The sequence below is a fragment of the Delphinus delphis genome, chromosome 14, assembly GCF_949987515.2.
Source record: "Delphinus delphis chromosome 14, mDelDel1.2, whole genome shotgun sequence".
In the NCBI taxonomy this organism is placed as follows: Eukaryota; Metazoa; Chordata; class Mammalia; order Artiodactyla; family Delphinidae; genus Delphinus; species Delphinus delphis.
Genome location: NC_082696.1, coordinates 31,018,710 through 31,280,000, shown reverse-complemented (window position 1 = coordinate 31,280,000; position 261,291 = coordinate 31,018,710). Strand labels below are relative to the sequence as shown.

Genomic DNA, 261,291 nt, shown 5'->3' with positions numbered 1-261,291 from the left:
GGGATCTCACGGTCAATTGGTCCCTAGAACTGAAAGCAGATATAGAACAGGCCCAGTAAAAATCCCCCCCAAAAGTTACATTTGGAAAGGGTGAAACAAAGATGTATTATTTCAGTTTAACAATCTGAGTGTCATCATGTACCAGGACTCATGCCATGCTCTGAACATTCAGAAATGAATAATACATCATCCCTGCTATGGTGGAGTTCACAGTCTGGTAGACAACAAATCTGGTAAAGGGGGTCAGGAATTCTGGTTCTTATCTCTGCCCTCAAATTGTCCTCACCACCTGACACAGACTACACTTAGTCTCTGCCTCTTTAGTTAGAGGTTATATGAACTTGGAGAATAAAACAATGTTTTGTTGTTGTTGTTTTTATAATTTTATTTATTTATTTGTTTGTTTGTTTTCGGCTGCCTCGGGTCTTCGTTGCTGCGCGCGGGCTCTCTCTAGTTGCGGCGAGCGGGGGCTACTCTTCGTTGCCATGTGAGGGCTCCTCATTGCGGTGGCTTCTCTTGTTGCGGAGCACGGGCTCTAGGCACGCGGGCGTCAGTAGTTGCAGCTCGTGGGCTCAGTAGTTGTGATGCATGGGCTTAGTTGCTCCCCGGCATGTGGGATCTTCCCAGACCAGGGCTCGAACCCGTGTCCCCTGCATTGGCAGGCAGATTCTTAACCACTGCGCCACCAGCAAAGCCCAAAACAGTGTTTTTTGCTGTCAATATACAAACATCATTGAGTCTCATTTTATACCAGTTACATTCGGACAGTAACACAGAACAAGTTTATGAAAGTTTATATTTTACTTTGATTCTCAGTGATAAATAAAGAAAGGTTATAGAGCCTTCGTGTGTGCCTGATCTTCAGGACAGAAGGGCTTAGAGAGGTCCAAAGAGAAGGCTCCAGGCCCATTCACAGACATAAACCTAGAGTCTAAGGGAAAGAGGAGGCCATGGAAAGAGGCTTAGAGGCCTGGATCCTCATTTTGCCGGGAGCAGGCCGATGTCCTAGGATGGGAAATGACTGAGACAGAACACCAAGCTTTGATGAAAATGGATTGCCATGTGACCTCCCCTCACAGGACTGGGGGCAGCAGACCCGAAGTCACTAAGCTCTTTCGCAAACGGTGAGTGGAGGGAGGGCTTGGTTAGGTGAAAGGAAACACTGCACTTCCAGTGCACACTTAATTAGATGTGGGGATTAGGGAGGCAAAATGACCTTGAAGCAGCATCACTGGACTTCACTGGACAGGCAAAACTGCCCCCCCAATACTGCAGCACGCTTCTGAAGTTCATGGCAGCGAGAGCTAAGTTCTTTGGGCACGCAGTGAGGGGCACCACGTGTGGAGCATAATTTCTAAGTGGCCTCAGCAAGTACTGGTGAAACCCATCAACAGCTACAACAGCAGCAGCAGAAGAGACTGTTGAATAAAAGCACCAGAAGAAAAATTAGAAGAGCAGTCCCCTGGATTAGAAGGGTTTTGCTGGTGATAGTTACATAGCCCAGACCTGATTGGCTAGTTTATAAAATAGCCACTGAAAATAGTAAAGACAGTGGGATTGGAGCTGGAATGTTGCAGTTTCCAACCAAATTCCTCCGTTTGGAAAACTGACCATCCTGGGAGTGGTCCTTAGTTTATGCAAAACAGATGTGAGGTAGGAGGTTGGTATTAGCAAACCTTCAGTTTGGTTTTGTGTGGTTTCCCCCGAGCTACACATCTGTGTTCTACTTATTGGAAAACACTTAGAAGGATCAGGATTTTAAGGTTATGTATATGCTAGTGTGTCCTATGACCCCACTTCCAGAGGAATATCCTCCTGGAGAGTAGAGTTTCAAACCGGTAAATTCCCAGTAAAGGGAATATTGGTTCCTATCTCTGCCCTCAAAGTGTCCTCACTACTTGACACAGACTACACTTAGTCTCTACCACTTTAGAGTATACATGAACTACAAGGGTAAAACAATTTTTTGATATCAATATACAAACACCATTGAGTTCCATTTTATACCATTTAAATTCAATCTGAAACTGCCTACCGTTTCAAAAATCCAACTATAATCTGAACACCTAAAATCTAAGGACAGAGAAAGATTATAGTAGGATTGAAAGAGGTAAACCAGGCAAATACTAACTAAAAGAAAGCTAATGTTGCTCTGTTAATAATAGATAAAATAGATTTTAAGGTGAAAAGCACTACTACAGATAAGATGGATCAATATTATGGAAAAAAAATTTAATTCACCAGGAAGGTATAAAAATGTTAAACTTGTAACATAGCTTCTAACATAGTTTGTAACATGCATCTTATAACATAGCTTCAAAATATATAAAGCAAATATAAATGGAATTCCCAGTAAAAGTTAATGAACTACTATCATAAAGGGAGAGTATGACAGCTTTATCAATATTTGACAGACCAAGCAGACAGAACTCAGTAAGATTATATGGTTTTGAAAATACAATGAACAATCTTGACATAATGAACATACGTAGAAATTTGCAGAAATTTCAACAACTGCAGACTATGCATTCTTCTCAAGCATACAAAGACCACTTATGAAAATTACGTATCAGGCCATAAAATGAATCTCAGATTTCAAACTCAAACTCAAGTCTCAAGTTTCATACAACTGATATCATGTACCATATGTCATAATTCACAGCAATTAGGTAAGAAAAGAATAGTAATTAACTTTTAAAACTCCATATATTTGGGGGAAGGTACTTCTTAATAACTCATGGGGAAAGGAGTAAACATAATAAAAATTATGAATGCTTAAAATAATTACAAAATCATGAGAACAAGCATGGAATTCAGCTAAAATGGTGCTCAGAAAGAATTCATGGCCTTAAATATATGTACTGAAAAAGAGGAAGGCTGAAAATTAATAAACATCCAACTTACAGAATTAATTTTTTAAAAAAGAAAATATTCCATATGAAAGTAATACATATAAAATTGGAAATTAATGATCTAAGAAATATTCAGAAGAAAGAATCATTGCAGTCAAAATTTGGTTCTATGAAAATATTTATAAAATAAGTCACCTCTGGCAAGACCAATCTAGAAAAAAAGTGAGATGACACAAGTGAACAATTATAACAATTGTTATACAATTGAATTATAACAATTGTTATACAATTGAACAATTATAAGGAAAGCAGATAAAGGAATTTAAAAGATAACAGAAAAATACTATTAACTTTAAGACAAATTTAAAAAGTTCAGGGGAAATGGAAAAATTCTTAGAAAAATTGTGAGTTGCTAAACCCAACTCAAAAAGAAAAAGAAAAGGAAATTTCCATGGGCACCACTGAAATTGAATCAGAAGTTTTAAAACTCCAAAAAAGAAAAAAATTTATAATAAAATAATAATAAATAAAACTCACAAAAAGGAAGCACTAGAGTGAAGTGGTTTATAGATAAGAGCTACCAAATATTCAAGGAACAAGAGATTACAAATTGTCTTTGCTCTGCTGCTACAGTACTGGGTGTAAGGGTTACAGATACCATGGCTTTTGTTGTTGTTGTTTGTTTTGTTTTGTTTGTTTGTTTGCTTTGCGCTACGCGGGCCTCTCACCGCTGTGGCCTCTCCCGTTGCAGAGCACAGGCTCCGGACGCGCAGGCTCAGCGGCCATGGCTCAGGGGCCCAGCCGCTCCGCGGCATGTGAGATCTTCCCGGACCGGAGCACGAACCTGTGTCCCCTGCATCGGCAGGCGGACTCTCAACCACTGCGCCACCAGGGAAGCCCAATACCATGGGTTTTTAGTTAATAGTTTGCTAGATTACAAGGAGCCACATTTGATACTGATGGAGAAGACTGCACATTTCCCAGAGATCCTGTACATTGTGCTGGGTTCCATGACAGGACGAGACTTTGCGTTGTTTCCCTTGTAGAGGGAAGGTGTATGTTCTTTGTGTGGAAAGAAGGATAAAACAGGTATTTGCTGACAGAAGAATAGATGATGGCAGAGATAAGGCTATGTGACAAGGCATATTTTCTTTTCCTCTGGGGCACAAAACTGTCCACATCTCTGAGCCTCCTTTGCAGTTAAGTGTGGCCATGTGAGTGGGTTCTGGCCAATGGAAGGTGGGTAGAGTTGATGTAAACTGTCTTCAGGCATAGTTCCTATTAAAAAATCTCCCGCATAACCCTTCACACTGTTTATCTCTCTTCCTTTATTTGCTAGACGCAGAGGACCCAGAGGAGAAGTTCAAGGCCTTAGGAGATGATAGATCCTCTAGAATGTAAAGAGCCTAGGTCCCTGAATGTATGGAGCAGAGTCCCTCCTTATCCCCATGCAAAACCCATACTGGATTATGAGCAAGAAATAAGTGAGGAATAAACTTTTATTATGTTGCACCACTGAGATTTTGAGGTGAGTTTTTTTCTTAATAATAGCAATTAGCCTATTTTGAAATTATAGCAATGCTAGACTAATTCTTCCAGAAAACAAGAAGTAACATGCTCCAAGTCATTGTATAATACCAAAACTCAAGGAGACTAGTACAATAGGGAAGATCTTGAAGTAAATCTCAAAAACAGGCAGAACAGTTCAAGTCCTAATTGAAGATACTAGTAATGTAAAGAAAAGAATGATAAATTCTGATTAAGGGTATCACGGAAATTAGAGTGGATGGGTAGCTTTTAAGAGAAAACACATGAGCAAAGGCATTAAGGCTTTAAAGAGGAGCTTGGATTAGGATTCACTGAAAGTTTTCATAAGAGTGTTAGATTTTTAAGATTTAGATAAGTGTTAGATTTTTATCCATTTATTATTTTAAATATAACTTTCCCGGAAAGTCTTAGCTAAGCAAAAACCTCAAAGCATGATAATTCAATTCACTTAAATTTAAACTCAGTAAATTGAGCAAATATTTTCATTGTGATGTACCATGTGCTAAGTAGACAGGCAAGCCACCTTCCAAAAAAGAGTAGCACTTGGCTTATAACTGTTTAATCCATTGATCAATGACACCTAAATAAGTAGTGGCTTAATGAAATTATTACATATAAAAAACAATGCACTTTTCATATGAGAGCCTCATGTGCCCTTTGTAAGAGAATAATATTCACCCTAATGGGTTACACATGCCAAGTATTTAATATTCTAAAATGTCTGCTCCCGTAAGAAAAATTGAGATGAACTAAAAAAGTATGACTAAGTAAAATCCTCCAAAGGTGGATGGACATGAGACTTTGAGATAAGTAAGATCTTACTATTCATCTGAGCTCAGTGATATCAATCAAAGCTGTCTTGCCAAGTTAAACTGGGCATTCCACTGACTGGAGTAGGAACACATGGGGAGAATTCCAGACACATGGAGGTTTTTCAGAGAACTAAAATTTACGATGTGAGAATAGCCTGAGTGGACACCTATCAGCTAAATTAACCACAAGCCTTGATAAATCTTATCAACCTGGTCAAGCAGCTTCCCTTGCTTCCGCACTGATACCTGTTCAGATCTCCAGAAACTCTGACCTCAGAAAACAGCTTGCCCAGTTGATTTCAGTTATAGCTTTAATATTAAAAAAAAGTGTTTTGGTATGTCTTGGAAAAGGCTAACAGACAAGGATAGACTTTCAAAGATAAGAGTAGTCTCTAAACCTGATGCCGCAAAGAAAACTAACAAGGTTGTCCAGAAGTTAACCCTGGGGGGTAAGGGCAGGAGACAAAACCTACAGTGAAAAAAATAAAACTTCCCCAAGGGAAAGCGTCATCTATAATATGCACGCAAATAAGACAGAGTAAAAGAAACCTATTAATCTGTGTCATTGTGACAGCTAGATTTTTAGGTTATGATGTATGTAACTTGTCCCTTACCAATGGACATGTATGTACTTAAAATTTTTTGCTTCTATAAGCAATACCTACAGTAAAACTAATATTCGTGTACATATGTCTATGAGTACATGTATGAGCTTTTTTGGTTAATATCCTTTATCTAATTAAAAATACTTTCTAATCTTAAACTGCCAAGACTTTACATTTTCTTTTTCTTTTTTAAAATCATGAACAGGTATTGAATCTAATCAAATGATTTTGTTTCTGAATCTGTTAATATGATCATAAATAATTTCTTTCCTTTATCTGATTATGATGTGAATTACATTAATTGATTTTCAAATGTTAAACCAAATGCAAAATTGGCTTAACAGGGACTTCCCTGGTGGCGCAGTGGTTAAGAATCCTCCTGCCAATGCAGGGGACACGGGTTCGAGCCCTGGTCCAGGAAGATCCCACATGCTGTGGAGCAACTAAGCCCATGTGCCACAACTATTGAGCCTGTGCTCTACAGCCCACGAGCCACAACTACTGAGCCCATGTGCCACAACTACTGAAGCTTGTGTGCCTAGAGCCCATGCGCCACAACAAAGAGAAGCCACTGCAATGAGAAGCCCAGGCACCGCGTTGAAGAGTAGCCCCCGCTCGCCACAACTAGAGAAAGCCCGCACGCAGCAACAAAGACCCAACGCAGCCAAAAATAAATCAATAAATTTATTAAATAAATTAATTAATTTAATTAAATTAATGATATCGAGTCCTTCAAATAACCACATAGGAAAAGAAATGAATCTTGACGCAAACTACCCTCCATACATAAAAACCAGTTGTAGCAGGATTGCAGACATGTGTAAATGGTAAAAACAATAAAGCTTCTATCTACAAGATAATATAAAATAATGTCTTCATCATATTGGAATAGGAAACAATGTCTCACAATTAGCACACACACCCACACGCACAAGCACACACACAACACTAACCATAAAGAAGCAGATTGATCAACTACACTTCACTAATATTAAGAATTTGGGGGGACTTCCCTGGTGGTCCAGTGGTTAAGACTCCATGCTCCCCCTGCAGTGGGCACAGGTTTGATCCCTGGTTGAGGAACTGAGATCCCACCTGCGTGCTGCGCGGCCAAAAAAAAAAGAAATTAAGAACGTTTGCTCATCAGAAGACAACATGATGAGAGTGAAAGGCAAGCTGCAAAGTGCGAGTGTTGGAATTCATATATCTCACAAAGTATCCTCATCTAGAATATAAAAAGAACACCTACAAATCAATAAAATAATCCAGAAAACTCAGTGAACATGGACAAAAGGCATGGGAACTTCATAAAAGCAGGGTACTCAAACAGTCAACAAATATATGAAAAGGTGCTCAATATTATTAGTCACATGGGGAACGCAAATTTAAATCACAGCGTTGGGCTTCCCTGTTGGTGCAGTGGTTAAGAATCCGCCTGCCAATGCAGGGGACACGGGTTTGAGCCCTGGCCCGGGGAAGGTCCCATATGCCGCGGAGCAACTAAGCCCCTGCACCACAACTACTGAGCCTGAGCTCTAGAGCCCGCAAGCCACAGCTACTGAGCCCACGTGCCACAACTACTGAAGCCTGCTCACCCAGAGCCTGTGCTCTGCAACAAGAGAAGCCACTGCAATGAGAAGCCCGTGCACCACAACGAAGAGTAGCCCCCGCTCGCCGCAACTAGAGAAAGGCCGTGCACAGCAACGAAGACCCAACACAGCCAAAAATAAAATAAATAAATAAAATAAAAATTTTTTGAAAATAAAAATAAATAAATCACAGTGTTATGCCACTATACACCCATCAGAGTGGCTAAAATTAAAAAAGTGATAATACCGAAAGTTAAGGATGGTGAGAGTACAAATTGGTAAAACCATTTTGGAAAACTATTTGGCAGTATATAGTAAAACTGGACATATGCATATAATATGCCTTCAAAATTTTATTCCAAGAAATATATTCTAAAGAAATATGGACATAAATATACCAAGATATGTATGCAGCTGTGCATAGCAGCGTTGTCTTGTAACAGCCCAAATAACAGAATATCCACAAACAATACAATTATGGTATATTCATATAATCAGTTATTATACAATTAAAACAAATGAATTATAGCAAATACAAGCAAACATGGATGTACCTCAAAAGTATAATGCTGAATGAAAAAAGTCACACACAAAAGAATATATACAGTGCAATTCTGTTTATGTAATGTTCAAAAACAAGCAATAAGTCTATGGAGATAGAAATTAAGGATGATTTAATTTTGCTGGTGGAGTAACGACAGAGATGGGGTTCTGGGGTACACTGGCAAAGACTTATTTCCTGATCCAGATAGGGGTTACACAGGTGTGTTAACCTTGCAAAAATTCATTGAACAATAAACTTATGAGTGGTGCACTTTTCTGTATGAATGTTACACTTCAATTTTTTTTTTTTGGCTGCACCGTGTGGCATTCAGGATCTTAGTTCCCTGACCAGGGATTCAACCCGTGCCCACTGCACCGGAAGAGTGGAGTCTTAACCACTGGACAGCCAGAGAAGTCCCGAAAAGTTTAATTTTTAAAAATTCTGAGAAAAATATGTGTATCTATATGGTCTCTAATGGTGGTGTCTCTCTGCTTTTATCGTAGACCTCCACAGCAGAAAGAATTAAACAACTCCTCACTCTGTGAATGTATTTCAAATTGTCTTAAAAATATTAAAACCAGGGGATGGGGGGGAGGGATAAATTGGGAGATTGGACTGACATATACACACTACCATATATATAACATAGATAAGTAATAAGAACCTGCTATATAGCATAGGGAACTCTACTCAATATTCTGTAATGGCCTATATGGGAAAAGAATCTAAAAAAAAAAGTGGATATATGTGTATGTATAACTGATTCACTTTGTTGTACACCCAAAACTAACACAACATTATAAATCGACTATACTACTCCAAAAAAATTTTTTTAATATATTAAAACCAGTTTTAAAATAGCACAGATACTACCCTTAACATTTGGTTTAATAGGATTGATTTGTCTCCTTAACACCAACCTGTTACTGCTAAGTAATTACCAGCTTTTATTTTTATTTCTGAAAAATTTTTTTAAAGAAACATGGGGACTTCCCTGGTGGTGCAGTGGTTAAGAATCCGCCTGCCAATGCAGGGGACACAGGTTTGATCCCTGGTCCAGTAAGATCCCACATGCCGTGGAGCAACTAAGCCCATGCGCCACAACTACTGAAGCCCACATGCCTAGAGCCCATGCTCCACAACAAGAGAAGCTACCGCAATGAGGAGTAGCCCCTGCTCACTGCAACTAGAGAAAGCCTGCGCGCAGCAACAAAGACCCAATGCAGCCAAAAATAATAATAATAAATAAATAAATAAAAATAAAGTAGCATGATTGTCAAAATTAAATATGCTTTTGTCCCTCAAAATTATAATTTTAGGCCTCTTATTTAAATAAATATACTTAACATTTAATTCTTAACCACAGTTTTGCTTTGTATTCAGGAATATCAATTACTGACTTTAAGATAAATACATGATAGAAATGTATTTCTATCTATATGACCTTGATTCCCAAGGTATGTATTCATTTTTTCGAACAACATAACAATGTGAATTAGATATGATCGATCTTGTTAGGAAACTAGGACAATACCATAGTTATGTTTGTGTACATGTGCTCATCCGAAGAAATACATCCCTCATCACATATAGGTTCCAAAGCAAGAAGTAGTTTTTTTTAAATCACAGAATATAGGACACATAGCTTGTGGGAGAACTTATCTAGGCAAGGGAAGCCTTGTTATCTCCTTGTTATCCATCCAAAAATAAAAAAACCACTAAAAACAAAAAAGGATTAGAAGACAGATCGAGACAAAAAATAATAGGCTAAGGAAAGTAAATGGTTTATTTTTTTCCAGTTTGGCAGCATGGTCCCTTTGTTGGATCACAGAACAATTTTAGTAAAGAGAATTCCCAGGGGAAAGGATGTGAAAGAAGACCCAGAAAACAATGTAATAAAAGCAACTGAAAGCCACTTCTAAATAAGTATTTCACCAATTGTTTGGGACTGAATGGGGTTAATTCTAAGCAGGTGGACCTTTCCACTACAATAATATTTATAGTATGTGCCTCCTTTAAAGTTCTTTAAGCTACACTCTAAAAGCCAGTTTACTATAAGGAGTTTAGAGCTATCTTGTAAATCCTTCTGTAAAAAAACTGTGGTTTTTGTACTCACATCAATACAGATGGAAAGGATGGTGATGATCAGTAGAGAGAAAGCAAGCTGTGTGACAGAGCTCCATCCAGAAGCGTGATAATAGTGAAAGTTCACCTCACACACGAAATGACAATGGCTACATGTGACATCTCTGCTGTGTCATCACATTTAAATTTCAAGTCTTCCTTTTTGTTGTTATTTTCTGTAGCCTTAAAATATGATCTGTCTTATACAGATTGCCAACAAACATATGAAAGGATGCTCAACATCACTAATCATTAGAGAAATGCAAGTCAAAACTACAATGAGGTATCATCTCACACCAGTCAGAATGGCCATCATCAAAAAATCTACAAACAATAAATGCTGGAGAGGGTGTGGAGAAAAGGCAACCCTCTTGCACTGTTGGTGGGAATGTAAACTGATACAGCCACTATGGAGAACAGTATGGAGATGCCTTAAAACACTAAAAATAGAACTACCATATGACCCAGCAATCCCACTACTGGGCATATACCCTGAGAAAACCATAATTCAAAAAGAGTCATGTACCACAATGCAGCTCTATTTACAATACCCAGGACATGGAAGCAACCTAAGTGTCCACTGACGGATGAATGGATAAAGAAGATGTGGCACATATATACAATGGTATATTACTCAGCCATAAAAAAGAAACGAAATTGAGTTATTTGTAGTGAGGTGGATGGACCTAGAGACTGTCATACAGAGTGAATAAGTCAGAAAGAGAAAAACAAATACCTTATGCTAACACATATATATGGATTCTAAAAAAAAATAAAGGTTCTGAAGAACCTAGGGGCAGGACAGGAATAAAGATGCAGATGTAGAGAATGGACTTAAGGACACGGGGAAGGAGAAGAGTAAGCTGGGATGAAGTGAGAGAGTGGCATGGACATATATACACTACCAAATGTAAAATAGATAGCTAGTGGGAAGCAGCCGCATAGCACAGGGAGATCAGCTCGGTGCTTTGTGTCCACCTAGAGGGATGGGATAGGGAGGGTGGGAGGGAGACGCAAGAGGGAGGAGATATGGGGATATGTGTATACGTATAGCTGATTCACTTTGTTATAAAGCAGAAACTAACACACCATTGTAAAGCAATTATACTCCACAAAGATGTTAAAAAAAAACACACTGTAACAGAAAAAAATATATTAGCTATCTTTATTTATTTATTTTTCGCTGTGTTGGGTCTTCCTTGCTGTGCAGAGGCTTTCTCTAGTCGCATCGAGTGGGGACTACTCTTCGTTGCGGTGCGCGGGCTTCTCATTGCAGTGGCTTCTCTTGTTGCGGAGCACGGGATCTAGGTGTGCAGGCTTCAGTAGTTGTGACACACGGGCTTAGATGCTCTGCAGCATGTGGGATCTTCCCAGACCAGGGCTCGAACCCGTGTCCCCTGCACTGGCAGGCAGATTCTTGACCACTGGGCCACCAGGGAAGTCCCAAAATATTGTCTATCTTTAAAACAAATAAATCAAATTTTAAAAAATTTCTCTCTCACTGTCAGTCACAAGCCTTTTTTGTTTTTGTTTTTAAAATCAGATCCCTTTCTGTAACTTTCAGACTCCTTGAGATTTGGGGTGTAACCATAGTAGTTGAGCATCTCATTAATGTTTCTCCACCCTTTTTCCCAAATGACTCTTCCCCTTTTACTAACTCTTTAGTATTCACGTCTCCAACCTACAAATCTAGACTTTTTAATCCCCACTGTACAAATTGTCATTTGCTTTGACATTATCTCAAGTAAACTGTTTAACTCTGTTACAGAGTAGTCTGTGGGTTGACAGGCACTGTACTTGACCCTTTGTACCACAGAAAGTATCCTTTGATGTCAATAAGGCTTTTCAACATATCAAGTTTGCTGGCCAATTGGTAAACATTTAAAGAAAGAGATATGAACATGGGAAGTCATTTTGTCATTATTTCTATTTCATTTCCTTTATAATCTTACAGAAATGTCTATAATCCTGTATTTATTATGAGACTATAACCACGTAAACAACTTTGAAGTTATGATTTCAAAAAGCTTTTCAACATCATGAGGTCTAACAGGGCAGAGAAGGCTTGCTTTATTATAAGTCTTATTTAATCAGCGAAGAACTTTGATAATTTACAAAGTTTCTAAACAAAGTTATCTAAACATCTGGAAGCTATTAAAGAACTGAGGAAGTTATGCCACAGCTACATTTAGGAAGGTATTTTTACTGCAAATTCCTTATAAAGTAAGTCTATCAAAAACAAAACTAAATTACCATTACCATTTGACCCAAATTTCTCATATTAATTAGGCCTAGACATTTAAAAATATTGTGATTGAAATATAAAATTACCCTTTGGGAGAGCAATGACAGTGCTTATCTTATCATAGGTGTATAAATGCTGATTTTAATAATAATGTTAACATACTATTTATATACATTTTGATATGTATCAAACATATTGAAATATTATGGACTTAGAATTCAGACAGAGTTAGCTTTAAGTTCCAGCTCCACCACATGTTAGTTGCATGAATTTAGGCAAGATTCGTCAACTCAGGAGCCCTGGTGTTTTTCTCTATATAGAACAGACATCTTTTTTTAATTGAAGTGTAATTGATTTACAATGTTGTGTTAGTTTAAGGTGTACAGCAAAGTGTTCAGTTATACATATATATCTGTATATATATATTCTTTTTCAGATTCTTTTCCCTTACAGGTTACTACAAAATACTGAGTAGACTTCCCTGGGCTATACAATAGGTCCTTGTTATTTATCTATTTTACATACAGTACTGTGTATATGTGAATCCCAAACTCCTAATTTATCCCTCTCCCTCCTTTACACTTTGGTAACCATAAGTTTGTTTTCTATGTCTGTGAATCTGTTTCTGTTTTGCATATACGTTCATTTGTATCTTTTTTTTTTTTTTTAGATTCTACATATAAGTGATATCTTAACGACACTTGTCTTTCTCTGGCTTACTTCACTTAGTATGATAATCTCTAGGTCCATCCATATTGCTGCAAAGGGCATTATTTCATTCTTTTTAAAATGCAAGATGATTAAGTAACGTAACGCCTGGAAGAGCCTAGCACAGCCCCTCACACTGAGTTCATGCTCAGTAAATGTTTCCTGCCTTTTTTTCCTGTCTCTTCCATCTTGCTTCCTCCTCTTTCACCACTGTTGCTAGGATGTTACACTGGCTTTCCACTTTAGGGCCTAAGGGGATGTTGCATAAAAGTTTTTTAAAACTTCCACATACTTCATGCTTTTCCACTGTTATCAACAGTTTAAAACACTAGAACTCCTCGGGAGGATTACGTGTTTATTTCAGGGACAGGAGTGTAGGGGGAAAGCTGTGAGTATGTATTTTGTTTGGCAGTGAGTCACAAATAAAAGAAGAAAACTCGAATCCATTGAGCCCTATTCTGAGACATACAATACATTACATTTTATAATATTTGCTCATTTTTATCCTCATACTAATCAGGTCTGCCTGCCTCTAAAGCTCATGCTTTTTTTGCTCAAAAATGCTGCCACCCGATTTTATAGATGTGCCTGAGGGACAAATAATCTCGTACAGTGTTAATAGAAAATGCATGTTGAGTTTTAAACCACTGACTTGCAAACAGATGTAGAGGGTCAGGACAGATCTGGGTGGGGGGCTGCTTAAAATCAAAAACAAAGGGAATTCCCTGGCAGTCCAGTGGTTAGGACTCTGAGCTCTCACTGCCGAGGGCCTGGGTTCAATTGCTGGTCGGGGAACTAAGATCCCACAATCCACGCAGCATGCCCCCCCCCCAAAAAAAAGAACCAAACAGGGGACTACACAAGGCATATAAATAAATCAAGAGCAGTGTTACCTGAGAAACTGTTTGCTGATTCCCTGAACTCTAGAAAAGAGACGAAAACAATAGCTGAGAATCAGAGTAAGGCCTGAGGCCGGGACGTACCAAAACACAGGGCAAACTGGATCAGCTTAGGCTGAGCTGTACGTGGAGACTGTCTTGAAAAGAGGTCAAAAATATATCAAAGAACAGGGTGTGGGGTGGTTCAAGCCTGGTGACTCATGATTTAAACCCTCAGAATACAGTGGAAGCTCCCCAGATTGGGGACAGCTCCTTAAAGACCATCGATCAGGGACTTGGCTTGTGGCATAGTGGATAAGACTCCGCGCTCCCAGCGCAGGGGGCTCGGGTTCGATCCCTGGTCAGGGAACTAGATCCCACAAGCATGCTGCAACTGAAGAGTTCACATGCCGCAACTAAGGAGTCGGCAAGCCACAACTAAGGAGGCTGCCTGCTGCAACTAAGACCCACTACAACCAAATAAATAAATAAATATTTTTTAAAAAAAGACCATTGATCAGGCTGGACAAATTAAGCTAAAAGGAAGACACTTTCCGACTTAACAGTCAGCTCCCAGCCAGGTCCATTTTCTGCAAGGAGTGTTCCTACTCTTGGAAGCTATGCCTATCAGCTGGTGAAACTTTATTATATATTTGTTTGACGAATGGTGATACGAAACATAGAAGGAACAGATTTTATAACTCAGTGTGTATAGGTTTCTTTCTCTTGCATATACCTTTACAATGACACCTCCTACTTAACAAAAATTTTTAGGGTAGATAGCTGTTAAATTAAAATATTGTTCTTATGTTTATCTAAAAAGTGTGTTACTAAATAGTGATGATTAGAATTATAGATTCTGATCAGATGGATCTGAGTTTAAGCCTTGGTTCTTTCCCTTACAAACTGTGTGACTTTAAGCAAATTACCTAACCTCTCTAAACTTCATTTCTTCATCTGTAAATATGGGCATTATTGAGAGTATCTATTTCAATTGGAGAGGAGCAAACTGAGATGTCAGTATCTTCTAGAACAACGGTCCTCAACCTTTTTGGCACCAGGGACTGGTTTTGTGGAAGACAGTTTTTCCATGGATGTGGCGGAGGGAGGTTCAGGCAGTAATGCGAGCGGTGGGGAGCGGCAGATGAAGCTTCCCTCGCTCCCCCGCTGCTCACCTCCTAACAGGCCACAGACTGGTACTGGTCCTTGGCCCAGGGGTTGCAGACCCCTGTCACAGAACACTTCAATCAGACTGAATCATCACAACTCGTCCCTTTTTTGCTCACCCCTTATTGGATCCATAAGCATTGGCTTATCGACATTATCTTCACAATATTTCCACTAGATTTCCTTTCATCACCACTGCTCTTGTCTTGGTCTAAACTCCATCATCTTTCACTTGGATTATTGCACTAACCTCCTAACTGGTTTCGATATTTCTGCTCTTGCCCCCTTCAGACTTTTCTCAACATTGTACCCAGGATCAGCCTTTTCAAATAAAAGTCAGCTCATGTCAACTATCTGCCCAAACCCCCTCCCTCCCGATAGTTTTCCATGTTACTCAGAGAAGAACCAAAGCCCTCACCATGTTCTCCAAGGACTCACAGGACTTGGCCAACTTCTCTGTCCCCATCCCCTGATGCCCTCCCATTTTCTTCTTCCACTCCAGCCTCACTGGTCCTTCCACTCATCCTGGAACACATCTTCACAACTACCTCACACAGATACTTTGCGTTTGTTGAACTCTCTGCCTGGAATGTTCTTCCCTCAGATATAGGCATGACTTGCTTTTTCTCTTCATTCAGATCTTTACTCAGATGCTACCTCCTCAGAGACATCTTCTCTCGCTACTTTATGTAACACTGTGCAATCTCTCTCTCTCTCTCTCTGCTCTGCTTTGTTATTATTTTCTCTTGGCTTTTATCACCATCTAACACCCTATATGTTTTACTTGTTTATTTTTTACCTGATTCTACCAGAATATGAGTTCCACAAGAGCAACGGTTCTTATCTAGTTTATACCTAGCCTGTAAGACAGTGCCTGGCATATAGCAGCCACTCGGTAAATAAACATATAAATACACGTTGAACCAACAAATGAATGATTGGGTCATTTGGCTACAACGTGGCTCAACCATGTATCTATACTTATACCAATAGGATACAGCTCCTTGGATGACATTGCAACCAAGTGAAAACTCATTCTGATGTTCAACTCTGACCAAGAGGAAAATACACCCCCACCCCCTGCCAAATGTAGCCCCAGCTACTGGGGTGAAGATTCTCCAAGGTCCAAAGGAAGCAGGGAAGGAAAGGGAAGCTTCTAAAAGTCCTTAGTCAAGTTAGAAGAGAGGAGGAAACACAGGGTGCAAACCCTCCCCTTTATACGCATGAACAGTGGAGCCACTAGCTAAGGAAGGGTAGTAGATTGAGGAAGGGGAGACCCCTGATTTAGACCAACCAAGCATTTTGGAGTCAGGAAATTCCTTTGGGAATAATGACAGAATGTCACTCACAAAAGCCTCTTAGCTCTGAGACAAGCTACCTTGATGTGGGAGAGAGATGCGGAAGGGAATTTCATCACAGGAAGGCAGGACTCCAAGACATTCTATAAAAGTCTTATAAACCTGAATGTTTTAGACTATTTCTGTTTCTTCTCCTAATTCACTCATTCAACTCTAAACTCTCAACTGCAGGAGTTTGGTAAACAGCTTGAAGAAGTTCTTTCCAGTGCCCTGTTTACCTGCGTTTCATAGCCGCATACTGCTGATCTGTAACCGAAGAGTTGTTTGCAAAAGACAATGTTGAAATCATGAGTTATTTTTTTTCTCATTACATTCACTATAATTTCTGGGAATATGTTACCATGAGAAAAGATTTCATGTGGGAGAGAGGCAGAGAAGTAAGAGAGAGAGAGAGAGATGGAGGTGTGAGAAAGAGATTAATCAAGTTAATAACAAGCAAAGAAAAAGAGGCGTTATCCGAATTTGAAAGGAGTAAAATTTGCATAAATTGTCATGGAAGAAAAAGGGAGTTGGTGACAGTTAATGTACAGAAAGGACATTTGCTCTAGAATTATCTTACTACAAGCACTTTTTTTTTTTTTTTGTGGTACGCGGGCCTCTCACTGTTGTGGCCTCTCCCGTTGCGGAGCACGGGCTCCGGACGCGCAGACTCAGCGGCCATGGTTCACGGGCCCAGCCGCTCAGCGGCATGTGGGATCTTCCCAGACCGGGGCACGAACCCGTGTCCCCTGCATCGGCAGGCGGACTCTCAACCACTGCGCCACCAGGGAAGCCCCAAGCACTTCTTAATGTCACTAAAAGAACTATATATGCGATTTTCCTTGGTCTGAACAAATCCTTTTATATACTGCTCTTTATGGCAGGCTATATAGCATGAGTCAGAAATTCCAAAAGCGTGATAATCTTCATCCTTCATAGCACCTGGTCCAACATTATGCTAATCATTGGTTGATAGCCTTTAAGGCTGATACTTAAAGACACTTCCTACTGTTGTATCTAAAAATGTATAGTTACGATACCAGATTAAGTTGATGAGAGTGTCATTACTTTTATTTTCAAACATTAATTTTGATTTCAAATTTTTCAGAAAAATAAATTCTAAACAGAGAAAACATTAGTTTTTTAAACGGCTTGAACATACATACTGATATTTTAAAAATGTCATGCAAAGATATCACTTTCTAGTGACTTCAGGCTGTTGATAACATTCTAAGAACCCTTGTTAAATGTGATTTCTCTTTCACTGTTGCCAATTCATCTTCTTACTATTAGTTATGGTAGCCCTCATAACTAAGGAGCAGCTTCAATTTTCATTCAGAAGCACCACACGTACAAAGAGGAGGTTTCATTTTGTCTTCTTGTATTGTGATAAATATACAAAATATAAAATTTACCATTTAAATCATTTTTAAGTGACCAATTCAGTGGCATTAAGTATATTTACTATGTTGTGCAACCATCACCACAATCCATTTCCAGAACTTTTCCATCATCCCTAACAGAAACTGTACTCATTGAATACCAGCTAGCCATTCCCCATGACCACCAATTCCTAGCAACTTCTAATCTATTTTGTCTCTATGAATTTGCCTATTCTAGGAATTGCATATAAGTGGAATTATACAAAATTTGTCCTTTTGTATCTGGCTTATTTCACTTAGCATAATGTTTTCAAGGTTCATTCATGTTGTAGCATGTAACAGAATTTCTTCTTTTTTAAGGCTCAATAATATTCCATTGTGTGTATAAACCACAGTTCGTTTATCCATTCATCTGTTGATGGACCTTTGGGTTGTTTCCACCCTTTGACTGTTGTGAAAAATGCTGCTGTGCACATTGGTATACATTGTTTTGTTTTAAAATATGATAGTGTTTATTTTCTCTAGAGATTCAAAGAGATTTTTAAAAATATTTATTTATTTATTTTGGCTGTGCCAGGTCTTAGCTGCAGCAGTCAGAATCTTCGCTGTGGCATGTTTAGCTGCGGCATACGGATTCAGTTATGGCGTGTATGTGGGATCTAGTTCTCCGACCAGGGATTGAACCCAGGCCCCCTCCATTGGGAGCTCGGAGTCTTACCCACTGGACCACCAGGGAAGTCCCTCAAAGAGTTTTTTAAATTAACTGTTGCTTGGCCTCTTGTTAAATATAGCCCCACATTAAACCTTAAAATTCACAGCAGGTAGTGGACAATTTTGTATAGGCCAGTGTAGGATGGTTGGACTGTAGCCTGCACCTCTGAGGCTGCACATTACAATTTAAAAATACTGAAGCTTCGATCCTTGAACCAGAGCAACCAAATTAGAAGCTGGAGATGAGCTAAGGCATTGGTATTTTTCACCCTTCTCCCCCATGATTCTATTGTGCAGACAGGGCTGAGAACACCTAATCTAGGGTAATCTGATACCAGTCATCAGAGCGGCGAGTCTAAGCTAGGCTCCCACTGGAGCCCTCAGAGAACTAAGAGGAAACCTTATTTTATAGCCCATGTTCTCTATAATTAACCACAATAATATCACTCAGCTCCTACAAGAAATTAATTCATTTCACTAATTATGGCTACCAACTAAGGCTTGGATCAGAGCATTAAAGAACGAGTGGTGGGGCTTCCCTGGTGGTGCAGTGGTTGAGAGTCCGCCTGCCGATGCAGGGGACACGGGTTCGTGCCCCGGTCCGGGAAGATCCCACATGCCACGGAGCGGCTGGGCCCGTGAGCCATGGCCGCTGAGCCTGCGCGTCCGGAGCCTGTGCTCCGCAACGGGAGAGGCCACAACAGTGAGAGGCCCGCGTACTGCAAAAAAAAAAAAAAAAAGAACGAGTGGTGGATTTCCTTGGTGGAGCAGTGGTTAAGAATCTGCCTGCCAGTGCCTGGAACACAGGTTCAACCCCTGGTCCGGGAAGATCTCACATGCTGCGGAGCAACTAAGCCTGTGCACCACAACTACTGAGCCTGTGCTCTAGAGCCCGTGAGCCACAACTACTGAGCCCGCGTGCCACAACTACTGAAGCCCACGCTCCTAGAGCCTGTGTTCCGCAACAAGAGAAGCCACCGCAGTGAGCAGCCCGCGCACCACAATGAAGCGTAGCCCTGGCTCCACGCAACTAGAGAAAGCCTGTGCGCAGAAGTGAAGACCCAACACAGTCAAAAATTAATTAATTAACTAACTAATTTTTTAAAAAAGGAATGAGTGGTGGCCTCTGAAGCCAGGATAACTGTGCCAGTAAAAATAAGACAGTGATTCCCCAAGGGAAAGGTGAATGTCTTATCCTGTGTTATGGACTGAATGTTTGTGTCCTTCCCAAATTCGTATATTAAATCTCCAACCCCTAATGTAATGGTTTTAGGAGATGGGGTCTTTGGGAGGTAACTAGGTTTAAATGAGGTCAACAGAGTCAGGCCTGGGCCAATGGGATTAGTGCCTGTACAAAAGAGGCACCAGAGAGCTTACGCTCCCTCTCTGCACACACACCGAGGAAAGGCCACGTGAGGACATAGCAAGAAGACGACTATCTACAAGCCAGGAAGAGAGTTCTCAGTATGAACCAACCCTCCCAGACTTTGATCTGGGACTTCCAGCTTCTAGAACTATGACAAAATTAATTTCTATTGTTTAAACCACCTAGTCGATGGTATTTTGTTATGATAACCCAAGCAGACCCTGTGGGTATCCTACTCACCCTTCAAAGCAGAGCCTGAGTAAAAAAGAAGAGAAAGCCAATAAAAGATGCTATCTTGCCAGGACCTTTCAAAGAGCCTCAGAATTGTCCATTAAGGGAAGGAAGAGGAGCCTAGGACCTACTGGCTCCTGTCCCACACCAGCCAAGGGCTGTCCCCCGAAGCATAAAACTCTCACACTTCCAGTCTGCATTTCCTTGAATGCCAGATAGGTCTTTGTAGACATTTCACCCTATGCTATCAGGGAAGCCCCAAGGGAAAAATGGGAGTTAAAGTAACTGAGGGGACTTCCCTGGTGGTCCAGTGGTAAAGAAACAGCCTTCCAATGCAGGGGACACGGGTTCGATCCCTGGTCGGGGGGAGGGGGGGAATTAAGATCCCACGTGCCACGGGGCGGGGCAACTAAGCCCACACGCCACAACTACTGAGCTCGTGTGCCTCAACTAGAGAGCCCACATGTCGCAAATTACAGAGCCCACTTGCCCTGGACCCTGAGTGCCACAACTAGAGAAGAGAAAACCTGCATGCCACAACTAGAGAGAAGCCCGCGAAGAGCCTGCACACCACAACTAAGATCCCACATGCCGCAACGAAGATCCCGCATGCCGCAACGAAGACCCAACGCAGCCAAATAAATAAATAAACGTTTTAAAAAAAAGAGCAACTGAGGCAAGGTGCTAACTGCAGGTGCTAACTGCATGAAGCTGTTTGCTACAGCAGTGGAGTAAAAAATGTGCAAAATCACTTGAGGCAGGGAACAAGGGATGTTCAGTGCAGGGAATTTCTGGAGACTCTATTCAGGCCTGTGGATTCCAGTGCCCACTCCAAACTCCAGTCACAGCCTTCACTTGAAGGTCCTCCCTCCATTCCAAAGCTTGGATGACTAGTGTCTGATTTTAGTAAGAGAGCTGATAGATTTTCTCACCATACACCATTTATCTACCTTCTATCATACTATCTACAAGTGTATTTCCATAATTTTGGAAATACAGGTGTAATGGTTAAGTTTGTGTCAACTTGCCTGGGCCATGGAGTGCCAAGATCTATAGTTAAGCATTATTTCTGGGTGTGTCTGTGAGTATGTTCCTGGAGCAGATTCCCCTCCGGAAAGGGTACCAATTCCGACGTGGTAGTGGAATGATAGCTACCTACCTAAGTAGGTAGCTATCATCCAGGAGCTCCTACGCCACCTTGATGTCCTAAATTCAACTCGATTCTGACACTGTCTACTCAGAGAGAGCATCTGATCCCAGTGGTTAAGGGTTCAGTCTTGCAAGCTGCCCCTCCCCCTCTGGATGCCAATCACAAACCCAGATTATCACCTATGCTGCTGACCAATTGACCATAGATTGGAGGTTCCCACAACCTCTTCCTCAGGTTTGATTGATTTGTTAGAGCAGCTCACAGAACTCAGAGAGACATTTTACTTACTAGATTACCAACTTGTTACAAAGGATATTAGAGGATGTGAACCAACAGCCAGATGAAGAGATACAGAAGGCAAGGTAAATGAGGGAAATGGGGCTGAGCTTCTCTGTCCTCTCCAGGCACACCACTCTCCCTGCATCTCCAGCCTGGTGTTCACCAACCAGGAAGCTCTCTGAACCCTCTTCTTTGGGGGTTTTTATGGAGGCTTCATTACATAGACATGATTAATTAAATCATTGGCCATTGGTGACTAAAGTCAAATCTCCAGCCTCTCTCCTCTCCCAGGAGACCAGGGGGTGGGACTGAAAGTTCCAAACCTCTAATCACATGGTTGACTCCCCTGGCTACCAGCCTTACCTTCCCCACCATCTTTAGTGGATTTCCAAAAGTCACATCATTAACATAAATTCAGTTGTGGTTATGAATAACAGGACACCCATTTCACCTTCATGGCTCTGAAGCAACTTCAGGAACTGAGGACAACAGATCAAATATTAAACAAAAGATCCTTCCTTTTCTCTTATCACTCAGGAAATTCCAAGGGTTTTGGGAGCTCTGCGCCAGAAATGGGGACAAAGCTGCCCCCCTCTTACACACACACACACACACACACACACACACACACACACACACAATTTTTAAATCCAAAATGTGTTCATTGGAATGGTTTCCCACTCACCTTAGTTCAGGGTGCTTTCAGGGCTGCTTCTGTCTACAGGAGCATTCTTCCGTAAACCTTGCTTTTTTCCCCTGTAGGCTGGCAGAGGACAGTGGAACAGGCAACACACACAACCACCATTTGCGCATGGCTGAAGATGGTGGTGATTTTATAGCGTCCTGGTCATTCCACACCCATGAAGTAGGAACTGGGGCTCTGTACCAGGTGCTGCTTCTTGTGCTTCCTCTTCTCCTCTTCTGGAGAGGAATGAAGGAGGTCGTTTGCAAGAGGCATGTTCTTGTGGGGGAGGTCATCACCACAGGAAGCTATATTTCTTATTATAAATCACAATATCACACCTCCCCTAAGTAGGTAGCTGACATTCAGTCCTATTAAGGGCCTGAATAGAATGAAAAGGTGAAGGAAGAAAGAATATGCTTTCCCTGCCTTACTGCTTGAGCTGGAACATTGGTCTTTTTCTGCTCTAGGACTGGGACTTCCACCACTGGCACTTCTGGATCTTAGGTTTTCAGACTCGGACTGGAACTATACCACTGGCTCTCCTGGGTCTCCAGTTTGCTGACTTCAGGGCATGGGACGTCTCAGCCTCCATAATTGCATGTACCAATTTCTTATTAAAAACTCATATATATACACATATTATATACATGTGTGTGTGTGTGTGTATATATATATATATATATATATATATATATATATATATATTTCCATTGGTTCTGTTTCTCCAGAAAGCCCTGATTAATACACAGGTCAGTTATTTAAAAAACAACAACAACCACAACAAAAAATAGAATCCAAGTATAGAGAGTTGTATGGGAAGAAATTCAACTTTCAGACAACATAAGGCTAAGAACTATGATGAATCTGAAGGGATCATGTCTTTATTTTTCATTTTTTTGTATGCAGTCATTCAGATCCTTCCCCTACGGATTGCTGAAATTACTCATCGAAGGAGAGGTAGGTCTACTCCATCGGGATATGGAACCCACATAATACTGTCTCATCTTTCTAACTCTTGGTATGAAAATATTTTAAATTGAGTTTTATACTTATTTTAATATTATATTACCCGCATCCTTCATGTTCATCTACAACTGTATTTTCTTTCATAGATAGTCATTTCATTGATCAGGGATTGACAATTTATGGTCCATAGCCTGTTTTGCATGGTGTGCAAGCTAAGAAGGGTTTTTACATTTCAAATGGTTTTTAACAAATAAAAAGAATAGTATTTTGTGGCACATGAAAATTATCTGAAATTCAAGTTTCAATGTCCATAAATAAAAGTTTATTGGAACACAGCCACATTCATTCATTTAGGTACTACCCATGGCCGCTTTGGCACTGTCATGGAGAGTTAAGTAGTTGCAACAAAAACCATAAAGGCCCTGCAGAGCCTAAAATATTTAGTCCAGCGGTTTCCAGAAGTCTGCTGACCCCTGTCCTAGATGGCAAAAGGATGCCTGTTTAGTTTCTTTTGTATATTATCTAACCTTTCTAATGAAGGTTATGTGCCACTAGCATTGGTTTTGACCAGGCCACTCAAAATCTATTATGTAGGAAAGGATTTAATAAGTTGTTTAATAGTCTTCACAAATCTAGCACATAGGGTGTGTATAATAAAGGTTTATCAGACAAATTAGTAAATTAGTAACTCCGATGAATTTGGAAGCTTGCAGCCTCAGCAAGAAGCTAAAGAAAGGCATACTTATTCCTGCTGCATATTTGCACACAGCCTGATGATGGATAATTCAAGAAGCACATCCATATCCAAGATTACAACTCTTTCCCAACAGATTTGTAGGATGTTAAAGTCGCGGAAACAAACACCCTGTTACTAGAGACAGTATCATAGAATAATAGAACTGGTACCCGAAAACAGTCTCTTTGTTGGTGTCGAGCCAGAAGATACAACCAAGCCAAAGAGTGGGAGAAGGAAGGATTTATTACTTGCAGCAATCAAGGAAAACACCTGGGATCTTTCTTAGAGCAGCGTCTCCCCAAACAGGAAAACTGAGGAAGCCTTAAGCTAAGGGTGTATGCATATTCATGAAGGGGCCTGAGCAGAGCAGAATGCAGCATAGAATTGGGGCAAAGGTCAACAGAGTCCAAGCCTTAGCAGACTGAAGTCTGGAAGGTCAATATCTTCATTCCATCCCCCACCTGGGTGGGGACTTTAGTTCCTGCAGAAGTCTAAGACTGTATCAAATTGTTATGCATATGCCTTGAGGAGGAACTAGGACTCTTTTATTGCTGAACTGTTTCTTAACTGCTTTTCTTTTGCGTTTGAATGCCCTTACTTCCCTTAAGATCACTGATTACTGAGACCTATTCAAGGGAAAGCACTGTAGCCAGGCTAAGATCACAAAATGACTTAGGGCAAAGATGGCTTCTCTTATGTCAAGAAAGCCATTCCTGGTTTTCTTTCTCTGGGGACCTCCTAAGCTATTTGCTTACAGAATGGAGGAGGGAAGCATTTCATACAGCTTCTGAATTTAAGCAGGACTGTATTTGAATCATTTCCAAAAGATGTTTGATCTGTAATAATCATAATAATAATCCATAGACACTTTACAACTTCCTGTGGTTATTTCAGAACGTCACAAATAAACTGTTATAAAGTACTTCCTTTTCTTCAGTTTTATTCTTCATGTAGCAATATAAACATATTATTTTGCCATAAAGTTTTATAGTTGTGTCTCCCATCTTCCTAGTCATCTTATTCTCAGTTTGGGTGCAGTGCTTGGTATATTTTTTTGTGTTTAAAAGTTATCACCGGGCTTCCCTGGTGGCGCAGTGGTTGAGAATCCGCCTGCCGATGTAGGGGATACAGGTTCGTGTATACAGGTTCTTCCGATCTGGGAAGATCCCACATGCCGCGGAGCAGCTGGGCCTGTGAGCCATGGCTGCTGAGCCTGCACGTCCAGAGCGTGTGCTCCGCAACGGGAGAGGCCACAACAGTGAGAAGCCCGCATACCACAAAAAAAAAAAAAAAAAAAAAAAGTTATCACCACCGCTATGTAACCATCCCCAATGCTCATAATGATTGGAATTAATAAATTGTCTGGTAAGAATAATGGGCTTGGAGTCTAAAAATCAAGATGTGTTCCGGCTTAAGATGGTTCCTATTATATAGTGGGTGTTTGGTGAATATTTGTTCTCTTCGGTCTTTTTCTCTGTGAAGCTGGGTGATTTACTGACTCTGAGCCTCAGTTTCCTTAACTATGAAATGTGAGAAGAAAACACTTTCTGGGATGATACGGATATTGAAGACTCTAACCCTATGAAACATTATATAATTATAAATTATTATAGGGAAATGAGAATTCAAAAATATAAGAAAAACGTCTACAAATGGCACTACTAATTAAAAGATCAGAGAGTCAACATTTGCCATTGTCTTTTCTCCACCCACATCTAGATTTTGAAGTGAGTGTGTTTACTCGACAAACAGAGAACTCTGGGTCTATACTGTAGACCAGCCTCTCTTCATTCAGGTCAATATGGCATTTCAGCAGTGACGCCCAGCGAATTGCAAATGAGGGTGACTTGTGCTGAAATTTGCATTGGAGTTGTTTCAGAACAGGCAAACAAACAAACAAATAAAATTTTTAAATGTGCATCATTAGAAGTAATAACAAATTGTCAATCAAATATGGGAAATAACTTTGTCCAATCATGTAAAGAATACACAGATTTTTGTAAACAGTTTTTAAATTTAATTTTATTATTATTTTTTTATCAGAGATTGAAAGCAGCACAGCTCTGGCTATTTTATACTATAATGTGAAGACTGAGGGGGAAAAGTCCACTTAAATAGTTATTATTTCAAGTCTCAGGAAAAAGTATTTGGCTTTAACGCTTATAAATACGTTTTAGTATTTACTTTTAGAAGCAAACTTAAAACTTTGTTTTATTGCTATTTATCTTTATTTGAGGGTGATATTTTGGCTGATCAGTAAGGTCTCTGTCCCAATTTTTCAGTTTGGTGTCGTAAGGTGAAAGCAGTCATAGATGATGCATAAATGAATGGGAACCGGCTAGGATCCCATTCAACTTTGTTTACAAAACAAAAAATGACTCTTATTCTTTGCTAATAAGTAAAGACCGAAAACAGCTTACTTTTACCCAGCAGTACACAAGAGTCCTGTCCCAAGGCTATATCAGATCTCCAGCTCTCTGTCATAATCTAGTCCACAGGGAATTTGATAGTCTTGTCACACCACAGGACTTCACACTGGTCCACTGTATATTAGTGATGTAATGATGAATGGAACAAGTGAGAAGAATTCACAGGTACCTTTACGTTTCTTAAGACCTCTGCCAGAGGGTGGGAGATAAACTCCTAAGAAATCAGGGCGTGCTAACTTGGTAAAGTGCCTAGCAGTCCAGTGGTTCCAGGCGTGTCCAGTTACCCAAGGGAAAGATTAGATTTCTGCAACTTGCATCTGCAGCCACAAAGAAACAATCTCTAATGCATACTTCATTTAGTCTCAGAACATTATCTGACTACCCTTAGGGTAATGAGTCATATCTTATTTGTTGGTACTTAGCACCATTTCCAATCCCTTTGATTCTCTCCCTTTCATTCATTGCAGGGACTGGATGAATGAGAACTACATTTTCCAAGTAGTTCCTTGCCAGATGCCTTACAAATACAGTTTAGATTCAAGAGAGATAGAAGCCATTCTCTTTCGTGGCAGTGGCCGTGGACGTGTGAATTTAAGATGGGACTTTTTGCAGCAACTTCCATATTTCCTGTCCAGCCTGTCACCCCAGGGCGGCAGGGCAACGAGGATTATTGATTTCGGTCCCTTTCATCTTCCTGACTTCCCTATGAAAGCAAGAAGTTTCAGATTCAGTTTTAGTGAATCTGAAAGCTGGTGGTATCTCCTCTGACTTTCACCCCTTAAATCCTTTCAAAAGTTTATAAGTACCTATTTCTTGGTATTAAATGCCTTTAGCTTTAAATATTTAAATTGCTTTCTATTTTCTTGACTGAGCCTTGACTGTGTACAGAAACAGGATCTAATTCATTTTTGCATTTTCTATAATTCTCAACAAATATTTGTTGATGGAGTGCAGCAGGATGACTGACGAGATCTTTTGTATATATAACCACATTCCAATCATTTTATTTGTCATGAAGCCCTTTCTGGCATTGTTATATTTCTCATAATGGTACAGATCATTATTGTTTGCGTCCAAAGCTCAAGCTAACGAGTCTTCCCAAGGGATTAGTACAGAGTATTATCACTCACTGCCATCTGGCTGTCTGATATAAAGAAATAAACAAGATCTTAGTTGAGATAAACAGTCCTTGCTGGTTTAACATCATGTACAATTTGATCCTATGTTCTAGGGGCACTTGGGTACCATCGCTTAGTAAATAACCTCAAGAGCATAGGTAATGTAAAATAATTAGAAAATGGTGTGTTTTAAATATTTATTATCTTTTTTCAAATAAAATCTTATTGAGATATAACTCATATACCATACAATTCATCCATTTAAAGGATAAAATTCAATGATTTTTAATATATTTATAGAGTTGTGCAGCCATCACCACAATCTAATTTTAGAATATTTTCAACATTCCAAAAAGAAACCCTATTACCATTAGCAGTCATCAACCCTTCCCCTGCCTCCCAGCTATAGGCAGCCACAAATCTACTTTCTGTTTCTATGGATATGCCTGTTCTGAACATTCCTAATTTCTCCACATGCTCACCAGTATCTGTTATTGTTTGTATTTTGATTATAGACACCCTAGTGGGTAAGTACCTCATTGGGGTTTTGATTTGCATTTCCTCAATGGTTAATGATGTTGAAGATCTTTTCATGTGCTTATTGGCCATTTGTATATCTACTTTGGTGAAATGTCTATTCAAATCATTTATCTTTTAATTGGTTTTTTGTTTTTATTATTATCGAGTTACAAGAGTTTTAAAAAACATATTCTGGATACAAGTCCCTAACCAGATTTATGATTTGCAAATATTTTGTCCCATTGTATGGGTTGCATTTTCACTTTCTTAGAAGTGTCCTTTGAAGCATTAAACTTTTAAATTTTGATGCAGTCTGATTTATCTACTTTCTTTCTTTTGTCATTTTTACTTTTCGTGTCATATTTAAGAAATCATTGCCTAAGGCACAAAGATTGATCCTTATATTTTTTTTCTAAGAGTTTTATACTTACCATCTTTTAAAATTTATCTAACTATAATTTTTATAATTTAATTTTTTTCTTTTACTTATTTATTTTAACATCTTTATTGGAGTATAATTGCTTTACAATGGTGTGTTAGTTTCTGCTTTATAACACAGTGAATCAGTTATACATATACATATGTCCCCATATGTCTTCCCTCTTGCACCTCCCTCCCTCCCACCCTCCCTATCCCACCCCTCTATGTGGTCACAAAGCACCGAACTGATCTCCCTGTGCTATGCGGCTGCTTCCCACTAGCTATCTATTTTACGTTTGGTAGCGTATATATGTCCATGCCACTCTCTCACTTTGTCCCAGCTTACCCTTCCCCCTCCCCATATCCTCAAGTCCATTCTCTAGTAGGTCTGCATCTTTATTCCAGTCTTGCCCCTAGGTTCTTCATGACCACTTTCTTTTTTTTTTTTTTCTTTAGATTCCATATATATGTGTTAGCATTTGGTATTTGTTCTTCTCTTTCTGACTTCACTCTGAATGACAGTCTCTAGGTCCATCCACCTCACTACAAATAACTCAGTTTTGTTCCTTTTCATGGCTGAGTAATATTCCATTGCATATATGTGCCACATCTTCTTTATCCATTCATCTGTTGATGGACACTTAGGTTGCTTCCATGTCCTGGCTATTGTAAATAGAGCTGCAATTAACTTTTTTTTTTTTTTTTTTTTGTGGTACGCGGGCCTCTCACTGTTGTGGCCTCTCCCGTTGTGGAGCACAGGCTCCGGACGCGCAGGCTCAGTGGCCATGGTTCACGGGCCCAGCCACTCCGCGGCATGTGGGATCCTCCTGGACCGGGGCACGAACCTGTGTCCCCTGCGTCAGCAGGTGGACTCTCAACCACTGCGCCACCAGGGAAGCCCTGCAATGAACATTTTGGTACATGACTCTTTTTGAATTATGGTTTTCTCAGGGTATATGCCCAGTAGTGGGATTGCTGGGTCATATGGTAGTTCTACTTTTAGTTTTTTAAGGAACATCCATACTGTTCTCCATAGTGGCTGTATCAATTTACATTCCCACCAACAGTGCAAGAGGGTTCCCTTTTCTCCACACCCTCTCCAGAATTTATTGTTAGTAGATTTTTTGATGATGGCCATTCTGACTGGTGTGAGGTGATACCTCATTGTAGTTTTGATTTGCATTTCTCTAATGATTAATGATGTTGAGCATTCTTTCATGTGTTTGTTGGCAATCTGTATATCCTCTTTGGAGAAATGTCTATTTAGGTCTTCTGCCCATTTTTGGACTGGGTTGTTTGTTTTTTTGATATTGAGCTGCATGAGCTGCTTGTAAATTTTGGAGATTAATCCTTTGTCAGTTGCTTCATTTGCAAATATTTTCTCCCATTCTGAGAGTTGTCTTTTCGTCTTGTTTATGGTTTCCTTTGCTGTGCAAAAGCTTTTAAGTTTCATTAGGTCCCATTTGTTTATTTTTGTTTTTATTTCCATTTCTCTAGGAGGTGGGTCAAAAAGGATCTTGCTGTGATTTATGTCAAAGATATAATTTAATTTTTAATAGTAGCTGGGCTTAATCACCAGCTTTCAAAATTCCTGAAGTGCAACAATTGGCTATTGCAATTGTAATTTGGTATGAGTCAGCTCCAGCACACCATTGGTACTAGGAATATACCTTGCTGAGTGGTCCTAGAAAAAAGACAAATTAAAACTCTGATGTCCAGACTAATAGGAGAAAGATGCTGCTGGTCATTCACCCATGAAGGCAGGGGTGCCCAGGGGAATCTAACCCTGCTCTGAAAACAGATCTTCCTAACGGCAACTAGAAAAATAATCTAAGGCTAATCCCATGAGAAGTCTTAGGTGTGGTTCCAGAAACACCAAAAAGAATAGGATTCCTTTGGACTAACTGGGAAAACAAGTTGGGGTGGTGGTTGTGGCAGCATTAGATCGACCTATATTTTATAAAATTCCTCAAGAGATTAGGGCACAGGGAAGTAGGTTCTAACCTCAGAGAAAAAGCACTGACTGGTAGCAAATAGATGTGGCAGTGAGCCCAAGTCATTAGATGGAGCTCAGAGCCAGTTTGTCACTGGACAGATCACCAGCCTTTGCAGAGTATGAAAGCAAAGTCAAATGATACTAGCTATTCTGGATTACACCTACTGACTGGCAAGGAATATGAAAAACTGGAGGAGATACCAAGGATACCAGATATCAGAGCCAGCAAGTAAAAAGGACTGAAGGACATATGGTTCTGATAGAATATCATTTGAGATACTCTGGATGACTCCCCCTCACAACATCATCTCCTTAATCCCTTGCTGCCAAAAACAACTAGAAATACTGGATAAACTACCTAGAAATATTTTTTAATGTTTCATGGAGCTGGCAAGACAGTAATGAATCTACAGAAACAAAAAAAAAAAAAAAAAAAAGAAGAAAAAGGAAAAGAAAATACTCCTAAAAGGTAAGTGATCTGTAAAGCTGATTTTCACACTAAGGGTCAACCTAAGGGACCCTGTATTTACATTTTGATAATTACATGGAGTGCAGAGGATAGCAGATAAAGCCAAGGATCTGTGGGAGATCACTGCATAGATCTGAGATTCTAATGAACAATGCTATCATTATAAGAATGAGCAAGAAATAAATCCACCTTAAAGAAGAAGACACTGAAAATTAACCTGTCTCAACCTTTGCTCTGGGAGAATGGAAAAAAAAATTCCCTGAGAATTCATAAACTTAAGCAAGCCCTTACATGAGTTTGAAGCCAATTTCAAGCTACTTATGTGTATGGTTGCCAGATTTAGCAAATAAAAATAGAGGATGCCCAGTAAATTTCAGATAAAGAACAATTCTTTAGTATATGTTCCAAATATTGCACTAAAAAGTGTCTGTTGTTTATCTGAAATCTAAATTTAACTAGGTGTCCTGTATTTTATTTGGCAACCCTACCTATGTGGTATGAAACATCAAAGAGCAAATTTAAACTGTTCCTGGTTAATAGTGCCCCCTGGTGACATAGAAACAAACCTGTATCTTTGTGGAGGAATGTAACTTCAAACCAGGTTTCTAAGAATTTCCTCAGATTAAAATCCAACATAAACTCACAATAAAAACTCACAAAATATATAAGAAGAAAAAGGAAGTATAAGTATGAATCAGGAAGAAAATCCAGGAAGTATAGTCAAATCCACAAAGACTTCAGAAATTCGAATTATCACATTTAGAATACAAAATAATGTGATTAACATGTTTAAAAACTTAAAAGGAGAGACCTGGAAACATGAGCAACAGACTTAAAAAAAAATACAAGGAGACCTGAAAAAGAAACAAGTAGAGGCCTATGAATGAGTGAAAAATATAATGCCTGAAATTCAAAACTCAGTGGTTGGGTAAATAACCTATTAGACAAAGTTGTAGGAAGGATTAGTGAACTGGAGAAAACATTTGAAGAACTTATCCAAAATGAAGCTCAGAAAGACTAAGAGATGGAGAATAATATAGAGAGGTTAAAACGAATTGAAGACAAAGAGGATTTCTAACACAATTTAATTAGAATTCTAGAAGAAGGAAAGAGATTATGAGGATGAGGCAATGATACAAGAAACAATGGTTGTATATTTTCCTGAATTGTTGAGAGATACCAATTCTCAGATTCAGGAAGCCCCATGTTTCCCAGCAGGTAAGGAAAATAAATTCATGTCTAGATCCAGAAAAGTAAAACTACAGTGCTCCAAAGACAAAGAGATGGTTTTTAAAAATTGTTGGAGAGAAGAGAGATTATTAGGCAATAATAATAGCACATAATTGAGGAGTCTGAAGCTCTAAGTCCTTCCATATTGGTAAACAAAACTGCTGGTAAATTTCTTGCTTCTGTCAAGATTAGCTCAAGGTCTTGGGGTCAATTACTTTGAGATTCAACCATGGGAATTATGGAAGTCAAATCTCTATAGTGGAAACGAGGCAAAAATTGAAAAAAAGTGTAGCCACTCAAAGGTTTTGGTGAGGAAATTGCTGCATCATCAACTCAAAAATATTGTTTAGGGACTTCCCTGGTGGCCCAGTGGTTGAGAATCCATCTTATAATGTAGGAGACGCCAGTTCCAACCCTGGTCGGGGAACTAAGATCCCACATGCCGTGGGGCAGCTAAGCCTGCACACCGCAACTACTGAGCCCGCACACCATAGCTAGAGAGTCCATGCACCGCAACTAATGAGCCCATGCGCTCTGGAGCCCACATGCCATAACTAGAGAGAAGCTGGCATGCCACAAAAAAGTGTGGCCTGCACACTGCAACTAAGACTTGATGCAGCCAATAAATAAAGTAATTAATTAATAAAAACTTAAAAATATATATTGTTTAAAATCACCTGGAAATTGCCTAGATTTCCCACTTCACTTTTCTAGCATGGATGAGATAAGGTTTTGGTGTGTAAGTGTAGATCAATCAATTTTGATTTGTTTCAGAAAAAAAAGAAAATCAAGTCTGTCTTAAGTATTAAGCAAAGTGCTAGGCTCCCTTAAGGTGCTAACTATCCAATAAGAGGATTACCTATCATGGAAGGTAGAATGTAAAAGAAATTTTCTACTGCCAAAGAAAATAAAGCTCAGGGGATTTTTAGAGTAGAGAATATTCCCATTTGGTTGGAAAGATCAGATGAAGGAGACATATGAGATAGAGATTTAAGGAAGAACTGAAATTTTTTCTACAGGTAATGAAGATATTTTAGATGAAGTTTACATCATACACTAGAATATAGTTGTTCAAGGATGCTTAGGAAATAGCTAATTTGTTAGTTTGCTTGATGTATTTGAAAGGTGTTAAACAATAATAACACCCTCCCTCCCCCAATAAAGAAGTGTGTAGAGATGAGCCATGGCAGGCCTTGAATGCAGAGCTGAAGAACTCACACTTTATTGGGTAGGCAATCCTGATTGTATGGGAGGCTTGCTTCCAAAGCTCATCACAGATAGCAATCTGGCTTTCAGAGTCTATGCTCTTAACCACTCCTATGCTGCCTATGGACAATGATGCCTGTTTATAAGGTCCAGTGAATTTTTGGCAAATATTAGGTACTTGATAAATATTTGACCTTTGGAAAATTTTAGCATTGCTGATGATTTAAGAAGTGCAACTGTAAAGAATTAGGAAGTACCAAATAAACAATAAGCCCAATGCAGTGAGGGCTTTTGGGGAGCAGATGTCTTTTACACTACCTTTTTGTTTTTTTTAACCTGTAGAGCAATCTGATATACTACTAAACAAAAGTCAAAAAAGCAAATAAGTTTCTCTTAACTTGGTAAATTTACTTTTGATATATGCGTCAAGAAAATAATACAAAAGAAAGGAAAAAAAATCCAAGGATATTTGTAAGTGCCTTCTACTGGAAAGCCAACATTGTCAAAATGACCAAGCTTTAGTGACTGGTTAAACAGATGATGGTGTAATACAGTAAAACATTACGATATAGTGCAAATTATGCTACATATAAAAATACGCATTTGAAATAGCTATGAGAAAAATATTAAATAAAAGTGGTGTAAACTATTATACATTATTTGTCTACATGTACAAATTATGTCTATAAACTGTACTATGTTACTACAAAGTGATAAAGGTTGAAAGAGTCAGATCTTGGGCAGCTGATACATTATAGAGAGGGGATTTTTCCAGTTTTGTTGATTATAATTATTTTGGCTTTCTTTCATTATATAGATATGTGTCAATAGACAATGAAAGATATTCTTTGAATTGAAACCACATACTACCTAGGCAAAAAGCTGTTAGGTAGTGAATGTATTCAAATAGGTGACTATCAGTAAGAAAATCCTTTACTGTACAAGGGAGAATAGACTCAAGTTTCCTCGAACTCTGATTCTATTTCCTTCTGGGACTTTTAAACTCTATTTTTTTTTCTATTTCTTATATCATCTACTTCTTACATTATTCAAAGAAAACCTCATAATATAATTGTCAATTATACTCTGATTGGCATGCAAATAAGATTAGTCTTGCCAGTGAAGTCTTGTGTAATGATTTAAATATCAATTACACAGGTAAAAAACGAGGAACACTCATGCCAAGTAAGCCATGAGATGACTAAATTTAGAAAGATGTGAAATCTACTAAGCCAGATATTAATATCCTATTAATATAATCCATGTTAATATCTCCCTGAAAATAACTGAAGTGAAAAATAACAAATTTAAACATAAACTGCATTAATACTTTCTAGCATGTGAAGAGGAAGATGAAACCAACAAATAATAATATACAGCCTTGATGACCCCAGAAAGTGGAATTTAACATACCTCTTAACACTTTCCTTTTAGTATTCAGGAGATCTGACTAGAGAGTAACAACAGCAAATCATTAATGCAGAATGCTCTACTGCAAAGTATAATGAAGGTTTACATGATGTGTATGATATAAAAAATAGCCAAGAAAACATAGAGTTTCAAGGTAAGAGATCCTATAAACTATCAAATGAGAAACTAATCCCCAGCACTAATCAAATTCAGGAAGCAGAATCAGAGCTGTTAAGTCTAATCTCCCAATTTGGCACGTGTCCAAAATGTGGTCAGGTGCACTAACTACTTTAGGGTAGAAAAACCGACATGATCTGTCTTTATAAAAACTAAACCAAATGATGATTTAAGAACATCATTATCTCTGAGTAATGATACAAACTAGCATATTCATTACAATATGTAAATGTTCCCTTTTCACTTGACTGAAGAAGAATCATGTTCTTGATGAATATGTTCTTACAGCGATTCTGTCTTATTCTTAGCCAGAAAGAAAGACATGTGGTAAGCATGTAATAATCCAGGCAGCTGATGAAATGTTTTTTGTTTTTTTTAATTTCGATTGTTATCACAAAGATGGTGAAAGTGTTCCATCCACAGTCCCTTAACTCCATACACTCTCCCTGGGTGACCTCATCCAAACCCACAGTTTCAAGGACGATTTGTACATCTATAAAACCTCCAAATCGCAAGATTCTCCCTGCAGTACCGCCTTCTCCTTCCAGCAAACGTCTTCACCTATTTTCATTAGGGAAACTGACACCTTTAGAAAGCTGCTCCCTTAATCACAGCCCCATCCGATCGGAATACTTACCAAGATCCATCTAGCCCAGCTTACTTCCCACCCATCTCTCCTACCTAAGATCAATGCTTCATCTTGCTCTGACTTTATACTCCCAATATTCCTCAATCAATTTTCCTGCTTTATTGTATCTCTGTCTTTCTGTGGGCATTTAAATGGAACCCAGCTGAATGTCACTCCTGCCCCTCAAGATCCAGTGAAACTGCCTCAAACTGATGGCATGTGAAAGTTCAAGTTCAAATTCTTAGGTGCTTACAACCATAGGACCCTTCCAGCCTCCAAGCCCAGGAATTCTTGTGTGCCCTCTGTTCCTCAGCTTTCTCTTTGGTTTCTACAAGAAACTCACTCACACTTAAGATCAGTGGATTGAATTATTGACTTTACTGAAGACCTCTGAGAGATGGAGGACAGGGTCCATCATCCAGCACACATTTTCTGCCATCTTGCTCATGCACCCACCCCTCTCTCCATCCTCTCACTCTTCATCCTTTTCATTCCTGGTTGCTCTGGGAGCACCGGTTTCACCCCACTTCTACCTCATTGTGCCAGCCAACCAATTTTCTCTTTCTCCACATGGTTGATTGCAAAGTTTCACCAACTATTGTCTTGCAATCTCTTAAATCTGTCACTTTTGATTTTATTTCTAGCACACCACCTTAGCTTGGGTTTTTGACGCTCCCATGTCGATTACTGGAGTCCCACAGTGAACTGACTAGATGTGCGGTTTTGACTCAGCCCTCTCCAATAAATCCTGCACAGACCTCAACGATGTGTCTTTCTAGAGCCATCCTTCACCAAGTCAGTCCCGAGGGAAGTTCTTTAACAAATCCTAATTCTTATGTAATAGAGTCCCAATTGCTTAGTCTGGCATTTGAGACCTCCTATAATCTGGTCCTAAACTAACTTTCTGGCCTTATCTCCCAGTCCTCTGCCGCCTGAACCAGTCAAACTGGGAGAACGGCTCTCCTTTGCATCTACTTGTACTGTCTCGCCTCCCAAGTCTTCAGTGTGTGACCCACCCCACCCGTTCTCACTCTAGCTGTCTTAATCCACTCATTTTCAGAGCTGGTCTCAAATATTACCTCTTCTTTCAAGCCTTTCCTGGTTCTCTAAGCCCAGAGAAATCTTTGGACACATGATCTAATTTCTCTCCATCTGTATGAGGATCAGAATTGTATCTGTTTCACCAGAGACTGAGAGGTTTCCCGGGACATGGGACCTGCAGTGCTAAAAATGAACAGCCCTGGGCAAACTGGGACAATTGGTCACTCTACCTGTAATATGTGTGGCAGCTGTAATATATGTGGCAAGGGTCCTGGGGCAGGAAAGGAAGGCCATGTTTTTTGTGCATGCCTACTGTGGAAATTTAGATGTCAGGGCTGGCCACAGAAAACTCCAGGGAGAGAAAAGGAAGGGGGTGAGGACACTTTTTGGAGCTAAGGATAGGCCAACTGGGGCTGAGACCTTCAGATAAATACATAGCTAAAGGGATCCCACTTTTACATTTTCCCTCATTTTAGCTCTCTTTTTTTGCTTAAGAAATTAAGAAAAAGAAGGGGGGATAAAAAGATACATTCCAAGTAAAGGAATTTTAATAAGGATATAGAAGGCTCTATAAATAGTCCTGTGAAAGGAAAATATTTTTAACTGTTACAGCAAAGAAATATAATCATTAAGGAAACTTAATACATAAGACTATATACAAATTTTCAAATTCTGCATGCCAAAAACTACTGCACACAACTTAAAATGCAAATAACAAATTAGGGAAAATGTTTTCAATATATAAGACAAAGGTTTTAAAATCATTAATATTGATAAATAGGGAATTCCCTGGTGGTCCAGTAGTTAGGACTCAGCACTTTCACTGCTAGGGCCTGGGCTCGATCCCTGGTTGGGGAATTAAGATGATGCAAGCCGTGCGGTGCGGCAAAAATAAAAGAATCGTTAATAAATAGACAGATTTTATGAAGCAGTAGAAACAGATAAACAACCTAGAAGAAAAATAAGCAAAAGTTTTTTATAGAGACATGCAAATGGCTCTTAAACACATTCAGCAATATTCAGATTCATTAACAGTTAAAGAAATTCAAGGTAAAATAACAAGCATTTTTATCTTTCAAATGAAAAATGAGGAAAGAACTTAGAATTTCATAAACTGCTTACAAGCATGTAAATTGGTAGATAATTTGGCCATATATTTCAAAAGCCTTACAATGATTCATAATCTTTTACCTATCAAGCTTCTTTCTGGGAATTTGTTTTAAGGAAATGATAAAAAATATATACAAAGATTTATAGAATACAGTTTTATCATAGAGATATTTTTAATAATGAAAAAACTGAGATGTATTTAAATGAGACTGAACAACGATAATCAATAGGCAATTGATCAAATACACTGTGATACATTTATGTAAAGATTTAATATGCAGTCATTGAAAAAATAATTTTTAATGACATGAGAAATTTGTCACAATATGTTGCAAGGAAAAAAGCAGGCTAAAAACCATATGCAAGATGATTCTATTTTTATAAAAATATACTATAATGGTGTGTGTATGCATATGTATATCTAGAGAGATAGACTTCTGGTTGATGTATTATAGATCATTTTAATGTTATTCCATGAGTTTTTCTGAATTTAAAAATTGTATAAAACAGTACAATTTATGTACATAAATTTGAAATTTGAAGTCAGAAATATTTAAAATAATTTAAAATGTTCACCCTGATATTTCATATTATCAGGCTCTTTAACTGTGTCTAGCTACTGAAATAAATCTATTATGAAATAGGTGTAGTGATTTCTTTTTTTTTTAATGTAATAAACATGGCCTCCCTTTGCCCCTTTATTATTATTTTTTAATGTAATAAAAATGATTTCTTAAACAAATACTATACTCAAACATTAATTGAAAAGCATGCACATTTTACTGTTAAACACATGTCCCTCTTCCAACAAAATGAAATGTCATCCTGAGTCACCTTGGGTCACCAAAGGTCTCAGTTGACTTTCTACTGGTATTTGACCATGTCCTGTAGAACTGCATGACTTCATCCTCCTGTTACTGAATGCAAATTCCTGTGCCTGATGTACAGTGGGGCCAAACAAACCAAAATGTCAGAGTTTGGAGCAGAGAAAGGTTTATTGCAGGGTCAATGTCAGCGTTCGGAGCAGAGAAAGGTTTATTGCAGGGTCAATGTCAGAGTTTGGAGCAGAGAAAGGTTTATTGCAGGGTCAGTGTCAGAGTTCGAAGAAGAGAAAGGTTTATTGCAGGGTCAATGTCAGCGTTCGGAGCCTAGAAAGGTTTATTGCAGGGTCAATGTCAGCGTTCGGAGCAGGGTCAAGCAAGGAGAATGATGGCTCGTGCTCAAAAAACCGTGAAGCCCCTGATGGTTTGTTTTGCAGAAGTTTTTATAGGCAAAATTTGGGGTGAGGGCTACAGGGTGTGTGACTTTCTTCTGATTGGTCGGTGGTGAGGTAACAGGGCAGTGCTCCAGGAATCTTTCCCTCAGTCTGAAGTTACCACCCTCCACCAGGGGAATCTTCTGCAGAAGAACTCAAAGATACTGTTATGTAGATTCCTTGAGAGGAACCAGGACCCTGCCCCAAGGCTGCACGATGGTTTCTTGACTGTTCCTCCCTTTTTTCTGAATTCCCTCTCTTCCCTGATTAGCAACTGTTTGAATCTGCCTTTGGAACTCAGGGAGGGTCAAGGAGGCTGAATGAAGCCTATTTCCTACAAACAGGAAACGGGGGACACGGAAAGGATTTGTACCAGGAGGGCCCCACAGGGTCCTGCTCCATTTCACTACTTGATGAACATTTACAGCTGTAGTTGATGGGGAGGACTGAAGAAACTCCTAGGACCAGAATGAAAACAACAACTATTTTGGTTATGGGGACAGGACCACACCACAAAAGAGAATTAGGGAACTAAAGAGAGATCTTACCACACAGAAGGAGCCTGGCAGAACAAATATGCCAATTCAGCAGCAGGCCCTGGAGGTCGGAGGTCAGAGGTGGGTGGAGGAATAGGAAAAGTGTGCTAGCTTGAACTGGAACCCTTCCAATCCAGTTATCTTGGCAGTGTACACTGTCATCTGGGGAGAAAAAGGGCTGTATGTGTGAATTGTTTAAAGATAAACAGAGGCATATTACAAATTTCAAGAATTTTTTGAGCAAAAACTCAATTCAAAACTGGCAACATCCAATCTAGCAGATAGAAAGGAGTTCCAAGGAGAGGTACCAAATGAAAGATTTTTATAGGCAGAAGGGAGTGGGAACAAGGAAATTATACTAGGCAAAAGATTGGGTCCGTTACTGCAAGGTTACTTCCCTTTGGGGGATGGCAGGGGTCTATCAGGCAGATTACCTAACTAGTGCTGATCAGACGATTCCTAATTGACTGGTTTTAGATTCCATTTCTGGGAGAATAGAAACTGTAAGTCTCTGGTGACATGGGGCTTAGCATAAGCGACTCCATTTTGGGCCTGTTGTTTCATTTTTAACAAAAGGAACATGCTATCTCCATGAATTCTATATCTCTCAGAGGTCCAAATAATTTTCCTGGCATCAGTCACTGTGCCCTGTCCACTAAGCAGTGTAACATGTGGTGGAGAAATTGGTCTATTCATTTGCAAGAGATTGTCACCCTGAGGACTGAGAAGATCCATCATGACCAAGTGAACCACCAATCAGCTGATGTCTGGTGTGGACAGAGGACTTTCTGGAAAGGAAACTGGACCAGTGAGACAAGGACTGGGCATGGTGGCAGCCTGGAAGATTCATTAGTGATGTCAGGCACAGTATAGAACCCTAGATGTATTTTGGAGGGATTACACTAGGGGCTGGAGTTCTGGCTGGAGCAAATAGGTCAATTTAGCTATCCAGATTTAGGTATTAGTGTTAATATCAACCGATTTTTAGCCTCAAGCTGGTGAAGCTTTAGGACATTAAGATTACCCATGACATTGTTTCTTTTTTTGAAATTTATTTGGGTGTGTTGCTTTCTTTTTTTAACAAATACCAGTACAGGTCTGATGGTTATAAAACTTTTATTCATTCATTCAACAACTGTTCATTGAACAAGCTCTATGCACTTGGGAAAACAAACACTTTTAAAAGAGTCTGTGCCTTCACGGGAACTCCCTAGCGGTCCAGTGGTTAGGAACCTGTACCTACACTGCCTTTACAAGTGGAAATTTACGTCACCTTCACAAAGTAAAACTGATGCCCCGCTATTAGGCAGAAAGGGGAGGGCAGAGAGTTCTTCAGTATCCGCCGTTTCTCAGTTGCCTCCAAAAATTATCTTAATGCTAAAGTGGCATATTTTGATCCCCTTCAATGTTGACTGTGGATTCCTTTTTTTTCTTTTAGTGTATTACCTATTGCAATTTACTCATGTTTCTTTCTCTGCTATTAGGTGACCGGCTCCTTAAGGAAAAGACTTGTCTGATTCACCTGCACACCCTCAGGACAGAGTAGATTTTAGAGGAATCTGTTGTCCCTCTCCAATCAGCCCATAATTGCTATGGGTGTGCAAACCAGATACCCAACGTGCTAGAATTATTTTAGGGTAACAAGCTTTATGACTTCTTGTGTATGGTTTTGATGTCAACTATTGTGGCTGAGTGAGTTCCTTGCTTCCATTTCCATTCTAGGATGTAGTCAAGATAAGTGTTATCTGGGACTTCCTGGTGGCGCAGTGGTTAAGAATCCGCCTGCCAACGCAGGGGACAAGAGTTCAATCCCTGCACCGGGAAGATCCCACATGCCGCGGAGCAACTAAGCCTGTGGTTGCCGCGCCACAACTACTGAGCCTGTGCTCTAGAGCCCGCAAGCCACAACTACTGAAGCCCACGTGCCACAACTACTGAAGCCCGCGCGCCTAGAGCCCGTGCTCCACAAGAGAAGCCACCGCAGTGAGAAGCCCGCGCACTGCAATGAAGTGTAGCCCCCGCTCACCGCAACTAGAGAAAGCCCGCGCAGCAACGAAGACCCAACACAGCCAAAAATAAAAAAATAAATAAAAAAAAGATAAGTGTTATCATTTGCAAAATAGGGTACATTGATTTGTTGAGCGATGTACCTCATTTTCTTACTGCATGGTTTCTTTGCACTTAAAAGAAAACTACAGTACAATTCTGACCCAAACTCAAAAGTTTATTTTTATTAATTAATTTTATTAATTAACTAAATTGTTTTTACTCATATTAGTGCTTTACCCTACAAACACCAGTAGCTGCTTTCCATTTAATTTCTAGGCGTGAAACCATTGTTAAAACTTTGAGATATCGCCACAATTTGGGTTTTTTTTTCCTTTAAAGCAAAGTAAATTATCTAATTATACAGATGGACAAGGTCTCGTTCCTATACATCTCGCTCTTCCCAAATATTTTTTAATCACAACTCTGTGTTTTGAAAGCCCTTTTTAAAACTAAACACATGGATCCTCAAGAGACCCAGGATCGGGGAACGCTTTCAGCCCAGGCCCAATCTCACCCCTCCAAACTTGGATAGTAAAGGCCGCGCCACTGGAGATTGCTGAGCGCCGCCAAAGGCTGCACGGGGCCCCGGCCGGGAGCGGGGGCGGAGCGTCGCAGCGCAGAGAAGAGCCCCCGGCCCTCCCCGCGCCGGGCCCGCGTCGCTCGCCGGAATCCGGTACCGCAGCCGCTGCGGGTCGGCCCCTTCCGCTCGTTCCGGGCTCCCGGCATGGGCATGCAGCTTCTGCGGGGACTGCGGCTCTGGGGGCTCGGCGCCTCCGCAGGCCTGGTCGCCGCGGCCCGAGCCCCCACCGCCCCCCGCTCCCCGCCCCGCCTCCGCGCCTCGCCCGCTGACCCCCGGCCCCGCCCCGGCTTCCGCCTCCGCACCCACCTCCCGGCTGGCCGCAGGTTGCAGCGCCAGGCCGCAGCCGCCTGCAGAGACCTGCCGCCAGCCAACGCCAGCGCTATGGAGCGCGCCGGAGCCGGTGAGCCCGGGTAGCCGAGCGGGCCGGGTGGGGTGACCGGAGCCCGGGGGCGTGGGCCCCGCTCGGCGCTCGGCCTCAGGGAGGGCCCGGCCTCGCCGCCCCCCTGCGCCCCCAGCGCTTGGAGCGCGACCCCACGCCTGCCCAGCTCGGGGCCTCCTCTCCCCGCTCAGCGCGGGACTCTAGCCGCTGGGAGCCCAGTGCAACCGGGGTGTGATCAGTGCTGCTTGTAAGCAAGCGTTTTCGTTAGTGCACGCACTGCTGGTGCGACCGGAGGCCGGGGGTGTGAACCCACGCTAAGTTTCACTTTGCTTTCCCGAAGGTCTTATGACCTTTTAGAAAGTTCATGCCTTCACACACCCTCCGACGGTGTTATTGTGTGGTCGGCAAACTTAGAAAAAGCTCAGTTTTTATACTTTATCACAAACAATCAAAGACCTGAACCACTACACTTGGGGTTTCCTTCTAGGATTTTATTCTAGGTGTAGAAATGACCTCTTTAAACTGGCGCTAGATCTAAAGTAGGGCTCAGAATTGATTTCCAGTTCAGGTCGGCATTTGCTGTGGACTGAACTTTGTGGGTAGAACGAGTTACGGGTTGGACTTTTAGTGAAAGGGACCAACAAGCCAATTAGAGAAAAGGTGCTCTTCTGTGAGATTTTTGTAATATAAACGCATAAAAAGATATGAAAAGCATGAAAATCTTAAAATGTTATGCAGTAGCCGTTAACTAGTGTGAATATGTTTACAGTTATTGAGGGAATGAAATGATGAAGACCTTGTAGGTGTATGCTGAGGGCGGGAGTTTTTTTTTTTTTTTTTTTTGCGGTACGCGGGCCTCTCACCGCTGGAGCCTTTCTAGCTGCGGAGCACAGGCCCCGGACGCGCAGGCCCAGCGGGCATGGCTCACGGGCCCAGCCGCTCCGAGGCACGCGGGACCCTCCCGGACCCGGGCACGAACCCGCGTCTCCTGCATTGGCAGGGGGACTCTCAACCACTGCGCCACCAGGGAATCCCCAAGGGCGGGAGTTTTTGAGATGCATTTATAAAGGGGGACCTGTAGGGGATTGTCAGTGTCAAAGAGAAAGGATTCACACCCCAGCTCCTTTAGCGTCTGGCCTTGCAACTGAGGATGCTGACGGCGTACTTTAAGATGTTTGTGGAGTTTACTGTCTTCTTACATTCCTTTTCAGATATTATTAACTTTAATCCATTACTCTCTAGTAATTTGGGTTATACTTTAGTTTCTGTTTTAACGATGTGGAAACCAAAGCATGGAGGTCAGGTGACTTGTTGACAGCTCTCAACATTTCTCCAGCTGTAAGATGTTTCTATTTTTAGTAGCCAGGCCAGGACTGACATGGATGATGGGATTGACTCTTTTTACTAGTTCTTGGGGAATATACCTACTATATACCTAGTAGAGTGAATAAAAGAGAATCTTTCTCAGTAAAGTTGTACTTGGTTATCCAAATAGGAAACTACATTTTGTGTGACAAAGGGCAGACTATCCTTTTTCTCTTCTATTGGTCTTTGATGAAGGCATTTGCTGAAGTGCACATATATTTGAATATTAGTGTATACTTCATGTATGGTTTTATAATATATTTTAAATGTGTGCATTGTTTCCTTATAAAAGTAATATTAATTCTGTTTAAAACACTTGAATAGCAGAAATATATTGAGTGCAGCTCTGTCAGCCTTTTCATATATAATTGTAAACATAGCGCAAGTGCGTAAGTAGTCTTATATCTGCTTTTCAAAAGGTCAGTACAGGTATCCCCTGCTTTTCAAAAGTTCACGTTATGTCACTTTGCTTTTACATTTATGAAAGACCTGCATTAGCACCTGTTTTCACTAATCAAAAGAAATCCTAACAGGATTTTTCAACCAAAGATAATTGCTTCTTCACTTGACGTCATTTTGGCTTAGCAAATTTTTCGTAGGAAGGCTCTGCTTTCAGATAGCAGGGAATCCTGTATTTGTTACGAACTTTTCTCAGCTGTTGTAGTCTTCCTAGCCATTATTCTTAGTTGTCATTATAGCGAGTATCCTTTGTTTAACCATTTCCCTATTATTAGGCATTTAAGTTGTTAAACTTTTTCTTTTTTGTTTAAACAGAGCTGAGGTGAATCTATTTTAACAAGTATGATAGACTCCCAGATATCTATCTGGTATCTGTTGGGGTAAGAAGAAAATTCTCATGGCTCCTGATTGCTTTCTGAAAGGATTGCCTCAGTTTACAGTGCTATAAACTACGTATGTGAACTTTCCAGCAGGGCATGTTGCTGGAAAGGGTGGGTTTTGGCCATTGAGTAACTGGATTCAAATTCTAGCCCCAAGACCTACTAGCTGTAACCTGAGGCAGGTTACTTAATCGGCTAGGGTGTAAAATGAGTATAATAAGAGTACTGCCTGATAGCATGGTTAAATGAGTTACTGTCTGTAAAGTGCTTCCAGCTGTGCCTGGCATAGGAACGAGCTCAAATGTTAGCTGTTGTTGTTACTACTAGTAGTAGTTAACCAGTTTCACCTGTCTTTATAGTATTAATGCACTTAGCAGTGTTACTTTTATTTGGATTTGTACAAAAGATAGAATTTTATTTTAACTATAGTTAGACCAGATTTTAAGTACTTAAAATGGTGAATTCATAGTTTAAATGCTTTATTTAAAGGTTGGTTATTTTAAGGCAGTTTTCCCAAAGCAACATATTTGCACTTCTGCAAAAGAAAGTGTAGTTATGATGGCTGTGTTGAATTCAGGTCTGCCAGCCTTTGCCCAAACACTAGCGCTTAGAGAACTGGAGGAAGGCTTCCAGATATGAGTCCTGCTGAGAAACATTGTTCTATAGAATGGCCGGCAGTTCTTTCAAGAGTTACTTGAAAGTGGTATTCTCTTTTTTCTGAGTTAATAATTCATATCTACAAAAAGGTTTTCAACTATTCTGTAATTTAATAGAACAAAATTTGTATTTCAAGTTCTAGATGCTTGTTGATTTTGACATACCATTGCACTCAAGAGTTTATTTATTTTAAAAATTAAAAATCTTTTAAAAAAGATTTTATTGGCATATAGTTGATTTACAATGTTGTGTTAGTTTCAGGTGTGCAGCAAAATGATTCAGTTATACATATACATATCTTCATTCTTTTTCAGATTCTTCACCCTTATAGGTTATTACAGAATATTGAGTAGAGTTCCTTGTGCTCTACAGTAGGTCCTTGTTGGTTATCTATTTTATATATAGTAGTCTGTGTATGTTAATCCCAAGCTTCAAGAGTTTACATGTACTTTATTTAACAAGATGGGGAATGATGTTGAGCAAGTCATGTTATACTTCAATTTTTATTTTTATGTCAAATAGAATATCATTTATTCTGTGAAAATGAATCTGTGATGGGCTAAGGATGCCATTAAACACCAGGAATTATTTTTAGGAGCACTGAGATAGCTGTGTGGCCATGGAGCTTGAGTAATTTATTAACCACTCCCAAATGGGTACTTACCTTTGTTGTTCAGTACAAGTGTATTGAGCACCTCCTGTGAGTTGGACACTGTGCTAGGCATTGAGGAATCAAAGGAGGATAAGACGTAGCACTTAAGGAACTTAGAGTACGGCGACCATACAGACAGATAGGGGTGTAATTGGAAAAGTTCCCCGTTTCACTTTTCAAAGGAGCCCTGGTTTGGGCTGTAAATTATCTGGTCACTTTAGCTTAGAGTCTAATGGAGAAGACATGTAAGTGGACATCTATAACATGATGTATTCATGCTGTGATTGTATGTGGAAGGAGATTGGATTACCTCACTCAGCCCTGAGCTGGTCATCGGGAAAGATTTCCCTGCCAGTAGACGATTAATCAGAGTTTTTACTTTTAAGTTGATTGTTCTCAACTGTTAACATAATTTCTTAGTCTGGCACAGAATCAAGGTATGGAATAAGTGAAAGGGGAGCAGTGGTTTTCAAACTTCATTGCACGTTAGAGTCACCCTGCGAGGCTTTATAAAAGTACAAGAGGCTGGCCTCATTTCCAGAGATTCTGATTTAGGTGGCCTGGGGTGAGACCCAGATGTTGATCATTTAAAAAAGCTCTTCAGGTGATTCTAATGTACAACCAAGCTTTAGAATTTTTCAACTAGGACAACCTTGTCATCTAATAGATGAGATAACTACTAGGGCCTAGAGAATTCACGCGACTTGCCCAGGATCACAAGTGAGTGGCAGGTCCAATACTAGAATATCTGTCTCCTGATTTTTAAAAAAAATATTTACTTATTTATTTGGCTGTGCTGGGTCTTACTTGCGGCACGGGAGATCTTCGTTGCCGCGTGCGGGATCTTTAGTTGAGGTATGCGGGATCTAGTTGTGGCATATGGGACCTAGCTCCCTGACCAGGAATTGAACCTGGGCCCCCTGCATTGGGAGCACAGAGTCTTAACCAGTAGACCACCAGGGAAGTCCCTGTCTCCTGATTTCTAGTCCCAAACCCTTTCTTTTATAGTAGCCAGCTTGCCTTGCATGTTACCCAAACACCACTATTATCACCATTGTCACTGCTCGATTGTCCTTTTGGTATAGCCAGAGTGATCCACATAGCACTTGTTCTCTAATTGTTGTTGATTAATTGGTTAAGATAAGGTAAACATTTAATTGTTTCAACAACATTTTTCATTTAAAAAATGACTAAATTTAATTCATCATGTTATTTAATTCTTCATCTTGCCTTCAAAACGTGAGCATAGAATTCAGCCTTCCTTCCCCATTCCACATATTGCCAAGAATCCAGTATATTTCCAAGTGGCACTTTGGAGCTAGTATTGAGATGTCACTGTTAAATGGGCCAATTTAATATCACTAATTTCTCCCCTCCTCAGCTTTATTGAGGTACAATTGGCAAATAAGACTGTATATATTTAAAGTGTACAGCGTGATGATTTGATAGAAGTACACATTGTGAGATGATTGCCACAATCAAGTTAATTAACGCATCCACACTTCACTTTTTTTTTTTTTTGGTAAAAATGCTTAAGCTTTCTCTTAGCAAATTTCAAGTATACAGTACAGTATTTATTAACTCTAGTCACCATGCTGTACATTAGATCCTTAGAATTTATTACTAAGTTCTTAGATTAAGAGTAAAATAGAAAAACGAAAGTTGGCTTTATTTCATTTTGTCCAGATTTTCATTCAGCTTTGTGCACTTGTAACTGCACAAATACTCTTTGTTGCTAGCTTTTAAGTGTAAGCAACATGGTCAGTGATGATATTTTCTGCATAGCTGCATGTGCCCCAAAATATAAAGATATGTGTTGATCTATTAAAACTGTTGTTTAAATATAAGCTGCATTTGTATTTTTCAATGCAAGTGTAAACATAGAAAGGAAACATTTACTTGTTCTCACGTTTCAAATAGTTGTGAGTTTGATTAGATTTAGAGTAAACTAACATTTGTTGAACACCTGCGTGCCAGGCACTCATACTCAATAAGGTTTGAACTGTAATATAAATAAATAGCATTATTAAGAATGTACTATTAATTTTTTTGATTTTGGTATTGAACATGATTAGCTGATATACAAAAAGCAACAACAAAAAGGTTTTATTGTCATTTTTTGCTTTTATCTAGAAAATAGGGGTGTGTGTGTGTAAGTAATATTAGAGATTACCCAAATTGCAATAAAAATTTAGTTTTTTTTGGTTTATGTTAGCTATGACCTATCAGGATATTTATTATCTTGTATATTGAAGCCATATTCTTAATGGAGTGTGTTTTTTTAAGGCCTGATATATGAAAATAGAGGATTACAGCAGAATGAAATAAATGACTTCTTTAATATTGTTAGTGGTAAATTAATCTTTACTCAATATATAGAGTAGAAATTATATAAGTATCCCAGGATTTTGTTCAGTTCTAGTTCAAACAACATTTGTGTCTGTCAATAAAAGCATGGAGAATAATAGTACTGGGGAGACCACCTACTGATAAACTTAGCAATTGACTATCAATTTGAACAGACACCCTCTTTCCCTTAACCTCCTCCCAACGAATATGATTGTTCCACCCGTAAAAACAAAACAAAACAAAACAAGGACCAAATGTGAAATGTGGCTCTAATATTAATATCCATGGGAGAGCTGTCGGGAAACTGTAAGATCTTTTTGCTTTTTAACCACTGAATTTCTAGAAAAGCGTATTTAAAGCTATGTGTTTTTAACGTTTGAATTTCCAATGTTAATATAATAATGGAGACAAAAAAATTTTAAAGTCTTTATGAAGAAAAAAGTAAAAGTCATAGCTTGTACAGATGAGAACAGGTAAGTGATATTGTTAAAAAATAAACATGAAAAAGACTGCCAAAACCTTGTTGGCTTGTTTTCAAAAGGTATGTGAAAAACTGTAGTTTTAGAATTAAGAAAATGCAGCTATAAAGGATCTTGAGGCTTGTTGATTAACTCAACTTCATTTAACCCTGAGTTGAGTACTGTGCTTCAGAAAATTATTAAAGCTGTTTAACATAAAAATGCATTTATAAAAATGGAGAATATGGTATAAATATTTATATAAATAGCTGTACAATATATTTGAATACCAGTTTTAGCATTTCTTAACAGATGTTAATTTATATTGAGTTCAGTTAGTTGAGTTATTGTAGCTTAGGATATGAGTTAAAATAAATAAAATAATATACTTTTCTTTTTGTGATGTTAAAGGAGGAATAAATTCCAATGAGTGTGAAACTGTGTCAAGAAAAAGGGAAATGTCAGAAGAATCTGAAGCCAACACAGTGGATTCTCTGGTAGATTTGCCATTTGCTACTATCGATGTTATAGATGACTGTGGAAGTAAGTACTTTATTAAATAAATATGTTTAGAAGCAATGAATAGTAAATTTAGTGATACATATATTTTTTTCTTAATAATTACTTCACCTTAAGTACTTGTCATGTTTTTGAGTTTGGGTTGTTAATTAATAATTGTCTGTTGGTAGTCTATTGATAAAACTATCACAGATAATATTAAGGCATTCTCACAGAATTTGGGGCCAGATCATTCTGGAGTTTATAAACTACTTCAGAAAACAATGGGCTACAACATTCCATGGTTTATAACCACCTCAGTTATTCTGGACCTACTGCTAATTCAGCAGTACCCATTCATCTAACAGATGTTTACTGGCCAAAATGATATGTATTGGAATATAAATAAATACATAAAAATATAAGTAAAGGTAAGTAAAATAAATAAATATATATATGAAATAAAATATACAAATGTATGTAAAAAGAAAATCTTTCAGAAATGTTGAGGAAGCAGTACAACCTGAACCACACCTTTGGCCCTGTAGGTTGAATGTTTTCTGGGAGAGAATCCAGCATTAGTGAGTTGCTGACCTGGACCTGGATGGGTCTGTTCTGTTTACAGGCGGAAGGGTCGTTGGTCAATTGGTTGGAAACCCAGTAAACCATCCAGAGGTTTGAGGTTGCTGTGAATCCTGCCTCTGAAGGTTGAGTGGGAGCGTGCAGTGGAGAGTCTTTCATTCTACTGCTGATAGGAATAACTTAGAATGCTTCCCACAGAGTGTAAAAATTTGTGGAGAGCTTTAGTTTAAATGACTCTACTCTCTTAAGATAATCACAGCCCTTAACTATGAAGCCACACTTAAATCAAGGTTCAAAACAGAGTAGTTCAGTGATTTTTTTTTTTTTGTCGCATGTCTTTCCTAATGTGGCATTCAGTTCTCCTCACCGAAATTACTGTAATCCTTATTTTAGCTCACAGAATTCTAGGTCTAACCTTATAATTATTGAAGATTTTAGAGATATGGGAAATTATCATTTTATTCCTTATTCATTAGCTAATACTATTAAGTAGTATATTAAAAATACTTTGAATCTTAAGTATTTTAAAGTATCAATTGAAACCTCCCTTTACCTGGAAAAAAATTTTGTAACAGAAAAATGTGTATCAAATGAAGATTGAATCTCCGTACTTGGTATAGTAAGTGATTGTCCTGAGTCAATTTTTAGAAAAGGGTAAATTATATCCTGTACCTTTCTGTAATTTATTGGGGAAGCCTGTAATGCATATTTCAAATTTTATTGTGAAAGGACTTAAGGCAAATATTTGTCCCAAATAATAAAAAATAATTGGTATCTGGCAAAGGGTGTAAAAGATAAAACTCAGTAAACAAATGTATGGAAAATTATTCAACTTCATAAGTATCAAAGGATGCACGTCAAAATACAACTGTAACTTATCAGATTGGCAATATCTCTTAAAAATAATACTCAGTGCTTTTAATGTTATATCTACATGGCTTCTGACAATGTACTGTTATAGTCCTTTTAGAATGGAGTTTGTTGGGATCTTGAGCAGTGTTCATACATGGGGTAGAGTCACTCATGGAATTCCTACTATAAGGACATAGTCTTGTGGGAAGAAGTTTTATTTACAAATATGTGTGTCACAGTGTTTTTAAATAGTAAAAATATTGGGGAAAACCCAAATGTCCATTAGAGTGTGGCTGAATAAGCTATACTAGTGCCTTTAGACTACATAGTATGGAATTATATATTATAAAAATATTTCTGAAGACTATGTAATAGTGAACATTTCCTATATAAAATGCAAAGTGAAAGAGTAGGGGGAAAATATATGTGCTGTTTGTTTACAATTGTGTAAATACTTTAGGTGATTTGTCACCAAAATTCACAGTGGTTGTGTTAAGATGGGAGGTTTCTGAGCAATTTCTTTTTTCCTTTTTCTAATCTTCAAATTTTATAAGTGCTCTTGATGCTTTTTGTTTTTTGTAAATTTATTTTTATTTATTCATTTTTGGCTGCATTTTTGTTGCTGCACGCAGGCTTTCTCTAGTTGTGGCGAACGGGGGCTACTCGTGGTTGTGGTGCACGGGCTTCTCATTGTGGTGGCTTCTCTTGTTGTGGAGCACGGGCTCTAGGCGCACGGGCTTCAGTAGTTGTGGCACTCAGGCTCAGTAGTTGTGGCTTGCGGGCTCTAGAGCGCAGGCTCAGTAGTTGTGGCGCACAGGCTTAGCTGCTCTGCAGCATGTGAGATCTTCCTGGACCAGGACTCGAACCCGTGTCCCCTGCATTGGCAGGCGGTTCTTAACCACTGTGTCACCAGGGAAGTCCCTGAATGCTCTTGATACTTTTCATGAAAAAATATGATTAAAGCTTTTAGTTGTGGTTAGAAACTTGCTTTTAAAGATGTAAGCTTCATCAATTCAGTAAACAGAGAACTAGAGAAACTCAGTTTTTTTTTTGATACTATCCACTAAGATATCACTAATAGTGTTAAAGTTAGGTGGTTAAAAGTGAGGGCTGTGGAGTCAGACTGTCAAGGGACAAAATTTGCTTCTACACTTTCCTATTGTGTACTTTGAACAAGTGTCTGGGCTTACTTTCATTATCTCTAAAATTGGTTTAATAATGGTAGTTATCTCATAGGGTTGTTGGGAAGATTCAATTTGTTAATGCTGTCCTTACAGCAGTGTGTGGCACAAACTTGCCTCCGTAAATTTTTATTAATTTAATCTTACCAAAATTTTTTGCCCAAATATATTTGTTGAATTAAGTATTAAAATACTTGCCCTTTGAGAGCAGTATTTTATAATAATATCATTGAGTGCTTCTAGCACATCAGTAAATGATTTATTGTTTCTTAATCCTCACAGTGAATGAGAGGGGTAAATTATTTTTTTAGAAAGTTTTAGTAACTTGCCAAAGATTATTCAGAGTAATTCTATGAAATATAGAAGGTAATATTCTAAGCTGTACACTTAAGTTTTAAGAATGGTTACTTCAAAGATTTTGACTTGCTTAAGTAACAAGAAAAAAGGAAAAGAATATAAAAGCAAAATCGAATTCATTCTCAGCCTTTTGGCTAACAGCAAGTATGAAAACAATCCACCAACAATAACAGATGGACTACCTCATTACATTAATTTCTCCCATAATTCATTCCCTTGTAGTTTTTCGAGGGAATTAAACAAACTTTAGGAAAATTAGTTAATTTACATAAAATGACATATGTGGTGCTTTAGGTAAAAAAAAAGCCAACTCATGGATGAGAGAGTTACAGCCTTTGTCAACAAGACCAGATTCATTAGAGCACATTAAAATGGCTACTGAAATCATTATGAAAATTAACAAATGTAATAAATTTATGGGATGCATTTACAGGCTGTACTACAACTGATACTTTTTTTTTTGGCTAAACAATAAAGTTATTCAATAATCCAGTGAAAGATCCAGGGCATATTGCCAAAAGCTTTCTACATTTTGCTTCTATGGTCATTGATCTTTAATGTTTTTATTGTAAACTTGATAGTACTTGAATACTTTGCTCATTGTATTTTCATATGCACTAAATAAAAAGTATAACAGTAAATTGTATTTTAGAACTTAGATTATGATTTAAAAGCTAGAAATAAAATGAAGTTCAGTAAGGAAAAGAGGGATTTTATACTCTGGCCATACAAATAAACTTGCAAATAAACCATACAAATAAACCTGCAAATGAAAGGCAAAGAAGCTATGCAAACAAGTGTCTAGCAAGTTGACCATAAATCATCAGGACTCACAGAAATAGAAAGACAAACTACTTATAATGGTATATTAAACTGTACTATAACAGTAAATACTCACAGAATTCTTTCCCCCTTTTTTGCCCAACTCACATCAGATAATTTTAAACTTTACCCTGTCTGTGATGCCTAACAAAAGAAAAATATAGATAATCCAGTTCAGAGGGAAGTTTAATAGTTATTGATAAGAGAAAGCTAAGGGAATTTAGAAAAACCCTGTACTTCTTTATTTTTACCAGGAGGTTGCATTCTGAGTTGGGGGCTTTACTCTGTGTCATTCTCACAATACCAGAATTATTAGACCTATTTCACATTATAACTATTACCTTCAGAGATTATGATTTTCCTTCTCTGGATATCTGCAAAATGGACTTATGAAACATTTGAAATGGCAAAAATGAGTAGCTACAGACAGGAGGACACTTTAGTTTTAAACAGGTAATGTGTAAAACAAAATACTGAACACTCCAGTGGTCTTTTAAATACTGTTTTATTAAGTCTATTCCTCTTCTTAGTACTGTTATATTGAGTAAAATACAGCAAAAGTGTGTCTTATGTTCAAAGTAAGAAATAGATTTTACATTGCCACCCAATATACATATATATGTAAAAAACTGAAATTTCATTAAGTAATACATGTATCGTAAGCAGTGTACTGTTTACCATTCTGTCCTTTTGCTTTGCTTTCCTTTCATTCCAATCCATTCCATTCTAGTTATTAAAAAGTGCTTTTTTTTTTTTTGTCTTCTAAGGTGATTTCATAACCCACTAGTGGATTGATACTTGCAGTTTGAAAAAAGAAAAACTAGACTATAGACTTAGGATTCTATTTCTACTATGTTAATTTTGAGATAAACTAAAGGTTATAAAATCAGCTGGATTATTAGTTTGGACACCATTCTTTGTTTAATTTCACCATAAAATGTCCTAATTAGTACAGGTAGTAACAGTTGGTACCTTTATTCCAAATCACAGAAAACTAGAACCAGAAGAGACCCCTAGTTACTAGATTATGCAGCTTTTGTTCCTCCCATGCCCCTGGGTTTTTTTTTTTTTAAATTTGATTATAGAAACTTTTAAGCATATTCAAAAGTAGAATAGTATAAATGAGCCTCATGTATTCATTACCTCTTCTTCACTGGATTATTTTGAGGTAAATCGCAGAGAGCTCATTTTTTCTGTAAATAATGCATATCCTTAAAAGATGAGGAATCTTATTAAGCATATAATAGTAAGCGTACTTGAAATATCCTTACTACATGAGAAAAATAATGGTACTTCCTAATGTCATCAAATACCTTGTCATATTCACATTTCTCTGATTGTATTGTAATTATTTATTTATTTATCTTTGGCTGCGTTGGGTCTTCGTTGCTGCGCGCGGTCCAGTTGCAGCGAGTGGGGGCTACTCTTCGTTTTGGTGTTCGGGCTCCTCACTGCGGTGGCTTCTCTTGTTGCGGAGCACAGGCTCTAGGTGTGCAGGCTCAGTAGTTGTGGCATGCAGGCTTAGTAGTTGTGGCGCACAGGCATAGTTGCTCCACGGCATGTGGGATCTTCCCAGACCAGGGCTTGAACCCATGTCCCCTGCATTGGCAGGCGGATTCTTAACCACTGCACCACCAGGGAAGTCCCTGTATTGTAATTTTTAAAAAGTTGGTTTGATTTAGGAACCAAAGCCTATGCATTATATTTGATACATCTCTTCAGTCTCTTTTCTAGGAGATCTCTAGATCTCCTCCTCCTTTTGTTTTCATTTGTGTGTGTGTGTGTGTGTGTGTGTGTGTGTGTGCATGCACGCGTGCACGTTTATCATTGAAGAAATCAAGTTGTGTAGAAGTTTACTGTTATGGTCATTTGATGTTCAAATTGTCCCATCTTTGGCCTGTGGGGGAACTTTCAAACTGGCTCTGGAGACCTTCTGACATGATCCCAGGAGTCTTTGAATTTCTAGCCTTCTCTTGTACATTTTATCCCCCAAACCTAGAATTAGCTATTTCTCCATGGATTGGCCAGATTTTTAAGTTCTCAGATAAAGAAATGAAGTAAATTGATGGAAAGATGCTTGTTGGAAGACTAGTCTTTGGGTCAGTGCCCTTTCACTATCTAGTGCTGCCTCTGCTGCATTGCTGGTTGTCTTCCCAGCAGCCATTTCCACTTCCCCTTTTCCTTTTGTAGATTACTTTTATGCAAAGGCATAGGCTGATAACTGTCAGATACCCCTGCAGTGGAAGCACAGAGTCTTAACCACTGGACCACCAGGGAAAGTCCCTAAGTCAATGTTTAAATGTTCCTATGAGGTAGCTATTATTATTATCCTCACGTTAGAGAGGAGGAAACTTAGGTCAGGAGAACTTATGTGACTTATCTAAGGTCACACAGCTAGTGTGTGGAGCCAGGATTCCAGCCCAGATTATGTTAAAAATGGTTTCCTTTTCCAGAGTGCCAGTTTACTAACAGCAGATGGAGGTGGGCTAGGAATGTATTTTAGAAGTGGATTTAAAATATGTGGTACTTCATTAGCATATTTTGTGGCTTTTGTTTAAAATTAGTACATTTAATTCATGTTACTACAATCAATGGTAGGACTATTTCTTATATATCTGAAATTACAAGCAGCTCAGTGTATTGATTTGATTTTCCATATGAAAAAAGCTGCATGGGAAATAAAACCCAGTGGCATCTTATGAAGCAATTCAGATAATGCTCGTAATACAGAGAATGCTACGAACTTTTTAAAAGTTCTGACAAGCTCACAGGTACAAAAGAAGCTAATAATTTATATTTCAAATATGTGTCCTCTGTGAAGATATATCATTTTAACCATGTTAATCATTATGCATATTGTTGAGAAATGTAGTAGAGAAATGGTTGCACAAACAGACTGGGTAATTTTGCCTTAACTCATTATGATACAGTCAGACTTATCACCCAGATCACCTTGCTCTTAATTTACCCCTGTCTTAAGTCTTTTTCTAGGGCTCACAGATATGTTAATCCTAGAAAGAAAGCATGTCTATTCCCACAGACTCTTAATTTTTAAATTTTAAACGTTTTCTACTATTTTTCTTAGAAGTTAGCATTAAAGTATTATTTGCAGCATTCATTTAAAAATTGTTTACTATTAATATTTCAAAGAACAACAGAATAAGGACATTTCCTTCCGCTCTTTGGTTTTGTGTGCAGTAGTAACTACTCATCTAGAACTGCGAGAGGGAAGCAGTTTGCTCCAGTAGAAAGTACACTAGAAGGAGACCTTTAAAAGGTCTAGACACCAGGCTTGACTCTGTGACATTGAGCTGCTTTAAAAAGGTTTTCTTCTCTTCTCTTCTCTTTCATCGTATGTAAAATAAGGAGTTTAGTTAGATGCACATGGGCCTTGTGCTCTTGGTCACTATGGTCTGTTAGAGTTGATCCCAAAGATGAAACCAACTTCATAGGACTGAATGTAAGGCAAGGTGCTTCCTCCCTCATCTCCCTCTTTCCAAAATCATACCTCAGAATATACAATTATATTTGAATTTTTCAAAGTCTCTCTGATGTACTGTATTTTGAACAGTAAGCTACTGTTCAAGAAGGCACACCTGAAAAATAAATTAATGGTAGTTTTGCACGAGTAGGGAAGCCCCTCATAGAATTTGTAAAAGAGACAATGGCATTTCACGCTGATTTGGAAATTACTTCTGGGGGTATAGCTTCATAATAAGAGTTGTTGGGTGTTGGAAATGTCTTTTGAAGATGACCTTAAAAAGCATGCTAAGTGTTTCTCAAGTTATCTATGGTCAAGGACCATTTTTTTTTCTTTAATTTCTTACTTGTTGCTGACTGATACTTTTGTAAAATATAATAAAACATGAATTATTAGCAAAAAGGTGTTAAAGAAAAAGATCTATAAAATAGAAGCCAAACTTTGACAGACAAAATTACTTTGCCTAATTGCTCTGAAAGTTTATAAAGCATTCTCTCAGTTTCTGGAACAAATGGTTTGTAGTGTGACACTGGCCATGAACCAAACTTTGAATGGCACTGCTGCAAGTGCTTTTGTTGTAAAAGTTACAAATATACATATACAGGATGGATGAAAAAGTGATTTTTCCTAGCATCATGAAAATTGTGGCAAGGGGAAGAGAATGGTGGTTAGTTATGCTTTAGATCAGAGGTTAGTGAACCCATGGCCCATGGGCCACATCTATCTGCTTTGTAAATAAATTTTCATTAGAAAACAGTTGTACCCATTCATCTGTGTTTTGTCTATAGCAGACTTGGGTAGTTTTGACTAAGACCGTACGATCTGCAAAGCCTAAAATATTTATTATGAGGTCTTTGGCAGAAGAGTTTGCCAATTCCTATTTTAGATTTGAAAATGACAGTTAAGAATGATTGCTACTTGTATAGTGCTTGTTTTTTTTCTGATTATATTATCTTTGTTTAAATGCATTAGACATGTTGTTTGACTTTTTTTCTCTAGTCACTGATGTACCTCAGATAAATTTGGAGAGAAGTAAAGAAAAGGAATGGAACAATAAAGATAAAATAAAGAAGAGGAAAAAAAAGCAAAAAGATGGTCAACCCAACTATTTCCTATCCATTCCGATCACCAACAAAGAGGTGCTATTTTTTTAAAAAATTATTTTTATTAAGTTTATTCTAAATTATATTTAAGGTACACTAAATGCTCATAAGCCCATTTGCTCTCAGCTTTTAAGAGTCTTTGGTGGCATTTTTAGCTGGGCCACACAGGGAATATAGAATATGTATAAACAGTAATTTTAAAAAACACTATTTAGGGCTTCCCTGGAGGCGCAGTGGTTGAGAGTCCACCTGCCGATGCAGGGGACACGGGTTCGTGCCCCGGTCCGGGAAGATGCCACGGAGCAGCTGGGCCCGTGAGCCATGGCCGCTGAGCCTGCGCGTCCGGAGCCTGTGCTCCGCAATGGGAGAGGCCACAACAGTGAGAGGCCCGCGTACCGCAAACAAAAACAAACAAATACTATTTAAGCAATCATATTTAAACAATAATTTTGCAAAAGCCACTTGAAAAAGTGTTGCCAGGTAGCATGTCAAGCTCCTTTCTAAGTGTTTGTTCATCATAGTGGAGGAATCTTTCAGAAGCAGAGAGCTGGTAAAAAAAGATTCTGAAATCTCTGTGGGAAAAGTAAACTGGGATTTCCTGCTGCTTAGTCCAGTTCATGGTAATGATTATTGCAACGTAGTTTCTTTAAAAATTACTCATTGTTGTACCAACTTAATAGTGCATGACAAACTCGGTAGAAATCTATTAAAAGTCTGAAAAATTAATGTGGCATCGGTAATAGGAAATGGGACCAGCCAACTGGCCCACACTAAGAAACCCTTATATGTGACTGAGAGAGAAAACTGCAGTATCTAAGACCTCTAGAGCAGTGAGTTAGGAATTAAAAATGCCTTAGGAAAGAACACCTTATTCGGATGACTGACTGTTTTTATATCTTGGCCCAATTTCATATATCTTAAGAGCTAGATCTGAATTTCTGTTTGATTGTGGGCTCTGATCTCTTAACTGGGCATGTTTTCAGGTTGCTTTTCCCTTTATTTAACTAAAATGTTTCTACACAATGCTAGTGAATTTTTAAAGATCAAAGCAAATGAAATTGAAATCAAAGAAATAAATATCAAAGAAAAAAATAAATTCTTTTAGGACACTCTAGGAAGTATCTAGTCTGTGAGATACAGTTTAGTTGGGGAGAGAAACACATAAAAAGAGAAATGGTATTACCTAGCAATACAGGATTTTAGAATTTGATACAGTAAAGAATCAGACTTTGGTTTTACTGGTACGTAGTGGCGGGTTAACAGTAAAATAGCCCTTAAAAGTGTTTAGCTGATGCAAAGTTTAATGCAATCAGAAATTATGTATTAAAATACTTGTGAGTTATTTGGACAGGTTTTCTCTGAGATTTAGGATCACGTGTACCTATGGGAATGAGAAGAGAGCAGGAAGCCACAGGTGGTGCTATTTAAGCAAGCAGTCAGACGGAGGCCAGGTCCTGAGGAAACTGCCTGTGAAACAGGCCATGTGATGTCCCCAAGGGCACATGATTTCTGATTGGAAGAGACGCCAGGTTCCTTCTTTTGATTTCTTGCTTAGAGATTGTTTCACTCCAGCGTCTGTGAGTGTAGAAGTTGGGTGAGCCCTTCTCTAAGTTGCTTTGCTGAGGTCCTTCCTTTCCTCTTGCTCCCTGCCTGCCTCTGTTCTTGGCCCTGCTGGTCAGAGCAGCAGCTCTGCAACCCCTCTGAGCCTGCCCCAGCCGCTTCCAGCCCTGTGCCGGCTTCCCGCCTCCTCCATTGAAGACTGGTGGGGTGATGTGCTGGGATAGGGCTGGCAGGGAAGGGGACCAAGGGGAAAGAGGGTGGAGAGATTCTTTTCTTCTGCTACTTATTTCAGGATTCAGGCTGCAAAGATGAGAGGAGGGGATGAGAGAACTGTTTGCAACCCTTAGTTCTCACCCCGCAAGCTGCTTTGTTTCACCCTGTAACCTTTGTTTCTGCTTCTCAACTTCTTGGAGGTTCTGTAGAAAGTGAGGAGAGTACAGGCTTTGGAACCTGACAGACCTTGTTCGGATACCAGCTGGATTACAAACTGCACTGTGGATGTAGGTCAGGTTACTTAATTGCTGTAGTTTCGGTGTCTTCAGTTGTTAAATGGAGGTGATAATGATTATTTTCTAAATCCAAATCTGGACACATCCCCTACATGCTTATCACTTCAGTATTTTCCCATTGTTGTTAGGAGGAAGACAGAGGCTTTACCATATTCTAGAAGGTTCTACATGGCTTGGCCTTTTCCACCTCAGCCCTCGTTCCTTCTGCTTGAGCCCCTCTGGCCTTGCTTGAACTTGCCAGTTTCCCTCTGCCCTCTGGAAAGCCTTCTCTGGCTGGGAGTTTACTTTCCTCTCCTTTTGATTTTGTTAATGCCAAAATCTCAGCTCAAACCTCTCCCACCCGTGACCACCCTGACGAGGGCAACCCCTTCCCCCCCAAAAAAAAACCAAAAAAACCCCAACAAAACACAACACTTTCATGGCTTTCCTTTTGTCATTTGTCATCCTTGAAATTTGACACTTGTTAATCTTCCTCACAAAGTTTTTCAGGTCGTTCCCAGTACCTAGAACGGAGTTTGGCAAGAGTAGGTGCACACACACAAAATATTGTCATTTCGGGGTGGAAGGTGTGTTTCTGGCATACCAAATTCCAACCAGAACGTTTATAAATAATAAGTACAGTGTTACAAATGCTGGTTTTATGATATAGGTTCAATGGCACTTTGTTTTCCAGGGGGTAGGGTGACTTGTAATAGTGGGGCACACAAGCTTCAAGTAACCTGGAAACCAAAGAATTTAATATTTCCCTCTCAAGAGACTTATTTGTGGGTAACAGAAAGCTTAATGCAAATATGGGGAGGAGGGCTAGGAATAGGACAAGATTAGGAGATACTTTTTTTTTTTTTGCGGTATGCGGGCCTCTCACTGCTGTGGCCTCTCCTGTAGCGGAGCACAGGCTTCGGACGCGCAGGCTCAGCGGCCATGGCTCACGGGCCCAGCCGCTCCGCTGCATGTGGGATCTTCGCCGACCAGGGCACAAACCCGTGTCTCCTGCATCGGCAGGTGGACTCTCAACCACTGCGCCACCAGGGAAGCCCAGGAGATACTTTTCATATCTTTCGTATGAGCACCTTTTTTGTTTGTTTGAAAGTATCGAATGTTAATTTTCTGTTGAAACTACTTATGGGCTTTTGTGGGAAGGCCTGGGAAAAGGAGCAGCATTTATAACATTATTTCAATGGGAGACTGTATTCCAAGTTCCAATTAAGTGACCTGCAAACAAGCTTTTGGAAGCCAGCACATTGACAATGAGCTGCTCTACTTTTGGCCTCTACTTGTTGGCACCTAGTTTTAAAGAAAAAAGTATTCAGACTTATAAGGGTCTTTGATTTTTAAACACGTTATTAGACATTTGGAATGCATTAGTTTTGGAAAATCATGATTTTCATATTTTTAAGAAATAGAATTGGAAAATGAATTAGAATGACTGCATAAAAATATCCTAATTGCATGCATGTGAAAGTATGTTTCTCCACTACCTGCAATTACACATTAGTTTAAAAATAAAAAGATGAGAAATTTAATGGCATTATAATAAATCCTAAATATTTCTTAACTGGCTAGAATTGCTTAATTATTAGTTCTGGGTGGATTTGCCCATATGTTGGTTTTGTATGCTTTCTTATGAGAGGTAATAATTTAAGGTAAGTCAACACCGAAAAATGCAAGGGAACAATCAGAAGCTGATTGAAATCAGGAGTGTATTAATTTTTTTGGTAAGATAATTGTTTTATACTAATGGAAAAATATGATGCTCTTTAGGGGTTTTAAAAGGCATTTGCTACATTTAATTCTGTATTTCATCATTTTGTAATGTGAAAATTATTGGTCTTACGAAAAGATGAAAAATGATTTGTGCATTCTGTTCCTTTCTGGGAAATGTAGTTGTGAAAATACTTGATATCATCATGTATGTTAAAATACAGAAAATTCTCCTATTTTAGGATGTTTTTAAAATTTTTACTTATTGCTGTATCATTAAATTTTCAAGTTTTTTCCTTTGTGTAAACAATCAAGAAAAATGACTATATTCAGTTTTGAAGAAAAGTTAGGTAGCAAATCGTTGGGATAATTCTGTTAAATCTTAATGAGGCAGCAAATTTAGGAGTAATTTATGTTAACAGCTTAGAAAAAATCCAAAAATAATGTCAAAAGATGAGGTCAAGGACATTCTCCTTCTGTGTGCTAGACTATAACTGCTCTCCCTCACGAACTAACGTGAAGGCTTTTTCTTTGAGCTCATGTATGGTTTGAATCAACTAGAAAGCTTAAAAGATAGAAAAATGAAATTTCTTCTTGTGTCATTTTTAGGCATGTGAAACATGGCTTAGTGGTGAGGTTTAGCAGATTCGTGTCTGTTTTTATTCTCTAAATACAAAGAAACTACTCAATGAATGAAATATTTAAGATTTTAATAAGCTTTTATTTTTTAAAGTTTCTTTTAATATTCTAGTTAAATATGGCTCTACAATATTAGGTATAAAAAATGTGCATTGTGCAATAATACTGCCAGTTGCTGGGGATTATGATGACAGATACGCTTTAAAGGCTTTGTAGAATTTTAAACAGGGACTGTAAAAATTAGTTTCCTTTGGCCTTTAATGACATTGGTACTTAAAAAAAAATTTATATTTATTTTTGACTGCGTTGGGTCTTTGTTGCCGTGCAGGGGCTTTTCTCTAGTTGCGGTGAGCGAGGGCTACTCTTTATTGTGGTGTGCGGGCTTCTCATTGGGTGGCTTCTCTTGTTGCAGAGCATGGGCTCTAGGTGCGCGGGCTTCAGTAGTTGTGGCAGTTGGGCTCAGTAGTTGTGGCAGACGGGCTTAGTTGTTCCACGGCATGTGGGATCGTCCCGGACCAGGGCTTGAACCCATGTCCTCTGCAGTGGCAGGCAGATGCTTAACCACTGTGCCACCAGGGAAGCCCGACACTGGTACCTTTTAAAATGGCATACAGAGAAGACTCTGAAGTAGTTTCATTTTTTCTTTTTATCTTTTAAGAATATAATTAGTAATAAAATGCATTAAAATTTTTTTAAAGATGATATCAAGGAATATGTAAGTTGATCTGGAGCATCAAAGCATAGTTAGAAATACATTACTTGATTAGATTATCTTTAGAATTTTCATAGATTAAGGTTATTTTTGCATTATAAGTACTGTATGACTTCAGAGCAATAGTCTTCAAAGTGTTTTACAAATTTTAATTTGCAGTTTTACAAGCTACTGGATAATTCAAAGATATGAATGGTCTAAAACTTTTTCACTAAATAGTAGGACATTGCACTAAAATGCGGAATATACAAATGGATGGAAATTTTTGAGCATTGTCCTGAATTTACATATAATTAGTATTTGAGCTTAGAATGAAGACTCAGTTTTTATGAAAATGCAGATACTCTACCACTAAGTGCAAGTGGCAAACCCCAGGTGTGACAATGAAAATGTCTTCAGGCATTGACAAATGTCCCCTGGGGTAGAGAACCACTGATTTTAATAATAGTGGCAGTGTTGCAGACCTTATATTAGGCAAATGGTGCAGAGCTTGCAAAGTGCTTTCCTGTAGCTTGTCTGCGTGACCTTTAACACATCCCTGTAAGTTTGGCAGTGCTTTACAATTGAAGAAACCAAGACTCACTGAGACTAGGTGACCTCTATGGGGTTCCACCCGCGGCAGACCTGGGGTAAAAATCCAGGATTTCTGATACAAGTCCAGTACCTTTAATTTGCATCACTCTGTATTAAAAAGTTATCATCCTAAACCACTTTTTCACGATCAGTTAAGCCAGAATTACCATTTGTACCAGCTAAGATTTGAAGATGTAGTTATACTGTTTTGAGGTCTGATATTCTTGATCTTGCGTGATTTACTCGGCACTGGCTAGGCCCTTCCGACGTGAACCTGGACCGTCTTGAGCTGCTTCATCATTCCTGAAAGCTGATCTCAGCACTTCATTGCACCTGGAAAAATCTCTCAAAAATCCATGTGTAAAATCCTCGCAGAGTGGTGTAGACTTATACTAAAGGCTTTTATGAGAGGGCCTGTGTGCTCTGTTACACAGGATCCAGTAAACTTCCTCAGAATCTCCTTTAAATGCCCTTTTTTCCCTTGATGTTTCATGTCTTGAGTCACCACCCACATGTCTGCCTCTCTCCTTGTCTCCTCTTGAAAACACATTACTTGTACCTCTTCCTGCACGGCTCTCTGGCCGCTTCTCCTCACTCCTGGATCTTTTCCTCCAGGTACTTCCCTCATCTTTTCTCATGTATTGTAATTTATCCTTTTCTCAAATTCCTTTGCTATTTTGGGTATATGATCTTGAAAAGATTTTTTTAATCTTCTGTGTTTCAATTTATTTTAATGGAGACAGTACCAACATCTTACCTCACAGGATCGGCGGGAGGCTTCCGTGAACTAATATATGTAAAATGCTCACTCTAGTGCCTAGAGCCTAGTGACCACACAAGAAAGGGTAGTTACTGTTGTGGTCTCAGTGTTGTGTTTATTTTTATTACCAGGCACTGTGGCGAGATGGAGGGGTGGAAGAAATAGATGTTGCCCTCGGGGAGTTTACAATTTAGTTTTAGCAATATAGAGGTAGAGGAAACGCTGACTCTGTAAGATCTTTGTGTACTATTGCTTTAGGAGCATTTTAATTATCAGGCTGTGAGTATTCTTTTGTTGGGTGTCGTGGAAGTGACATCTTCCCTTGGGAAATCTTGTGTTAGGTGTTACTGCATAACTTCCTACCAGGAAAACACTGTTTCTCATTTTACTGTCCTCCAGGTTGCAAGGAATAGAGAAATGCTGAGGTTATTTTGGGTGATGTGGATTTATTGTAAAGATACGTGCGAAGTCAGATCCCAGGATAGTATCTCATGATTTGCCCAATTGCATTCTGCAGATAATGGGAACATTGTTCAGGATGAAACAGCTTCTTTAGTATCAGAACAGCCTGCTGTGCTCATGACTCAGTTGTTTCTTATCTCTGCTGTCTCTTTAGGGCTCTGCTTCTGTTGCCAGCCCCCTCTCTCTTCCTTTTCTCTCTAATTCTGCTGCCTCTGGGCTTCTACGTGTGCTCTTTTCTCTGGGGATTGCTTGGTTTGCTAGTCCATATTCAAACTATTTTCCAGTGCGCTCACATTTAGAAGTTGACTAGAGTTGTCTCCAACTGGAAATGGAGGAGGGAAAAGCCACCATTCCTCCTCTTTGTTCTCATTAGGTTGAGAGGGGAAGGCTGATGAGGGACCAGGGGTTTTGCTTAGGTGCGGACTGTACAGTTTTTCTAACATACGCATTTAGACTTGTTTGCAGCTCTCTCTCCATGGTGATGCCCCTCCTCACATGTCTGGGGAAATGACAGTTGTCATTCCTGTTGAAATTATTGCTGTCCTAAAAAATCTTAAAGGCCGTGAAGAATGGGTTCTCAGACACATTCACTTGGGGACAAATAAATATTACTGCCAACAGAAATGGAATGTTGTCTGCCAGTTTGACCTTTCTGTGGCAAGAATAAAACTTTTATTTTTAGGAAAGATCATAATTATAGTGAGTCATACTGTATATTCCAAGGATACATTTCTGAAAAGATACATGGCCATTAAGAATTTTTCCACGCAACCAGTGGCGCAGTCTGTAAAAGAAGGGTGTTGGGCTTGATGCTTTTAAAATGGACAAGCATTGTGTGATTTTTTTTTTTTAACTTAAACGTCCTATTAAACTTTCCAAGTCATTTCTCCAGGATATTTGAGACTAGTTAGACAATTAAGCATTGTTTGGCTGAAGGATCTTGACATCATTCTCATTTCATATGTTGCTTATTTTTCTCCTTGATTTCAGTGTTACCATAAGGAAATTTTGCTTACCTAATCTCTGTTTTGTCTGTGTGTGATTAGATTACAAAAGAAATTAAGATCCTGCAAAATGCAATAATACAACAAGATCAGCGACTGGCCAAAGCAATGAACAGAGATGGTTCCTTTCATATTACCCTGCTAGTGATGCAGTTATTAAATGAAGATGAAATAAACATGTGAGTAATACATCTTTCTGGAATATTGTTTTCCAAGTTATTACTGTAATGTGAGTAATCATAGCAGAACCAAAAGAGGCATTGAAATTCTAAAGAAGTATTCTTTTTTTTTTTAAGAAGTATTCTTTTATAATTTGTTCCAGTTAATAAGCCAATGTACAGAATTAGCCATATAAATATTCTTCCTGATCTACACTTTTTTGGGGGGCTGTGCTGCTGCGTGGTGTGCAAGATCCTAGTTCCCTGACCAGGGATCGAACCTGTGCCCCCTGCATGGAAGAGCAGAGCCCTAACCACTGGACCACCAGGGAATTCCCCTTAATCTATACTTTTAAACTGTTATTGTTATCAGATGCATTGGTTATACAGTTATTTTATCTGTGTTAATTATGTAAGCACTCTGGAGTCTGACCATTTAGGTTAGGATTCCAGGTAAAGATTCTGGAACCGTGGCCCAACCATGTCTTAACAGCTGCCCAATTTTGGGCAAATCATTTACTTTTTAAATAAATGGAGAAAATAATAGTACTAATACATGTAAGAACTCTTAGTATAGGGCCTGGCACATAGCAGGCACTTGATATTATTAGCTATTAGAGCTGTCATTTACTAGAGTAACGGACAATTTCAGTTTTACTGCCTTCATTCCTAGAGTACCTGTACAGCCTGAACCTCCAAACCCAGAGCTGTACCATAAAAGTTGAGTATTAGTCATTGATTGCTGCTTTCCAGCCTGGAGTGGAGAAACCTTGCTCTTCCTCAAATTCTCTGGGATACTCTGTCTGTCGGTATGAGCACCCCTTGCCCTGTTTAGCCCTCTGGATTAAGCTTAAGCATAAGCTCTTTGGAAAGCCAAAACCAGAATTACAGGTTACAGGTTACTTCTGTTTTCTCCCCTGACATAGTCTCCTGAGGGAATGAAGAGCAAGGCTTGGATTGGGAAGGGGGCGACGAAAAGGAAAAATAGAAGGGAGAAAACAATAAATTAGTAACTCAAAATATACAGTCAAATTATGATTCGGGTAGTGATGTCTTTTTAAATAGTTAGAACTGCATGTCTTTAAGGATCAGTCTTCTGATCTCTCTCAACATGATCTACCCAAGAGCAGGTCTTGAGCACGCTGCAGTGACAGAGAGGACCAGAAGATTTTACTTAACTCATTTTCACTGTTCACTTTGCCAATCAGAAGAAAAAAGAAATACTCTGATGCTCTTAAAAGAAAAGAAGCCAGAGAAGATGTGACACAAGATGAAAGCCTGAGAGAAAATGAATGGTCCCCTGTGTGTTAGAATGGTGGACTAGTCAGGCTTCCCCAGAGAAACAGAACCAATAGGATGGATATCCATTTGGATATCTAGATATATGGATATATCTGTATCTACAGCTGTAGCTATATAGAGAGAGATTTCTTTTAAGGAATTAGCTCACATGACCGTGGGGGCTAAAGTCCACACTCTGCAAGGCAGCCTGGCAAGCGGCAGACCCAGGCGAGGGTTGACAGTATAGGCTCGAGTCCAAAGGCGGCGTGGAGGAAGAATTCCTTCTTCCTTGGGGGACCTCAGTCTTTTCTCGTAAGGCCTGCAACTGACTGGATGAAGCCCATCCACATTCTGCTTTACTCAGGGTCTACTGATTTAAATGTTCATCACATCTAAAAGAATTCCTTCACAACAACATCTAGACTGGCGTTTGACCAAACACTAGGTATCATGGCCTCAGTTGACAAACAGAATTAACCCACACAAATGGCAGGAGCAGGAGCAAATACTGAGCTGGTCTCACGGATGGCAAGTAAGAGATGCTGAACCAGTGATTAATTCAGAAGAACTGCATGTGGTCAGTGAAACCACAGCCAGCTGGGAGGAGGGTTGTCGTCCAGGATGGGAGGGGAATCTAGAGGCCTTCTGGTGCCGGGCGGAGTGAGCAAATCAGAGGAAGAGGCACGAAGCCAGACACATCCTGGCTCCCCTTTTGGGGTTGACTGTTCCAGCCAGTGTTGGAGCAGAGAACTGGGAGTGATAGAGACACTCACCTTGGTTTGGGGTTCTCAGGGTGTAGCTGGGAAAAGCTCAACTCTTTAGAGAAGTTCCTGTTGAGTAATGCTGAAAGAATGTGCTACCGAGTCGAGGGAGATTTCTAACACCTGCACCTGAGGTGGTTCCTTCAATTCCCCATTGCCTATCAAGGTATATAGATGGATCCAGAAATTTCTTTGTGCCCTGGTGGGTAGACTTGGAAGGTCAGAGAGAATTGGTGGATCAGAAGGCACAGGATGGGGGACAGCGACACTGCTGAACATCCGTGTTTCTTTTTTTTGGGCAGTACGCGGGACTCTCACTGCTGTGGCCTCTCCCGTTGCGGAGCACAGGCTCCGGACGCGCAGGCTCAGCGGCCATGGCTCACGGGCCCAGCCGCTCCGCGGCATGTGGGATCTTCCCAGACCAGGGCACGAGCCCGTGTCCCCTGCATCGGCAGGTGGACTCTCAACCACTGCGCCACCAGGGAAGCCCTATCCGTGTTTCTTGATCAGAGACCCCAGCAGGGATCTTGTGCTTCAGCAGCACATGCCAGTGCAATGCCCAGAAAGAACAGGTGGGCTTTCACGGACACGAGTGTAGGGCACCCAGGGATATGACCAGACCAGTCGCCCTGAGATAGGAATCTCTTAGGACCCAAACAGCAAGCAGATCAAAGAGCTTTTTCAGTCCTCTTATTAGAGTATGCTGGATTCCCTGGGAAGGGGAAGGGGAGAGGGAAGGGAAAAACAATCCTGAAAGGACGTTTGAATTAACTGAATAATTGTACCCCAAAGAGACCTTTTTAAACCAGAGAAGACTGTTACCATTGATTGATAAGTTTAGGGTTTATCTCTCTTACCGGAAATGGGTCGTGGCTATGGCATGTATATATATTTCAGTCTCTGCTCCTCTGCCACGATCCCCCAAACAAATGTTATTTTATTTTATTTCCTTAACAAGTGTTCTGGGTCGGGCAGCACAGAAATGTCACCTTTTTTATACATTGGAGGAAACTGGCAGTCCTAGGAATTAAGCGAATGCGGGTCAGTAGAAGAGCCTGAACTAATCAGTTTTCTATTATTATTCCATAGAGTGTGATTGTGAAAGATGCAGAGGTAGAGGGAGAGGAGTGGGATGGGGACAGGAGGGAGAAGATGAGCACAAGTGCATGAAGGGCGGGAGAGATTAGTCTGCTAGAAGTACAAACGGCCTCCTGTGTCTCAGTAGCCTCTACTGATGGACACGTAACTGACTAGAAATACTGTTACGTGGTGTGCAGTTGGGTTGGGGTGAGGGGGTGGGTATGTTCTCAATGTATTATAATGTTTACATTTCTCAGTGGAGGTGGGACTCCCTTCTCTAGGAGACTTTTTTTTTTTAACGTCTTTTTTGGAGTATAATTGCTTTACAATGTTGTGTGTGTTTCTGCTGTATAACAAAGTGAATCAGCTATATGTATACATATATCCCCATATCCCCTCCCTCATGCACCTCCCTCCCACCCTCCCTATCCCACCCCTCTAGGTGGTCACAAAGCACTGAGCTGATCTCCCTGTGCGATGCAGCTGCTTCCGACTGGCTATCTATTTTACATTTGGTAGTGTATATATGTCCATGCTACTCTCTCACTTTGTCCCAGCTTACCCTTCCCCTTCCCCGTGTCCTCAAGTTCATTCTGTATGTCTGCGTCTTTATTCCTGTCCTGCCCCTAGGTTTATCAGAACCATTTTTTTTTTTAGGTTCCACATATGTATGTTAGCATACGGTATTTGTTTTGCTCTTTCTGACTTCACTCTTTATGACAGTCTCTAGGTCCATCCACCTCACTACAAATAACTCAATTTCATTTCTTTTTATGGCTGAGCAATATTCCATTGCATATGTGTGCCACATGTTCTTTATCCATTCATCTGTTGATGGGCACGTAGATTGCTTCCATGTCCTGGCTATTGTAAATAGAGCTGCAGTGAACATTGTGGTACATGCTTCTTTTTGAATTATGGTTTTCACAGGGTATATGCCCAGTAGTGGGATTGCTGGGTCGTATGGTAGTTCTATTTTTAGTTTTTTAAGGAACCTCCATACTGTTCTCCATAGTGGCTGTATCAGTTTACATTCCCACCAACAGTGCAAGAGGGTTCCCTTTTCTCCACACCCTCTCCAGCATTTATTGTTAGTAGATTTTTTGATGATGGCCATTCTGACCGGTGTGAGGTGATACCTCATTGTGGTTTTGATTTGCATTTCTCTAATGATTAATGATGTTGAACATCCTTTCATGTGTTTGTTGGCAATCTGTATATCTTCTTTGGAGAAATGTCTGTTTAGGTCTTCTGCCCATTTTTGGATTGGGTTGTTTGATTTTTTGATATTGAGCTGCATGAACTGCTTGCATATTTTGGAGATTAATCCTTTGTCAGTTGCTTTGTTTGCAAATATTTTCTCCCATTCTGAGGGCTGTCTTTTCATCTTGTTTATGGTTTCCTTTGCTGCACAAAAGCTTTTAAGTTTCATTAGGTCCCATTTGTTTATTTTTGTTTTTATTTCCATTTCTCTAGGAGGTGGGTCAGAAGGGATCTTGCTGTGATGTATGTCATAGAGTGTTCTGCCTATGTTTTCCTTTAAGAGTTTGGTAGTGTCTGGCCTTACATTTATGTCTTTAATCCATTTTGAGTTTATTTTTGTGTATTGTGTTAGGAAGTGTTCTAATTTCATTCTTTGACCTGTAGCTGTCCAGTTTTCCCAGCACCACTTATTGAAGAGGCTGTCTTTTCTCCATTGTATATTCTTGCCTCCTTTATCAAAGATAAGGTGACCATATGTGTGTGGGTTTATCTCTGGGCTTTCAATCCTGTTCCATTGATCTATAATTCTATTTCTGTGCCAGTACCATACTGTCTTGATTAGTGTAGCTTTGTAGTATGGTCTGAAGTCACAGAGCCTAATTCCTCCAGCTCCATTTTATTGGCATATAGTTGCTTGTAGTAATCTCTCATGATCCTTTGTAGTTTTGCAGTGTCAGTTGTTACTTCTCCTTTTTCATTTCCTATTCTGTGATTTGAGTCTTCTCTCTTTTTCCTTGATGAGTCTGGTTGATGGTTTATCAATTTTGTTTATCCTCTCAAAGAACCAGCATTTAGTTTTATTTATCTTTGCTATTGTTTCCTTCATTTCTTTTTCATTTATATCTGATCTGATCTTTGTGATTTCTTTCCTTCTGCTAACTTTGGGTTTCTTTTTTTGTTGTTGTTCTTCTTTCTGTAATTATTTTAGGTGTAAGGTTAGGTTGTTTATTTGAGATTTTTCTTGTTCTTGCGGTAGGATTGTATTGCTATAAACTTCCCTCTTAGAACTGCTTTTGCTGCATCCCATAGGTTTTGGATCATTGTGTTTTCACTGTCATTTGTTTATAGGAATTTTTTGATTTCTTCTGTGATCTCTTGGTTATTTAGTAGTGTATTGTTTAGCCTCCATGTGTTTGTATTTTTTACAGACTTTTTCCTGTAATCAATATCTAGTCTCATAGCCTCGTGGTCGGAAAAGATAGTTGATACGATTTCAGTTTTCTTAAATTTACCAAGGCTTGATTTGTGACCCAAGATACGATCTATGCTGGAGAAGGTTCCATGAGCACTTAAGAATAAAGTGTATTCTGTTGTTTTGGGATGGAATGTCCTATAAATATCATTTAAGTCCATCTTGTTTAATGTGCCATTTAAAGCTTTTGTTTCCTAATTTATTTTTCATTTTGGATGATCTGTCTGTTGGTGAAGGTGGGGTGTTAAAGTCCCCTACTTTTATTGTGTTACTGTCAATTTCCCCTTTTATGGCTATTAGCATTTGCCTTATGTATTTAGGTGCTCCTATGTTGGGTGCATAAATATTTACAGTTGTTGTATCTTCTTCTTGGATTGATTCCTTGATCATTATGTAGTGTCCTTCTCTGTCTCTTGTAATAGTGTTTATTTTAAAGTCTGTTTTGTCTGATATGCGAATTGCTACTCCAGCTTTCTTTTGATTTCCATTGGCATGGAATATCTTTTTCCATCCCCTCATTTTCACTCTGTATGTGTCCCTAGGTCTGAAGTGGGTCTCTTGGGGACAGCATATATACAGGTCTTGTTTTTGTATTCATTCAGCCAATCTGTGTCTTTTGGTTGGAACATTTAATCCATTTACATTTAAGGTAGTTATCAATATGTATGTTCCTATTACCATTTTCTAATTGTTTTGGGTTTGTTTTTGTAGGTCTTTCCTTCTCTTGTGTTTCGTGCCTAGAGAAGTTCCTTTACCATTTGTTGTAAAGCTGGTTTGATGGTGCTGAATTCTCTTAGCTTTTGCTTGTCTGTAAAGCTTTTGATTTCTCCATTGAATCTCAATGAGATCCTTGCTGAGTAGAGTAATCTTGGTTGTAGGTTTTTCCCTTTCATCACTTTAAATATGTCCTGCCACTCCCTTCTGGCTTGCAGTGTTTCTGCTGAAAGATCAGCTGTTAAACTTATGGGGATTCCCTTGTATGTTATTTGTTGCTTTTCCCTTGCTGCTTTTAATTTTTTTTTTTTTTTTTTTTTTTTTTGCGGTACGTGGGCCTCTCACTGTTGTGGCCTCTCTTGTTGTGGAGCACAGGCTCCAGACGCGCAGGCTCAGCGGCCATGGCTCATGGGCCCAGCCACTCCGTGGCATGTGGGATCTTCCCAGACCGGGGCACGAACCCGTGTCCCCTGCATCAGCAGGCAGACTCTCAACCACTGTGCCACCAGGGAAGCCCTTAATATTTTTTCTTTGTATTTAATTTTTGATAGTTTGATTATTATGTGTCTTGGCATGTTTCTTCTTGGATTTATCCTGTATGGGACTCTCTGTGCTTCCTGGACTTGATTGACTATTTCCTTTCCCATGTTAGGGAAGTTTGCAACTGTAATCTCTTCATATATTTTCTCAGACCCTTTCTTTTTCTCTTTTTCTGAGACCCCTATAATTCAAATGTTGGTGCATTTAATATTGTCCTCGAGGTGTCTGAGATTGTCCTCAATTCTTTTCATTCAGTTTTCTTTATTCTGCTCTGCAGTAGCTATTTCCACTATTTTATCTTCCAGGTCACTTATCCGTTCTTCTGCCTCAGTTATTCTGCTATTGATTCCTTTTAGAGAACTTTTAATTTCATTTATTGTGTTGTTCATCATTGTTTGTTTGCTCTTTAGTTTTCTAGATCCTTGTTAAACGTTTCCTGTATTTTCTCCATTCTATTTCCAAGATTTTGGATCATCTTTGCTATCATTACTCTGAATTCTTTTTCAGGTAGACTGCCTATTTCCTCTTCATTTGTTTGGTCTGGTGGGTTTTTACCTTGCTCCTTCATCTGCTGCATATTTCTCTGTCTTCCCATTTTGTTTAACTTACTGTGTTTGGGGTCTCCTTTTCACAGGCTGCAGGTTCGTAGTTCCTGTTGTTTTTGGTGTCTGCCCCCAGTGGGTGAGGCTTGTTTAGTGGCTTGTGTAGGCTTCCTGTTGGAGGGGACTGGTGCCTGTGTTATAGTGGGTGGGGCTGGATATTGTCTTTCTGGTGGGCATGGCCACATCTGGTGGTGTGTTTGGGGGTATCTGTAAAGTTAGTATGATTGTAGGCAGCCTCTCTGCTAATGGGTGGGGTTAGGTTCCTGTCTTGCTGGTTGTTTGGCCTGGGGTGTCCGGCACTGGAGTTTGCTGGCTGTTGGGTGGAGCTGGGTCTTAGTGTTGAGATGGAGATCTCTGGGACAGCTCTCGCTGAGTGATATTACGTGGAGCTGGGAGGTCTCTGGTGGACCGATGTCCTGAACTCGGCTCTTCCACCTCGGAGGCTCGGGCCTGACACCAGCCCGGAGTACCAAGACCCTGTCAGCCACATGGCTCAGAAGAAAAGTGAGAAAGAAAGAGAGAGAGAGAGAGGGAGGGAGGGAGGGAGGGAGGGAGGGAGGAAGGAAGGAAGGGAGGAAAGAAAGAAAGATTATTAAAAAAAATAATAATAATAGTAAAAAGAAAAAGAGCAACCAATCCAGTAAAGAAATCCACCAATGATAACAAGCGCTAAACACTAAACTAAGATAAACATAAAAATTAGAAATAAAACTGTCGCAGACAGCACACGCCATGTCTACAGTTGCTCCCAACATCCAACTCCTCAGTTTTGGGATGATTCATTGTCTATTCAGGTATTCCACAGGTACAGAATACATCAAATTGTTTGTGGAGCTTTAATCTGCTGCTCCTGAGGCTGCTGGGAGAGCTTTCCCTTTCTCTTCTTTGTTCGCACAGCTTCTGGGGTTCAGCTTTGGATTTGGACCCGCTTCTGCATGTAGGTAGCCCTCAGGTATCTGTTCCCACGCATACAGCATGGGGTTAAAGCAGTGGCTGATTGGGGCTCTAGCTCATTCAGGCCAGGGGGAGGGAGGGGTACAGTATTTATAATTGGAATGCGGGGCGAGCCTGTGGCAGTAGAGGCCATCGTGACGTTGCAACAGCCTGAGGCGCGCCATTTGTTCTCCCGGGAAAGTTGTCCCTGGTCTACGGGACCCTGGCAGTGGCGGGCTGCACAGGCTCCCAGTGGGGAGTGTGGAGAGTGGCCTGTGCTCGCACACAGGCTTCTTGGTGGCGGCAGCAGCAGCATTAACGTTTCATGCCCGTCTCTGGTGTCCGGCTTGTGCTTGTCTCTGGACCTCGTTTAGGTGGTGCTCTGCCTTCTGTGGGCAGATGGGGAAGGAATCCCCTCTCCTCACGCAGCCCAAAACAATGTTCTCTTGCCTCTTTGGCAGCTCCAGACTTTCCCAGACTCCCTCCCGGCTAGCTGTGGCGCACTAGCCCCCTTCAGGCTGTGTTCACGCAGCCAACCCCAGTCCTCTCCCTGGGATCCGACCTCCGAAGCCCGAGACTCAGCTCGCAGCCCCGCCCGCCCCGGCGGGTGATCAGACAAGCCTCTCGGGCTGGTGAGTGCTGGTCGGCACCGATCCTCTGTGCGGGAATCTCTCCGCTTTGCCCTCCGCACCCCTGTGGCTGCGCTCTCCTCTGTGGCTCTGAAGCTTCCCCCTCCGCCACCCGCAGTCTCCGCCCCCCGCAGTCTCCGCCCGCGAGGGGGCTTCCTAGTGCGTGGAAACTTTTCCTCCTTCACGGCTCCCTCCCAGAGGTGCAGGTCCTGTCCTTATTCTTTTGTCTCTGTTTTTTCTTTTTTCTTTTGCCCTACCCAGGTACATGGGGAGTTTCTTGCCTTCTGGGAAGTCTGAGGTCTTCTGCCAGAGTTCAGTAGGTGTTCTGTAGGAGTTGTTCCACATGTAGATGTATTTTTGATGTATTTGTGGGGAGGAAGGTGATCTCCACGTCTTACTCCTCTGCCATCTTGAAGGTTCCTCTAGGAGACTTTTAGAAATATTTTGGGGGGTATTTTTGGTTGTCACAATTACTGAGGAGTGCCGTGGGCATTTATGGGCAGGTCTCAGTGTTACTAAATCACCTGCAGTACATGGGACAGTCCTGAACTAGGAAGCATTGTGTTGCCCTTAATTGTGGCATCACTTGTTAAAGAGTTACAGTACAGAGCACAGTGACAGTCTGAGTCATTCAGCCCCATGTTTTACAATGTCTGTTTGCAAATTTCAGTTTTGTGTAAAAAATTAAATATTTAGCAAGTCTACTTTGTGTTTGAAGGATTAAAGTGACATTCTTATGCTACTTTATGATACTGGGAGTCACAGCTCTACTGGAAAATGATGACCAGATATTTGCAATTTAGCAATTATTCTTGACTAAGTTGTAATGAAAGATCTAAGTAATAGTTGAAGTTTGCTGTATAGACAAGATAGTATTTTACAGTTCGACCAACATTAATTTCCAACCATGTGTTAGGTACTGAGCTAAGTGCTTTGGCGAAAATAAAGATGAACCATGAATGGATCTTGTACTCATGGATTATACCAGGTAGTTGACTAGGTCATACGGACCCAAGTAGCTATAACAGATAAATGTAAAAAGTGGTATGTTTCAGTTGGTGTAAAGTATTAATGGAATTGCAAAGGAGAGAAGATTTGCTTCTGGTTTGGGGAACCAGGGAAGTGTTTGTGGCAGAAGTATTGACTTCTAGGTGATGATGAGATTCAAGGTGTGGCTTCATTTTGGGTAGCTGTATAGTGAGAGTGAAACTGATTGGATTTCCTGGTAAGACATTGTTTATATGAAGGATTTTCTAAGTCCCTAATTTTTAAATTTTACCTTTCATCCTATACAGTATAATATGGTAGAGACACATATTGTTGGTTTCTTGTTCTGTATTCTTACTTTTTGAAGTCTAGTATCATATTTTAGGTGTTTAATAAAGTATTGATCAATAGATTGGATATGAAGTGTGCAGAAACTTTTTTTAATAATGAATTTCTTCAGGTAGTTATCACCCTTTGTGTCCTCACAGTGCAGAAGAAAGAATAGAAATATGTTAGCCCAGATGCTGATTTGCAAAGACGCTGCCCTATTTTAGTTTTAAGTACAACCTTTGGGTCTGAACTCTGGTTTCAGAATTGTTTCCTACGTGCCTGTACTCTATTCATTTTACCATAAAGAAGTCTTTCCATAAACCGTTCTTGAAAAGATACTCTATTTAAAAGAATTTGAAAGTTAGTGATATTTATCAGTAGGCACTATGACTCCTTTCACTCTGTGACCAGTGACATCTCATTAGGACAAATTTATTGATTTATGATACTGAAGAACTGGACTGAATTTAGATCGTCTATATTTCTTCAAAGAAAAATGGGGTATAGAATTCACTGTCTCTGAAAAATCCTGACCTTCAGGGTGGCCTACTTTCATACAGAATTACATTTAAAATGAGTATATTGAATTCCCCTCATTTACGGTAGATGAGCCGGAAGTGGCTGATCTGTTTTCACATGCTTTAAGTCAGTGTGTGGTGAAGGACAGTATTATAGCAGAAGTGTGTCTTTTTGGATGAACATAAATACAGGTAGGCAAGATTGGATTTTGGATGTGGATTTGGAGGTACAACGAGAAATGCTGACGTTTCTAAAGCTATTTTGAAGTATTATGTACTGTTTTGACAGAGAAACAAGACTCAGCATGGGAGCTGTGGATGAAAATCAGTTAAAACTTTTATACGAATACTAATTTAGAAATATGAAAGATCTAGAAAAATTCCTAAATTTCTTTTCACACATTTGACATAATTACTACTGGCGAACAAATTGCTGATCAAGATAATTTAAATTAATGGTGGTTCACCAGAAGGGTGTTTTAAACCCCTCTCCATAATGTAATGATGTCCTTAGTTCTTTTTTGAGTAATTGCTGCCCTCTAGTGAGATTTTATTTTTTTCTCATAATAAAGTACCTATACCAAACTCCTCTTACTATGGAAATAATTGATCTTAATTTTCAAAATATTCCAAACTTTATAATGTCTAATTCACTAATATAGTAAACATTTATTTTTAGAAAGAAAAATAATGCATTTGAAACACAGAATAGCCCTTAGAGGCTATTTAGCCCATAGAGGCTAAACAGATACAGCAAACTTATGTAGCTGTAGTTGGTAAATATAAATTGCACTTTGGTTGAACCCAAGTATAATAAATTATCTTATTGTGGAGACTATTATATTTTAAAGAGATAACGTATTTTAAATTTTAGTAGAGTGCCTCACAAATAGTAAATACTATATAAGTATTAGTACTTTTAACAAGAATCTAGAACTTTCACATAATCTAATATAATGTTTTGGAGGTATTAGGTTTTTCTGCAATATACTGTCAGTAATATTCTTTTTTAGTTGTCCATGCAGTATTTCCTTGGTTAAAAACCTTTTGGTGAACTATATCTTCTTTTGTGTCTTTAATATAAAATAAATTATAATTAGGTAAAGATTAATTCACTTCTACAGATTTTGTTAAAAATTAATATTAGTTTTATTTTGATCATATTGATTAGATTTTGAAGGTATTTTGAGCATTAAAGTAATTAGTACAAGTATAAAAATTTATCTTTCTAAAACTGTTTCTCATTTGGTTTTGTATATTTTATTACTTAATATGTTACTGAAAAATATATTATTTCTTACCAGTGGTATTGATGCTCTTTTGGAATTAAAACCATTTGTGGAAGAAATCCTCCAAGGAAAAACTTTGACTTTGCCCTTTGAAGGGGTTGACACTTTTGGAAATCAGGTTGGATTTGTGAAGCTGGCAGAAGGAGATCACATAAACCCACTTTTGGAGATAGCAGGTAAAACAAACAGTGATATACTTACATGAAATCTCATCTGTTGAAGAAGCAATTTTTTTCTCCCAATTCTTATAATAGAGATTTGACATCTTTTAATTTTGGGGAGCCAGTGTAACCTCACTTTATAAGTGAGCTGCTTCAGCATTTGTTTGTATAGGGAAGTAGCCAAATAAAGGGTGGGAAAAGTTATCTTGATTCTTTGACCTGAGGAATATGTTGATTCTGGAAGATGATGGACTGGATCAGGTATTTGTTAGGACTGTCCTAATCATGAGTGTGAAGGATCCAACGCTTATCATGACATTTGACGTGTAGTTGGCATTTCGTAAGTATTGAGTGGATTAATAAGAATCACCAGTTGCCTATTTGGAGGCTTGTGGGCATTGTCAGCTCCATTCCGGAGAATCAGTAGATGAATCAGCAGCATTTTTCTCTGTGCTACCTTTTTACCTTCCTGTTTAGGTACTGCTCTAGGAGCAGAAAGTCCATTGGTGGTGGTAGAAGGTCTCACATCCATTGGAGAACACATTGCTTTGTGCAGCACAATTGAAAATGTCAGGGAAATAGAAGCAGGAAATTATAAGACCTGGTTGAGTGCTTTCTAAAGATGATCCAGAGATCATAATTTGGGTGTTAGTAAAACAATTGTTAATGAAACAATTTTTATTTTCATTTCCTCTCATATTGTGCCAGGTCATTTCATGTCATCTCATTTCAGATTCAATAATCCTTGATTCATAACACACTCTCATCATTGCTCCATGCTGGGTTTATTTTTATCTATCTGTTTATTTGTCTTAAAATAATATCATAATCATCTGGGAATCCACCACCCAAAACAAAAGCTAGGACCTTGGTAGTAAACTAACCATGTTGTCGTTTTCATTAATCTATCCTTTGGCCTTCCTTCATTTAAGCTAACCATCATCCTGAAGTCAGGGTTTATTTCCTTGTATTCTTCCCAAGTATATGTATTTTTGATTGGTTTTAATCTTATAAAAAGGATATCATATTGTATGAGATCTTTTGAGACATACTTTTTAAAAAACTTAATATATTGTCTTTATGCAGTTTTTAGTTGCCCATTCAAAAGTGCACCTCTTTAGGGGTGAGGATCAGATTTCATTTCATTGTTAAGTTTTTCTTTTGTGGAGCAAAGTATGTATAAACAACAAACAAGCAAGCAATTAAACAATAGTCATGAATCAAGTAGGATTTAAAATCATTAGTTGGCCAAGGAGAAGGCAACTCTAACAGTTTTGATGGCAAAGCATTTGGGAACCCATGCCTTCAGTTAACAGACTTAATCTGTTCATCCTAACTGCTCTGGAGAGAATGCTAGATTCAGGTCTTTCCTTTTGTAATATAAATATGTCTGAGCTCAAGAAACATTTCTAATTAGTCATTCATTCATTGTTCTTTTAAATAATTCAATGGGTGCTTGCAACATTGAGAATTCCATCCATTCTTAGCAATATTCTCACAAAGGCAGTTTCCAGTATTGATGAAAGAGCCATTGTGTGGTGAGGAATGTGAAATCTCACCAGCTTTAGCGTGACTCTGAGCTCAAGGATGTTGGTTTGTCATTTTAGAAAAGGCCACTGCCCCTGTAATTCCTTTCTAGATGCCAGAGACTGTTTCTTAAAAATATATATACTTTTCTAAATGTTTAAACAAAACATTACAAGAAACGGAAAATAGAATGGCACTCTGTCTACTCATATTATCACTTACTTTTAATTTTGTGTGTATATTGTTGTTTTGGATTATGTTTTTTATTTTTTAATTTTTTTTAGCTGCGTCCTGAAGCATGCGGGATCTTAGTTCCCCGCCAGGGATCGAACCCGTGCCCCCTGCAGTGGAAGCACGGAGTCCTAACCACTGGACCGCCAGGGAATTCCCTGGATTATAGTTTTTATGCAATTTTATAAGAAATCTAAATATTTGAATATGTATATGGAAAATTTCAGTGAAGTTTAGTTGAGCCTCAATTTGTGTAGAGTTCAGATAGTCCAGATGTTCAATACATGGAATTTTTGTTAATATTTTACTTCATTAGATTTATTTTTAAAAGAATGCCTCAGGATTAGTATTGCTTTAGTCCAACAGGATCAGTAAATAATGTCATTTGTTTTTGTGTCATATTTTATAAACTTTTTCAAATATATTACAACTTTCAGAAGAATATATTCCATTGACCAGGGTAATACATTTCTTAGATTATTGTTATAAACTATGTATATGTGTATGCTTATACAAGAATATTAAACTCTTATTTGTTCAACATAAAGGAGGCAGAGCTAGTTGACTTAATCGAAAGAAGGAAATATTTTTTTTTTAAGAAAAGGAATTTATTGTTTACATCACGGAAATAGTCCCCCGTAAGAACAATACGTACCGTATTTATTTGAAAGAATCAGATTCCTTTCAGATAGAAAACTGTATAAAGCAATACTGTCAACACAAAACAGTGGTCATATTACATATCTACAGGCATAAGCATTGCAAATAAATTTTTCTTTTTAATCTTATGGCTAGATATTTTCACTGCAACACAGTGTTTGCACTTAGAGAAGACAGAGCTGGAACAGGACAAAAACTTTTTGTTCATGCTTTTTAGGGCTGAACCAGCGATACGTCCCATTTCAAAATGTACTGCCTTTAACTGCTTTTAGGACAGTGGTTTTAGGCAGGAGTGCTTCTACTTGGCTAGCACAAAGAAACACACTCTTGTTCCTTAGTTTCATTCCTCATTCTCATGTTTTTTGTTTGTCACACTATGACATATCTATCAGAGCAGACATTTTACAGTTTTGCTTAAAGAACACTGACACACATACACACCAAACTGAGACAGCTCAGAATTTAGAGATGTTAAGTAGTGAAGTAATAAGAGAAATTGTGTTTATGACAAAGGAATAAGAAAAACTCTCAGTGGTTTTAAGCATACCAAACTAGGTTTCTTACTAAAAACTTTTCTTATTTTGGTTTTAAAAATAGTATTTTCAGATTGGGTTTGGGCTTAGATAAAAACACAGTGAGACAAAAACACAAGACATACTTGTTTCCAAAGTCACAAAATGACATTGTTAAGTATACGTTTTTGTCCACTTTTTGTGTATGTGTGTGTGGAAAAAAACTCAGTACTCTATGCTGGAGAAAATGTTTTTCAGGAGTTACAGTATATTCCTACAGGGGGAAAAAGGTTTTCTTTTTTTTTTTTTGCATATCGCTGTGATCTTCAAAAAACATAAAATTAAATTTACAAAAAACTGGAAGACCAAGTGTAAGCAGTCTGGTATTTACTGCAATGTACAGCACTGTCATAATGATCTTTAGCATAAAAGCGAAAAGAAATTCATGGATCTCAAGCATCTTCAGTAACTGCCAGTATAGCTTGTAACTACTGTCCTTGCTTCTTTGAGAGATACCTTTCCCAATATTTGTGATTTAGGTCCAAAAAGTCATCTAACTTTGCTATTTCCTTGAGGTACTGGGTTAATTTTAAAAGTTCTTTGTCTTTATCTCGATTTAAGTGTGCTTTCATAAAAGGTCTTAGCTTTAGTCCATTCTGTGGGTTCATTAGAAAATTTCTTCCTATGTCATCAAACATGATGGGTTTTTTTGCTGTAAAACTCTGAAAACTTTCCCCATATAACACCAAGAGGCTTTACATCTATTAATCCTCTCCTTGGAGTATGCACTGTTATCATAGCAGCACTGTCCAACATGAAGATAATCTTGTAATTTGCATTTGTACTCACTCCCAGCTCTTTCATTTTAGCTTCAATCCACTTCAGATCAGATAACAATGTCATAATCCTCATATGCAGATGTTAGGAATTCATGAAGATATGGCCACATTAATTCGATCCCAGTATCTGCACAAGAGAATATGGTCAAATAATATATAATCAACACCTAGTACCAAAGGTTTTTTCCCTTCCCTGGGAGGATTCAAAATTTCCACTTTGTACTCTTTTACTCTGTGGGAAATTTTCAGTAGGTTTTCCTCCCTATTTTCTGCTTCAACTACTTCATCTTCAATATCAGAGTCGTTAACAACATCATCATTGTCAGGAGGTGGACCTAAGGCATCTTCCAAGCTCTCCTCATGAGTTCCCATCATCATGATTTTAGTATTTGGTTCCAGTTTGAGAGCTCCAAGCTTAACATAATTTTCTGCAGGTTTGCCTTTAACTTTGAGTCCAAGTAACTTCTGACATTTTGGTAACACTCCCGTAAGGGTCTTGAGAAATTGAGATCTAGCGCAGTATCATCTTCTGAAAGTGTGGTCACTGAATATTCCTGTCTACCCCATTTTACAATGATAGGAAGAGCCATCCTTGAAACATACGATGAGGCAGCTTGCATTCAGGAAAAGATACCTGGAGCACGGCGGAACCGGCAGCAGCCCAGGAAAAATTTTTAAAGAACATAACTTTAATTATTAAAGTGTTGATAAAGAAGTTAAGTTTAAGTATATGTTATGAAGTGAAACTAACTTGAAAAATAGTTGAAAATTATAGTTCATGAATAGTCTGATTTACCTAATTTTCATAGAGTTTTTCAATTTTCAAGTTAAAAGAAACAAATTCTTAAAATATTTCACAGTTGTTACGAAAAAAGGACTGAATTTTAGATACTAATATTTGAACTCGTTGTTGAAAATTTACAGGGTAAAGAGTAATTTAGAATTAATGTGTAATATTGAAGAAAATTATTATGCATTTTGAACTAATAAAGTCTGAATTGATGAGTTAGTAACTGTTATTTTTGGTAGATGCCTGTGGGCTGAAGAGACCACGCCCATCTTTTTTTTTCTTTAATAATTTTTATTGGGATATAGTTGATTTACAATGTTGTGTTAGTTTTAGGTGTACAGCAAAGTGAATCTGATATACATATACATAGATCCACTCTTTTTTAGGTTTGTTTCCCATATAGGCCATTACAGAGTACTGAGTAGAGTTCCCTGTGGTATACAGTAGGTATTAGTTATCTGTTTTATATATAGTAGTGTGTATGTGTCAATCCTAGTCTTCCAGTTTATCCCTCCCCCACCCCGTAACTGTAAGTTTATTTTCTACATCTGTAACTCTATTTCTGTTTTGTAGATAAGTTCATTTGCAGCCTTTGTAAAGATTAGTTATCTATTTTATATATAGTAGTGTGTATATATCCATCCCAATCTCCCAATTTATCCCTCCCCACCTCTTTCCCACTTGGTAACAATAAGTTTGTTTTCTAAATCTGTGACTCCATTTCTGTTTTGTAAGTTCATTTGTACCATTTTTTTAGATTCCACATATAAGTGATATCATATGGTATTTGTCTTTCTCTGTCTGACTTCACTCAGTATGACAATCTCTAGGTCCATGCATGTTGCTGTAAATGGAATTATTTCATCCTTTTTTATGACTGAATAATATTCCATTGTATAAATGTACCACATCTTCTTTTTTTTTTCTTGCGGTACGTGGGCCTCTCACTGTTGTGGCCTCTCCCGTTGCGGAGCACAGGCTCCGGACGCGCAGGCTCAGCGGCCGTGGCTCATGGGCCCAGCCGCTTCGTGGCATGTGGTATCTTCCTGGACTGGAGCACGAACCCGTGTCCCCTGCATCGGCAGGTGGACTCTCAACCACTGTGCCACCAGGGAAGCCCCCACATCTTCTTTATTCATTCCTCTGTCAGTGGACATTTAGGTTGCTTCCGTTTCCTGGCTATTGTACGGAAACACAAAAGACCACGAATAGCCAAAGCAATCTTGAGAAGGAAAAAAGGAGCTGGAGGAATCGGGCTCCCTGACTTCAGACTATGCTACAGAGCTACAGTAATCAAGACAATATGGTACTGGCACAAAAACAGAAATATAGATCAATGGAACAGGATAGAAAGCCCAGAGATAAACCCACACACATATGGTCACCTTATCTTTGATAAAGGAGGCAAGAATATACAATGGAGAAAAGACAGTCTCTTCAATAAGTGGTGCTGGGAAAACTGGACAGCTACATATAAAAGAATGAAATTAGAACACTCCCTAACACCATACACAAAAATAAACTCAAAATGGATTAGAGACCTAAATGTAAGACTGGACACTATGAAACTCTTAGAGGAAAACATAGGAAGAACACTCTCTGACATAAATCACAGCAAGATCTTTTTCAATCCACCTCCTAGTGTAATGAAAATAGAAACAAAAAGACCACGCCCATTTTTGCGCACTGTGTACATGTAGGTTTATGGTGGTAGCCGCTTGAGGGAGCTGGTATACAGCAGCCAAGACTGTGTCTCAGCTTACTACCTTGACCTTGAGTGATCCTGTTTTTCCAGAATAAAAAGCACCTTCTGCTTTCCAAGCAGTACACAACAGCTCATAGAGCTAAGAAGGTATTGAAAATTAGGCATTTACATGTCATTTCTCCACATTTTACAGTGATGAAATTGCACTGGAAGCTTTTTGCATAGAAATGAATGTGATTTCATTCATTTTTTTGTGTGAAATGTAATTTTGTTAAGAAGTGTATTAGATTGAGAGATTGCTAAAAATTTAGCCTGCTGGGATTATAATAGTCCTTGCAAATCTTTTTTTTTTAAATGAGAAAAATGTGCTTGTTTAGCATGATAAAAGATTCCAAGTGCATTTATCTCATAAAAGGAAAAATGAAAGGTTTTCAGGGTGTTCATTTGAACATTACTCTTTCTCTTATTATGACCGTCATGTTCCCCAAAAGATGGAGAGTATATGCCCTGTGTTTCTGCTCCTTGTGGGGATTCTGTTCAGTTGCTGGTATCTTCGGGCCTTTTTCTAAGCTGTTCTGCTCTTGCACTTCTAACCACCACCGGCAGATGGGCATCCCAGCAGCCTGCTGACCCTTCCCCTTAATGGCTGGACTAAGCTGTCTTCAGAGACATCAGCACACCTTAGCCACACATCATTTAGAACTAAGCAAAGACAAGCTTTTCTCCCCAGCCAGAATGTCTGAATCACAGCCCCGCTCCCTAGAGGGCCCTCAGAGCCTCTTGTTGTACGCCCTGCCTCTGTGCAGGCCCTCAGGCACAAATCCTCATACTTCTTCTCCCCACTCACCTCTCTTTTTACCCTTTCCATTGTCCCGTATAGGGACAAATTGTTTTTCCTTCTGCCCTCCTAGATTCTCCCCCAGGGACCCTGTAGACTTAGACTGACAACAGATTAAAAAGGGAAAAGCAAAGAGTTTAGTAATGTGTCCAGTACACATCACATGGGTGAAACCTCAATGAAGAGTAACTCACGGGGGTGGCTAGAATGTGGGCTCATATAGCATCTTAACAGAAGAATAATAAATTTGTAGAGAAGTGACAAGACAAAGGAAAAGGATTTTAAGCTTTCAGGGCGGGCAGACTGCGGGGCGGGGGGCCTCTAATGGAGTAGGGTTTGGTGTATAGGTCCACCCTGGCCATACAAATTCCCCAGGAGAGGGGACTTTTGGCAGTCCTCATTTTTCACAAGTGTCTGCTTTTGGTCAGACAAGGGAAGCTCTGGGAAAGTTTCTTTTTGCATCTATTGATTCTCTTTGTCTCTAGCTCAAAATATGTCTTATGCCCAAGTGGCACATTTTGGGGTGGCATATTCCCTATATCTCTTATTTTACTTGATTTTCAATCAAACACTTAAATGGATTTACTTTATGCTGGATATTATTCTAATCATCTTACAAATGTTAACCCTTTCAATCTTAACAACTGTGTGAGACAGGGATGATTGTCATCACCCCCGTTTTACAGTTGGGAATCTGAGGCAAAAGAGGCTAAATAATTTGTTAGTAAGTGGTAGAGTCAGGACGCAAATCCAGGCAGTCTGGCTCCATATTCTGTTTTCCTTTTTTTTTTTTTAACATCTTTGTTGGAGTATAATTGCTTTAAAATGGTGTGCTAGTTTCTGCTGTATAAAAAAGTGAATCAGCTATACATATACATATATCCCCATATCTCCACCCTCTTGCGTCTCCCTCCCACCCTCCCTATCCCACCCCTCTAGGTGGTCACAAAGCACCGAGATGATCTCCCTGTGCTATGAGGCTGCTTCCCACTAGCTATCTATTTTACATTTGGTAGTGTATATATGTCCATGCCACTCTGTCACTTTGTCCCAGCTTACCCTTCTCCCCTTCCCGTGTCCTCAGGTCCATTCTCTATGTCTGTGTCTTTTTTCCTGTCCTGCCCCTAAGTTCTTCAGAACCTTTTTTTTTTTTTTTGATTCCATATATATGTGTTAGCATATGGTATTTGTTTTTCTCTCTCTGACTTAATTCACTCTGTATGAGAGACTTGAGGTCCATCCACCTCACTACAAATAACTCAGTTTCGTTCCTCCTTATGGCTGAGCAATATTCCATTGTATATATGTGCCACATCTTCTTTATCCATTCATCTGTCAGTGGAAACTTAGGTTGCTTCCATGTCCTGGCTATTGTAAATAGAGCTGCTATGAACATTGTGGTAAAAGACTCTTTGAATTATGGTTTTCTCAGGGTATATGCCCCGTAGTGGGATTGCTGGGTCATATGATGATTCTATTTTTAGTTTTTTAAGGAACCTCCATACGGTTCTCCATAGTGGCTGTATCAATTTACATTCCCACTAACAGTGCAACAGGGTTCCCTTTTCTCCATACCCTCTCCAGCATTTATTGTTTGTAAATTTTTTGATGATGGCCATTCTGACCGGTGTGAGGTGATACCTCATTGTAGTTTATTTTTTAATTAATTAATTAATTAATTTTTGGCTGCATTGGGTCTTTATTGCTGCACACGGGCTTTTTCTAGTTGCAGTGAGCGGGGGCTACTCTTCGCTGCGGTGTGCAGGCTTCTCATTGTGGCGGCTTCTCTTATTGCGGAACACGGGCTCCAGGCGTGGCGCGCGGGCTTTGGTAGTTGTGGCATGAGGGCTCAGTAGCTGTGGCTCACGGGCTCTAGAGCGCAGGCTCAGTAACTGTGGCTTACGGGCCTAGCCGCTCCGCGGCATGTGGGATCTTCCCGGACCAGGGCACGAACCCGTGTCCCCTGCATCGGTAGGCGGAGTGTCAACCACTGCGCCACCAGGGAAGCCCTAGAGTGTGAATTCTTGCCCCTCCATCATCCCCTGAATGAAGCAACAGAAACACCCTAAGTCTGAGAGCACAAGTGACCTGTGCTCTGTTTCTGAGACGTGTCCGTAGAGGTAGCAAAGCCAGAGTGCCAGTGGAAGTGAAGAGAGGATGGTCTTGTGTGATGGATGGCTGTACAGTATTCTCACCAGTTCCACCTTTGCCCTAGGGAGCTCTGCTTTTTCTGTGTGCTCAAGAGTAGTGGAAGGGGGCTTCCCTGGTGGCGCAGTGGTTAAGAACCTGCCTGCTAATGCAGAGGACATGGGTCCAAGCCCTGGTCTGGGAAGATCCCACATGCTGCAGAGCAACTAAACCTGTGTGCCACAACTACTGAGCCTGCGCGCTAGAGCCCGTGAGCCACAACTACTGAGCCCGTGTGCCGCAACTACTGAAGCCTGCATGCCTAGAGCCTGTGCTCTGCAACAAGAGAAGCCACCGCAATGAGAAGCCCACACACCACAATGAAGAGTAGCCCCCGCTCGCCGCAACTAGAGAGAGCCCACACGCAGCAAGGAAGACCAAACACAGCCAATAAATAATAAATTAAAAAAAAAAAAAAAGGAATAGTGGAAGGGTGGTAAGGGGCCTCAGCTCCATTGAGTTTATGAGTTTGTGAGCAATAGAATGAAATCTTGTGTACCTGCGAGGGCACAGAAATTACAGAGAGTCATTGTATAGGGGAACAAGGGAGGATACAACTTCAAAAGCCAAGTCTGGTACATGTCTCAGGAGATGCCAGATGGTGACCCAAGACCCCAGTGCCCCCCTTCCCCATCTTAAACACTGTGACACTCCATTTAGCTGTCTTTCCTTCAAGTAATACATTTCCAGGGAAAGAGAAAAACACTTTCAATCTCCTGAGACTCAATTGCTTTCACCAGGAAGACATGTATATTTCAGTTGAAATATAGATGAGTAAAGAAAGTTACTATCATACATAAATTTCCCTTGCCTAAAACCCTCAGAATTTCCCACCAACCTTAGAATACAATCCAAAGCTTTTGCAGTGCCTCGTAAGGGCCCCTGCCCACTTCTCTAAACCCCTTTCCTACCTCTTCCCCGATCCCCCGCTCATCCTGTTCCGGTTATCCTACCCTTTTTACTGCTTTTGGACCTACTAACCACTTTTCACCATGGAAGCTGTTCCTTCTGCCATGAGCACCCTCGCTCCAGATCCACACGTGATTCTCTTCTAGACCTCATCCAGGTGGCTTCTCAAATGTCTCATCTTTGGAACACGATTCCCAGACCACCTTCTCTGAAATAACAACCCCTTTTCTTCCACATCACTTTGTGTGCCCCTACTGCTTTATTTTTCTTTGTGTCACTTGTTGATACCCCGCATTGTGTATTTATTTGTTTGTGGCACCCAGTATAGTTGGATGCTCCCTGAGGGCTGGGGATTTATTTTGTCCATTGTGTCCCCGGCACCCAGAACAGTACCTGGTGTATCTTTTATTTTTAAGGACACATTTCCTTGAAACATTAAGTAATCTTTCACTAGGCTCATGGTTTTAATTGTTAGAAAAATTAGGACATACTTAACATTGATGAGAATTAGCTGAACTTAAAAGGGACAGTTTCTCACTGAATATTTATTTATTTATTTTTATATCTTTATTGGAGTATAATTGCTTCACAGTGTTGTGTTAGTTTCTGTTGTACAACAAAGTGAATCAGCTATAAGTATACATTTATATATATATCCCCACATCGCCTCCCTCCCACCCTCCCTATCCCACCCCTCTAGGTGGTCACAAACCACCGAGCTGATCTCCCTGTGCTATGCAGCAGCTTCCCACTAGCTATCTGTTTTACATTAGGTAATGTACATATGTCCATGTCACTCTCTCACTTTGTCCCAGCTTACCGTTCCCCGTTTGTGTTCTCAAGTCCCTTCTCCACGTCTGCGTCTTTATTCCTGCCCTGCCACTAGGTTCATCAGTGCCGTTTTTTTAGATTACATATATGTGCGTTAACATACGGTATTTGTTTTTCTCTTTCTGACTTACTTCACTCTGTATGACAGACTCTAGGTCCATCCACCTCATTACAAATAACTCAGTTTCATTCCTTTTTATGGCTGAATAATATTCCATTGTATATATGTGCCACCTCCTCTTTATCTGTTCATCTTTTGATGGACATTTAGGTTGCTTCCATGTCCTGGCAATTGTAAATAGTGCTGCAATGGACATTGTGGTACATGTCTCTTTTTGAATTATGGTTTTCTCAGGGTATATCCCCAGTAGTGGGATTGCTGGGTCATATGGTAATTCTATTTTTAGTTTATTAAGGAACCTCCATACCGTTCTCCATAGCGGCTGTATCAATTTACATTCCCACCAACAGTGCAGGAGGGTTCCCTTTTCTCCACACCCTCTCCAGCGTTTATTGTTTGTAGATTTTTTGATTATGGCCATTCTGACCGGTGTGAGGTGATACCTCATGGTGGTTTTGGTTTGTATTTCTCTAATGATTCGTCACTGAACATTTAGATTGAATGTGGGGACTTCCCTGGTGGACCAGCTGTTAGAACTCTGCGCTCCCAATGCAGGGGGCCTGGGTTCGATCCCACATGCTGCAACTAAAGATCCTGAATGCCACAACTAAGACCCAGCACAGCCAAATAAATAAATTTAAAAAATAGATTGAATATAGTCTTATTTGAGATTCAAAGATATATTCTGTGTCCTATATTTTACCAGTTTCTATTTTGGGGGTTTTTTTGGACATTATTGGTGGGATTATTGCTACTGAAGTGACCCTATATAAGTTTTTTGATCATTGCTTTTCAAACTTTCTTTTTGGTAAGGATTGGAATCCTTTAAAAAAATGAAATGGTACTCAGAAGCTCAGTGTGTAAAACAGGGGAACTTCTCGGACTGAAACCAATGTGTGTGGGCATGGTGGAAGGCGGCAGAATCCCCTGCCTTCCTCTTCCTCATTGAGTTGTTGAGGCAGCTTCTGTGCCCTTCCTTACTCCCAGGGTTCAAGCTGGGGTTTCAGCCAGCTTGAAGATGACAAGGGTAGAAGTTAGGGCACGTGGATCACAGTTCCTTCTTAACTGCTAACAAGGATTGTGACCTTGAACATCTTATGTTTCAGTTTTCTTATCTTTAAAATTGACTTATGTATTAGCCGTGATTTTAAGGGAAAAAGACCAAATGAAAAGTTGTTTACCAATGGTCTTTGAAAGGGATGGATTTTTCACATGTGTGGCAAAGGACTCTCTCCTATTTGTGCATTCTGCTATGATGCTTGTGCACTCGTAGCAGTGTTATATTGCTAACGTATTGTCAGTTTGTTATTGTGCTTCTTATTTTTAAACCTTTTATTCAAAAGTAATACATGCTCATTGTAATCATTCAAACAATATAAATATGTATAAAGAAAACATTACTGTTCTCTTCTGCCTCTATTCAATCTCAACCTCCATTCTAAGGTATTCTATACTATTTTTCTATGCTAATAAACATAAATATTTAGCATTTATTTTCTTTCTTTCTCTCTCTTTTAAACCATGAAATTATGTTATGGATATAGTAACCATGCAACTTGCCTGTTTTTGCTTAATAGATATCATGGATGTCTTTTCAGGTCAATATATGTAGCTCTAATTCATTCTTTTCATTATGATAGTTCTTAGTGTGGCCCTATGGTAATTTAACAACCATTTCTTTATTGATGAAGGTTATTTCCAGTTTGTGATAATTCAAACAATGCTAAGTATCTTCTATATAGAATCTTATGTATTGATACTTTTATTTATTTTTGTGTATTTTCTTAATATTGGAATTACTGGTTCAAAGTGCTTGTGTAGCTTAAATTTCAATAGTTAACTGCCCACATTATTGTGGTTGTGGTATAGCTCTCATTCCCTAACAGCCATTAGTTCTTCAAGTATCTTCTCTTATCTCTTTCTCTCTTGCCTCTTTTTCAGGGACTCCACTTATACATATATTTGGCAACCTAAGTTGCCTCACAGCTTACTGATGTTCTGTTCCTTTTTTTTTTTCTCTTATTTTTCTTCTCTGTTTTATTTTGGGTGGTTTTTATTGTTACGTCTTCAAGTTCACTAATTTTTTGTTCTGCAGTGTCTAATCTGTTCTTAATTCCATCCAGTTTATTTTTCTCAGACCTTGCAGTTTTAATCTCTATAAATTTAATTTGGGTCTTTTTTTTTATAGTTTGCATGTCTGAACTTAACTTTCTGAACAGAGAGAATACAGTTATAATAACTACTTTGAAGCCCTTATCTGCTAATTCTAACATCTGTGTTAGTTCTGGGTCACTTTTGATGAATTAAGTTATCTTCTCATTGTGGCTCATATTTTCCTGTTTATATGCCTGGTCATTTTTTTTTTTTTTGCAGTACGTGGGCCTCTCACTGTTGTCCCCTCTCCCATTGCGGAGCACAGGCTCCGGACGCGCAGGCTCAGCGGCCATGGCTCACAGGCCCAGCCGCTCCGAGGCATGTGGGATCCTCCCGGACCGGGGCATGAACCCACGTCCCCTGCATCGACAGGCGGACTCTCAACCACTGAGCCACCAGGGAAGCCCCCTGGTCATTTCTGATTAGATATCAGGCATTATAAATTTTACCTTGTTGGGTGTTGGATAATTTGTTTTACTTTAATTTTTCTTGGACTTGGTTCTGGGACATAATTAAATTACTTGGAAATAGGTTTTGCCTTTGGCGTCTTGCTTCTAAGATTTGTTAGGTGGGACTAGAGCAGTACCAGGCCAGAGCTAATTTTTCCTCTCCACTGAGGCAAGAGCCTTAGATTACTCTGCCCAGTGTCCCATGAATCTTGAGGTTTTCCAGTCTGGCTGATGGGAAAAGAATTCTTAACCCTGGATGACAGCTGGGCGTGTTCTGTCTAATCCTTTGGAGTGTGTTTTCCAGCCTCTGGTAGTTTGCTCACACACATGCTGGTCAGTGGCTTAGCTGAATCCACTAGGGGGACGCTTTGCAGATCTCTGCAGTTTTCTCTCTGCAGGACTCATTTCTCTGGCACTCTGTCCCATGAGCTCCAGATGCCTTGGTCTTTTCTACTCTCTGCTCTTTTTTCTGAACCTAGTGTGATGACTGGGCTCCATCTGGGTTTCTCTTCCTTGAGCAGAGACCTAGACAACCAGGGACATAAGCTGGACAATTGTAGGGCTTACCTTGTCTGTTTCTCATCTCTGAGGGATCACTGACCTTCATTGCCTGGTGTACAGTGTCTTGCAAACCATTGTTTCGTATACTTTGTCCTTTTTTTGGGTTGTTTTAGATGGGAGGGTAAATCCGATTCCTGTTATTCTATCTTGGTTAGAAGCAGAAGTTTTAGATGATGAGGGTTTACAGATAAGCTAGTCCTTTTTTACACATATGGACACCACTGGGGTATTGTGTGAAATCTGCATCATACCAGCCAAGAGCTATTTTATTTATTAAATGTTTCCTTGTCAAATTGTGGCTTTTGTGTGCTTTACCGAAAGTTTGACATCCCTGCAGATTTAACTGTCATGATGTGTTTGTTACCATACATGTTGTGTTTTTTCCTCTCTTAAAAAAAGTCTCAAACCGGTTTATAATCTTCCTTATAAGATAATATGTTATCTTTTGAAATGCCATTTTTATGATTAAAGACTGCCATGTGTTATAGTAGCATTTTTTTTGAATTTTAATTTTATTGGAGAATAGTTGATTTACAATGTTGTGTTAGTTTCAGGTGTACAGCAAAGTGATTCACTTATACATGTACATATATCCACTTTTTTAGATTCTTGTCTCATATGGTTATCATATGGTAACATTTTTGTGCTTCTTTTTATTTTCTTCAGATGCTGCAAAAAGGACATTTCAAGAAAAAGGTATCTTGGCAGGAGAAAGCAGAACTTATAAGCCTCATTTGACCTTCATGAAATTGTCCAAAGCACCATGGCTCCGGAAGAAGGTCAGTGGACATTTTCCCTATAAGCCCTGTTTTGTTAGCCACACCAGTCCTGAGCACGAGGGGCATTTGTAGTGCTTTTCGGTACCCCTGCCACTATTGCTCCTGGAATTCCAAGTCAGTCTGGTTCCAATTCCCAAGGATGCTGAGTTGTCTCAAGAGCCTCCATGGAGGACATGGCAGCTGTCCCCTCCTTTGCCACCATGCCTATTAGCCTCACACTCTGACTATCACTTACCGTTGCTTCGTCTGTTGCCACATCTGCTTCATCCCTTGAAAAGCCTTGGGGGCGGTGCCAGAGTTGTATTTCGCTGCGTTCTTTGCTTCTGGTTGTTTGCAGCCTGCTGCGCTCAGAGCTTTCTCCACTGGCCTGCATACACTGGGGCTGCTTCCTGAGGCTGGGTTCTTCAAGGTGGGACAAGCTCCGCCCCGCCCCCCTTTTACATAGCTCTTTCAAGGTTTCCAAAAAGCCACCTTGCTCTTTCAGCAGTTGTCTCCACTGAGGGTGTGGAACAAGTGTTCCAGGAACTGGGTAAGAGGGTAACAGAAGGGCTCCCCACTCCCCAGCTCAGTACTTAAAAGTACTTCTCCCTGAGAATGGTCAGCAGTGCCACAGCCAGGGGACATGTCTTTTGACTTCCCCTATCTCAGGGTGACTTTCTGCCTTCCTAGGCCACTGCCTCCTCTCTCAGAGGTTGGAGTGACTTTGGACTTTTCTCTGGAGTCACAAGCAGTTCGCTTGGAATCCTAAGGGCACCCTTCCTTTTTTTTTTTCCCATTTCAGCCTAGGGAGGTTCTCATGCAAATTAAGACATCTGCTGACCTGCTCTGATGTACCAGAGTTTTGGAGATGGGCATGCAGATTAGTATTCGTTCCTGCTCTCCATGACTCTTTGCTGCAGTTAAGACTGATTTGCAGCTCTATAAATGAAGGTCATGTTTATTAGTAAGTAGATCTTTTTTCTGAATTCAACAGTTTGTATTTAATGTCTCTGTGCTCAGAAAGTCTTTTTGGTCTGTAAAAACATGTGTTTGGGTGGTTGACCATCCTGTGGTTATGAGTTTTCTACAGACTACTGTAAAAAATCCCCCACCCCAATATCTTGCATGTTTTTTTTAATAGCTATGCCCAAATTAAATAATAACTATATTCCAGAATATTTAGGTAAAATCATTTGTATAAATCATAGATTTGGGAATTAGGAATGATAACAACTGACAAAACCTGTAGACTGACAGTTTCCTTTTTTTTTTTCCAGTTTACTTTTTTTACTCATTATCTTTCTTGTTTTGCTTTCAAATGGATTGTCCTCTTCCCAGTGGTATCAAACTTAATCACAGAATGACAAATCAGTGGTGAAGGTAATACCCACATTTCAAAATGTTTCTGTCTTTATAATATTAACTTTGAAATGAGAGCACCCAAGGACGTTTATCAAAGGGATGTTTCAATTAACTCTAGAATTTGTATTTCAACGTTTCAGACTGCGTGCATTTTAAATGATTTCTTGGTAGTTGATTTCACAGAATCTGCTCCTTTACATTGTAGAAAAGGGATCTGAGACTTAGAAGTTAAGTGACTGAAATGAGATCACATCGTCCTCAGTTGCAGAGCCCCGTCCAGAATCCCTCTTACCTCATTCTCAGTCTCATCTTCTTCCCTCCCACTTGCCAAGTCCTGTCCATCCAGTTTCATTTCTCTATGTGGGGAGCTCCTTGGTCCGAATCCTACTAATTCAACAACTATTTATCAAGTGCCTACTGCGTGTCAGACACTGGGTGCTGGGCATAGAGTGATGATCAAAATAGAAACAGTCCCTGCTTGAAGACTGTATAAAATCAAAATCAGGTTGTGTTTTGTTTTGATTAGAATGTTAATCTTTGGAAAATAAACTAAGATCTTACTGTCTTTCAGAAAGCCAAATAAGAATATTTGCCTTTAATTTGTGGAATCTGTCTGTTCCTATTTACTATTATGATGGTTAGTGTTTCTGAATGCTTAAGAAAATATGTCTTAAACTTTGGGATTCATGAGTCGCCTGGTGTACTTGTTGAAGCTGCAGATTTCCACTCTCTAAGTTCAGATCTGGAATTGGACCTAACACCTTGGCTTTCATTCAGTAAGTGTGACAGGGCTTTTGATCCAGATGGTCTGAAGAGTAGTATACTTTGAGATGTACGGGCTTAAAATAGCCAGTATTTTCTCTTTTTTTGTTTTTCATCTTTTTTGGAGTATAATTGCTTTACAATGTTGTGTTAGTTTCTGCTGTACAACAAAGTGAATCAGCTATATGTATACATATATCTCCATATCCCCTCCGTCTTTAGCCTCCCTCCCACCCTCCCTATCCCACCCCTCTAGGTCGTCACAAAGCATCGAGCTGATCTCCCTATGCTATGCAGAGCTCGTATTTTCTTTATGCAGCAAATCAGTGGGTCCACTGCAGAAGTTAAAACCAATATGAAAAGGTGGCATACACATCGGTAGATTTTTATTATGCTTTGTGGTTTGGAATGTAGATTATTTTAAAATATGTGACTCTTCGTTTCTTAACTTGGTTTTTACATTTCCAGCTGTCTGTTTTCCTCTCTCAGCACTAATTCTCTTCTAGGTTTTCATTCTGGGTCCACTCATTTACAAGGGTGAGACAGACCATTGGTAAAGTCAGTAGTGGAATGTATTACCAGCATTCAGTTTACTTAAGATTGATAATGAAATAAAAGAGGGAGGAGAGAGAGAGAGAAGGGTGTGGAATACTTTTTTTCACTCATATTAGGAAGTTTGTCTCATTTCAGGTACTTGTTATTTTAAAAGTTATTTTAATTACAGAAGTGCTAGATGAATATATGCTCACTGTAAAAAATCCAAATATTGATACATACAAACCTACAGATTGAAAGATACTTTTTTTTCCCTCATCACCAATCTCCCACTCCCTTCCTCCCAATATAATTTCTCTCTCTTAGGTACCGCTACTAGTATATCCTCCTGACCTTTTCCTGTACACTACCAACATACATAGAAACTCTCCTTCAAATTTCTCGGTATGGAACTTCCTCTGCTACAGCATGGTATTCTGGTTCCCAAGCTAGAGAACTAAGTTCTCTAACTGAGATTCTGGGAAACGTAAGACTTTTTTGGATAATTATATATTTTTCTAACACCAGGAGGCATTTAGTCAATGTGTTAATTTTACATCTTCTTAGTTTCATAGAATTCTAGTGGAATATATCACCTAAGAGAGTATTAAAAGTAGTTTATTTATTTTTTTGGCTGTGCCATGTGGCTTACGGGATCTTAGTTCCTTGACCAGGGATTCAACCCACGCCCTCAGCTGTGAAAGCATGGAGTCCTAACCACTGGACCACCAGGGAATTCCCTTGAAAGTAGTGTTGTGTATCGTAAAGCTGTTTTGATTATCACTGTGTTTTCAGAGTTGTAGTTTTTTAAATCAAATGAATGAAGCCTCAGAAAATCTTATTAAATTGCTTTGTCTCTGAAAGAGTAGCTAAAATTTATTTATTTGTGTAATTTCTTTAGAGCATATTTGTTTCACATGGTTAGACTACTACTTGTTTAGGTCAGTGCTTTTTTTACAGTGCATTCTTTTGGATTTATTTTTCACATTGAGTGACGTATTTCTGTGATTTGAACATTGCAGAAACTGGTTGGTTAGAAGTGTGTGCTAACACTTGGTGGCAGAAGACGACCAGTCTCAAATCAAACATGCATCTTAATGCAGATCCAGATTCCTCAAGAAATAAATGCAGTCTTTTCATGGATAGATCAGTTGTTTTTAAGCATGAATTCTTTTCTGGGTTTCTTAGATATCTTTCCTGAGTTATGACTCTTTCAAATGACTAATGTAGCACTTAAAATCAAAGCTGTAGGTTATTAATCGGCACTTCCTTATAGAAGCTTTCACAGAGTCAGTGAGAGAACTTTAGAATGAAAGAAATGATCTTTGAAATTGTTCGCTCCCCTTGTCACTTAGACTAGTTTGTTTTGAGTGCAGAATTCGATATGCACATAGCAAGGGCAGGGGGGTGGTTATTGGACCAAATGATGATGAGGTTAGGAGAATTAGGGGTGAAGATATATGGCAGGCATCAGTGGGAGTGGAAATGGGTAGTGGAAAAGAAGAGTGTGTGCTTGAAAATTCTGTTCTGACGGTACAACTAAAAGGAAAACCCAGTCCCTGAGTTATTTGGTGATTGGATATACAGGACCAAGACTGTATTTAAAAATTGGCCAAATTCCAACTTTCTTCTACGTCCTTCCCCAGCTAGGACTCTCTGCTGTCATCTTTCCTTACATACAACCAATTATTATTTATTCGTTTATCTATCAGGTCGCACGTTTTCTCGGGATTTTGATAACTGGCCTGGTGTAATTTGGCTGCCATGCCTGTTCCTGGGTCTGCATGATAATGGGCCTTTATAAACCATCTGAAAACTCAGGAGTACTGACTATTCCTTCTCAAAGGAGTCTCTGTAATACATTGGAAGGAGCTTGAGTTTTCTTGTTTTATCTCTGTTGGTTAGCCCTGGACAAAATCTCATTACCTTTCTTGACTTCTGTACTCATAGTGAAAGGAGGAGCTTGGTCTTAATGACTTGACTCCTGGGCTCTTCTGACATGTCTTGTGAGGTAAGCATTATGACCAAATAGGCTAATTTGGCTTGACGTGGAGAATTTTTTTTTTTTTTTCCGGTACGTGGGCCTCTCACTGCTGTGGCCTCTCCCGCCACGGAGCACAGGCTCCGGACGGCAGGCCCAGCGGTGGCTCACGGGCCTAGCCACTCCACGGCATGCGGGATCCTCCCGGACCGGGGCACGAACCCGTGTCCCCGAGAATTTTTTTTAGATTGTAGATTAGCGTTCTTGTATGCATGGAAGGAAAATGACAAACAGGGGAAAGGTCTTTAAGTAGTGGTAGGAGTATGGTGGCAATCTTGCTACCTCTCCTCCTGGAAAACCTACAGTACAGTAAAGACAATTGGGAACATATCAGACTACATTTTTAGTGAAACTGGGAGATAGAGAAATCTATAAATGCCACATCACGTGCAGGTGTGGCCAGCAAGCAGCTGGGACCAGCAGGACTTGCGCGAGAAGCTGCTTCCGGGTGGGGAAGGCTGTGCAGGGAGGAGCAGGCCTGTTGGTGAGAGAGCTCAGAAATCACCCACAGATTTTCACTCCCAGTGGGTGAGGGCTCCACTGTAAGGAGGCACGGAAAACGTCAAAAGGGGACCAGAGGGGTTGAGTCTTGGCAGGTACCACCTTCAGAAAGGGAGGGGAGTGTCTTCAGGGCCGGTATTAGAGAGGTTGAGCAGGTCACTTTCACAGGGACCCTTATTGTGAAGAATAGCCCATCGCTGCAGCAGAAGAGGCCCTGCCAGACTGCACTGCCACTGTCTTCTCTCCTTCCCTGAAAGAAGGCACTCTAGGTGCCCTTCGTATCAGCGAACCTTTATTATTCCAGACAAAAGCTGGCCTTAGAAATACGCTTGGTACAAGATAAAGCAGATTGTTTCAGTAACCTATTCCCGAATCTCCCAATGCCAAATGACTTAATCACAATTTTTAGCTGTTTTTGAGTCTCTTTTCATACTATCAGGTGCACTTAGATTTAAGGCCATAGTATGGAATTCTTTTTGGATTTTTCTTAGTTAAAAATCACACATTTTGTTTTAATGTGTTTTTTTTTTTAAACTAAAAATTCAATGAAATCTGCTGTGAGATGGAATTGTAATTTCTTCCGAGATTCTAGGTGCTATTAGTCAACTGTGTCATCTGTTGTGTGTCCGAGCACTATCTATAGCAACTGACTTGTTTTTTTTTTGTTTTTGTTTTTGTTTTTTTTTTTGCGGTACGCGGGCCTCTCACTGTTGTGGGCTCTCCCGTTGCGGAGCACAGGCTCCGGATGCAAAGGCTCAGCGGCCATGGCTCACGGGCCCAGCCGCTCCGCGGCACGCGGGATCTTCCCAGACCGGGGCACGAACCCGCATCTCCTGCATCGGCAGGCAGACTCTCAACCACTGCGGCACCAGGGAAGCCCTTCAGTTTTGTTTTGAATGCATTTTTCAACTTCATTCTGTTCTGTTGTCTGTTTCCATATATTGAAAAAAACTAAATAAGTATGCTTATAATTGTTTAAAAATTGGAATGATATCTGCAAAGGTAGACTAAATGTTCATTTGTAACCTTTCAGTAATTTATACGTCTTTGAATAGTGAAAAATATGGAAAATAATAAGCAGAAAGTGAAATTAGTTTAAAGGAAGAATTCTGGGAATTGATTAATGTCAGAATACCAAAATGGCTCCCGATTGACCCTTATTCTGTTAGAGATTTTGAAAAATTTGAAAACCCTAGAAGAAATGACACAGTCAACCTAATAGTAAGTCTGTGCAAAGTGGAATGGAGATTTGAAGTAAGTATCTTCATTGACATTTCCTGAAAATGTTCTCTCAGAACATTTCTCAGGATTTTATGTGAGGTAACGATTCTGTGATCAAATTCGTGCTAGCAGTGATGGGTTAAATAAAGTTAATCTGGGTCTTTATTTCAGGACTTCTTAGGATCTCTGAAATGTGAATGTTTAGTGTGAATCTTAAGAGCTTACAGCAACAAAGGTTTAGTTTTTGCCTCTGGACACGGGTCATCTGTGGCTCTGGTCTTTGTTGTCTTTATTCAGGATTTCGGCCAAGCAGCTTCCGTTTAGGACTTTGCTGGTCTTTGGCAGAAGGAAAAGAGTTGGTGATTCACAAACTGAAAGCTTCTGCTAAGTGACACACGTCATTCCTGTTCACATCTTTTTGGCTAAAGCAGGTCATGTGGTCCCTTCTGAGTTCAGCAGAGCAGGAGGTGTAACCCGTGTGCAGAAAAGGACCCACCAGAAGGGCAGTGAATATTTTGAACAGTTATACATTCTATTTCAGCATCGTTTTCCAGATGTAGTTGATCAGCGTGGCCTTTTCTCATCCATCGTGTTGTAGCACTGGTGTTCGGCAGCACGTGGTTTAGGAAATGCTGATCGTGATAACTCAGGCTTAAATGTTACTTTTGCTTCAAGCATACAGATTCTATGGACATTTTTCCTTATTTCTAGCACTTGTATCCACAGGCAAAATTCTGATTTAAATGTAATTTAAGAAACAGTTTTAGAGCTTGCATTAAAAGATGCAATGATGAAGTATTCAGGGTAATTAGAATTGCATGGGTTTGCCTTAACTGTATTCAAATATAAATGTTCTCTCTGTCTCAACCATTACCATTAGTGATGGCAACATTTTTTTCTCAAGTCATTTTTAGACATTTTGAGATCTCTCTAGATTTCATTTTTCTAGTCAAGGACAGAATGGAGCATAATGATCTTGTACGAAACTGGCAAGCCCCGTAGTGGGTTGATTATGGATAAAGGCAAAAGGGAACATATGATCAAGAAAATGTAAACTTTATTCCAAAATGGTGTTGCTGTAAAATCAGCTTGTTTAATAGGTAACAGCTAATTTCCAACCCACGTGAATAGTCACATAGAAGCAAACCAGCTAAAATTAGTTGAATGGCAATGAGATTTTCTCTACCACTGCAAAGAGTGCCCAAGCTCACTGGCCAGTCACCTCTTGTTAACTATAATTAACTGCAAAATAAAAGAAGGTAAAGCTGTATTTTTCTTGCGAGCCCCATTTAGATTTGAGGGGAAGGTAAGGTTGCAATCCAAAACTATAACTAGTTTACATTGGAATTATATTTCCATTCCTAAGTATGAGCTGATTTATTTTGACCATTCATTCGAATCTTATTCTCCCGAGGAGAGGTACCTTAAAAATAGAATATACTAAATTGCTCAATTCTTCTAATTGATTATTCCTGTAAATTAAAGAAAAAAAATGTTACTGGTCTCTTTGCCAGGGCAAAACTTCACAGTAACTGCAGTTAAGACCTAACAAATCTAGCTCATATTGCCTGAGGGATTAGCCACCCTTGACTAGAGGAACTCCAGCTTGGTTCCTGCAGTAAGTGTTCTTTCTCCATAACCTACCTGATAGCAACATTTTTAATTGTTAGTAAACATTGTGACACCATTTTGGAGACCCATCTTTAAGGCCTTCTAAGTACAACTGTGTCTTTACACTGCCCTCAAGCTGATGGCCAGAGTGTGAAAGTACTTTTCTTCCTTCCTTGGCTACGGCCTTCCCCACAGCTGACTTTGACTACAACAATTTGTTACATAACATTATTTAGACCAGAACATTTCTTTCAGAGTGATTTCACATTTGTCTTCAGCACTACTGTGGGATCTTTTTTTTTCTTTTCTATCCAATTAATTGATTTATTTATTTTTGACTGAGTTGGGTCTTCGTTGCTGTGTGCGGGCCCTCTCTAGTTGCGGCGAGCAGGGGGCTACTCTTCATTGTGGTGTGCGGGCTTCTCATTGCAGTGGCCTCTCCCATTGCGGAGCACAGGCTCCAGGCGTGCAGGCCTCAGTAGATGTGGCACCTGGGCTCAGTAGTTGTGGCACATGGGCTCAGCAGTTGTGGCTCACGGGCTCAGCAGTTGTGGCACGCAGGCTCCAGAGCGCAGGCTCAGTAGTTGTGGCGCACGGGCCTAGTCGCTCCGTGGCGTGCGGGATCTTCCCGGACCAGGGCTCGAACCCATGTCCCCTGCATTGGCAGGCGGATTCCCAACCACTGTGCCACCAGGGAAGCCCACTACTGTGGGATCTTAATCAGCCATTACCTGGGAGAATGTTCTGTGACTTCCTCTAGTGGCCCTGCACCTTTAGCAGCGTCCTCTTCCTATTCGTACCCATTCTGTTTTTCATGACTTGGTCCCTTTGGGTTCCATCTTGCTCCTCACCCTCCCTGGCCTATCCTGATAATCAGAGAACGGTAAACAGAGGACTTAGTGCTCTTGAACTTCCAGTGCAAATATTTCTAGAACGTAATTCAAAGGAATCAAGTGGGGGCAGTAATCACCTGGGAATTAGCTGAATGGATAGGGAAATCATGTCAAACATACCTCCCAACAGATTGTAACTTTCTATCACATGTATCCCTACTGGCATGTGCCTAAATTGTACAAAGTAGGGATGAGGTAGACGTGCAGGGGATGGTGTCAGGTTTGGCTGGTCTAGCTTTCCTGGGTGAGGAATGTACTGGGTAGAGCAGAAGAGCAAATGGAGTATGCCAGTGTATATGATCTTTGGCATACTATCATCCTAAGTTTCCTTCTTGTTAACTCTTCTATTTTTATTTTTATTTATTTTTTGCCTACTAAACCCGCTGCTTATTTTATTAGTCTGGAAGTGCTTCTGAAATTTTGAAGAGATTCTTAATTTTTAAAATCTCTAAAAATTACTGGCTGGTGTGTTTTTTTTTTTTTACTATACTTTTTGGGAAACAGTATGTAATTGAATACTCATATATTATGCTATGAGTCCAGTAGAGAAACTATGAAATCCTTTTAATTTTGTATTTCAAGAGTACACCGAAGGGTGATTTCACAATTGAATGTTAGATTGTTTGAAATGTGGTCAAAAGAAAGATTCCTATTGAATATTATATATAAAATTATTTTACATAGCAATCTGTGTCACATTGAAAAAGAAAATCTATGAATACATTTCTTGCTCTACCTGGAGAGAAATATTCATTTTGAAATTGGTTTAAGGGCTACACGTGATTCCCAGGATACATGTTTAATGACTGTTCTATATCCAATTATTGTGGGGTTTTTTCCCCTAAATCTCCTTTTATCTAATATGATATCCAGGGAATGTTTCCAACCAAGTAAGTGAAAAGGCTTGTATTGGTGAGCACCTTGCTTGCTTGCCCCGTTTCCTACCCTGTAAGCACACTCAGCGTGAACCTTGGTGTCATTATTTCTTTCCCATTCCTTAGCTTAGTTCTTGTTGGGTTGCCTTTCTGTTAGGAAGGAGCTTTGTCCTAAGTGGTGTGCAGGGAATATGCCCAGGCAATTGAAAGAGGATGAGTTAGGGGAAGTAAGATGTCCTCTGAGAATGAAGGGAGGGAGGAAGGAAGAATGTTGATGGGAGGGGAGTCAAGGAAATTGATTAATTCATAAGAAAGTGGGAAAAGAAGAAAGTACTAGATGCATAGGAGCCGAATGAGCTACAAAAACGCTCTAGGTGTTTCTTGCTTAACATTAAGTGCTGTGCTTAGTGATGTCTATGGATGCATTTAAAATATTTTGTCAATGTACAGTCCCTGCTACACTGTCTAGGTACTCAGTTCTCATTTAGGTTGAATCTGAGGCTATAGTTTGGTCTGAAATTCTGTCTGTGGATAATCCAACCAGTTTACAGGAATGGTTCCATGCTTCTGACCTCTAGGCTATAAAAGCAGAACGGATTCAACCACAATATAAGTGTGTTGCGGTATATAGGCCAATGTCATAGGCCGAGTTAAAATTGTTCGTTAGGATTTTTCTGTGAACTGATTTCTGAATGTGCTTTTGCAGAACGCTTCACTGTCCTCTTCCGTTGTTGAGATCCTGAGAGTTTTTTGCACCAGTGGCTTGCTGGCATTACTTAATGTGGAGAGAACTGTTGATTAGAAGGGAAAGCTGTTGCAAGGAAGGAGGGAAACAGATTAAGTTATGTGTGTAGCTCGTGTTTAGGGAGAGATTTGGGGAGGTGGGGGATATTTCATGTTTTATCGTTAGTTGATAGAAGTAAATGGTTAAGTGGGTGAATTCGGGAGAACATGTCCTTGTTTGCTCCAAAAAGCAAAATATTAAGAAAACAGAGGTGGTGGGAGGAGCAGGCTGTAGTTTGTTTACACCTGAGTGACCACAGGCTGCGCCGAGCCAGGAACTCAGCTGGAGTTTGATCAAGGGGAGCTGAGGGTCCAGCTGAGATTGGGCTATCAAGGAAGCATCCTTGGGTGCCTGAGTTATGAGGCTCTTTGTTTCACTGGAATGAGAAAAGCCACACACAAATATCATAAACAGTTATATGTCCAAACAGCATCTGATTTCTTACGCTATACTTGGAGAAAGCTTGAGGAGGAATTGCGGTTTGCTAAGTAGACAAAGAATGAACTTATATGGGAACAGTCTGTGTTGTAAATAAAGGTATTGAGACATCCCTGTGCTTGTTGCACTGAGTCTGCAGCCTTGAGAACTTCCTGGTTGCCATCAACCTGTTCTTTCCCAGTTAACATGTCGTTAGTCAGTATAAATGAGCTACATGTTTGTGGACCAAATTCATGTTTCTTCCTCTGTTCTATTTGAGGCCAGCACCTCATGGAAGGGAACTCCAGGCCCAGGAAACAATACAGCATATTCTCTTGGTGCTTTTTGTGAAGTGGCTTCTGCTACCAGGAGTTGTCTTGACCTGCCCTCTGTGACAGCTTTCCTTGTCACTTGATAACCCCAAGAAGCATCCGGCTCTTCTCAGTGTTAGGACAGGGAGAAGGGGGTGTCAACAATAGATGAAAAATCTAGCTCTAGCAGCTTTGTTTCTACTTATTATTTGCTGAAAGGTGCAATATTGTAAATGTTCGATATGGCGCTAGGGTAAAAAGTTTCTACTTTTTCTTTCTCTGAAGCCTCCAGATTAAACAAAACAGTAGTGCTAAAAGCAAGTATATAAATAGAGGGATTAAGAGGATGACCTCTTTCAAAAGCCTTATGAGGCTTTTGAAAAGCCTCATAAAATGAGATGCATACATGCTCCAGCGTAAGGTAAAATGAAGAATTGAGAAATACTGGATACTCAAACAAAGAGTTGGTTTAAAAAACGCAGGTAATCTCTGCCAGTATTTTAGTTGATTATTTGCATATTTGCAGTATAAGAAGAGTTCTTTTTATAGGCTGGATTATTTGGGTAATTTTTACTATGTGGAAGTAGCATCTATGAATTCTTTCTCATCTCCCTTTATGAAATTCATTTACTATGGACATATAATTATCACTTTATTAATACTAATGCACATATTAAATGCAGGTATTTTAGATGCTCGAGATTCTCAAAGTAATTTTCACATTGGTTTTAGAAATATGATAGTATATATGATTATATCTTAAGAATGATTAATATTCTTAGAATTTTAGTATTTTAAATAATGAAAGAGCTTGAATATTATCATTCTGTTCTTTTCAATTTATCTGTGTTCTCCACTTATCCTGAATCTGAATCCAAGCTCTACTTCTTACTAGCTGTGTGTCCTTCGGTAAGTGACATGATTTCTCTGTGACTGTTTCCTTGTCTGGGGATAATAATGGTACTAATCTTACAGGGTTATTGCAATTATTAAACAAGTTAATAAGTTCTTAGAGCAGTGCTTGAACATAGTAAATACTATGCAAGTATTTTCTATTATTGTTAAACTGATGGTAGGAAGCATCATTTTTTTCAGATTGGTACAAAACAATGAGCAAAGTACAACTGTTTTTTCTGTTTTCCATCACTTGTTACTTTTTCATCTCTGAAGTTACTGACAGGCACGAGGGAGAGTGTCGGGGCCCCAGGCAGGTAGGAAATGGGCATTGCTGGACAGAGGGTCGAGGCAGAGCCCAGGCCCACAGGCTGGCCGAGAGCTGCAGGAGGAGATGGGAAGGCTTCAAGGCAGTTCTCACTCGGGGGTGCTGGGCATTGGCTCTCAAACCACCATGCTGTTCTAGAGAACATTAGCTGTGTGGTGAAGACTCCTAGTCTCTTTCCATCCCTGCCAAGAACAGGCTTGGGTGGAATTGAGCCTGAATGGGAAGTGTCTCCATTTTCCCCACTGAGAGGGGCTGAGGGAGGACTGCGGCCAACAAGGAGGTCATCGGGTGTCTGTATCAGGAGAAAGATGGCAATAAAAGAGTACAAGTAAGAGTGAAAAATGTAGTTTTGCTGAGAGATGGAGTCATTAAGAATCGTAAAGTAAGATTTGCTTCAGGGAAGCCCCTTGTCAATATATAATCTTTTTATAACTTTGAATCACCAGTATGTAACTTTTCACTAGGATGACTATTCATCATTAAAAATAATTTTAGTCTTTTAACCAATATCGTATCACTAAAGATAAGTACCTGTTTTCCACTTATGAAAATGAGTGTAAAAGATTACCATATTCCTCTTTAATCAGCTGATGCCCCAAATGACAGGCCAATTTGCTTTGGCTCTTAGTTTGCATCCTGAATTTTGGTTTCATGTCATTATCACAGGAAACATACTTTTCTTTCATAGCTGTTGGGTGACAGGAATAAACTATTGGAAAACAACAGAGCTCCAGGAATATCAAGCTTAACCTCAGAAGGACACAATTTTTTCGATTGATATGCAGGCTGTTTATTTTTTCATCATGGAAGTTGCGATTATTATAATATAACAAGTGGGCTTCCCTGGTGGCTCAGTGGTTGAGAGTCCGCCTGCCGATGCAGGGGACACGGGTTCGTGCCCCGGTCCGGGAAGATCCCACGTGCCGCGGAGCGGCTGGGCCCTGAGCCATGGCTGCTGAGCATGCGCGTCCGGAGCCTGTGCTCCGCAACGGGAGAGGCCACAACAGTGAGAGGCCCGCGTACCGCAAAAAAAAAAAAAAAAAAGATAAGTAACAATATGAAATTATCTTGTATTACAAAAAAAGTTAACCTTCTTAACAAAACTCTCATTCCATTGTTTTTCTGATCTCAATAACTTTGTTGTAGAAACTAAAGATGAATAATAAGTATTTCATCTTTCAGAACCTTAACTGAATGATTTTCACACATTAATGTGATTTTTCATATTTTGTGGCTCTGTTTCCTTCCTATATTGAAAATAGAGTTGGATGCATAGTAATATAAGATTGAGCCCTCTTTGGTGCCTATTAAATTATACACATCATTTAACTAAATATAAATGATATGGTGAGTGCTTCCCGAGTAAATAATTTCCATTACCAGATGCAGCCATGAGACGATTCTAAAACTACACATCACACTCTCGATGGCATTTTTCCTGTATTGGCTCTTTGCATGCCAAGTTACAATCAAGAATGAAGTTCCTCAGGGTTTCATGGTCCATTGTATCAGAAGTTACCAAGTGGCTTTGAACAACACTGATAATTCTCCCTAAACAATACTTGAAACTAGGCCAAAGGGAAGTAAAACTTCAGTCATTTCTGAGGATTAATTAGGATAGTCTTGAAAAGTTTTTGTGTTTGATGTTTCTTGCCACTAATTTATTGTTTCAAAGTGTGCTGTTCTGTCTTTAACTTCCTATTTTCTCCTTCAATGTTATGATGCATAATTGATATGTCAGTTATATTGGGTACAATTATCAATATGAAGCCTTAAAAAATATACCCTGTTTCTGTTAGGTCCAAGGCAAACGTAATTTTCAAACATAGTACTAGACAATCACAAGGCATATTCAGTATTCCAGAAATGCAACACCCTTAGCGTGGTTTTGTTGAAGATAACCCTACATATTGTTGGAAATAATCCCAACTCTCTCAGCCTTTACAGGTCAAATTTTCCTGGCTTTAACCATTTTTCTGTGGTTTTTCTTTGAGCTTTCCTAACATATTATACCTCCATCTTTCTTTAAATGACAAGGTACCTTGGAAAGGGTGTGGGCTGTGAAAAAGGGAAGCAAAGAGAAATTTGTGGTCCAAAACTTGAAAACCAGCCTTGTAAGCTTTAAAATATAACCTTGCCAGGGTGATGTCTCTGGGACTAGTTTGGCAACCCAGTGGATCCATTCAGAAAATAGGAGGCTGCCTAGTCTTACTCTAAAGACATGCAATTTTGATGTACTTGTTTATTTTCTTTGAATGATAGTCATTTCTTTATTATGAAGGAAGAACACCACCTGCTGCAGCTGGATGGTGAGACTAATTCACATAGATTTTACTAGAACAGAGATGTATTGCCATGGGACACAAGAGCCTGAAAAAATCCTGCAAAATATACTGTCAAACAAAAAATTCCCCAGAGAACAAAAATCATGCTAATATTATATATCAGACAAAGCAGATTCTTATAGAATCTTAAAGATCTTCTAGATCTTTATTATTGAAGATGTTTTCTGATCAGGGCATATAACTTCAGTGCCTTCTAAGGCCTCATGCCTCTTTGAACCACAGCTCTCTCTATAAATTATGAGTTAAAGAATTAATTCCATTTCACTCTTTGGTAAAAAATAACTCCTTAAGATTCATGTCGGAAGTCATCTATGGAGAATTCTTGCAAAATAGTTGGTGCTTACTTTTTGCTAAAATTAAATTAATTAGCCTAACAGATTAGAGTAGCTCTTATGTTTCCCTTATTTCTTATTTTTTAAACAATGACATCTTACAGAACTGAAATGGAGATTATAGTGGCTAGACAGTGCTGGCAATGGTATCTTGAAAACTGAAGGTCCTGATTTTTCTGCTGACTTATCACTGATCTTCTGTCTGGTCAAAGGGAATGACACCCTTACTCCACCCCACCCCCACTCAATAAACACACACGAATGAAAAAGCATTTGAAAGAGAAATAAGAATGGTCAGTTTCCATTTACTCGGAACCTTTTCCCCCTGAAATCTTACCTATTATTTTCACTAATGGTAATTATATATATCAATATATTACAGCATTTACCATATTTCACTGTTTTAAGCACTTCTATAAATTTACTTGTTTAGTGCATGTAACACTTACAGGTAGGTAGTATTGTTAATCTCATTTTACAGATGAGGAAACTGAGGTCACATGGCTGAAAAGCGGCTGAGCCAGGACTTGAACTCATGCACTAACTGGCCCTCAGTATTAGGCTCTGCTGTCTCTCAAGGCATTCAACTCACCAAATCAAAAGAAATCCATTCAGTTTCATTCTTGTTGAACTCTGAAAGAACAGCATTTGATATTGTCAACTATCCTCTTCTTGAAACTTTATCCTCCTTGGCATTTGTGACAATTATTTATCAAGCACTGCTCCATGTCAAGCACTGTTCTAGGCACTGAGGATATTTCAGAGAATAACAGTCAGATGAAAATCCTTGTGTGGAGCTCACATTCTAATGGAGAGAGACAGCTAATGACAGACAATGAAAATAAACATAAATTACAGAGTATGTTAGAAGATGGTAAGTGCTATTAAAAATATACATAAGTGTGTATAAAGGGAGAAGGATAGAGAGGAATTGGGGGTACCTCCTGGGTGGGGGAGTACAAATTAAATGGCATGGTTAAGTGAGGCCCTATTAAGAAAGTAATATTTGAGCAAGGAATTAAAGGAGATGGGGATGGGCAATGAGGAGGATATCTGGGGGAAGAGCATTCCAGGAAGAGGGAACAGGCAGCACAGGGGCTGTGAGGTGGATATGCCTGGCATGTTCACGGAAGAGCAAGGAGGTCGGGGAGGCTGGAGCGGGTCAAAGGGGAGAGTGGTGGGCATGAGGCCCAGGAAGTAGGGGGAGAGCAGAACAGGAGCCTGCAGGCCGGTCTGGTAATTTGACTCCTCCTTTGAGAGAAATGGAGACCTTTTGGAGAATTTTGACTAGAGGATGACCTGATCTGGATGTATGTTTTTATAAAATCACTCTGGCTTTAGAAGAGGCAACGGTGGGAAAACAGGAGGCTGTTGGGATAATCCAGGTGAAAGACAAAAGCAGAGGTGGCTCAGACAAAGGTAGCAGGAGAGTGGTGAGAGTTGGGTGTGTTTTGAAGGTAGAGCCAACAGGATTTGATTGGAGGTGGCATTGAGGGAAAGAGGAGGATCAAGGATGACCCCAAGTCTTCCAGTCTGATCAACTCGAACTGAGGTGGGAAAGAAAGTCTGTGAGTAAAGGGGTTAGGAAAGATGGGGAGCTCAGTTCGGACATAGAACAAAAACATGTATCAACAAAACATGTTAAATATAATATTAAAAGTTAAGACCAACCTAAATGTTCAACAATAAAGAATTGAATGAATAAATTATATCTCCGTACAATGGAGTACTATGGAGATGTAAAAATATTTTGCACATCAATATATTATTTATTGATAGGACATATTAAGTGGAAAAAAAGCACTGGTGTCAGTTAGTACTCATGGTATAACTCATGTTGTGCATAGGAAAAATAAAATACATAGTAAAATTTTAGTAGTAGTAATTTGGGGTGATTTGATATTTTTGTTTTTACATCTCTGTTTAAAATTTTTTTGTAACTTTTGTGAGTAAAAAGGGAGAGTATATTCTAATTGCACTTGAGTAAGATTTATATAAATATAATTTGGTAATAATACATATGCATAAAAAGGACACTTGAAGGATATGCACCACAGGGTTAATGTATTTTATATAAATAACAGGGTCATGAGTGATTTTTCTTTTCTTTTTTTCTAGATTCTTTATATTTTCTAAGTTTTAACAAATAACAGGTATTTCCAGGGCAATGTAAAAATATATATAAATTTAAAGAAAAAGTTTGCGCACGGTCAGCCGGTAAACTTGCCCTGTAAAGTACTGTATCTTCATCTTATGGACTGTGTTTTTGGACTATGAGATGGGTATAAGACCATGTATAGTAAGGGGAGGGGAAGACATTCTTTCCCATATTTGGGGGAACTACCAAGTTACCAAGGGCATCCATCCCACTGTAATTTTTCAACAACCAGCCCTATTCCTGCTGTGAAAGTACACTGAGAATCAGGAGGGGCAGGTAAAGAAGAACTTGGAAGATCCATTGACCGCTCTACTCTAATTCAAATAACCTTTGTCTTTCAGATGATTTTTTACATAAGTTTAAAAATTGCATCCATTTATTAAAACATTTTACACACTGTAAAGTGTTAAGATCCATATCACTTTAAAAAGTTCACCCATTGCTCCATTGTTGTTGGAGATGATTACTCTTCCCATGGTATATCAAATTTCAACTTGATATACTTTATTATTTCTGAAGCTTAAAGTATATGAAGATTTGAATGCTTCCACGTTCAAACTCAACGCTCTTTAATGATTTTTAAAAAAAAAATACAACTCATTCTAGGCAGAGGGACTTTAAAAACAACTTTACAACAATTTTGTGGTATCCATTTTAAGATGCCAGTAGGCAGTCAACATGTAATATCAGGTTCTAAGAAAGTGGTATAGATGTGAGCTGGTTGCTTAGGTGAAATGATTGATTGATGTGATTTTGTTTTGTTATTTCAAGGGAGTGAAAAAAATAGACCCCAAATTCTATGAAAAATTTATCAGTCACAGATTTGGAGAAGAAATGGTACATCGCATAGATCTTTGCTCCATGCTGAAGAAAAAGCAAAGTAATGGTTATTATCATTGTGAGTCTTCAATTGTGATTGGTGAGTGCCATTTAAAAATCACTCATTATCTTTGATTTTGATTTCTTTAGCATAATTTTGTTTTGGCAAATGTTTATGTTGTATGTTTTTCTCAACGACGTATTTTCCTAAATATTACGTTTTGACAGTAATACATTAAACATTTTGTGGAACATATTTAGTATTCATGTTTATTAATCAAGATTTTAGTACCTGTGGTTTTTATACTTTTGTGCTTTAAACACAGTCATCATGAAGTCTTCAAATGTTGATTCATAATTCATTTCAGTTTAATTTTATTTCGTGAATATGAAGAAAGCATTTTCTCCAGTGAAGACCTACGTGACCACAGCATTCTATACCAGGCATTTTTGTGTTCACTGCTTCTAATTAGGAAGAGAATGTGCCAGGTCAGAAAGTTTCACTCTGGGAAGGGAAAGCATAGGTGGCCTGCAAAGATTGAAAACTTGTCCTTTAATTTCTTCCCTAAGAAAAACATGTTTTAAGGGGAAACAAAGATTCATACATAAATGCTCTGTCATCATATCAGGGAGATGGCATGTGATGAGACAGGTTCATACACAGTTATGTTTCCGAGTGCAAAGTGTGTACACCAAATGAAGAATCTGAAAAACCAGAACAGGGGTATTACTCATTGTTTGCAATGGAATGTCTTTTAAAGGAGCCTGATCTGTTGTGATTAAAATATACAATTTCAAACTGGGCAGTCTTCTTACAAAATTGTGAATTCAAGACAACCTGATTTGTATGCTTTTGAAGTAACATGAAAATACTCAGAGAAGATAAATACCAATATCTAAATATTTCAAGGTCTTCAACCAAGGTAATTTCTCTCCACGTCAGCTTGAAGAAAACCTATGGAAATATACATCCTGAAAGAATCTTTATATTGAAGTTTAAAGTATTTTAAAAATGTTCAAGAGACACAATTTTGTTTTTAAATTCTCACTAGAGATCTTCAGAGAAATCATTATTTTACCTTCCAAAGATCTTAGCAGCTATCTTAAACAGAAGATAATATGTCATTTGAATTTTATGTTCTGGAACATTTCAAGTGTGCTTTAAGGAAGATTTTTGTGTTTTCAGAATCTCTGTAAGAGAGCTGCCTTCCATCAAAGTTTTGATGAAGACCAAACATTGCTGTTTAGGTTCATTGTAAAAGGCAAATTTAAATGCTTGTTGCATAATATAGATTTTGGCTGGCTTTCCATATCTTCTCTGTAATTACTTTAAACCAACCTTGAAGGAGAACTCAGTGCTTCATTGCCTTTCCCACTCCCATTTTCTAAAAAAAGAGCAGAATGTAGATTTTACTGAAGGTATTGCGGGGCTGCATGATATAGCTCACAGCATGGGCCTCCTATATTGCCATTGCACGGCTCTGTTCAGGTCATCCCAGGTTACTGTGTTCCATTCACTGAGTTTTCTTTTATTGCTCTTTATCAGCTTGGTTTCTAAAATTCCCCTTATTATGACAATTTCTCTAGATTTTTCTCTCAGGCTTCTTTCTGTCTCACGCTTTTCTACTTCAGAGCAATTTAGTTTCTTTCAAACTTCACCCATCTTATATCCCCATATCAATCATATAACATTATTTAAAAAATGGTTTTTGCCGGTTACACATACTCTATATTCTCCTGCCTTTATGAACATTAAAGCAATATCTGCATCTAAAATGATAATTATTATTTAATAATTAGCCAATTTTAATACACACTAGAGTCTTGTATTTGCTATGGATAATGACTGATTTTCTTGATCTTACCTGAGTTTTGCAACAGAGAATACTGGGCAGGACTCTATCTTTGTGAGTTTCATTTCTTGTTCAGATTTTTTTTTTTGTATTATCTTTTTTTAAAAAAAATTTTATTGGAGTATAGTTGATTTTCAATGTTGTGCTAGTTTCAGTTGTACAGCAAAGTGAATCAGTTATACATTACATATATCCACTCTTTTTTAGATTCTTTTCCCATATAGGCCATTACAGAGTACTGAGTAGAGTTCCCTGTGCTATAAAGCAGGTTCTTATTAGTTATCTATTTTATATATAGTAATGTGTATATGTCAATCCCAATCTCCCAATTTATCCCTCCCCTCCCTTACCCCCTGGTAACCATAAGTTTGTTTTCTATATCTGTAACTCTATTTCTGTTTGTAGATAAGTTCATTTGTACCCTTTTTTTAGATTCCACATATAAATGATATCATATGATATTTGTCTTTCTCTGTCTGACTTACCTCACTAAGTATGACAAACTCTAGGTCTATCCATGTAGCTGCAAGTGACATTATTTTGTCCTTTTTTATGGCTGAGTAATATTCCATTGTATATATGTACCACATCTTCTTTATCCATTCCTCTGTTGATAGACATTTAGGTTGCTTCCATGTCCTGGCTATTGTAAATAGTGCTGCAATGAACATTGGGGTGCATGTATCCTTTCGAATTATGGTTTTCTCCAGATATATGTCTAGGAGTGGGATTGCTGGATCATATGGTAGCTCTATTTTTAGTTTTTTGAGGAACCTCCATACTGTTCTCCAAAGTGGCTGTACCAGTTTACATTCCCACCAACAGTGCATGAGCACTCCCTTTCTTCACACCCTCTCCAGAATTTACTGTTTGTAGATTTTTTGACGATGGCCATTCTGACGGGTGTGAGGTGATACCTCATTATAGTTTTGATTTGCATTTCTCTAATAATTAGTGATGTTGAGCATCTTTCCACGTGCTTTTTAGCTATCTGTATGCCTTCTTTGGAGAAATGTCTATTTAGATCTTCTGCCCTCTTGTTCAGATTTAACTGGCTTCCGTTGGTATGGCTTCTCTTTAATTTGATACTAACTCAGATTTAATGTCTGTTTCCTGAACTTTGAATCAGTATTGTGTTGTTTGCATTAAAGAGTGAGACAGATTTCAGATCTTAAGATATTTTGTATTCAGAATTCTAGAGTGGAAGTTAGGCTTCAGGGACTCTGGGAACCTTCTGAAATTGTTTATACAACTTTGTATGTAGGTACATATGTGGATTTTTCTGAGGAGAGAATTTATTAGATTTACATATTTCCTATCTCTTAATTTGTTAATGGTGCATTCTTGGAGAGCACTGGATTCCAAATCACTGATTTTCTTTTCAGCTGTCTCAATTATATCATTTAGGACATTAAAAAGAAAACAGGGGCTTCCCTGGTGGCGCAGTGGTTGAGAGTCCGCCTGCCGATGCAGGGGACACGGGTTCGTTCCCCGGTCCGGGAAGATCCCACATACCGCGGAGCGGCTGGGCCCGTGAGCCATGGCCGCTGAGCCTGCGCGTCCGGAGCCTGTGCTCCGCAACGGGAGAGGCCACAACCGTGAGAGGCCCGTGTACCGCAAAAAAAACAAAAAAACTAATGACTATGCTTCATTTCCAAGATCTCCATTTGATTCTTTTTCATCCTTTCCTGTTCTGATCTTTGCTTTATAGATGCTATTCCTTCATTTATTTCTTTGATGATGTTAATATAATTAATTTTGAAAATTCATGTTTTGAAAATCTGATTCCTTGGGTGTGAATTCTACTATTTGTTGGGTCTTTTGTGGCACCTGATTTCCTCTGGTGCTTTTAAAGTTTTTTTTGAGAGCTCATTTAATTGTGCATGTTTCCCCCTCATAACCCCATGTGTGGTTTTGCAGATGTCTCAGTTCTAGTCCCACAGGGTACACTACTTTGTATGAGGTTAGGAAGTGGCAACAGCAACCATCTTTGTCCATAAGGAGTTGGAGTGCATTCTTCTTGTGTCTCTTACCAACTTGCGAGGTTTTCTTAAGAGTAAAGATAATTTGCCTTTTGCCATATTGACTTCAAATATTTTTCCAGGTTTTATTTTGCATTTAGTTTTGGTCACAAGATATTTTTCATATTAAATGTTTTTAATTTTTGTAAAACTATAGATAAAAAAATTCTGTGATTTCTTTAATTATTATGATAGCGTCATCTCCAAACCAAAGATTTGATACATTTTCGTTTATATTTTCTTCTGATTTCTTTATTGTTATTTTTGCATTTGAGCTTTTCATCTATCTGTTGGGATCATTAATTAAGTAGTCAGACATAGAGGATTAACATAGAAATCCAGTTACTAAAAGTGGTTGTGAAATAGAGATTTAGTTTTAGGAAATTTTTTTAGAATGTTTTTTTTACACCCCACCAACCTTACTTTGTGTTCCAAAGATCACAAATTAGCAGCCTTTCATGTTGTACTCAACTAACACAGAGTTTTTAAATTTGTTTTTATAATTTTAATTACTTGCCAATCTGGGGGTGATTTTATGTAAAAAATCTGGGTTTCTGATGCCTTTGAATAATCCAGAAATGTGGCCACACGTGCTCTACATTCTTGCATGCAGTGATTTCCTGGGTGGGGTAGTAGGCACACCTTAAAAGTAGCTGCCTTTCATCAACCCCTGACTCTTGTTCTTCTACAGTTTGCCTAACTCACTTGCACTACTTGATTGGTTCCTGAAGGCATCTGAGTTTGGATCCCCCGGCAGCTGCTGCTGTTCCCTGGGTCTACTTTTCATTTCCATGCTGAGCATTTTCCTCTGCAGCTTCTGCCATCATGCATCTTTATATGGAGTGTTAGGGGAGTTTGGTAGGATATGGAGGCAACAGTCACATGTTCAGATGCAAGAGAAAGGTACTACATTCTAATTCTCTCATAATAAGAAATGTGGTTGATATTATGCTTACCTAATATTGAGATATAACTCCTTCAAACCTAACTGCATTAATCAGCTAAAATTCAAAAAAGAAAAAAGTGAAAAACCAGTTCTTCCTGGTGAATCCAGGAATGAACTATAGCTCAGATATCCTAGAGTGGTGAAAGCTGTTGTCTGTGAGCTACTTACTGGAGTTGGGTGAATTAATTTTTCTCTTGCAGCTCTGTTCCATTTATATTTCCTTAGGGAAGGTAATTGACTAAATGACACCCTTTGTAAGATTGATGAGCAGTTTAGTGCTTGCAAAGACTAGTTTACTTTCAGCTGTCAGACGCCTCTTAGAGGAGGCAGTGGGGAATTTGGAAAGGTCGAGAAGAGATATATATATATATATATATATTTTTATATATATATATTTTTTGCTGGCCAATGTACTTCTTTATAGCTTCTGCAAGCAGAGGTAGAAACATGATTTTCTGAGAACCCCAGCTGTTTTTTGGTTTAATCATAATTATTCACCATTAATTTAATGAATGTTATTGAAAGTGTACAGTGTGTGCACTTCTCTCAGGTATAATGAGATACAGAGAAGTATAAGACATAGCCCTTAAGAGTGATATAGCGTTGGGGGGGGGAGGGAGATGCAAGAGGGAAGAGATATGGGAACATATGTGTATGTATAACTGATTCACTTTGTTGTGAAGCAGAAACTGGCACACCATTGTAAAGCAATTATACTCCAATAAAGATAAAAAAAAAAGTGATATAGCGTCACTGGGGAGCTAAGACTATATCTGAGAAATGGAGAGGGAGGAGGAGTAGAGAAATAGGGCTTCATCCCTGACAATAATGGGCTTTGATGGGACACAGTGGAAGAAGCTTTAGCTTCTAGGAAAGTGGGGATGGGGCGCGGCAAAGCTTGGATAAATAGGATGAGGTGGATAGTAGAGAAAGGACACTGTCCAGGAACAATAGGTACAGTTTACAGGGGGGAGAGAAGCAATAGATTGGGAGGCAGGGTTGGGGTAATATTAGTGATAATATTAAGTGATAGGAATAATAGTAATATTAGAGATAGGAGGCACCATGACTGAGTCTACAGTCTAGTTAGCTGAGGAAGCTACAGGGGGGAGGTTTGTGTGTTTGAGGAGTTGGTGAGGGAGGTGGGAAAGGAGATGGGCACAGTTGAATATACTAAGTCAGTGAGTAAGTGATAAAGGAAACTGAGTAGATAGATGTGAGATAAAAAGAGGGTGAAGTTTAATACTCAAGAATGACTTAGGATTAGATCCTAAAGATAAGACCTTCAATTAGTTCTAACTGTAGAACAGAGGCAGTGAGAGGGTTAGGGTTGGGCTGACCATCAGCTGAAATAGAAACAAACAGGCCTATGCAGATATGGTGATAGAAGAGGACAGGGGTCATAGGCAGTAAGTTAGCGTCATCAGAGCTGTAGTCAGCAGTCTGTAGCCAATGTCAGATAGGTCAGACCAACAATACACCAGACTCAGACTTTATGGGCTGAAATGACTATGGAGAATTCCAAGTGAGTTGAGTCAATGACTTTATTCTATCCAGGTGTCCCTGCTTTTTTAGAATCACTCTTAGACCTGGACAGCTTAGACCAGTCCTGTCAGTCTTAAAAGCCTTGTCATGGTCCATCCAGCGATTCCCGGTGGTCCTGTGTAGGTAGTGGTTCAGCCAAAAGGAAAGTACTTTTTGGGGTTACTTCTAAGGAGACCCTGAGATTTGACTGTGGTGTTCTAACCTTCCATGCTTCTTTACCATTAGGGGTCAGGGCAGAGCTCCAAAAGCTCTGAATCTTGCCCAGTTTGGTATGTAAGCGTGGGGGTCTTCTTTATGGAAGATAATGATGTCAGTGTAATTGACCCATTGGTTGATAGGGTAGGAAGGGGTGCAGGGAAAAGGAAGTCAACAGTTTTTCTTCCTTGGGTGAAAGGCGTAGCTAGGACAAATACCTTTCAGCTTTCTAGAATCCATAAATCTGAGCCTTTGTCATATCAGTGATAAGTAATACATTTCTAAAATGTTTAATTTGAAAATGTTTATGTTGCTAAAATGTCATACATCACTTAAAGGTTTACTTAGTAGGTAGGGGTGTTGGCATTAGATATGTGCTTAAACGTCTGTTTTTGCTGACATGAATCATTTACTTTTTTTTTGTTTTACATCTTTATTGGAGTATAATTGCTTTACAATGTTGTGTTAGTATCTGCTGTATAACGAAGTGAATCAGCCATACATATATCCCCATATCTCCTCCCTCTTGCATCTCTTCCCACCCTCCCTATCCCACCCCTCTAGGTGGTCACAAAGCACCGAGCTGATCTCCCTGTGCTATGCATCTGTTTCCCACTAGCTATCTCTTTTATATTTGGTAGTGTATATAGGTCAATGCTACTCTGTCACTTCGTCCCAGTTTCCCCTCCCCGGACCCTGTGTCCTCAAGTCCATTCTCTCCGTCTGCATCTTTATTCCTGTCCTGCCACTAGGTTCATCAGAACCATTTTTTTTAAGATTCCATATATATGCGTTAGCATACGGTATTTGTTTTTCTCTTTCTGCCTTACTTCACTCTGTATGACCAGTAAAAATGTGCTTCATTGTGCTTATCTTATGAATGATTTAATAGTCTAAGGCTACACTTTTGTTGGGCTTTAAACTCTTATGGCTTTAATCACTATTTCTCGAAGTTTGGTCCATGGATCCCTGGCAGTCCCTGAGATACTTTTAGGGTCTGTGAGGGCAAAACTATTTTTATAATAATACTAAGATATTATTTGCTTTTTCCTCTGGATTATCATTTGCACTGATGATGCAAAAGCAGTGGTGGGTAAAACTGTGGGTTACCAGTGTGAATCAAGGCAGTTGCAAAAAAAAAAAAAAGCCAATTTCACCTAAGAATGGTCTTGCTGAGTAGTAAGAATTATTAATTGTATTTAATCTCAATCTTTGAGAATGTGTCTTTTTAATATTTGTGTGACAAAAATGGGAGGTGTTCATAAAGCACCTCTGCATATTGAAGTGGGAGATTAACTCAGGGAAGAGCACTGCGTGGTTGTTTAAGTTGCGAGCTAAAATAGCCACTTTCCTTCATGGAACACCATTTTTTCTTGAAAATTGACCCATGGACATTTTTCATTTTCACACTTGGGTGTTCGGCAGACATCTTGAAAATAAATAAACCTGTCACATCAAGGACAACTGACATGATTTACTGCTAATGATAAAATTCAAGCTTTCAGGCAATAATAAGAATTTTAGAAAACTGTAATCTATTACCTTGAGTCGACAGATTCTTAAATTTAAAGACTTTCTCCCACTTTTAAAAAAAATTTATTTTATTTATTTATTTTTGGCTGTGTTGGGTCTTTGTTGCTGTGCACGGGCTTTCTCTAGTTGCGGCGAGCGGGGTTACTCTTCGTTGTGGTGCATGGGCTTCTCATTGCGGTGGCTTCTTTTGTGGAGCATGGGCTCTAGGCACGTGGGCCTCAGTAGTTGTGGCACGTGGGCTCAGTAATTGTGGCTAGCGGGTTCTAGAACGCTGTCTCAGTAGTTGTGGCACATGGGCTTAGTTGCTCCGCAGCATGTGGGATCTTCCCGGACCAGGGCTCAAACCCGTGTCCCCTGCATTGGCAGGCAGATTCTTATCCACTGCGCCACCAGGGAAGCCCCCCCCACATTTTTTTAATGGAAAATTTTATACACAAAAGTAGAGAACACAGAGTAGAATAAGGAACTCCATTTTTCCAGTTTATCTATCACACTATCTGTCTTTACTTTATTGAGGTATAACTTATCCACGAGACTTGTACCTGTTTGAAGTGTATAACTTGATGAGTTTTTTTTTTTTTTTTTAAGAATTTTATTTTTTATTTTTTTTGCGGTACGCGGGCCTCTCACTGTTGTGGCCTCTCCCGTTGCGGAGCACAGGCCTCGGACGCGCAGGCTCAGCGGCCATGGCTCACGGGCCCAGCCGCTCCGCAGCATGTGGGATCTTCCCGGACCAGCGCACGAACCCGTGTCCCCTGCATCGGCAGGCGGACTCTCAACCACTGCGCCACCAGGGAAGCCCCTTGATGAGTTTTTAACATATGTATGCACTTGTGAAACCGTTATCATCATCAAGATACTGAAAATTTCCTTCACCCCCAAACATTTTCTTGCTCCCCTTGGTAATCCATAAAGACTTACCTAATGAGGTGGTGTAATATTAATGAATTTTTTGATGTTATATAATGATATATGTCAAAATATGGAGAATCTGCATAACTCAGTGAATCAGTATTTTTAAAATGACTGATGTGTGTTGTTACAAAGACATGCATGGATAAAAGGCCCATTGAAAGGTCAATATAGACCACAAGATTTGACTGTAAAGAGTATGAAAAGTTCATTGTTATGCTTTTAAGATTCCACATTGCAACTAAACTTTAAGAAACTACAACTTGTCAAGTTCTGATGTAATATCAAAGAAGAATATCTGCAGTTATCTGAAAAGGCTATTATTCTCTTCCTTCTTCTAAATATACTTCTATGTGAGGCTGGATTTTTCTTATACTTCAAATGAAACAACATATTGCAACAGTTGAATGCAGAATCAGATATGAGGATAAAACTGTCTGATTAAGCCAGACATTAAAGAAAATTATGAGAATGAAAAATAATGCCATTCATTTCACTAGAAAAATTTTTAATTTAAAAAATACAGGTATTTTCACAAAATATTTATTATATAGTGGATTTATTATTGATATTTTGAAAGGAATGAATAAATAAAATTTTAAAAATTCTGTTTTAATTTCTAATGTAGTAAATATTGACAACATAATCCAAATAAACAAAAGCTCTTGGTAGGGAGAGATTGTAGATAAGTTTTAAGAGTGTTAAGGGGTCCTGAGGCCAAAACATTTAAGAACTCCCGATTTAGTTCATGTGTCCAAGAAAACTATGAAAAAATTTAATCCTCAGACAACATTCCAAACTTAATTTTGATCAATATTTCCTACTCTTTCTTTGAACAAATTAATTTTGATGGCTACTCAGTTATCTCTCTATAAAATATAAACTAGGTTGATTCCTCTCTCCTTAATGTTTTTGTTTATCCCTTTTAAGTTTCCATTTAAGCATTCTGTGGTAAGAATGTGACAAGTAGAAAAATACCCAAGACTGACAATAGCATAGCTATATGAAACGATGCATTAAAAAAATCATTATTATGTGAAATTTATATTCTATAATATAGGAATGCCTCTTTTGTGGTAGGTAGGACCAAAACATTTTGTCTTGTTTTCTTTTGCACAGGCTGACAGGGAGATGATTAAGAAAATTTCATCTCTAGTTAGACTGAGTAAGATGAATCTACCTCAAGCATGTTAGAAGAGGGAAAAGTGAAAAGACAATTTATCACCTAAGGGAACTGTACATTTTTTTTTTTTTACTTGAAAACTTAATTATCAAGTAATTTAATAAGAGCTGAGTGCAAGGTATTTAATTATTTACTCTATGACACACAAATTGAATGGCCATGGAATTTATTACCCTGATGGATACTTGTAAGTGTACTACGCTGGGTTAAAAGAAGAAAACCAAGAGTATCCTGCTTTAAATGGGACTTACATCATCCTACCTAGAAAGCATAGTGTTCTTGAAAAGTGGAACGTTTGACGTGGTAAAATATTATATTTCAAATGCCAGTCCTGTTCCTTTTTGTAATCTAATTGTCCTCTTCTTACAATGTTTCCTTGATGAAACCTGTCTTCTAAAAAGAAAGTGAAGTTTCATTATTTATGCCCCTCATAAAATTGAAAAGCAACTGATAGTTGGAACTCTCAGCTTGTTTCTTTCCATCTGCTTGAGTTAGAGGAAGTTGCAGGGTAAGTAACTGAGCAAATTAATCATAATGATGGCTCACTGTATTTTAAGTGGTATATCAGCTATTAATCTGATGCTAACACAGAGTGACAGCTGTGGCTCAGGCTATTTTGAAAATCCAACCATCCGTTGGCCTGGTTTCAAACCTTATGATTTATATTAGATGCCTTGAGAACCTTACCTATTAAAGGGGTAGTGCTATGTGGTAAATTTAACTATGTGACAAATTAAGCATCACTGCTAGAATGATGCAATGATAATTTGTGTTATTTTATGATTTATGTGTACAGCCTCTGATTTTAAGTGTATTTTAGAAAATGTGAAAGAAAATATTGAATTCCAAATAAAAAGAAAAATAAATGAATGAAATGATGGGAGGGCAGATTCTGCAGTCAAAAGAAGCCATTAAGATATAGGGAATTAGTCTTAGGAGAGCCTGCCTAAGTTGCCAAAAGCTATGGCTAACTGGCCCATCACGTTGCCTAATTGCCTCTGAACGTGTTTTTTCACCAAACTAATTAATGCTTATTAATGTTTTAAAAGTACTTAACACAGTGCCTGACATATAAAGTTATAAAAATGTTAGTTATTAAGATTAATGGCACTACTAGTTATACTAGAATACTTATTGCAACAGTATTCTTACTTTCCTAACATCAGAACACCCAGTCAGATTTTTATAAATTTGCCTCATTCCTAATGCTGTCCTTAAATTGGCATGGATTAATTGGTGCATTTCAAAAATAAAAATGCACATATACACAAATATATCTCTATCAAGTGCCTTTTATGTATTTATGTAATATTTTATATTGCATACACATATTTATATATAATTTATGTATAAAAATACAATGGTGAAGATGGAAAACTGACTTTTTTGGGGAGCTATGGGAAAAACACAATAAAGCGTTACCTATGTTTTGTATAAAATACCTAAAGCACTAACTGTAGCTAACAGGAAGAACAACATTTTGCCTATTCATGAATTGTGGCTCTATTTGATCTTCTATTGACTAGGGTATTCAGGGGAATATTCTGTTTTGATTCTGGCTGTGAGTACAGGAAACTACATTTGATTATCATGTTTTATTTTTCCTACCAGGGAACCATAGCTGCCAAATATACTTTCATTGCTAACAGCTCTGATCAAAGCAGAAGCTTTTACTTAAGAAGTCAATCTTGGCCTAATATGGTTTAGAGAAAGGGAGTTCACAGTTTTGCTCCAACTATGCATTTTTAGCAAGAATTTAGTTGATAAGTGTGGCATACATTTATCTATATATGATAGATTTTTTTAAAAATCTGGGCTTCCCTCGTGGGGCAGTGGTTGAGAGTCCACCTGCCGATGCAGGGGACACGGGTTCGTGCCCCGGTCCGGGAAGATGCCACATGCCGCGGAGTGGCTGGGCCCGTGAGCCATGGCCGCTGAGCCTGCGTGTCCGGAGCCTGTGCTCCGCAACGGGAGAGGCCACAACAGTGAGAGGCCCACGTACCTCAAAAAAAAATAAAAATTACTATGCCACCCTTTATCGATTCACTTTTTAGGGCTTTTATCGTTTTTTGCTATACAAAATTATTTATAGACCTTTTCAAGAACTTTTCTAAGTTTAATTGACCAAACAGTAGATACCACATTTTTATTAAAAGTTAAATATAAAACTCTTCTGAGTTTTGCCTCTTCTGAGTCCATTCTTTTCCCACCCTGATTGCTGATTGACAGAGCTGTCCCTTCCCTGTGAGGCGGTGGGCTTTAGGGCACGTGGGCTCCACTTTTGCCCTGATTGGTTCCATTCTTCTTGCCAGTGATTAGTTTAGGAAGTGGCACGTGACCCAGTTCTGATAAGTGAGGGGAAGTCTGCTTGGGACCTCAGAGAACAGTTTTCTTGATGATGCATAATTTATTGGGAAGGGAATGTCATTTTTTAGCTGGAAATTGTTGAGTATACATGCGATCCCTGGACTTAGCAGCATCTTAACGACAGGGACACTAGGTGACTTCAAGCCCGTGTGCTGAGTATGGGAGACTAGTAGGTGAACCTTGATGATCTTAAGCCACAGAAATAACCAACCCAAATGTCATAGGAGGTAATGACATTTTGAAAAATTCGTAACCTCTTGAATCAGGAGTTTTTTGTTACTTGCAGCTGAATGCATCCTAACAGATACACATTTTGAATGTAAATTGCAAAATGTATTAACAGAAAATAGACTCAGTGTTTTGGGTTTTTAAGCACAGTTCTGATAGTTACTAAAACTTGTTAGATGAATCCGTAAACAGAATGAATACTGACATAGTGTATCAGAAGAGTGTCAGCCTAGACCATGGTGGATCATAACAGATCCTGACACCTGCTGAAACCAATCTTGATTTAACTGCATTTCATCTAGTATAAGAGAATTTTCTTTTCATTATCTTGGGGATTCACTTTCATTCTTCTGTATCACTTTAAATGTTATTAGAGGAAAAAAACTTTAATAATTCTATACTGAGTTATTAAAGCACCTTTTATTTGAAGTCTTCAAATGCTTTACATAGCAGGAAATGTGACTGTTGTCTTGCCCAAGACAAACAGTGAACCACTTTCAGAACTACACGTATTGAGGATATTCTACACAAAGAATTAGGACCTGTGAAAACCCCCCAATAAGTTGGGAACTGTAGAACCAAATTTTGTGTTGTTTACATTGTTAAACTACAAATAGAATCTACTTATTGGGTCCTTTTTGGCTTTTTGAAATACATGTTTTCTTCCTATGAAGGATGTTTCTTTCTCTCTGAAAGGTTCAGGGCATTAAAGGATTAAAGACACTTGAATGAGAAAGCAGCCATATCGGATAATACGAATACTGGCCAGCAGATTAAGTGTATTCTCTGCTTTTCTTTCTTTCTTTTTTTAAGTAGGTTTTAACATGCAAACATTTCACTTGTCCATGAGTAAGTAACTCATGTCAGTTTTTGTGAATTCATTGTTAATGCCTGCAAAGGAGGACAGACCGTAAAAAAGCAGGCCTGAACAGTATCTGTCCAGGGTAGATGACTGTCACCAGCCTTTGTCCTCCGGTACTGCACTGCCTTCCTAAAACTGTCAAATGGGATTTACCACAATGCAAATGCTGGGCTTCCTTCTGCTCCTTTCACGCGTGCCTGCAAATGTGGGCCCCCCACCTTCCTTTGACCCAGGCTTTCTCTCTCACCTCCTCTGGCAGCACCCCTCGACTCAAGAGTTAACTTCACCCCAAGAGCCGACGTGCTTATCACATTAGCACATACTCTGTGTAATAAATAGCACCTGGAATCAAATTGAATTGATAAAATGGTATAATACAAATTCAAGGTGTCCAGGTACACACTGTAACTTCTCAGCCCTTCTCCCAGCCCTGCTGCTGTCTGTTCTCTGAGCAGGGAAATAGATTCTCTGCCCTAACTGATTTCTCACCATTAAGGAAAGGGCTTCAATTACATACATTGTTTAAGGTTTGGCCACATACATAGAAAAGAACTGACTGAATAATAAGCAGGGTGGAGGCATTTGAAGCTTGGCACTAAGCTGGCATGTGTCAGTGGAGATTGGTAAGGAAGGACTTCCTTTGTACCTCTGGTTATCTGCTTGTTTCCTCTCCTTTCCTAAGTGCACATGGTATATTATGTTTTTCTCCTTGTGTTTCATATATAGGAAAAAACACATTGTCTTTCCAATTACATACTGAAATTGTACAGCATATGGCAGTTTCAAATACAGATAACTATAACTTTCAGTTTTTGAGAAAAACGGCTAAAGCACTGCAGAGAGAAGTTAAAAAGTCTTTGTTGAAAATATGACTAAAGTAGGAATAATGGTAAAAAATCTTGGCTCCCAAATTTCTGGTTGGTCAAGATTCTTTTAGCTGGTAATTAAAAAGGACTTTACTGGTGAGATTTACAGATTATCCTTAAAGTTTTTCAGTTATAATTTTTTAGTCTCTTTCCTTTGCAGACAGACACTCATAAGAACAGCTTTGAAATATCAATATTTAATGATGTAGTTTCAGAACCTTGCCCTTTGGGTACAAAATGGCTACGTAGATGTAGCATGACTCAGAATGGAGTAGCATCTGTGTGATAGGTATATGCTTACTGTGGATTGATTATGGAGAATTAAAATTTGGTTTTACAGGAACATAGAGAAGCAGAATACAATATTAAGTCCATCTAAACTTCTTCAAGCCCAGAGTAACTGCTTGGTTTTTGGTACTCTGATGTCAACATAAAAAAAATTGGGATATATTCCAGAACATCCCAGTTTTCATGAATTGTGTTTCCATAAATTGTCAAGCATTTCTTTTTTTTTTTTTTTAATTTATTTAATTTATTTATTTATGTTTGGCTGCGTTGGGTCTTCGTTGCTACGTGTGGGCTTTTCTCTAGTTGCGGCGAGCAGGGGCTACTCTTCGTTGTGGTGTGCGGGCTTCTCATTGCGGTGGCTTCTCTTGTTGCGGAGCACAGGCTCTAGGCACGCTGGCTTCAGTAGTTGTGGCACGTGGGCTCAGTAGTTGTGGCTTGCGGGCTCTAGAGTACAGGCTCAGTAGTTGTGGCTCACGGGCTTTGTTGCTCCGCGGCATGTGGGATCTTCCCAGACCAGGGCTTGAACCTGTGTCCCCTGCGTTGGCAGGCGGATTCTTAACCACTGCGCCACCAGGGAAGCCCCAAGCATTTCTTGAAGTTGTGTAACTTTTCACTGAAACTGTGACATTTCTTGGTGTAACAGTTTCTGTTAAAGAGTGCTACCTGCTTTATAAGGAAATCTTCCTGAAGTGTGCCTTCTGTGCTTAAAGGCATGTCTCCTAAGGCTTGGTTCCAGAATTCGGAGGGATAAAGCGTTTCCCCCCTCTTTTTACACTTCATGATTTGATGTCCTCTTTCTCTCCACTCTTTTGAATACAGGAACATTTACTTTTTCTTTTCTTTCTCATTTGCTTCTGTAAGTTGTCAGACTCAGATTTCCTTTCTTAATGAATGGGAGATCTCAGAAGAATTGGTAATCTGTACAGTTTTACAGAGTCAGAATATTACAGTGAGATTTTTTCCCTTAGAGTCAGACTTTTATAGCAAGGTTGGCCAGAAATCCAAATATACATGTTTTCAGTTATAGATAGAAAATAAAGCCAAACAGTGACAAAGAGAATAGAGTCTTTGATCATAGTTAAGAATTATATTTTCCCATTGGAGATAGTAATCAGAGCTGATATTTCAGAGTACATGAAGAAGAGGCAGCTGCTGCCCCCTCATACTTTTTAGTTTTATTCCTGCCATTTCAACCATTATGATAAAAATTCAAAGAGCTATAGCAGATATGGGCAACTGTTTTAACCATGATTTTTTTGTAGCAAGGCCTGTGAGAAAAGAAAACATGAAAAGGTTATGGTTTTAAATTTATGAACATGATATCAGATATTTTTTCTCATTGATGTTAACCTTACTTCTTTTTCTAATCTTCTAGTTATGGTAGATCTCTATATATTACTGAAAGGAGTCTGTTAACCCCCTAATAAAACCCTACTAATATTTTCTAGGATTACTTGTGAATGGTCCAAGTTGCTCCTTTTCGTGGAAGGTGAATGCTTCCCAGGGTTGTTCTGGTGCCCGTGTTCTCCCTTGAGTCATTTCCCCAAGGCATAGCAGGCAGCAGGGCCAGGCTCCAGCTCCAATAAAGGACCTGTCTTTAGGTCTTTGTTTTAAAATAGGATTTTAAATACTCCAGCACCATTAATAAAAGGATCTGGTGACAAAACATGAGAAACCAAGGCATTTACAACATATTACCATAGAGCTTGATTAAATAACTATTTTTCTGAACATTATTCTGAAATTGGAAGAGGTTTCATAAAGTATATACCTGATACCACACACAAATTGTGTTTAATAATAAGGAACTCAGCAATGAGATGCTCAGGGCTTATGCAGCCAGACAGATTGAATTCAAATCCCATTATTGTTACAGTTCTCTGAGAGATTTTGGCCAAGTTACTTTCCTGAGGTTAAGTTTTTCGCCTGTGCAGTGGGGATAGTAATTGTACCTGCCTCAGAGCCGTGGTAGGGATTAAATGAATGATTAAATGTAAAGCCCTTAGCAAGTGCCTGGTATATAGTAGGTGTCCAGGAAATGTTAGCGATTATTTTTAATTTTAACTTACCACTTGATTGTTTTGTGAGATAGGGATGGGTGAGGAGGGGCTTACATCTAAACTATTCAAGTTAGTTACATACTGACATACTGTTGTATTTCTAAATAATTGGGCAAAAGATGGCTACTTTCTAGGTCCTTCTGAATGATAGCTACTCAGATTTGCGGGGGGAGGGCGCATGGAATGGCAGGGAAACGGATCTATTTTTTTCACCAGAATTCCATATATATAGCTTGTTTCCTAAATGAAAACATACAGACACATGAATTTCTTAGTTATTTTTGAGTTGAAAATTTGTGTATATGAAAACTTATGAAATCTGTAGAAGGAAAATCACATTTAATTGTATGTTGAAGGAATCATCTTTATTGAAAAAATCCAAAACTATGCAGTGTGAAAACCATTCTTGGAAATCCTGAGCTAGGAGTAGTCATAAACCTACAGGGTGAAATTACAGCCTTTCAGAACTGAGAAAAACCTTAGTGACCTTGAACTCAGACTCCATCCCCTCTTTGAGGTTAAACGGTGTGCTAATTATTTGCACAATTAAAAGCAGTTTTAAAACTCCTGTCTTCAATTTCTCAGTTGTTTTCTAATCTTTTATTATGGTTAATTCACTTTTAACGCTTATGAAAAAAAAAAAGCCTCTAACATAGCCACGCCACCTGCCCACCCCACCTTGGATTGCAGGATATCCTGAGATACACACTGTTACTTAGCTAATGATACAATTTATATCTTTCATTCTTAATTGTATGTTTTCAGTAGTAGTGCCACCAGGGTCTAATTAATAAAGTGAAGTTGGTAGGGTTCATCACAGAACGTTATCCCCTGGATGCTCTACTGGAATAAGGGGTCTTCTTGTTTGGAGTTTCCATGGATAAGCAGTAACTCAAGATGGCAGCTAGGGGGGCCAGAGATTTGTAGAGGAGGAGGTGAGATTGCTAGCTGGTGTTGGAAAGACTGAAGTGCATGTAGATAACACTGCTTCCACAGTCTGTTCTCTTCTCCTTTCCCTCCTCCCAAACACTACCTACTTTGCAACAACAAATTAAAACTTTATATTGGGGCTTCCCTGGTGGCGCAGTGGTTGAGAGTCCGCCTGCCAGTGCAGGGGACACGGGTTCGTGCCCCGGTCCACAAGGATCCCAACATGCCGCGGAGCGGCTGGGCCCCTGAGCCATGGCCGCTGAGCCTGCGCGTCTGAAGCCTGTGCTCCGCAACGGGAGAGGCCACAACAGTGAGAGGCCCGCCTACCGCAAAAAAACAAACAAAAAAACAAACTTTATATTGAACTTAGCAGATTTACAGATGAAGAAATCAAAACTCAGACAAAGAGGTCAGTGTTTCAGAACTGTTAATACCTGCTGTCAGGTATTAGGGTTAGGGTTAGGGTTATATCTGAGATTCAAACCTCTGGCTTTTTATTTCTAAAGGTTCTATCACTACACCAATGCCGGGATCGGGGGATGCCAGGAGTTGCTCATTTTCCTCAATGAAGAGTGTTCACTGCAAATATTTCTTTCTTTAACACAAAAAGTAATACTTAGGATTTTAAAAATTGACAGGTTTTATTCTTCCAGACTGCACACTCTTTTTGTTCAGATGAATAGGGAGGTAGACACACTGCCTCCAGAATTGCAGGCAGTTTTCATTATCATCCACTGCCCTCTCCTTTCAGTGCCTGGTGAATGGGTGTGAGTGCTTAGCTGGGAAGTCGAGGAGTAAAGTTAAGAATTTGGGTGGTAACCCTGACGCTGTGAGCAGTCTTTCCTTCTCATGGTGTCATAAAATAAGGCTCTTCCCTAGATAAGATAACAGATTTGGAACGATTACATGAAATCTTATGTCATGAAGTTCGAAATATATCATCATGTCTGGAAATCAATTGCTTTGTTGTCCCTGAATCTGCCTAACCACCTTGTGTGTTCATTAAGAAAGATGCTATTATCGCTGATCTTTTTCTCAGCGATGCTTCTAGATTTGGGGCATTTTCTGGGCTACTGACATACTTGATGCTCTAATTTTAAAATTCATAGTATTGGTTTAATGCTTTAATAGAGGAAGAAAGCAGTGTTTCAGAAAGCAGGTATTTAACTTTAAAAGATAAGATGTAAAGTGCAGACGACAACTGATGTTCTTTTACCCCCCTACACCCCACCCCCACCCCCACCCCCACCCCCGCATTTCTACCCTTATTGCAGCTTGAAGTTCGTGGTACTTCATTCAAGTTGTGTTTTCTGTGTTCTGCAAAGTCAGGTTCCCTATTCCTAAAACAAAGAAAGAAAAATCTCCTGGGGATGAAAGAAAGCTCTTCCTCTTTAAATGCAGACAGAAAATCTGGGGTTTTTTTCCCCTTTGAATTTCCCTGTGCAATTACCGCATTTGTCTGCAGGAGAAAGGACCGGTTGTGGTTTGTTCTCGATTACCTTTCTTAAAGACACGTCCGCAGAGCCACGCAGCGCACGTGGCACTCACCTCAGGGCGAGAGAGCTCTCAGTTTTGCGAGAATTAGGCGAGCGGAGGGCCACCTCTTTCCCCGAGAGCCAGTCCCAGAGCAGTTGCGTGGGTCTGGAGCCCGGGGAGGCGGAGCCTTTTTGCTCCCGGCGGCGAGTGCCCCCTCCTCTGCCTGCCTCCCTGCCTGCCTGCCTGCCGGCTGGCCGGGTATCCTGTGCAGCCACTCGTCGTGCTCCTGTGCTGCTCCGCGGACCGTGGGATAAACCGCAGTCGCTCTTTGGGGAGCCCTGGGAGAACACCAGGAAGGAGAGAGAGCGCGCTAGTGCCATGGGCCAGCTCTGCTGCTTTCCTTTCTCAAGAGATGAGGAAAAAATCAGTAAGTGTGATTTGTTCTGTGCCACATCCTAAGTGGCTGGCTATTTTATGTGGCTGTCTTCTAGGGATAGTTTTGGTTTTTTCTTATGGGAAACATAGCAGACTAATGAGCTGTGATTTTTCTTGTGCATTTACTGAAAGGATTGGTAGATGTGTAGTTAATAATTAACTGTCGAAGTACAGCAACTCAATGAATAGAGCTATGTTAAAGATACAGAATACCGAAGTCATTTTTCATTTTCTTCTGTTGGTATTTTACAGCTCGTTTTTATCACACTATCTAGAGTCAGAATTTAGTTTTGAGTTTCTTTATATCACTGCATACAATTTGATAAATTGTACATGCCAGACTTCATTTTTCTTATCTGAAATTGGGATGTTTTCAGAGCAATGCTCAATAATAACATATAGAGAAGTAAAGCTGCCTCGAAAATGACATATATATACATTTGCAGATATTTTCATGTGTCCTCTGCTTTGTTCTCCACGGAGGGAATTCGGGTGTAACTGTAAGATCCCTCCAAACAAGTGATGCCACTTTAATTTCTGCAAAAACTTCACTGAATATTTTTAAACTAATGTCAGGCAGGTTCCACATCTGCTTATGGCTGAAAACAGAACTTAAATTGATGACATTGCACTGAAATTTCTTACTCACTGGCTTATGTGTGTGCACTTACATTTCAACTTTGTTAAAAACAGTACTGGCATTGCAGTTAGTTTGCTGAATAGAATTTGCCTTAAGGGCAGTTGCCCCCAAATATTGAATTTTTACTTCTTTTTCAGTAAAATGTTTACAGACATACTAATGAAAATTTGCAGCCACATTTATGTCACATCAGTGCTTTATTTAAATAAATTTAAATAGGTCAACAGAATCTCTTGGTATCTGATTCAGATACTCAAAGATACACATCTGGCTTGTATTTCCTGCTGCTCATTCCTCAGGAAACTAGCCAGGGACAGGTTTAAAAATAATTAATACATATCTTATACATATTCACTTGGGAAAATAAGCCAGGTTTTTTTTTTTACAAGAAATCTTCTGAGAATGCTGTGGGATAAATGTTGGGAGGCTTTGGAGCGTTTGCTTATTAACAAGAGCCCATAGCTGTGCTCTAAATTTTACTTGTGAAAATGATACTGTACAGTAGGCGATGGTCCTGCGCTTAAAACCTGAGGTGACTTCACAACAGAATTGTTCATTTTCTAACAATGAGCATTGGTATTCATTTGGCAACGTGAAACTTTTCAGATATTTGTCAGAATGATCCATTTGTAGTTTCTGAGGGTTTTGGTTGATTGATTCCTTGAGGAAGATCTCGATCTGAAAAACCTTGGTCTGGACAGATGTAGGGAGAGTGGATTCTTTCCTTACCTTTTTCCACTTCCTATTCCACTGCTCCAGGTTTTCTTGGAGTTCCTGCTTTCCTTGTGTTCTCTTTCTCTTTGTCCCCTGTCTGTAACTGAAGAAATCAAGTTTCACCTCAATGAGGAATTTGCTCTTTTCTGTCTTTCTCATCTGGGATCCTTGGAGTGCAAAGTCTTCTGTTTTACATACAGCCCTTCTCAGTATTGATCGACAGGAAGTGCTCTTGGGGGTTTACCTTCTCAAGTTACAAAATTTTAAAAAGAAAATGAAGATAAGACACTGTGTCTGAAGCAAAGTTCAAATCTGAAAGTGCAAATTATGGTTAGAATCAATGCATTTGTGCCCCGTTTCCTCTTCTTCACCCCTACTGGCCCCACACCTTCCCCGTTCTCTCCTCATTATTCTTTCATCTGTCTTTGATTTTGTCGTTACTTCACTGTTTTTCTCCTAATCTGCTCCACGCTCTGTTCACATACCACATCAGCTGTTTTCTGGTGCTGTGTTTAATTTCTCTGCTACAGGATGGTCTAAAGAGAAGGTTCTCCGCCAGGCACTGCTGTGCTGCTGGTAATACATGTCTACCAGTACTTACAAAGGGAACTTGGAAAAAAAGGCAGAGAATTCCTTAGCCAGCATGCTTCAAGAAACATGTAAATTAGCACTGACTGTAAATATCCAGTTCATAAGCTGTGTTGATTGCATGTAAAAGAACCCATAGTAGACATTTGGGAGGGCCCGATCTTGCTAGTGGATTGTACAGTAACCTTCTGGGTCTTATGCATCTTCGTGACCCCACCTCGTAGCCTTGTTAGCCTGCTCTGGGCCACATGCTCAGTGAGGACCTCCTAGCCGCAGAGCACAAAAGTGCTTATGCCCACACCCTTCTGATTCTGCTGTAAAGGGTGATGGCCGTAGAATGTATCTTCTGAGAGCAGCTCAAGTGGAGAATTAAACAAGTTTTTGGTGAAAGTTGAAATTTATGGTTGTCATTCTCAAAACACAGGTGAGTTGGGAAGCCCATCCTCTGTAGCCCTGCAGAGATACAGAAAGGAGGTACCCAGCTGGCCAAGTGGTAAGAGTCAAGTGGTCCCTCTCCCCTCCTGCTGTTGTTTTATCCTGCTTTTGTCCTTGGTGGTGGTGGTAGATAGAAAGTATTCTCGTTTCACTGATTTATTAGTGCTACCATTTTAATCTATTAAGAGCAAACAAAGTGATTTTTAAAAAATCAACTAGTTGTGTAAGGGCTATGTTTGTGTGGGAAGTTAACTGTATGCACAGCCAGAAATCTTGGTAATGGGGTGAATAGTCAAATACAGTAGAACTCGTCATGGTTTATTTCTCAATTAATGCAGCACAAAGCAGCTAGACCCTTTTTGTTTAAATCCCAGCAGTTGAACATTTTCTCAAACTGTATACTTTTTGGCCACAAAAGGTAGAATAGACTGACAATAAATGCATATTTCTTGGTAGATTAAGTACTTTCTATTGCTACACAGGACCGTATTTAACCTGAAACATTCCCGTAGATATTGTAGGATTAACAAATGTTGTAGATAGTCTCCAATATAGTTTTTGCTGAATTCTTCTATAGCGCTCATGTCCTTTGAATTACCGCATGTCTCATAGTGAGCTTCCTGAAGGGAATGTTCATGAGTAAGAATGTTGTTGCACAGGCTTACTGGCCCCTGCAGTTTATCAGACTCAGTAAATAAACCTGAAAAGGAAACTTAATCACTAAAGAGATAGCCCTATAACTAATTTAGAAGACATTTTACTTGCTCCTTTCCTAGTGCAAATTTTCTTTTTTTTTTTTTTTTTTCGTGGTATGCGGGCCTCTCACTGTTATGGCCTCTCCCGTTGCGGAGCACAGGCTCCGGACGCGCAGGCTCAGCGGCCATGGCTCACGGGCCCAGCCGCTCCGGGGCACGAACCCGTGTCCCCTGCATCGGCAGGTGGACCCCCAACCACTGCGCCACCAGGGAAGCCCCAGATTTTCCCATTTTGAAGTACATTTGTTTTATGTAGAATGAAACAGGTGAATGTCCAGAGATGAACCAAGCCTCCTCCCATGGTAGTTTGTCAAAGGGGGGATGTGTCATAGGGGAGAATGGGACAGCTAATGAATGGATGCACTGACAACTCAGTTACTTTCTAGCCCTGATCTTCTGTGATGCTGAAAATGAAAGAGTATTAGTATGTATTTTAACAAGAAACATATCTTAATTTTATAAGTATGTGTTTAAACAATACACAGACATTTTACTTTTATATATGAAATATGTTTCAATATAGTCTTTTTATTTTTTATTTAAAAAAATTTTTATTGGAGTATAGTTGATTTAAAATGTTGTGTTAGTTTCAGATGTACAGCAGAGTGAATCAGTTATGCGTATACATATACCCACTCTTTTTTCTTTTTTTAGACTTTTTTCCATATAAGCCATTACAGAGTATTAAGTAGAGTTCCCTGTGCTATTCAGCAGATTCTTATTCATTATCTATTTTATATATAGTGGTGCGTATATGACAATCTCAATCTCCCGATTTATCCCCCCTACCCCTCCTGTAACCGTAAGTTTGTTTTCTACATCCATGACTCTACTTCTGTTTTGTAAATAAGTTCAGTTGTATCCTTTTTTTTAAAGATTCCACATAGAAGTGATATCATATGATATTTGTCAGTCTGACTTATTTCACTCAGTATGACAATCTCTAGGTCCATCTATGTAGCTGCAAATGGCATTATGTCGTTCTTTTTTATGGCTGAGTAATATTCCATTGTATATATGTACCACATCTTCTTTATCCATTCCTCTGTTGATGGACATTTAGGTTGCTTCCATGTCTTAGCTATTGTAAGTAGTGCTGCAGTGAACATTGGGGTGCATGTATCTTTTTGAATTATGGTTTTCTCTGGGTATATGCCCAGTAGTGGGATTACTGGGTCATATGGTAGTTCTACTTTTAGTTTTTTAAGGAACCTCCATACTGTTCTCCATAGTAGCTGTACCAATTTACTTTCCCACCAACAGTGCAAGAGGGTTCCCTTTTCTCTACACCCTCTCCAGCATTTGTTGTTTGTAGATTTTCTGATGATGCTCATTCTAACTGGTGTGAGGTGATACCTCATTGTAGTTTTGATTTGAATTTCTCTAATAATTAGTGATGTTGAGCATCTTTTCATGTGCTTCTTGGCCATCTGTATGTCTTCTTTGGAGAAATGTCTGTTTAGATTTTGCACCCATTTTTGATTGGGTTATTTGTGTTTTTGATACTGAGCTGCATGAGCTCTTTGTATATTTTGAAGATTAATCCCTTATCGGTTGCTTCATTTGCAAATATTTTCTCCCATTCTGAAGGTTGTCTTTTTGTTTTGTTTATGGTTTTCTTTGCTGTGCAAAACTTTTAAGTTTATTTAGACCCTATTTGTTTATTTTTGTTTTTATTTTCATTACTCTAGGAGGTTCAGTATAGTCTTTTCGTGTGGGATGAGTTAAATGGACCGTTTGTAGTATTTTATAAATATGAGTCAAATCTCAAGGTGGTTTGTTTCTGATGATTTGGAATTTGATGATATAACATTAATATATAAATTGAGGTAAGCAGTTTGTTAACTTCATGCCTGATGAATGCTTTCATTTTTTGAACTGGTGGTTATTGTTCAGTTATACTCAGAGAAGCATTTAGATTTTCCAGTTTTCCAGAAGGCTTCCTATAAATCCTACAGCCATATACTGTGCTCTTCTCACTTGCACTTAGATACACTGACTTTAGTGTTATGTTTCATACATGTGCTCTGTTTCATCTCATAGATTTCAAGCAGGACCCAGGTCGTATACCTCTCTTCATAGCATCAGATCCCAGCAGGTTCTCCCTTAGACACTGCAGCATGGGCCCCAGGAAACGTGTGATAGGGAACCCCACATCAGTGGACAACAACATTCATTTTCCTTCCTTAGAAATGTGTTTCTGCAGGGGTTACAGCGTGACTCCAGTCTCTTGCTGCCTGTTGAATACAGATGGCCCACCCCTTGGCATGCAGCTTTTACTATAGAAAGAGTACAGGACTAGGAGAAAGGAGACTTGGGTGATAAACCCAGCTCTGCTCCTAACATCCGGTCTGACACTGGGCAAGTTGCTAATATCTCTGGGCCTCAATTCCTCATATTTAAGAAGTGGGGGTTGAACTACCATGATCTTGAAAGTTTCTTCATTGTCCCTTAGAGCTAAGAGTCTAGGAAATAAATATTATAGATGCAGTTCTTCTTCTTCCTGGTCTTTCTCTCCACCTCATCCTCATTCTCTTCTTTTTAATTTATTGAATGCTTACTGTGTGCTAGGTACTCTGCCAGGGCCATTTGGAAAACTGCTTATAAAGTGAAACTGTTAGAAAAAAATGCTTCCCATCTGTCCCATTTAAGAGGGGAAGTGGCTGAAAACTAGTAGTTTGAGGGACTTCTCAGTTACGGTCCTCCAGGGGTGCTGTGGGGCCAAGAGCTGGTAGGAGGCTGGGACGCCAGGCAGCCCATTATCTGCTACCTCCTTTCTGAAGCAGTGAAGCACAGCAAAGCCAGTGGTGCTCCGTGTAACCTGAGACGACATTGTGCCTAAGGTTTCTGTGGGTAACATTGTGGTAGCAACAGTAATGTGCAATATCAAACATTTAACCCTAGTCACTAAAAATTAGATTTTTCCTTTATTAAGTAATGTATACCCAAGAGGTTTATGTTTCCAAAATTAAGTATTGGAACATTAGAGCAAATGCTAATAGTTACTATGCCTGGTTCCCTTTGTTAATTCATAGGCTATATGGTAACTGAATTTTTTGTTGCTGATTCTATGATCAAATGCTGAGTAATTTTCATTGGGAGTGCAAAGGTTGTAGAATTTTTCCCAGCCCCTAGTGCAGTCCTTGGCTGTTGTGAGCTCTGCCTAGATGCCCTGTCAAACAATGTGATGCTACCTGTCCCTGTATCTTCTTTCTTGGGGGCCATGTGAAAAAAGGAGTGGGGAATCTGATGTACATAAAGGTCTCGGTAAACAGAAGAAAGCCTCGAATGTTACCCCTTCCTGGGACATATGCATTTAACAAGACTGAATTATTCCAAGTGACCTTGGGAAGTATTTGTAGTAAAATAATAAATTAAGCTTCCGTATTGACTTAGCCCAAAGAAACCTCTAATGAAGGAATTTCAGGCAACTAGTAAACTCTTTCAGGGCATCTGATAAGTCACTTCCTATAGGTAGTTGCCTTCTGTTTAACTAAGTTGACCCTGCCTAATATGTAGATCTTTGAGCTTTCATCCACCAACTTCTGATGCCCACAGTAAAGAAACTCAAAAGAGCCCCTGAACTCTCAGTGCTGAAAGCAGAGGATTTTGGAGGCAAATGGACTCGGTTTGCATCCTTGACTCTAGTATTTATTATTCTAAGTAACTTCTCAAAGCCTCTGTACCCTCATTTTAAATGTCTAGTTATCATAAGCAAATGTCTGTAAAATGCCTGACACAGTGACTGGCTAATAATAGACCCAGTAAATATAATTTCCCTGTAGTGAATGAGAATGTACTGTACAACCAAAGTCACCTTAGAAGGCAACCTGGAAAACTATGGTTTTATTTCCATCATGCCCAGGAGGGGAAAAAAGGGACTTAGAATTTCAGACCTTGAATTGTTTAGCAGCCTTACAACATTTATCTTTGTAGCTTCCCTCCTCTTCTCCTTGGGGTTCTGTCCATCATGATGCCATGCTTCCCTGCCCTGGGAGAGACATGTGGTCCATGTGGAGTTAACCATAGCCTTCCCTAAGATTTGATGGAGGATCTGTCTTCCTTTCGGATTGTGAGTGGAAAGGATGTAAGCGTAAGATTGCTAGCTGGTAGGGAGTGAGGGGGAGTCTTCCTGAGAATGAAGCACAGAAGGAGGCCAGAGAAGGAGAGAGAAAGAGATAGTCCTGTTGATATTGTTTGAGCCTCTGAGTTCAGCTTTGACTGAGACCTTATATTATGAAGCAATAAATCCTCCTTCTTTTCTTTGTTTAACTTGCTTGGGTTAAATTTTTGTCACCTGCAACCAAAAGGCTTCGGATATATTCTAGAAGACACTCAGTGTGTCTCAGGGTACATCCATTCTGGAGCAAATATTTCTAAACCTAGTGAAGAGGTAAAAAGTCTTTGATTTCTTCTCAACTTTCATGTTTCATTTTAGGCAATGAAATTTAGCCTTAAGTGAGAGCTGTTATGAAGAGTAATTCACTTCACTTCAACTAATATAAATATTGTTGAGCATGTCGCATTTGGAAAGCCCTGGGCCAAGTGTTAGGAAGATACAGTGATGATACATGGTCCCTATTGTTGGAGGATTTCTTTTTAATTTACATGACTTTTTAAAAAGAGATGTTTTGGGTCCCAGTATTTATCATGCTCTGAAGGGAGAAAGCCGGGATGAAAGATCTTGATGCTCTCAGTCTAACAAGCAGAGCCACACCCCTTCATTCCAGGAAAGTTAGAGCTGAGTCAGCCAAGTCCAGTGAAAGTGAGTTAATTACCGCTCAGAGTGGAAGTTACCTCAAGCTCCTATCACAGGCAGCAGTTACAGCTTGACGCAGGCAAACACAGTTTCTACAACAAACATTTTAGCAAATAAAGTTTCCCTTAACAAACATTTATAATGTCAAAGGTACAAGTTAACGGAACTTAGAATTATTAACACCAACCTTTCTGTTGTGTAGTAACGTTCTTTGCCCTTAACAAATAGTCGTAGGCAAAAACTGAACTATATGATGAAAATATAAAGAATGAGTATAGTTTTAACTATGTAATGAAAATATAAAGAGTAAGTATAGTGTATGCTAACTAGGATATAAGTGATGTTAATTTTACTAAAGGCTGAGTCAAAGATATTTGAGGCTTATAATTTTCTGTTTTTACACTCCCCCCCCCCAAAAAAACTTAGGTCTTTAGTCAAGGTCATTTGTAAACCTCAGATATATATACAGAAAAATTATAGTGCTGGGAGAAAGTGATGTAAAAACAGGTTGCTTGGAGTACATGGCGAGAACTCACCCAGTTGGTAAGAATCTGATGGACAAGGGTGATTCACTTTTTTTTTTTAACATGTCTCTTCTCCCCCATCCCCCCAACTTTGTGGTTAGATAGTTGGTGTTGGCATTTGCCATGTGAATTACACCAAGTTTCAGTTTGATACCTCACATCTGACTGTTAGAGCAAAAATAAAATTCACACTTTCTAAGCATTTAAAATATCCAGCTAAAGTTAGCTGTGAAACTCAGCTTTTTGAGTTTTGATTGATGTTTATGATAACTAATAAACTGGCAAGCAGTTGATCTGTTAATCTAAAACTTTCTATCTAGATCTATAGCAGTCAGACCTTATTTAGAATTCTGGCAATCAGGAGTATGTCCTGAGGAGGGAGGCCAGGATGGTGAAGAGGCTGGAAACCACATCGTAAGAAGAAGGCTGAAGGACTGCAGCAGCTTAGCTAGGATGATAAATTAATTGTCTTAAAATATTTGTAGGATTCTTTAATGTGGAAGGGAAAGAAATTATTCTCTATGGCTCCAGGGTGGCAGAATTAGGACAGTGAGTGTTCATTTTAACACATTTCTTTTGGTGATTTTAGGAGCCAAATGGTAAAGATATATTTATCCAGTAGTATTCTAATTATGTTTGCATAACTCCCGTTTTAAATAACGAAAATACTGAAATGGAGCCCTAAAAGAGAAAGAAGTTATCACAGTCAGATTTTACCTTAATACTTCTTAATACATTGCCTGAACGAAGATATTTTAAGGTAGCGTTTTCAACTGTTGTAAGCCATCAAACTCTTTCTTTAAGTGGAAAACCAAAATTTTTATGAAGAAAATGTATGCCTCATTATTATTTCATATTTTATAATGACTGTTAATGCCTATTTTAAATGAGTACCTTTAGGATCAACAAACTTTGTTTAAAATAGAAATGTAACATCCAACTTCGAGTTCGGGTCTAGGTACACTGTTGTATCACCTAAGCAGCACATAAAATGTTGATTACTGAACTCTGTAGTAACAGCAGGCAGTTGGTATCAATAAGTCCTAGAGATAACAAGCTAAGGTATATGGCCTGTTGTATGATTGTCTTTGTGAATGAAATTTTTATGAAAACATTTTGTCCAAATTTACATCTATTTTAAATTAATTTCCATAATATGGGTATAGTAAATTTAAGATAAAAATTCATTGTGATGCTATTGTATACCCACTACTGTATAATATACACTATCCTTTACTTAATCTTCAATGTAAAGTTAGGTATACAGATTTTTAGATTTTATAAAACCTAAAAAGTATATGTAAAACTATATGAAATTTGAATATTAAATTAAAAGATAGTAAACAAATTATTTTTTAAAATCTTTTTTTTTTTTAATCCCACATTTATTTATTTATTTATTTTTTTGGCTGTCTTGGATCTTCGTTTCTGTGTGAGGGCTTTCTCTAGTTGTTGCAAGCGGGGGCCACTCTTCATCGCGGTGCGCGGGCCTCTCACTATCGCGGCCTCTTGTTGCGGAGCACAGGCTCCAGACGCGCAGGCTCAGTAGTTGTGGCTCATGGGCCTAGTTGCTCCACGGCATGTGGGATCTTCCCAGACCAGGGCTCGAACCCGTGTCCCCTGCATTAGCAGGCAGATTCTCAACCACTGCGCCACCAGGGAAGCCCAACAAATTGTTTTGTAGGGAAGCAAGTTCATGAAGTATGCAATTTTTAGCAATATTTTTTAAAAAATTAGCCTCATAGCTGCTCTTAACTTTGTACCCTTTGCCTTTGTCATTTATATCTTAGTCCTCTGTAAATGCAGCATTGTGAGGGGAAAAATACAGAAATAGTTTGTGTCAGTTAGGATCCAGTCAAGAAAGTCAGAGTGACACCAGTTATTTTAACAGAGAGAATTTAACACAGGGAATTCATTAAGTTTTGGAGGAACTTTTTAAAAATTACATGCTACAGTAATTCAAATTAATTGTTGATGTTTCTAGGGAAACCCCTCACCCAGATCAGTTTAACACACTTGAGGCTTTGCTTGCTGGTGGTGGCTGTGGCTTCCGGCATCCTCTGTGTCCTCACCTTCTCAGGTTTTACTCAGTGGTGGGGATATGACTTCCAGCAGCTCTGGGGAGTATTTTTACTGTTCAACGTTCAAGTAGAATGAGTTCTTCTCTTCTAATTCCCATATGTAAAATCTGAGGGAAGGTACAGGTTGTAAACTACACAACCCTGGAGGGCACTATACGTATCAGAGACATTGTAATTTATATATTATGGCATAAAGTACTTTTGTATATTATGAAAAATTTCCAAGAGATAGAAATGAAGTATCTTGAGGAAGAGGCACTTTAAAAAAAATTATACATGTATCATGTGAACCAGTGTAGCTCTGGCAGATCAGCAGCCCCACTGGAGCCATATAGAATATGAGATGGGCAGTTACCTGGAGGGGAGAAGTGAAGTGGTTGTTTTTACCAGAAAGGCTGGAGGGTACGTGAGGAAGGGGTTTGGGGAAGTGGATGTGGCCTGGAGCCCTGTGGGAGTGTCAGCAATGGAGCAGTCACTCTGATCCTAAAGGAACCATGATTTGCTCTTCCTACTTCTTTTTTTTTTTTTTAAATTATTTATTTATTTAGGCTGCACCGGGTCTTAGTTGCGGCATGTGGGATCTTTAGTTGCAGCATGTAGGATCTAGTTCCCGAGCAGGGAACGAACCCAGGCCCCCTGCATTGGGAGCGTGGAGTCTCACCCACTGGACAACCAGGGAAGTCCCTGCTCTTTCTACTCTTGACAAGAGGAACCACCATGTTTCCCTTTTCACTCCGAGTATCAGGAAGCTCAACTCCATTTCATGGCTCTCATGACCTGCACTTCTGTGATCCATATTTCCCTCTGTTCTTTATTTGTTACTGTAATCTATGTTTTTTCTTCATCCTGATTTTTACTTTTCATTTGTAGTGTACCTTTTACTATATATTTTTTTCTTGCCATTAATTATCTCAAGTCTTGTGAGTATTTGACAATGAATGGATGAATGGATGGAAAGAAGCACTGTGACTGAAAGTATGTAATGGCTCTACTAGGAAGACAAGAGCAAACCTGAGGCTATGAAGGATTGTGACGTTCACCACATGTGCATAACACACGTTCTAAAGTTGATATGTTCCTGGGAGGTTGCATGTATACTAAACTTGATATGATTGTTTTTATCTATTGTGATTTTCAAGTACAGAAAAATCACTATTTTCAATGCTTCGCCTTTCAGTTTGGTGCATCTAGAAACCTAAAACCATCTGTATCTCACTGTTTTGAGTACTGTCTGTTCATATGTCTGCTTGGAGGCCTTTTACAAGATTAATTAGCAGTAGCTCTTCTCTTTACCTAAGAAGGAACATCATTTAGTTGCAGAAGAATGTAAATGTAAACTATATAGAACAATGCATACATTTCTTGTTTGCAGTTATTCCAATTGTATAACGTGAATAGGTTGCCCATATCATGTTTGCTTACAGAGCCCTATAGCAGGGACCTCATAAACAAATAGCCTTGTAGCCTTATAAATTAAAAGAGGGTCATAGTATCCCTTTCATTTAAATCAAAACAGTAGTAATAGTAGCTAATTTTGTTGAATATTTACTGTAAGGGGAGCACTGGGCTAAGTGCTTTGTGTTATTATCTTACTTAATTTTCACAACAGCCCTTTAGTATAGCACTACTGTTATCCCTGGTTTACAAATAAAAAAAGTGACCCTTAGAAGTGGTTAAGCAAATTTCACAGAGATACAGAGCTAGTGAATGGGGGCGCTAGGATTCTAGTCCAGGTATTCTGACTCTATAACTAAACAGGAAGCATTATAAATATTTTCTGGTTGGAAGTCTCATTTTAGAGCTAAAAATATCATAGAACATAAAAATAATTTCCAGTTGCTAGACATAAAGAAGCATGGTGGTATAATGGCAGAAGTGTGTTTTCTGAGTCTCAACTTGGCCATTCTTCAGTTGTGTAGACGCGGGCAAGTCTCATGGCTTTTCTAACTGTTGGTTTTCTCGTAGGTAAAATAGCAATAATAATAGTAAGCTTTTGATTTAAATGTGTAAAGAAAAAAGGCACATAATAGGCAGTTAATTGTAGGTTTATTATTATTAAAAGGATCCATAAATATAACTATTACAACTAAAGTTATGTGCTACGTGTCATGGAAACATAAGTATTGCAGAGTCTTGGGACTTGATACGCAGGACTTAACTGGGTCTTAGAAGAAGTTGGTGATGAAGGAACGTGGCTATTCAGCCTCTAAGGCTCCTGGGAAGAGTCTCTAAGCAGTGGTGATGGGGGCAGCTCTGGTTTCATCCTCAGAGAGGAACAGTGGACACCGTGGAGATCATCTCTCATCTCCTTCTAACCATCTTTTTGGTGCCCTGCTTTCCCCAGGGACATCAATCTTGCCTTCAGGGGACCTGGAGAGGAAGCCCAGTGCAGTAGTGATTGTCGTTTGTCCACCCCATACCACATGTGTGTGTTTCTACCCGATTCCTGAAATTCCTTTGACTGGGAGCAGTTCTTCCCTATTTAGACATCAAGAGCTTAAGAAGCAAACACCCACTGCTGGAAGAAATGAATTTACACTTACAGACCACCAGCAGTTAATTACTCAACAAGTTCAAATGCTCGTTCAGTCTCCTCTAGGAGGAATTCACATATTCAGAGAACTTGAATGAACAGGGGATACCACCAAAGAGAACTTAAAACATCATTTGAGTTTTGTCTGAATACTTTGTGGAAGCCTCTAGTAAATCGATAGTCTTAGGTCGAGAAAAGGAAAGTATATCCTAAACAATTACTTTTCTCAGTCATTCTTCCTGAGGCGAAAGCAATAAATTTAGGAGTTCACCAAGCTTCATTTTTTTTTTTTTTAATATAACGAGACCGTGTGTACTGAACACAGTGGGCAGCACAGGCAAAGGGCCGTGGGGGCTCAGGCGACGGGGTGTTTATGAGGACTGTAGTGGCCAGGGTGGTGGAGCAGCGCCTCTCCCCTCTCTGCGGACTCACACCATCCCCCTCAGAGCCTCTCAAAAGTTCTGTGGGGACAGCAGAGCAGATGACTTGCCGCATTTTACAGTTGGGGAAACTGTTTCAGTGCTCGGAACTCAGTGCTTGAACGCGTGCTCGGTTTCTTTATGCGTTTTTATTATATGCCCGGCAGAATAGCCAAGGATGACTGTAAATGATCAGGTTTCTCCTGATTTTATTTTAACTCTTAATCATCTCATCTTCAAGTTTTCTTTAGCACAGAACACTCTTTATTTGACCCACCATCGTTGCTGGTGTGATACCCACTTGACGGGGTCCACAGTTTTCTCAGTACTCACAAGCCAAATACATTGGCCACATCGTCCTGTGCACCTGGATTTTCATGGCCAGACTTTAAAATTTAGGTCTTGGAAGCCATGAAGGGAAATGAAGAGAGGCAGTTTAACCTACTTTATGTGTTCGCCAGTTGAATAACCAGATGGTACATTTTATAACATAAAACGTACTCTGCACGCTCATCCCAAAAGTGTTTGCCTTTGGATTGGGCAACTAGCTGCGTTAAAGTGAGCTACATTTTGAATACTTGAAAAAAATGGGATTTCTTTCATCCAGTGTGTGATATTTCAAGTATTTGTGATGTTCTTGATCACATTGTAGTTATGCTTAGGTTTCGTCCCTGTCACTAAGTTTGATGACTTGGAAGCATTAGCAGGGTTGTGAAAATCCAATTTTCTTTAACATTATACCTCATGAGTCGAAATAAGCAATTCCTTGAAGACAAGCCTTAGTAATTTGTGTATATCTCAGAATCTAGAAGTGTCATTTGATGATACTAGATGCTCTAGAAACAAGACATGTACAAACTCCACAGCGTGTCCTACAGGAGCCTTCGTGGTCTCTCCTGTGTACATTCCCAGCCTCATCATTCTCCCTCCTTGCCACCTCCTCAGTCACCTTATACTAGGCCGAGTTCTGCAGTTTCCCAGACAGGCCAGCCTGGTCTTCCTTCCCTGTCATGCCTGAGAAACACTCATTTCACAAGATCCAGCTCAAGCATCACCTCCAGCATGAAACTTTCTTTTGATATTTTCTCCTCAGTAGAACTGATCCCTCTTTTCTTTATGGATCCACTCTGTATTGTACATCTTTCCTTCAGAGCATTCATGAGCCCTTATTTATGAACACACACTTGTACCTCTACTCAGTTGCAGGTTCCCTGAAGGCAGGGCCCATTTCTGTATTCACAGCAACAATGCTTATCACAAATAGAGGGTGCTCAGGGACTGTGTGGATGGAAAGATGGAAGGAAGGAAGGAAGGGGAAGAGCAAGGGAGAAGGAAGACGGAAGGAAGGAAGGGATTGTACTACATTCATCAACATCCATTATTTAGTCTAAAATTTTCAAAAAAAATAAAATAAAAATTTCAATCTGCTAGTGAAAGCTTCTGAATCTTTCTCTTTTCCAGTCAACCAATCATTAGATGAGGTGGTGTTTCTCACATGTATACCTTCATTTCCCCAGGATGAGGATGCACCAGGGAGCTGTGGAGTATCTGCCGGGGTGTGGGTGCCCTGGATGAATTCATCTTCCTGATTTCGAGTGGGAGCTATGGATTGCCATCACTTTTGTGTGGTATTGTTAGGCAATTTATGTAGCCTCTTGTATCTCATTGTTCTTACTTGTAATATGGAAGAATAATACTTATTTTACCTCGTAAGATTTCTTTGAGGACCAAATGAGAGAATGTTTCTGAAAGCACTTTGGAAAGTATGAAGTGTTACCTAAACAGATGGAGGGATGCATTCCTGCTATTGCTATGTAGTGACCTGATACCGTGGGGTTTTTCTCAGCCTTTGGAACCTTCTGATCAGGGTGTGTCTTTATTGCTTATAAAAGAGGTAAAGTGATATCTACAATTATGATTTATTTCACCAGTTAGATTAATGGCAGCATTTATGCTGCTGATCTACGTTGGTGAACATTGCCTTCAAAACAGGAAAGTGACCTTTATTTCTGCTTGAATCAGCTCCCAACCTGGAACGTCAGCCTAGAAACAAAAGTATATATTATCATGAGAAGGTGTGTTCGTCAAACAAGTGAAAATTAATTCTAGTTAGTCGTACTTTTAAGTTTTATGTAAAACTCTCTTAAATAGAAGATAATAAATTACATGACCATAATAATTTTAAGAGTCAAGGCTCATTTTAAGGCTCATTTCCTAGCCTCCTTGTTTTTCTGCCAGACAAGAGCATGATTATTTGAAAATCTATGCTTTTGACATGTTTGAAACTTATTTCTTCTTTGTCGTAAGAATAATTTTCCAGTGATAGCTGTACTTCTGTTGATACTTCTTTGCACCAGGACTTGTGTTTGGAACATCTGCTTCTTTTATCACTGCTCAAATTGCACTCCTCAATCATCTTTGCATAAAATGACATATAGTGGTCCTGAGCAAACAGTCAGGGATATTGAGAACTCCTTATATTCCTACCTGAACAAATACAGGAATCAAAATTTAGGGAGGAAACAACCACGGTTTCCATTGAATAGAGAGCAATTTATGATATAGAACAGCAGATAGACAACTACAAACAATACAAGGCAAAACAAGTGAACAAAACAAACCACAGTGAGTACAGTGCCCCTTGGAAATAGATTTCAACAACAGAGTGACGGTAATCACTTGTCAGTCAAGTACTGGGTACCAATTTAGTTTGCAGTCTTTGAGCAGATTGGAGCAAGTGATACGTGTCTGACACGCTGAGGAGGAAAATTAAAATGATTTGGCTTTATTCATGCTCAGAAACTACCCCAGTCTCTTTCACTGGAAATTATTTTCAAATTTTGATGTTGAGCACAAGAGAAAAAATATGATTCAGAAGGAAAGCACCTGAGAATCTGAGGCCTGCAGCTGGGAGAGATTGCAGATATCACAGTTGAGATGTGTATCTTAGAACAGAGAGAGGAGCTGAGAAAGTCATCCTTATTACTAGCTACCATGCTAATTGCAAAGAGTGATAGGGTGCCAGTCCATTCAGCGAGTCCACATGTTGAATAAACCTCTCCATAGCTCCTCATCACGGGGAAGAAATTGTTCTCATTAGTATTTTTTTAATTGAGGTATAATTTACATAACGGAAAATTCACTCTTTTTGTGTGTGTACAGTTCTATGAGTTTCAGTCAACACATAGAGTCGTATAACCACCACCACAGTCAAAATTGGGAACAGTTCCATCATCCTTCATATGCTCTCATGCCCCTTTATAACTCCTGTTCTCATCCTCAGCCCCTGGTAACCGCTGGTCTGTTTCAGTGCTGATGGTTTTGCCTTTCCCGGAATGTCAGAAAGATGAGATCATGCGGTGTGCAGCCTTTGGACTCTGGCTGCTCTGACTTAACATAACACACCTTAGATTCATCTGTGTTGTTGCACGTATCAGTATTCATTCCTCTGTATTGCTGAGTACGATTCCATTGGGTGGGTTTACCACAGCTTATTGAGCCATTCACCAATTGAAGGTATTTCAGTTGTTTCTAGTTTGGGGCATTTATGAATAAAGCAGCTACAAACATTCATGTGTGGGTTTTCGTGTGAGCATACGCTTTCATTTCACTTGTTTTCAATTCTAGCTAGGAATGAGATTGCAGGGTTGCATGGTAAGAATATAGCCAACTTTCATAAGAAAAACTTTTAGTAGAGGTGTCCAAACTTTTTACAAACCAGCTATGCCATTTTTGCATTCCCACCAGCAACGGGAGTTCCACTTGCTTCACATCCTCACCGGCACTTGATACTGTTTATCTTTTAAATTTTAATTTTAGTGGATGAGTAGTAGTATCTCATTGTGACTTTAATTTGCATTTCCCTGATGGCTAATAATATTGAGTATCTTTTCACATGTCTATTGGCCATCTGTATATCATTTGTGAAGTAATGCTTCAATTCTTTTTGGCTGTTTTTTATTTTATTTTATTTTGTCTTTATTGTTGGAGTTATTTTTGAATTCTGGATACACTTTCTTTATATGTATTATGTATATATTTTTGCAAATATTTTCTCCCAGACTGTAGTTTGCTTTTTTTGCCTTAACAGTATCTTAAGAAGAGCAAAAGTTTTACATTTTGATGAAGTCCAATTTATCCTTTTTAGGGAATATATTGTGCTTTTCATGTCCTATTTAAGAATCTTTGCCTAATCCAAGGTTACTGAGAAGTTCTATATTTTCTTCTTAAAGACTTTATAATTTTAGCTCTTATAACAGGTCTGTGATCCACTTTGAGTTCATTTTTATATATGGTATGAGATAAGGGTTGAGGTTCTTTTTTATACATACCATTGTCCTAAGCACCATTTCTTGAAAAGATTATTCTCTCTGTTGAATTGTCTTGGTACCTTTGTTGAGAATCAGTTGGCCATATGTTTGTAAGTCTGTTTCTGGATTTTGTTTTGTTTCATTGATCTATATGTCTGTCTTTATACGTATACCACACTGTCTCTATTTCTGTGGCTTTATGTGAGTCTTGAAAATCAGGTAGTATAAGTTTTCCAGCGTTGTTCTTTTTTAAACAATTGTTTCAGCTGTCTTAATTCCTTCACATGTTCATATGCCTTTTAGAATTAACTTGACGATTTCTATGGAAAGGCCTGGTGAGGTTTGGATTGCAAAACTCTGTAGTTTTGCATTTATAGAGCAATTGATGGAGAATTGACGTCTGAACAATATTGAGTCTCTCGATCAATGAGTGTAGCTTATTATCTCTATTCAGGTCTTATTTAATTTCTTTTAGAAAATTTTGCAGTTATTAGTGTTTAGGTGTTGCATACATTTTGTTGAATTGTACCTAACTGTTTCACATGTTATGCTGTTAAAATGATTATCTTTGAAAGATATCTTTCTGTTATTGGTTTCTTGTTTGACTCCGTTGTGCTTCAGTCAATGCTCTGGATGAATGTAATAATTTAAAATTTACCGAGACTTGTTTTATGGCTCAGAATATGATCTCTTTTTGTAAAGGTTTTCTGTACACTAAAAAGAATGTGTGTGTTTCTGTTGTTGGGTGGAGCGTTCCATAATTATCAGTTAGGTGGTTTTGGTTACTAGTGTTGACATCTTACATGTTCTTATTGAATTTTTCTCTCCTTGTTCTGTCAACTATAAAAGTGGCCTTGCAATCTCAAACTGTAATTGTGGATTATCTTTTATACTTTCAGTTTTATTGGTTTTTGCTTCAGATACTTTGAAGCTCTTATTATTACGTGCATGCACATTTAGGATTTTTATATCCTTCCTCTTGATGAACTGACTCACTTATAATTGTAAAATATCCCTCTTTATGGCAGGTAATATTTTGTTTTCCTGAAACCTGCTTTGTCTGGTATTGATTCTCTAGTTTTCTTTTGATTAGTGTTAGCATGATACATCCTCTTCCATCCTTTTACCTTTAACCTTTCTAAGTCTTTATATTTGAAGGATTTTTTTGTTGACATCACTGTTGATTCATGTTTTTTATCCAAATTAACAATCTCTGACTTTTTATTGGAGTATTTAGAGCATCTTATGTTTTATATGATGATAAATATGGGTGAGTTTATTTTTTTCTTTTTATTTATTTTTTAAACAACAGGTTCTTATTAGTTATCTATTTTATACATATTAGTGTATATATGTCAATCCTAATTTCCCAATTCATCCCACCACCATCAACACCCCCCTCACCCCCCTAGTTTCCACCTTTGGTGTCCATACGTTTGTTCTCTAAATCTGTGTCTCTATTTCTGCCTTGCAAAGTGGTTCATCTGTACCATTTTTCTAGATTCCACGTATGTGCATTAGCATACGATATTTGTTTTTCTCTTTCTGACTTGCTTCACTCTGTATGACAGTCTCTAGGTCTGTCCACGTCTCTACAAATGACCCAATTTTGTTCCTTTCTATAGCTGAGTAATATTCCATTGTACATATGTACCACATCTTCTTTATCCATTCCTCTGTTGATGGACATTTAGGTTGCTTCCATGACATGGCTATTGTAAATAGTGCTGCAGTGAACATGGGGGTGCATGTATCTTTTTGAATTATGGTTTTCTCTGGGTATATACCCAGTAGTGGGATTGCTGGATCATATGGTAATTCTATTTTTAGTTTTTTAAGGAACCTCTATACTGTTCTCTATTGGACTGTATCAATTTACATTCCCACCAGCAGTGCAAGAGGGTTCCCTTTCCACCACACTCTTTCCAGCATTTGCTGTTTGTAGATTTTCTGCTGATGCCCATTCTAATCGGTGTGAGGTGATACCTCATTGTAGTTTTGATTTACATTTCTCTAATAATTAGTGATGTTGAGCAGCTTCCCATGTGCCGCTTGGCCATCTGTATGTCTTCTTTGGAGAAAGGTCTATTTAGGTCTGATGCCCATTTTTTAATTGGGTTGTTTGTTTTTTTAATATTGTGGCCTGTCCCGTTGCGGAGCACAGGCTCTGGACGCGCAGGCTTAGCAGCCATGGCTCATGGGCCCAGCCGCTCCGCGGCATGCGGGATCTTCCTGGACCAGGGCACGAACCCGTGTCCCCTGCATCGGCAGGCGGACTCTTAACCACTGCGCCACCAGGGAAGCCCCTCTAGGTATTTTTTGATTTCCTCTTTGATTTCTTCAGTAATTTCTTGGTTATTTAGTAACTTATGGTTTAGCCTCCATATGTTTGTGTTTTTTCATTTTTTCCCTGTAATTTATTTCTAATCTCATAGCCCTGTGATTGGAAAAGATGCTTGATATGATTTCAGTTTTCTTAAATTTACCGAAGCTTGATTTGTGACCTAAGATGTGATCTATCCTGGAGAATGTTCCATGTGCATTTGAGAAGAAAGTGTAATGTGCTGTTTTTGGATGGAATGTCCTATAAATATCAATTTAATCTGTGTGGTCTGTTGTGTCATTTAAAGCTTGTGTTTCCTTAGTAATTTTCTGTCTGGATGATCTGTCCATTGGTGTATGTGAGATGTTAAAGTCCCCCAATATTATTGTGTTACTGTCGATTTCCCCTTTTATGGCTGTTAGCATTTGCCTTGTGTATTGAGGTGCTCCTATGTTGGCTGCGTATATATTTATAATTGTTATATCTTCTTCTTAGATTGATCCCTTTATCATTATATAGTGTCCTTCCTTGACTCTTGTAATGTTCTTTATTTTAAAGTCTGTTTTATCTGATCTGAGTATTGCCACTCCAGCTTTCTTTTGATTTCCATTTGAATGGAATATCTTTTTCCGTCCCCTCACTTTCAGTCTGTATGTGTGCCTAGGTGTGAAGTGGGTCTCTTGTGGACAGCATATATATGGGTCTTTTTTTTGTATCCATTCAGCAAGCCTGTGTCTTTTGGTTGGAGCATTTAATCCATTCACATTTAAGGTAATTGTCGATATGTATGCTCCTATTACCATTTTCTTAATTGTTTTGGGTTTGTTTTTGTAGGTCCTTTTCTTCTCTTGTGTTTCCCACTTAGAGAAGTACCTTTAGCATTTATTGTAGAGCTGGTTTGGTGGTGCTGAATTCTCTTAGCTTTTGCTTGTCTGTAAAGCTTTTGATTTCTCCACTGAATCTGAATGAGATCCTTGCAGGGTAGAATAATCTTGGTTGTAGGTTCTTTCCTTTCATCACTTTAAATATATTGTGCCACTCCCTTCTGGCTTGTATAGTTTCTGCTGAGAAATCAGCTGTTGACCTTATGGGAGTTCCCTTGTATGTTATTTGTCGTTTTTCCTTTTAATAATTTTTCTTTTCTTTAATTTTTGCCAATTTGATTACTGTGTGTCTTGGCATGTTTCTCCTTGGGTTTATCCTGTATGGGACTCCGTGCTTCCTGGACTTGGCTGGCTGTTTCCTTTCCTATGTTAGGGAAGTTTTCAACTATCATCTCTTCAAATATTTTCTTGAGTCCTTTCTCTTTCTCTTCTCCTTCTGGGACCCCTATAATGTGAATGTTAGTGTGTTTAATGTTGTCCCAGAGGTCTCTTAGGCTGTCTTCATTACTTTTCATTCTTTTTTGTTTATTCTGTTCTGTGGCAGTGAATTCTACCATTCTGTTTTCCAGGTGACTTATCCATTCTTCTGCCTCAGTTATTCTGCTAATCCGTTTTTCTGCCTCAGTTATTCTGCTGTTCCTTCTAGTGTATTTTTCGTTTCAGTTATTGTATTGTTCATCTCTGTTTGTTTGTTCTTTAATTCTTCTAGGTGTTTGTTCTTTAACTCTTCTATGTCTTTGTTAAACATATTTTGCATCTTCTTTTTTTTTCTTTTTGTGGCCTTTCCCGTTGCGGAGCACAGGCTCTGGACACGCAGGCTCAGCGGCCATGGCTCACGGGCACAGCTGCTCCGCGGCATGTGGGATCTTCCCGGACCGGGGCGTGAACCCACGTCCCCTGCATCGGCAGGCGGACTCTCAACCACTGCACCACCAGGGAAGCCCATTTTTTGCATCTTCTTGATCTTTGCCTCCATTCTTTTTCCAAGGTCCTGGATCATCTTCACTATCATTATTCTGAATTCTTTTTTCTGGAAGGTTGCCTGTCTCCACTTCATTTAGTTGTTTTCTGGGGGTTTTATCTTGTTCCTTCATCTGGTACGTAGTCCTCTGCCTTTTCATTTTGTCTATCTTTCTGTGAATGTGGTTTTCGTTCCACAGGCTGCAGGATTGTAGTTCTTCTTGCTTCTGCTGTCTGCCGTCTGGTGGATGAGGCTGTCTAAGAGGCTTGTGCAAGCTTCCTGATGGGAGGGACTGGTGGTGGGTAGAGCTGGGTGTTGCTCTGGTGGGCAGAGCTCAGTAAAATTTTAATCTGCTTGCCTGCTGATGGGTGGGGCTGAGTTCCCTCCCTGTTGGTTTTTTGGCCTAAGGTGACCCAGCACTGGAGCCCACAGGGTCCTTGGTGGGGCTAATGGTGGACTACGGGAGGGCTCACAGCAAGGAGTACTTCCCAGAACTTCTGCTGCCAGTGTCTTTGTCCCCACAGTGAACCACAGCCGCCCCCTGCCTCTGCAGGAGACCCTCCAATACTAGCAGGTAGGTCTGGTTCAATCTCCGATAGGGTTACTGCTCCTTCCCCCTGGGTCCTGATGTGCACACTACTTTGTGCGTGCCCTCCAAGAGTGGAGTCTCTGTTTCCCCAGTTCTGTCAAAGTCCTGCAGTCAAATCCCACTAGCCTTCAAAGTCTGATTCTCTGGGAATTCCTCCTCCCGTTGCTGGACCCCCAGGTTGGGAAGCCTGACGTGGGACTCAGAACCTTCACTCCAGTGGGTGGACTTCTGTGGTATAAGTGTTCTCTAGTTTGTGAGTCACCCACCCAGAGGTTATGGGATTTGATTTTACTGTGATTGCGCCCCTCCTACCATCTCATTGTGGCTTCTCCTTTGTCTTTGGATGTGGGGTATCTTTTTTGGTGAGTTCCAGTGTCTTCCTGTCTGATTGTTCAGCAGTTAGCTGTGGTTCTGGTGCTCTTGCAAGAGGGAGTTAGCGTACGTCCTTCTACTCTGCCATCTTGAACCAGTGTCCCAATATGGGTGAGTTTAAATCACCCAGTTTGCTTGTTGTTTTCTAGTTGTCTCATCTGCTCTTTTTTCCCTTTTCTCCTCTTTTATTGCACTATTTTATATTAAGAAGTTTTAGGATTTCATCTTAGGTTCATTATTAGTTTATTTAGTTATGCCTCTTTTTTATTTTTACTTTAGCGCTTGCTCTAGTTTTTCAAAATATACATCCTTAACTTACAATTGTGTGCCTTCAAATAATATTATGTCACTTCACATTTAACATAAGAAGCTTATGACAATTATTTCCATTTTCCCTTAGTCTTTGTGCTGTTGCTACCATATACTTTATTTCTACGAATTTTATAAACCCTATTTAAAACAGTTATTTGTCTTTTAAGGAGATTAAGAATGAGGGAAAGTCTTTTATTTTCATCTATATGTGTACAGTTTTTAGTTCTCTTCTCATCTTTGAATAGATCCAAATTTCCATCTAGTCTCATTTTCCTGCTGCCTTAACTTTTTCCTTTAACATATCTTCTAGTGCTCTTTGGCTGATGATGGATTAATTCAGCATTTGTATGTCTGAAAAAAATATTTCTGTCATCCTCACTTTTTTTTTTTTTTTGCGGTACGCGGGCCTGTCACTGTTGCGGCCTCTCCTGTTGCGGAGCACAGGCTCCGGACGCGCAGGCTTAGCGGCCACGGCTCACAGGCCCAGCCGCTCCGCGGCATGTGGGATCCTCCCGGACCGGGGCACGAACCCGCGTCCCCTGCGTCGGCAGGTGGACTCTCAACCACTGAACCACCAGGGAAGCCCTCAGTCATCCTCACTTTTAAAATGTAATGTGTCCAGATGAAGAATTCTAAGTTGCCTTTTCTTTTTCTTTTAGTAAAGATGTTGTACTAGTGTATTTTGGCTTGCATTGTTTCTCATGCATAAGTCTGCTGTCATTCTTGTCTTTGTTCCTCTAATGCATCCTTTTTCCTTTGGCTGCTTTTATGATTTTCTTTTGTTATTGGTTTTCAGCAATTTGATCATCAAGTTCCTGGCCCATTGATGGGAAATTTAAATTTGGAGAGATTGTGAACAAGCCTGTGCAGATAGAAAATGGCAGAATTGTATTTCAAAGTCATATGTATATCATATTTTCCCCTCCTTGCACACATATTAGGAGTTCTGCCACATCACCACTGATAGTTCTATCACATCATCAAGATTTCTAATGAGAAATGACAGCATGACAGCAGAAATTGTGTAAAGAACAATGTGGATCATAGTGTGAACTCAGAAAACTGATGTTACAGACCGAAATGGAGAAGTCTCTCTAAAAGGCTATTGTGTATGTCTGGAAAGAGTTCTCTGGTAGACTGTTTTTGGCCTACAAACATCCAGGCCATATGTCGTGTCCCACCTCTGATATGACCATATGAAGGGCAATCTTGAGCGTACAAGTCATAGAAATCATCCTCAGCCATGTGATTTGGAGGTTCCTACAGGGATGTGTGAGGGGTCTGGCTTCAGGCGGTGACTCGGGGAACAGTGGAGGAAAGGGAAGACTCTGGAGGTACCAGCTGTGTTAGCAAAAGACTCCAGGGGCTCAGAACCCTTAGTCATCATGACAGCTTTGCCTGGGGCCACCCGCATCATGCCTCTGCCCACTGAGGTTGCAGGTCACTGCCTTTTGGACCTTATCTCCTCTTTGGTTTCCCTCAAGGCTACTATTGATATTCAGTCTAACTGCAATCAACTCCTACCCCTCCGATTTAAAAATAGTGAGGGTGGAGTGTTGGAGTATAGTGCTCTCCAGAACCCCTGGGGGTTGTCCTTTTGTGCATAGAGCATCATCATTTTAAAAAAATCTATGCTGTGCTAGTAAATCAAGAATAAAACTTACAAAGGCAGGATTCTTTCCTCTTTGGACTTTATATTCTAGAAAATATTGAAAGTATGGTTTTGTTGTTTTAATTCTAACATTTTCTGGTGTGTTTGTGTTGGGGGTGGGGGAGAGTTCTGGTATTTGACAAGAAGAGGGGAGCTTTCTTCACAGCAACTCTGTTATCCGCAGTGTTGGCAGACAAGTGTCCGAGGACGGTGTCAGTTTAAATGTGTACTTGGGGGCAATTCTTGACCTGTCCCTCATCTCCAGTGAGTTGCAGGTGGTGTGCAAGGAAGCTGAGCGTGCCACCTCAACTTTCTGAATAGCCTATAGATCTATATTTAGTGTTTCTTTTAGTCTATGTAGGTGAAAGAAAAGGTAAGCTCAGCTAAAAAGAATTTTGCTTCTAAGGAGGATACATTACGCTGCAGGAATGAGAAGGGCAAGATTGTGCAGGTGATGGGAAGGTGCTTAAGAAGCCTTGGTTCAGATACCAACTCAAGTTTTTTGATACTTGGGATGTCAGCAAGTGAGAATATTTTTTTTCTAATTAAGACTTTATTATTTTTAGATCCGTTTCAGGTTCACACAGCAAAATTGAGAGGAAGGTACAGAGATCTCCCATGTACCCTCTACCCTTACACATGCATAACATCCCCATTATCAGCCTCCCTCACCAGAGCAGTACATTTGTTAACAATTGATGAACCTATGTGGACACACTGGAATCACCCAAAGTCCGTAGTTTACATTACAGTTCACTCTTGGTGCTGTACATTCTGTGGGTTTGGACAAATGTGTAATGACACATACCCATCCCTGTGGTATCATACAGAGTATTTTCACTGCCCTAAAAGCACTCTGTGCTCTACCTATTCATCCCTTTCTCCCCTCTCCCAACCCCTGACAACCACTGATGTTTTTATTGTCTCCATAGTTTTGCCTTTTCTAGAATGGGACATAGTTAGAATCATACAGTAGGTAGCCATTTCAGATTGTCTTCTTTCATTTAGTAATATGCATCTAAGGCACTTTCATGTCTTTTCATGGCTTGATAACTCATTTTATTTTAGCTCTGAATAATATTCCATAATCTGGATGTACCACAGTTTATCTCTTCACCTAATGAAGGACGTCTGGGTTGTTTCCAAGTTTTGGCAATTATGAATAAGAGTGCTATAACATCCCTCTGCAGGTTTCTGTGTGGACATAAGTTTTCAGCTCTTTGGGGTAAATACCAAGGAACATGATTGCTGGATCATATGGTAAGAATATGTTTAGCTTTGTAAGACTGCCAAACTGTCTTCCAAAGTGGCCATACTGTTTCGTCTTCCCATCAGCAGTGAATGGGAGTTCCTGTTGCTCCACATTCTCACCAACATTTGGTGTTGTCAGTGCTCCAGTTTTTGCCATTCTAATAGTTGTATAATGATATATTGGGTTTTTTTTTGTTTTTTTTTTTTTTTTTTTTTGCCGTACTCGGGCCTCTCACTTTTGTGGCCTCTCCCGTTGCGGAGCACAGGCTCCGGACGCGCAGGCTCAGCGGCCATGGCTCACGGGCCCAGCCGCTCCGCGGCATGTGGGATCTTCCCGGACCGGGGCACAAACCCGTGTCCCCTGCATCGGCAGGCGGACTCTCAACCACTGCGCCACCAGGGAAGCCCTGATATATTGTTTTAATTTACATTTTCCTGATGGCATATGATATGGAGCCTTTCTTCATATGCTTATTTGCCATCTGTATGTCTTTGATGAGGTGTTTATGAAGGTCCTCAGCCCATTTCTATAAATTGAGGTATAATTGACATATAACATTATATTAGTTTCAGTTAGGCAGCATAATGATTTGATATTTGTATATATTGCAAAATGATCGACACAATAAGTCTAGTTAACGTACATCACCACACATGGTTACAGGATCGTTTTTCTCATGATGAGAACTTTTATGATTTACTGTCTCAGCAACTTTCAAATGTGCAGTATAGTGTTGTTAACTATAATTGCCAGGCAGTACATTACATGCCCATGACTTATTTATAGCTGGAAGCTTATGCCTTTTGACTCCCTTAACCCATTTCACCTATGCCCAGCCCCCCGCCTCTGGCAACTGCTAATCTGTTTTCTGTATCTATGGGTTTTGTTTTTTTAAAATTCCACATATAAGTAATATTGTACAGTATTTGTCTTTATCTGTCTGACTTATTTTACTTAGCATAATGCCCTCTAGGTCCATCCGTGTTGTCACAAGTGGCAAGATTTCATTCTTTTTTTACTGCTGAATAATATTCCACTGTATGTATGTACCACAGTTTCTTTCTTCATTCATCCATTGATGGACACTTGGGTTGTTTCCTTATCTTGGCTATTGTAAATAATGCTGCTTTGAATATGGGGGAGCATATAATCTCTTTGAGTTAGTGGATTTTTTTCTTTTGGATAAATACCCAGAAGTGGAATTGTTGGATCAGTAGTTCAGTTTTTAATTTTTTGCAGAAGCTCCATACTGTTTTCCATAGTGGCTGCACCTATGCACATTCCCAACAACAAGGATTCCCTTTTTTTTTTTTTTTTTTTTGCAGTACATGGGCCTCTCACCATTGTGGCCTCTCCCACCATGGAGCACAGGCCCCGGACGCGCAGGCCCAGTGGCCATGGCTCACGGGCCCAGCCGCTCCACGGCATGCGGGATCCTCCCAGACCGGGGCACGAACCCGTGTCCCCTGCATCGGCAGGTGGACTCTCAACCACTGCTCCACCAGGGAAGCCCCAAGGATTCCCTTTTATCCACTTCCTTTCCAACACTTGTTATCTCTTGGTTTTTTTGATAATAGCCATTCTGTCAGGTGTGAGGTGATATCTTATTGTGGTGTTGATTTGTAGTTCCCTGGTGATTAGTGATGTTGAGCATGTGTTCATGTACCTGTTTGGCCCATTTTTAACCAGATTGCCTGTCTTCTTGCTGTTGAGCTTTTAGAGTTCTTTGTACATTTTGGATAACAGTCCTTTATCAGATGTGTCTTTTGCAAATGTTTTCTCTGAGACTCTGGCTTGTCTTCTTATTCTCTTGGCATTGTCTTTCACAGAGGAGAAGGTTTTAATTTTAGTGAAGTTCAAATTATCAATTATTTCTTTCATGGATCATGCCTCTGGTGTTGTATCTAAAAAGTCACTGCCACCCCCAAGGTCATCTAGCTTTTCTCTTGTGTTTTCTTCTAGAGGTTTTATAATTTTGCTTTTTACATTTAGATCTGTGATCCATTGTGAGTTAATTTTTGTGAAGAGTTTCAGGTCTGTGTCTAGATTTATTTTTTTGCATGTGGATGTCCAGTTGTTCCAGCACCATTTGTTGAAGAGATTGTCTTTGCTCCATTGTATTGCTTCTGCTCATTTTTCAAAGATCACATTGATTACACTTGTCTGGGTCTATTTCTGGGCTCTCTGTTCTCTTTCACTGATGTTTTTGTCTGTTCTTTTGCCAATACCATACTGTCTTGATTACTGTAGCTTTATAGTTAGTCTTGAAGTTGGGTAGTGTGAGTCCTCTGCCTTTGTTGTTCTCCTGCAATATTGTGTTGGTTATAATGTTTATTTTTGCCTTTCCCTGTAAGCTTCAGAATCAGTTTGTTGATATTCACAAAATAATTTGCTGGGATTTTGATTGGGACAAATGAGAACTTTTAATGTGTTTGCACTCTTTCTCTCAGAGCTTACATGGCATTGTTATGAAGAGATTTTTTTGGTTCTCTTTTAAAAACTATTAATATGATTTATTCTTGTCAGGACAAATAGGCACCTAGATATTGGCATTGGGTGGAGGGTGGTAATGGTTTCTGGAGCCCTTCATGTGATATCAGTTAAGCAATTATTGGGTCAGCTCACACATAAAAACAGCTGACCCACATTAATATTGACCTTAAATTATCACAGTAGGTAGCACATATTCTTGCTACCACAAAGAAGGTCACTTATTTTCTTTTTTATAATCACAGATATAAATTTTATCTATGTGCTGGCTTGGTATCAGCGATCTCAGGTAATATAAATAAAAGCTGAATCTTGGGTACATACCGTGGATTAATTATGTTACAACTGTTACAGAGAGTAGAATTGCTTCCTTCAAATTTGTTGAAAAGTTTCTTAAGTCTGTTCTTTTAGGGACACTACTATGTTTGGTGGACTTGATAGCATTTCTCATTCCCTTTCTTTTATATTTTTAGTATTCTAAGAAATTGATTAAAAATTTTCGGGGGGGGATTTCTAAAAAACAGTGTCAAAGAGAAAGATTAATCTGTCATTTCAAATAGGTATGATAGTAAGTAACCTTGGTAGACCAAGAAAGAATATTTTTGTCGAGAGGGTGCTGCATACACTGGGAATATTTTTTAACATAAAAAATGCAGACATTTTATTTTTTTTAACTTTTTATTTTGTACTGGGGTATAGCCGATTATCAATGTTGTGATAGTTTCAAGCGCACAGCAAAGCAACTCAGCCATACATATACATGTATCCATTCTCCCCCAAACTCCCCTCCCATCTAGGCTGCCACATAACACTGAGCAGAGTTCCCTGTGCTGTACAGTAGGTCCTTGCTGGTTATCCATCTTAAATATAGCAGTGTGTACTTGTCAATCCCAAACTCCCTAACTATCCCTTCCCCCAACCCTTCCTCCCTGGTAACCCCAAGTTCCTTCTCTAAGTGTCTATTTCTGTTTTGTAAGTGAGTTCATTTGTATCATTTCGTTTTATATTCCGCCCACTGGGAATATTTTTTGTGTGTACTTTTGTTGGAATATCGAATGATAAATCATGTACCTTGTGGTGACACATTGAACTGCCATTGTTAACTAGGCTTCAGGTAAAATGAATGCAGTCGTTTATCTTAGAGGTCACTGTGGGAGACAGATGCCTTTATTCAAGTAGTGGTCAAAAGAAAAATACTTTAATCTTAAAACGCCTCTTTCAAGTAAGCTGAATTAAGTCTACTGAAAGTGGGAACACAAAAAAATCTCACTGGAACGAAGATATACCTTTCTTGAATTGCTGCGTTCTAGCAGGCCTCTGTGACGAGCCTTCTAATAGGCTTTTCCCTGGGCCAACGTTGATAGTCTGAGAATGCCTTTGTGGAAATCATAGGTGGGGCAAGAATACAGGACAGATCTGGAAGATTCATTTATAAATTTATTTTTTGTTGATTGGTTAATTGGTTTGTTATTGTAGCTAGTTAATATTTGACCCATAGGCTGGATAGAGTTAAAGATGGTAATAATCTTGTTTTGAGCTTGGTTGTCTTGGTTAATAGTAAAAGCATAAACATATGAAAGTCAGAAGGGAAAGTTAACTTTTTGTGGGAGGATTTTTGTGTTTTAAATTTCTTAATGTTTGAAGTAATGGGACACTTTATTGTGTACTGAGAGAAATCACTGAAGCACACACTTTCTGACCTGAGATGCTTCTTGGAGACTGAGTGATGTTTAGACTCAAATCCAACCCTATTATCTTACTGGTGATGTATCAGTAATGTGACGAGTGATGTTATCTTAAAGCTGACTGGGGTCAGGAAGAGTTGCAAGAATGCAATCTCTGGCCTAGATGCAGAGCACAAATAGGGTGGCAGATGTAGAGAGTCGTTTCCAGTGTATTGAAGGGTACTTGAGAAGTATTTCTTCATGTGAAGTTTGATTTTCCCTCTTAAGTTGGAAGAGCCACTAAAAAATAGTTCCAGGTAACACATCTGGAGGTACATCTATACAGTATAAACACTGTGTTGTAAGATTAATAGAATTCTTTAAATACTAGGCAATATACGTATTCATTCTTACTAATAAAAATAGTTTTAACTTGCTCCCAAGTGTGGTATTAGTAATGAATTTCTTTATCTTTCTTTTAACAATATCTTAACATATTTAGTTTAGTAAATTCTGTATAGAGATCACTGAGTTGAAGCTTACTATCCAGGACTTTTGATCATGGGTCTGGAGTACCATACTGTCACTTTTGAGGGGAGAGCAGTTGCTAAGGCCTCCCACTGTAGCGTGTCCAGATGGGCCTTTAAACCATCCCTCTTCTGCTTGGATGTTGCTAGGAATGATGGTTATAAGCATAATTGGCCTCGGACATGTGTTAAGGAGAAGTGGTGGGACTCAGAAGGAGGGTTAGGAGCCAGTTCTCACCCTTGGCGTATATGCTTTTGTATTCCAATCCCTGTTACATGGGACGTTAGAAAATAATGTCCATCTTCCAGTTCACACCGTTTGTGTCTGCCTGTCCCAGACCTGAGGTCGTAAGTGTGGCATTGGGCTTTTGGCTTCTGGAGGTCATGGGTGATATTCCAAAACTGAGCTGAGGTTTAATGTGTGAGCGTTCTAATTACTTCTTTTTTTTCAGCTTTATTGAGATATAATTGACATATAACATTATATAAATTTAAGGTGTACAGTGGTGATGATTTGATACATTTATATATTGTGAACTGTTTGCTATATTAAGATTAGTTAACATACCCTTCACTTCACATAATTATAATTTTGTTGCTATGCTGAGAACTTTAAAGCTTCACTCTCATAGCAACTTTCAAGTATAGGATCCAGTATTGTTAACTAGTCACCATGCTGTACATTAGAGCCCCAGAACTTATTCACCTTATATCTGAAAGTGTGTTCCCTTTGACCAACATATTTTCCAAGCCTATCCCCCTCAGTTCCTAGCAACCTCCATTCTCCTTTTTCTGTAAGTTCAGTGTTTTTAGATTCCATATGTAAGTGATATCATACAGTACCTGTCTTTTTCTGACTTATTTCACTTAGCATAATGCCCTCAAGGTTTATCCATGTCACAAATGGCAGGATTTCTTTCTTTTTAATGGCTGAATAATATTTCATTGTATATATATACACCACATTTTCTTTATCCATTCAACCATTGATGGACACTTAGGTTGTTTCCATGTCTTGGCTATTGTGAAATATGTTGTAGTGAACATGGGAGCACAGATATCTCTTTGAGATAGTGATTTCATCTTCTTCAGATATATGCCCGGAAGTGGGATTGCTGGATCGCATGGTAATTGTATTTTTAATTTTTTTGAGGAATCGTCATACTGTTTTCCATAGTGACTGCACCAATTTACATTCCTACCAATAGTGCACAAGGGTTCCCTTTTCTCTACATCCTCACCAGCATTTGTTATTTCTTGTTTTTTTTCCATAATAGCCATTCTAACGTGTGAATGTGTGGTTTTGATTTGCATTGTGGTTTTGATTTGCATTCCCTGATGATGAGTGATTTGAACACCTTTCCATGTACTTGTTGGCCATTTGCATGTCTTCTTTGGAAAATGTTTATTCAGGTTCTCTGCCCATTTTTAAATAGGATTTTTTGTGTTTTTGCTATTGAGTTGTATGAGTTCCTTATATATTTTGAATATGAACCCTTTATCGGATATGTGATTTGCAAATATTTTTTCCTATTCTGTAGGTTGCCTTTTCATTTCGTCGATTGCTTCTTTTGCTGTGCAGAAGCTTTTTAGTTTGATGTAGTCCCACTTGTTGATTTTTTTTTTTTTTTTTTTTTGCGGTACGTGGACCTCTCACTGTTGTGGCCTCTCCCATTGCGGAGCACAGGCTCCGGACGCGCAGGCTCAGCGGCCATGGCTCACGGGTCCAGCCACTCCGCGGCATGTGGGATCTTCCCAGACTGGGGCACGAACCCGTGTCCCCTGCATTGGCAGGCGGACTCTCAACCACTGCGCCACCAGGGAAGCCCCCACTTGTTGATTTTTACTTCTTTTGCTTGTTGTTTTGGTGTCATATCCAAAAAAGGCATTGCCAAGACCAAAGTCAAGGAACTTTTCTCCTCTCCTGTGTTTTCTTCTAGGAATGTTATAGTTTCAGGTTTTAAGTCCTTAATTCATTTCAAGGTAACGTTTGTGAGTGGTGTAAGATAAGGGTCAAATTTCATCCTTTTGAATGTGGATATGCAGTTTTCCCAGCACTACTTATTGAAAAGACTGTCCTTTCCCCATTATGTATTCTTGGCTCCACTGCCAAATATTAGTTGACCATACACGTGTGAGTTTATTTCTGTGCTCGTGATTCTGCTCCATGGCCTGTTATATGTCTTTTTTTATACCAGTACCATATTGTTTTGAAATCAGGAAGTGTGATGCTTCCAGCTTTGTTCTTTCTCATCATTGCTTTGGCTTTTGGGGGTCTTTTGTGGTTCCACATGAATTTTAGGGTTTTTTGTCTATTTCTGTGAATAAATGCCATTGTAATTTTGATAGGGATTGCATTGAATCTACAGATGGCTTTCAATAGTATGGACATTTTAATGATACTAACTCTTCCAGTCCATGAACATGGGGTGTTTTTCCATTTATTTGTGTCTTCAGTTTCTTTCATCAGAATCTTATAGTTTTCAGTATATAGATATTTCACTTCCTTGGTTAAATATATTCCTAAGTATTTTATTGTTTCTGATACTATTTTAAATGGAATTATTTTTAAAATTTCTTTTTCAGATGGTTCATTGTTACTGTATAGAAATGCAACTGAGTTTTGTATGTTGATTTTGTATCTTGAAACTTTACTGAATTCATTTATTAGGTCTTAACAGTTTTTTTGGGTGGAGTCTTTAGGATTTTCTGTACACAAGATCATGTTATCAGCAAACAGAGACAATTGTACTTCTTCCTTTCTGATTTGGGTGCCTTTTTTTTCTTATTCTTGCCTGATTGCTCTTGCCAGGGCTTCCATTACTATGTGGAATAAGAGTGGTGAGGGTGGGCACCCTTGCCTTGTTTCTGATTTTAGAGGGAAAGCTTTCAGCCTTTCACCTTTGAGTGTGTTAGCTGTGGGTGTGTCATATACGGCCTTTATTATGTTGAGATATGTTCCTTCCGTACCCAATTTGTTGAGAGTTTTTATTACGAAGGGATGCTGAATTGTGTCAAATGTCTTTTCTACATATATTGAAATGATCATATGATTTTTATCCTTTATTTTGTTAATATGGTGTATCACATTGATTTATTTGCATATGTTGAACCATTTTTATATCCCAGGGATAAATATCCCTTGATTGTGGTGTATGATCCTTTTAATGTGCTGTTGAATTTGGTTTGCTAGTATTCTGTTGAGGTTTTTGCATCTAAATTTATGAGGGTATTGGCCTGGGTTTTTTTTGTGTTTTTGTTTTTTTTTTCTTACAGTATCCTTACCTGGCTTTGATATCAGGGTAATTCTGACCTCATAAAATGAGTGTGGGAGTGTTACCATGTTTTTGTTTTTGTTTTGGTGTTTTGTTTTTCTTTTTTTTTTGGCAGAGCTTGAGAAGAATTGGCATTAATTCTTCTTTATTTATTATTATTATTTTTTGCCATTTTACGGTTTTATTAACACAAAACGTGCACACGAGCTGTCTATTCATTTTCTTCGCTGCGCAGCCTGGCGTTGGGCTTGGTGACGCTGATGGCCAGCTGGACTGCTCTCTCCACAGTGGCTTTGCGGTTCTTGGAGGAGATGTTGCGTGCAGTCTCAGCACAGTAAGATTTATTGCACATCAGCAGTTGGTCAAATTCACCCATAAAGCCATACTGTCCTGAGCTTTTATTTGTTGGAGGTTTTTGATTACTGATTTAATCTTAAATTTGTCATTGGTCTGTTCAGATTGTCTGTTTCTTCATGATTCATACGTGAAGGTTGTACGTTTCTAGGAATTTATCCATTTCTTCTGGGTTGTCTGATTAATGACCTGTAATTGTTCACAGTAGTCTCTTATGATATTTATTTCTGTGGTATCAGTTGTAATGTCTCCTCTTTCTTTATAATTTTGTTTGAGTTCTCTCTTTATCTTGGAAGTCTAGCTAAACGTCTGTTGTTTTTGTTTTATCTTTTCAAAAACACAACCCTTATTTTCATTGATCTTTTCTACTGTTTTTCTATTTCATTTATTTCTGCTCTGATTTTTATGTCCTTCCGTCTGCTAACTTTGGGCTTAGTTCTTATATTTTAGTTTCTTGAGATGTCAAATTAGGTTTTTTTTTAAGAGTTATTTATTATTAATTTATTTTTGGCTGTGTTGGGTCTTAGTTGTGGCACGCGGGATGTTTGTTGAGGCATGCAGGATCTTTCGTTGTGGCACGTGAGCTCTTCGCTGTGGCCTGTGGCCTTCTCTTTAGTTGTGGTGTGCAGATTTTCTCTTCTCTAGTTGTGGCACACAGGCTCCAGGGTGCGTGGGCTCTGTAGTTGTGGCGTGTGTGTTCCAGAATGCTTGGGCTCTGTAGTGTGCAGCACACAGGCTCTCTAGGTGAGGCACGCAAGCTCAGCAGTGTGGCGCGTGGGCTAGTTGCCCCGTGGCATGTGGGATCTTAGTTCCCTGACCAGGGATCTAACCCACGTCCCCTGCATTGAAAGGCAGATTCTTTACCACTGGGCCACCAGGGAAGTCCCAAGTCCGGGTTGTTTACTTGAGCTCATCCTTTTCTCTTAGTGCAGGCATTTATTGCTATAAACTTCCCTTTTAGCACTACTTTTGCTGGATCATAAGCTTTGGTATGTTGTGTTCCCATTTTTGTTTGTTTCAAGGTATATGTTTTTAATTTCCCTTTTGATTTCATCTTTGACTCATTGGTTGTTCATGAGTGTTTGTTTAATTTCTATATGTTTGTGAATTTTCCGGTTTTCCTCTTGTTATTGATGTCTGGTTTCATACCATTGTGGTCAGAAAAAGATACTTGGTATGATTTCAATTTTTAAAAATTTGCTAAGACTTGTTTTGTGACCTAATACATAATCTATCCTGGAAAATGTTCCATACGTGCTTGAGAAGAATGTGTATTCTGGTGCTGTTGGATGGAATGTTCTTTATATGTCTCTTAGGTCCATTTGGCCTCAAATATAGTTCAAATCCAATGTTTTCTTATTGATCTTCTGTCTGGATGATCTATCCATTGTTGAAAGTAGAGTATTAAAATCCCCTACTATTACTGTAATGCTATCACTCCCTTGAGATCTGTTAGCATTTACTTAATATATTTAGGTGCCCAGATGTCTTTGCTTCCAGTCATCTGCCTTCCTGGATCCGTAGCTCAGTGGAAGGAGATGAAGGACTGACTGGGCATGAGAGATGAGCCCCTTAGTTTTTTTTCCTCAGTTAAGGGAGACAAGAAAGAGAATGAGTGGGAAATGTGCAGCATATGAACAGATGGCAACCACCCCTTTTACAGAAAAATGAAAGGATAATTTAACCTTGATCATCACTAGCAGGGAAGCAAAATGGCCATAAAATACTAATATCTAGGAATTTACTGTCATAATCCTAACTCTTCCTCGAAGAGTTTCCTATTTCTTAAATTGCAGTGATAGCTCTGAAATTAAAAGGAATATTAGTTTTAGAAGCTTATTTTAACCATTTCCTAGCAGTAGTAATTGCTTTTGTCTTCATGGGAGGGCTGAGACTTTAACAACGATCCAGGCCAAGGGTTATAAAATTGCTGATATATGTGGCTAGTTGATTAGGAAATCTCAGTTACCTGACGTTTGGTAGTGGTGAAGTAGAAGCAAATACATCTTGTTGGTGATTTCACATGTCTGAGGCTCCAGGTGGTGGGTATGTGGACTTTAGTAGTAGTAATCACTTTTGGACGAGAGAAAAACAAAAATCTCATGTAGAAATGGGGAACTTCCAGCATTGCTAGGTAGAATATTTTAAGATTGGGGCTAATGAACTGCTTTTCAACCTGAAGTCTTCAGGAACAGGCAGTCTCCTGCTTCTGCAAATACCAAATGAAAAGCCAAACCAGTATTCTTGGATTTATAGATCCAGTTTACCAGACTGAAGGACACTTGCTCTTTGTAACTAACTGAACTAGCCGGCCCCTGCATGCTGAGTTTCTGTGGCAATATGATCTCAGTGACCTGTCTTCTCTATTGTGGAATGTAGGTGATAAGAATGGAGGTGAGCCCGATGATGCTGAACTGGTAAGGCTCAGTAAGAGGCTGGTGGAGAATGCGGTGCTCAAGGCTGTCCAGCAGTATCTGGAAGAAACACAGAACAAAAACAAGCCAGGGGATGGGAGCTCTGTGAAAACTGAAGAGGCTGATAGGAATGGCACTGACAGTGACAACAACAGGAAATGAGACCCGAAGGCAGGCAGGCCCCCGCCGCTCCGTGAGAAGCATCCCTGCTCCCCTCTGCCGGGTCAATGGACTAATTTGCATTGTGCTATTTAAGTGTCTCTTGTCCAATCTGTGGAGATTGCCTAATACTTTCATGATCGATGTGTTTGCATTCCTGAAACACAGCAGAAGAGAAATGGAGTGCTGGGACTATCAGAGGAAATTAATTCATGAAGGAAGAATGGCCCAGGTTTTACGTGCCCTCAGCCGAGGCTCTGGGAGAGAGTATTTTGCGTGATGCCTCGTGGACTCAAAGGCCATGGAAGGGGCCTTGCCGTAAACGGAATACCACCATTTATATTGCTTAGCAGGGCATCTGACTACTTTATCTGAGGCCAGAACACACACAGAGCTAGCAAGTGCTATGATTAAAATGATCACTGTTGAAATTATTATCCATGTAGCTAGTCCATAATGTTCCATGTTTGTCCTATGTGTGCTGTCGCTATGCAGTGATCTTTATTTACAGTAAGTTTGTTTCACGTAAATGATATATTTTTGGTGAAATGCAACCTTTTCTATAAAATGTGGGCAGCATTTTAAAGGTTTCTTTTTAACTCTCTTTTGATAAGTCAGTGTACCATATTTAATGTTTTTCATTGGCATTTGTATGTAAAATGTATCATATAATTTTTTTTCCATAGGCCAGAAACCTATTGGAATCCGGGACTTAATTAATGAAGCTTTGCGTCGAGAGAGGATGGGTCTGCAGTCCAAAGTGAAACAGATAAAGGAACTTTTATTAAAGCCTGAGACTCAGGCCAAAATTAGGAGGGAGCTTTTTGAAGGAAGAGTCATTAACAACAGTAATGAAGGAAATGATGTTGATTTCAGCGCAATTTTGACGTAAGCTCTACATTGCTATCATGGTACCAGAGTTTATGAAATCTTTTCAGCTCATTAAATAGCTCTTTGGTAAATACCACAGAAGTGTTCTGATAGAGTCTGCACAACAGCAAACCAACATTGGTAAGGAGTTAACAGTTTCTTACCAAAGAAAACTGATTCTGCACTGTTATTTTTAAGCTAGACTTGTGTTTTAGAATGTTTATCTCTATAATACCGAGGTTCATTTTATAGAAAGGACTTCTTAATTAGCCATTGTGAGATGTTCGTTGGGTCCTCACAAATAAAATATACAGACTGTGGAAAATCATTTACAGACAAAAAGAAAAAACAGTATTTTAAGGGTAAGTTGTCTCCTGTTGACATGATTTTTGTTGTTAAATCAAAAGAAGCATTGTTCACATGTATCTATGCCTATTGTTACTTTTAATGAGACTTTGAATGTTTATTGATCACTAGTACTTGAATGAACATTTATAAATGTAATTATTGCAGTCACTGGTTAAGAATGTTTTATAATGTCCGTATGTATTACTTTTCAGTGATCAAAATGTAATTTGCTTTTTTTGTTTTTTGTTTTTTTTTTGTGGTACGCGGGCCTCTCACTGTTGTGGCCTCTCCCGTTGCGGAGCACAGGCTCCGGACGCGCAGGCTCAGCGGCCATGGCTCACGAGCCTAGCTGCTCCGTGGCATGTGGGATCTTCCCAGACCGGGGCATGAACCCATGTCCCCTGCATCAGCAGGCGGACTCTCAACCACTGCACCACCAGGGAAGCCCTGCTTTTTCATTTCTTAATGAATGTTTGGGATTTTTATTTTCTACTTTTCTGAAGATAAGCCCCCGGTCTTACTGTATCCCTCATAATCTGAATTTGTTTGCACTGGTTCATTTTTAAAGAAAATTCTTGAAAAGTTTCCCTCCCATACGATAATCACTAGTAACAGCTTTTTCTGTAGTCAGTGTAAAATTGCTGCTACTAAGAGATTATGATGGAGGGGGAATTATTAGAGATCAAATATGTAATCATTTTAAAGATAAAATCCAGTTTACTCATGGATTTTAGCTATTTTTTCACGGGGTAAATTATACTACATTTATTTATAAGTGAGTTTATGCATTTTCATGCCCGTTAATAAATGTATTGTTTTCCCTTGTTGCCTTTCTTCATTTTTTTTTTTCCTCACTCTTAGAAGCTGTTGGATCTCTGTGAATATAGTGAAGTCAGAAACAGGCGCTCTGATAGTTTAGTGTTTCTTAACTTTTACGTTTTTGTCCTTCATGCTAAGATAGCACAGCTGGGAGAGCACCTTTAACCTGAGACTTTTAAAGCTCTTCAAATCAGTCAGCTTCACAGAGAATTAACAACAGAACATTGAAGGCAAAGAAAATCTCAGTAGCATCTCATCAACTGCTAACAGTGGGTCACTGAAGTGATATCAGTAGCAGAGATGAAGAGAGAGGGTCCATCCAGATACAAAGACCTGGGAGCTGCTTACCAGGAGTCCCTCCTGGGGGCGGAGGGCTTTACTGTTTGTAGCCGGCTTCCTTAAGTCAACCCTCGAAGTGGGAAGCAAAGATATTTGGGGGCTTGCCTTGTCTTTTAAGTGAGGAAACAGTCATAAGGAGATCAAGTGCCGTATCCAAGGCCATTCTGCTGCTAGGGCACAGGACCTGAACTGCAACCCAGGGCTCCTCCCAGAACCTGTTAATAATATTTCAGGAAAAATAGCACTTCTTAACATACACCTATAAACCTCTTTATCCTCAAGGAGCTACTCCAACCCTTCCCAACAATTTGAAAGGCTTAAAAAAGTATCCTTTTTGCAATCTGAGGTTACATGCCCTCCTGTTCTTTTATTTAAGAATCATACCTCCCATCTGTGAAGTACCTGGCTGTGAGCGAGGTGATTTTGGCACATTATTACATTTCTTCCCTTCAGTGAACTTGTTAGGAAGTTACTGGTTCTCTTTTACAGATTAGGAAACTAGGAAACTGGGGCTCTAAATGGTTAAATGGGTATTTATAAAGCTAATAAAAGGTAGGGCTAAATTTAAACTTGGGTCTATTCTAGTTCAAAACCATGCTCTTTCCACAATGCGGCAGTTCCTCTCTCCACCGAGTACAAATCATTACACAAGTTAAGGATGTGGAACAAAGGGAAAGTCACTTTCTTTTGACCAGACCAGCTCCCTTGCAGCCCTGAAGTTCTATGAACATAGGAGAGTGGTCAGCTGATATGATGGAACTGGGAAAAAAAAAACCCAGATATTTAATTTAGGGATTAAAGGTTCCAGTTTTGATCAGTGAAATCTTCATTTAAGCAGGTTTACAAAGACAATGGAAAGTGTACAGTAAGATAAATCTTCCTCTTGTTTCCATTTAAAAAATCTAATTAAGACATTAATTTGCAAAAATCAAAGTTTGGAATCAGAAATAATATGAAATGACTTTTTCCTCATTAGTCAAAGTCATAGAAGAATTGCTTGTTGGGTCACATAGATATACTGTGTTGTCCTAAATTGGTATAGTATGTTACGTAGGCTAGTCTCTGAGAGGGAGGCTGCGTGGTTGGTGAAAGAGCATTGGTTTGGTCCAGTGGGTGGACCTGGGCCCACCACTGACGATGATTCTGAACAAACCGATTCACTTTTTTGTATTGAAACAGTGTGGTGCCAGGTGATCTCCAAGGACCCTAGACTCTTTTTTTTTTTGCGGTACGCAGGCCCCTCACTGTTGCGGCCTCTCCCGTTGCGGAGCACAGGCTCCGGACGCGCAGGCTCAGCGGCCATGGCTCACGGGCCCAGCCGCTCCGCGGCATGTGGGATCTTCCTAGACCGGGGCACGAACCCGTGTCCCCTGCATCGGCAGGTGGACTCTCAACCACTGCGCCACCAGGGAAGCCCGACCCTAGACTCTTTGTGACTATACTTCGATGCTAGTCCTGCTGATTCCATGTCTGGGACAGCTACCCATGGGGCCTTCTTGACTGGGCTGCTGTAGTGCATCTGTTGTCTACAAAAGACTTAGAATTCTAGAAGGCTCTGTCGACGTCACATAGGGAAACCTAGTGGCACATATTGTCATTTATAACCAGATTCCCACATTTTCAGTCACTGGTAAAATAGTAGATCCTATATAAATAGTTTAAGGGATGTCAAAAAAGTAGTATTTTCAACAGCAGGGCAAGATTCTGCCAGCTTTGAACTTGGTCCCATTTATACTAGATCGTTATTGTATTAACCTACTTTTCAGTCTAAACTAACTATAAGCCTTTGAGATATTCTAGATTTATAGCTAGAGCATACTTAGGATTCAAACTATTCACTCCAAAATCCCAAATGTGCTTCTACCTGGTCATCCCAGCAACCAGATGCTCCCGTAGGGAGGTAATTACAGTAGTTTTGACTTCACACTCTAGATGCCATTTCAGACATAAGACTAATAAGGCATGTTGGTACCTCTATACTTGATCATCAATTCATAAACTAGCTATCAGATTATATAACAAATTAAGAATTTATTTCATTATATAATCAAAGAAAACGAACCTATAGTATCTCCAAACCTAAATTGATGAATGGATAATCTATCATCATCCATTATTTTCATCACTTTCAAATAACGGTTTTATCATTGAACAAATTGTGGATGCATTCCTGAATAACAGGTTTTCCAGGTAGTCATATAAAAAATAAATAAACCCAGTGTACTTTAAAAAGAAGTTTCCAAGCCCCTACATGAGTTTGATGGCAGTACACATTCTTAACAAGACAAACCCCTGGATTATTCATTCACAGTAAAAATGAATATTAGTGTAACCCACTCTGAGTCAGTGAATTTAAAATTCTGATACTAGCTAGAGCATTTCTTTCCTGGATCACTATTTTGGGGATAAGAAAGCTTGTTTATAAAGTAATTTGAGAGCAGATGGAAGGTGCTATTATCAGCTCTAGTATAATATCCTCAAAACTACTTATTTGCATTCATTAAATGTAACTGATAAATTCAGGCAATTTGGGATTATTTTAAAATGTAAACTGCAATACTTATTCCCCTGTGTAGTCCACAATTAGTTACTCATTGGAAGGCCATGAAGTTCTGTTATAGCATCAAAGATAGGAATAATTAAACTGAGAAATCGATTCATTGTTTCTGGGAAACTTATGTTGCTTTCCCTTTAGTGGTTCAAGTGACTTCTGAAAAGCCACTGTTCTGTGGCACTGCCCTATATATTTATGTGTAAAATTCTTTGACCCATTTGCTTACAGTCCTGTCCACTTAAGCTGCTATATGGTATATGGAGCTCTTGTTCTTAGGTAACCATACAGCAAATGGGTACAACACTTTTGATTACTCCCCACACTTCCTGCCAAAAACCACATGGACACAAAGTCACCATGATTATGCCTTTGAACCAAAGTGCACTGTACTTTTTTTTTTGCTTTTTTTAAAACCACATACATGTTATCTTACCCCATAATTAAAAGCATTTTTTTTTTTTTTGTAAATGCTCACGTGAGATATGTAAAGGTGTAAGAGGTGAGAGGACAAAGAAATAAGAGGCGTAGAGCTGGACAGGAATTGCCATGCTGGGACTTCACTGGTGGTCCAGTGGGTAAGACTCCACGCTCCCAATGCAGGGGGCCCGGGTTTGATACCAGCTCGGGGAACTAGATCCCAGCAGCTAAGAAGTCTGCATGCCGCAACTAAGAGTCCTGCGTGCCACAGCGAAGATCCTGAGTGCTGCAACTAAGACCCAGTGCGGCCAAAATCAATCAATCAATTTTTAAAAAAAGGAATTACAGTGCTGAGGAAAGAAACAGCAGTGATAGGTAAGCATCAATCCAGAAAATATCTGATATGCTAACTGAGGTAGGGAAAATAGAATGAAAGTGCAACAGTGGGAGAGACTAAATGTATCTTTTTAAGATGCTATAAGACAATTTTGGAGGCTGTTTTTATCAGGTCCATGCTTGGGAAGTATCTTTATGGAGGGAAATGAGATGAGGGCTTTTGATGATTTTGTGGACATTTGTCACAGTGACTGCTCAACATCTTTTGAACACCCTTCCTGTGTTTGGGGAACCTCCTACCCTGTGAGCCCTGCTTCCCTGGGTAGAGACCCACAGTAGAGGCCAGGAACTCACCTTCTCAGCCTCCTTTGTCACTGGAGTTCAGATGTGATCTGGGCTCCACCAAGCAAGAGGGAGACCTTGCGTGAAATCAGTTCATTCTGGTGAAGATGGTGGAGGGAGACCCAGGTCTCAGAAACTACAGTGGCAAAGGTGCTATCTGGGGGATCCCATGACCTGCATAGGTGGTACATGCTGGCAGAGGCTGGTGGCAACAGCATTTCCCTGGAGCATCTGGCAGTGAAATGAGGCATTTTTCCTGCTACTTGGCCACCCAACCTGATTCTCTGGACCTGCTGGGGATTCTGTGAGCTACCAAATATCCTTTAATGTAAAGTTCCTTTTCCACTTAAACTAGCTAAGTTATTCTGTTGTTTGCAACTAAAAGTCCTAATACAGGACGTACTCCGCTAAGTCAGTATATCAACACAAGGCACAACTGGCATTTTGAATTGGACACCTCTCTGTAGTGTGAGCCTGACCCCTAGGCGCTAAATGCCAGCAGCAGACTCCAGTTACTGTGACAACTAAACATGCCCCCCACACTAACCATCCCCTCCAGATGAGGGCACCATAGCCCCCAGCTGGGGAGCACACTATATGCTCTCCTAACAGCATTAAAGAGTTAACAATGCTTCCTCTCCTGCCCATTCTGTCAAGAAGTAATTTAGGCCTTAAAAAGGATGTATTCACTTGGGCTTTCTTTGTATACATTTATCATGTCTCTGGGTAGAAATAAGAAAATGAAACCACCTGCGTATTTTAAGTGATATGGGTCAAAACACCTAGTAATTGCACGAGGAAGATGGCAGAAAGCATCAATTGTGATGGTAATGACACCATTGTTGAAAGAATTTTATTGGTTTATGTAATTTCGGGGGGCAGACTTAGAGGTTGAAAACAGTTGACCTCCAAATTCTAAAACAATATGAGGTGATTGACATTATTATGATAGGGCTCTGTCTTATCCATTTTATTAAAAAATAAGTATTTTACATATGCTTAAGGACAGAAGTTTATAATAAATAGATGTAGGGATATTTTAATGTAAGAAATGTTAGAGATATTTTAGAAATATAAAAATGTTTTAATATACCCAAAATATTAATATTCCCTGAGAGAATATGGTAGAAAGATTTCAGCTATAGAATGGGAAAGCACTATTCCTATAGGGCTCTACTGAAACCTGGAGAAAGGTGGATTCCTGAGTTAAGTGACGCACGTAGAAATACAGACAAAAGTTCAATGGAGCATTCAAATCAAAGAAATGTAGTAAACAAACTAAAAATGAGTACATTACTATAGATTGTGGAGAATTCAAACTTTCTGTTTTAAGAGAAATTACCAGTCTTTAGTGCATTCAGAATGTGTCTTTCATGTTTATACTAAATAAATGTTTGTTGCTTAACATAATCAAACATTACAGAAGATCTATGAATATCCTAGACCTAACTACAAGGAAATGATAGAAAGAAGGATGTTTAGGCCTGGGGTAGACTGGATTATTGTTTCCAGTTCTTCTCCTTTCCCCGTATCCTTCACATGTGACTGCCTGTTTCATGTAACTTTACAGTGAATCCCACCAAAGGCATAATATATTTCTTTGCCCTACTGATGTTGGGCTTGGCCAAGTGACTTGCTTTGGCCAATGGGATGTATGTGGATATGAATCAAGCAAAGGCTTGAAATTTAGAGACATGTGAAGCCAACCTGAACCAGACCTGTGGTCTAGAGCCAAGCCCAGCCAAGTGCAGTTGTGACTAGCAGACCCGCTTCTGCAGACATGTGAGTGAGAACCACATGCTCACTGTTCTTTGCCACCTGTTTTTAATTTCTATTTTGGCTGCACAGCATGTAGGATGTTAGTTCCCCCACCAAGGATTGAACCCGTGCCCCCTGCAGTGGAAGCATGGAGTCTTAACTGCTGGAACGCCAAGGAAGTCCCACCTGTTTTTTTTTTGTTGTTGTTGTTGTTCTTATGCAGCATTATTGTGGCAAAAGCTGACTAGTGTAGGACCTATGAGTCAAACTGAAACACAACAGCAAACTTGAGCAAAGTTGTGCTTAAAAAAAAGGCAATAGCATCCAGGGAGGATGTACCATTTTGGGGCTGTATGGATTTCATATCATATAATTTAGTTTATTTTTGTTTTTGAATAATATACATAATATATGTTTATATATGCATATAAAATGTTAACAGTGATGAGTTCTGAGATTACAAGTGACTTTACTTCCTAATTTGTGCATTTTCATATTTTCAAAATGTTATATGTTAAACATTTATTCTTTTTTTTTTTTTTTCTCGGTACATGGGCCTCTCACTGTTGTGGCCTCTCCTGTTGCGGAGCACAGGCTCTGGATGCGCAGGCTCAGCGGCCATGGCTCATGGGCTTAGCCGCTCTGCGTCATGTGGGATCTTCCTGGACCGGGGCATGAACCCACGTCCCCTGCATCGGCAGGCAGACTCTCAACCACTGCGCCACCAGGGAAGCCCTAAACATTTATTCTTATAAATCAAATCTTAAATGCTATTTTAAAATAAAACTAACCTATTGAGATATCAGACAATTCATTGCATTGCAGCCATAAGGAAGTACTACATAATGATTGCCTTACTCAGAAATAGGGCCCATTCATTCATGCATTCGTTCATTCACTCACTTTTTGAACATTTCCTCTGGGCCAGATACTGGGCTGGGTGCTTGGTATGCAAAAAACCCATGTTGAAATGATACATGATGTATTGATATAGGTGTATTTATTCCTTTCTCTGTAATCTTTGTTTCCCCCATTTCAAATAAGACCCTGTCTTTGGTGGGAGGCTACCACCAAAATAGAGAAACAAAGGAGGCTGCTTTTTATAGCTTTGGCTTTTGGGCTCCCAGTGCCCCAATTCTTGGTATAAACCACAGGTTTGGCTAACAGGGTGTTGGAGTTGGTCTCTGTCTGCTGTCATTTCCACTGAGGCACTAGTAAGCTGATACAGAAGAAGGATGTGTGTGTGAGAGAGACCCTTCCCCTTATCATATGTACAAAGGGAGTGACACCCAGACCCGTCAGTGGGGTCAAGGACACAAGAAAGGGATAAAAAAGCATCTTGTGTGGAGGAGGTATTTGGAGCAAGCTGTGCTTTATACCTTATGCTCTTCCTGGTGGGGACGGCCTGCTGAGAACTGCAGAAACTTTTAGTATAGACAACTTCATCTAAACTTCATCCAAACGCCTGCACTAAGAGACGTGACCAAACTCCGCCATGACTTCTAGTGGCCTAAGGTTATGTCCCTGCGATGACCTAGTCCCCCTTGCAGTTCCTGTCTGGAAAAGGTCAAGGCTGCCAAAAGAATTTTACCATTTGTTCTACCCAACACCTGATGTAGGCCCCTGACCTCCCGTTCTTAGAACACTGACTAAAATGCTACTAAACTTATAGCTGTAAATATTTCCTCAGTCCCTTTGAGAAATATTTGTATCTCTTACAACCCAGGAGAAATTTCTCAGAGACCTGAAAGCCATTCCTTTGAATTGTACTCATCAGGAAGTAGAGGGCTTGTTCCCCATCTGTTGGGAGGGTAGAAACCTGTCTTCCGTAAGCGCCAGTGAGCAGACACAGCTGGCCTGATACCTTCATACTGACCCACCCTCTGCTCACCTTCTGTAAAGGTTCACTTCGCCAACTCTGCTCAAGTCCCCGCTTTGCTTCCCCTTCCCACTCCCTCAGCCTCCCTTTAAAATGCCAGTGACCTCTGTGCAAATAGGACTGGAGCTCAGCTGTCTCCCCTGCTGCAGTAGTTACCAAATAAAATCGTGGTTACCGCTTTAATCTCTGTCCAGCTTTGTTTATCCTTGAAGCTGCCCCCTCGCCTCATTCTCCCTGGGGGTTAGAGGCACAGAGGACCCTGCCTCAGGCATCTGAGACAACGAAGCCCACTGTGGCTGCGTTCGCTCCCCCTGGGGAGTGTAGAGGATGAGAAAATGTTGACTCACCGCCTTGGGCCTGGCCTGGCCACCCAGGGTGCTGGAGAGGGTGAGAAGGCCTCAGCCAAGGAGGCCTGGGGAGGGACCGCTGGGCCTTCTCAGACGGAGCTGTATCCTCTGGGCTGCGGGGAGGGGCTCGGGCAGGAGCCCGAAGGGGCCCCCAAAGAGGACACTTCCATCACCTGTTTTCTCGCTCGGGAATGCCAGCTTGAAACAGGTCTTGAGGGCATGAAGCCACCCAGGCCAGGACGTACTGTTTTTCTCCCCTCGTGTCTCCTCCTGCCTGAGCTGCTACTGTTATAGGGAGCGAGGAAGTCAGAGGAGTGAGTGGGGGGCGCAGGGGGAGGACCGTGCCTCCTTCCCCGCTCCTGGCTTTCAGCCCCCAGCAGCCCAGGCAGGGGCTGGGCGTGGAGTTTGACTCTCACCGGGACTGGACATGCTGATGACTGAAAAGAGATGGCGTGTGTTCCTCAAAGTGACTATGGGAATATATATATTCCTATATATATAAATAAAGAGAAAACACAAAATCCCCAAGGGATTTGCAAATATTTTTCCTGGAGAAGGAGAAGAAGAAGCATGGGCTGAAGTTTAAAGGGATGGGAAAAGAAAAACAAAGCTCTGCTGGATAATGTCACCAGTTCTATTTGTTCAACAAACTGCTCGCAGCAGGATGACTGACTGAATCCGGCTCTCATCTTCTCTGCCCAGGCCAGATAAGGGCCTCAAAACTGGGGGTGGGCCGGGGAGGGCAGGGGAGCAAGTGGGCAGCGCTGTGTCCTCCACGCCTCTGCTGTCTTGCTCTGCTTGGGGTGATGCTAGGACCCTTCCCCTTTTTTTTTTGGCCGTACCACTCGGCTTCCGGGATCTTAGTTCCCCAACGAGGGATTAAACCCAGGCCATGGCAGTGAAAGTGCCGACTCCTAACCACTGGACCGGCAGAGAACTCCCCCGACCCTCCCCCACTTTAAGTTTGGGGTCTGAGAGTAGAGGCACCCTTGGCCCTGTATCTGGTGCGAGTGCCAGAGGTGGCCAGCCTGACATAGAAGTGCCCCTTTGCTGCGGTCCTGGACGCCATCTGTAAGAGTAGAAATGGCGATGGGGTTTGTTTGGACTCGAGGCAGAAAAGAGCCCGTGGCCCACTGTGGGATGAATTTTCTGAGGACTCACAGCACCATGAGAAAAGATCTGAATCGATCCCAGAATGGGCAAAAATATACATCGGCCAAAATCAAATATTGTATACAAAGTTGCAGACCTCACTAATAATTAGGTCAAACAAGTTAAAACAATAATGAGGTATCTTTCTTTAACCTATCGAAGAATAAAGATTTAAGTAAAGATTTAAAAGTTTGGTAACATATTAGCTTGGTGAAGTGTGAATCAGGAACTCTGGCATCCTTTTGGTAGGAATATAAATTGATACTATATTTTGGGAGGATGGTTGGTGAAATTTATGAAAATGAATAAACTGAAAGTGTTGACCCAGCAATTAATTCCACTTCAAAAAGTTTTCTATAATTACACTTGCATGTCTTTGCAAAAATATGAGTACAAGGATGTTGACTGCATCATTGCTTATGATGGTGGCAGCAACAAAAATGAATAACTGAGAATCAATAAAGGTGTGATGAATAAGTTATGGGACATACCAATTATGCTGCTGTGAAAAAGAATGAAGTAAGTATATTTATTTTGAAATACAGAGATCAGGAAGCATATTAAGCAAAATGCAAAGCACAAGACAATATGAATAATATGCTTCTATTCGTGTGTGTTTTTCAAAAGGGTGTGTGTGTGTAAAGCATGTATATACAGGGAAAGTTCTGGAAAGATACCCAAGAAATCATTGAAGATGCTTCCCTTGGAGAGATGACTGAGCGTCAGGAAGCACACTGAGATTCGCGTTCCATCCGTGCACACTGGGTAAGATAAGCAACTCTCAGACCAACAGACTAGGAAACCAGAAGACAGAAGTCTGAACAGGGACGCCTTCGAGGAAAGTTCAGAGTCCCTGTTGTAGGGAATAAACGGAGTCACTGTGATGGACAAAAACAAGATAGCAAGGGATGGAGGGCAACTGGGAAGAGGTAGAGATGCAAATATTAAGCTCTAAGAGCCAGTGATGGAAGGTGTCAGAGATTCACAGTGAGAGACCTTGCGAACCACGATGAAATGAGTTTCTCTCCTAAGGCTTACCTTAGGGATCTGCTATTTGTACAGGATTTATAGGACATGGCTTGTAAATGGAATAGGGTGTGGATACTCCTATTCCAGAAACACAGCAAAATAGAAAATGCTCAGCCAGGAAAGGGTTTTCAGGTGGAGGTGATAGAGTGTGGACACCTAGACCCACGGTACACTGAAGTGGGAAGTCTTCCCTCTGAGGACTCTAGGTTTGAAGACAGTACTCTCTATGGCAATTGTGTGTGTTCAAACATACAATACCGTACCAGGTTCCATTAACAACTTGACCATGGCAAAGGGGTAAGGAAACCAAGGAGAATGAGGAAAGGAACTACTAGTATACGAAAGTCTTTTTCAGATGTTTTATTCATGGCATCAATTTTGAACTTAAAAGTTGGTTTTATTTTAGTTTTTCCAACTTTATTGAGAAATAATTGACAAATATAATTGTATTTAAAGTGTACCATGTGGTGATTTGAATACATATACATTGTGGAATGATGACCGAGATCAAGATAGCACGTCTGTCACCTCACGTGGTTAACTTTTTTTGTGTGAGAATGCTCGAGATCTACTCTGAGCAAATGTCAAGTATACAATACAGTATTAACTATAGTCACCATGCTGCAAATTAGATCCTCAGATCTTATAACTGAAAGTATGTGTCCTTTGACCTACCTCTCCTTATTTCCTCCTTCCTCAGCCCCTGGCTACCATCATTCTATTGTCCATTTCTATAAAATCAGCTTTTAAAAAAAAAAAACAGACTCCACCTGTCAGTGATACCATACAGTATTTGTCTTTATCTGGCTCATCTCACTCAGCAGAATGTCATCCAGGTTCATAGGTCCTGGCATTATTGATACCCCAGTTACAGGATAAACCGCTTCTCAAAAATGTGTGAATAGTAATTGTTTTATCACAATTTCTGGTTATTCTTTTAAAGAAGGAAGAGGGAAGGAAAAAATTAAGGGAATTTGTGGTGAGGCATACATTTTTGGTATAAGATAACAAAAATATCCTGTTATTTATGTATCTTGCTAGTTGCGTATTTTAAGATAGTGGCCTCAAAGTGAGAGAAAAAAAGTGAAAGCAGGAACATGGGAAGAGTGCTTCACACCAACCATTAGTTTGATTTATATTACTTAGGTAAGAGGCGTAAGAAGCTTAAGTGACGCTGAAATAACAACGCTCTAATGATACAGAAAATAATGCTGTAATAACGTTCTAGTGATGCTGAAACAATAATGCGCTATAATGATGCTGATTAAGACTGTAGGTGAGATGCTGAAAATTCAGCATCATTATAGCAAGGAGAATCTCGTATTGCTACAAAATAGACACTAAAATTACTTCTAAACTAATTAAAAATTTTGCAAAATTCATTTTTTGGTGTACAGTTTTATAAGTTTTTACACATACACGGATACTTGTAATGACCACCATAGACAAGATAAAAAATAATTTTAATACCCCGAAGAATACCTTCCAGCTGCCCCTTTCTATTCAGACCCTCCCTTCACTCCAAACCCCTGGCAATCACTCATCTGTTTTCTGTTCCTGTATTTTTGACTTTCCAAAATGTCACAGAAATGGAATCATAGAGTATGAGTTCGAGACTCATACCCATTCGAGACTGAGTTTTTCACTTAACATAATACAGAAAGATTTTCTTTTTTTTACTATTTTTGAAAGAATGTTTATCTTTGCTGAATACAAGATAAGGAAGGAAGACAAAAAAGATTCAGTTACTGCAGAACTCACATGGATAACATCTTGACATTCTAAAAGAAATGGAGAAGTAATTAAGATACTGCCAAAACACTGTTTTCCTTCGTATATAACGAGAGCTTCGTCTATTTAAAGCGTATGGATTCAGATTTGCCTTTTCTATTTTGGGCATGTTCAAATATATGTCCTCTAGAGGCACGTTGGAAGAAAATTCACCTCCCTACAGGCTTCCCTTAGTCTCTGCATATGGAAACATCATTATTCAGAGCTTAATTAAGTTTTTTATTTAGTTGGGCACTTGAGCTTATTCTATTGCTAGTGAGATGATCCTTAGCAGCATATTTTCTTGTTCCCTGGAAAACCATTGACCTTCCAGACTATCATAGGTTTACTCAGCCCAGGCTGTGCGGCATAGCACAATTACATGCAACGCAAAATTGAGTTGGATCTATGAGAGTTGAGAAGAGCCATATTTTACTGCCTGAGGGGTATTGCCAGCTTCCATCAGTGTGCTCCCACTGCGGGTATAAGCAATGCATTCTCTTTGCTGCTGAGCTCTGCTCTTTCATACGATGGAAACCATTACTTACGGAGGGAAGTAATATTGTGTTTTGGAATCTCATGGAGATGAACTTATTTAGCAGATAGTTCATACATATTGAGTAAAAATAAGCAACAACCTCCATTTCCAGCTACACACACACACACACACACACACACACACACACACACACAAACACACATTCATATGTGCTGTCGGAGTCGGGGAGAGGTGACTTTCAGGGAACAATCTGCATTGCAAACAGGTTCACTACTGCGTTTTTATTAGTATGCTTCCATAAAGAAGCAGATGTGTGTGAGATGTATAAGATGGGCTAGAGCCTAGAGAATGGCTATATGAAAGCTTGATGGCTTTCTTCAAATGGTTAATATCAGACCATTTGAATTGATCAAGTTTTGCAGTGGGCTCAATTCTGTACTTCCTAGGGCTTTCTTTAAAATGTGTTATAATTACCATTAATTTTAATTTTCGATTGCATTTCCTCTGAGGTTGATTGTATTCTCTATTTGCTTATTAAAAACTAAAGTTTGAAATTATGAAAAGTTTGTGATCAAGAGGCAGAGTCGTTGAATAACCAAGCAGAGCATTGAAATACAGTTTCTATTTTTATCCCCATTGTTGTGCCGAGCAGACTGGGAAACCCTTCCCTGGTTTGTCTTTCACACAGGAGAAAGATAAGGTACTGCATCAAAAACTAAAACATGACTAGATCATTGTCTATATTTCGTTGGGCAAATCAGATTGACTGATTTCTTCTGGCTGGGCTATCCTGTTTTGAAATCAGGAATGTTGTCATGAAAGATCTGTTTTGAATTGTATAGGTTTGGCTTTTACCCAAACAGCAAAAAAAATGCTTCATCTTTGTGCTCTGATTACACCTTGAACATACTCTTATAAGCATTGGCTTAATGTAGCTGTTTCTCCCTCGGTTGTCTAGGAGGCCTTCAGTGACAGGAACTTTTCTTTGTACACGTAGACATTCAATAAATATTTTTGAATAAATATTTACATATTGAGAATTATAGCTTTTCCATTCTTCCTAGTCTTAAAAGTCAATATACTATGGCTATGAAAATGGAAGTTTGGGGGCTTCCCTGGTGGTGCAGTGGTTGAGAATCTGCCTGCCAATGCAGGGGACACGGGTTCGAGCCCTGGTCTGGGAAGATCCCACATGCCGCGGAGCAACTGGGCCCGTGAGCCACAACTACTGAGCCTGCGCGTCTGGAGCTTGTGCTCCGCAACAAGAGAGGCCGCAACAGGGAGAGACCCGTGCACCGCGATGAAGAGTGGCCCCCGCTCGCCGCAACTAGAGAAAGCCCATGCACAGAAACAGAAACGAAGACCCAACACAGCCAAAAATAAATAAATAAATAAATAATGTAAAGTGACATGTCATTTGAAAAAAAAAAATGAAAGTTTGGAAATCTAGTCTGCTATAAAAATGAGTCAGCCATTTTCCAGGTCATCGCTTCCTATATTGCAAGAACTTCTGAGAGGGCTTATCCAGTATTTTCTGCCCTAGCTTCTGTTTATTGCCATTCTTCTGCCAGGAAGATGCCCAAACGCCAGCGTCTAAGGCTCTATCATTCACTCCTGTGCTCTGCCATGCATGCCTCTGTTGCCCCTTTGGAAGAATGTTGCCCTGAGCAGGGTGGTGGTGTTTCTTCCATTCCCATGGTGGAAACCACTGAGGTGACAAAATGGTACTGCCTTCCCTTCAGTCCTCACTGGGTGGAGCCATGATTGTTCCTCAAGAAATAGAGGGCATGCCCCTTACCTCAACAATGTGGCATACTTCATCATCTAGACTTTTAAACACATTGCCTAGTCTCACAATGTCATCCATGAAAAACTACTCCAAACTTCCACTTTTGGCCATGATGAAATAGCAATGAACAGACATAACTTTCCCCCCAAAACAACTTGAAAACTGGACACAATATATTACACAACTGTTTTCAGACATTAGACAATAGGCAGCATAAGGTTGAAACCCTGAGGAAGAGAAACAAATCCTAAATGTCTCAGCTTTCACTCAAAGGCAAATTCCAGACTGGGAAGGGAGCCCCTTCAAAACACTGGTGGCCTGACTGAGTTGAAGATGGCAATCAAAGTTCAGGGAAGCTGACTGGACAAGTCTCAATAAATTTAAAAGGACTGATATATTGTAGAGTATATTCTCTGACCATTGAAGAATTGAGGTAGAAAGAAATAAGAGAAAGCTATCTGGAAAATACCTAAATATTTGGAAACAAAAAACCAAATTTACAAATAATTCATGGGTCAAAAGATATATTACAAGGGCATTTATAAATTATTTGGAACTGAATGAAAATAAAAATGAAGCATATTAAATTTTGTGGGTACATCTCAAGTAGTGATTAGAGGGAATTTTATAGCTTTAAATGTTATAGTAGAAAAAAGAAAGGTCTCAAATCAATGATCTAAGCTTATACCTGAAGCTAGAAAAAGAGAAAGAAATTAAACTCAAAGTAAGTAGAAGGAAATAAGAAAACAAGAGCAGAAATGAATGAAATAGAAAATGGAGAAACAATTGAGAACATTTTGAAAAACAACAAATCCTCATTCTATGTTTAAAAACCCAGTTAATTGGTAAGGCTGTTGTCAGACTCACCCAGAAAATAGAAAGAAGGTGCAAAAATGACCAACACCATGGGTGAAATAGGAAACATCTCTACAGATTTTATGGATATTAAAAAGATAATAAAAGAAAATTGAAAAATATATACCAATAAATGTAAAAACTTAGATGAAATGGACAGATTCCTTGAAAGATTTACATTACCAGAACCGACTTAAGGAAAAATAAAAAACTGTGTAGTGCCATATCTATTAATGAAATTAAATCCATAATTCAAACTTTCCCACAAAGAAGACTCCAGGCTCAGATTGCTTCACTATTGAATTCAAGCAAATATTTAAGGAAAAATTCATACCAATATTACTCAAACTCTTCCAAATAATGGAAGAGAGGGATTTTTTTTTCAATTCATATTATGAAGCCAGCATAACTTTGATTCCAAAACCACAGAAAATACAAGGAAAAAACCCACTACAGGCCAATATCTCTCATGAACAGACACAAAAATAACAAAAACTTAGCAAATAAAAGCTAGCTCTGTGTGTGTGTGTATTAAGTATGACCAAGTGTGGTTTACATTAAAATTGAAAGGTTGATTTAATATTTGAAAATCAATGTAATTTACCATGTTAACAAAATAAGGGAGAAAACTATATGATCATTTCAAGAAATGCAGAAAAAGCACTTGACAAAATTCAGTACCCTTTCGTTATTAAAAAAACATACCTCTCAGTAAACTAGGAAAAGAAGAGAACTTTCTTTTTTTTAAAAAAACATTTATTAATTTATTTGGCTGCGCCGGGTCTTAGTTGCAGCACGTGGGATCATTGTCGTGGCATGCGGGATCTAGTTCCCTGACCGGGTATCAAACCCGGGCCGCTTGCATTGGGAGCCCAGAGTCTTAACCACTGAACCACCAGGGAAGCCCTGAGAACTTTCAGATAAAGGACATTTATTAAAAAGCTATCACTAATGTCATACTTAATGGTGAAAGACTGAATGCTTTCCCCATAGGACCAGAAATAAGATAAGGATGCCCTTTCTCATGATGATTTCTGTTCATTATTGTACTAGAGGTTCTAGCATGTACAATAGTCAAGGAAAAAATAAAAGGAATACAGGTGGGAAAGGAATAATTAAAATGATTTTAATTCACAGAAGACATGATTAAATACTTAGAAATTCATTTAGAATCTATTAAAAAGCTGGAAGAACTAATAAGTGAGTTTGGCAAGGTCCTAGGATACAAGGTCAATACACAAAATTCAATTGTATCTTTAATATATTAGCAATGACAGTTAGATACTGAAGTTTAAGATGTCATTTAGAATAACATTCAAAAACATGAAATACGGGGCTTCCCTGGTGGCACAGTGGTTGGGAGTCCGCCTGCCGATGCAGGGGACGCGGGTTCGTGCCCCGGTTCGGGAAGGTCCCACGTGCCGCGGAGCGGCTGGGCCCGTGAGCCGTGGCCGCTGAGCCTGCACGTCCGGAGCCTGTGCTCCGCAACGGGAGAGGCCACAGCGGTGAGAGGCCCGCGTACCGCAAAAAAAAAAAAAAAAAAGAAATACTTAGAAATAAATTTTATAAAATATGTATAAGATTGGTACAGTGAAAACCGCAAAACTTTGCTGAGAGAAATTAAAGAAGACTTAAATAAATGGAGAGATATACCATGTTCATGAATTAGAAGACTCAGTGCTGTTCAGATGTTAGTTTTCCCCCAATTGATTTATGGATTCAATACAATCTTTTTAGGTAGCGTTTGCTTTCACTTTAGGCAGGGGGGATTTTCCCTCTGAGTTGGTTCATCTATATGTTCTGCTGAGCTGGAATGCCAATGTTGAGCTCATGGTCTCTGGAGTTTGTGCTGCACGTAGAACATGATATTTTTTTACTTGGCTTCTATTAAATTTGATATCTTGGAAATATGCTTGTCTGGGTGGAATATTTCCTTTGGTAGCAAAGGTGAGGATATTGCAAAATTAAATTTTGTAAGATTTTCTGGTTTTAAATTAGCTTTCCACAGAAACCATTCAAGAAGTAAAAAGGGTGAGCGAACTAGTAATAAGTATCTGAGCTCAGTTATTTCAAGGTCATTTGTTACACTAATTGCCAAAACATACCTTTATTCCTCCTTTTCATAAAACAAGTCCAATAACTGGGGTCTCAGTTGGCAGTGGTTAAGTTCATAGTGATTTAAGATTCAGGATATTGTCATTGGAAATGGAGTTGACAGCAATGACCCCTTCTTATTCTTTATTGCCTTACTTCTCAAAGGGCAGTCCATAGACAAGAAAAATGGACAACTCCAGGACACATGTAGAACCTCAGACCCCAACCCAGGTCAATTCAAATAGAATCTGCATTTTAACATGATTCACAGGTGATTCCCATGTATGTTAAAATTTTAGAAGCATTGAGCACTTATTTTCCATTACAAAGCCTCCAGCGAATCTGGGCTGGCCCATTTTGTCCTGGAGAGGAATAAATAGCAGGGATATCACCAATAAGTATTATAATCTCACTGGGACAACTTCTCAAACTTAACACATGAAGTCTCAAATGACTCTGATTCACTATCTTCCCTGACAAGATTTAGAATCATAAGGAATTGCTTTCAGTTAATATATTATTGAGGTTTCCCAAGCCTTACATTTTGGATTTGACTATATATATATAATTTAAAATTATACATGCTTTAACAAATTCACTACATATGATTGGGACATAGATAATGAAAATAATTTTATGACTTGCCTTCTACTTTAGAAAGGAACAATTAAAAAATTTGTGTACATCCTAGGTAGCAGTTCACTCATTCATTCATTCATCTATTCGTTACCTTGTTCATTCCTTGATTATCTATTCATTATCTACAGTGTATCAGGTACTGTATTAAATGCCAGGGATATGAAATGGGGTTAAAACATGGTCCCTGCCTTTAAGAAGGTAACAGCTAAGAAGGAAGGAATTGCCATAAAGCATTGGGTACTATGATGGAGGCATCAACAGTGTCCTGGGGCTAAGGAGAAATTCTACCTTGTGGAGGCAGTGTTTAGGAGGGGCTCAATAGAGGAGATACAGCTTGAGTTGACTATTGAAAGGTACATTGAGGAGGGGTCAATTACATAGAAAAGGTGACCATGTTTTTTATTTTTTTAAGATTTGTTTGCTGTGGACCATTCTTAAAGTCTTTATTGAATTTGTTACAATATTGCTTCTGTTTTATGTTTTAGTTTTTTGGCCACTAGGCATGTGGGATCTTAGCTCCCCGACCAGGGATTGAACCCACACCCCCTGCATTGAAAGGCAAAGTCTTAGCCACTGGACCGCCAGGGAAGTCCCCAACCATGTTTTTTAAGAGCCGTATAGTGTTAAAGTCCATTCATTTGAAATAACATGTGTGTGTGGGGAGTGGGTATGTGAGTGGGTGAGGGGCTTTATAGACATAAAGAGAGTCATGAAAGGATGGCCATCAAAATGTTAATGGTACTATCTCAGGGTGCTGGCATTTTAGGGGAAAATGAGTAGACCTAGAAGTAAAACATTTCTCATTTTAAGAACAGGCCAATTTCTTTCCACTCTTTAATACTTAACAGTTATATACCCTTTTAAGACATTCCAAACAGATTACTTTTCTTGATTCTCATGTCAACTCTATGAATCTGGTAGCATAAGTGTTGTTACTTTTATTTTACAGATGAGGAGACAGAGGCTCATAGACTCTAGTGCCTTATATAGGGCCACATAGATAGTAAATAAAAAACTATTTACACTCTCCTGAATCTCAGCCTAGATAATCTTGTAAGAGTGGTCCCTGACTTGTAGTTAGCAGACTGGAAGCTGGTTCTAACAATATCCTGTGAGAAAGCAGGGTATGCTGTGAAATAATACATCTAAGCACTTGTTAGAATTTGAAGACCATTTTACATACATTACAGCAAACTTGTAAAATAGTTTTCTATTAACCATGTTTTACAGAAGAAGAAACTGAAGCTGTATGAGGCTGACTGGCCTAAAGGATGCAAAATAAGTGTGCGGCAGCCCTGAAACTCCATCTTGGTGTCCTGCTCTTTCTGTTACATCATAGTTGTAGAACCTCACTGATCACTCTTAGGTCACAGTACTGACAAGACCCAATCTTTAGAAATAACCATCATCCAGATGAGTAAATTTCAGTGAGTAACTTTCCTTCTTTCTTAGGATTTCTTCTCTTCTGTCTCACTCTTTTCCTGCAGATCTTTAGATTACATGCTTATTTACATCCTGATATATGCAAATTGCTTTTTCCTTTCTCGTTTGTTTTCCAAGTTTGTCGAAGACTAGACAACATCTCACACATCTTCATATCATGCATAGCAGCCAACACAATGTCCTGCAAATATGAAGTGCTCAAGAGAGGGCTGTTAAGTGAGCAAACAAGTGAAAGAATGAATGGGTGAAGGAACACTGTGGTGATATGTCTAAGGTCACACAGAGACCAGTGTGAAGCAAAAGCAGAACGAAAGCTCCTGGCTGCAAATCTGGAGATAAAATGATACTGCTCAGCTTAGTAGCAAAATCTTGAGATGAAACAATTGCAACAAATGGTACCAAAAAGCCAAATTTAGACCTCTTGTCTGGTTCTTGTTTTGTGGGTGACACCTGGCAGATTCCATATTTGGGATTCCATTTCCATACAGAATTGAAATTTGATCAAGTTTTTAACCAAAGTAGTCAAAGGAAATGCACAATGACTGCAAATGCAATGCCTATGCCAGTATCCAGCCTCAGTGGTCCATCCATTTTCAACTCTGCCACCCAATATCTACTAGACATTACAGAATCCAGTTAACATTTTCAGACTTCAGTATTCTTCACAGCTGACCAATAATGTTTGTGTGGGGTGAGTGTTGTATTCCTAGATAACTGCTAGGAATTTTTCAGCTCTAGGATTTTGACCTTATGCTGCCATGTATAACTGCCATTCTCTTTTCAATTGCTCAAAGACCATTTTTCTCAGATTTCATGTGTAATTATGGTGGTGGGTGTGCTGAAATTGAAGAGTTGTGGACAGAGAGGGTGCTCAAAGAAAGACTGCTAGAATAACGACTCCTGCTAGAAGTGCTCTAACTTAAAATATTTGTTTGACAAATATATATTGAATGCCTCTGGTGTTCTAGGCCCTGGGGTTACGAGATGAACAAAATAGTTATGCATGAAACATCGTAAGTTAGTGAGAAGCCTCCTAAGGAGGGGGCTTAGTTCAAGGAAGGACAGCAAGTATGAAATCTAGACTTGGAGGAACGAAGGAAGCCAGTGTGATTGGAATGTGGAGAGTTAGGAGAGGGTCATGTGGGATGTGGCTGAGAGACTGATCACAGCTGAAATGACATAAAAGGTGCAGTCTGAAAATGTCCTTGGGGTTTAGCAACATGGTTGAGCTTGAGTGAGCTCCTGTCTTTGGAGGACTGGTGGGGCAGCAGTCACAGCAGAGCAGGTGGAGGATCGTCCAGGAGATGAGACCACAGATGTGATGAAAATGGGCACCATTTTGAGAAATTTGGTTGTGCAAAGGAGGAGGGAAAGAGGGAAATAGATGGGGATGAAATTTTTTGAGTTTCTTCTTTGTTTTTAGTGAGAGAACACAGAGTAGAGAGGTAGAGGTTGAAGACATAGGAGAGAGAAGTGATGGGATTCTCATTAGTTGAGATACTAGTTGAGGAATGGGTTACAGGATACTAGTTGAGGAATGGGTTATGGGTTATGTAGAAGATTTGGCCTTAGGTGAAGGGACATACTCTTGTATTGTAAACCCTGGACAGATCATGGGGAGGGGGTGGGGTTCTGAGGTTTTCCTAGTGGATCCCTGAAAAAATGGGTCCTCTAGATGCCAAAGTGATCAACTTGCATGAATGGTCTACATGACTCACCAAACCAACGGAGAACTATGAGATTATGACAGAGCCCCTCTGAGTGTATAGTACGGAAAGGAATGTTGAGAAATATCCGTGTGATACTCTGAGTAGCTGGAATCCTTGTTAATGTAGCTTGTCTTCTGCAGAACATATAATGCTTTGTTAGTTATTTGTCTCCACTAGTTTGGAGACTAAAACACTATAAACAGAGAGTTTGCAGTAAGATCTAAAGTAAGATAAAGATGTTGATTATCCAGTCTCAAATCCAGGGATTATAGGTCTGTATCCTGTGATAGTTGAAGGTGTACTGAGTATCAAAGATAATCATTCTCCAGTTTTCCCCATTTCCACCAGATGCTCCTTTTCTATCCCACCCTGGCCTCTCCCGTTGCGGAGCACAGGCTCCGGACGCGCAGGCTCAGTGGCCATGGCTCACGGGCCCAGCCGCTCCGCGGCATGTGGGATCTTCCTGGACCGGGACACGAAGCCGTGTCCCCTGCATTGGCAGGCGAACTCTCAACCACTGCGCCACCAGGGAAGCCCGGAAGACACATTTTTTAATGTGACAAAGCATATCAATGTAAAATCAACAAACTAGAGCCTAATTCAATAGTGAAATTCAAAAACATTCTCTTTAAAATAAAAAAAAAAACCCATAGATGATCCTTTACCAAAATTATTATTTAATTAATACTCTGGAATTTCAGGTCAATGTTATGAGATCTGAAACTGGATTAATAATTAGAAAAGAAGTCTCAACATTATTATTTCTGGATGACCTTATCACACACTTATCATACATTTTTGTACATAGACAACTCAAAGGCTTGACAGAAAAATTCTGGGAATTAATTTTAAAGTTCAATGAAATGGTGGGATACAGGATAATCACACCAAAAATCAACTTTTAAATGAATTTTAAAGGTTGCCAGAAATGAATTTTTTTTTTTTTTTTTTTTTTTTTTTTGCGGTATGTGGGCCTCTTACTGCTGTGGCCTCTCCCGTTGCGGAGCACAGGCTCCGGACGCGCAGGCTCAGTGGCCATGGCTCACGGGCCCAGCCGCTCCGCGGCATGTGGGATCTTCCCGGACCGGGGCACGAACCCACGTCCCCTGCATTGGCAGGCGGACTCTCAACCACTGCGCCACCAGGGAAGCCCGAAATGAATTTTAATATAATGAAAAAAGAAGTGGCACTCACAATTGCAACCGATACTTAAATTGCCTACCAAAGAACTTTACAGATTTCATAGTATTCACAAAATATCCCAAAGAAGTAGCTTAAGAAAAGTGCAGATTGTCCTCGTAATGATCTCTGGGGAGGGGTGGGGTGGTATGGCATGGATAACTTCCTCAGAATGAATTTGAAAGAAGTACAAAAGCAAATTTTTTCCTCGAGGTCACTTTGAATATTCATCAGGATATTCTAAGTTATAATCATGCCTAATGGTCGTATGGTGAAAACACTGAAGGGGCCAATAGTATATCTTGAATGTATGGTTATCTGATGGCTTAGATTGATTTAAAGACAGATTAAGAGAGAAGGACCACAGAATCGGCTTGGGAGGAATAGCTGTTGGGATTGGGTGACGTGTATAAGGAGGTTCATTATACTACTCTATTATTTTCTACTCTTGTGAATGTTTGAAATTTTCTATAATAAAAGATTAAACAAACAAAATTAAAACAGCAGGTCTTTATATAGGCTCAACTGATCCATAGAGGGATTTCAGTGGCTCAATAACCCTCCTGGAATCATATACAAAATGTTGTATGGGTGGACATACTTGCATTTTTTTCTAGGCAGGAGGTCCAAAACTCTGATCAGATTCTTAGGAATCTATTTTGCTAACATCAGAGCAATTAGAGTAAATAGCTTTTCTAACCTTTAGCCAACCCTCCATGAGGATTATTTTTTGCAACTAATGTTTATAACTGCAACTGGGAAATAGAGTCTTTAAGGGTATGATCTCTTGCACAGACCCTGAAGTACAAATGAGACTTGCCAAACCATGAAGATCCTTGAAATTGTGTGATGAAGAATTCATGACTGAGGAACCCAAGACCTTATAGGAAAACAGAGTTGGGGAAATTGAGGATGCAAGTGAAACCACGAAAGCTGTTATAATATGCTGTAAAGTTGTTAAAACAACATAACTGGGGTGACATTAAATAAAGCAAGTGAAAGTAACATTTTATAAATCTTAAAAGAGTAATTATGGGCATTATAAAATAAATTTCTATTTACCGTTTCTAACTGGAGAAACTTATTCATCATCCCCCATTGAGCTGCTTTCAAATTCATTTACTTTGCTGCTTATAATGTGCATTCTAAAAAGCTCTCCCCCATCCTACCTCCCACTGCCTGGTTTGTCTCATTCTTGGTCCAAATGTTCAGACCTTTAAATATTGTCACTAGAAGTTGTTGATTCCCACCTCCCAAGCCCATGATGTTCTAAAGACAAATAGAGTGAAATAGCACTTAAGAATGTTTTAATACCCTTTCTTAGAAAAGACTGGATTCTAGGATGATTTTTTTTTCTCAACTTCCAATGAATCACAAATGGTTTCATTAGAAAACTTCTATTCTGTCATTTACTTTGTCTCTTTTCCTTTTATAAGTAAATTGTTTTAATGAATAAGCAAAAGTCCAAAATTACATCTGTGATAATGATGATCGCTAATGATTACTCTGTGCCAGGCACTTTTCTATGTGCTTTGCGTGTATTAACACGTGCAGTTCTCATGTCAACCCTAGGAGGTAGTATCAGAAAAATTATCTGAAACTTAGAAATAGATAAAAGGGATAAGTGGGTGTCTTTCCAGGGTATTGCTGGACTTGCAAGTTTGATTTTCTATTGCCTAGATAGACTATTTTACACTTTGTACAGGCAGAGGTTGACTTGTAGATTTGTGTTGAGACGTAAATAATTTCTATTGTGTTGGTGGACTCGGGGTGGGGCGGGGCGTGGAGGGTAGTGATAATCCCAAAGGTTATGGTTTATTGTCCTCTTGGACATTAATCAATTTTGTTTCTAATCTGTCTCTTATCTGAACCTTTGTTTATTAAATTGCCCATAAATTCCTACCTTCTCAAATGCCCTTTGGTCCAGTTTTAACGTTTTACTCTTCATTAAGTAATGAGTTAAATAAAACCATTGACAGATTCATTTTTTTTTAACCCTTTGAAAATCATTCTCTAACACTAAGCATTTGCTCTATAATTTCTCATGATTGCATATTATGCTGTTTTGTGCACTACAGTCAATTTCCTCAATGTATTCCCCAGTTGTAGGATATTGAGATGGCTGCCAATACTTTTATTTTTAGGGAAAAATGCTATATTAAATATTTTGTGGCTAAATCTTTGTATTTTGTTGAATCATAGCAGTACAGATGAAATTTCTGGGTCAAAATTGTTAACATTTTAAAGACTTTTGGTAGACACTGCTCAGTTGTCCTCCAGAAATTTTGTACCAGTTTATACTTCAGCAGAATATGAGAATACCCACTTTCATTCCTCAGAGCCCTTCTTCCCTTAATGATCCCCAACAGGAGTGACTCATACATGTATTAAAAGAACTGATGAAAATGTATAATAAAAATTTTGAGAAAAAGGAACTTAGACTTGGGGATAATTTTCTGCATTACGAATTAAGGGCAGATTGTATGATTTGAGAATCAACTGAGTAGGGCTGACAGTATTTATTTCCTAACTGATCTAACTAGTATGCCTGGATAACTGTCTAATTCTGCTTTGTGTAAAGATAGGGCAATGCATTACTTGCAGACAGAAGCAAGTTCTTTTCTATCTTCTCTCCCTTCCACCTTCCTTCACTTATTCCCTTCCTTACTTCCTTTTTTTTTTTTCCTAGAAAACATATCTGGATGCTCTACAAACCATAAATGGCCAATTAAAGGCCACAAATTTTTATCTCATAAAGCACAACAACCCTAATTTCAGCGTGGAAAACACTCACAATCTTTATTAGGAACATCTAATTATGGCCTTTCACAAATAAAAAAACTCTGAGAACACCTAAATTTTAGTAATATCACTTCCTTCATATAATCATAATCTATTATTTATTTATTTTTGGCTGCGTTGGGTCTTTGTTTCTGCGTGCGGGTTTTCTCTAGCTGCAGCCAGCGGGGGCTACTCTTCATTGCGGTGTGCGGGCTTCTCATTGCAGTGGCTTCTCCTGTTGCAGAGCACAGGCTCTAGGCGCTCAGGCTTCAGTAGTTGTGCCTCGCGGGCCCTAGAGCACAGGCTCAGTAGTTGTGGTGCACAGGCTTAGTTGCTCCACGGCATGTGGGATCTTCCCAGACCAGGGCTTGAACCCGTGTCCCCTGCATTGAGAGGCAGATTCTTAACCACTGTACCACCAGGGAAGTCCTCATAATCTATTTTTATAATGAAAGTTAAAACTTATTTCCTGGGGCTTCCCTGGTGGCGCAGTTGTTGCGAGTCCGCCTGCCGGTGCAGGGGACACAGGTTCTTGCCCCGGTCTGGGAAGATCCCACATGCCGCGGAGCGGCTGGGCCCGTGAGCCATGGCCGCTGAGCCTGCGCGTCCAGAGCCTGTGCTCCGCAACGGGAGAGGCCACAACAGTGAGAGGCCCGCATACTGCAAAAAAAAACAAAAAAACAACTTATTTCCTGAAGTTAAAGAAAAAAAGAGAAAAAAACTAAGTGATTTTAACAAGTTTTTTTAGTAAATGTTTTGAAGTGCATATGACACGACAATTTCGTTTATCATATCCATTGAAAGAAAACTTAATCCTATTTTCTAGGCATGAAAAATAGAAATTCTCTAGATTTGCGATTTCTTAAAGTTCACTGCTAGAACAAGTCCCATAACACTGCTGTTACTACTCCTAGTTTTACAAACTTTCAGTGCTTTATGAATGTTTGCTTTATTATTTAATGAGAGATGTCACAAGGTCCAGACAAAGAGTGGGTTGCTGGAAACTTATTTAGGGCTCAAAGAGCTAGAGGATGGGGAGGGACAGATGCAGGTATGAGGATCCAGTGCTTCCAGAAAGAACTTAAATGCATTTTCCTCTTATTGGCAAAGACTTTCTAATAGAGTGAAAACATTGACACTTTGTCTTGAACACTTCATAGCTTTCCATTCAGGCCCAAGTGATCTCAAGTTGAGAGGGAACTATATATACTAACTAGTGTAAACTCATTAATATACTCAGGTTTGAACATGAACAAACCTCAGAGTCTGATGGTAGATTAGGCAGCCTTTGCCTCTGTCTCTGGGATTCCCCAGGGAGGTAGGAACCAGGCAGAGAGAAAAGGAGGAGGTAAGCAGGGGATGGCTGAAGAATCAGAGAATCCCAGGAGCTGTGCTCCCATCTCACCAAATGGCTAATCTGATATCAGACCCGTGTTGGGAAAAAAATACCCCTGTTATGCCGTTCCAGGAACTGTGTGTTATTCTTTTGTGTGTTTACTGAATTTCCGGTAAAAGCATTTAGCTCTTTCTAATTCTTAATGTTCCAGGCTTTCATAACCATTAAGGTGAACAACAACCGAAGAGTCACCAAAGTCATTAACCTCTGTGCTTGAATATCCAGATGTCGGGGGATGTTTACCAGAAATTTTCCCTAACAAGCCAGGCCACTTTGGCATGGGGTTTTGGGTGTTGTTAGAAAGGCTTTCTTACAAATATGTTCAAGAATATCCTGTTTGGCCAAAGGGCCAGACCTCAGGTCTGAGATTCTAAAGGTTTATTTCTAAACGGAGACATTTTCAAGACAAAAAGTTCTGGTCGGAAATTAAAACTGAGTCTAGAGAAAGGCTTAAATGGCAAAGAGAGTTTGAAGGGTTGAGATTTCTGCCTACTATAAAGTATAGTTTTAGGACACCTGAATGTAGCTTTAATGCAATGAACAGTTTGGGTCAGTGAATAAAACATGCCGTGAGCTATAGAATTCATACCCTCCCCAACTCCAATTGCAAGTACTCTGCATACCTAAATTCCCATGAAAAACATTTTAACTGAAGAAAGCAGGGCACTGTATAATGATTTCCCCAAGCTTCTCTGTCTGATTTCCTTGAGGAAATCTGTTTTCCTTGAAGTTCAGCGTTCGCAGGAATCTGCCTGATGTGTCACTCCTTGCTTCTTCACTCACTAAGACCAGCCCAGTGTTCTAGCCCAGAACTTGAGTAGAAGTGGCATCTCAGGTATGACAGGCCCTGGGGGACCCAGAGAAATCCTGGAGCTGCTACAGTTTGGGATCTCCAGGGTGTAGCTATTGTAGTACCAGCCTGAAGCAGAATAGTAGGATAGCCACACGAAGAGACGCTTTAGAGGAGCTATTGGGCCAGCCCAGACTCTTGAAGACTTTCTCTGAATGGGATTATGTATAATGGGTTTATAGCCTGAGGGTATTAGAAATATAATTATTTGTCCTAGGATTAGGTAAGAACAGGATTTGCATCTGTGAAAGAGGAGAAAGAAGTTGACATGGTTTGTTTCTCAAAACATGTGTCTGAGTATGTTTTATCCTACATCAGACGTCAGATTTAACTTAACCATAAAAAGTTGGACAATTACTTAATTTCATGGTTGCCTTACACTGTACTGCCTTTCAGGTCACAGAGAAAACATGTGTGAAGGATGGAAAATAAAAGGTAAATGGCCCTTTTCAGATTGGGGTGGTGGAGAAGAAAACTGTGGCTGAGAGGGTGTGGTCAAGAGTCCTTGGGCACATCAAAGAGGCACTCCAGGTCAGTGCCCGGTGATCCATGGAGGCAGTGAAGCATCTTGGGTAACAAGAACTGGAGACAGACCGTCATCTGCAGGTTCTTCCCTGAATATCTTCTCTTCAATCTTTCAAGATCTGATGTGACAAATCAGAAGAAAATGCCAAAGATGTTTTCTTATGAGTGGAGGGTTTGATCCAGAGGACCTTCAGGGAACTCTTTAGAAAATTGTAGTATTTAATAGGTCTAAGAGACTTCCCTGGTGGTGCAGTGGTTAAGAATCCATCTGCCAACGCAGGCAACATGGGTTCGAGCCCTGGTCCAGGAAGATCCCACATGCCACAGAGCAGCTAAGCTCGTGTGCCACAACTACTGAGCCTGCGCTCTAGAGCCCACGAGCCACAACTACTGAGCCCACGCACCACAACTACTGAAGCCCACGTGCTCTAGAGCCTGAGTGCCACACTACTGAGCCCGCATGCTGCAACTCCTGAAGCCCACGTGCCTAGAGCCCGTGATCTGCAACAAGAGAAGCCACCGTCCCGAGAAGTCCGTGCACTGCAACAAAGAGTATAGCCCCTGATCTCCACAACTAGAGAAAGCCTGTGCACAGCAATGAAGACCCAACGCAGCTAAAAAATAAATAAATAAATAAAAGGTCTGAGATCCATTGTTTCCAAATCATTTTGTTACCAAACTGAACTTGGGTCCGTTCCCCTGCCGAGCAGCAAAGCCAATTTATTCACACTGGGTTGTGGTGAAGGAAAGTACAGTGTTTATTGCAGGGCCCAGCAAGGAGAACAAGTAGCTCATGCACAAAAAGCCCAAACTCCGCAGTGGCTTTGAGGGAAGGGTTTTTATTTTTTTGTTTTTATTTTTATTTTTTAAAAATTTGTGTATTTATTTATTTATTTTTGGCTGTGTCGGGTCTTAGTTGCGGCACGCAGGATATTTCATTGTGGCATGTGGTCTTCTCTCTAGTTGTGGTGCACAGGCTCCAGAGCACGTGGGCTCTGTAGTTGTGGCATGTGGGCTCACTAGTTGAGGTGCGTGAACTTAGTTGCTCCAGGGCATGTGGGATCTTAGTTCCCCCACCAGGGATCGAACCCACACCCCCTGCATTGGAAGGCAGATTCTCAACCACTGGACCACCAGGAAAGTCCCCCAGGGAAGGGTTTTTAAAGGCAACATCTAGGGTGAGAGCTGCAGCATGCACAGCTTTCTTCTGGTTAGTCGGTAGTGAGGTAACAGGGTGGTGTTTCCGGAATATTAATCATCAACCTTCTGGTTCCAACCAGTCTGGGGTCATGTAGTCACCATCCTCCACCTGGGTGGGGGTCTTAGTTCCTGCAGAAGCACTCAAAGACAAGTGTCAGATTGTTAATATATCCCTTGTGGAGGAACTAGGATTCTGTTTTATTGCCGAACTATTGTCATTACTTTTCTTGCTTAACTGCTTTTCCTTTGTTTCTGCATTCCCTCACTTCCCTAATTAGTAACTGTTTGAGTCTGCTCTTTGGAACTCAGGGAACACCTAGGAGACTAAAGCTTTTTTCTACAAACTAGAAATGCGGGAAACAGAGGGGTTTTGTTACCCAGGACATCCCGCAGAGTCCTGCTTGGTTTCCGTGTTACTTCAGATACTGCAAATTGTGGTTCTGAAATAATTAGCCTCAGGATAGAAGTAACTGAACTTTCTGAATGAAAGTACCCTGCCTTTTGAAAAGCTATTAACCATAGCTAATTTGATTTTTCTACATGGTCCCTGTGTTCTTTTCATTTCTCAGAAACCAGTTTCAGCGGTAAACAGTTATCTGTCAATTTCACGAGATTAAACAAATGTAATATAATTGTATAATTCTTCACTATTTCCCAATTACTTTTCCTTTGCTTCAGATTGATGAAGGAGCATTTACGGATGACATTAACTTGTTGATCTAAATCCTATGCAACTTAGTTTCCAAATAAATTGACATTTATTTTCTTTCAATGTGATACTGCAAATGTAGGGCCAATATTTATCATGCAAATAAGTATTTTATGCACATGGGTGTATTTCCAATTTCGTTTCTTCTCATTACTTCTTCAGCTATTTTATTCTGATATCTCTCAAATTACTGCAGACTCTCTATGGAAACTCTTTTCAGATTTAACTTAAGTGTTTTCTACAACAATTTCTAATCCTGGCCAGAAATATCAGATGATGAAATATATAGTTTTCAGGCCTTGTTTGGCATCAGTATGAAGTGCAATGGATATATTTTTTATACTGGTTCAAAACAAACACTAATAATGTTAGGTTTAAAATGTATATTGGTTATAATCTACAAACTCCTAAGATTTGAAAAAAGCTGTTAAAATTGTTGAGTGCATTGCACAGCTGGATGCCAACAATAGCAATAATAATAGTTCTGTGTCCCAGGAGTTGAAATAAGCTTTTTTCATGCATTCTCCCACTTAATCCTCATAACACATTTGAGGTGGATATTACAGATAAAAACTGAAGTTTAGAGGTTAAGGAATTTATCTGAATCACATAGCTAGTAAGAAGCAGATTCAAGACTTGAACCCAGGTTTTTGGTACTAGTGCCTTATATTCCCAGAAAGCCTCCTCAGTAAGATTTGGAATCATAAATACATAAATGTAGTCATGCTTTTCCTCAAAGTTCATTAGATCTCAGTCTTTGGTTTTCACAATTTTTTAATTTCCGACTTTAAAATTTTGTCTCTATGAATTACCATATGATATTTAGCATCAAGGAAATAGGCTGCTCGTTGGTATGCGTACTCCACTTGCTATCCATAATATTTTAAGAAGTTCATAAGTTTGTCTTTGCAATATACCTAAATTCTAATTCGTGGTTGAAACAACGTGACTGGATACTGAAACTACACTTGTGTCTACCCTACCATCGAATCATTTTATTCTAATTCCTAGGGTTTCCAGATGACATAAACTTCTTTGTCTTATGCCTGACTCCTTCCTGGGTAATTTCATGCAAAAGGGCAGGAATTTTTCACGTCTTATAAATCAAATCGACTTCAAAGTCCCTCTGACCTTGACGGCTTATTCAGTGAATAACACACCTCAGCCACTTGCAGAAACAGGCTCTCTAGGTAACATGCCTCCTGAATTCACTGTTGGCACAAGCCGGCAATGATAACATGAATTGCTTACTCCTGTCTTTTCATCCTATTGTATTATTCTATCCTGGATATGTATGTATCTTTTCGGGGATTAAAAGCTAATTGTACCATTATTTAGTTTGACTTATCAGCAGGCATTTGGATTCTGAATGGTCTCATTTATGATGAATCAGGGCTCTAATTAGTTAACCGAAAGGTGTCAGATTCCAAAGTATGTGTTTTCATTTCTAATTTTGGTCCAGAAATAGAATTTAATGTTCAAAAGAATAAAATTGTAAGGTCGGATCTTAACAAACGGCACCACGAAACAGAGGAAAGCTTCAAGTGAGCTTTATTAGGGAGCGCTCCCGGGCGAGGTTCACTGGTCCGAGAGAAAGGGGGCCAGAGAAGTCGCACCCGGGCGAGGGTTGGGTGTGGTGAATCTGGGAGGGCGCAGGGTATTCCTTATTTGGTGGTCTTTTCGGGTATCCTGGGGGACCGTTGGTCCCGCCCCTCGAAAGGCGGGAAGGCTGGGCTGGGTTCAAAGTCCCCAGGTCAGCTCCTGGAACTGGGTGGTCCGGAATGTCTCCAGGGCAGTTTCTGGAACTGGGTGGTCCGGAGAATTCGGTCTGATGCAACCTGTGAATCTGATTGTGTTCCCCTGCCTCGGGCCAGTTGGCCTTACAAAACTCACCTCAGCCAGCATTCAGTACGCAACACATTAGCCATTATGGTTTCTTTGGCTGCTCTGAAGTTCTTTGGATTTGCACAGATTTGATTTTGCTTTCAAGGCTCCCACCAAGACCTGTTCTTATACTATTGTAATTGAGGAATTGAAGGAATTCAAAAGATGACCCTTGAAGGAATTCAAAAGATGACCCTTGAAGGAATTGAAGGAATTCAAAAGATGACCCTTTGACTTTTTATTTTATATTATTGTCTTGCAATAAAGTATGTTTCAAAGAAAAGCTAATATAGAAAAGAAAATCCACAAGATAATATATCAGAATTGAATCTCGTGTTTTTTGCAACTTCCCCAAGGCCGGTTTTCAACTTACGCTGTTTTCACAATAAGGCAGCTGATTTCACAAAACATCTGTCGCTATGGTGACAACAGGACAATGATAGCTGGAAAACTAATAGTGTTTTTCCAACTTGCTTTCTGGAATGTTTAGCGGACACGGAAGCAGCAGCAATGCAATTACTGAAGGGAGAGTTTAGCAGGCGCTGACCCATCCAGTGAGGCGCTGTCTCTGCTCCAAATCAAGAAGGACAAGGGCCTTTTCCAACCATTCCTCTCGAGTTCTTGCACGTGTCCAACCTTTACCTGTTTGACTGCCTGAATTCCTTGAGAAGAACGGAAGGAAAGAAAGAGGGATGGAGAGATGGAAACATAAGTAGCAATGTCCTGGCTCCAAATGATGTGACTTGAAGCAAGCTCTGTGGGAAGGGAGAGAAAAGCCGTGGGAATGGGGTCTGGGTGTAAATGGGGAGAAAGAAAAGAAGGCATGGAGGTGCAGCTGGCTGTCAGCTGTGTGGAAGTTAACACAGCTTATGTGGTTAACAGGTCTACAAGCATTAGCTTTCTATACGGTAATGTACGTGTATGCCCCTGTGTCTGTGTAGCATTAATTGAGCACAGATAAAAATACGGCAGGATACATGGGTTCATGTAAGTGGCTAACATGGGTTACCTTGGAGATGGGGTTATGTGGGGGAAGGAGGGGAGAGAGGCAAGTGGGAACCAAGAAATAAAAACTAAGATGAAGCATGGATGCAATCACTGTTTTGAATGTCTCTAAGATCATAAAAAGACGTATGAAGATATTAACTCTCCTTCAAACTTTTGAGGGAGCTTACATAGCACAGACAATCACCAGACTCTTGCTGAAGGGATTTTCGCCTGGGCACATGGAGTGAGGGGCTGATATGAACCAGAAGACTGTAGGCTGTTCCATGCTGCCCCAGTACTCAGTTCTAGATCCTTTCCCTACAGTTTTCTTATGCTTTTTTTTTTTGGTGGAGGAGGAAGCATGGTGGTAAGGTAGGGAATACTTTTCTGGAACGGGAGCAGAGCCAGCGTTATACCTAAGAGTTAAAAAAATCACCGAGTGATTTAAGGAACATGTAAAACCTCTCTGTTTAAAAATATCTTGCTTATAGATGCCTAAAATTTCACCTATAATTAGACAAGGGGGTGGTTAATAGATTTCAAATTATGGACTTCTCCATTCCCTGCGTTGTCACTATGTAGTGTGCCATTCTAATTATTTATGGCTGTGTATCAAACCATCCCAACATCTAGTGACTTAAGACAACAGTAAACACTTTATTATGACTCATGGTGTCTGTAAGGGCAGGCATTCAGGAAGGGCTCAGCTGGGTGGTTCTGGCTCAGGGTCTCCCACGTGGGTCAGTCAGACAGTGGCTGAGGCAGCGGAGGTCTGGAGCAGCTGGGGACGGACGGAGCATCTCTCTCTTTTTATATATATATGGTCTCTCTGCAAGCCTTCCTCACTGCATGGTGGCCTCAGGGTAATTGAATGATTGAAGATGTCAAGGAAGTGTATTCCACCTTCAAGAGGGAGTATTTCAGCTAAGAAGGCAGAAGCTGCATCATCTTTTATGACTCAGCATTGGAAGGCCAGCAGAGTTGCATCTGCTACGTCCTGTTGGTTACAAGTGAGTCACAAATCTGCCCAGGCTCAAGAGGAGGGGAATTAGATTCCCCCTCTGGTGGGGGAGCAACAAGATTCTAGAAAGCATGTGGGATGGGAGATATGGTTGTAGTCATCTTTAAGAAATGCCATCTGTGACCGATGCTTAATTGGAAAGGATCTAAGGGCCACACGCAGGGTGTATGGGAATGCTGTAAAGTTTTGATGTGTGGGAGTAGGTGTGTGTGTCAGAAGGGGACACGTGCTGGGGCCCTGGGTCATGTATTTACCTCCCCTGCACTATGCGCTTTCTTTCTCCAGCCCTTTTATAAAATGAAAGTGCCCTGCCGGGAATATTCCTATATTGTTTTCTTCTTTGACAGAACACATCGTCTACAAACCAAAGACAAAACGAAAACACAGGGAAAAGAAACAACCCCTTCTCCACACAAAATCCAGAGTGACTTAGAGAACGGAACATAGCAAGGGAGTATATACAGTATGTAGAAAAGATTTTTGGAGGGAAAAACCCCCAAACCGGAGCCTGGTTCCAAAAGATGTCATAGGAACCCACAGCTGTAAAGACTACAAAATGCAGAGAATATCTGTGTATTTTTGGGGTGGAGATTGTCTTGGGGGTAAACTTCTTAGAAAAAAATTATAAAATTTGACAGAATGTTTTACATGGAAATTAAAAGCTTCAGTATGGCAAAAGAAAACATTAAAAAAGTTAATAGTCAAACAATCAAATAGGCTGGGAAAAAAATGTTTGCAATAAACATAGCAGAGGATTATATTTCAAAGAGCTTCTAGCAAATGTACAAGCAAGTTATAAACAATCCAGTAGAAAAATGGCCTAAGGATATCAACAGGCAGTCCACAGAAAAGAAAGGGAAAAGGTCCAATAAATAGATGAAGCTTTGTCATCTGGGAAATGCAAATTAAAACAAACATGAGCTACCATATTTAACCATTAGATTCCAAAATTAAAAATGATAATATCAAACGCTGGCTAGGATATGAGGAACTCATATGCATTGTTGGTGAGATTGTAAATTACCATAATTTGTACAAGAATTATCTGGCATTTTTATTAAAGTTGAAAATGCCTATATTTTTAACATAGCAATGTACATCTTTGAGAATATATTTAACAGAAAAAAACTTATGTATCAATGTTTACATTAAAGAATGTTTATTATGACAATTTTCTTATTTACAAAAGCTAGAAAAAAACTGAAGGTCTGTGAATATGGTAATGACTGAATTTTTAAAAGGTGGAATTTTAGTCTATAGAATACTATGTAGTAAAGTAAAATAAAAAGGCGTATCTCTGTTTCTTGTCTTAGACATAATTCAGTATATAATAAAGTGAAAAGAGTTACAGAATAGTATTTTTGTGTATATACCTATTATAACTTATAATATGTAAGTATAAATAAAATGATAAATATACACACATATGATTATTTAAATAAAGAAAGTGTAGAAGGAATCATTTGACATTGTTAGTGGGATTAACAAAGTGTTATTAATACCCATTTGGGACGAGATGGAAGGGAAACCTAATTTTACTTTACAAACATCTTCATCTTTGGAAATGTTTCTGCAAGCTTGTATGGGTGTTTGATCCAAAAGACTAAAGAAAAGGGATATCCATTACATGCGTTGGCTAGCCCAGCTCCTGGTCAAATAAATATCCACTGAATGAATAAATGAATATCTTGGATCCATTGTCTCACTGATGTATGTCTCTGTTTCCTGCTTAGAGGGAGGCTGAGGTTTCTGCAGTTAAATCCATTAAAAACAAAAAATCACAGGGATAATACTTTTGTTCTTCCCATGAGGAAGGTTATTCCAGTAAATCAAGTTTCTATTTTGATAATTCAGGTCTATGTAGTATCATCAAAATAATTCTAGGAAAAATCAAGAAACAGAAAAAATGTAAATGTCTCTACTGCTGCTTTATTTAGTTGGAGGATCAAAGATTTGCAGCACAGATTTTCCAACCTGATTCAGTTTTTCTGCCCAAATCGACTAGAAAATTCTCATTCCATGCAATTACAGCTCTTTATCACCCTTCATTATAAAATGTTGCACTTTAGGAATAGACCATTTTTGAGAACGACAAGCTTTCTGGAGTGATTAAAAAATTCTAGCTAGCACCTCATCCTTTTGAAAATGGAATTTGAACAAAATCCAAGAACAGTTTCAAAATTCAACTTCCTGTTTTGGAGGACTTCACTGTAAAACCCATCAATACTAACAATGTACCCAGTAAGAGTCCATGTTTCTATTCATTACATTATTTTTATCACCTGATTACAACCATGGCTTAATTTCTGATGAAAATTCGAGTTCTTCCCACCCACACGATTATCTCTATTTGAAGCTGTGTGGTCACTTACTGTCCTCATTCTCGAGAGAGGAGGGGAGAGGCACCTCCTTCTACATTTTTGCTTCTTCCTTAGGCATCCAACGCTTCTATTACTTATACCCCAGATGGTGAGTTCTTCATCACGCACGCAGGATAAAGGAGCAGGACCTCCTCTGGACGTAACGCGAGACCCTGTGCCTTACCCCCTGGGCTGCTCTGTGAAGGAAGAACCCCCACTAGACAAAGAAGCTTCCCATATACTCCTGCTTCTCCCAATTCCCTCGTACCTGTCTAGTCTGGGAGCTCTACAGAAAGCCTGTGCCCCTTGGGAAGGGAGCGTTCGCTTTCCCTCCCACCTGCAGACAGGTTGGGAGGCTTACGTGGGCCTCGGTTAGTATAGCCCACACGATAGAGGCAGGAACACCTCAAGTGCCTTTGAGAGTGTTTGGGCACAGGAAATACGGTACAATGGAAGGGTTTTTGTGTAGATAGGGAATTTTTCCAGGGGAGGGGACAGAAGCTCAATTTAGAAGGTCTTCTCACCTGCCAGACTGAGGGGACACGCAGCCGTCTTGAGCCAGGGACAGGCAACCCATAGGAGGATCACAGCCGAGGGGCACACTGGGAACTGTGCATTTTCCTCTGGGGACAGACATTTTTCAGAGAGATCGGGACCCTGAGGGAACCACTTTAATTCTGTATAATTAGGGAGTGAGACAGAGCACAGAAATTCAACTGAGCAGTTGCCGTGTATAAGAGCCAGACTTTGAGCTATTGTAGGAAGCCTGGAAATGTTGGGATGCTGGCATTAAATGTCATCTAACGAGGAAATGACCATTCCAACAAGACCAGCCTAAGATAGAAGAGGATCGGGGCATCGTGCAGGTAGGTGCCTGGCAAAGGAAAGAAACTCAGACCAGACCAGGAAAAAGATAACTCCTTTGACCATCTCTAATGATCTCACTGATTCCCAATGAGGAGGGATTGAAAGTTAATAGAAAAACCACAGGATATTCAATTTGTAGTTTCAGTGCATTAGTGTATATATTCACGGTTAAGTTACTTTTTAAAATAAGTTTGCTGTAATTCTTGTTGTTTGTGTGTGGAATGATGCATTTGTGTCTCCCTCCTCAGGTGTAAAGCAAATGGAGTCTGTCTCAGTCAGAGGGTCCCACAGGTACCGAACCCATTACAGAGAAGCCACAGAATCACACACATTGCTGCTATGACAGACAGCCAGCCTTACGCAGCCTGGGTCCTAAGTGCTGCCCAGTGTTCCTCTCACACGTGGTCACTATTTGGCTCCCTGGACCCAGGTGCGTGGGCCAGAGGATGCAGGGAAGTGATGAAGTCGCAGGCTGTTAGTTACACCATATCAGCCAATCAATTGAGGAAACTGATACACTTCAGTTTGGATCACATTTGTGCATACCCTAAGGGAAGGTTTTAAAGACTCATTGTTGTCAGTTGCAGATTCTGATTCAGTAAGAGGTCTGCAGGGGGGCCCAGAAATGGGCCTTTTCTATAAGAACCTCAGGTGGGTCCGATGCAAGTGGTCCATGGCCCACAGTTTGAGAAATACTGCTTTAAGGAAACTCTCGTTGTTGAGCTAAGCAATTTGCAGATTTATTGCAGGGTAAACAATTGAAATTTCACCGTGGCTATTTCCAGTCTAGGTGTGCAGACATGAGCTAACAGGTGTTGTCAACAAGCAGAATTTTTTTGGCCCAGTTCAGTTGGCTTGGCACTCTTAAGGCTGCCGTAAGCATTTTCCACACTTTATAGTGATTTCCTTCTCGGAGATGCCAAGTCAGACTCTCATAAATATGGAAAGGGGAAAAGGAATTTTTCATGCAGATTAAAAATCATACCCCAAGTTCAGCCTCTCTACCACTCCAAGTAAATTGATGAAAATAAAAGGTAAAATAGACAGAAAAGAGTAAAAAGAGGCAATGGGAATAGTTGTGAAAAGGTCAGCAAAATGCACTCCAGAGAGAGAAGTGTCAGCCTCCTGGGCACAGTGGTAATTTGAAGGCCCACAGGACTCTGTTCTCTATGGGTGAGTTCCTGTTTCAACCACTCAAATCAACACTATACATAAGTGCTAGTGTGTTAAATTTTTTCTGAGCATATACTTACAATAGAAAAAAAGTCTTCGGTGTGCTGGCAGAAATAAGAAATCAAAGTTCATCTCAAGAGACCTTAAAAAATCTAGGGCAGGATACTTCATGGAGATCACACTACTTCTGGAGCTTCCCTACCATGGGGATCAAGAGATTTATCCCTCTTGACCTCTACATCTGTGGTGGATGTTTTTAAATCGGTGTGCCCTCAAAAGAAGGTACAAAGCTGACTTTAAAGTTCTCCCACCTCCTCTAATACCGTAATTGATAAGGTCAACTCTTGATGGTTATCGTAACTCTGACCTGGCTTAGCAAAATCTCACAGACAACCTAAACCTCAGCTGGAATGATGTGCTAGCCTTCAGTACTTAGTCTGAACTTTATCTCCTTCAGTCACTCTTTGTTGAAGATGCTGATAAGCTATGGGGAACAAGACACAGCTAAAGTGAGGCAGGTGGAGGATATACATTGATAAGATACAAAAAATCCTGGTTCCTGACCTTGTGGATCTTAATGGGGTACCTATGGTATCTTCCTGGCCCTGAATTCACACCTACACTGAGCGAGCTCACTGCTTGGTAAACACAGTAGACCCTTACTAGGTATTGCCTGAAAATCACCATGTACTGTGTTAATATTAAGTAATAATAGAATTAAAATCTATCTTTCTTTTTAATCCACCTCGTCTCAACCCTTGTGTTGAAAGGCAGTTCTCCTGTTTGGAGTGTACTTCAGGATAACACAGCAATCCCATGCCACCCCTTATTCTCTGTTCACGTAAACAGCCCATGCGTGGAGCATCTATGGAGCTGTGGTAAGCACTTTGCAGGTGAGATGAGGGTAAAGAGAGAGGAAAGTAATAAGCACGAAAGAGCATCCTTTTTTGAGAAAAAACAAGCAAACAGACCCCAAACCTCTGTTAAAAACAAAATAGAACAGGTTCTACTACTTAATATGTTTATGATGGTTTCACATCACTTATTTTTTTTCTGAGTGTGCTTCCTTACCTGTAAAATGTGAATAATATCTACTTCAATGGTTGTCTTAAAAATCAAATGAAATAATTAAGGTTGTCAGATCTAGCAAATAAAAATAAAGTTAATATAAGTACACCCCATGCAATATACTAAAATACACATAAAAATTATTTGTTATTTATCTGAAATTGAAATTTGCCTGTTGTCATATTTTTTCTGGTATCCCTAGCAATAATATGTGGTAATAATAGCTATTTGTCGAGTGTTTTTCATGTGCCAGGGACCACTAGGTACTTCAATTACATTGGCCGTCATTCCAACAGCAACTGAAAACAGTTATTACTAACCCCATTTTGCATATAGGATAAAGAAGTTTTCCAAAATCAAATAGACGGTAAATGGCATAGTCAATATTCAAACCCATTGTATCATGCTGCTTCTTTAGTTGATGGAAGCACTTTGAAATTGGAGAGTACCCAAGTGTTTTATTAGTACAAGGGGTCTCTCTGTTCATGAGTCCTATCCTGGGTATAGGAAAAGGGACTGTGTAAAGAGTAATGGGAATATGGGGATTAAGAAGCGTCATCAAGTGTAGGAAAAAGCCTGTATTTGCCTCTCACCTTCTGGGATGATGGTCTGTTCCCAGGAAATCTGTGTTTCTACGGATACCATGGCAAGGGCGTAGGGGCTCTGTAAAAACATCATGGTGTGTGCTGCCACACATGGGGTTATCTACTGCCAAGACCATGCCAGAGGAGGGATTTGTTGACTAGCTGGGCCTTAAAATAAATTAGTTATGTAAGCAACCATATTCACATTTTTATTGATACTGTCTCAGGCACCTTTCAAATAACCAGAATATCCTAGATAATGGGTACCATTGCCTGTTACAAATGACAACTGAACAAAATTGCTATCAGGGATTTTCTCTAACTCCTCTCTTTCCACCCTCCCACCCACCAATAACTTCCAATTTTGCCAGTAGGTAACAACATTCAGCTGTATCACCTATACTTCCAATCTTTCAAGTACAGTCAGGACTTCATTCGTTCATTCATTTATTCAACAAGCACTTATATAGCACTTTCCAGACACTGTTTTAAGCACTTTACAAATATTAACTCATTTAATTCTCATGATCAACCTATAAAAGTAGGTATTGTTATTACTCCCATTGAAATTTGGAACGGTACCCCAGGTTCCTACGAGGATCTTTTGGTGAACAGTAACAACTCCCTCCCCCAAAGATGTCCATGCTTTGATCCCTGGAACCTATGAATACGTTATATGACAGAGCAAAGGGACTTTGTAAATATAATTAAAGTTATAGATCTTAAAATTGGGAGTTTATGCTGGATTTTTGAGGTAGGCCCAATCCAACCATAGCAGCCCTTAAAAGCAGAGAACTTTCTCTGACTGGAGGCAGAAGGGATGCAGCAGAAGGAGAAGTCAGAGATGAGAAGCATGAAGGGGACTAGATACATTGTTGCTGGTCTGAAGATGGAGGTCATGGCGTGATGGGTTATGCAGGTGGCCTTAAGTGGCTCGGGGGACTCCCGGCTGACAGCCAGTGAGCGAATGGGAAATTCAGCCCTGCTGCCACGAGGAACAGAATTGTGCCAACAACAGGAGTGAGTGTGGAGGCAAATTCTCCTTCCAGATAGGGAGCAGCAGATGCGTGCTTGGGCCAGCCTTCTGAGACCCAGAGCAGAGGAAGAAGTTGAGCTCATGGGAACTGGCTGAAGAAAGGGTGGGCTGATACATTCGTATGCTAAGAGCTGTTAAGTTAGTGGTAATGTTTACAGCAGTGAAAGAAACCTAGTACAGATCTTAACATTTTAGGGTACCACTTTTTATTAATGCGTCTTAGTATGGTAGCCATATACTCCTCAGTTGACTAGAGTAGTTAATTAAGTAGAATATTTCACTTTGTAATGACTGTGCTAACCGAGTATTCTTTGTATTGTACCGCTGAAGAGGCTCAGTTTACAGTGTCCCAAGTAATGGACTCCCCACCCAATTCTAGGACTCAATCCCTACATTATTCATTTGCTTGGAAGGGGAAGCAGGCTCAAAGGAAACTCCGTAGAACAGAAGAGGGAAAGGTTCTTAAAATGTTGAATCAGGGAAGGCAGCAGGGTAAGAGAGTTAAGAGCACAGCATCTGAGCCTGAGTCTGGTGGGTTTTAACTCAGGCTCCATGACTTACTAGCTATATGACCTTGGGAAAGTTACTTAATTGGGTTTTGGTTTATCTTCAAAATGCGGATGGTGATAAGAGTAAAACCTAGGATTGGCACCAGGATTTAATGAGTTAATATACATATAGAGCTGCTGGAATATGGCCTCTAGGGATATACGTGAACGATCTAGTGTTAGCTGTTACCATTAATCTTTGTTGCAGAAAGTGAAGATGGAAACAGACAAACAAGGAAAAGTTCACAATGATTTGAAATCAGAGAAAAACTTATTTCTGGCCGTGCCGTGCAATCTTGGGGGATCTTAGTTCCCCAACCAGGGATCGAACCCGGGCCCCCGGCAGTGGATGCGCGGAGTCCTAACCACTGGACCGCCAGGGAATTCCCTGAAATCAGAGAAATGGAAATTAAAATAACAATGAGATATCACTTAAGCCAATTCAATGGGCACAATTGAGAAGGCTGGATAGCGCCAGTGTCGGGGAGGATGTGGAATGTGGGTACCGCCCTTACCACTGCTGTTGGGAGTGAGATTTGTAGAGTCATTCTGTTGGTAAGGTAAATAAACACACCCCTGTGTTTTGAGTTCTCCTCAAAACATACCCCAAAATAAGGACTGGAAGGGAAGTGGTTTATTTGGGAGGTGACACGAAACCCTTATAGGGGTGCAGAGAAGTGAGGTAGAGAAGGACAGGTACTCAATAAAGGACCTGTTTTCAAGCAAGTTACTACTGTGTGTTAATGGAGTTTATCTGGAGGAGTCTAGGAGCCAATGTAGAGTAAGACCCTCACAGTTTGCCCCCCCCCCCCGCCCCGCCAAGGGGTGAAAGAGCTGGAGTATTTTTTTTTTTTTTTTTTGCGGTACGCGGGCCTCTCACTGTTGTGGCCTCTCCCGTTGCGGAGCACAGGCTCCGGATGCGCAGGCTCAGCGGCCATGGCTCACGGGCCCAGCCGCTCTGCGTCATGTGGGATCTTCCCGGACCGGGGTACGAACCTGCGTCCCCTCCATCGGCAGGAGGACTCTCAACCACTGCACCACCAGGGAAGCCCTGGAGTATTTTTATATAACTGTCATTAGGCATTGTTTGAGGTCTGCTGAGAAAGCCCACAGGCAAAGATATGCAGATGCTGGCACTGGGCAGCTGGGGAGGCCTGCCTGTGTGAGTGCTGGGGAGGTCGAGGGGATACAGGTATGGTGCTGATAGTCTCCGTGCAGGGTGGCCAAGGGCTTCCACTCCTGGGCATAAGCCTAAAGGAATGATACGAGGATGTTCTTTGCAGCATTATTTGTGGTGTCAGGGAATTCTAGGCAAGCTGAGTGACCATCACTGGGAGAGTAAATATATACAATGTGAAGAATGGGCATATTATACAGTAGTTAAAAGCAACATAGCTACATAATGTATCTGAAAAATAATCCTGAGTGAGATTTGAAACAGAATGAAACCTATAACACACACACACACACCAAGGAATATTTTGTAGCAACACATTTAATGAAAAAAAAAACCAAACACATCAGAAAATGTTTCTTTTCTTTGAAAAGTAGTTAATTTACATCGTGTTAGTTTCTGATGTATAGCAAAGTTATACAGTTTTATATGTGTATACCTTTTCAGATTCTTTTCCATTATAGTTTATTACAAGATATTGAATACAGTTCCCTGTGCTATACAGTAAGACCTTGTTTATCTATTTAATATACAGTAGTTTGTATCTGCTAATCTCAAACTCCTAATTTATCCCTCCTCCCCCACTTCCCCTTTGGTAACCATAAGTTTGTTTTCTATGTCTGTGAGTTTGTTTCTGTTTTGTAAATCAGCTCATTTATATCATTTTTTTAAGATTCCACATACAAACAATATTATATAGTATTTGGCTTTCTCTGTTTGTCTTACTTCAGTTAGTATGATAATCTCTAGATCCATCCATGTTGCTGCAAATGGCAATATTTCATTCTCTTTTTATGGCTGAGTAATATTTATATGTATATATATATATATATATATATATATATATATATATATATATACCACAATTTCTTTATCCATTCTTCTCTTGATAGACATTTAGGTTGCTTCCATGTCTTGACTATTGTACATAGTGCTGCTATGAATATTAGGGTGCATGTATCTTTTTGAATTAGAGTTTTCTCCAGATATATGCCCAGGAGTAGGATTGCTAGATCATATGTTAACTCTATTTTTAGTTTTTTAAGGAACCTCTATATTGTTCTCCACAGTGGCTGCACCCGTTTACACTCCCACCAACAGTGTAGGAGGGTTCCTGAAAAGTTTTGTATAAGGGAGTGGAGGAAAGGGAATTTGCTATGAGAACAAGACAATAAATGAACAAAAAAATAAATAAATAATATAATTTTTAACATCACGAAAGGGGATCTTCTATAGATCGTTGATGAAAATGTGCTATGAACTAAGGAGTTATTTCTCATGTGTTGGTTTCCTGGACTTCTGTCTCCTCAGTGGTAAGTCTGTTGCATGAAGAGGGTGTCTGCAGGGAGAGGGCAGTGGAGGTCAGGGCACTGAGACCTGCTCTGAGGAAAAAGGGGAGGGACTGAGGTCACGTTGGGGTGTAGGGTTTACCTGGACATCCCTACCTGGGGGCTCGAGTGTGAGCCAGGCTCAGCCTAAAACAAGCAGAAGGGCAGTGGGGGTAATGCCAAGCCAAGCAGAGAGCCAGGAAGGAGGAACAGGACAAGGCAGCCCCAGGCAGAGGCTGGGGCGTAGGGTTCATGCAGCAGGTTCTAAGGCAAAGTTAAGTGGATGACCCCTCAAAAGAAACTTTTACATGCTTTTATCTGCCACTATCAGATAAGAGGAAAGATTTCTTTCTTGCCCCAATGAAACAGGAGTATTAACATTTATGTAAAATACTAAATACAATTTGAAGGTGCTTATACTAGTTAGCGATGACTCAGATGTTTAGTTTAATATAGTCTTTATACAAACAATGGGCTTGAGTTCCAAATGGGGTATAATTATTTTTTTCCTGTTTGGTCTCTTTAAACCCTAATTCTTCACTTAAAAAATCTGTTTGTACTAGTCAAGAACAACACCCTAGCCTTTTGTGATTTCCAGCAAGCGCAGCGCAAATATTTAACAAATGTGCATTATGGAGCGGATGGTTTTGCACAGCATGCATAAGAAATTTGTGGATTTAAATTTAATTTGGAAGCACAATGAATTCAGGACACCATTCCCAACACAGTTGGGTAGATAAAGATTAAAAAGTCCTAGTCTCTAAATTTGATCTGTCTTTAGGGTGTATTATGCTGTTATTATAAGTCAATGAGTGTTCCAGAAAGAGAATAACAAAATTTTCAATAACACGGGTATTTTTTTAATATCACACTTCCAGAAGGAATTTAGACATAGGGCTTTTGCTCTCAGATAGTACCTAGAAAGAAGTGATTTGATCAAGGGCTTGGAAAAATTAGCAGTGATTTCAGTTCGTTACAGAGGTCTTATCTTCTATCACAACCCGCTTAGCACCCATGTGTTGTGTTATGAAGCGTTCTGGCTGATCTACTTAGACGGATGGTAGGATTATTTCTGCCTTCTTAGTCTACGTGATGCTGAACTCTGATCAGTCAGAACGGTTCACTGTGGCAGAATGCCTTCCACTGTCAATGCTAAGAATCCTATTTAATGGCAAATTATAAAATTTCTGAGTAGCTCCCAGCTGAAATAGTTTGTTTGTATTCTCCGTAACAAATCCTTCCTTTGCAGTAACTGCTATTTCAGAGGAGACTGTAGGCATTTAAAAAATCTGGGTCACTCCTCATGCACTACAGAAAGAAATCTATGACAGACTAAGGCCTAAGGACCCATCTGTAGCTATGTGAGAACTGTGGGAGGTTGTAAATAAAGGCAGTGGGGGGCCCAGAGTAGCTTTCAGACCCTGACCTTCAGCACCAAGATTGCCATATACTGTAATGAAAACTGTGTGTGGGAAAAAACTGAAAAAGGATGTCTTTATGTAAATATATAATTAGAATGCTAATCAGATTCATGTTAATAATGAGGATTTTCACATTGGGGAAAGGTTGACAGAGGAATTGGGTTATATGGGAGGATCATTAAAGCTCAGCAAATAGGACTTTTTTCCCCTAACATTGACCATTGTTAAAGGAATAGTCACATTAACCTTTTTTTGTTTAAAATAAAAAAGTCACACTGATATTTATTAGGGCAAAAGGTCACTCACAATATTTACCTCTGATTGGTCAAGGATTCAAGTGGCAGAAGGCAAGACGTTTATGTTCCAGGTTATCAAGGTCACACAAGTATACAACACAAACTCGGAGACCCTCTTGGGTCTTACCCTGATGGGTAAGAGTGCAGACGTTGAGGAAGACCCATAGCTAGACTGCCAATTACTGGCTTTGTGACCTTGGGAAAACGACTTCATCTCTCTGTGTCTCATCTATCTATCTACGCAAGGGGTTTAATGTCAGGATATAATTAGAATGCTGATCATATTCACAAAAACAATGAATGTTTTGATATTTTAATATTGATAGGGTTGTTGTGAGCATTAAATCAGTTAATACAGCAAAGTAACAGCATCTAGTCTGTTAAAACCTTCAATAGGTACTGGCTGTTAATAATTCTTACTTAGTGACTTAGAAAAAAAGACAGACTCCCTGTATCAGAATTTTTAGTATTACTTGAAGGTTATGATTATCAGTGAGCATCGCCAAATTCATTTCTACCTTTTAACAAGCTTCTAGATTACTTCCTCAGATTGACATTTACCAACCTGGGTAACACCTCCAGTATTTACTGAGCTTCTATCCTCTGCCTCATAAGCTTATCGGCCGAGTACAGTGGGGCACACTGAGGATGCTCTGAACTTGAATGGTGCTGATTATCATGTGTATTAGTTTGGTAGGTCTGACATAACAAAATACCACAGATGGGTGGTTTAAACAGCAGAAATTTATTTCCTCACAGTTCTAGAGGCTAGAAGTTCAAGGTCAAGGTGTCCACAGCATTGGTTTCTTCTGAGAATCTTTTTCTTTGGCTTGTAGATGGATGCCTTCTGATGTCTTCACATGGTTTACCCTCTATACGTGTCTATCTGTGACCTCATCTTTTTTTTCAACCCTATTGGACTATACGACCTCATTTTACCTTAATTACCACTTTGAAGGCTCTATCTCCAAGTACAGTCACGTTCTGAGGTACTGAGGGTTAGGACTTCAACATATGAATGGGGGGGTGGACAGTTCAGCTCCTACAAGGAGTGTTGCTTTCTAGTTGGGAGGCAGAAGGCACTGCAGCTGGCTTCAGCAGATGCAGCTCGATCTTGCCTCGGGGTTTGGCATCAATCCTGATCTCCCTCAGAGGATTTTATGAAGTCCTGGTTCAATAGCTCAAGTGACTAGTCACATCATATCACTCTTTCTCTGACTTTGATCCAGTTTTGATAATAACACCAGCTAACATATGTACAGCACTTACTATGCGCCAGGCGCTATGCCAAGTGTTTTCCTTGTATTTTCATTTCCTTCTTGATGACTCTATGATCCACTTAATTCATGCTTAAGGCAGTGTTACCCAAAAGAAACATGGTCAGCTATCAAAACATAATTTTAAAATGACCATATTCATGACTAGCATTTCCTCAATACCATAAGAGGTTATATATAATACGTACGATTACATGTATAAGATTAGCTATCTATCTATCTATTTAAAGGGCAATATCAAGAGCCCCTTTCCTCTCCTATCCACTTTTCTAGTATTCCCAGATCTCTAGTCTTTCTCTTCTCCAAAATCCTTGGAAAATTCTTCTCTTGTCCTAGTCCTAGCATAGGCATATCTTGAGTTATATTCCTCCTGATCTTCTATCCCAATTCTACATCACAAAAGCCCTAGGAACAACTTTGGCAATAACAGGGCCTTCCTTGGAAGATATGGGAGCAAAATAACTTGAGAGGCCACCACCAGAATCTCCTTTCGCAGACAAAGAAAGGGAAAGGCTGGGCATCCTCGGGCTCATAATTTGTCTCTTTACGTGAGCATCACCTTGCTTAATCCCTACACCAACTCTGGGCTAGATTCTATTTTTTTTTGCGGTACACGGGCCTCTCACTGTTGTGGCCTCTCCCGTTGCGGAGCACAGGCTCCAGATGCGCAGGCTCAGTGGCCATGGCTCACGGGCACAGCCGCTCCGCGGCATGTGGGATCTTCCCGGACCGGGGCACGAACCCGTGTCCCCTCCATCGGCAGGTGGACTCTCAACCACTGCGCCACCAGGGAAGCCCTAGGTTCTATTCTTATCTCCATTTTTCAGATGAGTGAAATGAGGCTTAGAGAAATTAAAGAGCAAGGAATTATCAGACCTTGAACTTGAACGTCTGCAGTCTTATCCAAAGCCTACACTCTGAGTCACTGCCCACACTGCACTTTAATGGGGCTAGTGTGCTTGCCATTATTCTTGGCCACCCATCATTTGAATGTTCTTATATTTGAGAATACTGCACAAAATTTCCTAGAGTTCATGGGCTATGATAGAAGGTGACACTGCCTTATATCCCCTTTCACAGCCTCCTTTGCAGCTAGGCACATGGACTTGGCTCTGCCGGTCCTACTCCACTCTCTGTCCTCTACTTCCAACCCCTTGGTGCCCCCAGAGTCACACAGATGTTGCTTTGGAAGCTAGTGACATAAAGAAGCATAAGCCATACACTCGGGCTGGTGGCAGCTGCATCTATTATCCACAGCTGCTTGCGTCTGAGAGGCAAGCAGTGCTTGGCATCTTCACTGGACCAGGTTTATGTTGTGATTTGGCGGGTGGCCCTGCCTGAATGTCCCCCAAGCCTGCTTCCCTGGCCTACCCAGCGATTCTGTGAGTCACCAACACCACTGTAATGAATGCTCTTTCTGCTTAATTTAGCTAGACATAGTTTCTGTTGCTTGTAAAGATGAACTCAAACTGGTTTGAGTGCTAACTGAGCTTTTTTGTTTGTTTTCATCAGGCTACTACGTTATTCTCCAGTCTCTCCCAAGAACATTCCTTGCCTTATCCTCAAAAGCCTTCCCTCTCACACCTGTTCCCAGGAACTAACATTATGTCCCTAAAGTTTCACCCTGTGACTGAGCCTAGCTTGCTACCTGCTGCTAGACCAATTAACATCGCTGGTTTCCCGATGTTGCCTAGTCTGTTGACCCCATGTGTCAAGTACCTGCTGCAGATATGTCTGTAAAGATACAGAATATAAAAGAGCTCAAAACCCAGAGCTCATTATCAGGAATAGAGAGCTTGGTCCTGTCAATGAGACACGTGCACCAACTGAATTCTACATCTTCCCCCTTCCTCTGCTGTCTACTTTCCAATTTTCTTTACATAGATTTTGGATGTGCCAAAATACAAATCGCACTTGATGTTTTTTATATTACAATCATTGGGAAAATATTTATGATAGAGTCAAAATGCTTTTGGCTGAAAGTGACTGAAATCTAGCTCCTGCCAACTTAAGAATTCTAGGAATCCTGAGGATGAATATGGCTTCAGGCATGGCTAAATCTAGGTGCTCCAACCGTATAATTAGGGCTCTGTCATTGCCTCCCTTAATGGGTCTCTCCATTTTCCAGGCAAGATCATTATCTATCTATAACCCCAGGCTAATATCTCACCAGTTTAACAACAAAAGTTTAAAGAGACAGTATTTCCCCCAAACTCTGAAATACACTTTCTGAGGAGGATTCTGGTGAGCTAGTCTATGTCTGTGATAGAAGAGGATGGAGTGCCATAGTGGACAGATTTACTGGGTCCACATACAGAGTTTGGCATGTAAATCTCCAAGGAAGTGTAGGATGCTGCTTCCAGAAGAAAGAAGAAGAATGCCTGGTAGTCAAAACCAGGAGATATCTACACAAAGATCTTGTCAACTAACATAAATGTTTTATGTACTAAGTTCCAGTGTTCACATCTCCATCCTTGCCTTGCTTGAACTCTCAGCATCATTCAACACATGGGAATTTTGCTCAGTCTTGAAATGCTTTTTTGTTTTCCTGTGAGTTTATGTCATCATACTTGTTTTCCCCTACCCTCCTGATCCTTCTTTCTCATTCTTCTTTGCCAGCTTTTTCTCTTCTAAATGTTGAAGTACCCTCAGCCTCGAACTTCCATCTTTTCTTGATTTATATTCTCAAATGAATGATCTAGGTAATCACAATTAATCCTCAAATAATAAATAATATAATAGTAATAATAATGATGGCAAATACTTTTCTAGCACCAGGTGCTAGGCACTGTTTTAAGTACACTATGTACATTAAATACTTTAATCTACCACAGCCCCTATGAGGTATTATCACAGTGATGGATAAATGTGTGTCAATTTTTTTTCTTTCTTTCTTTATTATTTATTTATTTTTACATCTTTATTGGAGTATAATTGCTTTACAATGGTGTGTTAGTTTCTGCTTTATAACAAAGTGAATCAGTTAGACATATACATATGTTCCCGTATCTCTTCCCTCTTGCGTCTCCCTCCCTCCCACCCTCCCTATCCCACCCCTCCAGGCGGTCACAAAGCACCGAGCTGATCTCCCTGTGCTATGTATGCGTCAGTTTGACTAGCTGGGGGTACCCAGATCAACCATTATTTCTGGGTGTGTCCAAGAGGGTGTTTCTGGATGAAATTAGCCTTTGGATTGGTGACCTCAGGAAAGCAGATTACCCTCCTCAGTATGGGTGAGTATCTGTCTATTTGTTGAAGGCCTGAATAGAACAAAAGGCAGGGGAGGGAAGAATTCGCCTTGTTTTTCCTTCCTGCCTGCCTGTTTGAGCTGGGACATTGGTCTTCTCTTGCCCTTAGACTGGTATTTAAACCATGATCAACTCTGGTTCTCAGGCATTTGGACGTGGATTGAATCACACCACTGGCCCTTCTGGGTTTCCAGCTGGGAGATGACAGCTCGTGAGACTTTTCGGCCTCCATAATCACACAAACAGAGTCCTCATAATAAATCTCTCTCTCTCACACCAAACAAATTCAGGAAAATTGTATTTGATGAAATGCAAAAAATCTATACTCATCTCCTAACAAATGGGCATTTAAAAAAGAAAAACACTTCAGAATTCTTACATGAAAAACACATATGAGGGTTAAAAAAAAAAAAGAAGAGGTGATTAAATACTCTTAAAAAGACAGTTGAGGTAAAAATATAAAACATTCCAACTGGACTTCCCTGGTGGTGCAGTTTCTAAGAATCCGCCTATCAATGCAGGGGACACGGGTTGGATCCCTGGTCCAGGAAGATCCCACATGCCGTGGAGTAACTAAGCCTGTACACCACAACTACTGAGCTTGCACTCTAGAGCCCGCGAGCTGCAACTACTTAGCCCACAGGCTGCAACTACTGAAGCCCTTGCGTTCTAGGGCCCACGTGCTGCAACTGCTGAGCTCGCGTGCTGCAACTACTGTGCTCGCATGCTGCAGCTACTAAAGCCCCCGTGCCTAGAGCCAGTGCCCTGCAAAAAGAGAAGCCACTGCAACGAGAAGCCCATGCGCAGCAACAAAAACCCGACGCAGCCAAAAAACAAACAAACAAAATTCCAATTAAATTTCCTATAAAGATTAGTCAATTTTGAAAGTGAGGGAAATGTAATAGGAAGTGAAATATACTTGCAGAAATTTTGGATGTTAGACGTTTAAAAATCTCATTGCAACCAGTGCAAACAAGTATTCCTGGACAGTCGACTCCCTGTGGCACCGTCTTACCCCTGGGAAGTGACTACTGGCAAGATAGCTGTCTAGCTCCTGCTTTGTATGGTGGGAAGACTGAAGACCTGTAAACAAATAGGTAAGATCTTTCCAGGGGTGGCTGAGTGCTATGAGGAGAATAGAGGAGAAGGATGTTTTGGAGCATGATTGGTTTAATCCATCACTTTACTTTAATCACTTAAGCAAGGAAGGCACCAAATACAAATCTCATTCTGTTGCTCGTTTTCTAAAGATGACTTTGAGTGGCTGATCTTTTAGAGCACACAGTGGTCTCTCCCAAGATAGAACTATTTTAGAAGATACTGTGAAATGAATCTGAAATAATCATTATCTGTGACTTAATTTAGAAACTAGTCAGGGTCACACTAAATAGCACGATAAAAATGTTTTAGCTGCTTTCTCTCTGCTCAGGGCTGATGGAAGATTTTAGGCAAACACATTCTGCAGGGCTGGGGCCAGGGCAGGCTCTCAATAAATTTCACTAAAATTTTGGGGAGGGGTGGGCAAGATAATTTGTTGCTTTGCTCTAAACAGAAAGGGGAAAGACTAGTGAACAGAAAAGGGAAAGGGAGAGAGAGATACAAAAAGATGATGGTAGGCTGGGTCTAAATTAGGTGAAAATGCCCACTAATGGATGGAGAAACATTTTTAAGATTGTGGTGATGACTTTTCCACTTAAAGTTATTTGTAAAATGTTTAGACAAATTGGCTTTTCGGATGCTCAAAAAGGGGCCAAAACTTTTGCTTCCAGGAAGATGGAGTAGACACATTTTCCCCTATTCCTCTTGAAATTACAACTAAAAGCCCTGGACGTGACATTTATAGCAAACACAAGAAGACTCTGAAAGTTGGAGAGAAGAAGGCAGACTGCCTTGGGACCTTGGGACATGCGGAAGAAATGATACAGTGGTGAGTTCTTTGGATTTTCTTTTAGCTTCATATGTCCCAGGCCAGGAGCTGAAGGAGCCATCACCTAGAAATGCCCATGAGTACAGACCCCCCAGAAAAGCCCAGACAAAAGCCTGCTCTTTTTAGCCAAAGGTCAGGAAAAGAGCAGCCTAACAAAACAGAAACTTTTAGACAACAATCATCCTACTCCAGCCTCACCATAATTGGAAGCAATTATACTCCAATAAAGATCTATTTAAAAAAAAGGTAACTATCACATATGGAGGAACTAATTTGACATTTATTAAAGTTATATGCCTCTTTGAATATTCATGATAAATTTATTACATGCTGTTCTTCCAAACTAGGCAACTATTTGGGGGCATAGCAAATTGTCCAAAATTGCAATGTGAGGATAAATGGGTCATTTCTGTAAAGAGTACATCATATACAGTTGCCCCTTGGTATCCACAGGGAATTGGTTTCAGGACCCCCAAGGACACCAAAATCCATGCATGCTCAAGTTCCTTTTATAAAACAGCATAGCATTTGCTTATAACCTATGCACATCCTCCCATATCTTTTAAATCATCTCTGGATTATTATGATACATCATACAATGTCAATGCTATGTCAATAATTACTGGCACATGGCAAAATCAAGTTTTGCTTTTTGGAACTTTCTGAAATTTTGAGGGCAATAATTTTGATTCACAGTTGGTTGCATCTGTGATGAGGAACCCAAGGCTATAGAGGGCTGATGGTACTGTTATCTTTCAGAATGTCAGCTGTCTGACTCTGCTGATCTCAGGTACTACTGACTTAGTGTGATGGTGAGGCTAGCAGATGGTGAGCCTCTCGAGTGCACAGCAAAAATACTTGACGGGTGATTTTCTTTTTCCTCCCATAAATGCACTGTCCACTGCAGTTCCAGTGGAGACAACTTTCATTTCTTCAGTTATGCTGCGTATTTAATTTTATTCTGTGATGATTTAATGTCATTTATAGATTGGTGTTCTGGACAGCTCCCAAGCTAGCTCAGCCTGTAATTGGCTCTGTTGTAATATACTCAGTTGGCAAGTCTGACTAAAACACAGGGATCATTTATCCTTTCTCTTAGGAGAAGCATCTCTGCACTTGAGCCATACCTGATCCATTTCACACACATCTAAGCTGAAACCCTTAGGCTCCTGTCCTGGACAGAGGGAACTGCTTTAGAGAATTCAGAAGGAGACTCTGAGAAGTCTTTATTTCTTTTCCTTCGGATACAGAAAAACCTTTAACAAATATGATTTAGGTAATTTTAGTGAAAATTTACAGTGAACAAAAATTATGAGAAAACCAAATCATAAAATAACATGCTTATCAGTTTTATATAGAACACATCAGTATTTTCATAGTTAATTAAGAGAGTTGGAATGGGGATAGAGTCACCTAATCCAGACCCTTTGTTCTTAGATGATGAAGCCAAACCTTCAAGGTGCCATATTTGCCAATTAATTCATTCATTGCTAGACTGTGGCCAAACCAAGACAAAAATGAAGCATTATGGCTTCCAGCCCAGTACTTTTTCTACCACATGCTATGTGAAGTTATTCTTCAATATTTTTAGCTTTTTCCTTCCTTTTAAGAATTAACTTTATAAAAATGCAGCTTTGCTTCAAATTACAAAACTTTTGATGGAGGGCAGGAGCGTACAGTCAGAAATAGATGTTTGTATTTGTACATTACTGCTTTCTTTTTTGAATTTTATTTTATTTTTATACAGCATGTTCTTTTTAGTTATCTATTTTACACATATTAGTGTATATATGTCAATCCCAATCTCCCAATTCATCCCACCACCACCCAGCCCCCCAGCTTTCCTCCCTTGGTGTCCATATCTTTACATCTGTGTCTCTGTTTCTGCCTTGCAAACCGGTTCATCTGTACCATTTTTCTAGATTCTACATATATGCATTAATATACGATATTTGTTTTTCTTTTTCTGACTTACTTCACTCTGTATGACAGTCTACAGGTCTATCCACGTCTCTACAAATGACCCAATTTCGTTCCTTTTTATGGTTGAATAATATTCCATTGTATATATGTACCACATCTTCTTTACCCATTTGTCTGTCTCTGGGCTTTTAGGTCACTTCCATGACCTGGATATTGTAAATAGTGCTGTAATGAATATTGGGGTGCATGTATCTTTTGAATTATGGTTTTCTCAGGGTATATGCCCAGTAGTGGGATTGTTGGGTCATATGATAATTCTATTTTTAGTTTTTTAAGGAACCTCCATACTGTTCTCCATAGTGGCTGTATCAATTTCCATTCCCACCAACAATGCAAGAGGGTCCCCTTTTCTCCACACCCTCTCCAGCATTTGTTGTTTGTAGATTTTCTGATGATGCCCATTCTAACTGGTGTGAGGTGATACCTCATTGTAGTTTTGATTTGCATCTCTCTAATAATTAGTGATGTTGAGCAGCTTTTTGTGTGCCTCTTGGCCATCTGCATGTCTTCTTTTGAGAAATGTCTATTTAGGTCTTCTGCCCATTTTTTTAATTGGGTTGATTGTTTTCTTAATATTGAGCTGCATGAGCTGTTTATATATTTTGAAGATTAATCTTTTGTCTGTTGATTTGTTAGCAAATATTTTCTCCCATTCTGAGTGTTGTCTTTTCATCTTGTTTATGGTTTCCTTTGCTGTGCAAAAGCTTTTAAGTTTCATTAGGTCCCATTTGTTTATTTTTGTTTTTATTTCCATTACTCTAGGAGGTGGGTCAAAAAAGATTTATGTTGTGATTTATGCCAAAGAGTGTTCTTCCTATGTTTTTCTCAAAGAGTTTTATGGTGTCCGGTCTTACATTTAGGTTTCTAATCATTTTGAGTTTATTTTTGTGTATGGTGTTTGGGAGTGTTCTAATCTCACTCTTTTACATGTAGCTGTCCAGTTTTCCCAGTACCACTTATTGAAGAGGATGTCTTTTCTCCATTGTATATCCTTGCCTCCTTTGTCATAGGTTAGTCAACTATATGTGCATAGGTTTATTTCTGGGCTTTCTATCCTGTTCCATTGATCTATATTTCTGTTTTTGTGCCAGTACCATATTGTCTTGATTACTGTAGCTTTGTAGTATAGTCTGAAGTCCTGGAACCTGATTCCTCCAGCTCCATTTTTCTTTCTCAAGATTGCTTTGGCTATTTGGGGTCTTTTGTGTTTCCATACAAATTGTGCAATTTTTTGTTCTAGTTCTGTGAAAAATGCCATTGGTAGTTTGATAGGAATTGCATTGAATTTCTTAATTGTTTTGGGTTTGTTATTGTAGGTGTTTTCCTTCTCTTGTGTTTCCTGCCTAGAGAACTTCCTTTAGCATTTGTTGTAAAGCTGGTTTGGAGGTGCTGAATTTTCTTAGCTTTTGCTTGTTTGTAAAGGTTTTAATTTCTCCTTCGAATCTGAATGAGATCCTTGCTGGGTAGAGTAATCTTGGTTGTAGGTTTTTTCCCTTTCATTGCTTTAAATAGGTCCTGCCACTCCCTTCTGGCTTGCAGAGTTTCTGCTGAAAGATCAGCTGTTAACCTTATGGGGATTCTCTTGTATGTTATTTTTCCCTTGCTGCTTTTAATATTTTTCTTTGTATTTAATTTTTGATAGTTTGAGTAATATGTGTCTTGGAGTGTTTCTCCTTGGATTTATCCTGTATGGGACTCTCTGTGCTTCCTGGACTTGATTGACTATTTCCTTTCCCATGTTAGGGAAGTTTTCAACTATAGTCTCTTCAAATATTTTCTCAGTCCCTTTTATTTTCTCTTCTTCTTCTGGGACCCCTATAATTCGAATGTTGGTGCATTTAATGTTCTCCCAGAAGTCTCTGAGACTGTCCTCAATTCTTGTCATTCTTTTTTCTTTATTTTCCCCTGCGTTAGTTATTTCCACTATTTTATCTTCCAGGTCACTTATCTGTTCTTCTGCCTCAGTTATTCTGCTATTGATTCCTTCTAGAGAATTTTTAATTTCATTTATTGTGTTGTTCATCGTTGTTTGTTTGCTCTTTAGTTCTTCCAGGTCCTTGTAAAATGTTTCTTGTATTTTCTCCATTGTATTTCCAAGATTTTGCATCATCTTTACTACCATTATTCCGAATTCTTTTTCAGGTAGACTGCCTGTTTCCTCTTCATTTGTTAGGTCTGTTGGGTTTTTGCCCTGCTCATTCATCTGCTGTGTGATTCTCTGTCTTCTCGTTTTGCTTAAGTTACTGTGTTTGGGGTCTTCTTGTCGCAGGCTGTAGGTTTGTAGTTCCCTTTGTTTTTGGTGTCTGCCCCCAGTGGGTAAGGTTGGTTCAGTGGGTTGTGTAGGCTTCCTGGTGGAGGGGACTGGTGCCTGTGTTCTGGTGGATGAGGCTGGATCTTATCTTTCTGGTGGGCAAGACCACGTCCGGTGGTGTGTTTTGGGGTGTCTGTGAAGTTATTATGATTTTTGGCAGCATCTCTGCTAGTGGGTGGGGCTGTGTTCCTGTCTTGCTAGTTGTTTGGCAAAGGGCATCCAGCACTGTAGCTTGCTGGTAATTGAGTGGAGTTGGGTCTTAGCATTGAGATGGAGATCTCTGGGAGAGCTTTCACTGTTTGATATTACGTGGGGCCGGGAGGTCCCTGGTGGACCAATGCCCTGAACTTGGCTCTCCCACCTCAGAGGCTCAGGCCTGACACCCAGCCAGAGCACCAAGACCCTGTCAGGCACTCGGCTCAGAAGAAAAGGGAGACAAAAAAAGAAAGAAAGAAAAATAAATAAAATAAAATAAAGTTATTAAAATAGAAAAAAATTATTAAAAATAAAAAAAGAGAGAAAGAAAGAAGAGAGCAACCAAACCAAAAAACAAATCCACCAATGATAACAAGTGCTAAAAACTCTACTAAAACAAGCAAACAACAAATAAAAAACAGACAGTCAGAACCCTAGGACAAATGGTAAAAGCAAAGCTATGCAGACATAATCACACAAGGAAGCATACACACTCACAAAAACAGAAAAAGGAAAAAATATATATATATTAAAAAAAAAAGGAAAAGAGCAACCAAATCAATAAACCAATCTACCAATGATAATAAGCTCTAAATAGTAAACTAAGATAAACATAAAACCAGAAAAAAATTAGGTTCAGAAAGCAAACCCCAAGTCTACAGTTGCTCCCAAAGTCCACCGCCTCAATTTTGGGGTGATCCGTTGTCTATTCAGGTATTCCACAGATGCAGGTACATCAAGTTGATTGCGGAAATTTAATGTGCTCCTCCTGAGGCTGCTGGGAGAAATTTCCCTTTCTCTTCTTTGTTCGCCCAGCTCCTAGGGTTCAGCTTTGGATTTGTTCCTGCCTTTGCATGTAGGTCACCTGAGGGTGTCTTTTGGGAAGTCTGAGGTCTTCTGCCAGCATTCAGTAGGTGTTCTGTAGGAGCTGTTTCACATGTAGATGTAGTTTTGATGTATTTGTGGGGAGGAAGGTGATTGCCACGTCTTACTCCTCCGCCGTCTCGAAGGCGCCCTGCTTTTACATTTTTGATGGAGTCTCTCCTCTAACTGGTAGTGCCAGTCTGGGAGATTTTACTCTAATAAGTGGAAGTTTCTGGGTGCCTCAACCCTGTTTTCTCTGAGAGAAATGAAGGACCCCTCTACTTTTGTACCACTTTACTGTCAATTACTTCATTAATTAAAAAAGTAACTTTATTTCAAAAACATTTTTATCTGGGTTGCCAAAATATTCTGAATGATATAAAACCAAACGTGCTGAAGACTCAAAAGAAGTTTAATATGTTATTTCTGCATACAAAGAGTTTATGGTTTATGTGGGAAGGTGAAACAAATGCAAGGAACAACTAGGACATAAGAGTCATAGTAATTTCATAAGATTAATAGTGATCTGCTAAGATTAGTCCACCACTTTAATTTGGTAGGTGAAGAAAATGAAGCTAAGAGAGAATAAGTGATTTTTCCAATATCACACTACTAAGTAGGAGCAAGGACCCAGGACTGCCAATTCCACTGGGCTGTAAAAATGCATTATATTACACAAAATCTAAGAGGAAACCAAGGTCAGCCTCTGTCAAAGAGTTAAAGGGAGAAGAGAGGAGGGGGCTGGTTAATAACAATCCTCTGGATTGTGACTCTTCTTCAGCAGGTGACAAGTCTGTAGCGTCCTTCAACCATCGAGACCACACTCATTGGTTGTATCCCACTGACTATAGTAGTTATATCTGTGGTGTCAGACACAAGTCTTAGCCATGTGCATCACTTTTATAGAAATACAAATCAAATGCTCAATTGGAGTGTGAATTAGTCAGGATGCTTTCAACTGCAAGCAACAGAAAACCAACTCAAAGCATAACAAAATAAATTAATAAAAGTAGGGAAGGAATTTGTTGATGCATATTTGGGAAGTCATGGGCTTTAAGGCTGGCAGGTTCTAGGAACCTAGGTGCTGTTGTCAGGACTCTGGCTTCATCTTTCCATCTCACCTTGTCTCTGTCTGGCTTCATTCCTTGGGCAGATGTTCCCCAGGTACTTGGCAAGATAGCTTCCAGAAATCAAGGCTCATGCCCTACCGTTTAGGAACCTCCTAGAGATGTCTCCCTGGAAAGATCTAGCATAGAAGTCCCTGAGAAGACCCATATTCCCCAGGCTCTGCATGTGCCCATCCCTGAGCCAGGCTCTTTTGCAAGGGAATCTGTTTCTTTGGAGATTCAGTCCCATCCTAGACCTGAAAAGGATTCCCCTTTGTAAAGAGGTGTCCTATTAATAGAATGGCTGGGGAAAGGGGAGATCGTGCTCATCAGGTGTCCACTGTGGGATGTAGTGCCAATGACCTAAGCATTAACCATGTAATATAGATGATAAATGCAAAAGGAGAGAAAAGTATAATAATGAGGCTGCTAGCTCAGTTTTCCCAGAGAAGATAGGTGATGACACATCCTAGGGTAATACAAAATTCTGTTAATAATAGACTAAAGAAAGCCTAATGGGGAAGTAAATCTCCTTTTAAGAAAACTCACACTATACTCACAGTGACAATTTTTTATGATGTATGCTTTTAGGGGTAATTGCAGTGACTAGACCAGTCCAACTGCAGCTATTAGGAACGAGGTACTCTTTTTTTTGAACAAACACTTAGACTGGAGTCTAAAAGGCAGAGTTGTGATAGCAAATCTCTTTAGATAATGACTCCAGAGACTAATCATTCATACAGTTGATGGAGATTTTAATTAGGCAGCATAATTTCTAAAAACAGTGGAGGAGAAAGCCCCCAGCATTACCTGTAAGTGAAAGCACATTCTCTTATCACCAATGTGGTGGGTGCAGAATTTATTACAACAATAATTCCTCCTGACATTTGCATTATGCTTTACACTGTCATATATTAACTCAGTTGATCTTTGTAACATTCCCAGGAAGCAGGAATTATTACAATCGTTTACTTTTTATAGATAAGAAAACTGAGGTATAGAGAGGTCACTTAGCTAATGAGAGGTAGACTTGAATTCTCCCATTGGTGTTTTTCCATAGATGTAACAGGAAGAACACAGCTTTGGTGAGAGAGAACTGAGTTTGAATCCTGCCTTCACCACGTACTAACTAGGTAACTATGCCCTTTTGACCCTCATTTTCTCAGAAGTAAAAAAGCGATAATCATACCTAATATAATGGGTGTGATATTAAAAATTGTCTCTCATCTGGGCTTCTCTTATGGGTTTTCTTTCTCAAACTCCATATGTCATTAAGTTTAGCCTTGAGGCAGGAGTGGGGAAGAGGAAAAAGACATTTCCACTTTCCTTCACAGTCCAGAGAACAAACCCAAATACACGGGACAGTAATGAACAAAGAGAGGTCTCCTCAGGGCTTTCTCCACTGTTAGTTTCTAAGGGAGCACTTGCTCCGGAGAAGAAGGAAAATAATATTCTCTTCCCTCCTCAGTCAGCTGGGGGGCTTCATTATTTCCAGTTAAAGTCCAAAAAGATGGGGACTCCTACCCAGAAATGACATTTTAGTTATTTGCCTCAATCCCTGCCCCACCCCCAGTCAATACCCTGGGCTGTATACATCTGTAGCCTTTCTTTCCCCCTGAAAATCAATATGCTTGACTCAACTAGTTGAAAAATGAGAACTGAAACAAACAGCTGGATTCATTTACGACATTCCCTTTTTATTTCTACTTGAAATAAACTTTTCAGCAGATCGCCTTTTGGCAGTTGAAGGCCAACATAAATTGAAACAGCGGGTTGCTTGCCTTTAAGAAACCAAGACTTCCTGGCCCCGGGGCCAACAAAGCCTGGCCAGGGTTTCAGCAGGCAGCTGCAAAGCACGGGACTCCATCAGCTTCCCGCACAGAAGGGGGACGCCTGCTCTCGGGGAAGATGTGATCAATTCAAATGTAACCTGGTGGGGGGACTCTGAGGACGGGCTCACAAGTTGTCAACTGATCCTATACCCTGCTATTCACCATGGCCCCCTGCCCAGCTCCTGGTCATTTCTCTCCATTGCATACCTCCTACTCAGGCGAGAGCAGATTGCTAATTTTCCAAATGGGAAAAAAGTAATAGCACGCTGTGAAAATCTCTGTTGACTGTACAAAAGCCACATTTGATTTCTCAAGCCTCAGCTTTTGTTCAGGTCTATCATTTTCTCAGTGGGAACAAGGCTGCTTAGATTACCGAAGTATTTTTGTCCTGAACCCAGTGCAGGTATGTCCAGGATTGTATCTAGGGATACCACCCAACAAAGCGAGATGAGAAACTTCAGATGGGCAAAGTGATCATTTCATCTGTTAATTCCTTCAACAATCTGTATCCTGAAGAGCAATGATGTGTCATACTCTGTGCTGAATTCTGGAGACTGGGTTTCCACCTTCATTGGGCTCAATGATATTATTTAGATAATCATTCAAATAGATGTATTAGCACAAGAGTGCATGGAAATGTGGGAGACCTTGTCAGGGAACTGGCCGGACCCAGGGGCCAGACCACACAAGTTCATATTTAGCATTAGGTCTTTTTCTAGTAGCAAAGGACATATGGGTTTAGCAGGAATGTGAAACAACCACATTTCTATAGCTCACTCTCTGCTCATGAACTGAAACCCAGGTAGACTCCAGGACTTGCTGTTTGACTTATGTTTGATGCAAAAGGTACATTTGTTAGTGCTATAATTAATTACCTGTCTGACTTGGAGAAACTAGGATAATAATGTCCTTTAAAAAATAAAACTTAGAAATACCGACAGCCAATGTATTAAGTCAGCTTGCTGCCTTCAACAGGTGAAATGAATTGAAGGTGTTAATTCAGATACAGAAATTACCTAGATCTTGTTTTATGTAGGTTTATTCTCTACATGCAATACTAACTAAATACAAATAACTAACAAAATTATTTCATGGGTTGTAAAGGGTTGAATAGTGTCCTCCCCAAATCCATGTCTACCCTCAGAATGTGACCTTATTGGAAATGGGATCTTTGCAGATATCGTTAGTTAAGGGTCTCCAGATGAAATCATTCTGGATTTAGAGTGGGCCTAAATCCAAAGACCGGTGTCTTTTAATAGAAAAGAGGGGAAGATTTGGACACAGAGAGACACAGAAGAAGGCCATGTGAAGACAGAGGCAGAGCTATATTGCCGCAAGCCAAGGAATGCCAGAAGGTACCAGACGCTGGAAGAGGCAAGGAAAGATTCTCCCTTAGAGCCTTTGGAGGGAATCTTGCCAATGCCTTGATTTTTTTTTTTAAACGTTCGGGAGCTGGCTGACTAATTTGGAAACAGCTCTTGGCCCTTTGCATGGAACAGATGACTTTCTGGCTTTTTTTTTTTTTCCTTTTCTAAAAAGGAGTGAGTTTGGCAATAACAAAGCTTATGACACACTCTCACCAGATGCAAAGAGTACCCTTAAAGGTTTTCCCCAGTCCCCACCTGCATGCAGCAAAGACGTGTGTGCATCTGTCTGCAACGACTATATATTTAAAAAACAAACAAACAAACAAAAAAACACTTCCAAATAAACGTACAAAATTATATGACTAAAACGAAGCCAAGAGTTTCAGCCACAAGCAAAGGGGAATGACTGCATGAGTCAGGAAACAAAACATCTACTTTAGCTGCAAGAGGCCGTGAGGAGTGGGGGTGGGGAGGAGGTATCCTGAGAGAGTTCAAGACGGACCCAGGTCCTTCGGCACGAGCACAGTACACAGATCAAAATGGTGGGCCGAGGACGGGGCCAAGGTTCTAGGGCTGGTCCGAGCTGGGACACCTGGGGGCTATTTTCTGGATTTGTTAGAAACAGACGAACATTCTTTTGGCCTTTTACTGGCATCGCTGTTGCCAGCAGGTGGACAGAAGTGACTCACCCATCTTCCAGTGGAAACTGTAGATACACTCTGCTAAGTAGCAGACTGAAGGTGAGGCCAAGAGAAAACCAGTCATCAAGTGTGAGATGCACTGCTGCTTAATACCTTTTATAGACATAAGGCAAACTGCTCCTGAAAAGACACATTTGCACCATGAAAAAGCACTTAAAAAGATGACGCTATGGATGTCACATAGTTTAGCTTTCCTCTCTCGTTGGAGAATCCAAAGTTGAAGAAATTGTCCATCGAGCTTAACCTGAAAATTAAAGGCACAAGAATTCCTATCTGGTAACTGTCAGCAACAGTTCATGCTGTTTCTTGGAAGAAACCAACGCTGCCAATACCTTGATCTTGGATTTCTAGCCTCCAGATTGTGAGAAAATAAATTTCTGTTGTTTAAACCACCCAGTCTGTGATACTATGTTATGGCAGCCCTAGCGAACTAATACAGGCAAACGATTGACTCTCCCCAGGAATGAGCAATAATTCTGCACAGAGAAAACAAATATTTTTCTTGGAGAAGCCAAAAACAAAATCTGCTGAGAATTAGCTCTGGCCGTACCTATGCACAAATACACTTTACCAAGATGAGCACATCCTTTTCAGTTTACAACACCTGTTTTCCCAGTTGTTTAATAGTTTTCTTGAAGACCCATGGGCACTACTTTGAATTTGTGTAATGAAAGGGGTGACGTGGGTATTGGAGTAGGAAGGGAACTTGCAGCACACTGGGGAGAGGGGCTGCTCCAGCTGAAGTCTGTTGGGGCTTAGCCTTGGCCAGTGGCCTCTCAAGCCTATAAACATGGTGCTTCTGGAATCTTCCATGGGAGACAAAGTGTTGCTCAGTTGACTCTGGACTCCATTCATCAACATTCTTTATTCTCCCTTTTATTTCATATTGCCTTTTTTTCCCACCCCCTAAAACTGTGTGTGTGTGTGTGTGTGTGTGTGTGTGTATGTAGACTCAAATGATTACTGTGTTCTTTTTTTTATGTAAAACATACCTGCTCCAGGAGTGCAGATAGAGAAAAAATGATGGCGTGACTTCCTGGAACAGAAGGATATTCCTGGGTGAAAAGCAAAGCGCAGAAATGAGACCATGTTTAAGGCCCCCTTTAACTTTAAAATATTGTCTCTGCTTATAATTGTGGGTAGATTCATTGTGCTTTGCTCCTCTCCTCGCCCTGTGGGCAGAGAGAATGAAATAGGAGAATGGCTGGTTAGGAAACCATTCTTTTTTTTTTTTTTGTGGTACGCGGGCCTCTCACTGTTGTGGCCTCTCCCGTTGCGGAGCACAGGCTCGGGATGCACAGGCTCAGCGGCCATGGCTCACGGGCCCAGCCGCTCCGCAGCATGTGGGATTCTCCCGGACCGGGGCACGAACCCGCGTCCCCTGCATCGGCAGGCAGACTCTCAACCACTGCGCCACCAGGGAAGCCCAGGAAACCATTCTTATTTATGTTGTTGGAAGGGCAGAGGGGTGCTGAGTCCCCAAACAGATGTGCAGGCCCTAATAGCGAGTGGCATTGAGGACGGTGTCCGTGCACACTTGGCTGCCCTCCGTTTAACTTGTGAGGGAGGCTTTCCTTAGTGAAGGCGGCAGTGGGCTACAACAGACTGGCCTTGTTAGGACTCTCTGTTGTCTGCCCACTCATGATGCTGGGGCAATCTGAGTGGAATAAAAGCAAGCCGTCCTAATAGTTTCTTTATAAACATGCTTAGCTCCAGATAAAAGGCTAAATACTAAACAGGGTATAAAATGGCTGATTTTCTTTCCAGCTGTAATGGCTTCTTGCTACATTTTCCTCAGCTGAGCTGGGAAAGGAGCTTGCAGCCTGAGGGTTTATTTCTGAAGAAACCCCGCTCACCCCTGCAGCTCTCATTTATTTATAAATATGCAGACACTATGACATATTTCTGAAGAACCTTGAGTCCTTTTCTCATGATCAGAGCTGAAAGCTAAGCCTAAGCATTTTTAATGTAAACACTTTGGTTTTTCATAGAATAAGAGCCTTTCAATGACTTCATTGATCAAAAAGCCAAACTGTTATTAAACAGTGATGTTGATAATCTAAACAAGGAGAGAAAAGTATCTAGAATTACTAAATGTTTAAAAAATATGAATCACTTACAAAAATTGTTGATAGAAACAGAGACCTGGAATCCTCAAACTCACTAGAACAGAGAATTACTGTGAATTCAAACAGGTGAAATGCCACAAACCAGGATCTCCGAGAGTGCGTTTCAGCTCCGCAGAAATACCCCCAATAGAAACAAACAGGATACTTGTTTAGTCAACTTGGATCTGGGACAGTTACAACAGTATGCAACAGGAGGCCTAAAGCTCGCATCTCAAACACTGACTTGTGAACCAGGTAAAGTTACCCTGGAAGGTGGGGGGTGCAGCCAGCCTGTGTCCGCCAGCGTACGCGGTGAAGGCGTGCAGCATGTGGTCGGGCGGGACACAGGCAGCACTGCCTCTGTGATGTGACACATTCCTGCGGGATGGGGTGACGCCTCATCCAGGGAGATGGCAAACCAGAGAAGGGAAGTCGGGGGGGGGGGGCGGGGCTCACGTTCTTGCGTGTAAAATGCGGTGGTTGGATCAGACTGGTGTTTCCTAAAGGGTGAGCCATAAAAATAGCATTCTAGAGGTAAGTTTACGAGGACTGGGTTTACTATGTTAACTAGGATTCTGTGCTTCTGTATTTCTTAGATTTAATATATCAATGATATTGTGACTCTCCCCCCTTCCTGCTCCCAAGGGGGGATAAGATGAATGGTGCTCTCCAAAGGTGCTGGAACTCAGAACCTTCGGGCAATGCTGAACTAGCAGGTCTAATCGTCTGTGATTCCAGGCAGAGGATGAGGCCAGGAGATGCAGAAGTGGGGGAAAGAAGGAGATCCTTGGCTTCTCCTGCCAGAACCCCCTCCATATCTTCGTAAGAATGGAGGAAGCTGGAAGGGGTGTTTGGTGTACTTGCAGTGATGGCAGGGGCTGTAATTTTACAAAAACAAATGACATCAGAACTTTCTAATTAAGGTGAAACTTGTATTTAGGTAGAGTATATACTGACCTGTGATGTGTTGCTTTAGGTGCTGAAAAGTTAACTCCACCCCCTCAAAATTCTTTAGCCAGTAACAATGAATCCCTTAATTCCAGTCATGTTCTTTGTGTCATGTTGAAACGCAAGTACCCTAGAAGAGAGGGAGAGAGACCCTTAAACCTATTATCATACATGTGTATGAAGCTGACTCTGTCAGATCCTTTTCTGAGAAAAGATTTTGATTAAAAAAAAGAAAGAAAGAAAATGTAAGAAATTTGAATATTGGCTGGCATAGATGGGGATTTGTATAAGAGAGTTTCAGATTTTATTTAGTTGCACAGTCTTAGGTTGGGTTCCTCAGAAGCAGAGCCTGATTCTCGTGGAAGAGCTTTGTTGAGGGAATGCTCTCAGGAGAAAGAAAGTTGGGAGAGCACGATCTGACAGGGGAGGAAGGCTACGTAAGGAAGAGTTCTCCTGCAGACTAATTTCAGCCAGGCCCCACCGGATGCTCTGGGCCACAAATGTCCCATCGAGTTTTTCTCACCCTGAGGCAGAGCCCAGCATTTGTGCCTCTGTGTCAGGAAGTCATTGGTTGCCAACTATCCCATCCTCCATCCTTGGGATGGGGCACAACTTTCCAGACAGGAGACTCTCACTCAGCTGAGGTGCTGTGCTTGTGAAGGGGGCAACGATCACCAGACCTGAGGTCAATGCTCCCAGCAGCTGGGACACAGGTGCTGCGGCCACATGATGGGGATCTGGGTGGGGTACCGGCTGTACCCACATGCACCACATGCATGTTCAGAACTGACTCAATTTGCCTAACAAAATTCCAAGTAACTGAAGTAGCTTGTGAAATTCTTCATGTACCTCCTTCTCTTGGAGTCCTGAGTATTAATTAAAGGTCTTCTCTGGTGATGAGAGGTTGACACTTCCTGGAGGAACTTTAACAACCCTCTAAGCTTTTCTCTCAGTACCAGTAATTATTCATTAAGGTTTAAAGGATTTGTGATGTTTTCCCATTTGTCTAGATTATTTTTCTTTCTTTCAATCAAAAGGATTTTTAAAAAAAGTCCCTTGACATGTCCATATTCTTCTGAGCAATACTAAAGTTTATATTGAAAAAAGGAGGGAAAGGGGGAATTTATCCTTTGAAAAAGAAGCTAGTTTCATGGCATTCATTTTTGCTCACCAATCTGCCCACAGAAAAGTAAACAAAGAAACAAACAAAAACAAAACAAAAAAAGAACACCTTCTGTCTTTCAGAATTTCTTTACCAGAAAGCAATTCTAGACCAATTTCAAGGCAGTCTTTTGTAGCTCTTAGTGTAAGCTAAGAGTAGTGTGCTTCTTACTGTAAAGGTAATTTTTTTTTTTTTTTTTTTTTTTTTCAGTACGCGGGCCTCTCACTGCTGTGGCCTCTCCCGTTGCGGAGCACAGGCTCCGGACGCGCAGGCTCAGCGGCCATGGCTCACAGGCCCAGCCGCTCCGCGGCATGTGGGATCTTCCCGGACCGGGGCACGAACCTGTGTCCCCTGCATCGGCAGGCGGACTCTCAACCACTGCGCCACCAGGGAAGCCCTGTAAAGGTAATTTAATTAATTTGCCTAATAATTCTTATTTAGCTATAAAGGCTTTTCCAGCATGTGCCTTGGAGAACTGTTAGGGCTTAGACTTTCTCTTTTAAAAGTCTCCAGTTTCCCGTTTCGAAGCATTTATCAAATGACGGGGGTGGGGAGTGCCTTCTGCTTAATCCATTCCCCTATTTCTGCTGGTGTTTGATAGTTTATCTGGGTGATCTGTGTATTTTATCAAGTTACATTTCTCATTCCCCTGGGAACTCATGAGAGAAAGGTCTATGAACATTTCTGGAAGATCTTATCAAAAGCTGTATGCTCTCTGGAAGCCCAAACACAGAGCCAGGCATCATAGCAAAGTCTAGGTCAATGTGAAAACAAAGGACACTTCTCACGTGTCTCTGTCGAGAGGGTTTGGCCATCACTCTCATTGGATTATATGATCCTTTTTTAAAAGGGAATTTTCTTTTATTCCCCAAGAGCCTTGCACAGAAGAGGCATGTAAAGTAAATTATAAAACTCCACATTTTTCTGCCTGCTGGTCAGACTATATTCCTTTTGATAGGGAGTGTGTGTGTGTGTGTGTGCGTGTGTGTGTGTGTGCATGTGCGTGCATGTGTGTGTGTGTGTTGGGGGGAATGATATCATATGGCAAAAACAATTATTTTGTGATCTTTCTTTTCCAATGGCTTATTTACAAAATCTATGCTTTTGATTTTCCAGGCTTTGGCACTATATTCAAAAATCAGCCCTTGGAATTCCAAAAATAATATTCCCCCCATACCCACACCCTGCCAAGAGAAAACTCTCTTATTTTCTCTCTCAAAAAAGCCTGGTTTATGTAAATAAAAAGTGCTATGGCTTCCAAGCAATTGGGTCTGCTCTGAATTTACAAAATCCATGCAGCAATTTACTTGACTAAAGGCTCCCTCCCCTGGAAAGCAGTGTCTATCTAAGCATTCCAGAGAAAGCCAGACTGTACCTTGAGTGGTGGGAGTGCAAGGAAGAGCAGGGGCAGCAGCTTCTTGATGTAGCCAAACACTAGCTCCGGTACATCAGTACCTATCAGCAGAATTAAATTGAATACCGTGGACACAGCTAGTGGTTTCCAGCAGGTGTGGGTAACCGGAAGTCACCCTCACCAGCTGGCATCACATCTCACTGAGAGACTTCAGCCCAGCCACTTGTCCTTCATCCTTCTCAGGCATCAGAGAGAAAGCAGAGGTCGTCAGATACAATCGGCATCAATTTTCTTCCCCATCCCCCATTTCTAAACTAACGTTGGTTAGCATACATTCTTTCCTTTTTCTCTCCTGACTCGAAAGATGAACAGTTCCTATTTCTGTGTAATGGCGATCCTGGCAAATGTCTAATTGTCTGTTAGGACATGGAGTAAACGTCCTCTCTTCTGTGACTCCTAGACTGATTCAGCATGTGGCACATCCGTCACTCCATTTTTGTGCTCCTCTGTTGTGGCAGTGCTCTTCCTACTCTGTATCTCTAGACACTTCTCTCCCTCCTGCTGGATCATGAGCTGCTCAAGCATGGCGACTGTGCCTTATTTCTTTTTATCTTCAGAACATAGCACAGTGCTTGCATATGATACACGATCCTTTTAGGATTATAGAATATGTGATAGACTGAGTCACATGCTTCAAGGAAATTGATATGGGAGTGCTGCATAAAATGGATGGGAGAGGGACTTCCCTGGTGGCGCAGTGGTTGAGAGTCCGCCTGCCAATGCGGGGGACACGGGTTCGTGCCCCGGTCCGGGAAGATCCCACATGCCATGGAGCGGCTGGGCCCGTGAGCCATGGCCGCTGAGCTTGCGCGTCCGGAGCCTGTGCTCCGCAACGGGAGAGGCCACAGCAGTGAGAGGCCCGCGTACCGCAAAAAAAAAAAGAAAAAGATGGGAGAATGGAAAAATTGGTGATGACTATAACTGTATCTAGTACTGGAGCTCTGGAAAGAGATCAGATATTTAGATAAATATTTGGGAAAAGAAATAGCTACTTTAGGATTCCCAAGGGTAATGATTGCAGGAAGAATTAATGGGATGATATAGTCTTGTGAAATTTTTGAAATATAAATTTTGAAACAAAGAAAAAAATCCTACAAACACTTCAGCAAAAGAAACAGAAGTTACCTCTTTTGGGGGAGCACAGGTTAAGATATATTAAGGCAGAAGATATATTAAGACAGCCATTAGGACTAGTCACAAATATTCTGGTTTTCTTTCCCTTCTGGGAACACGATAGTATTACCCATCTTTTTTTCCGCGGGCCTCTCACTGTTGTGGCCTCTCCCGTTGCGGAGCACAGGCTCCGGACATGCAGGCTCCTGGACCGGCGCACGAACCTGTGTCCCCTGCATCGGCAGGCGGACTCTCAACCACTGCGCCACCAGGGAAGCACAGTATTACCCATCTTTAACCGTCTCTGAATTAGGTAGGACTGTATGACTTGCACTGTCGTGCGGAGTGATGTTGTTGACTTCCAGCTGGAAACTTTAAGTGACAGAGCACAGTTTGCCAAGTCCTTTTTTCTCTTGTGTGCTCATTAAATAACATATTTAGATGAAGCCCTCCATTAGGCTGGATCCCTGAGCAGAGCCACTCTACTGATCTGTGTTGGACATATAGCATGAGTGAAAAATAAACCTTTGTTGTGTTAAGCCACTACGCTTTGAGGGTTCTTTGTTACTGCAACATCACCCAAACTATCCTGACTGACGCACAGGTTAACCTGCTCAAATATCCGTATGCTACCTGGTCATTCACGGTCACAGGTTCCTTCCTTTTCATAGCCTTCCCATCCCCCTAGTGTATTTCCTCATCCACACGGTTAAAGATTATTCTCTAGCTCCACTTCTGCATTCCAGCCCTAGGGAAGAAACAAAGGGCAGTCAATTTACTTGTAGGGAAATAAAGTTGCACATATCACTCTTCCTCACATTCCAGTCATGAAAACCTGCTCGAAGCAACACGTCTAATGGCATGGGAGGCTGGCAAAAGTAGTCACTAGCTGGGTGGTTATGTGCCCGACTAAATCCGGAGGAGCGTAGGATTGGTTCTATTACGAAAAAGAAGAAAATGGATCCTGGGGACAACCTACAGTGTCTGCCATAGGGTACATGGCATGTTTAAGGAACTGAAGTAAGTGTTGTATAGCTATGGCTAGAGAATCTAGTGAGACGTGGAGAGTGGCTCAGGAAGAGGCCCCAGAGATAAGTGAGGCCAAGATCAAGCAAGGCCTTCCAAGAGTTATTTAAATGTGGTGGAAAGCCACCAAAGAGTTTTAAGGGGGGGAGCATCACAGTCAGATTTGCATTCGGGAAAATATTCTTCCAGTTGCAGGAGGGAGGATAAATGGAAGAAGGGAAATTAGCAGCGTTTGCAGGATCCAGGTGAGAGCTGGTAGTCAGACTGGGGCAGGGGCTCTGGTGATCAGGAGATGAAGCTTAATTCCACCGTGACGTGGACCACAGAATCAAGAATCCTGAAAATGTGGGTGAAGGACACAGGGGTTGAGGGAAGAGGAGAGTTAAAGACATTCCCAGGCATTCTGGCTTTAGGATTGAAGTGGATAGTGCTGTCATTATTTGGAGGGAAACTTCTGGCAGAGGAACAGGATAGTGGGTTTTTCAGGGGCCTGGGGAGCTCACAGGGAGCTCCCTGGTGGGGAGCTCACAGGTAGGCTGCATCATTGTGTGGCTGTGTCCTAGTTCTTATGTTGGGTAATTTTTTCATTAAAAAAATAAGATTTTGTACCTTACTTAGACATTTTATATATTATTTTGTATGTATCAGCATAATTTAAACATTTTCCAAAGGGGTCTACACATAACCCAAGATTGAGAAACACTGTCCCAGGGAACGACTATGATTTTTATCTTAAAAAAATTCAAAATTAGTGTTAACAAGTCTGTGTCATGCCGTTAAAAAATCTCCAACAAACTATTCTCAGAGGCTAAAATTTAATTAATACAACTTCTTATTAGATAGTTTTTGTACTTGTAAAATATATTCCTAGTTACTCGAATGAGTTGCATTCTCAAAATGTTAAAAGTCAATTTCCAAAAATTACAGCTTTGGCTTTGGAAATATTGAGAGTGCTATAAACAGCAGGGCCAGGTTCTGTTGAGATAATTACTGTTGTGTGACAATGAATCATGTTGCCTGCACATGGAAGAAGGCTTATTGTTTTATTCTGTATGAATTCAGCTCATCCAAAAGTGATCTCAAATTCTTTGCGTCCAGGGGGCCAGGGCCCGCCCCTTATAATCCCAACAAACATTGTTATCAGACCCATGTGAAGAGTATTCCCACAGGCCCTGACACTTGTACTGATAAGGAGCTAGTTCTTTATTAAAATCAATGGTTGGGATTATATTTTGAATTCAAAGAGTTTAGTTTATACTTGATAGTAGCCCATGGCATCAAAAGCTGAGGAAAGATCAACAACACTTGAACGAACTTACTCTTTCAGCAAGATTTTTTGAAGAGGTGCTACTAGCAGGAGAATAGCCATAGCTATTAGATTAAGAAGCCCAGATTTACAATTTATTTAGAAGGAAATTGACGTAGACATTACCTGGAATGTCCAATGTGTTATTGGTTAAAATATAAGGTCAATAGAGGTTTCCCTTTTATTTTTTAAAAAGAGGAGAGTTTATGTTATATGTCCCAGCAAATAAGGATATTAGAGAGTAGGTACATGTTCTTGAAAAGGTCGGGAGGCTGGAAATACCTTCCGGGTACTTTATTTTTTTGGAGGTTTTCATACAACCTTAGAAGAATTTCTGAATCTAGTCAGAAAGAAATCTTAGATTTTTAAAAATGTTTTTCAGCATTTCATGAATTTTAGACAATAAACATATTCATCAAATGTCATTTCCACTTAAAATCAACCTTCCTCCGTTGAGTCAACCTGGGGTTCGACCCGAAAAAAAAAGAAAGAAAATACTTTCCATATTTGAATGTGTGAAAGGTGGCAGAGCAAGGACCGTATTGGCTCTGGACCTTGTGAAGGCTGGTGCTTCCTGATGGCTTTCTGTGGGCCCGGTTCTGGGCTGAACACCATACATACTTCTCTCCTTTTTTACGCCATTAAAAAATTTCTAACAAAGTATTCTCAGAGGCTAAAATTTAATTAATACTTCTTATTAGATATGTTTTGTACTTGTAAAATGTACTCTTAGTTAACTGAATGAGTTGTATTCTCAAAATTAGACAATAAACAGACAATCCTCAGATCACTATGAGGTAGGTACTATCATTATCCCCATTTTACAGATGAAGTCTAGAGCCTTAGAGGTTAAAATGACACTGCTGGATCCAGAGCCTGGCCTCTTCACCACTCCTATAAGTGAACAAATACAAAATGTCAATCTGCGTAAGACGGTGGACATACAGATGTGGAAAAATTCAGTTTCTATCTATCCTATTAATACCAGGGTTGAGTCCTTCCAAGGAGATCAAAGGTCATAGGAATGGTTTGGAAGACCTGGCACTCCTTCCCTTCCTCTTGCAGGTTTCCTTTCTATGTCTGACCATGAGCAAATCAGTTGCCACCCAGCTCCTTAAGCTGCATGACTCAGGTCCTCAGCAGTCACTACCATCAGTCTACCGATCAAGTCAACAAACACATGCTGAATTCCCGCTCTAGATGAAGGATAAGTAGATAAACAAGGCAGGATGCCTGTCTAGTTGGGAGAGAAGATGTTAGACAAGAGATGCATTCAAATATGTTCTGCTGGTGGCCCAGTACCATCCCCCTCCTGAACATGCTTAGTGCTCACTTGGGGCTTGTATCTGCTTGTGACAGATCTTGAAGTATTTACATCCTCACATGTGTATATCTTTGATTCTCTCAGATGCTGTAAGCACCTCCATGTTTAAACAAGGTGATGCTGCACGCTGGGAGATGCTTTCTCTAAAGCGAAGCATCTTCATGGGCCTGACTGATGAAGCATTGTATTTGCAGATATTTATAGCAAGTCTAGAACTGAAAAGAATTTACTCTGAGTTTTAAAAAAAGTGTCGGCTTTTGACACTTGCGATACTTAAAAGAATTCTGTTTGACCAAAAGACAATCACAAGTCTAAAATGTTACATTTAAAACAGAAAACGACATCAATTTACACTAAATTACAAATCCTAACTAATATAATAATTTTGCTGTATGTGTGAGAGTGAATATTTGGGATATTTATGTTTCAAGAATTACTACAGTTATAAGTGATATTTTATAAACAGGATGAGTTTAAGGAGTTTTCACTATTAGACATAGTTAAAAATTCTAGGTCCTTAGGAATTAGCACTTTCATTTGTATGAAACAGTCCTTAGGCAGTAATCAAATATGGGCACAAAAATTTAAGTGTAAGCGTGTTCACCATAATATTATTTATATAATACTAAAAATACTTGGGGTTAAAAATGAAATAACCAACAAGAGGGGAATGGACTACTGTGCAGACACATAAAATGTTTTCATGAAATAGTTAATAATATGAGAAAATGTTAATGTTAAGTTAAAAATAAAAGATAAGGACTACCAGACAACCATGGTAATGATCTCAATTCTGTAACAACCGTGCCCTCAGCCACATGGGGATGCCCTTCAGCAGCTTATTTAGTTTCTGTGACTCTGACCCACTACCCGTGGAATTTGGGATTAGGGTTGAGATTGAAAGATAGTTTTCTTGGCTGGCCACACAAGTAGCTATGTGGACATGAAGCTGGGAGCGGGGCGAGAGACAGAAAGAGAGAGAGAGAGAGAAAGGGGGAGAGAGAGAGAGACAGGGGGAGAGAGAGAGAGAGAGAACACATAGGTGAGTGGATTCCCTGATGGCTTCAAGTGCTGTATCCAGGCCCTTACTGGTACCACTTCAATTCTTTCCCTTTCCACTTAAGCTGAAGTCATCGCATTGAAAAATTACTCACATTACAATTAGATAAGCAAAGAAAACAGAGATACTTTTCATCTTGAAAATAGATCTGATCTTCCTTACGAGCTCCCCTGGGGAGTGAGAGAACTGTGTTTTCGACACATGCAGTGAATGCAGTGTAATCCAATGACTTTGTTAAAGAGTCTCTGCGTATATCATATGCCATGAATGCCTTAGCATTTTATATTTTAGATTAGCTTCCCCCTTACGGCTCTTCTTTAAAATGGTGTCTGGGAATTTAGAGGGCTTACATCTATTCAGTGTCCTTCTGGAATCCATTGCTGAGACACGCAACTAGCATAGCTCAAGGCCTCTTTTTGCTTTGTTTAGCTAGCCTGGTAAGCCCTGCCTATTGACTCTTTTCTTCAGCTCTTGCGGTGGGCCCCTGAAATTGTGCTGTGTCTCCTATTCTAGCGCCAGGGTCTCTTTGCCCTAAAGATGCTGATCTCTTCCATCAGGTATCTAGCTAAAGACTGACTCATTTCAGAATACACTTTGGGACATTCAGGAGATTCTGGGATCCCGTACATTCCATATAGAAACTGAGGATGGCTCGGGAGAGCCACACTCAGGTCTACTGTTTGCCTGTCTCAGTAGGTGGTGAGGACCACCTGTGAGATGGCCTCTCCTACACTTCCAAATGGAAAGTGGGCAATGGCACTGCTCTTCACGTCCACTCTCCTGTCTCCTCCTTCCAGGACTTTGGCCAGAGAGAAGGCACAACATTGTGTCTCACCATGGACTTGCTTTTTTTCCCTTTCTACTTCTCACAAGCCACCAGAATTGGAAGGGATGGGCTTTCTCCCCTTTGTCCTTAACATCCTCCTACATCATATGCTCTACCTTCCACTGATCATACTTAACCTGTTCCTTTCTCTGGGGCTCTGAGGTGGGGGGAGAGTGGGAGAGAAATCAGCCTCTGATAAAAAAAAGGTATCAGGATTGGAAGGTATATATCAGAATGAATAAAATGGATTCTTATTGCTGGGAAACCAAAAGATTAAGATACCAGGATACACAACTGTATGTAGAAGATTAGCCTAAGTCTGTAAATACACACACACACACACACACACACACACACACACAGGCATACACACACTCACTCAAAGGCTCTTTAAACTATTATCTCTGCTTTATTTAGATTTGAAGTGGGGCTAAGCTCCTTATTCACTGAGAGTCTTTGTTATTAAAAAGTTCAATTAAAAAGACCATAAGGTCTTCATCATGCTTTGAAATGTGTATGCATTCTTCTGCGACCCGTGTACATCAGTCCTGGCTAGGGTTGCGGCAAGTGTTTTCTTGTAATTACCTGACGCCTGTAGATGAGATAATGATGAGATAATGATGTCAACTTCTTCCCAGAAGAGAGACAAAAGATTTTAAAAGATGTTCTGAAAGATCTTTCCAGTTATATTGCCCTGCGAACCTACAAAGGCTGAATCTGGGGGAAAGTTGAAGGAAGAAAGAAGCTGTCTTTTACACTTGCTTTTATATTGACAAAGTTTTTCCTGAATGAATCTGATCAATCTTCCTCTAACTCAGAAGAACTTTAAATGCTTTTCTTGGTTTCCCTTCCTGGTCCTGTCACATGAAGCAAGTATACAACCTCTTGTGTGTAAAAGGATGATGAGAACAGTGCATACTTCAGAGGGTTGCTGTGAAAGTTTGACCAGAAATGGAAAAGTTTTCAAATCCCAGAGGGATTCCGGGCACCCTTGGGTCACTGTCGGGGCAGGGTCTGCCAGAACCTCAAAACAGACAAGTCACTTTCTTCATGACTATCTTAGATAATTCTCCCAGATCAAGAGGTCGAGTACAGTGAGACAAAAAGGGTTTAAATGGATCGATTACTGTCTGGAAAATTGTTGGGAAAAGAGAAATGGTTTGAAGTGGGATGCTGAGGTTGAAATCCTGCTCAGGTTGAATTCCCACTCATTCTATGAGTTTGAGCACATCACCTGGCTTCTCTGAGGCTCCGTTTCCTACGTGCAAACGGTAAACCTGCTCTGCTCAGGAAGGTCATTGGAAGTGAATAGATAGTCTCAGAAAGCAAAGCAAAACCAAACCTGAATGGTGAATAAGCATGTGAGACGATAACCAACTGCACTAATAAGCAGGGAAATGCACATTGAGATGACAAGTTATGCCTCAGATTGACAAAGATTTTGAAGTAGGACAATATTGAATATTGGTCAAAATGAGGGGAAATAGGAATTTACAATCACTATTAGAGTTTCGTTGATATAATTCCCATGGAGATAAATTTGTTTATATTGAGTAAATTTGAGAATGTATTCGTCTACAACCTAATCACTTCACGTGTGCTCTGTGAAATGTCTCTGCATACAAGCACAAGGAAACGTACAAGGATATTTATTTGAGTACTTCTCATAATAACAAAAATTTGACACTCAAAATATATGTCAAAGAGGAATACATAAATTAAATATTCATACAACTGAATACCACATAGTAGTTAAAAGGAAGAGATAAAATTATATATATTATATCTATAAGATAGTGCATTTTGAAATGGATAAATTTTAAAAACCTAACGTTTTTACCCAGGTATATCTATCTATTACTATCTATGTAAATTAGAAATACTCTTTCACACAAAGATATATATATATATATATACATATATCTCCAAAATAGACTGCTAATATACATACAGATGAAATGAAAGCGGTAATAGTTGCCTCTGGGGAGTAGAAAGGAGATGAGACTGGAAGTTGGTGTGAAGGAGATTTCAACTATATTGTGATAAGAAAGAAAAGATCTGATAAGAAAGAAAAGCAAATATGAGCAAATGCTAACAGTTCTTAATTCTGTACGTGGCTGTCTTTTTAATTTTCTTAAAATGAAGATTATCATTATTCTTGACTAATACTTAGTAGTCATCATTACCATGACTTCAAAGAGATTTATGAAATTAAAGAAAAACAATGCAAGTGAACCCACCATTTACATAATTAGTCTGTAAAAGCAATTGAAATTTAATTCCTAGGGCTTCTGACTGTCAGACGGTCAGGAAGGAGACACAGGAAGTAGGGCGTAGGCAGAGGTGGTCGCCCACAACATCAACAAAGAAGGCAGTTAGGACAAGCCCTCCCCATGCATCTTTTACAGACTTAAACTGCTCTTTGTTGTTTTTTTGTTTGTTTGTTTTGATGTGGACCATTTTTAAAGTCTTTATTGAATTTGCTACAATATTGCTTCTGTTTTTTTGGCCCCGAGGCATGTGGGATCTTAGCTCCCTGACCAGGGATCGAACCCTCACCCCCTGCATTGGAAGGCAAAGTCTTAACCACTGGACCGCCAGGGAAGCCCTGTAAACTGCTTATTTTGTTTCTTTGTGAAAGAAACCCACCCCCCCGACCTTTCTCTTTCAAGACCACTCTGGATGTCCGCATTAAGCTGATCCCATCTGTATAAAAAGGTTGAAGTTGGGAGGGAGGGCCTAAGGACGGCTGTGGCATCCCACATGTCCCTGGATACAGACTGAGAAGCCCCATTACCCACCCTGACTGCCCAAACTAAACACACCTCATATTTATTTCCTTATCAAGTTTCCAGTGACCCCTGTCATCCATTCTGCAAACACAGTATCTGCAGCGTTTGAACAGTGTAGCTCTGAAGTTTGGCATGAAATAAGAGAAATATGGAGCCTCAGCACAAAGAAAAACAGCCTTTTCCACAGGTCAGTCGTCACCTTTATTAGACCATGTAGTTTTCTAAAGTGAATTTTCAACCAAGGCCGTTTTTACCCCATCAATTATTAAATGAATCAAGGGCATTAAAAAAGGAAGATAAGATGTTTGAGACCTTTCAAGTTCTTGAACTTTGTGTGTTCAGTTAGCGGTGATAGGAATGGAAGGGCCAGAGGAATGTGGGGAAGGGACAAATTAAAATCACTGTGACAACTACAATGGCGTAGACGCCTAGACTTCACAGAAATCACTTCTAGACTTAACAGAAATCAACTACACTGCCGTAGACTTCTAGACTTCACAGATATTAACCATGGCCCCAAGAGCAATATGGGAAAGAAATTATCCTGGACCTAAAATAAAGCAGATAGGAGACAAAAAGTGGTCAGAATGGATATTTTAAATTGTAGTAAAGGTTTTTGTGTTACACCTTTTTTTCTTGAGTTACTCATTGATCCAGTCTTAGGATACATTATGATTTAACTCAGCCTTTTTTCCCTTCTTTGCCTGAGATACATACAAAACATGAATCTCAGATGGAAAAACACTACAGTATTTCACAGTTGCCACACCCATTGGTGTTGGTGGTTTGGACTTTACTGGCTACATCCTGTCACTATATGATGGTCACTACGTGACTATAAGCTGTCACTCTGCTCATTGCTCTTAAGAAAGAACACTGGAAGGTGTGGAACAATATTATAGAATACATTTGAATTTGTTAGAATTTATTTTTAAAAGAAATCATTATCCAAAGCTGGTATTTTATAATTTGTAACAGATTATTGATGTCAAACACCACAACCGATCAGGACAAACGAGTTTCTATCAATAGATTAGTGAAAACTGATGATCTAGATTTCTGGTTACCGACTTCAAGTTCTGAGGTAATTAAGAATTTGAAAAGAGTAAAAGAATAACCTCACAAAGACTTGTTGTAAATGACAACCAAGAAACAAAATATTGCTACTAACGTGACAAAGAATATTTTACCTTTTTAAAAAATTGGGATACAGACATAAAACATTATATTAGTTTCAGGCATACAGCATAATGATTCAATATTTGTATATGTTGTGAAATGATCACCACAATAAGTCTAGTTAACATCCATCATCACACACGGTAAATCAGTATTTGAATACATAACATTTTTACAATGTAAAGAGCTAAGATGGTTTGATGAGCAACACCTTAATCTTCCCATTACGTAATTAAGGAAAAGTTTCTGAGAAAACATAAGGATGAACTAGAATTAGTAAACAAGATGGGAAAACTTCAACCTTACTAATACTACAAAAAATGCAAATTAAAATTAGGCCCAGTAATTAGTTTGCATCAAGTTATATTCATGCAGATGTCTATTATAATACAATTTATTATAATAAAATAAGGATCTTATGATAATTAAAAATTTGTAACAACCAGTTTGGATTTGTTAAGTGATCTTTGGTCTACTTATAACATGGCCTGCTATTTAGCTATTAAAATGATATGTATTAAAGACTAGGTAATTAAATAAAAAGCATGATAAAATCATATTAAGTACAAAAAATAGATCCACTAATGGATATACAAACTTGCAGGGATTTCCTTGTGGTCCAGTGGTTAGGACTCCGAGATTTCTCTGCTGAGGGTGCGGGTTCAATCCCTGGTCGAGGAACTAAGATCACACAAGACTCAAGGAAAGGCCAAATTAAAAAAAAAAAAAAATGCAACAATTTAGACCAAAAGAAACAAAAACTCCAGCACTTAAAAAAGTGGAAGAAAACACCTGAAAAAATAAAAATGAGCTCTCACTGAGAAGATACAAACTCTAGCTTGCCAGTCATCTAGATGAAATAGCAGGTACAGATGAAGATCAAACCAGCTAAGTTAACAGAAAACTTTTCTCCCAAGGCCATGCTGCAGCTGTAAATGTCATAAGGGCTCCCTTCTTCAAGGGACACTTACTCTCTTACTCACTGAAAAATCTTGTTTTCTAATATCTAGATGGTCAGAAAGTTTGCTCTTTGAAATCATAAGAATAAGAATGAAGTGCTCCATTCTTGCTGGGAGGATTTCAGTCCTTTGACCCAGAGAAGTTGCCTTGACGTTCAACCCGTGAGCAGAGTTTCAGATGAGGGATTTCTGGCACATCATTTCACATCTATCTTAACTTTGTGGTTTCCAGGGAAAAAGGACTCTGGTCTACTTTGCAGTTCAGACTTCACATTGACTCTTTCATCCACAGCTCTTCTTTGATCTGAGCCTATCAAAGCATTGCTTCTCTTAAATCCTGTAAAAACCCTTCCTTTCTTTCTTGGGTGAGACGTCCCATGGTTCCTCTGGTTTGTGGTCTCCCTTATTGGAAAAAAAAGGTCAATAAACGTGATTTTTCAGACTATAGCTTTCTCTGCTAGCAGCCTTTGGCTGATTGGGCTAGAACACATGAAAATGGTAATGGGGACCATTTTCACGTGAGAGGATTGCTCTCTCTATATTGTATTTTTCAATGCAAAACTATTTCTTTCATAATGTAGAAAAGTTGGGCACTATGATTTTCGACTAAAATTAATCATGTAAGTCTCACATTAAGCAAACACATCACAGTACTATCCATAATTATATCTCGTTGGTAAAATTATGGGTAATTTATTTTTCCTTCCCTGAGCTTTTCTGTTTTTTTCTAAAATCATTATAATAAAAATGTGTTGCTTTTTAAATTAGAAATGTCAGTAGTTACTATTTAAAAAAACCTTTTGACAAAAATTCTGCTTATTAACAAAATGAAAGCTATGCTTTTTGACAAGTACACTGCAGTGTGGGAGATGGAAACCAATTTAGGGCCCCGCCAGAGGAAGAAGGCTGTGGTGCTTCCTCCAATCAGGTGGTGGTGGAAATCTCCGTCACCTCTGACAAGCCACCTTGGCCTCTGTCCTCATTTCCCATTTGGAAAACAGTGATCCATAAACTATTGCTCCGTTTAAGCCTTTAAGAAGCACACTTATTTTAGGGTCTTAGCAAGAGAAGGCTGGAAGACTTTGATTTAGGAATACTGAAGAATAATCTTTTTTCAACTCCCTTAATGTTCAAATGATTTATTAACATCCTCCATTTGATAACTAAGGCCTAAGGAAGGTCATTCTACTGCTTTGAACTCAAACCAGAAATGAGTATTTCAGAAGTTTTATTGTCAGTCTCATTCATTATGTGGCTTTATTCAAGTTCATCTTTCTGGCCTTGCACAGTATTTCTGAGGCTTATTTGAAGTCTTCGGTTAAAATGCAATGCTATGGGGAGGAAGGGGATAGAGGAAAATTTAAAAACATTGTGCTAAGATATATAGAACATAAACTTTTCCATTTTAGTCACTTTAAGTGTACAATTCAGTGGCATTAGTGCATTCATAATGTTGCGTGACCATCACAACTATGTCTCTCCAAAACTCTTTCAGCACCCCAAACAGAAACTCTGTACACATTAATGAACAACTCCCCATTTTCCTTTCCCTCCCTAACCCTTGGTAACCTCTAATTTACTTGCTATCTCCATGAATATGCTTACTCTAGATATTTCATATAAGGACAATATTTGTCCTCTTATGTTTGGCTTAATTCACTTAGCATTATGTTTTCAAGCTTCATCCATGTTGTAGCACATTTCATGCCTTTGTTCCTTTTTATTGCTGAATAATATTTCATTGTACATGTATATGTCATTTTGTTTATCCATTTGTCCATTGATAGACACTTGGGGTTGTTTCCACCTGTGTTGGTTACTGTGAAAAATGCTGCTGTGAGCATTGGTTTACAAGTATCTGTTGGAATCCCTGTTTTCAATTCTTTTGGCAATACTTCTAGGAATAGAATTGCAGGGTCATATAGTAATTCTATGTTTAATTTTTTGAGGAACTGCCATGCTGTTTCCCCAGTGGCTGCACCATTTTACATCCCATTAACAATTTACAAGAGTTCTAATTTAAGGATAAAGGTAAATTTGGGACCTAATCCCAACTCTTCTAAGGATTTGGTTTATTTTTTAATGTACTGAATTCTGTGTGGCATATCTCATTCTTTGTTGCCCCATTTTTTCTTTTTCTTCTGTTGAATTACAGACGTTGACTGTCTCTGAGGATAGGAGATTAATTCATCACTTGCCTTGGTATTTATGCCTCTAGATTATCCTTTGAGTGATTACACTGGTATTTCAATAACTAAAATCTTTTGGCTGGATTTCAAGAAGGACCTTCTTCATATCCAATTCCAAATTTGCAAATAGGATTACAGTACTACATAATATATTATACATTATATTATGTCATATGTAATTTAATTATATATTTAATATATATTCCATTATAATAAAATCACCTAGAAATAAAGGTGACCTTTGTATTACATGTAATGAGATATTGTTATGTCATTCTCTTGGGGAAAGAACCTGGGGAAAAAATTTCCCACTTGATATATATATAATATATATAATATATGTTATATATATAATATATAGTATATATATATATATTTTTAAGGAGAGATTTATGCTTTAAGATTAGCTAACTTTGGGACTTCCCTGGTGGCACCGTGGTTAAGAATCCACCTGCCAATGCAGGGGACACGGGTTCAGGAAGATCCGGGAAGATCCCACATGCCGTGGAGCAACTAAGCCGGTGCGCCACAACTACTGAGCCTGCGCTCTAGAGCCCGCGAACCTCAACCACTGAGCCTGCTTGCCACAACTTCTGAAGCCCTCGAGCCTAGAGCCCGTGCTTCGCAGCAGGAGAAGCCACTGCAGTGAGAAGCCCTCGCACTGCAACGAAGAGCAACCCCCGCTCACCACAACTAGAGAAAGCCTGCGAGCAGCAACGAAGACCCAACGCAGCCAAAAATAAATTAAAAAAAAAAAAAAAAAAAGATTAGCTAACTTTGGTTCCAAATGTGAGTACAGGTGATGCCCACTTTCTTAGAAAGCATACAAATCCTTCCAGATGGTCGCTCTCTATCCTATTCCTAATTGTTCTTGGCAGTTGGCAGTGGAGTGTCTGGAGTGTTGAAATGTCGTACAATCTAATCAGTAGCAAGATATCTAGGAAGCATGCCGTATCTAAATACTGAATATACCTGCTTTTTGTTTTCCTGGTTATTATCATCTGGTCATCCTGCTTTTGTGAACTTCCAGGAAGGATACTGGTAAAGCTACCTGTTTCTTAGACACTGGGCTCCCTGGAGAATTGTTACGTTTCAAACATGGAATTGCCTGGAAAAAGCAACATCCACATTCTCTTGCACTGTCATTCCAAAGGCAAAATGCCAGAGATCTTCCATTTCCTCCTCCAGATTTACCTTCCTGTTCTCTGTCCTGGGAACTTTATGAACTACATCAACATGTCCCTAAACCCTCCGGCTTCTGGGTTGGTGAAGAGCCAGGAAGGCGATCAGAGGGAGAAAGAGGGAGGACAGAGATTTATTTCTCTGGCTCCTTTCCTGAGCAGTCATCTCTGGCTGGCTGGGACTCTTCACAAAAGGTCACTCTCACGTACTTCTCTTATAGACAATTCTCTCCCTTTTTGGCTTCTGCTGTCACTCTCCCTCTGTTCCTAGTTTCCTGCACTATTCCTTGTGGTTCTCCTACTTTGGTAATGAGTTTCTTTGTAAATAATGTCTTCCTGATTTAGTTTCACTTGACTGTCCATCTTTTTTTCTGTTGGAACCCGGATTGATACAGCCAAGAAAAGGGTTTGGGTGTTGCTGTGTCTTTAAATAAAGCTCACCCTGGCTAAACTAGTGATTTTCTCTCTTAGGCTGTGACAGTTCTGGGTGACACTATTTCAATAGATATCATGAAATTCTCAAAACCATTTCAACTGTAACTCAGAACCCCAGACTTGACATTTAGCATCTGTAACAGGTGGGAATGAAGGACTGTGATTGTTAGAATCATTGGCTCGGTCATTCTTGGCCATTAAAAGAAGTACATTCCAGGTGGCTGGGCATGAGGCCAAGGAGTGGCAAACACACATGCCCAAGAACAAGTCAGGGGAAGACAAGAGAAAATATTGGATACTGTGAGTTAGAGGGTGGATGCTTTGCTCAAGGGCATTCAAATTCAAATTAATAAAAAATACTGAAAAACTAGCAGAACTAAGCTATATATATACTTTTGGATACAAGCACAGGTGTACTTTTTTGGATGCAAGCACAGCTGTAATGAAAAGTGATGACATGTTTACTAATGACTGTAAGTCAAGTTAGTGACTGTGTCTGAAGCAGGAGAGGGAGGGTGTTGTCATCAGGAAGGGACACACGGGTCCTTCTGAGGGTGCTGTATTAGCTTTCTTGGGCTGCCATAACAAAATACCACAGACTGGGTGGCTTAAAAAGCAGAAATTAATTTTCCCACATTCTGGAGGCTGGAAGCCCAAGATCAAGGTTGTTGGCAAGTTTGATTTCTTCTGAGGCATCTCTGTTTGGCTGCAGATGGCTGTCTTCTCACTATGTCCTTACATGGTGTTTCCTCTGTGCCTGCATATTTTTGCTTTCTCTGGGCCTCCCATATTTCTCTTCTTATAAGGACACAAGTCATATTGGGTTAGGGCACCCCCTAATGACCTAATAACCTTAATTATCTCTTTAAAGGCCCTGTCTCCAAATAATACACTCACATTATGAAGTGTTAGGGGTTTGGGCTTCAACATAAGAATTTGGGGAGGGCACAGTTCAGCTCATAATACATGCTGCTGTTCTATGTCTTGACCTGGAAAATGGTTTCAGAGGTATTGAATTTATAATTATTTATTAAACTATATATCCACGTATTATGCATGTTTATGATGCTTATGTTATATTTCACAACTGTTCGAAGGTAAACAAGTCAGTATACCATGCTGGTCAAAAGAACAGTTCTGGACCACCCTTTCAGGCTTTTTGTCAAGGCCAATAACACTCATTTCTATGAAGATCATCAAAAATGAGGAATATACTAGGATAAGGCAATTCATCTTCTTAGTGCTGTTTTTCTTCCTCAAGAATGTTACAATATGGAATATTTCAGGATACTTATTCAGAATAAATGATACAAAAATATTTTACTGATTTTATTTTACTTCTTCTGAATATTAAAACTGTGTGTGTGTTTTACAAACTCTGGTGTCTGTATAATCTCCACTCCCCCAAACTCGCAGGCATGAGACAGGCTGCCCTCCTGTGAATTATGCTTTGTATCTGTCCTTGGGTTGTGGTGACCTTGTGAAACTTGTGGTTGTAGAAATGAAGCTGCTCTACTAAAAGAGATCAGCATTTCCAAAAGGAGCAGCATGTTACAATTCAGAAGGGAGAGAGGTGTTTTGTTTTTCATGCTCATTGAGGAAAAAAGGTGTTCATCACCAAACAGAAGTTTATCACTGTGCGTTCATTTCCACACTGTGCCATTGAGATAACTTAAAATGTAATTGAATTGTGCAATATCTGTTCTTAGTAGGACAATCAAAAATTAGCTTGTACATTTCCACTAAGATCAGGAACAAGACAAGGCTGCCCACTGCCACCGCTATTATTCAACATAGTTTTGAAATTTTAGCCACAGCAATCAGAGAAAAAAGAGAAATAAAAGGAATCCAAATTGGAAAAGAAGTAAAGCTGCCACTGTTTGCAGATGACATGATACTATACGTAGAGAATCCTAAAGATGCTACCAGAAAACTACTAGAACTAATCAATGAATTTGGTAAAGTAGCAGGATACAAAATTAATGCACAGAAATCTCTTGCATTCCTATACACTAATGATGAAAAATCTGAAAGAGAAATTAAGAAAACATGCTTATTTACCATTGCAACAAAAAGAATAAAATACCTAGGAAGAAACCTACCCAAGAAGTCAAAAGACCTGTATGCAGAAAACTATAAGACACTCATGAAAGAAATTAAAGATGATACAAACAGATGGAGAGATATACCATGTTCTTGGATTGGAAGAATCAACATTGTGAAAATGACTCTACTACCCAAAGCAGTCTACAGCTTCAATGCAATCCCTATCAAACTACCTATGGCATTTTTCACAGACTAGAACAAAAAACTGCACAATTTGTATGGAAACACAAAAGACTCCAAATAGCCAAAGCAATCTTGAGAAAGAAAAACAGGGCTGGAGGAATCAGGCTCCCTGGCTTCAGATTATACTACAAAGCTACAGTAATCAAGACAGCATGATACTGGAACAAAAAACAGAATTATAGATCAGTGGAACAGGATAGAAAGCCCAGAGATAAAACCATGCACATATGGTCACCTTATTTTTGATAAAGGAGGCAAGAATATACAACGGAGAAAAGACAGTCTCTTCAATAAGTGGTGCTGGGAAAACTGGACAGCTACGTGTAAAAGAATGAAATTAGAACACTCCTTAACACCATACACAAAAATAAACTCAAAATGGATTAAAGACCTAAATGTAAGGCCAGACACTATAAAACTCTTAGAGGAAAACATAGGCAGAACACTGTATGACATAAATCACAGCAAGATCCTTTTTGACCCACCACCTAGAGAAATGGAAATAAAAACAAAAGTAAACAAATGGGACCTAATGAAACTTAAAAGCCTTTGCATAGTGAAGGAAACTATAAACAAGTCGAAAAGAAAACCCTCAGAATGGGAGAAAATATTTGCAAATGAAGCAACTGACAAAGGATTAATCTCCAAAATTTACAAGCAGCTCATGCAGCTCAATATCAAAAAAACAAACAATCCAATCCAAGAATGGGCAGAAGACCTAAATAGACATTTCTCCAAAGAAGATATACAGATTGCCAACAAACACCTGAAAGGATGCTCAATGTCACTAATCATTAGAGAAATGAAAATCAAAACTACAATGAGGTGTCACCTCACACCAGTCAGAATGGCCATCATCAAAAAATCTACAAACAATAAATGCTGGAGAGGGTGTGGAGAAAAGAGAACTCTTTGCACTGCTGGTGGGAATATAAATTGATACAGCCACTATGGAGAACCGTATGGAGGTTCCTTAAAAAACTAAAAATAGAATTACCATATGACCCAGCAATCCCACTACTGGGCATATACCCTGAGAAAACCATAATTCAAAAAGAGTCATGTACCACAATGCTCATTGCAGCACTATTTACAATAGCCAGGACATGGAAGCAACCCAAGTGTCCATCGACAGGTGAATGGATGAAGAAGATGTGGCACATATATACAATGGAATATTACTCAGCCATAAAAAGAAACGAAACTGAGTTTTTTTGTAGTGAGGTGGATGGACCTCAAGTCTCTCATACAGAGTGAAGCAAGTCAGAAAGAGAAAAACAAATACCATATGCTAACGCATATATATGGAATCTAAAAAAAAAAATTGGTTCTGAAGAACCTAGGGTCAGGATGGGAATAAAGACACAGACATAGAGAATGGACTTGAGGACACGGGGAGGAGGAAGGGTAAGCTGGGACGAAGTGAGAGAGTGGTATGGACATATATACACTACCAGATGTAAAATAGATAGCTAGTGGGAAGCAGCCACATAGCACAGGGAGATCAGCTCGGTGCTTTGTGACCACCTAGAGGGGTGGGATAGGGAGGGTGGGAGGAAGACTCAAGAAGGAGGGGATATGGGGATATATGTATACGTATAGCTGATTCACTTTGTTATACAGTAGAAACTAACACACCATTGTAAAGCAATTATACTCCAATAAAGACGTTAAAAAAAAAAAGAAAGCGGCAAAGATGTTAAAACGTTACTAAAGGGGATGGACAAGATAAATGACCTGGGTCGAGTAAAAAGACTGATGGATGGTGGTGATGAGAGTTCACTTAAGGCAGGGAAGTGAAGTGAGTGAAAATGTTATCCTTCTTCCCATCCCCCTCCTCCTCCAAAAAAGGGAGGGAAGGGTGTTCATCAGATCAAAGAATCCAGCAAGATTAATGCAAGGGAATGGAAGAAACCCAACGTAAGGGATGGGATGGTGAGACAGGGTGTGATGGCCTTTCCTTGACTGAGGAAAGAGAGGCAGGGCTGGAAGAAACTGGCTGCATAGAATTTAATCCTGACACACACTGGAATAGACTATTGATTTCTTGAAAAATATAGCTATGACTCAGTGAAGACACGTAATTTTCGTTGCTTTACAACTTGAAAAAACTTTTTTACATGGACTGTTTTATTTAAAGGCAAGACCCATATCACATACTAATTCCTATAGAAGTTCGTACACGGAGGGGCTCAAAATAAGCTTGTTTCTTGTGGATTCAAATATTTTATTAGAAACAAAGAACACAATCAGTTAAGTCTAGGGCAATGCAAGGGAATCTAGGGAAAGAATGAGGCACAGTCAGGCACATTTTAACGGGCGATGGTAGGATAGAAGAGAGCTAGTTGATAAGCATTGCAAAGTGTAGCGGAAAGGAGCTTGGGTCTGGAGTCCGACGCATCTCAGTTGGATTTGTGGCTTTTGTGTGCCTGTGTGTGTGACTGCGGGGGAACCTGTGAGTCTCAGCTTCAAAACCTCAAAAATGATGACCAGGGTGGCAAACTGCTCCCTGGGAAGCTGAATGCAACCTGATATGTGTCAGATTTTGGCCACGATGCAGCTTTTTTAAAAGTTGATTTTGACAAGGTTCTGTCCATTCGTTATAAGAGAAAGGATAGGGGAACCACCACGTTGCTATGAAATTACTGAAACTGACTAATGCAGAAGTGACCAGGTTAAGTTTTCCACCATCTAATAGAAATGGAAGCCAAGAAGAGAGTTAAGTCCAATTACAGAGAATTACAGAGTCACATTTCTTAAGCACTTCAGTTTGTAGCCTATGAAATTCATACCCACTCGGCTAGTTAATATTAATTATTGCATTTGGATTTTCTCAGCTCCTTAGAAAATTGTAGGTATGACCTTGTAGCTTTATTTTCCTCACCGTTCCTGCTAGAAACAGGTTTTCTTTGTTCAAATATCCTCTCCCCCCCACCCTCTGCCATTCATACAGTAGCGGTTTGGTCCTTTGGTTTGGTCACTTTGAGCAATTGAAATTTAGGGTCCAAACTAATGTAACTTAGAGAAAGGGAAAGAAAGAAAATGAGATTGATTTAAGCAATCTATTTCTAATTGCTAATAAAAGGGGAAAGTCTTTAAGTATTTGAGAAAAACTGCTCTCTGGTAAAGCAACCTAAGGCTGTTAGAATGGCAAAAGTTCCATTCTTTAGTCCCCAGGTTGAAAAACTCACTTTAAACTCTGCCTAAAAGCTCCCAGAAATCTTTCAGGACAGTAAATAATAATGGTACCATTTTTACCATTTCAAAAAGCAGCAGAATATAGGATAAGTAAGAGTTTCAAAGTCAGACCTAGGTGTGTGGAATGGATCCTCCATTTATGAGCTGAATACACTTGGATAAAAGCCCCAGTCCATCATCTGTGAGATGGGAGCTGCTGTCTGCATCTTAGAGGATGATCTTAGAGGTCTTTTCTCACCTCCTACTTGCTAGCAGAACACAGGGCAGCAAGCTCAGGAAACTTCAGTGGCGGAATCTTGATTAGCTGACTGGTAAAAATGCCAGCATTTCCCAGTGTGTTCTGTGGAACACTAGTTCAGTGAGGGGTTCATTTTTATATAATTTTGGGAAATACCGAGTTCTCGTCTGTTACCTTCTTGGAGACTCAAAACATATATTTTTATATTCAAGTCTCAGATGAAGCCCTCACTAAGAAAGTTGTTTAATTTAGTGTTTTCCACTTGTCCTTGACCACAGAACTCTGTTTCCACATTCTACTTATTGCCAACCATAAAATTAACCTTCAAGAAACACACTTTGGGAAATGTTGCACAAATATTTATTTATTGCTTTCAAATAAGTTATGTTGAACTGTAAAGCCCTGAAAGACTGTTTTATAATATATTTGCATCTAAATTATTTATATCTAAATTATTCTTTCTTAGGCTAATATCAAAATTACCCTTAGCATCTTTATCTCTTGGTGGAGATGATTTAACAAAATCCTGTGCCATAGGAAATTGCCTGAGTTTTAAACATTTTCTCATGAACTACAGAAAGTAAACAGTCAATAATGACTGTACACAGACACTTACAGGACACGTGTGAGGTGCTTTTGTGACTTTAAACTGTAATAACTTTGTATAAACACAGGCAATTCCTAAACTTTTTCTAGGATAGACAAACATAACTGCAATATTATATTAGCTATCTGTCAGTATGATTTTTCAACCCATTATAAATACACAGTATACATTCTAGCTGCTGAAAAGTTTTGTAAATTGCACCCCTCATTCAGTGAACACTGAACAAGAGCCTTAGAAACAAATACTCTGTCACAAACATACAAATAATTAACATATACATACACTGTTTTATATTTGATGAGGATAATGAAATCCTACAATTATAACTAAAAGGAACAATGCATGACCTGGAATCCTCATTTTCTTAACAGGTGTTATAAGATGTGTGTCATAGGAATTAGAGACAGTTACTTCTTGGGAAGAACTTGAACCATCATATTAGGCAAAATGTTTCTAGGACCACTAAATGGAGGACAGAGGACAGAGACAAGTCTGAGCCCCTGAAGGAGTCAGTCACCTAGTAGGGACAGGATGCACCTCCACCTCACAGGTACACAGTGTCTCTCAACAGGGCTGACATGTCCATGCCTCACATATTTTAGATTCATTTCCTTTTTCAGCCATTTCAGGTCTTACTGACACCTCAACCAATGAATGCTGATTTTCAAAAAGTTTTATCCAGGTAAGGAAAAAACATCATGGATGGTGTAGTTGGTTGGATAATGGCCACTCAAAGATACCAAGTCCTAATCCCTGAACTTGTAATTGACATCTTAATAGTACTATTGGAGGATTTCAAAACAGAATGGATGGTCAGAGTGGAAAGAAACAGTTTAATCTGAAGCAATTAAAGTAGCTTAATGTTACCAAGCAAATGACTAATTAAATACATTGCTAAGGCCTCCCCCAGGACCTTGGAAATGGTTCATGAAGTGAGGGATGCTGTATCGCAAGCTTCATTAACTTGCCAGTGAAGCCACCCCTGCTCCCATGCAATCTTTATTTTTCTAATTTGTAGACGTACTTCACTGAAAACTTAAAATTTTCACAGGATACATGCTCAGTAAATATTTGTTGATTCATATTCTAAAAGGAAAACTAAAAAAATGCAAAACTGCTTTTGAGGAATGCACTTTTGCAGTATTTTTGTAGCAGTTTTTGAAGTGAGGTTACATATAGAAATAAATGGGAAGGAAACATTCTCCTTTTTGGCTAATTTGGAATTAACAGAATCAAAACTATCTTGATTTAGCAATATTAAGTGTTGTGCAAATTTTTTCATTCTATCCCCACAGTGAGTTTGAAATCAATTATGACTAAGTCTTTTTTAAAGATTGAACTTTTGAGATCATCAATCTATAAGTGACTCTAATTCACCAATTTGTTGCCATTACATTTTTCAAACAAATATTGAATCAATATGTGATAATCCATATTAAAATATGAAATAAATCAAAAGGTATAAAGAATCCCCCAAAAAATTTGTCCAAGAACTCTGAATGGGAAAGCAAACAAAATGTTACCACTAAATAAAACATGGCAAGTAAAAGAGGTAAAATAAGAACTGAAAAGAGATGCCTTTTTTTTTTTCTGGAATGTGGGATTGTCTGTATAGTAGTCGCTGTTTTCATTTTGGTTGCTGGGTCTTTCTAGAGCCTTTGTTTCTTACCCAACAGCATGTATGCACTTATATATACTTAACGTATACCCTTCTGCTTACTTTAGTAAAATAATTACTGGAAATATTTGTGAAAATCATTGCATATCAAAGAGATTTCTTGGAAG

General features: G+C 39.7%; 1 protein-coding gene, 1 long non-coding RNA gene and 2 pseudogenes across 7 annotated transcripts; 1 reads left to right on the top strand and 3 right to left on the bottom strand.

Annotated features, from left to right (window-relative positions):
• Positions 1–22,230: 22,230 nt before the first annotated feature.
• On the bottom strand, positions 22,231–22,486 carry LOC132437132 (small ribosomal subunit protein eS27-like; annotated as a pseudogene).
• A 7,165-nt stretch (positions 22,487–29,651) lies between these two features.
• Positions 29,652–42,531, bottom strand: LOC132436925 (uncharacterized). The gene is made up of 3 exons (XR_009521925.1): positions 42,395–42,531; positions 39,472–39,621; positions 29,652–30,085 (listed from the first exon to the last, which is right to left on the bottom strand). It is a non-coding gene; the product is annotated as an uncharacterized lncRNA (long non-coding RNA).
• Positions 42,025–171,579, top strand: AKAP7 (A-kinase anchoring protein 7). Of its 6 annotated transcripts, XM_060029952.1 has the most exons (10): positions 42,378–42,488; positions 49,199–49,330; positions 57,560–57,699; positions 65,626–65,762; positions 77,876–78,036; positions 93,002–93,114; positions 105,285–105,314; positions 111,234–111,381; positions 133,348–133,416; positions 167,773–168,777. In XM_060029952.1, the coding sequence occupies exons 1-10, from the start codon at positions 42,470–42,472 to the stop codon at positions 167,967–167,969; spliced, it is 1,146 nt and encodes a 381-aa protein (XP_059885935.1). In that variant the 5' UTR covers positions 42,378–42,469; the 3' UTR covers positions 167,970–168,777. The 6 variants fall into 6 exon arrangements, with proteins under 6 accessions (XP_059885936.1, XP_059885935.1, XP_059885937.1 ...); XM_060029953.1 differs by lacking the exon at positions 105,285–105,314 and having other exon boundaries at positions 42,025–42,488; XM_060029954.1 differs by lacking the exon at positions 133,348–133,416 and having other exon boundaries at positions 168,653–171,579.
• On the bottom strand, positions 81,330–82,923 carry LOC132437272 (ubiquitin-like domain-containing CTD phosphatase 1 pseudogene; annotated as a pseudogene).
• Positions 171,580–261,291: the final 89,712 nt, after the last annotated feature.

What these genes read in the sequence shown, in the direction of transcription:
- AKAP7 (XM_060029953.1), top strand. Translation starts at nt 42,233, where the DNA reads ATGGGCATGCAGCTTCTGCGGGGACTGCGGCTCTGGGGGCTCGGCGCC. An exon ending in TATGGAGCGCGCCGGAGCCG is followed by an intron (nt 42,489 to 49,198) that starts GTGAGCCCGGGT and finishes GTGATGTTAAAG; the next exon opens with GAGGAATAAATTCCAATGAG. An exon ending in CACCATGGCTCCGGAAGAAG is followed by an intron (nt 93,115 to 111,233) that starts GTCAGTGGACAT and finishes TGTTATTTCAAG; the next exon opens with GGAGTGAAAAAAATAGACCC.